Source organism: Salvia splendens, chromosome 12 (assembly GCF_004379255.2).
Source record: "Salvia splendens isolate huo1 chromosome 12, SspV2, whole genome shotgun sequence".
NCBI classification, from domain to species: domain Eukaryota; kingdom Viridiplantae; phylum Streptophyta; class Magnoliopsida; order Lamiales; family Lamiaceae; genus Salvia; species Salvia splendens.
In genome coordinates this window covers 483052-745063 of record NC_056043.1, presented here as the reverse complement: position 1 = coordinate 745063, position 262012 = coordinate 483052, and the positions used below count along the sequence as shown (strand labels likewise).

Genomic DNA, 262012 nt, shown 5'->3' with positions numbered 1-262012 from the left:
CAAACCGAATATAATATTTAATTGATGCATTAATGAAGACATAAGACTGTACTAATTAGATAATATTATATAAAATACTAACAAATATGTCTCATAAGAAATGACATACTAAACATATTGATGTACAAACCGAATATAAAATTGATGTATTAATGTAGACATAAGGCATGTACTAGTTAGATAATATTAAATACTAGTACTTCATACAATAAGTGTGGCTCAGAAGAAATGTCATTTATAATTTGTGTACTATTACTTCATCCATGAAAATTATCTCATTTAATAAATAACATTAAAAAAACACTATTTTGGATTTTTTTATTTACCTAGTACTAAACATATTTTATTAAAAAAAATTGTTAGTCATTTATTATCGGTCCAAATAAGAATCCTCACATTCAAGGAAATGCAACAAAATATGAAAATGAGAAAAATGTATACACACTAATTAAATCAATAGGAATAGTCTACTTTTATCCGCAATCTCGCAAAAATACAGCATCTTTGTTAGCTATATTTAGCAAGTCTTTTCCAAATTATTCACATTTTTTGTGGACTTTTCATTCATATAATATTAACTTATCGCAAAAAACAAATAAAAGAACAAATTTGATTCTCATATAAAATATGTAACATCTCTCAGAGAAAGATATATTACAGTTATATATGAGCATCGTTTGTGAGCATTAATTCATATTTACCATTGTTTGTTAGTATTTTATCATTTAATTCAATTATATATCTTAAAAATTGTTATTGATATTATTATTCTATGAATTACATAAAAATCAAAGCCTAATTTATTATTTTATCCATTTATTTAAATTTGTTTTGAAAATGAACTAACCGGCCAGGTTTTAATTTTTAACTAATTTGTTAAAATAATGACCTGAATAATAATTTTTGGGGTACCAAAATAAATTATACTAACATAAAATAAACGAGAGCTAAATTAGGAATTTGAAATGTTCAATAGTCTTTCCTAATTGTGAGCTTGTAAGAGACTTCACGCTGACCATACCATCTCTAATTTCTCTCTCATCTATCTCTCAATTATTATGAGAATGAAAAAGAATTAAAGAAAAGATGAGGCTTCACGTTCTATACATTGTATCTTAATTTGAGAACTTTGAGAAAAAAGCCTCATCCACACAACGTCATGTCCATAATTTTATAGTCGGCCACACAAAATTTAGGGTTTATCCAATTTCGAAATTGAGGGTTTCTACATATTATGACGACATTGTGGATTTTAATCCGAAATAGTACTATTCTATTTAATGTCTAGTGGTATGATCAATTTTCAATGAATACAAAATTTAAAATCTGAGGGTTGGAATTTTACAACAAATAATTACATAACACAACACGCAAAAAACACCAGTATAATTTACATTATGATCATATGCATCCAAAGCATAAGATAGGACAAGAAAATATTCACATTCATCATGTGTCATATATTCTCTCATTCAAAGTTTACAAGCCCATATTTGTGCTTTGAAAACATCCTAAAATAGATAGAAACCCAATTATTACACCAATTACATTCATCATGTATCATATACTCTCAATTAATCGAGCTCAAAAAATATAAGTATTTACTCTGAAAACACTACAAAAATAGATAGAAAATCAATAGTTACCATATAATAATATAAAAATAATAATTTAGGGTATAATTGTATCCCTTATTCTTTACTGCATTCGACCTTGATCTTAGTTGTTTTTTCTAAAAGAGAAAGGATATAAATATAATTGAAAATATATCATACTATTATAAAGATCATTCTTCAATTGAATGCATATTAGGAATATAAACACACACCAAATTTTATAAACTATGGTCTTTCCAATAAACACACCAAATTTAGTAAGTTATTGAATATTTTGCATAAGCTTAATTTAAAAAAATAGAAAAGGAAAACAACAAAAATATGCATAACTTGAACGAAAAGGAATAGAAGAGATGCAAGTTGGGGAAAAGAGTGATGTATAAAATTATAATTTGAGCCTTCTCCACATATCTTTCATATCCAAAAATGGATTGAACGTCACACCAACACCATTGGAAGCTATTTCCATATCAAAATTTTGATATAAATTTCATATTGTGTATTTTTCTCTATATATTTTGTACGATGCCTAATTGTAACTATTTTAAAATAAATAAGTCACCATAATTTAAGCCTATGATCGTGCACTCACCTGATTTGCATGAATCACAAACATATTAGTAGTTTTATACTATCCTAATTTTATTTCAAATTTCCACAATATTAAATTCTTGATGCGATATATTAGTGAAACTACTCACACTATTAGCATTTTCACTAAATTTAGGACCCAATGTTCCTCTCATTATTTTTTACAAACGCAATCTTTTTACCAACACTTACCGTAATCCATGTTTTATTTATCAATTACTACTCTTAGTAAACCTGTTCGTTTTCAATTAAAACATAATAATTCGTAATGAAATATTCAATCAAATATAGATGGCCGCACGGTGAGGCTAGTCTCCAGAGAATTGCCTTAGTAAAATTAGCATTATGGCATCCACACCTTTCGTTTTCAATTTATAATTTTTTTAATCTCCAATTTTATATATTTTATTTAAAGTAACTGTGATATTTCTAAAATAAAAATTTTAAAAAATTATAGATTACATAATTGAAATAAATTAAAATTACATAATAATCTCTAATTTACATATTGCAACAACAAAATCAAATGCTATGAATTTTATGATAAACTATATTAACATAGAAATTCATTACATAACATAGACATTTATATTGTAGTTAAAAATTGCTAGAAAAATAAATGAAAACAGCCCTCCATCTCTCATCACTCTCCCTCTTCCATCTCCGCCACTGGCCACACTCGCTACCCGATAGGGTGAAACGTGCGTTGCATTCGGCCCCAACACTCCGCCGCAGTCTCAAAAAGTGATCGTTGCATTGTGGATGCCCTCAGACATACAAAATAGAAAGAAAAAAAAGCAAAAAAAGGTGAAAAAAAAAACTAGTCTAAACCACTGAATTTAAACTGTTTCAGTATTTAGGTTTTATTTTCATAACCGCAAACATAATAAATTGCATTATACTGACTCAGTTACAGAATCTAAAATCTAGTTTATTTAGTTGGATTGCAAAAACAGTAAAACCAAATCAAGTAAAGCAAACAGTTTGATCTCATATCTGTAATAGAGAGGTTTAGGATTCATTTTCCACCATCTGAAACTGTAACACATTCATGCCTATTAACACATTCTTTGCCAAAAGGAGCCAAATTTACCAGACTAGTTTTAGCAGTTTGTTTGTTCATCTAAAGGAAACACTAACCGATGTCGTGACAAAATTCAAGAATTTTCCTGCAGACTGATGCAGCTTAGGGCACAAACAGGAATATCAGATCATCTGTTGTTAAATTTTCCAGAGCCTCCGACGATCCATCCAGAATGCTGCATCAAAGTGACACGAATTAAGATTATTGGCGGTTGAGTTGGAGAAGATTCAAGAACGAATCATCGATATCTATGGTTATTATCTGCTCCCCTGTTACAGATACTAAAGGTCATAAAGAGAACTTATAAATGAATATCAACTAACCCCTTGACTGTTAATTCCTTCTGCTCCTGCAACTTTAAAACCTTTTCCTCAATGGTGTTTTCAATGATAAACTTCACAATCCTTAGAAAGAGAAAATGGGAACAGAAGATCAAAACCAACGTAAAATCTACGTGCAGACCATAAACAAAAACACATTTAACATACCTGATTGGTTTGTATTGGCCTATTCGATGAATTCTGTCTTGCGCCTGCCGCTCTATGGCAGGATTCCAACATGGATCCATCATGAAAACCTAATGACATCAAAATGAGAGCCGTAAATTAACTTATCGCCATATATCAGTATCACACGCATTTAGTATACATCAAATACATCAAAACAAGTTCCTCTAAACTTGAAGACATATGAGGAAGCTGTGTGTTTAAGATATCAGAGGGCAATCAAGTTCCAATAGGCTGGAAGAAGATGAAATTCTTACATGTGAAGCTACTGTGAGATTGAGGGCAACACCCCCTGCTTTTAAGGCCATTAAAATCACTCTGCAGTTAGGATCCTCCGTAAATTTTTTTATAGCAGTATCTTTACCTTCCATGGACATGGACCCATCTAAATTAACACAGTTCACTTTAGACTACAAAAAAAAGGAATAACTGTTACGTGTTTTTCCTTTATTAGAATAAACAAGAAAATTAAGACAAAACTTTTTACAAATTCAAACCAACTTACCTCTTGAAGGGCATAGTGTATGAGATCCAGGAAAGACGAGAACTGACTGAATACAATTGCCTTGGCAGTACTGTCCCTTTCAATCATAAATCGAATTTCTTCCCTCTGTAGTTAAAACAGAACCTCTCAACACAGTAAACAACTCTTTCAATCATAAACCTTAAATAGCACCTATTGATCCTTAATAAATTGAGATCTAAAAGAGGAAAATATTTGACCTAAAACAAAAGCCAAACACAGGCACATAAATCTATCTATCGGTAAATTAGTCAGAGAAAAAGAAAAGGAAAATGGGATGCATGAGATATTACTTATATTGCAAAAATCAAATTATCTTATATCATCGAAGGGTTGAGGAGAAATTACAAACTGCACATACCAAGGCTTCAATTTTGGTACTTGTCTGAAAATCCTGGAAATCCTCAAGCTGAATTCTATTCAAAATGCTTGACTGTCTGAATCCTTTAATGGTTGTTTTTGACTTTTGTTCTTTCCCATCTTTGTTGGTGGTGAAATCAACTGCTTTGCCCTTGCTTTTCATTGAAGCAGGAGAATATTCCACAAGGTACGGATGATCAAGTGCCTGCGTTTTAGTGGGAGCAATAAAATTATCCATAATAATCACGAATGTTAGCATTCATCTAGAAACCCAAGCATGTCCCATTTTCTTTATTTGTTGTTTTCAACAGGTCTTCGTTAAATTTGGAGTTTAAATCATTATTTTTTGACTCAGAACTAATCCACAAAAGACAAAATACTTCTTTATACTAATTCTGATAATCTGATTACAAACATTTGAATATAGAAATCTTGATATGCTAAAGTTAGATGTCCAAGCCTGCTTGTAGTTTTTGTAGCCTTGAACAATATAAAAACATTATATGGATATGTTAAACATTAAATGAACCAAATCTTAGCACAAGGCTGATCCAACAAAAACCTGACGTAGGCGTGTCAGTAGAGCCAATATGTGCATATAGTTATTCACCAATGTTCCTGCATTGACGTATCTGCCAATAAGACAAGAATATGGTATGAAAAGTGGCTTTATTTACCTTCTTGGAGGGGGTAAACTTTTTACAATAAACAGATAAACTCCAAATGATAGATGGTGAATTCAGATGGCATACACATTAAACTGTGTTCGACTATTATTGTTGAGTGCTGTATAATAGTCCTCTTCAACAGCATCGAGTGAATATCTTCTTAAGGTAACCTGAATTAAAGAAGACTTACAATATATGCCAATGCTGAACAATTCAACAATAAATTCAGATTGTTTAACTTGAAAAACATACAATTCTAGAAGGTAGCGCAAGATCAGCTGCTCTGCCCTCTTTTGTGCGCCTTAACATTAAGCTTTTCAAGATTTTGTGCTTTAACAACATCATAGAACCTCTTCTGACCTCCGGAGAATCATATACTATCGGCTTATGAATATACTAAAATGATGAAAACATTGCTGGTCAATATGATATGTCTAAAAAATATATCAGGAAAAGCTATTTATCTATACTCACTATCTTCCACCAGCTGAAGTGCCAAGCACTTTTATGCCCACATCCAGGGCATCCTGCAGAGCTGTAACACATAAAAGGTTCAGATATATAACCTGCTAGACACAATAGAGATTACAATATAGTTCTAATAACATCAGAAAACTATAAGATACAAAGAAATGCATTGCACTGGATCTCAATATTACTCTAAAGCAAGGAACAGAAAGTGAAAACATAAATATTAGAGGATACAATTAAAAATTATGGTTAAAAATCGAAATCAAGTATTACAAGTCTGATCTGATATGCATCCCAAATTGAGACTAAAAAATATCTCAATGTCATGTTTGTTTGTTTGGATCAGACCAGTGAGGAAGAGAAGACAGAAGAAAAGTAGTTGAAAAAGAGACCTCAAACTCTAAAGGAATTGCCAAAATCCTCAAGATATACCTGAGATCAAGCATATTGCAATTGCAACCCCTGCAGCAATAAAACGAGAGAGGAACTATCCGGAGAAAGCGAATCTGAAAGGAATTTCAAACCTGTTAGTATTGTGCAGTAAGTTGGAAGGTACTACTCTTCAACCATAACTTACAAGGGAGTAGAGCTCATTCACATTATTCTGAAGGGGGGTACCACTTAAAGCCCATTTATATGTAGATTGTAGAGCAAGAACAGCTCTAGTTGTATTGTTTTTTTTCGTTTTAATACAATGAGCCTGTGGCAGAAAAAATAGTTAGTCCACAAGGAGGTAATGATGGAACATTTTTGATGAAATGTTTCTCTTATACAAACCTAGTCACACTGCTGGTTCACAAAATTATATAGATTTAACAATAAATCTCTTCCAACATAATGCATACGTAATCTGTTACATGCTAATAAAGGAACTTTATGACCCAACTTTGACTCTCACTAGCATAATCATTTGTCTTCCAAAGAAAACAAATGCTCTACTCCAAGCAAAAGTAAAGTAGCTAGATTCATACAATGGTTAAATATCAGGGTTACCTCATCCAATACAATACGTTGCCAAATAGCGTGATGCAAAATATGCTTTCCCTCGGATGAGGTTCGGTCTGAACTCCCATTTGAATTGTCATTTTCCAATTCCTTGTGACCACTGACATTTTTGTTATGAACCTCAAGATTCGGCTTAACAGTCCGATCCCCACAACAAGAACTCAAGTGACCTTTCAAGTTACGAAACAATTCCCCACAACTCTGGCATTCTTTAGGAGGCATCACATAATTTCTATATTCCTTCCCAACAACTCCATATGTCGTTATAACAAAATCATAATCCGAAAGCTGATAAAGATTTTTTCCACGGTCAGGACCATAATAGACTAAAACTTTGGTGCTTCCTTTTGAAGTGAACCGATCAATCTCTCTAGCCCACTGCATCACAGCGATCGAGGGACATATAACAAGTGTACCCTTTATTTGTCGTAACTTCGTTGGAAAACTTCCTTTTGAGATACTTCTTTTGAAAAGAACGAGCGCTATTGCCTGGAGAGTCTTGCCCATTCCCATCTCGTCGGCAAGGATGCCACCTTGGGCAGAAGATTCCTCTTGCCCCAAAGCCCAAGCTAACCACTCTTTCTGATATCTTAGCAGTGGAATTATCAAGTCATCTGAAGGCTCGACTGTTATCCGTATCTCATTCTGATTTACCTGGTCGAAATCTGTTTGCCAATTCTCTTCAATCCATCTATCATTTTCTTGTTCTAATTCTTTCCAATATAACGTTGGCCTAAGTTTTCTCTCAATTATGTCACCAGCTAAGTCAGCTAAAATTCTTGCCACAATCTGAGTATCATCCTCCCTCTCTTCCTCCTCAGCTTTTTCACTACTCTGACTTCCCGCTTTTACGTAGGACTCTGTTTTCCTCCTCTTCGGGAGACCATCAGGATCACTAGCACTGTGTGAATCAATATTACCACAATATTGTTCTTCAATTTCACCTAGACGATTAATAGCAGTTAGATGTATGGAAATAGGGAATTACCGTTCGTAAACTACATTTAGCCGAGTTTAAGTCTATCGATCCTACACAACTATTGTTTCATAAAACATGATTGATAATCTCTTTATGTCTAAGGTTTTCTCATATCTTTATCAATTTGTCTTTCCCTAAGCAGCTCACCACAAATTAAATATTTGCATTAACAAAAAACCCCCAAAACAGCCATCCTTAATCATTTCGAACACCCAATCTCAGCTCAAAATCATACACGGTCAATTACGTACCTACATCACTCGGCGCTTCTTCATCATCTTCCGAATCAGAACTCTCTCTGTAGTTGATCTTCTCTTTCCCTGCAGAAATTTCACTTCCCAAAGTCGATAAATAGAAAGAAACACTACATTTCCACAAGCAGAAATTGAACCTAAAAATCAGAAACCGACAAGAAAAGGAAAATTACCTTTGGAAGAAGAAGCGCCATCGCCGTGAGAGCGGAACTTCATTATGCAATTGGAAAATCAAAGTAGTGAACGAATCAGGAAAAAAAATAGGGTTTGAATGATTTAGCTTCTTGTTTGAGTGTTACGGTGAAATTTTGCGGCGGGAAAAGGCTGTTATAAACGGTTTGAAGGGAGCGAATCTTGATTGATCGAATAACGATTTTACCCTTTCAGGTTTTGTAAGTAGAATTATACAGTTTATTGATTCAATTGATGCCTAATTATAACTATTTTAAAATAATTATAGATTTATCTTTCTCAAATATATATTTTGTACGATGCCTAATTATAACTATTTTAAAATAATTAAGTCACCATAATTAAGCCTATGATCGTGCACTCACCGAATTTGCATGAATCACAAACATATTAGTAGTTTTATAGCTTAATTTTATTTCAAATTTCCACAATATTAAATTCCATGTTTTAAATTGAAAATCCGATCTCTACCTATCATCCACAATTTTCACCGCCTAATTCTTGTTTTTTTTATCAGTCATTAGCTATAGATACATTCAGCAATTTTCTAATCTTCTTCCTATCTCCCCTTCCACAATTTTCTCCGCCTAATTCTTAGTATTTTTTAAATCACTATCAGAAGCCATGGTTACATTTAGCAACTTTCTAATTTCTGTCAAAGGATGAAGCTGGCAAGCTGCTGACGATAATTATCACCTAGAAAGAGAAAGGTTGAAAAAAATCAAGAGTGAAATTGTGGTCAGCAAATTGAAAATTGCATAATGTTTTATCATTTTTGGTGGTCTTTATTGTGATAAAGAATTGAGAAGAAGAAAACTAAAGAAGAGAGAGAATTGCGCTGGAATATTACAGGGATATCTTTTAATTGAGGAGAGAAATTCATTGAAGAAAAATAAAAGGAAGGACTACTGTGAATTTTATGCATGAATACATTAACACAGAAATTCATTAAATAATATAGACATTTATATTTGTCGTTAAAATTGCTAGAAAAATAAATGAAAACAGCCCTCCATCTCTCATCACTCTCCCTCAACCATCTCTGCCACCGGCCGCACTCGCCGTCCCGATAGGGTGAAACGCACGCTGCGGCCGGGCCGGGCCCCAACACTCCGCCGCAGTCTCAAAAAGTGATTGTTGCATTGTGGATGCCCTCACACATACTCCCTCCGTCCCCTAATAGGAGTCGTTGTTTGACCGGGCACGAGTTTTAAGAAATGTAAAGAAAAGTTGGTTGAAAAAGTTAGTGGAATGTGAGACCCACTTTTTTTATATTGGTTTTATAATAAAATGTGAGTGGAGTGAGTTAGTGGAATGTGGGACCTACTACCATTTATGATAAAAATAAAGAGTGACTCTTAATGGGGGACGGCCCAAAAAGAAAATTAGCGACTCTTATTCGAGGACGAAGGGAGTACAAAATAGTAACCAAAAAACGTGAAAAAAAAACTAATTTAAACCACTGAATATAAACTGTTTCAGTTCTCAGTTATGCCAATATTCAGTACCTTGTCTGTTGATTTCAATATTTAGGTTTTATTTTCATAACAGCAAACAGAATAAAATGTATTATACTGATCCAGTTACAGAATTTAAAATCTAGTTTATTCAGCTGGATTGCAAAAAACAGTAAAACCAAATCAAATAAAGCAAATGGAGTGATCTCATGACTGTAACAGAGAGGTTTAGGATTCAAATTCCACCATCCGAAAACACATTCATGCCTATTAACACATTCATTGCCAAAAGGAGCCAAATTTACCAGACTAGTTCTAGCAGTTTGGTTGCCCAACGAAAGGAAACACTAACCGATTGCCGCGACAGAATTCTAGAATTTCCTAGCAGACTGATGCAGCTTAGGGAGCAAACAGGAATATCAGATCATTTGTTGTTAATCTTTCCAGAGCCTCAGACGATCCATCCAGAACACTGCATCAAAGTGACCCGAGTTAAGAACATAGGCGGTCGAGTTGGAGAAGATTCAGGACGAATCATCGATATCTATGGTTATTATCTGCTCCCTTGTTACAGATAATAAAGGTCATAAAGAAAACTTATAAGAGGATATCAACTAACCCATCGATTAATGATTCCTTCTGCTCCTGCAACTTTAAAACTCTTTCCTCTATGGTGTTTTCAATAATAAACTTCACAATCCTTGGAACGAAAAAATGGGAACAAAACATTAGAACCAACATAAAATCTACGTGCAGACCATAAACAAAAACTCATTTAACATACCGGATTGGTTTGTATTGGCCTATTCGATGAATTCTGTCTTGCGCCTGCCGCTCTATGGAAGGATTCCAACATGGATCCATCATGAAAACCTAATGACATCAAAATGAAAATCATTAATTAGCCATATATCAGTATCACACACATTTAGTATACATCTACATGAATACAATCCAGGAAAGGCAAGAACTGACTGAAGCTGTGTTTAAGATATCAGAGGGCAATAAAGTTCTAATAGGATCGAAGAAAATGAAATTCTTACATGTGAAGCTGCTGTGAGATTGAGGGCAACACCCCCTGCTTTTAAGCTCATTAAAATCACTCTGCAGCTAGGATCCTCGGTAAATTTTTGTATAGCAGTATCTCTAGCTTCCATGGCCATGGACCCATCTAAATGAGCACAGTTCACTCCAGACTATTCAATAAAGGAAAATAACTATTACGCATTTTTCCTTTATTAGTAAACAAGCAAATAAAAGACCAAACTTTTTACAAGTTCAAAACCAACTGACATTTTGAAGGGCATAGTGTATGAGATCCAGGAAAGGCAAGAACTGACTGAAGACAATTGCCTTGGCAGAACCATCCCTTTCAACCATAATTCGAATTTCTTCCTTCTGTGGTAAATTATACTCACAACGGAGCAGTTGCAACAGTTTAATCAAGAAAAAATCTGACCTAAACCAAAAGCTAAACATAGGCACACAAATCTATCTATCACTAAATTAGTCAGAAAAAAAAAAGAAAGTAAAGTGGGATGCATGAGTCAATATTTAAGTATATTGCAAAAATCGAATCATCATATTTCCTTTTTTCCATTGAAAGGTTGAGGAGAAATTACAAATTGCACATACCAAGGCTTCAATTTTAGTACTAGTCTCAAAATCCTGAACACCTTTAAGCTGAATTGTATTTAAAATACTCGACGGTACGAATCCTTTAATGGTCGTTTTTGACTTTTGCTTTTTCCCATCATTGTTGGTGGTGAATTCTACTGCTTTGCCCTTTCTTTCCATTGAAGCAGGAGAATATTCCACAAGGTACGGATGATCAAGTGCCTGCATTTGAGTAGGATCAGTTGAAGTTAAAGATCAGCAGTGTGAGGTATGGATGGAGTTGGGGAACAATAAAATGATCCATGTTGCCATGTACGTTATTATACGTAAAAATCACAAATTTTTTTATGCAGCTAGAAACCCAAGCATGTTATAATGCATCAGTTTGGCAGTATCCCATTTTCGTTATTAGTTGTTTTCGACAGGTCTTCTCTAAATTTGGAGTTTTAATAATTATTTGTTGCCTCAGAACTTAATTATAAAAGATAAAATACTTCACTATACTAATTCTAATAATCTTATTACAAACATTTAATCATAGAAATCCATGACATGCTAAAGTTAGATGTCCAAACCTGCTTGTATTGTTTCTGAAGCCTTGAATAATAAACATTATATGGATATGTTGAACATTAAGTGAACCAAAATCTTAGCATAAGCCTGATCCAATAATAACCTGACGTAGGCGTGTCAGTAGAGCCAATATGTGCATATAGTTATTCATCAATGTTCCTGCACGGACGTATCTGCCAATAAAACACAAATATGGTATAAGTAAAACTGCCTTTATTTAGGTTCTAGGTGGGGTTAAACTTTTAATAATTAACAGATAACTCAAAATGATAGATGGTGAATTCAGATGGCATACTTATTAAACTGTAATTGAGTTTCATTGTAGAGTGCTGTATAATAGTCTTCTTCATCAGCATCGAGTGAATATTTTTCCAAGGTAACCTGAATTAAAGCAGCCTTACAATATATGCCAATGCTGAAAAATTCAACAATAAATTCAGATTGTTTAACTTAAAAAACATACAATTCTAGAAGGTAGTACGAGATCAGCCGCTCTGCCCTCTTTTGTGCGCCTTAACATTAAGCTTTTCAAGATTTTGTGCTTTAACAAAATCATAGCACCTTTACTGGACACCGGATTACCATGACTATTTCGTATCGGCTTAGAAACATACTAAAATAATGAAAACATTGCTGGTTAATATGATATGTCTAAATACAAAAATGTCAGGAAAAAGATATTTATCTATGCTCACTCTCAACCACCAGCAGAAGTGCCGAGCATTTTTATGCCCACATCCAGGGCATTCTGCAGAACTGTAACATATAAAAGGTTCAGATATATAAACTGCTAGACACAATAGAGATTACAATATAGTTCTAATAACATCAGAACACTATAAGATACAAAGAAATGCATTGCACTGGATCTCAATATTACTCTAAAGCAAGGAACAGAAAGAGAAAAACATAAATATTCTAAGGATATAAATAAAAAATATGGTCAAATTGCAATCAAGAACTAAAAAAATATTCCAATCCCATGTTTGTTTGTTTGGGTCTCTTGTACTTTCTCTCTCACGCCAGACCAGACCAGTGAGGAAGAGAAGACATAAGAAGAAAAATAGTTGACAAAGAGATATGCCTTAAACTCTAAAGGCCAAAATCCTCAAGCTATACCTGTGATCAAGCGTATTGCAATTGCAATCCTTGCAGCAATAATACGAGAAAGGAACTATCTGGAGAAAGCGAATCTGAAAGGAATTTTAAACCTGTTAGTACTGTGCAGTAAGTTTGAAGGTACCACTCTTCAACCATAACTTACAATGGAGTAGAGCTCATCCACATGATTCTGAAGGGGAGTACCACTTAAAGCCCATTTATATCTAGATTTTAGAGCAAGAACAGCTCTTGTCGTAGTACCATATCTTGCTTTGATACAATGAGCCTGTGGCAGAAAAATTAGTTAGTCCACAAGTTGGTAATAATGGAACATTTTTTTATGAAATAAACAAAGTCCAATCTGTTGGCAAGGAAGAGAGAATTACAAATAGCAGAAGCATACAGATACAGTGATAAGAAATACCTGATTCAACAATTCATTGTTATTAATTGGATGTGATTAGTTTGAGCCCTTGTTTTACAAAATTAGCAGGTGGATATGCTAAATGTTTCTCTTATTCCGCTGGTTCATAAAATTATATTGATGAATTAATAAATCTCTTACATGCAAAAAAGAGGGGCTTAAATATCCACCATCCGCCAAACAAGCATAACAAAGGAACTTTACTGCCCAACTTTGACTATCATAATCATCAGTCTTCCAAAGAAAAAAACGCATTACTCCAAACAAAAGTAAAGTAGCTAGATTCATACAATGGTTAAATATCAGGGTTACCTCATCCAATACAATACGTTCCCAAACCGAATGCAAAATATGCTTTCCCTCGGATGAGGTTCGGCCAGTCGCAACTGAACTCTCAATTGAATTCTCATTTTCCACTTCCTTGCGACCACTGACATTTACCTCAACATTCGGCTTAACAGCCTGAGGCAAATAACAAGTTCTCAAGTGACCTTTCATCTTATGCACATGTAAGAGTTTTCCACATCGCCAGCATTCTTCTTTAGGAGTCATCACATAATTACTATATTCCTTCTCAACAACTCCATATGTCGTTATAACAAAATCATAATCCGAAAGCTGATAAAAAAGTTTTCCTCGGTCGGGACCATGATAGACAAAAACTTTGGTGCTTCCTTTTGAAGTGAACCGATCGATCTCTCTAGCCCATTGCTTGACAGCGCCAACGGGACATATAACAAGTGTACCCTTTATTTGCGATGATTCCCTTGACGAACTTCGTGTTGAGATACTTCTTTTGAGAAGAACGAGCGCTATTGCCTGGAGAGTCTTGCCCATTCCCATCTCGTCGGCAAGGATGCCACCTCGGGCAAAAGATTCCTCTTGCCCCAAAGCCCAAGCTAACCACTCCTTCTGATATCTTAGCAGTGGAATTATCAAGTCATCTGAAGGCTCGACTGTTATCAGTATCTCATTCTGATTTACCTGGTCGAAATCTGTTTGCAAATTCTCTTCAATCCATCTATTATTTTCCTGTTCTAATTTTTTCCACAATAACATTGGCCTATGTTTTTTCTCCCTACCCTTCTGTTTCCCACCAGATTCCTCAGCTATGTCACCAGCAATCTCAGTATCTGCATCCTGACTCTCTTCCTCCTCAGCTTTTTTACTACTCTGACTTCCCCTTTTTGCATAGGACTCAGTTTTACTCCTCTTCGGGACACCATCAGAATCACTAGTACCTAAACTCAAGATGAAAAGTGAGTGATGCCTCAACATATGTGGTTGGGGTGAAGGGCAACAGAGTGATTGTATACTAACGAAATTGAATTTCACCTAGACGATTAATAGCACAGTTAGATGTATGGAAATAGGGAATTACCATTCGTAAACCACATTTAGCCGAGTTTAAGTCTATCGATCCTACACACCTATTGTTTCGTAAAACATGATTGATAATATCGTTTAAGTCTAAGGTTTTCTCATGTCTTGCCCCAATATTTTCAGAAATACAGCTACCTTCATGGTGATAGACTTCCAAGCAGCTCAGCACAAATTAAATTTCCAATTCCACAATGCATTAACAAAAAAACCCCAAAACAGCCATCCTTGATCATTTTGAACACTCAATCTCAGCTCAAAATCACACACGGTCAATTACGTACCTACATCACTCGGCGCTTCTTCATCATCTTCCGAATCAGAACTCTCTCTGTAGTTGATCTTCTCTTTTCCTGCAGAAATTTCACTTCCCAAAGTCGATAAACAGCAACAAACACTACATTTCTACAAGCAGAAATTGAACCTAAAAATCAGAAACCGACAAGAAAAGGAAAATTACCTTTGGAAGAAGAAGCGCCATCGCCGTGAGAGCGGAGCTTCATTATGCAATTGGAAAATCAAAGTACTGAACGAATCAGAAAAAAAAAGGGTTTGAACGATTTAGCTTCTTGTTTGAGTGTTACCGGTGAAATTTCGCGGCGGGAAAAGGCTGTTATAAACGGTTTGAAGGAGAAAAGGCGTGGATCGTGAATCTTATGTGTTAAATTACGATTTTACCCTTTTCAGATTTTGTATTTATAGTGCGAAATCAGGTAGAAATGATGACATTGACATATCACATGATGATATTGACATATCACATACTCTTCGTGCCATCACATACTCTTCGTGCCAAAAAAAATGCGTGCATTTGAGACGACACGTGAATTAAGAAAAAACTGGTAAAGTAAGAGAGATGAAGAAAAAACTGGTATAATAAAGTTAAAAGAATGAGAATGGTATAGTAAAGTTAAAAGAAAGAGAATGATAGTTAAAGTAGTGTTAGTAGATGGTGAGACCTTGTATGAGAGGACGAAAAAGGAAATATGACTTATTTCTGTGGTACGGAGGGAGTATAATTTTCTAAAAATGGAACCCACATATTTTTGTGGGACGGACGAAAATGGAAAGTGCACATATTTTTATGGGACGGATGGAGTATATTAGTATAGTTGTGGCAGCATATGGTAAAATTATAGTTTATTGATTCAATTGATGTACGTCATTTTCAGTGTTATTAAAAAGCGGAGATGGCGGCGCCGTGGCGGATGGCGGTGGCAGTTTCTAGGCTCAACGCCACCGTCACCATGTGATATGGCAGTTTACTCCCTTTTTTGAATTGCGGCCGCCATTCGCGAAGCACCGTGGCAGGATATGGCTTTCATGGCGGTCGAGATGCCTTTTTGCCTTGTAAGACGACCCCACTTACCCCACTACCCGGCCCACGTGACATGTAACCTAGCCCATTGGCCATTATAAACAATCTATTTATAGGGTTCATGGGAGTTTCTGGCTTCAAAACCATAACAGTTGCTGTCAATCCAAGTTATCGTCCCTCCAGTCTCCACACGCACAAGGCTCCAGATTCTAGATTTTCATTCACGATTCAAGATAATTGAAAATTTTTATGTACTACTACTTGGACCATCTACAATAACATCAGACTAGCATAGTCTAGCCAAAAACTCTTCCTGCCACATCATCATGCCCTTCCTACAGCCTAGCCATAGTCCTAGCCAAAAACTCTTCCTGCCACATCATCATTTTGCATCATTGCATATTTTATTCCGTATTTCAAAATAAATCATGAATATATTATGTATAATATAAATTTGTTTAGTATATTAAATCATTGAATTAAAGTAGTAGTATATAATATATATAAATAAGTATGTGTACAATATGAATGTGTGTATATGGCTACGTATAGCCATGCACAACTAATTATAGTTATAAATTAGTATGTGTAATAATAATGTGTGTGTATGTTTAATAGTATGTGTAATATTATGGGAGTGGGTGTGCATGGGAGACGTAGGTGTTGTTGTGCATGGGACACAACACATATTTAGAGAAATAATTAGTCTTGTGCAAGGAAAATAGGTACTACACGTGTAAGTAGGAAAGGAATTGCATGACCTTTATGCTTATGTGTTTGCTTAAAAACAAAAAGGGGTGACTAATGGCTAAGCCGACTTCTTTTCGACACATAAGAGATTATTATTGAGAAAATAGGGGGAAAGAACATAAAAAAAAGTAGGAAGAGAACGCTCACCACCACAAGTACGGGAGAATTATTTAAGCTCTTTTGAGGTTTTTAATCATAGGATCGAGTGTTGTAGGCCGGGAAGCAGGAACATGTGCACGGTTAGTCACACTTTTAGTTTTACATGTGTTATGTGGTTGATTGTTATATATTGAATTGGAGTGAATTATTGGATTATATATTGTGAAATTGATATGATTATGAATTATTTGATATAGATGGTGGAATATGATATGGATATGTGATTGGTGTGATGTTGTAAATGAATTATATGATAAAAATATGAAATTGATGTTTTACATATGGTATTGAAAGTACATGAATCATGTGATTAAAGAGGATCTGTGACAGCCTTGTACTGGATCTGAAATTTTAGAGGGACATATGAGTCCAAATACAGAGGGACCTTCGGGTCAAATACAGAGGGACCTATGAGTCCAATTACAAAGAGACCTTCGGGTCAAATACAGAGGGACCTATGAGTCCAATTACAGAGAGACCTTCGGGTCATAGAGGAATCCCGGGCAGATACCAGACTTGACTGTTACAGAATAATAAACTGAATAGAGTAGCATATGCATATGAATATGAACTAGTTTGTTTTTAAATCATGGTATATATTGTTTCTGATTATATGTATTGATAAAAGAATATGCTTGATGTTTGTATCATGTGAGATTAAAGGTGGAAATTTATATATACTGAGTTGTGGCTCATATAAACCACTAAAATTTTCAGGAATAAGATAGCAGTAAAGTTTTGACTGACATGGGTCATAGGAACTCCACGTTTTATTAGGTTCGGCGGCTGACGCATATTGGCAACCTTCTCCGTCTCATCTTTTTGCATGTAGATAAATGTATAGTATATAGAGTGGTGAGAGGGTTCCACTACTTAACAGGATATTTTGAAATATGTAGCGGATAAGTGTTGGTTTGAACTTATATAATATGGATGTTCTATAAATTATACACGTGTATTGATTGCTTTTATGATTGCTTTTTTATCGATTTTTGAACTATCACCCGCAGTTCCATCTCTTCAACTATCACATCGGGTTCTTTTTCGTTGTTCTTGGCTTGTGAAATATCGCACTCGTATTCTACTTCTACATGCTTCACCTCCTCTTTTTTCCTGAGTATGACGTTCGACAATGGCTTCTCGGAAAATATAGATGCAGTGAACAAATCCATAATCTGAAAACAAGAACATTAACAACAACAAATTAATAGACTTGAAAACAATTAATAAAACTTAAAATAATTAAAATATATACACCAATTTTTTACAAGAAACTTGTACCCCATAAGAGGTCTAATTTGTGGATATATGACACATGAGGTAGCTTAGGTTCAGTTAGTCTTTTCATTGTACCAGAAGACTGAAAATACTTGACAACTATGAAATAGGAAACACTCTTGTACAAGTTTTCAATACATTTAATAGAAGACTTGCTTCCCAGAACTCAGAAGACACTCCACCATCCAAGTGAGATAGCAAAGTAGAGGTGGCAAATCGTGCGAGTTGGGTAATTATTGAGTCAATTTTATAAAGACTCAATCCAATAGGCCTAATCCGAATAAAAAACTCTCAACTCGAACACAAATCCGACTTGTTACCTTCAAACCCGAACACGACAAAGTCCGTTAATGACACGATATAATATGAATTGACACGATACCGACACAAACCTAATTTGCACCATTAAAACCTAATATTACACAATTTAAAATAAATAACTATTTCTGAAAAATAATAAAAATATATAAAATATTAATATTATTTCTTACTTAAATATACAAGGCTCACCTCACTGACCCCAAAAGCCACATTCAGAGACTCTGCACCTTCAGTTTCTTTGATGTTAAGAATGTTTCGCGTTTGAACAAGCTTTGGCACTATATGCAGATCGTCCGTGATGATGAAAGTTGTTGTATCTATGGTAAATACTCCACTGTTAGGATCAATATCACAAGGCTCGGAATCACTAATATTAAGCTTTAGTCTTCTACAATCGGCATCGAATGAAGATATTGGATTAATCAGAATCTGCTTGGTATTCTCCGTCCGAAAATAGGAACTATCGAGATTCACTACGCTATTATACAAAGTGTTTAAACATCCTAAAATAGGTGTCTCTGCTCCATAGTGTTTCTCGAAAAGCTTCACAACTCTTCCCAAAGGCAATGTTAAGAAGCTTAACAAAATATCTACAAAATAGCCATCTGATTCAGCATATAGCACCTTAGTTTTCTCCTTGTTAATCACTACCTTCAATGAGATCTTTACTACCTCTTCAGCATCAGACATTTTTGATGAGGTGATTCTACCCATGCAAGAATCTTTAGCTAAGACAAAATTGTAAAAAACAAAAGTAAAAGATGTAAATTTGATATGACAATCAAAGGATGATGATTGCAATTTGTAATGAGGAAACTACTTATTCATTTAACATTAATTTCTTTTATACGATTGATACAATAGATGGATTATTATCCTAATCTGAATCATCTAAAAGTATCTAAACAAGAACAATCATCTCTCCTAAGTTGAGAGATATCATCATATCATCGATCAATTAATGATGTAGAATAACGACATACCTAACGAAAATTAGTACTAATACTTACAAAAATAAATTAGTACTAATACTTATAAAAATAAATTCAAATGAGTTGGGCTTGGGCCATGATATATTAAGGCCTAACCTGTTTTGTTGTATTGGGTGTAATATAACAATTCATGTGCCACTATACACCCAAAATATTTTTTTAATAATACTAGGCCATAAATTGAGGCACATAGTAATGAGTATACCAAAAAAAAAAAAGAGTAGCATTTGCAAGAAATTATTGTTCAACCTATTGTCATTAGCAATGGAACAAAAGCATTATCCATCATTAAATGTTTAAATACCATACAAAAAAAATTGCACAGCAAAAGAGTAGAGAATGCAAGGGTCAAAGCAATTACAACTGCTTAAAATAAAGACACAAGCAAAAAGGGATTGGAGTCATGTTTCTTTCTTTGGTTGTTTGCTTGATATGCGATTCAGTAGACCGTTGGTCAAAGCAGAATTCGTTGTTAGAGAAGCTTTCAATATGCTTAAAGCCTGGATCAAGAATTTTGTCTCAACTTGTGATCATATACTTATATCATATGGATGAATAAAACAAGAATTCAAGTAAAGTTAGTCACCTCTTCCAAGCCAACTTCCATCTCCAGTTCCTCCACATCCGATACTGAAATCATCTGCTGACCGAGACTGCAAAAGATCGAGGAAATATAGAAAGGCACCACAGTTAAATCATCCATCACCTGATATGTTCTTGGTCCCTTGATATAATTTCCCTTGCCTTGAGGAAAATTAACCGAAGAAAACATTGAGATCATTCCATTATATGAATCAGGCAAGTTTTCCTCAACGAGAGGTAAAATGTTGTTTTCGGATATATAACCATGAGGTAGCTTAGGTTTGATTAGCCTGCTTTTAATATCTGAAGACATGAAATGCTCATCATGTATAAGATCGGAAACGCTCTTGTACAAGTTGTCGATACTTTTGATAGAAGACTTGCTTTCGAGCAGACACTCAACTCCTCCAAGTGGGATGGCGAGCAAACTAAATAGAAACTCTATAAAATCTTCCTTTACTTGAGCAAACAACAACTTTTTTGTCGATTTGTGAACTACAGCCTTCAATATCAGTTTCTTGGAGTTGAGATTTTCATCCTTTTCGATATGAGTCAGCGAAGTCCAAGATTCACATTCTACCTCTACAGAGTTCATATGTCTAGTTTTATTGAGTATGAGGTCTGACAACGGAGTATGAGAAACCATTGATGCCCTGAACAAATTCATAATCTAACAAGAAGAAAACATCAACAAGTGCTCACAAAAATGAAAAAAAGGTGTCAAATGCAACATCAAGAGTCAAGACTCACCTCACTAAGCCCAAATGTCACATTTAGCATCTCAGCCCCTTCTGTATCTGTGATGTTGAGAATGTTGGCCATTTGCACGATCCCGATTGAATTAGGCACGATCCGCAGATCATCAGTGATGGCGAAAGTTGTCGTGTCTGAGGCAAATACTCCGCCCTTACGATCAGCTTGATTTACTTTACTTGAACCTTTTACCATTCTACCATATTGACAACGACCACAACTGGTAATTTGATCATAGTAGATGCTTACGCTCGGGAATCTACCAACACAATAACTACAACTATAGAAATATTCGGTATGTGAATCACTAACATCAAGCTTTAGTCTTGTACAATCGGCATCAAATGAAGAAGTTGGATTAAGCAGAATCTTCTTAGCACCCTCTGTCCAAAAACAGGAACAATCGAGATTCGCAACGCTGTTGTAGAAAGTGTTTAAGCAACCTATGTTAGGTGTCTCTGTTCCATAATGTTTCTCCAAAACCTTCACGATTCTTCCTAAGGGCATTGTCAAGAAGCTTAGCAAAACATCTACGAAATTGCTGTCGGATTCTGCAAATAACACCTTAGTTTTCTCTTTGTTTACCAACACTTTCAGTGAGAACGTCACTTCTTCTGCTTCAGCAGACATTTTGGTGATTCTATAAATGCAATAAATCGATCTAGCTTAAATTAATCACAAGTGTGTTTGACAATCCAGGCAAAATCATAAACGCAACAATTTTAAAAAGTTTTTGTCGATTGATAACTTACCTTAATCACGAAGAGATGGGGGTTTCCGGCTATTGAAGAACTTGATAATGATTAATTAAGAGACGCTGCAAAAGAAAATTAATGGAATTTGAATTTCAAAGTGAAGTGGAAAATGAAAAGTGGTCAACAAAGTGAAGTGGAAAATGAAAAGTGGAATAAAGAATCTTGTTTAAGTTAAAGAAGAGTGTATAAGTGGGTTTGTCGTATAGTGTGTAATAATGCATCATAAAAAAGGTTTTCGATTAGAATCTACAATGCTATAGCCTTTAAATTTGTATTCATTCGCCTATAAAAAAAGAGTGAACTACATAAAAAGTCCCTCACGTTTCCATTTGTTTCACTCTAGACCCCTGACTAAAAAAAATATCGCCACAAGTCTCTGACCTTTAACATAATCACGTATGAGGTTTTTTCGGACCAAAAGACCCTTCAGCCCTAAAAGGGCATTATGGTCATAGCACAATTAATCTGCAGTGACGGCTCTGCATGATGACTGCAACACTGGCGTGATTTGACTGGCGCCCGTTAAATCAGTCATGACGCGTGCGTCAGCGGCGGTTGAGTCCACCATACCTGTGCATATACGCCACGTATACGGGACGCAAGACGTGATTTATGAAGTACCTTTCCAAAATTTCACAAGCCATATACACCAAATATTTCACAAGCCACACCCCGCCAAATTTTTTTACAAAACACAAGTTACTCTCCCAGCCAGCCTAAACATGCCCACGGTTCACGAACCGGCGGTTCCGGTTCGGTCGATGGCGGAACCGGAACCGAACCGTGAGGCTATTTCACGGTTCCGGTTCCGGTTCCGGTTCGAAAACCGGCGGTTCCGGTTTCGGTTCGGAACCGCCGGTTTTCCGGCTGTTTTGGCGGTTCCGGTTTTCGAACCGGCGGTTTCGCCGGTTCAATTATTATTATTTTTTTTTTAATTTGAAATTTGGCTTTATACAATAAATCGGAACAAGACAATGCATAATTCAAGCACAAATAAGACGAATAAGGAGAAAATGAAATAAATTTTATTGATTTTGAGTTGTAACGGACAACGATACATTACAATTTACAATACATAAGTATACAATACAACAACATACAACAATATAATATAATTTACAAGTGTCGTCGCCTCGTGGGACTCGGAAGGTAAATAAAAAAAACATGAAATGGGGGGGAAAAAGGAAAAATTGAAAAGGGCTTGGGATCAACTTAAACTTTCAAAGTTAAACTTTTCAAATTTAAGTTGAGTTGCCTACGTATCCACAATTTTATTGAGGAATCAAAGCCCACGTAGTTCTCTTACCTTAGGATCAACCATTTTTTCTTGCAAAATGTTGCCCATTTTCTAAGCAAACACATATCAGCACGCCATATACACATTGCTGCATTTCTAATAGGGGCAATTTGATCTTCCAAAGCAATCAATGCATCTCGAACACACATAGTCAGAATATTATTCAAGCATGGAAAAAATTAGCACTAATAGATAGTTTGTTCTGATTTTTTCCATAATAGATGCTTGAATAATGTTCTGACTATGTGTGTTCGAGATGCATTGATTACTTTGGAAGATCAAATTGCCCCTATTAGAAATGCAGCAATGTGTATATGGCGTGCTGATATGTGTTTGCTTAGAAAATGGGCAACATTTTGCATGAAAAAATGGTTGATTCAGAGAAGAATTGTACTTGAAGATCATTAAAATATATTCCCCATTTGATAAATATCTTATTGGTAAAAAAGTGGGTATCTTTGAGGCAGATGGTACTGGAACACAAATTTATATATGGAATCTGGATGATACTTCAAGATCATATATAAATTTGTGTTCCAGTACCATTTGCCCCAAAGATATCCACTTTTTCACCAATAAGATACTTATCAAATGGGGAATATATTTTAATGATCTTCAAGTACAACTTAGCCGCAACAACGATACATTACAATTACAAATAAAAAAACATGAAATGGGGGGGAAAAAATAATTGAAAAGGGCTTGAGCTCAACTTAAACTTTCGAAGTTAAACTTTTCAAATTTAAGTTGAGGTGCCTGCGTATCCACAATTTTATTGAGGAATCAAAGCCCACGTAGTTCTCTTACCTTGCTTACCTTTTTGGTCGGCTGTGCTCGCCGTTCACCGCCCCCCGTCGACTCATTGCTAATGTTGAGTGCCCTCGCTTCTGACCTCGTCATCGCCATCGGAAGAAAATTCTTCACCATCACTCTCTACACGGAAGTCGAAATCCGGCTCTTGTGCTCTCATGTCCGCCTTTGCCCAATCGTCAAGTAACATAGTGGCTTCCATGTTCTTGGCGGAGAGATTGCTCCTTTTGTCGTCTAGGACACAACCGCCGACACTAAAAGCTTGTTCAACGGCGACGGTGGAAGCGGGAACGGCGAATATCTCCTTAGCCATGATGGAGAGTATCGGAAATACTTTGTCATGTGTTCCCCACCAATTTAGGACGTCAATTTGTTGAGTAGGAGGACCTGCATCTTGAAAAATAGAGCGCGATTCCAAATATATATCTAATTCACTAGTCACTCTAGTCCTATTGGTTGTAGTACCGTATAGATCTTGCAATTGTGATACTACGTCGGGATCAATCATGATATTGGTAAAATCCCCTCCACCAAAATCAAATGTAGACGGACTAGGAGGAGCACGTACCTGGTGAGCGGTGTTATACCGCATTTCATATTCCGCGTAGAGAGAACGAAGTGCACTATCTAACCTTAGTTTGATTTCATCAACATCCAGAATACTTAGTTCGAAGCATTCTCCTCTTGTCAAGCCCATTTCGCGGAGTTGAGAAAAATCCAAAGCGTGCAAACAACCATAGTACATGTCTAAAATTTTATAAACACCATGCAACTTCCACTTTGGATCCAAGCATTTTGCAATCAAAAACACATTTGGAATACGTGAAAAATATTTTAACCATTTTTCAACCATGTAAAACAAAATAGCCTTCAACTCAATGAATTGAGTATTTTTCACACAAGTTTTAAAACCAATTGCCACATACATGCAATGCTCCAAAACGCGCACAGAAGTAGGATAATAAACACCGGATAACTCAACAGTGGCATTTTTGAAAGCGCGGAATAATCGAAATAAATCCATGCTGTGGTCCCAACAAGCGGGTATCAAAATCAAATCAGAAGGAACATGAGGACAACTTCTAAAAAAATCACATAAATACTCAATGTGGTTCAAAGTCGACTCCAACATATCATATGTTGAGTTCCAACGAGTTGAAACATCCAAACGAAAGTTGGTGTACCTGCATTGCTTACCATGACAATATCTCTTCCAAGCTCTACCAATAGGAGCTTTGTTATGAATCAACTTCACAGCAGTTCTAATAGGATCAACATACTTTTGCCACAAATCGATCGCATCTTGAACACACAAATTCAAAATATGGGCAGTACATCGCACATGAAAATATTTACCATCAATAACAGGAGAACATGCACTGATTAGTTCATCTATGCTAGCAGTGTTAGCGCTAGCATTGTCAAAACCAATTGAAAAAATTTTATTGATCAATTGAAATTCATTCAAAACTTGAATGATCAATTGAGCAATTGCTTGTGCAGTGTGTGGTGCGGGAAATTCCCGAAATGCAATCAAACGTTTGTTTAAAGTCCAACTGTGATCAACGAAATGCACAGTGATGCCCATATACGAATTTTTACAAAAACAATCAGTCCACACATCAGAACAAATAGAAACTTTATGCCCTAAGTTAATAATAAACGTACCTAATTGCGCCTTCTTTTCCATGCATTGTCGAACAACGGCCCGAGTCATTGAAGTTCGACTCAATTTTCTTGCAGCGGCATTATAAACTTGCCGCATACTCGACTCAAAAGCATCGTTATCAAAAGCATTGAATGGAAAATGTTTCATAACGGCAAATCTAGACATCACATTAATAGCATTTTTGTGATCATATTTCAAAAGAGTATTGCTACACGTACCTGATGTTTGGGATGAACCCGTCCCACTCCCGGTCCCGACTCCAGGTTGAAAGTTGAGTTGAGTTTGGGTTGGAGCGATACCAAACTCGACCGGATGCGCTTTCTCCATGTGACGGGTAAATGTACCGTATCCTCCACCACTTCGGAATGTGTATACGTTTTCGCAATAGTTGCAATACACATTATAAGTGTTAGGATCGTTACTATCTTGTACCTTCTTGAAATGTTTCACCATGATGTTGGAGGTTAAAGACCTTTCAGCTGGTCTAGGAGGTTGAGGAGGTTGTCCACGACCACGCCGACTCCTTGGTGGTGGTGGGGGTGGCATTTCTTGAACCTCTTCTACCTCCTCCCCCTCCTCCTCGTCGTCATCATCATCATCATCATCTTCATCAACATTCACAGGGGTTGGACTTTGTTGGGAATAGGCACCGCGACCGGGAGCACCACTACCGGTACCAACATAAGCATCGCCTTGGTATTGAGAGCGAGAAAGAGCAATAGCATGTGCCACATCTTGCTCTTCTCGAGCCTACAAAATAATATTTGTATTGTAAATACAAAATAAAATTATGAACAATAATGTAATGTAATTCAAAATTAATTAAATTAGTAGATAATAAATATTAACCTGCCACTCATCCATGTTCATTTGAGAAATTTCATTAATAACGGATCTCCGAGATGGCCTCTTGGCCTTTCCCTTTCCCTTATCAACACAACCTTCTCGGGATGAAGACATATTGCTATGTAGAAATGTAGAAATATGGAATAATATTTTTTTTTGTTTTAGCAATTGAGAAAGGAAGACAACTTATAGAACTACGGGAACAAGTATAAGTGTATAACAATGCGTAATAAGAGTAGCACTTGCGTAATTAAATGGAAGCACAATAGCACAAATGAGAAATTGGAGACAAAGAGAGAGAATTGGGAGATTGAAGAGAGAAACTCTTATTAACACAAGAGTGGGGTGAATGTAAATGAAGATAGAGGGGGGGTATTTATAGATAAAAATGGGGGGGGGGGGAAATGGAAGAATTCGAATTTGAAATTTGAAAAAAAAAAAAAAAAATTGAAAAATCGGCAAAACCGGCGGTTTTTGGCGGAAAACCGCCGGTTTCCGGGCAAAACCGCCGGTTTCCGGGACGAAACCGCCGGTTCGGTCAATGAAACCGTCTGCAAAAGCTGCGTCATGTCGCCTCGTTTCTTGCGCCGCAACCGGAACCCACTGAACCGGCGGTTAACCGCCGGTTTTCACGGTTAACCGCCGGTTAACCGGCGGTTCACGACCGAAAAACCGCCGGAACCGGCCGGTTTTTCAGCTAAAAAGCTGCCGCCGGTCTGCCCCATCACATGCCTTGAAAAACGCGCCTGAACCGGCGGTTCAGCCGGTTAACCACCGGTTCTGAACCGTCCGGAACCGCCGGTTCGGTGACGGTTCCGGTTTGAAATATCTTGAACCGGAACCGGACCGCGACCTGAATTCCGACGGTTCCGGTTCGGGAAAAAGGCCACGGTTCCGGTTCGGAACCGGAACCGGTGGGCATGTCTAAGCCCGCCTAAAAAAGTGCCAAAACTTGTTTTCACTCGTCATTATTCATTCTCTCTATAATCTGTGAAAAACCATCTTGCATGAATGGCGCCTAAACGGAAGCGCGGTGGAACCTCAGGCTCACACCCCCGCCATCGCCACCACACTGGCGACCACCACCGAGACATGCACCAACCGTCATAGATGTGGATGAAGAAACCTGGGATATCCGAGATCCTGATCTGGACTTTTTCGTCCCAGAAGATGAATATAGTAAATTAAATCCCTCGGTTTGTGATTTAGGACGCAAGAAATTGATTGTTCTGTGAATATATTTTGGTTCCCCCGGAAAAGGATTTTTTCATCTCTTTGTGATTTAGGGCTCCAGAAATTGAAATTTATGCGAATTTTATTTTACTGTTTTGGTTTAATTTTTTGTTGTCCAATTCTCGTGCTCCGTAACAGGGGATGCACCTGGAACGTTTTCTATTGCTTTCCATCATGGTGGTTCATTCTTCTCTACGAAAGATGAGAAAAAGTATGTAGGTTGGCAGTTGACGTACTTCGATTTCTGTAACATTAACCATTTCGCACTCATAGACCTCTCGAGCATGGTGTTGAAGTTGAAGTATGATAGGAAGATGATATGCGAGTTCTATTATTGTGATCCTAAGTACAGTCATGACCGCGCGGGGGTTTTAATCGTCGGTCCGTTGTTGCCCATTGTTGAGCATACACATCTGACGGATTTCCTCAAAGTAGCGTCTACAACGACAAAGTTAGTTCATATCTATGTTGTGGAGATAACCCGGGCTGACGTTTTACTGAAAAAAATGAAGGATGAAGCGCAAGAGCTTCTCAGATTCAGTGCGTCTAAACCCCCAGGAGTCATTATTGAAGAGATTGAGGAAATCGAATCGAACATGCCAATGCAAAAAGCCTAGACCGATGAGCAGGCAGCGGCGGGGTAAGTCTCAAGGGCAACAGAATAAGCCTTTAATGATTGGCTGGTATGATAGGGATGTAGAGTTCGAGGAATATCTTACGAAGAGTTTAGAAGATGATCGTGCTCAGAGGAAGACGGACGCTGAGGTAGCTAGGCAAAATTTGGCGGCTGCATTTGCAGCCGTATCACCTGAATCAGTGCCAACCGAAGGCCTGGTCTCTGAGATTGGAGAAGTATCAGCAGCAGCCCCCGATGTTGTATTTGTTGCAGAAGTTGTAGAAGGATATGTTGGAGAAGTAGGAGACTCTCATGCACACGTACCAGAGGTAATTACTTGTGATTTATATAATTGGTTTAGTACCACATTTGTGATTTTGTATACGTAATGTGTATGTCATTTGTGTACTGTTGGTGTACCTCATTTGTGATGTAGGCTCTCATTTGTTCATGTAGACCCTCATTTGTGATGTGGTCCCTCATTTGTGACTTAGTCCCTCATTTGTGATGTAGACCCTCATTTGTGATGTGGTCCCTCATTTGTGCTTTTGTGTATTGCATCAGGATGTAGGTAGACCGTCATCTGTGGACCATGTCGATGAACCTGCAACTGAGTCTGAATCTGTAGTTCACCAACCAGATTCAGGCAGGCCAGGAGCATTTGCGGATGAAGACGTGTATCGACCGGTCATGGACGGTGGTTATCAGCCAGAGATGGACATACGAGTAGACAATGATTCCGTTCCAATCATTGAGGACATTACCCATGAATTGTTCATGTCCGAAGCTGACACTCAAGTGCTAGAGTCAGCTCCAGCTGAAGCAGTGTGTGAAGGAACCGTACTAGAGGCAGGAGACGTACCCCATCAGGACACGGAAGGTGTTTATTATCCGTCGTTCGATTATGTTTCCGACGGATGTCATCTTCATAACGAGGGAAGTAATGACGAGGATGATGTTGATGATCTTGGCCATTTTATCTCGCTGGCTAACATGTGTCGAGATGAACAAATGTTTACCGCATATTACAAATCGATATGTCGGAAACAACACCCGGAGGAGGAGGCGGGACAACAATGGAGTGCGGAGGCAGCGACCGAAGCACAAGGATCTGGACAACAGTCTGGGGAAGGCAGTGGTGGGTCCAGTAAAAGGCGGAAGTTCTCTCCTGTTGTTGAGAAAGGGAACTCGTCAGAGAAAAACCCACTGTACGAGCAAGAGACGGTAGATGAGCTACAAGATCTCCAAGATCTAGAGGATTTGGAAGGCTTGCGTAAGAAGGGTATCAAGTACACCCCTTTCAAGCTGACAAAGGAGGTGCCAAATTGGAAGCCTGGTGATTTTTTTAAGAACCGAGATTTCTTTTTTCAAGTCATTCGCCAGTATGCGATAATGACCAGGCCCCGTGTACATGTATCCAAGAATGATGGCAAAAGACTTCGTGCAATGTGTAGAGGAACATCATGTGAATGGTATGTTTATGCAAGGCGGATCGAAGCTCACAACAATACCGATTTTGTGGTTGTTAATATGCAGAGAGACCATGCTCACACATGCTCTCAAGTGTTGGATCAAAGATGGCTGACCTCCAAGTGGTTAGCTGAGCGTTACACGAAGAAAATCAAAGCAAATCCCCACATCCCGTTGGCAGCTATACGACAGTGTGTCGATGAGGAGTTCGGGCTCAAAGTTGGCCGGATAAAAGCGTATCGCGCCAGAGACTGTGCATTAGAATGTATTTTTGGGAAGGCGGGACTCCAGTATCGGAGGCTGTTCGAGTACAAAGCTGAATTGGAGCGGACACACGCTGACTCTAGTGTGCATATACACTATGAGAACTTCAGGGATGCTGAAGCGGTGGGCCCGAGATTCTTGAGGTTTTATAGTTGCCTCGGGCCTTTGAAAAAAGGTTGGATGCGTTTTTTCCGTCCGATTATCTTCCTGGATGCGTGTTTTTTGCGAGGTATGTACAGAGGCCAACTTATGACGGCCATGGGGATTGATCTAAACAAAGGTTGGTGGCCTATTGCGTGGGCGGTGACTGAGGCTGAGAGCTATGAACAGTGGAAATGGTTCCTCAACTATCTGGCAGAGGATCTCCAAATACATGAGAATGCCCCAAGATTTGTCTTCATGTCTGATCAGCAAAAGGTATGCGCAATGTGATTTCGGTAAAAGGTTTATACTGTCATTGTGATTTGGCCTATAGAGTGGTAGTTCGAGTGTGATTACAGATTATCTGTCTGTGTTGTGTCTTATACATGTACTAATATTTGTGGCATGCATTTGGTAGGGTCTTGCAAAAGCCATCCTGGAGGATTTCCCACAGAGCGAGCATCGCTTCTGTGTGCAGCACATATACAACAACTTCAAGAAGAGATTCATCGGAGAGAATTTTAAGGAGATGTTGTGGGAGCTTGCGTCAAGTACAACCCACAATGAGTATGTGCAGCGGATGGATGCTCTGCGGATTATATATCCCCAAGCACATCAATACCTACTCGGGGTTGCTCATAAAGAAACATGGGTTAAGGCTTATTTCTCTCCGCATATTTATTGTGATGTTTTCTTAAACAATATATGCGAGACCTTTAATTCTAAGATAGCAATTGCTCGCGAGTTGGCCATTGTCACCATGTTGGAGGAGATCCGGACAAGTCAGACGGAGAGGATACAGATTAGAGGGCAGTGGATCAAGACATACGATCACACACTGCCGCCCGTTATCAAAGAGATTGTGGATAAGTATTATGCGAGGGCTTCTTCTTGGCGACCAACATGGAATGGAGATGATTCATACCAAGTGTTGGGACCGTCAGGACAGTATGTAGTGAACATGCGTGAATTTAGTTGCTCTTGCAGACTATGGCAGCTGACCGGGATCCCATGCACTCACGCCATCGCTACAATCAACAAGAACGGGAAAGATGTAGCAGACTATGTCTCCCGCTATTATTTGCGGTCCACAATGACGCTTCTGTATGAGAATGTCCTCTACCCAATCAATGGGATGGATAATTGGCCGAAGAATTCTGAAGTTGGTTTTGAGCTGGCACCCCCGAGGACAAAGAGACAACGTGGACGGCCAAAGAAACTGAGGCGTGAAGAACCACAGGTTCGTCAGCATGCGAATGGATCTGAGTCACTACGCCGAACCTTTGTACTCAGGTGTCGTCGGTGCGGACAAGATGGGCATAACCGAAGAACATGCACTAATGATCCCCGCGTAGATGCCCGAACCGATGTTGGACAGAGTTCACAGCCCACTGAGCCAAGTGAGCCCCCCCAAACAGAAGGCGGTGACGGGACTACAACGTCCGACGTGTTTCAAAATTAAGAGGTATTGTTATTAATCATTACGCTTATATTAATTCCCAACCCACTGTTCGTGTATTTTAATGGTTGGTTTGTTACAGACAACTCTTCCTCGGCCAGCACGACCTAGCACACGTCGGTCTACGCAGGCTAACCAAGAGGTAGTGGTCCAGATCACCTCTCATTTCATAAACATTGCAAGTAAATTTGACCGGTTTGTTGTTTGTTGTAGACTAATCCAACTAGTTCACGGCCCAGCACACGGCAGTCTACGCAGGCAAGCCAGGAGGTAGTATTCAAGATCAGTCATTCACTGTTCATTTCCTATAAATCCACTCAATCATAACTATTTGTTGGTTGTTGTAGTCCACTGAACCAAGGCCTAGCACACGTCGGACCAGGACTTAGCCTCAACGTTGTGGCCGTCGAGGGGATCGTGATTGAATACACGCGCTTGCTTAGTTTGGGAACCTTAACACATGAGGCAATTGTGTTGGTTTATTTTTGTGTCTCGTAAACAATGGTGAATGGGAACCCTTTTTGTCAAACATTATTCGGATATGACCTTCGGTGTTTGGTAGGGATCATCATTAGAAGACACTTGTATTAACTATGCATTTTGTATCTCGTAAACAATGGTGTATTTTAACTATGCAGTTGTCAAACTTAATGACTATGTTTTTTGATAAGTTTTGGTATGTCTTTGGTGTATGCTATATGAGAAGTGCCTATAACCTATTTTTGAACTTGGTACGTAGGGTGGTATTTCACAAAAAGTTTTGTACGTCAGGTGTTATTCAATTTGAAACGTTTTGTACGCGTGGTGGTATTTAAACAGAAGATGCGTACTTCAGAAGTGATTATAAACTTATAACTTCAAAGTGTTAGTTTTAGTGTACCTAAGCGGGAAATCCATTCGACAGTGTACCAAAAACAATATTACAATCTTCAGATTTAGACAGTGGAACTTCAAATGTTTAGTATCAAAATTCCCCTCTTAATGCTTGAAGAAAAAAAGTGGCACCATTATGACAAACTCGTATTTATAGTGTCGTGATTGGTATGTTGATGCGCCTAATTGTTGAGTTTTTGTGCTCAAAAGTGTGATTTCCAGCCAATTACGTGTTTGTTGAGTGTTTCAGGCAAAAATATGCGAAATTGGAACAAAAAAAGGGTCCACCCGGTCGGGTGAGTATATGTGGCTGAAAAGCCACCCGGCCGGGTGGAAGAGATAAGCCGGTTAAAGACCAGAAACTACCGGGCGAGAGTGACCCGGCCGGGTGAATTTCCTTTGTAATAATTCCACCCGGCCGGGTGGAAACTTTATAAGGCGGAGACTCCAGAGAGTTTCACCCGGCCGGGTGAATTTGCTGTACAATAATTCCACCCGGCCGGGTCCGATGAACTGACGATTTTTAAAGTCTCCAGACGCGATTTTTGAAGGAATAAAAAGAGGCAAGAGCTAGGGCACTCGTTTTCATTGAATAGCAGCGGCGAAAATACACTCTTTCTCTCTCGGAAGCACTCTTGGAAGAAGATTGAAGATTCAAGCTTCGATTCCCCCGCCAATTGTAATTCGTATCATGAATTCCGTTGTTTTCTTTAGTTTTTATTTGTTTTCTACCTTGAACATGAGTAACTAAACGCTTTATGTGGGATTCTTGGTGAAGATGCATTGACTTATAGTTTCAATCCAATTGATTTCGTTTTTATCTTGCTCTTGTAATTATTTGATTTATTCTTGTGCTTTTCCTAACAATTGCTTGATCACCAATTGAGAGTGTAGGATTTCTTAGAGTAATCGGGAGATGAAATAATTAATCTTGAAAGAAGAGTAATTCACACCTTAATTCAATAGAACTCGGGAGAGTTGAGGTTTTGAGTGGAATCCATTATCTTATCGATCCATTGGGAGTTAGGTCTAAGAATTAGAAGGGGACTTCAATTATTACACTTAATCTACAGGTTTCTCACCTCGGGAGGGGGTTTAATCTACAACTGTGATTGATTCAATAATTCGAGAGACTTTAAATGGTAAATCGATTTCAATTGGGTTAGGCTATGAGTTGTGCATCGGATCCTTGAATTCTGCATATTTCTCCACCATCTTACACAGCTTTCTTAATTGCCTTCGTGTTTAAGTGTTCTATTTTATTCTCCGAATTTACATGCTTTTAGTAGTTGTTAGTTTCAAAACCAAATTTCTGATTGTCTGGATAGTAGTTGAAGTTTGTTCGTGGTACTTAGGTTTACACTTAATTGTCTCTGTGGGATACGATATACTCTTGCTTGCTATATGCTACGATAACCCCGTACACTTGCGGGTATTAATTGGGTAAAATAAAGTTGAGTCAAGTTTTTGGCGCCGTTGCCGGGGACAATTTTTGTGTTATATAGCTTGATATCGTGATAATAATCAAGATTACTACTTCAGACGTTACTGCTTTATTTTTAATTTTATTCTTTTGAGTTCTCACATTTGTGTTTCTTATTCAGGTGTATGCCCACACGTTCTAAAGGTTTGCCTCTAGAACCTTTCGATCCGGAGATTGAAGCAACGAATCGGAAGAGGAACGCCTATAGGAGACTCACACAGCAAATTCAAGCTTCGTCACCTAACCACATAGGAGCATCCTCAGTTCAAAGGGACGTTTCACCCATCCGATCACCACTTCAGGACCATCTTCTGTTTGATCCCGTCCCTCCTAGTCTGATGGAGTACGAAGGGGGCAACAACGGTCCACCACCCCCTCCTCCCAATTATGCTGAGCTTCTACGACAGCTGGAGGAGTTGCGTCAACAGGTCAACCGTGGACCACCTGTGCCTGAGCTTCTACGACAGCAACATCGCGGCTAATACTTTTGAGCTGAAAAGAGGACTAATCCAAATGGCGGAGAACATTGCTTTCAGGGGCAAATCCACTGACGACCCTAACAAGCATATCACCAAGTTCATCCAGATTTGCAACACAACAAAGATGAATGGAGTGACAGATGAGCAGGTTCGACTAAGGCTGTTTCCTTTCTCTTTAGAGGATTCAGCAAAGGATTGGTTTGAGAGTTTGGAGCCCGGATCGATAAGAACATGGGATGCTATGGTGGAAAAATTTTTGGAGAAATTCTACCCCCCTAGTGAAGCTATAAAGAGACAACACGAGATCATTGCCTTTCAGATGACTCCTACAGAGAATATCAGAGACGTATGGGGGGGGTTTAAATCTTTGATGAAACGGTGTCCCAATCATGGGTTAACCCCGACAGTCCAAGTTATTACATTTTTCAAGGGATGTGTGCCTGAAGCACAAAGGGAGTTGAACTTGAGCTCAGGCGGTAATTTTCTCAAGAAAGGGGTAAATGAAGCCATGGAAGTAATAGAGGAACTTGCATCTAATGACGAAGGATGGAGCAATGAAAGGAGTAAGATGCATAGGGTAGCGTCTACTACAGATCATGATCCTATGAGCGCCCTATCTGACAAGCTGGATGCGCTGACTATGAAGTTTGACTGCATGGCAATGGGGCAACCGACTTAAGAGCCCCAAGGAAATATGGAGGACGTTAACTATGTGAATCAAGGGGGCAACAACCGTTACTACAATAACCAACGTCCCAACTTCCAGGGTGGAGGATATAATCAGTTCAGGAACAGGGGGCATCCCAATCTCTCTTATGGGAACCCCAATAATGCTCTGCAACCACCCCCGGGGTTCACGGTTACCAATGGAGTGGTCGATGATCCGAAGAAGATGACCACGGAAGGCATACTCAAGTCTTTCATGCTACAGTCCAACAAGCTCATGGAACAGAACAACCAAAGAATGGAGAAGGTTGAGACAGATGTGCAGAGTATGGCCACTCATTTGAAGAACATCGACACACAGATCAGCCAGATTTCCCAGACTGTGAGTACTATTACTCAACCGGGAAAGTTCCCTTCGAACACCATTATAAATCCCAAAGATTGCAAAGCGGTGCAGTTGAGGAGTGGAAAAAGTTATGATGGACCTGCAATGCCATCAGAGGATAGAGTAACAGAAAAGGGACCTGAGAAGGAGGAGTTAGTCGAGGAAGTTGAGACCGAGATAGTACATATTACTTCCCCACCTAAGGAGAACGTGGCCCCAACTCTACCTACACCACCTGCAGCAGCTCACACTCCCCCTGACGTGAGGATTCCCTATCCTCAGCGTGTGCAGAGGAAGAAGACAGACGCACATTTCTCGAGATTCTTGGATATATTTAGGAAGGTGCAGATAAACATCCCATTGGTGGAGGCACTACAACAAATGCCGAGCTATGCCAAGTTTCTGAAGGATGTGGTTTCCAACAAGAGAAGATGGATGGAGTATGAGACGGTGAATTTGACTGAAAGCTGCAGCGCCATTATTCAGAAGAAGTTGCCAGCTAAACTGAAGGATCCTGGAAGTTTTACCATCTCTTGCATAGTGGGAGACTGTCAAGAAGGGAGAGCGTTATGTGATCTGGGGGCGAGTATCAACCTGATGCCCTATTCGTTCTTCCAGAAAATGAAGATTGGAGTGCTCAGACCCACTACTATATCACTGCAGATGGCTGATAGAACGGTGTCATATCCGAAGGGGATCGTTGAAGACATACTTGTCAAGGTCGGGGAATTTATTTTTCCAGCCGACTTTGTAGTACTTGATATGGAGGAAGATAGACACGTCCCACTTCTCTTAGGCAGGCCCTTCTTAGCCACAGGGAGAGCACTGATTGATGTGCACAAAGGAGAACTTACTCTCCGACTGAATGATGAGAGTATCACATTCTCCATTTATGATGCGATGCAAATACATGATGATGAGGATGCTTGGAGGTTCAAACCGTGTAACATGATTGAGGTGATTGACGGTTGTGTGAGAGAGGTAGCCCATGTTATCTCTTATCAAGACAGACTCGAGTGATGCTTATCGCAGTCTTTACTGACTTCAGACAATCTGCAAGTGTCTGAATTTACGGAGGAGCTACTTTATTTTGTGGGAGCTCTTAATTCTGGTGGGGAGATTCCAAGAAGGAACAACAAGTTTTTATCCCTCAAAGATCCGGCAGATGAGGAAGAGAAAGAAGAGAAGAAAGAGGATCTTAAGCCGTTGCCCTCACACCTCAAGTATGCCTTCCTTGGAGAGAATGAGACGTATCCAGTAATTGTCTCCTCGTTACTTACTCCCACTGAACTCGATAAACTGCTGCGAGTGCTCAGGAAGCATAAGAGAGCTATAGGATGGTCTATCTCAGACCTCAAAGGAATCAGCCCTACTGTCTGCATGCACAGGATTCTATTAGAAGAAGGATCCAAACCTAAAGCACAAAATCAAAGGAGGCTCAACCCGATAATGCAAAATGTGGTGAAAAATGAGGTATTGAAGTGGTTGAAAGCCGGGATTATATATGCTATTTCTGACAGTGATTGGGTAAGTCCCACCCAAGTCGTGGCCAAGAAGGGTGGAATGACTGTGATTCAAGGTGGCAATGATGAGATGATAGCCACAAGACTGGTGACAGGATGGCGAGTTTGCATCGACTACCGAATTCTCAATGCAGCCACGAGGAAGGACCATTTCCCCCTCCCGTTTATTGATCAGATGCTTGACAGATTAGGGGGATATGAGTACTACTGCTTCCTCGATGGCTATTCTGGATATAATCAAATCCTGATCGCCCAGAGGATCAATATAAATCGGCCTTTATTTGCCCGTATGGTGTCTATGCCTTCCGGAGGATGTCTTTTGGACTGTGCAACGCCCCTGCCACGTTTCAGAGATGTATGATGTCCATCTTTCACGACATGGTGGAAGTCTTCATGGATGACTTCTCGGTTTTTGGGTCTTCATATGATCATTGCTTGGATAATCTGACTAGAGTATTGTAGAGGTGCGAGGAGACCAACTTGGTGCTGAATTGGGAGAAGTGTCACTTCATGGTGCGGGATGGCATTGTGCTTGGGCACAAAATATCTGCTGCAGGACTCGAAGTTGATAGAGCCAAGATCGTTGCGATTGAGCAGATGCCACCACCGTCTAGTGAGAAAGCCGTACGGAGTTTCTTGGGGCACGCGGGGTTTTATCGGCGATTCATAAAGGATTTTTCTCAGATAGCCCGCCCCTTTCCAATCTGCTAGCCAAGGATGTCAAGTTCAACTTCTCTGCAGAATGTCTGCAAGCCTTTGAAATTCTGAAGAAGGCGTTGGTGAGTGCGCCCGTACTTATAGCTCCAGATTGGTCACAGCCTTTCGAGATTATGTGCGATGCCAGTGACGTGGCCGTGGGTTCAGCATTGGGACAGAAGAGGGATAAAGTGTTTAGAGTGATCTACTATGCGAGCCGGACTCTCGATCCAGCTCAGGCAAATTACACTACCACGGAGAAGGAGATGTTGGCTGTGGTATATTCTTTCGACAAGTTTCGGCCGTACCTCATTGGAGCGAAGACGATTGTGTTTACAGATCATGCTGCCATCCGTTATTTGTTTGCTAAAGTGGATGCAAAGCCTCGATTAATTCGTTGGGTTCTTTTGCTGCAAGAATTCGACTGGAGATTCGGGACAGAAAGGGGTGTGAGAATGTGGTGGCCGATCACTTATCTAGATTGGAACATTGTTTTGAAGGAGAGAACTTGAGGAAGCATATCAACGAGGAGTTCCCGGATGAGCATCTCTTCTATGCTCAGAGCTCATTGCCATGGTTTGCAGATATTGTGAACTTCCTAGTAGCCAAGGTGGTCCCAGAGGGCCTCAACAAGCATCAAATGAGGAAGTTCTTTCATGATGTCAAGTTCTATTTTTGGGATGAGCCGTTCCTATTTAGAAGATGCGCAGATATGGTGATTAGGAGATGCACTCCAAATGAGCAATGGGAAGCGGTAATCAGAAACTGCCACTCAAGTCCTAGTGGAGGACATTTTGGAGCTAATCGGACGGCGATGAAAGTGCTTCAATGCGGATTTTACTGGCCTAGCATCTATGGAGACTGTCAACAGTTCGTTCTTCATTGTGATAAGTGCCAAAGAACTGGGGGTGTCTCCAAGAGGAAGGAAATGCCGATGATAACTATTGTGGAGATAGAGCTTTTCGATGTGTGGGGGATCGACTTCATGGGCCCATTCCCACCATCCTCTGGCCATCAATACATCCTTTTGGCAATCGATTACGTTTCCCGTTGGGTGGAAGCAATCCCCACTCCGGTCAACTCTTCTAAGGTGGTTATCAACTTTGTCAAGAAGAACATTTTTACGAGGTTTGGGGCGCCGAGAGCCTTACTTAGTGATGGGGGTTCTCATTTCAAGAACAAGTGGTTGGAAGTCGTGTTAAGTAAATATGGTGTCAAGCACCGAATCACTTCCCCATATCATCCTCAAGCCAATGGTAAAACTGAATTGGCCAATCGAGAAATCAAAGGCATTTTGGAGAAGACGGTGAACGCCAATAGAAAGGACTGGGCATTGAAGCTCGATGATGCGCTGTGGGCGTATAGAACGGCTTATAAAACGCCAATTGGCAAGTCACCCTACCAGTTGGTGTTTGGGAAGTCTTGTCATCTTCCTGTGGAGCTTGAGCACAAATCATATTGGGCAGTGAAACAGTTAAATGCCGACTACTACAAGGCGGGAAAAGAGAGACAGTCCTATCTGAATTTGCTCGATGAATTTCGGAATGAGGCGTTCCAAAATTCTGCCATCTATAAGGAACGACTCAAAACGTATCACGATAAGTTGATTGAGAAGCGGGAGTTCTTCCCGGGAGAGTTGGTATTGTTATTCAATGCTCGGATGAAACTCTTCCCAGGAAAGCTTAAGTCAAGGTGGTCCGGCCCTTTTAAAGTCAGAACTGTGATGAAGAATGGAGCTTTAGAGCTTGAAGCTGATGATGAGAGAGTGTTCACAGCCAATGGGCAGAATGTGAAGAAATTTCATACGATGGAGCAGAAGGAAGAAGTGTTCCAAATCTCCTTGGAACCAAAGCGCTTTAGGGGAGGCAACCCCTAGTAGGTAACTTTATTGCTTTTTGTGTATTATATCCTTTTGCGTCTCTTTGTTTTCATTTTCTTTGTTTAGGGTCTTAGTTGTTCTTTATGTGTTAAGTAGCCTATCAAAAGTGGAGTTGGTTGTGCTTGGAAGTTGTCATTGTGCAGGATTATATGTGAAAAATAGACCTAAGGGGTGCAGCATGCTGACGTAGTAGAAAAAAAAATCGCCCAAAATATCACCCGGCCGGGTGAATTTTCAGTTCATTAATTCCACCCGGCCGGGTCATCATTTTTGTGAAGGCCGACTCCAGTAAGTTTCACCCGGCCGGGTGAATTTTCAGTTCATTAATTCCACCCGACCGGGTCATTATTTTTGTAAAGGCCGACTCCAGCAAGTTACACCCGGCCGGGTGAATTTTCAGTTCATTAATTCCACCCGGCCGGGTCAGTATTTTTGTAAAGGCCGACTCCAGCAAGTTACACCCGGTCGGGTGAATTTTCAGTTCATTAATTCCACCCGGCCGGGTCCGACGCGGCGAGCCCTAATTATAAAACGAGGTACACCCGCCCCCTTTCCTATTTTTTTTCACCCGGCTCCCTTCTCCTCTCTCCCTCTTCACGTTTTCTTCACAAATCACACACAAATTCACACTAATCTCACACACCCATCCCAAATTATCTATTGTTTGAGTGTTTTGGTCCGGTTAATTCGTGGATTTGGTGGATTTCACTCAAGAACCCAAAAAGAGAGCCCTAATTTTCGAATTCTCTCACTCTAAGCAACAAAGGTATGCCTTTTTCACCTCTAATCTTCTCTATCCATGGATATGAAGTTGTAATTGGTGATTGGTAGGAATGTTAGAGCTTATGCAAGTTTAATGGATGTTAGTTGTGTGCTTCACTTGTAACAATGTATGGGCTAAATTGTGGCTTGTGTGGTGAGATGAAATTTTTTACTATGAAATGGTGAGTGAGTAAATTTCATTGCTTGCAATTGATGCTTAACGTTTGTGTTATGAGATTGATACTGCTTGCAAGATTGATGTGGATGAAATTGTTGTTGGAGATATATCCTATAATGGGGGTTGTTATTGAGGTTTTTTGTGAATTTTAGGGATGGAGTCTATCTCCCTCATTGTGTGATGTAGTTTAAGGATTGTGCCGATTCCCTCGGTATTGTGTATGATGAAAAGTAACTGTAGGAATCGAGTCTATCTTCCTAATTGCTTTTGCCTTACTTGCTTGGTTACTTGGTGTGCATCGGGATTGAGTCTATCTCCCTTTTTGATAATAGTTAGCCAATGTTTGTTCCCTATGTTTGGAGTACAATCTTTCTAACACGCCTCATTCTAGGTACTCATCACATGGCCCCAACCACTCTAAAGCCTCACACTGTGGGTGTCACACTCCGCCGAGGTGAGTCGAAGAAATGGGATGCATTGGCGGCACTAGACAGCATGCCATCAAGATATCCAAGTCGGAGCGCGCTCAACGGCCTCGGTATCAAACATTCGTGGGACATCCTCGTCGAGGCCGGCCACCTCACGCACCTATTCGCGAGGAAGTTCGGGTCGTACAAGGCCCTGACAATAGAGTTCTTCATGACTCTAAAGGTGGAATACTCCGGAAAACAGATTGACTCGATGTCCTTCCGACTCATGAATGAGGCACACGACCTTACAGTCAAAGAATTTAATGAGCTCTTCCAGTTGATGGAGGAAGATGAAGAAGGCCTTTTGGAGGACCCTCGGCCTGCAGACTATAGGAGGGACGAGTTCTGGCAAATGATTACCAATGAAGCGGCTTTCAACCCGTCGAGAGCCAAAATCAACGCCATTAGAAACCCGGTGCTAAGGTACATGGCAAAGGCCCTTGTCTACCTCCCCTTCGGCCACACGGAAGCGGGAAGCATCTCGACAGAGATGCTATTCCTACTGTGGGGAATGCTTAGCCGCAGAAGGATCAATCTGGGTCATTACATGATAAAACACTTGGAGAGACAGTCGAAGAGGACGACGGGGAAGTTGTGTTGTGGGGGGGTCGTGGCAGCGTTGGCATACAAATTCGGAGTCAGTTTTGACAACCGGATACAGGATCAAGGCCCCACTCTACTGGATTGGGACACGCTCAAGAAGGCGGCCATTATTATGGTTGATAGTCGGGGCATGGGGTATTTCAGGATAGAGCCGGGTAGGTGCATCAGATTCCCTGACCCGCAGCTCTTCGCAGTCGGGGGATGGAGCTACAAAGAAAACTGGAAAATGAACTCCCCGGCCCACGAGGAGAGGATCGAAAATGACCCCCCTCAAGGGGAGGGTGCCCCGGATGCTAGGCCGGTTTTCGTAGAACCGGACTATTTGCCGCAGCCTAATATCCCCGAGGAGCCTCTGCAAATACAAGAGGCGCCTGCGGCCATGGAAGAGGAGGACGATGAGATCGCCTCTGTGTTTGAAGCCGGTCAAAGCAGTCGGCCCAAGAGGAGCAGACCGAGGGGAAGACCATCCAGAGATGCCTATTTGGCGGAGATTGCCGCAGGAATACGCTCGCTGCAGGTGAGCCATGATCAACAAGAGGCCCGCTGGAATCAGGCGAATGCGGAGGCGATGGCTTGGAGAGCCCAGTGCGATACCCGGTTGGACAACTTTGGGAACCGGCTTGATCACTATGGGGAACAACTGCAAAACATGCACACTCGCTTCGACGCTAGTGATGCAGCACAACAGGCTTTCTACCAGGCTTACTACGCGAGATTCCCGCCGCCTTCGGAATAGAGGTACCTCAACCATCCACTGCTCTTCAAACTTATTCTATACCTTGTCTTGAATAAGTTTGGGGGGTTCTGACGTGGATCGGTTGCCCTTTTCCCCTGCTTGTTTAACGACTATATCCGTGAAACTATTGGTTTTTGCTTATCCTTTCTCCTCTTTTAGTAATTTTGGTTATTTGATGTCATTTGGTGTAAGTCCCGCCTGTGGGACTCGAATTCGAATATGGATGAATGTAAGATAATTTGTGCTAAGGAATGGGTTGATAGCTAATGATGATAATTGTTTTATCTGGAAAATTTTGGTTAGAAAGGTTAGGGACTTGCGTGATCAATTCATGATTTAATTGTGAGTGAAGTGCTTGGTTGCTTGGTCAATGCTAGTCCCGGTGAGATTTGAGCCATATTTTGTTCATGTGTGATGCAATTGGGTACATGCTTCTACTTCTAGAACTTGCTCCTCGTCATGTCAAATCTCTAAATAGCGGATGTGAACTTAAGAGATGAAGTTAGACATTCTTTGATTATCCCCATACACTCGTAAACCCCTAGTCAGCTCTCATAGCTAAAATGCATTTGTTTGTTGAAAAGTAGTATAGTAACTTACTCTCTAAAGTGAAAAGCCTTGAGAAAAAAAGTAAGTACATTGGTAGTAAGTGTTACGTTTTTGAAAAAAAAAAAAAGAAAGAAAAGGAGGTATAAGCTAGATGAAGTCTAGAGAAAAAAAATTGTGTTATGTGGAGAAAGTAATAAGTGGATCTTGGAGGCTAGAAGGAAGAATGATGAAATCGACTTTATCTGAATTTTATTTTGGTGAATGGTCATTGTTAGATTATGTGCTCTTCAGTCACTATAGCCTAAATATTCCCTACCGTCCAAAGAGCCTACACTACAACCCGAATAAAGACCTTTCTGATTTTAGGTTCACCTCCACAACCGAGCAGAGAAACCGTTTGACATTGAGCAAGCCTATGGTAAGCATTACATGTTACTTGATTTGAGTGTTTATATATTATCTCTTATACACTTGAGTGAGAGGGAAAAAAAAGCACACTCCCAAAACCTTGTGAGAGCATTGACACCAAGTGACATATGAGACAGTAGCTTCAATTAATGTTTGGTTGATTATTGTATGTTTCTTACCTTCGACCTTACTTTGAAAAAAAAAACTAGCTGAAGCAATACATCAATCCTACATCTATGCATGAGTTTGTTCTTCATGATTTCTTATTCTTATTTGAGGACAAACAAGAGTCTAAGTTCGGGGGAGTTGACAAACTCGTATTTATGGTGTCGTGATTGTTATGTTGATGCGCCTAATTGTTGAGTTTTTGTGCTCAAAAGTGTGATTTCCAGCCAATTACTCTATGTTTCGGAGTTCACGTGTTTGTTGAGTGTTTCAGGCAAAAATAGGTGAAATTGGAACAAAAAAAAAGTCCACCCGGTCGGGTGAGTATATGTGGCTGAAAAGCCACCCGGCCGGGTGGAAGAGATAAGCCGGTTAAAGACCAGAAACTACCGGGCGAGAGTGACCCGGCCGGGTGAATTTCCTTTGTAATAATTCCACCCGGCCGGGTGGAAACTTTATAAGGCGGAGACTCCAGAGAGTTTCACCCGGCCGGGTGAATTTGCTGTACAATAATTCCACCCGGCCGAGTCCGATGAACTGACGATTTTTAAAGTCTCCAGACGCGATTTTTGAAGGAATAAAAAGAGGCAAGAGCTAGGGCACTCGTTTTCATTAAATAGCAGGGGCGAAAATACACTCTTTTTCACTCGGAAGCACTCTTGGAAGAAGATTGAAGATTCAAGCTTCGATTCCTCCGCCAATTGTAATCCGTATCATGAATTCCGTTGTTTTCTTTAGTTTTTATTTGTTTTCTACCTTGAACATGAGTAACTAAACGCTTTATGTGGGATTCTTGGTGAAGATGCATTGACTTATAGTTTCAATCCAATTGATTTCGTTTTTATCTTGCTCTTGTAATTATTTGATTTATTCTTGTGCTTTTCCTAACAATTGCTTGATCACCAATTGGGAGTGTAGGATTTCATAGAGTAATCGGGAGATAAAATAATTAATCTTCAAAGAAGAGTAATTCACACCTTAATTCAATAGAACTCGGGAGAGTTGAGGTTTTGAGTGGAATCTGTTATCTTATCGATCCATTGGGAGTTAGGTCTAAGAATTAGAAGGGGACTTCAATTATTACACTTAATCTACAGGTTTCTCACCTCGGGAGGGAGTTTAATCTACAACTGTGATTGATTCAATAATTCGAGAGACTTTAAATGGTAAATCGATTTCAATTGGGTTAGGCTATGAGTTTTGCATCGGATCCTTGAATTCTGCATATTTCTCCACCATCTTACACAGCTTTCTTAATTGCCTTCGTGTTTAAGTGTTCTATTTTATTCTCCGAATTTACATGCTTTTAGTAGTTGTTAGTTTCAAAACCAAATTTCTGATTGTCTGGATAGTAGTTGAAGTTTGTTCGTGGTACTTAGGTTTACACTTAATTGTCTCTGTGGGATACGATATACTCTTGCTTGCTATTCCCCTCTTAATGCTTGAAGAAAAAAAGTGGCACCATTACTTTAGGAAAAAAATTACAAAGCATAAAAATAATATTACAATTTTCAGCATTCGGGACGTTTTTTTGGTTCTAAAAAGTTCTAAATTAAGACCTGCACACTCCTCAGTCTTCATGCTCAATTGTCCCTTCAGATCTTCACATTCGTCACTTTTCATGCGGAATTTGTCTTCAAGATCACCATGCACAATACTCTTGCATCGGAGTTGTTCTTCAAACATGTCTCGTTCGAGCTTGATTCGTTGAAAGTAAGTGTCTTGGCTTGGCGATAGACCCGCATCAAACCAACGGAAGAATCTGCAATCATCTTCCTTCCAGAATGGACACCGATAGTAACGTCGACCAGGATTAGCCGTCGTCCTAGACGTCACAAGCTCAGCCGCGACATCGTGACTACAGAGAACAATCGGTGGACGCGGCCAATCCCAATTGAAACTTAAACCGAACGATTGCGTACTTGAAGACGACATTGCAAGAGCGACCTGAATTGGAAATTCAAACCCAAACATATTGAAGTTTACTTTATATGTCATTATTTATGAAATTAATTTCACAAAAAAATTGCACCCCACAGCCGAACACACATAACCCCTAAATTGCAAAAAGCCAGCTTCAACTACAAAATCCACCCAAATTCAGCAACAAAATCTACCCAAATGGATCGGAGTGCAACAAACATCGCCATCTCAAACGCAGCTACAACAGAGTTTGAATTGAAAAATTAATTGAGGTGAGAGAATAGAACATAGTTTCATATCCTTAAAATGTAGACGGAACTACACCGGTTAATTCGAACATCAACTTTGATTTGAAATGAAATCCCAAAAACACACCTCGACCCAGCCAAACAAACATAAACCCTACTTTGAATACAACCAAATTCCGCTGCAAATACAACCCAATAAAAATCCCCAAGCGACGGACGAATTTCAGTGCGAGAGAATAAATTACATAAATTGGGATCTTACAACAGAGTATAATATAGAGTTCAGACGACGAATTAATTGAATGTTGAATTACAGTGAGAGAAGGAAGTGAAGTGAGAGAAGGAAGAAGAGAAATTAATTCAAACACTCTAACTATAGAGGTATGAACTCGGCAGTGTGTGGACATCAAATTTGAGTTGACAAAGGTGCAGCCTATTGTCGGCCGCAAATTGACTGAAATGCCCTTCAAGGCATAAGGGTCTTTTAGTCCGAAAAATGGCTACAAATATCTCATTTGTGATTAGGTAGAAGGTCAGGCACTTGTGGGGATATTTTTTTTAGTCAGGGGTCTAGAGTGAAACAAATGGAAACGTCAGGGACTTTTTACGTAGTTCACTCATAAAAAAAAAGGGTTTATGTATCTGAGTGGCCTGATAGTACAGTAGTAACTGAGGTCAAAAGCTTCATATTCGAGTTCATCTTAAAGCTACCTTTAAATTTAAATTAAATATTTTAAAAAGTAGTTAGTTATCTTTAAATTTTTAAATAATTTAATTTTTTATCTTAATCGAAATTAATTTTACTTTTTTACCTCTAAATAACATTTATTTCCATTTTGCAACTTTAGCTCACTACATTTCATTGCACCATTGTCTTCTTAATTTAAGAGCTATGAGAGCCAAAGAATTTAAATAATAATGTAATTTGAATTAAAAGGTTATATGCTTATATACACTCAACTTTCAAAGCGAAGGAATCTTTTGTAATTAGGATTAACATTTGAAATTTTTTCATAGTAGTAAAATTCAGTTTGAATATTTCTCCCATTGAGATTCTTCATCAAATCCATGTAATAATTAATTAGGATTAAATAATATTAACAAAATAGCTGGCATGCACCTTGATGCTGCATACTTAATTAAGATGATTGGTCCTTCACACTTAATCCAGCATAATTATTGTTTCGAGGAGACGTTAGATTAAATTATGCTATCAAAAACCCAATATAAGCTGACTAAACTTTTATATTACTAGTGGAATATAGTTTATTGTTCTTTGTCAGGTAGTAGTTGATTAAATAATTTTTTATTTGAAACTAGAGTATTTTCATGTGCTCTATTCCCACTAGTGTATCCTTACCATATTGAGTTTAAATCTCTTTCAACTCTAGAAAGATACCATACACTGACTCTACCATTCAATCGCTCTAAGATCCTTCAAAAAAGATACTGATTGAATCCAAAGATCAAATCGAGACAGGCCAAGATAAAAATAATATTAATTCTCTTATTGTACACTAATAAATACTCATTTTTAAACGACTCGGACTTTAACAAATTATTTAACTTTGTTTAAGAAAGTGGTGGGAAAAATCATTAAGGACCATAACTCTAGTGTTTTATGAAAAAAAACAATGATTTTAAATAATGATTATTAAAATATTTTATTCTAATTAATTAATTATTGAAATTTATTAATTTTTAAATTAAAGTTAATGACTAATTTATTGAAATTTATGCACTTCGATAATGGTGGCTGCATTTATTTTCTTCCTTTCACATGATTACTAGTATTATAATTGCCTGAGCCAGTAAACTATTTAATACTGGTATTTTTTATATTTTCCCCTATCAATTTGACCATATTAAGTCAATGAATTTGTAGTTGAAATCGGCATCCAAGCTGTGAAAGATATCACACACTTTTCCATTCAATTCACAGTCGCCGACGAAGATTAGAAGAAATAATCGCAAGGTATTTCCTTTTCTTTGAATCGTTTCATAATTCACCATGATTATGTTGTTTTGTATAGATTTTTGAAAACATTTCCTTCATAAATTTGTGCTGCTTGGGTGAGTTGAGGAGATTTACATATAAATCTCAAATACAAGCCTTTTAAGTTTGGGAACTTGCTTTTAAGGTTTTTTAATTAAAGGAGACTCTTAAATCTTAATTACGTAAAAAAAAACTATCAGTGCTTGGCTTGGAACTTTCGCATGCATCAACTGATGTTTCTTAGATTACTGTCTTGATACACCACCTTGAGTTTATTTTTCCAATATTAGTTTTTTATGATAAATAAACAATAATTTAAAGGTGCCCTCGAATTCAAGACGTTTGGGTTAGGAATTAACCACACTACCACTAAGGTCAACAACACAGCCAAACCAGTGGCGGATCTAGGGGGGCAGGAGGGGGCGGTCACCCCCTCCGTGCGACTATTTTCCCCTTATCGGGACGTAAAATTACCATGTCCGCCCCCTTATCTGTTTTTCATTTCAGGGTTGGAGTTTATATCATCAGTTTTATTTTATGACATATTTTGGATTATGTAAATACTTATGGAATATAGTGTTAATATTGATCTGCATGATAATTAATTAATTACGATGTTATGTAGATTTGAGTACGCTTAGGATGAAATTGAAATGGAAATAATCTGGATCTGGATCTGGATCTTATATATTTGTAACTTATAAGTATAACCAATTTACAAAGTACATTTCTTCATTTGGGAGAAACAAGATGGATCCATGTCCACATTCATGGACATATGGATATTATGGATCTCGATCCGAGTCAATAAGTGGATCCAGGATTCATAAACGGAGGGATCAAATCGAGATTTTGTTCTAAATTGCGTACTTGGAGAATCAAATCGGTGCAAACTTATTGCCACTCCTAAACTATTTCTACAATTCTTGTTTTTCAATCGGTGCCAATTAATGGGAAAATTGGAGAATGGTTCTTAAAAACTCATGCCAAGTCAATTAGTGCTAATTAATGAAGGACGGGGGAGTATTAGTTAAGTGTTTTAGTTGGGCATTAAATATACACTTATGAGAAGCATAATATGAATTGATTCATCCATTGTTTCACATCAACAAATTAATTTAAGATTTTCAAGAGCATTTCAAAACTCTCCTAAATTATAATTATGCTGGATTAGGTGTGACAATCAATCTTATTTTATGACCATAAATTTGACTTTTAGTATTAAATTGCACCGTCGAAATTCGTAAAAAGATTTATTAATGTGGACACTAATTAATTGCTTGTTGAAAACGATGATTTAAGTCTATGAATTAGTTGTTCAAAGTTCCTTCATATCTTCAAACTCACACTCATATGCGAAGATAAGGAAAACAATTTAATCGGAAAATTGAATCCAGACCGCAAAGATAAGAAGAATAATTACAAAAGGTATCTTCTTTTCTCTGAATAATTTCATAATAGTGTTGTTTTATTTGAACTCATTGAGCTTTCAAATTAAAGCCTGGGTGAATTGAGTTAAGAAGATTTACCAACTTCAATAACGTACAAATCTCAACTACAATAGACCAAAAAAAGGTTATAAGCTTTTTAGATTTGGGAACTTTTTCTACTTTCCTTTTTTTCCCCATTATTTTTTTAGAATTTGATCCAGTTTCATTAATTGTTTAGAATTTGATTCTTCAAAATTTTGGACTATGATCAGATCTAAGCACTTTCCTTAAATTTTTGATTTTGAGTATTTATGGATCTTGTATCTAGTACAAATATGTGGATCCAGATTCATTAGAGCCAAATTAGATTTGATTTGCATCAGGATTGGAATCTGGATCCAGATTCATTGTTAGAGTCAATTTTGGTCCTAAATATATGAACAAAATACGAATTTGGTCCAAAACATTCACTTTTTGAAAATCAGGTACATAACAAATGAAAGTGGTGTTTTTTACGGTTCCGTCAAAAAATTAACGGTCATGCCACTGTACAATTAGCGTTGACCGTTAGTTTTTTCGCGGAACCGTCAAAAAATGATTACTTTGGCGACATTTTCATATGTCATGTACCTGTTTTTTAAAAAGTGAATATGTTTAGCCAAATTCGTATTTTGGTGATATGTTTATGACCAAAATTGACGTTTACTCTTTATTTTATGACATATTTTGGATATGGATTATTGTATTGTTGCCTTTTGAGGATTCTATTGTTAAAATATTGTGTGAAGATTGGATTTTTGGGGTGATTCTTAAGGCCAAACAAATACATGTTTCAGTGCTATTTCGAATTGTTCTATGTTTCATTTCACACATTGATGTTCGGTACATACATGGTAATAATGATTTATCATTTACCACAGTTTGTGTCATTGAATTTTATGGAAGTGTTGATCATTTAGGTACTTCAAAAACCGTTTTCATAGTTAAATGCTGAAATCAGTGCATCTTAACGCGGAGTACCCAAATCAATGGGTTGTGATCGGTGTCTTCGTTGCCGGAGTATTAATAGCCACATACGGTGGACTTAGATTTATGCTTCTATGGGTGGTGATCTGCCTCTGCATCGTCGCAGATTTCAATCGACGTCAGTTCAGAGCTACGAGCACTGCCATAGAACAATTTCGAGCGTCCGGAGATGTCCATCTCCTCAAAGAAGATTGTGGAGCGATGCGTGTCAAGGACATCTCCGTATATGTCCATCTCCTCAAAGAAAATTGGAAAGCGATGATTGTCAAGTACAGTATATTACTCCCTATATCCACGCTTAAATGTCTCATATTGCACGAATTAAGAAATTATTTGACTTGATAAAGGAAAGTAGGTATAAAAAGTTAGTGAAATGTGGATCATGCTTTTATATTGGTTTTATTATGAATAATGAATAGGAATATTGGCTTCTTATAACATCATGGAACTTTCAAAAAGCTGGGTTTTTCCACGAACTTTCAAATTGACAAATAATATCACGAACTTTACCTGGGTTTGTTATTTTCTACCGGCGAAAAATTTCAGCAAATAATATCATGATGCGGATTTTTTTCCCGTAGTTTCTAGAAAACAATTTCAAGGTCTTCAAGTTTTTCAATCTTTGAGTATAGTTTTTCTTGAAGCACACCATCCAAAATTGTTCTTAAATCTATTAATATAGCCGGAATTTTTTAACTAGTGGGAAATAACAAACTTGGGTAAAGTTCGTGATATTATTGGAAGGTTTGTGTGAAAATCCTACTTTTTGAAAGTTCCATGATATAAGGAGCCAATATCTCTAATTAATATGGTAGACTAATACTCCTTCCGCCCCACTAGAAATGAAACGTTTTCCTTTTTGGGTTGTCCCATTAAAAATGAAACATTTCCTAAAATGGAAACAACATCATCTCTACTTTTTATTCTCTTTTACTTTACTCTCTCCTCATTAACTCACAAAAAAACCCTACATAAAATCTTGTGCCAAAAAGCAAACGTTTCATATTTATTGGGACGGATGGAGTACTATATAAGACTGACAAGTTGGATGATAAGATGGTCAAGCTCAAAATTAATTAATTCTAGAGTAAAGATCAATTTTAGTCCTTAACAAATGACCAAAATACGAATTTGGTCCAAAATATTCACTCTTTGAAAAACAGGTCCATAACAAATGAAAATGTTGACGAAGTCGTCCTTTTTTTTTACGGTTCCGTCAAAAAACTAATGGTCAATGCTAATTGCACAGTGGCATGACTGTTAGTTTTTTGACGAAACTGTCAAAAAAGGACCACTCCGACACGGATTTTATTTGTTATAAACTTGTTTTTCAAAAAAATGAATATTTTGGACTAAATTCGTATTTTGGTCACCTGTTTAGGATCAAAATTGACATTTACTCTTAATTCTATTAAAGTAAACTAGTGGATTAGAATAGATCATTCTTATCAATCCATTTGTATACATATGATAATTCTGAATTCATTGCTATGCAACAATTTTCATACGTACAGGTTGTCCCGAAGCAAGTCGGAGTCCATCATCTTTGAGGCGATACAAAAAATGGAACGTGTTATGGTTCGTGAAAGGTTTCTTTATGATACTTACCGTTTGATCTTCAAAGAGTTGATAAATGAGCTGAGAATGATGCTGGCTTTCTTGAGAGAGAATAATTTGGGAGACGGGAGCTTGCTAAAACATTCGGTAGATGACTATGTCGATAAAGCTCGACATTCAGCTGAACTCGTGAGGAAAAGAGAAATGAAAGAATTGGAAAATGCGCTAGGTTCGCTGAGGATGTTAAGAAAGCGCGTGATGGAGCTCGGATTCGGTGAGAAGGAGATCGGAGCGCAAAGTGTTGGAGAGGGTGCTGTCGTGGTGGGCTTGGAGAAAGACGTGAAACAGCTTTGTAAAGTGATTCTTATGGAGGAGCCCGGCCTCGTGACAGTCGTGTATCAAAGGCATGCTTGGTGTGGGAAAGACAGCTCTCGCCAGGCAAGTATACAACCATCCGGCTATCGTTGAAAGATTCAAGGACCGCCGTGCTTGGATAACCCTTTCTATTGGCACGGGTAAAGATGAGTTGTTTTTGGAACTGATGCAACAGTTGATTCAACATGATGGAAATTCCTTGCTGGTGGAGGAAACGGAAAACTGGAGACGTATGGAGATTATTTACGATCACCTGCAACGAATTCCGTTTTTCATAGTTCTCGACAACCTACTGCCGTGTATGGGCTTCGAATCCTTCTTTGTACGTCTACGACGACAATGTTCGTCTTTATTTCTTACTAATATCTCAGAATTCATTCTGCATGCTTAACCTTATTCACCTTTAAATAGAAATAGAAATTAAAATGCTTATACAAGATGCACATATAGTTAATATACATGGAGGAATAGGGATGCCAATTTAGCCCGCAACCCGTGGGCTGGCCCGAATAGTCAGCCAAATTTATAGGGTTGGGGCTGAAAATTTTCAGACCGATAAAATTATAGCTCGATTAGTCCTCACCCGATTAACCCGCAACCCGTTATGGCCAGACCCGAAAACTCGATGGGCTGGCCCGGAAACCCAATAAAATTTATATTGTTCTATTTGTTTGACTCTAATTTGACACTTTATTGATTATTTTATAATATATATTACTAAAGAAATAACTTTCCATTTTATATATTAAATATATAAATTATATATTAAGTTTATTAATATAATAATAGATAAATGAATTAGAAACTTCAAATTCACTAAAAAATATGTTTAAATTTCAAAACATGCTTTAAAATTTCTTGATCTTTACGTTTTATTTTGCATAAATCTCAAATATTAGTATTTGATCATGTTTATGTTTGAGTTTAAGCATATATCTCAAATTTATCATAATTAAATATTTTACATTTTATAAGTATAACTAATTTTCACCAATATTTATTGGATTGATCGCATATTAATTTTATCGGTAGCAACCCGATGGGCTAGCCCGAAACCCGAGCTTTTAGGGTTAGGGTTGAACTTTTATAACCCGAAAAAATCACAATCCGATTAGCCCGCACCCGATTGACCCGCAACCCGAATAAGGTTGGCCCGAAACCCGGTGGGCTGGCCCGATTGACATCCCTATGGAGGAATGGACCGATTCTGGTAAGTATCTCAAGTTCAGTTATACGTTACAACCGATAACTGATCGATCAGTTATAATCAAAAGAACCCCACTTAATTAGATTTCTTGAAACGACACGATAATCCGACACGAATCCACGGGCATGGGTCAAACCTTATTGGTATACGGGTTGGGTTGGGTTCGGGTTCGGGTTGGGTTCGGGTTAAATGTTGGATATGGATAACCCACTTATAATACTACTATTATTATCATTATTTTTATTGTGATTTTAAAAAAATCTTTACGTAAATTCTTTAATTTCTTGTAAATTAGGTTTAAATCGTGCAAAATGAATTTTAATCGTGTAAATCATGTTTAATCGTGTAATACCACACCACAAAAAACTCGCTATTTAGTGACGGATAATCAACAAAATTTCTTCATTAAGCACGGTTAGTGGTAGATTAAGTATAGACAGATCCGTTATTAACAAGCTTGTCACAAAAAAAATTTAGATTTGTCCGTCATTAAAGTTACTAACCCACTCAATGATGGAAAACACAAAACGCAGGTGGCTGCCATGTTCGTATTAGTGACAGACTTATCTCTCACTATGTAGTGACCGACGCTTTTAGTCATTTATCCGTCACTAGTTCTTGAGCTGTCGGCCACCGTCACTGATGAGCGTTTTTTGTAGTGTCAGGTTCCGGTCGTTATTGTGTCGATTCGACCCATATTGTATCATGTGTTTAACGAGTTCGTGTCGGGTGTGGGTTTTAAAGGTAACAGGCCGAGTTCGGGTTTGGGTTAGGCCTTATTAGGTTGGGTTGTTATCAAATTGACCCGATAATGGCCCAACACACACGATTTGACACCACTACTGTGACGGTGATCTTTGTGTGTTCTCCATTGAGCCCGTATAAGTAATAAAGTCACATAATGAAATGCCAGCAACTAAATTTATGAACAATCAACAAAAGAACTAATTTTTTAAAAAATTCTTCCCGCGTCGGTTATGAGGATGAAGGGAGAGAATTCAGTAATACTACCTCCCATCCCAGCTAATATTACACATTTTCCTTTCTAGTTTATCGCAATTAGGAATCTAAAATAATCTTGGAAGGCCGAAAAAACAATCGACTATATCAATCCGTCCAATAATCCGAAGCATAAAGTTAAATAGCATCAGAGTCTCCTTTAGTCGTAATTTGTTCTTAACGTGTTTGAAAACAGGCAATGGAAGTAGGTTGCTGATAACCAGTCGCCGTAAGATTACAACTGTACAAGTCTATTATACTCATGAGATGAAAGCCTTGGATTCTGATCAGAGCTGGAAATTGTTTTTGAAAACAATTGATAAATTTACAGGTCATGAGAACAAATTCTCCAAGGATTTGGAGAGGAAGGGCAAAGAGATGTTGAAAAAATGTGGGGGGTGCCAATAGCTATAATAGATGTTGGAAGACAGAAAGCAAAAGAAAGACTTTCAGGCATTGAATGGGAAGAGGTTTTTGATTCAATTGATTTGAGTGAATCATTAAAGAAATTGGAACCGATGTATCATGAATTGGATGAAGAACTCATGGCATGTTTCTTGCATATGTCCTTTTTAAAGGAAAATGCAATAATGAGGAATGAAAAGTTGGAACAAATTTGGGTTGTAAGTGGATTAAACACATTGATAGGAGGATTAAACACATGGACATACGATTTATCTAGTCACTCCATCATTGAAGTCGTAGACCCATACCAAATAACCAATAAAGTGAAAAGGTGTCGCATGAATCCTCTATTGCACAAGTTATCCGTCAAAAAAGCAGAGGAGGAAATAGGCTTTGAGGTCTTAAGCAGCAATGGAAATAGTAGACCCTCTCCGAATCCTCGTCATCGTGTTATCCATTGTGGCAGAGAGAAGCTTAATCAGACCATGAATCAAGAAAAAAATCTTGTTTCTCTCATCTTCCATGGCGGTGGTCGCTACTTGGACGATGCTGGTCATTCTTATTGGAAGAATTTTGAACTCCTCAAGATGCTCGACATGGAAGATTTTGGGGTGAAGACTTTATCAGAAACTATGGGCACATTGATTGAGTTAGGGTATTTGGGATTGAGAAACAATTATATTCAAGAGATCCCTCACTCATTTGGAGCCTTGAAAAAGCTCGAGGTTCTTCGATGTAGCTCTAAACTTTATGGTGGAAATGCCAGGTAATATATGGGAAATGTGTAGCCTTCATCATATCTACATGTCTAATGTGATTTATCAGGAACCTTTGAAAGTAGATGCGTTAGAGAATCTTAAGACCCTAACCTACATCTCGATTTATGATTGGATGTACGAGGTCTCAAGCTTGAAAAAGATGATTTGTCTTCAAAGATTGGGTGTTGAAGAAGTTGATGAAAACTCAGATGTAGGCAAGCTCTTTGCATCACTAGCTTTGTTGCAGCACCTTCGTCACCTTACCTTGAGAGGGTTTCGTTTCAAAAGCATACCGTGTTTGGACAATATTGGTGTTCTAGACAGACTGACACTCAAACTGGATGGGCATTTGTCTAGGCTACCAAGTGCCAATAATTTCCCTCAGCTGATTAAACATTTGGCTTTGGTAAATACTCGTCTTGACGAAGATCCGATGCCAGTACTAAAGAAGCTGCCCTGGCTAGAGTGCCTCAAAATGAAGAATGCATACATGGGTCGGGAAATGTCTATACAGTTCAGCGGGTTTCCCGATCTCCTAGTCCTACACATCAATGAGTTGTGGAACCTGAGAAATGTACAAGTAGAAGAAGGTGCAGACGCTATGCTTGAGCAACTAGAAATCATGAATTGTCCGCATCTGGAGACCCTCCAGCAAGAGATTGGGTCGATGAAGCGTTTGCAGAAATTTAAAATGGTAACAACTAAACACATAGCCACAAAGATCAGAAATTCAGATTTAATGTCAAAAATAGTGGAAGTGGATATCAGTCCATAATTTATAGTAGTTGATACATTTTTCATTTGTTGTAATTTGAATGATGTATACTCATCTTATTTATTTCTAGTTAAATTTTAGTTTATTTATTAATGTTTATACTGAAGACTGCAGATTGATGGAGCCAATATCACCTACTTACCTCTGCCAAAGAGTTCCTTCCAAAGAGAACTAATGAGATCAGATCTCTGCCAGAAATCAAATTGGCTGCAAAACCGTGATGTTTGATATTTTCGAGTTACCCCACACTCATAGAACGAGAATAATAAGTGGTGCTGCCATTTCAAAGCTTCAATACAAATATGTCAAAAATGGCTAACACAAAAGTTCTAATATGACTTCACTGAATCCTATCAAGTTACTGAGTTAGCATGTTGCTAGTTCTGAACGGCCACAATCTTGTCCTAATATTAGAGAGTCAAAAAGAGATGAATCCATATTCAGCATTCAAGCTTTGGCCACAATCTTGTCCTAATATTAGAGAGTCAAAGAGAGATGAATCAATATTCAGCATTCAAGCTTTGGTCGTTTCACGGGCTTTGAAGCAGCGAGAGACGCCTTCAAGATGGGTTGGATGAGGCCATCTTCCAAGGCTGTCGTCGACGTAAGAGCCTCTTGCACTATGCTTAAACCCTGTAGCAGCAATATCAAGTATGAGATTCTAAATTACATTTTCGCACCACATTATCAATAACAACACGTCCCACGACCAATGGTAGACACAAGTGGGCACAATGGGTTGATACTAACATAACTAACGAATGTAGATAGTGAAAACTTTGAACGTCTATAAGCCCCTGGGGCGAAAAAGATAGGTGTCGAGTCTTGAAGGAGGAGTTAAGAAAGAAATTATGCAATCTACTCCCAACCCCAACTCTATCTCTCCCTCTCTCGGTCTCTTTCCCTAGAAGAGTTGTTGACGGCTCTTCCCTTTCCCCAAGTCGCAACTTTTTGGAGTTTAGAGGCACTCGAAGCTTCCCTTATCCTACGTGTGTTTATTTCATGTGTAAAATAAGCCCCCCTAATAAAAACTTTACTACATTACCCCGGCCCACAACTCAACACTTGTACAATAGAAACAAATAGTAAAATCTGACCTCTTCGAGCCCAACTTGCACGTCCACTTCTTCAACATCAGACACAGATATCTTCAGCTCGTTGAGCACAGAGATGCATGATGTCATAGTCAACGGTGAAACTGTCATATTATTGGTCACCATGTGCATCCTCTCTCCCTTGACATGATGGTTTCTCACATCAGGGTCAAAATTAAGACGGGAAAACTCTTTGGATTGGCTGAGGTTTGATGTGGTTAGATATATTCTTGTCTTTGCGCTCTTCAATTGGACCTTCTTAGACTCATCTGCTACACTCCGGTGCAAATTGTCAATAGCCTGTAGGCCACTGTCACTCCCCAAATACCACACCACGCTTCCCAAAGGAACCGTGAGCATGCCAAAAAGGAAATTGATGAAATCATTATCTGCCTGAGCAAATAGGAACTTGTTAGTCGATTTCTGTATAGTGACCTTCATAATCATCTTCTTGATGTTGGTAGATGCGACTTTTTCATTGCATTGCAGCCAAGCATTCCCCTGTTCGTTGGATTTCTTCGACGCCAACCTTATCTGCCCACCACTCAGCACGAATAGTGTCAGTGGATTCCGGGAAACCAATGATAGCCTCAGCAAATCCACAATCTGGTAAAAAAACAAACCACAAACAACACTCTTTTTTAGGTAACATTCTCAAGAAATATTAGAGAAAAGACAAGAGTATATCACCTCTTTTTTCAATCCAAAAGCCACATCCATCGTCTCAGCACCATCAATATCGGTCCCATCAATGTCGAGACCCCTGAGAGTTTCCATGAACGAGCCCATCACATTAGGCATCACCTTCAAATCATCACCGATTATGAAAGAAGCTGCACTTTCAGTGAAGACACCGTCGTATCTATTGACAGAATTGGGGCTTGCAGGAACGGCATTATACACGTTGAGCCTCAGTTTACGCAACTCAGCATCGTAGTAACTTGCTGGAGCGAGGAGCTTCTGCTTGGCAACCTCTGTCTGGAAATGGCCAATGTCAAGATTCACTACTCCTCTGTACAGCGTGCTCAAGCTTCCAATAGCAGGCGCCTCGTCTACATTTTGCTTCTCGAGGACCTTCAAGATCGTTCCCAATGGCAGAAGTAGAAAGCTTAGCAAAACGTCCGTGAAATCGCTGCCAGCCTCTGCAAACAGGACCTTAGTTCTCTGCTTGTTCACCACAACCTTGATATGCAACTTCAGTTCCTCGCCCTTCGACATGTTGGCTACAAGAAGTGAAGATCGTGTGCTACCGAACTTCAATTCCTCGTCCAATACCTTTTATTAGGCCAAAAATAGTTTAGCTATAATAAGCTCAAAAACATAGTTATAAAAACTACATAATATCATAACTTGCAATATCAAGTCAAGCAAACCAAAAGAGCCCAAGTTTAAGTTTCTGAAATACTTGAAAATGTTTTTTTATTTTTAACTAGTCAGAATGGAAAAAGAACCCTTCAATCTTCGTTTCTTTCAAGGCGCAGTTTTAAAATACAGTCGACAATTTCTAACAACACTTCAGAATACATAAATTGAAGAAAATAGCAAATCAAAACAGTACATTAATCAGAATAAATAAATTGAAACTGTTTTCAGTCTAAATAAAATGTGAGTACGAATGAGTTACTGGGATATGAGGTCCACAACCAAAAATGTAAAAAGTGAAATTAGACAAATTTTGTGGGACGGACGAAAATGGAAAAATTGGACAATCTTTGTGGGACGGAGGGAGTATAACTTTCCAAAAGTGGAATGCATATATTTTTGTGGGACGGACGAAAATGAAAAGTGCACATATTTTTATGCGACGGAGAGAGTATTAAATTACACACGGCAAGCACTGCACACATTCTTACACACACTGCACACATTGACACACACTGCACACACTTACACACACATTCACACACTGCACACGTTCAATTTTTAAAATTCAATTCAATGTCAATTATTTCATTCCAATTCAATTTTAATTCCAATTCCAATTCCAATTCCAATTCCAATTCAGTGTCAATTATTTCATTCCAATTCAATTCCAATTCTAATTCCAATTCTGTGTCAATTATTTCATTCCAATTCAATTCCAATTCTAATTCCGATTCCGTGTCACAAACGGACCTTTTCCCATCAAAGGCAAGACTGCACTACAATGCTAAAGCTGAAAAAAGTAATCCAAAATGTCAAGAAAATCTCTCACAAATCGTTAGTAAAATCTGCCTAGGATAAGACCAACTTGACACAAAATAAGTCTAAACATCAAAATGAATAAATTAGCGTTATAGAATACAGATCGATTGACTCATTTTTGTTGATTTCCTTTTTTCTTCAATATTGGCTTCAAAAGGCCATCACTCAAGGCTTTGGTCGACGTAAGAGCCGCTCTCAATATGCTTAAACCCTACACCAACAAAATCAAAATTCGACTAATTGATCTCGTCACATTTTTGTATTAAATCTTATAAAACCAATCTTACCTCTTCCAACCCAACTTGGAGCTCCACTTCTTCCACATCAGACAACGGGACCTTCATCTCGTTGATAACAAAGACACTCGACATTATACTCAACGGTGTAATGGTTAAATCATCACTTACCATATACACTCTTGACCCTCGAACATGAAACTGGTTCTCACTTGGGTCGAAATTGAGGGGAATATACTCGTTAGAAAAGCCATAGCCGGTCTGACGATGGTGACTAGGAGTCCCCTTAGAAGTACTATCATCATCGCTGTCGTCGTCGTTAGACAAGGACGGTTTGAATAGCATATTTCTGTCCTCAAGATCCATAAGACTAGTTCTGAACAAACTATCTGGAATGCTCCTGTGCAAATTATCAATGGCCCTAAACCCCGTGTCGCTGTGCAAATACCACTCCACCTTTCCTAAAGGAATGCTGAGCAAACCGAAAAGAAAACTCACAAAGTCGTGTTGCGCCTGAGCAAAAAGCAACATGTTAGTAGATTTTTGCATCATGGCTTTCAAAATCATCTTCTTCGAGTTTATAGAATGGGTTCTCTTGCCAATCTGATTCACGATGTTGCCCTGCTCTGCTCGGCTAGCAGCAACCCCATAGGCATGGCCACCGAGCAGGAAGGCAGTCAATGGATTCCGATACACCAATGAAAATATCAACAACTTCAGGATCTGATCGATGCAAAGAGTAAATATAATTCAAAAGGTGGTTATTTTCGAAAAGATTGAATTTTTTTTAAATCAGGAACAAAAAAGTTCAGATTTAACCTTTCTGAATCCGAAAGTCACGTCCCTTGTCTCAGCCCCGTCCATGTCTACCAAACCGATCCCGAGACTGGTGAGAGTAGACATGACGGAGCTTTCCACGCTACCCATCACCCTCAGATCATCACTGATAACGAAGGAAGCTGTACTTTCAGTGAAACCTGGATCATAATCAGGCCAATCGTGTTTAGAAAGTAGACCTTTTGGATTAAGCAATAGTGTCTTAGCATCTTTGTTCGGGAAATGGATGTCATCAAGATTTTCTAAGGCATTGTACAAAGTGCTCAAGCTTCCAATGACCGGAGCCTTATCTTTGTAGTACTTGTTTACGAATTTTACAATCGTTCCCAATGGTATAAGTAAGAAGGTTAACAAAGCATCTGCAAAATCGCTGCCAGCTTCTGCGAATAGTACTTTTGTTTTCTCCTTGTTCGTTACAAACTTGACGCGTATGTAGAAGTCCACCCATTCTTCCTCCTTGTCCTCTCTCTTCACATTCTCAGTCATTCCTATCTGGGTTGATTATATCAGAATGATAAAAAAAAATGGTAGGCAACGTTTATAACTTGTTAATCATAACTTACACAAACAAACAAAACAAATATCACGAATTCTGCAAATTTGTTCTTTTAATTCTCATAAATGGCAAGCAATAAGCACAAACACACACATATTAAGAAACCTATAGATACAAATAGAGTATGCAAATCCATTAATTCTAAAATGGACTACTCCATTTGGACAATTTCCACAATTTGAGATAACTTGCTCCATCCATATTCCATTGAAAGAGAATGGATTGGAAAAAATCAGAATGTCGAGGAATAAAATACTCATTCACATATGTTATCCATGATGAAAAGGAAATACTCTTTGGTGTTAAAAGAAGAGTTTATGTTAATAAAACTTTTAACAAACAAGTGGTGTGCAGTTCAATTTCATTTCTGTTTCTTACTACTGATAAATAATGAATATACACACAACAAATTAATAAATACCTGCTTTAGAAGTGGAGAAATTTTAGGTTGTTTTAAAGTGTTTAAAGATAACTGAGGAAAGCTGGATTTATGAACAGCTAGCGGCACTTCGGTGAAAGCGGCGGAGGGTAGGCGGCGGCGCAAGTTTGTAAATGTAATTTCTTGGCCAGAGTAGCAAAAGGCCTTTTTTCACTCGATGGGTCTTTTTTTACTAGTGCATCTTTGAATAAATATTGTACAAATTTAAATTTCAAAATAACAATAATATTATTGTATTAAAAATTCAAAACTTTATATCTGGACTAAAGTCCAAAAATTAACATTAAATGTGTTATTTCGGTCTCATATAATATGTTTTGGTCGGGAGTGAACATTTTTATTAACTTTAAGGTCAAATGTGTTTTGACGAAATTAATTATTTAACTACGAAGAATCAAGACAAAGAGCTTCTTTATCTTATATGCCATGAGGCAGTGGCGGATCCTGACCCCGGAAATAGAGGGGCGGAATTTAATATTTTAAATATTACATTTAATATTATTTTTAATAATTAATTAAATAATATTATATTAATATTTAAGTAGCACTAGCTTCGTTAATAAAATATAAACATGTATTAGCTTGCAAATATGTATTATTCATTTTAAAATATAAAATTATTATAATTATTATATACATTCAAAACCATTGTAAATATTATATACAAAAGTGATATAAGTAGAGTAGTAAATATTTAGATTTTAAAAATATTTAAAATATATATTTTATTACCTAGAGAATAAGATTCATGGATCACAAATTATAAGTACTTTAGAACAAAATAACTTTAACATAAGATTAAAAATTATTTTAACTAAAGAATAAATATAACAACTTAATATATGCAAATTAGTAAAAGTTTAGATTTCATAAAGTTTTGCCTCTCCGAACGGCCGGGAGGGGGCGACCGCCCCCTAGATCCGCTAGTGCATGGAGGTGATCGCTACTTGGACGTTGCTTGTCAGTCTTATTGGAAGACTTTTGAACTCCTCAGGATACTCGATATAGAAGATTTTGGGATGAAGACTTTATCATACACTATCGACACATTGATTGAGTTAAGATATTTGGGATTGAGAAACAATTACATACAAAAGATCCCACCATCGTCCGGGGGCTTGGTAAAGCTTGAGGTTCTCGATATAGTTCTAAACGTTGCCATTGAGGTGTCAGATATATTATGTGAATTGGGTAATCTTCGTCATCTCTACATGTCTGATGTGATTTATCGGACGCCTTTGAAAGTAGATGCCCTAAAGAATTTTAATACCCTAACCTACATCTCTATTTATGAGGTCCCAGGCTACGAGACAATGACACTACACTCGTTTCAAAAGCATGTCGTGTTTGGACGAGATTAGTTCTCTACAACGACTCTCCACACTCGGAATAGATGGGCTCTTATCTAGGTTACCCAGTGCCTATAATTTCCCTCGACAGATTAATGCCTATGCTTTGGTAAATACTTGCCTTGATGAAGACCCAATGCCAGTACTACTAGAGAACCTGCACCACCTAGATCGCCTCAATATGTGGAATGCGTGAAAATATGTACCTCCGACACAGCGGATTTCCAGAGCTTGTGGAATTTGAGAGATGTTCAAATCTCAAAACATGCAACTAGAACTGTTCACAACTCTCCAAGAAGAGAATATGGGTCAATGTGGAATCCGAGGAATGTTCGAAATGGTAACAACCAAACCCATTGCGACAAAAATCATAAATTCGGGCTTAACCTCCGCAATATTGGAAGTGGATATCCATAACTTGTATGGAACATTAAACGAGTTTTTTCGATATTTTTTACTATTTGACTTGGTTATGGAGACGATTGTACAATTATTCCATAAAATACCATGAATTAGTGATTTTAAATAATTTAACAAATGCTGGAGTTTGTTTGTTCCAATTGTTATATATATTGAAGTAATTAGGATTCGATAAGATTTAGGGTTCCAATGTGTTAGGCGTTGTGCTTACAATGTTTCACAATCGAAGCAAGCACTCTGACAAACACAGATTTTGCATGTTTTTAAGGACTAGATTTGACTTGTTTTAAATATCAATCATGCAAATTATGTTCTTAAATTGCATATGTTATACATTTGGTATTTTTGACGTGTTTGTTGATAAATGATAGAAAAAGATAGAAAAAGATGGAAAAAAAGCCAAAGTGCAGCAGCCTCTGTTCGAGCCCATTCTGGAAGCGATTTTGAAGTCCAATCAGTGCTTACTACATGCCATTCTCTTCTTCTTCGAAAGAGCTTCACGTGGATACCTTAAACGTCTCAATCGGAGTTCTGTAGAGAAAGTTATTACAATTCTACGAACATTGCGCAATGCAGTCAAAGCTGACGGAAATTTGGGCGAAAATTCAAGAAAGAGAATAAATTATTAAATTGTGAAACCAAATCTCTCTCATTTCTTGTAGGGCAAGGGCACGAAAATAACCAAGACTAACCCTTTTTCTAGCCTATAAATACTCCTAAACCTAATTCATAATCCCCATCTCAGAGCATCTAATCATACTCCCTCTTTACACTTTCTTCCGTTCCATATTCCATACATTATTCATTCATCTTCCATTGGAGCGGAGCTCTGCAGATCCAGGCAAGAGAAGACTGAAGATTGAAGATTGAAGATTCAACCTGGGTTTTATCAATTTCTTTCATGTCTAGTACTTTTATTATTGTTTTTACTACTTGTCTATGAGTAGTTAAACATCATTTGTAGTTTTTTTGGTGAAAACTATTATGAATATGTTTTGATTTATTGAATTGAACCTTTTTCTAGCTCTTGAGATTGTTTTGCTTGTTCTTGTGCTTTTATTGTTCTTTTGTCTAGCCAACTTTAGAACTATGTCCGTCTAACTAGATTAATCGAGAGATAGCTAGTTTTACGTGGTAAAAGGAACGAGTACAACACATAGGTTTATCTGCACTCGAGAGAGGGGACCCTTTGTGAGGGCTTGAGTCTTAGAACTTAAGGAGTTAGAATCTAATCTATTGGAAGGAGACTTTGATAGTTAGAGTCTAATCTACTGGATAAGTGCACTCGAGAGAGGGCTTATCTGAAAATCGCGACTTTCCTAATAATCCTAGAGACACATAAAGGTAAAGGTTCCGTGAGATGTCGTAGTAGTTGGATCCTAAAACTCTACTTTCTTTAGTCTGCTTTGTATTATTTTATTTTTATATTTGTTTATATTTCTGTCTTGTTTATAAACCAATACCAAAAATACTCTGTGTCTCTAGATAGTATATGACGCTTAGTATATGATAGTCAGTTGCAATCTTATTCCTTGTGTTCGATATCCAGGTACTGACCTTTAGCTATACTAGATCTACCCTGTAAACTTGCAGGTATTTTTAGTGCTAATAAATAGTGCATCAGCTTCCACTATATCAGAGAATGTGTTGCAAATCAGGAGGTTCAAGTCGAGTACGTGAAATCGCAAGATCAAGTTGCCGATATTTTCAAATATGAAGATTTTATCAAGATCAGGAGTATGCTCGGAATGACAAATCAAGTTTAAGGAGTGTTGGAATAAAAGAAATAAACTTGATTTTTTCAGTAGAAAGATATTATATATTAAATATCTACATATTATGTTATAGAATTCTCTACAATTAAGTATTAGAATATCCAGATAATTTAGTAGAATTATCTATAGAATTATCTACAAGTTAGATAGTATTATCTAGTAAAAGATTTTTATAGAGAAAAATTTAGATATATTGAATATTAAATAATAGATTAAAGATTCTAGAATAAGAAATTAATACCAATAAATAGAGGTGAGTTGTATTATTTTGCACCAGTTGAGAAATTTGAAAAAAAAAAAAAGTGTTTCTTAGTTTGCCACATTATCATCTTGTTTCGCTTCAACCAAAAAAATTAAAACGATGATATTTCATTAAATTTTGTTCACGAGAACAACAAGTGGGGTTGCCATTTGAAAGCTTCAGTTACGAATATGCTCAATAGTGGCAAACACGAGAGAGAAGATCACAACTAAATCATACCAAGTTATTGAGTTGGCATGTTTCTAGTTCTAAATGGCCAAACCGTGCCCTAATATTAGAGAGCTAGAGATAGAGAAAATTCATACTCGACACTCGAGCTTTCACCTTTTCACAGTTTTTGAAGTGAGAGAACAAATTCAAGATGAGTTTGATGAGACCATCTTCCAAGGTCGTGTTAACGTAAGAGCCGCTTTCACTAAGCTTAAACCATGTACTCTTTCCCTAGAAACGCCATTGAGCACAAAGATGCATGATGTCATTGTCATTGGTGAAACAGTCCTTAGATTAGCTAAGGTTTGACATGGTTAGACTCATCAGATATGCTCTGGTGCAAATTGTCAATAGCCTCTAGGCTACTGTTACTCCTCGAATACCACGCGACGCTTCCAAAAGGAAGCATTGTTAGAGTTTTGACTAGAAATCACTGATTGGATACTGTAAAAACTCTTATTTATTTTTCAATAATTAAAACAGATTATTTTTGTCATAATGGTGTTATATTTACATTTAATTGTTCTTTTTACATGTTTAAATGTATAAGAAAACATAACAAGTCTAAGTCTCTGTTTTAGTAGACCATGGGCGTTGTCCACTTTAAGGTAACACGGTAAGTTCTAAACAAAGAAAAAGTAAAATTTCATAACCCAGATAGGCTTTGACTGCCTATCGTGAAAGGTTACAATGTCAGTGCGTATGGTGGAGGTATCAGATATTATATGCGAAATGGGTAGTCTTCGTTATCTTTACATGTCTGATGTGATGTATCGGGCACCTTTGAAAGTAGATGCGCTACAAAATCTTATTACCCTAACCTACGTCTCGATTTATGATTGGACATGTGAGGTCTCAGGCTTGGAGACGATGACACTGGTGAAATTGGGCATTGAGGAAGTTGATGAAAACTCTTGAGGTAGGCAAGCTCTTTGCATCACTAGCTATCATAAAGTGCCTTGGGCACCCTATCTTGAGAGGGTTTCGTTTCAGAAGCATGTCGTGTTTGGACGAGATTAGTGCTCTATATACAGTCTCCACACTCAGAATAGATGGGCTCATATCTAGGCTACCTAGTGCCAATAAATTCCCTACATGGATTAAGAACTTGGCTTTGGTGAATACTTGCCTTGATGAAGACCCATACCAGTACTAGGGAAGCTGCGCTTCCTCGGGCGCCTCAAACTGTGTAATGCATACACCGGTGAGAAAATGTCAGTCAATCACCCCTCCTTTCCCAAGCTTCAATTCTTGTGCAACAAAGAGCTGTGGAATTTGAGAGATTAAAGTCTCAATATGTACAATGTCAAATCTCACGCATCTAGTAATAAAAAACTGTCCACGTCTAGAGACTCTCCCAGAAGAGATTGGAATGGTGGTGTTGCGGCATTAAAGAAGTTTGAAATGATAACCAAACACATTGCGACAATGATCAGAAATTCGGGCTCAACCTCCGCAATAGTGAAGTGGATATCATTCCATAACTTGTATGGCTTACATTCCATGAGTTTGCTGTTCCTATTTCAATATTTTTTTTACTGCGTATTTGATTTGGTTATATAGACGAATGTTTAGACCAAAATATATTTCAGTAGTTAGGATTTGATATGCTTTTTATTCGTTTCCAAGTTTAATTTGCGTAGGCCCCTTGTGTAATCTGTTGACGACGTTGTTTGTTTTCTCTTATCACAATTTCTCGCTCATTCTCATTGCTTAGTACAAACCTAACCCACATCGGAAATCTGAGGGAAGTTGGAGGGTGTATATAATTCATGTCCAACCCAAATTAGTTTGAGGCCTTTTGAGAGTGACCCAAAAACAAATCCGTGCGGGCTTGACCTAAAGCGGACAATATCAAATTAATACTGCCGACGCGACACTCATTTTGACAATTTATCAAACACAGAGTGAGTAGTAACTGTTTTCTTTCATCACAGTTTCGTATTATTCTCATTCTGGCCGACAATCCTGACACTCATTCTGACAATTTATCTAACACAGAGTGGGTAGTAACAGTTTTCTTTCATCACAGTTTCGTATTATTCCCATTCTGTGAATTAATCAAACAAATAGAGTGGATAGTATTTCTTTCATCACAGTTTCGTATTATTCTCATTCTGTCAATTAATCAAACAAATAGAGTGGATAGTATTTCTTTCAGGCAATTTGTCGAACATTCTGTCACCGCACATTCTATCTTCATCTAAACTAACACAACATTTATATAAATTTACTAATTAAACGAAAAATAAAAATTAGACTACAATAGTTTCAACTTATTTAAGTCAATAAATGTATTATTTCGACAATCAACGCAAGAAAAAAAAAAAAGAATTTGGGAAGGCCAGTATTCCTTCAATAATATAGGAAGAAAAGGAATAATTCTTGACAAGAACTGTATATTTCATGTATATCCTTACACACAGTTTAAATTATTCGATTTACAGAATTACATGAGCTGAATAAACTGAAGCAAGTATACATATATTTGTCACTTCAAATATTCATGAAAGTTTCAATTAGATTTCAGAAACTGGAATGCATTTTAAGTAGATTCAGCGAAACCAACCTTCATATTCCCGTAGTCGAAGACGGTGTGATACTGCGCCATGAAAACATCCCCGAGAATCCTGCATCAACCACAGCACCAATATAAGTCGAGATTCGAGAAACGAGCGCAGTCATAATGGAAGATTTACGTACCATAGAGGGCCGCGGGGCGGGGCCACGTCTAAGGCTGTGAATCCACTGATGCACTGAGCTACGTCGCCCTCACCGACTTTCAGGATGTACTGACGAGCAAGAATACAAGCACGATGACAATAGGTTCGGATAGTTTTATCAAGAAAATGAGAGAAAAATGAACTCATGAAATGTAGTGCCGATGGCGTGTCAATCATGCAAGAAAAAGGACCACGGCATTTACGACAAAGGAAAAAAAAAAGAAAAATACTTGAATGAAAAAGGGCTGGATGTATCGAACCTGTTCCGGGGTGAGAGCAAATTTTTTACCACCAATGGTAAAGGAAACATTGGGCATCGAAGAAAGAGCATTGCAGTCGACAGATGATTCACCCATCGGGCTGGGAAGCCGGTCACAGAGCTATAAATTTTAAAAGCAATGATCAGAACATAAAAGGAGAAAAACATTTCCAGAAAAGATTGAATTTTGATTCTACCTGATTAATATAGTCAAGAATCATTTCTTGTGTTTGGTTTCGTTTGAGTTGATTCTGCATCCACACGACTGCCATTTCGCAAACCGAGCACATTTCGTCACCGAGGCCGTGTGATTCGCTGTCGCTTTCCTTGTCCACCACACTCTCGATAAGCATACTGAACATAGTTTCACAAATAACTCGTGTCAACCAACAAAAATTTGAACGAAGATAATAGTATCAAACCACCAAAGTTAAACACAATGAACAATGAGTGTTTTATATGGTGCGATTGTTATTCGATCCTTTTTATCTATATTATAATTATAATTGAGATTATTGTCATTTAAATCATCTGATCTAATAACTTCTGAAAGTGTAATAATCACAACTTTTCAATTCTTCACAATTGTCTGACAATGATCAAAATCAAAACTTATGTAGCGAAATCTATGATGTGGAAACAAAATCACACCAAAATAGAATGACGACGACGTTGTTTTGTTGTCACGTCATATATGAATTTGACCATCGTGGGACAATTGCGAAAAATGAAAAGTCATGCTTTTATATTCCAGTTTCAAAAGTACGACATTGAGCGGAAGTCAACGCAAAGTTGTGATTTAAAAATGGCAATTATCCCATCATAAGTCGAGCGTGAAAGGGTACTGACCTAACATCTCGAGTGCCATCGAAGGAGCACAAACCAACCTGGGAGCAGATCTTCTTAGGTTCGTCCTGTAAATAGCAACACGAAGAGACATATCTCGTTAGCTATAGTTATAGAAATACAATATTCTGCAAATTTATCAACTGGATTTAAAATTGCCTCACTCGCCTCAGACAACAACATTTCCAATATGTTTTTTCCATAAACAGAAACGACAGACTTGCATTCCTGGCTCACAACACCAGAAGCTCCGATCTCATGATTAATGAGAGTGATCACAGTCTGAACATAGAATTTTAGCAAGTTAGCCAAATTTGAGGATCGAAAATATGCAACAAAATTCAATGTCCCAAATTTCTAGCATAAGACGTTTCGTGGAGCACAGTATCATCGGCCAATTCAATCTCAAGTGAAATGCATACTTTAGGTCTACTAAGTAATTAGGAGTACGTACAGTCGGTCCAGTCAGCAATGAAGTTCCAGAATCTGCGATGGCCGAGCATCCACCAGCGCAAAATCCTACAAGACTTTAAAGATTAGCTCATAGACCATCGGAAAATCGAATACACAATCAGAAAGTCATATAACGATTTCATAAGCCACCTGTTGATTCCCCACCAATGAGAACGTCGCCCATGTCGAACTGAACAAAACAGAGAGAATTTAGCTTGAAGTGGGGAAACGATTGCAAGTATGCGAAGAGGTTTAGAAGGACACCTGCCAATAACCCTTCTGAGTGACGGGAACATAGGTGTGCTCGCCCTTGAAATGGTTAGGATCGACGCCACCAAAAACGAGCTCACCGCCATCTTCTTCGTTACCACCGCGATTAAACCAAAATGAGAAAACCGGGTCCTTCACAAGGCCTTGATTCACCATGTTGTACCTGATATTGCACGACTATTAACAGAGAAATTTAAAATGGTTGGCAAATGATTTATGGGAATCAGCTACATTGTTCTTAGACATTACTCAATGAGTTCATAGTGATATAGTGTTCACATTGACCAGAAAACATGATAAAGAGTATCCTAATTTAAGCTTTTTGTCTTATCCCATGGCAGATAAACTAAGACTATAAAGAGTTCAGCATTATAGCTTCTGCTGAAACATCGTTCTCAATTCCCACTACTTACAGAAAATACATTTATACATGCACACCCTACTTCCCGAGTATTAAAGACTAATAGTGAATTAAGAAGCGGCTTTGAGTGTGTATGCTTGTGTTTGTGTATACCAGACAGGAACGGCATTGCCAACAGAAATTTCCTGGAATCCAAGTCCAAGAATGCCATCGAACTTAGCAGCCAAAAATGTGATGCCGGGTTCTTTGGTAGCTTCAATAAATTCCTAACAAGACAAAGATTTTATATGTTAAATCAGGAAAAACTCGAAAATAACCCCTACTTCTTTCGTTGTTTCCTAGAAATACCTGATCTTTTACAGTAAGGTCACCAATCTGAACATTATCCTGGCTGAAAAACCCAGAGATAGATCCAGTTCCATACTGAATCGCAGCAGATTTACCTTCACCAAACAACGACCATATATGAAATCTCAAATGACAAAACATACTACAGTTCTTATATAGAACGGAAATCCATTAGATGAGACAAGAATTACATTGAAACTATTCAGCATAAGCTTATGAATTTGCATTTTTCGTAGTGAATGAGAATATCCCATATTATTCATGTGATACAAACTAAAATCTACATATATTTCATTCTCAATCTCAAACAATCACCATCACAAAGATCATACCGCCCACATCAAAACGAAGTTACCCAAAACAATCATCATATACGCATTAGCTACAGTCCATACACGGCATATATAATTAAACACGTATCAGCATACGAAAAATCATTAAGCTTACCATTCTTTTTGTAGGTGCTAGAATGGCTCGACTTATACTTCGAATGGAAAAGGCAAGCAACCTGGATCGAATATACGCACAAAATATTTAAACAACACACAAACAAGGTTGAATACAACTAAATTACACCCAAAAAAACTCACAGAAAAGTAGCATTTTGATGATGGCACCCAAAGATTAGAGCTCCCCGTGTCGAAAATCACAGTGAACTTTTGTGAAGGGGTCCCAATGCCAATCTCACCAAAATATTGAGCATCCAAATAGTTCTTCAAACCAATGATATCCGCACCCGAATCTCCCCTAACGCCACGGATTTTGTAACGATCATTCACTAAACCCCCCTGCTTTGATTTAATCCCATCCGAAACCCGATCAATCTGATTCAATTTCCTCTTTGTTAACCCAATTCTCAGCAACCCATCATCACGAGCAGCAAAAGCTGAATTAAACAGCACAAATAAGAGAAAAATTGTGGCAAAGCTGTGCCTTTTACCCATCCCAAAAACTGCAACAAAATCAGTTAAAATTAGCTTCTACCCCTATGAGTTGACTGTATAAACAGTGAAAACCTAAGTGATCAATAGATATTGAGAGGGGTTATACAAAGATTGAATCTTTACAGTTGTAATTGAAAAGGGTCCCTCTTCAATTAGGTTTTGTGATAGTGAAATTCGAATTATGGGAATAATCGAAAGACAGTTTTTTTGGTCCAAATTGATGCTAGGAAAGATGGATCCAATAGAAATAGGATTATCCATAAAAAGATTGAACCTTGCACAGGAAGATCTGAAGTTTGAAAGAATCACCTGAAGGAGAAGAAGACACCAGAGAAATGATCGAATCAAGAAAGTACTGCGAGCTGAAAAGTCAGCAGTTGGGAGTTCTAAAGCGGAAATGGGATAAAATGAAATAAAAATTTATTACTAAAAAATTACCATTATTGGAATATTTGTTAATAGTGGGATAATGTTGTTGTTTGGTAATTCAGTATATCACTAAAGTGTTTTAATAATTCAAATACTTATTTTATTATATTTAAAATATTTTATATCTACTAATTCTCTTAATCAAGATTCAAAGGTTGCTCTTAGTTAAGTTTAGTTATTATTTTTTCAAAACTTTTAGACCTTTTTTAAGCATTTGTTATAAATTTCTACAAATTAGATTTATGTGTAAGGCCATCCACAACGCTGTCTCTATACCGTCTCTTAAACCGTCTCTTAACTACTATTTGAGCACTATTTGAGGGCCCCACTGTCCTTTTTTCCTCCATCTCTTAACTAAGAGACGGAACATGCAACGCTCCGTCTCTTAACCGTCTCTATACCGTCTCTTAATTACTATTCATTCAATTTAATTTATAATTTTTTTTAAAACCCAATTCAATTTAAACAAACACACTTTATTAAAATTAAAACAATATTACAACTTAACATTAAAAAAACGAAGACATAATTAAAATTCTAAAAAAATAAAAATGACATAATTTAATCTTCTCCGCCAAAGTTTTCCCAAATGTGCTCAATTAGATCCTCTTGGAGTTGGGTGTGGGGGTGGTGCGGCTTCCTCCGCCTCTCGTCGTCGATCTTCTTCGAGTGATTGTTCCATTAATTGGCGCATTTGCTCAAAAGGATCCATTTGTTTGAGTTGATTGAAGATGGAAATTGGAGTGATAGAGAGGATTTGAGAGGAATAGATGTGTGTTTGTGTTTGAAATGAGTATGGAATAGAATTATTTATAGAGTAAAAAAATTAAAAATTTAAAAAATGAAAATAAATATTTAACGGTAATATTACCGTTTGAAAAAAAAATTTTTTATTAAAAATCGATTTTTTTAAAAAAAAATGAATTATTGCGTCATCAGTGACGACGCCCACTCGCGGGCCAGCGAGTGGGCGTCACGCACGCATGGGGACGTGCCACGTGTCCCTGGCGCGTGGCGAGACATCTCGTCTCGTGTCTCGCCGAGACGAGCTACGCGACGAGACGGGCGCGAGCTGGAGACGAAATGGGCGCTGCAATGCGTCTCGCGGGGGTCTCGTCTCTCCGAGACGAGACGCGAGCCCGGCGCGAGACGCGTTGTGGATGGTCTAATGATGTCCCGTTCATAACATCGTGTGGGGATAATATCACCTATACTTTACTGAGACACAATTATATAAGTAACAATGCTAATTCTTCTAGTATACATATACGATTACAAAAAAAACTCACACCTTATATTAAGTCAAAATAATGTATAAATAATATAGAATTTAAATGTTATTTGAAATAAATATTCACCAAAAACTTAACATCTGGTTTAACCAACATAAAAGCATTTGTATTTCCGTGAGTTCAATATTCTGCACTCAATGTCAGTAATCGTCCAAGATAATGAGTCTTTGGAATGATACTACAATCGCTCATGATATATTGTCCTATCGATCGATATATTGCGAGTTCAATATATTTAACCAACATAAAAGCATTTGTCTTTTCGCGAGTTCAATATACTACACTCAATGTCAGTAATCATCCATAATAAGAAGTGACTTTGGAATTGATAAATCGCTCATGATATATTGTTCTATCTAAAGGGGCGGACGCAGAAAAAATTATGATTAGGGGCTGTGATTTCTAAATTTTGTTCTAAAGTTATATTTTTAGTGTTTTAGATCATTTATAAGGGCTTTTTATATAATAATTTACATTAAATTTGAATAGATTTTAAAAATTTATAAAAGAAAATAGTTTAAAAAATATTTTTATTAAGGACTTTAGCCCTACCCTATTTCTACATGGGTCCGCCCATGCCTATCTATCGATGTTGTGATTATTGTTTACTTCTACAAGGAAACGAAATATCTTTTGTAATCATGAGTCTACCGATCGATCCAAAATGTAGAAGAGAGACTTGTTTAGTCAATTCATTTTTATTTTTATAAATTTAATCAACAAGAATCAAATAAACAAGTTATGAGACCGATAATTTCTTCTCGAAAACTAAGGAAGTAGGGACTGCATCAACAAATAATATATTTTCAGTATATCCATTAAGTCAAGACTTCGGGTCATCTAATAAAAATACAAATGTATACATGATAAAAAATACAATTGTATACATGATAAGTACGAAGAAAATATAACAAGTCATAATTGAGTTGGACAATGATCAAGTTGTTATAACAAGTCATATGAAAATTACATAATTGAGTTGGACAATGATCATTGATCAAGTTTTATATATAAATCGCGTAAATGCTTTCACCAAAGATTCTAGAAAATCCAGACATTTTAATTGACTCCAATACTTGACTTCAATTTATGGAAACGACTTGAATGATAACAAAAATATAAGAGGACAACACAAAAATTTACCAACTCCACGAAACATGCCAAAGTGAGAGAATATGATTGAATATTTTATTTGTTTCATTTAAATTTTCTTCATACTCATTTGGCTCCACATGAGAATAATACAAAAAGCATTGACAATAATCTCCAAGAATTGAAAATAGTAACACACGCTATCCTCAAATTTCTCAATGTGTACAAAAATAATCGCGTCTTTCCTCTATTATTTTATTGCTATTTTACATCTAACAATATATACATACATTATTCAAAATTTAAAGAAAATACAATAAAATGAAGAGCACAATTTAATGTTTTTGAGTTTTGTATCTATTGTAAGGAAGCAAACATAATTAATAGAAATGAATCAAATGAGGGGTTTACTTTGGCCATTGTTGCTATTGCTCGTTGTTGTTGTTGTTGTTGCTGTCGTTGCCGTTACTGGGACTCGGGCCGCCACCTATAAGCGAGGAGATCGCGGCCGCTAGAGCGGCCGCGAAATTCGGGTCCGTTGCTAGAGCATTCACGGCTTCACTCAAATGATTCTGCTGATGCAGCGGCGATGGATGATCGTGGGGCCCTTGATTGAGCTCCGGCGAGGACATTTGTAGGCCGGAGAATTTGGATTGGTTGTACAAGGCCTGGCCGAAGATCTGCGGGAGAAAGGCGGCCGCGGCCGTGGACGGATTGAGGAAGGAGAGGGGGAATTGGTTGGAGGGTTTGGTTAATTGGAGAGGGTTGGGTGATTGTGTAAGGTCTAGTGTGATGGTTGGGAATGGGGCCGAGGCGGAGATCGTGGCCGGGGCCGAGATCGGGCCGGCCATGCTCGAGGAGCATGGGAGGAGGGTTCTAGCTAGGAAATTCGAGTTCATTAGGCCGTCGGCGCTCGGCATCGAGCCGGAGAGGAGCATTCTCGCGGCGGAGGATGTGGTCGACGCCATGGCCATGGCGGTCGGGGGCAACGGGTGGTTGTGGTTTCCCTCGTAGGTCGTTATGAGGATGGTCGTGTCGTCTACGCATCGTTGGACCTAAGAGATATGGAATCGTAGTGTTTAGGTTACTATTTGACAATATCGGTGATATTATCGAAATAGGAGATGAAATACGATTGTCGGGACATACCTGTTTTCGGACAGGGCAACCCACGCCCATCGTGCAGCGATAGTATGCACGAGGGCATGGGTTGCCCTTAGCCAACTTCTGCCCGTACTTTCGCCATTGGCATCCATCCGTGATCTTTAAGAGAGAAAATTTTAATTATGTGTTTGATATATTGGATTTGGAGGGTAAGATTTGAAAATTCATCACATAAACTTTTTCACAATTATGATGTTTTCAGATTAGATTAAAGTTCAAAATTGATATTGTGCATTTGCCAAAAAATGTTTTGGTCCTACACATAAAATGTACTATTATCCTTTGGTTAGAGACAATATGTTTTAGTCCATATTTAACGGTTCTGACGAAATTTTGTAGTATATTGAATTTCTCACTATTTGGAAATTCCGACGAAATTTGAGAGAAAATTTAAACTCAAGTAACACACACAATGTCGTCATTTACTGCAATTAAAAGTGACGCCGAATCTTATATTATCCAATTTGCCACCTATAGTGTGTGGTTCACATATTAAAAGGTGTAAATGTGAAATGATATATTTATTGGGATTGTCCAAATGTATTGAGTAAGTAAAATATACATACCATAGTGGCCTCGGACCTAGCACGGACCGAGACACGGGCCTTCCTCATAGTAGCCTCAGTGGCCTGATCAACGCTTCTCGGAGAGTGTGCGAGCTTCTGAGCCTTGCTCTCCAAACACCGTTCGTGGTCACCCACGACATCTTTGTCGTGGACATCCCGACTAGTTTGCCCTTCGAGCGGGGACAACGAACCCTCCTCATCACCCCCGGACATCATTTGATGCAACATATATTCCTTCAAACGAGCATTCTCCGACTTCAAACAATCATTCTCCGAATTCAACCTCTCCATTTCCGCTTGAAGAAACTCCACCTTGTACCAACACAAATTAAATTCATCTAAGATTTCACCATCAAAAATCACTTCCTTTTTAATAGTACTATATGTTAACCTAAAATTAAGATTTTTAGCCAACTTCTTCTTTAGCCTAGAAGGAACGTCGAATCACCTCGATTTTCGCTCTTTTGCTCTCCGGAATCAAGCACGCCCCGTCTTCGACTCCCGACTCATCACTCCCTGTCGTAAGATGCAAACCGGTCTGCCGGCCCGAAGAAAAAAATCAAAACCACTTAAAAATAAATTAATAAAAAATTAATAAAAAGAAACATACATTAACTCCTCCTCTTAAGTGGTCTATCCCTTTCTCCCCATCCTCATCATCGTCTTCGCGGCCACAGCCCTCTTTCTTCTCCGGGAATAACTCCATCACGTCGAGAACCTTCCTCTTCCCGCGATCGTCAGAGGCGCAGACCGGAAACTCAATGGTGGCCGGAGCCTCCATTTGAGGCGAAATGTGGTGGATTTTGAGCTGATGAGAGTGGAAGAGGGTTTTTCTGAGATGAAACAGTCTGATGAGACTGTGATCTGGATCAAAGGAGAGTCCACCTTGTGTGGCCATTTTATTCTTGAAGCAATATGGGCCAAGTCTTTAGAGATAGCCAAAGACTCGGCTACAAATTTGGAAGGTTGAGACTAGTGAATGAAGACCAAATATAAGGGTACAAGAATGACTATTTATTTCTTGATATTTCTTATTTTATTCCAACATCAGCACCGGTCCACGTATCACGTATCGGTACGTGTGCGTGGAATTGGGGTAGGTGTATTTTTTCGATGTATTACTTTTTTAAAAAAATCGACATCTGCGCATGTAGTGATACGTGTGCTGGTGTTGATTTTGTGTGGATGGAAATATTTGTTTAAAATTGAGGATTTCTTGGAGATTAATTGGAATAGGGTTCTAGATTTGTTGGAGGAGAGAGAATTGATTATTGGGGGATTAGGTCTAAATTCGTCTAAACTCTAAAGTCATTGCCATAGAATGCTAAATTTTGGTTTATTGTTGTAAATAAAAAAAGTGGAAGTTAATTTAGATCTGGGACTTTAGTCAAAGGTTTAACAAAGTTGTGGTGAATCTGTTTACACTTGTCAATAGTCATGTTTTAGTTTTTCTTTCTTATTATTTCTAACTACAATTGAAATCTAATATATTAGTACTATGATTTACGTAGTACTTCCTCCGTCCCAAGCTACTTGCACATTTCATTTTTGGACTGTCCCAAACTATTTGCACTATTTCTATTTTAGATAAAAATTATGGTATTTAATTAAGATATTAGAGTTAGTTCGTGTTTCATTTATCAAGTGTTGTCTTATTGCACTTAAAATTTTAATTTAATTACACTAATTATTCATGTTCAGATTTACGTTGTCAAAGTGAAAAGTGCGAGTAGCATGAGATAGAAAGAGTATAGAATACTATTAATACCATTTTTACTAAAAGAAATTGTGCGTGGATATTGTAATTTCATGTGTATATGTTCATGGCCGATTCAAATTGGGTTGGAGTTGAACAATTTCGTCATTGGTTCACGTTGGGAAACTCCATTAAATTTGATTTTTGAAAATATCTCTGACACCACGATTTAAGAGTTCCACCTTAAATTGATGCACTTTTTATTAACTTATAATATTGATGTAAGTGTAGATTTGATAAGCAACAGAGCCATACTATAAGACTAATTATTTAATTTTAATTACTGCAATATTAAACATGTAGTACTATCTAAACTATCAAATAGAAATAAAATGACTATTAACAAATAAAATTGATACAAATATTAAAATAGGAATATAGTTAAATATTAAAAGATTAGATGAGCAAAAGAATTTAGGCTAATAATTTCACTAGCTCCATAACAATTTTAATTAATAGCTCAATGTTCATCTTAACTATCACTAAACTAATATAGACTCCTTGTGTAACTAGATCTTAAATAAATCACTATATATAATCAATGTATCTATATATAATTATTAGCTAGAATTTCAAGTCTCTCAACCTAGATGATCCTAGAATTTTTCTCATATGATCCTAGAATTTTTCTCATATGAGATCTCAAGTCTCTCAACCTTATTGACTAATAGTTTGATCCTAAATGATCCTAGAATTTTTTTGCTAAATGATCCTAGAATTTTTAACTTGTATTAATACCCTTTTTCCAAATCTATAGTTAGGTATTATAAAAATATATTTGATTCAAGAGTTAGATTTCATTTTCATACTTTCTCAATTCAATAATTTAATAGTTTGAATTTTATACCAAAAAACTAAGTACTATTTGAAAATTTATCTCCTAAAAAATTTTCAAAATAAAAATAAATGCTAACAACTAATAGAGAAAATAACAATAACAAAAGAAATAATAAATGACATAAGATAGTGAAAATAAAATGGTCAAAACTTGTGGGATATTTAAAATTGATAGGAGATGGTCCCACACTGAAAATGGACTGAAATTTTAGGGTCAAGTTGCAATTTGATGCATTCATGCATTTTTGTCAAAGCCTCTTGTCAAATGTTCCAAAAATACCTCCCCGATTAGCACGGCGTTCATTTATTAAAATATTATTTAATTGAATAATATTTTTATAAGCTACTATTCTTCAATAATACCACTATGGAATATTTCTTTTTGTATAATATAGTTTCTAAAGTTGGTTTCTTTTTCTAAATTTTATCCAACTTTGGAAATGAATCAATTTAAATTCGATAAACTAAAAAAAAATCTAATTACTTTAGTTTATTTTGGAGGTCAATAGAATTTGAAATAAACGTTCAACTAGACTTGATCTACATGCTCATTAATAAAACAAAATAAAATTTTAAATTATTAGCTAGGTGGAGTGCCAAGTTTTTTTTATTTAAATAATAGTGTATAGAATGTTCTTTGAATTATTCTACACATTTCAAAGAATAATTGACGAGTTGATTTGAATAGCAAGACGGGCAAGACCATGCATCTCTTTGAAACAGACACACATAATATGTAAATAATCGAATGGAAATTCATGAATTTAAGACTTTTAGATAGGTCTTGTCACGTAAAATTTGATACATATATTTTCTCATATGAATGTTGCAATTTTGAAGATAATATCAATTTTCTCATATGAATGTTGCAATTTTGAAGATAATATCAATAAGAATATCAACCTTTTGAACTATAATAATTAAAATAGTAAATTTATAAGAATAAAATAATAGTGCAGGCCTTCTCAATTGTGTGTTAAAGCCAAGAATAGGAGACTTGGAGTCAAAGGATTTGTTATTATATGGGACCAAATTTATGGTACAATTGCTTATTTTGTCATTGATATTGCACTAATAAATTGGTTGACTACTAGTTGACTTGATAAAGTATTTATCATATGTTCATATAAATTTTGAAATGAGCCATATTAAATACAATGTTGAAAACTTGACCTGAAAATGAAAGTGTAGTGGTTGATTGATTGATTCGAATAAATGAATATGAGCCATGTTAACTGTTAAACTTAGGTCCAAAAATTAGAGATTAAATTATTGCTCATATCAGTTTTAAAAATTCAATCAAATTCTTAACTCAATTTGTTCTCAATAATCCAACGGCATTGCCTACCTATAACATATTGATGGTGTTTTTTTATACTTATGCTCACGTCCGCATATGATTTCTGGACTACTATATCATACTATATAATTTCATCTAAATTTAATTTATTATTCCACGTATGATATTTCGACTATTATATCAAAAACAAAATTTCACCTAAATTTTTTGTGATATTAAGAACAAACTCAAATTTTTAGTCATATTCTATGAAACGTGACTATTTTTGTGGAAACTCCAAAGTGAAAAAATGAAGTTATTTTTTTTATAGACTGAGAGAGTAATAATTAATGAATGAAAAAATATACCACTATTTTCCTAAAATTCATCGTATCTCTCTCAATTCTCTATGATTCTATCCCCTCTCTTTTCTACAATTCTTGAATTCCACATTCCCAACTATATTTCAATAATAATAGTATCACTCAAACAAGTTGGGCTGAACCAAACTATCACAGGCCCGATAAATTTTCAGTCCAACCCAATAAACCAGGCCGCATACTCATACAACTCCTTCCGTCCGTGAAATGTTGTCCATTTTTGCCATTTTAGTCTGTCCATGAAAAGTTGTCCACTTTGTTTTTTTACTATTTTTGGTAAATAGACCTCACTTTCCACCAACTCTTTGCACTCACGTTCTATTTTAAAACTAATATATAAATGTGGGACCCTCATTCCACTAATTTTTTCTAACTCGCTTTTCTTCACATTTCTTAAAACTCGTGCCGAGTCAAACTTGGACAATATTTCATGGACGGGGAGAGTATTATTTAAATTCATTTCTCTATATATATCATGTAAATATTAGTTGTTCTTTACAAAAGTGGATAAAGGAAAAAAGCAAAGCACAAGAAAATTAATACTATGATCTCAACAAGGACAAGAGGAGTGCTGCTTTGTTTCCTTAGCTGCATTCTTCTCTTCTAAAATGGAGAAGTTCTTGCAAAGCCTCTCCCTCCTTTGTGTGTGTGTGCGCGCGCGCATCTTTAGCATCTTTATGCTAACTCTCAGATCTTAGCCTTCCACACAGCATCTTCACTTTCACCACATCTTCTATGAACCTCCTTTATCCTATCCACTGATCTGCATATCCCGCTGCAGCTCCAATCGAACGAAGCAACACAAATGTTCCCGGCCTGTGCCTTCCATTCGCAATCTGCAATTCGAATGCATCACCAAATTAAACCAACATAACACTCCACACACACAAATACATAGTTGATTTCCCATCTAATCACCTGGAGGCGTGCCACAGCACAATCTCCGGTCGTCTATGTGCTGCACGTCTAGCCCTATGAACCAAGATCCGAGAGAGACGTCCTCATTAGCAAACTTGTGCAGAACATTCCTAGCAACAAGAGAAAAAAAATTGATCATTAGTCCATTTTCATGAAAAAAATGTGTGTTTGATAACTTGATCTTACTTGTTTACTGAGATGTAAGTGGCTAGATCTTTCGATATAGCGTATAACTGCCCTGTCGCGTGGCGGAAGTACTTGTTCCCGTTGTCTCCAAACTTCCAAAACTCGGGCTCGTGGTACCTCACTCCCCTGCACCAAAAAACAATCTTAGAAACTCATTTCCTCATAGAGAAAGGTTGCAACATTGATGTACCTCTGGGAGAGGACGGGGCCGGATTTCATGCATCCGATGTAAACTCTAGGCTTCTTCCGATGCCTAGCTAGCGTTTCAGCGAGCGTTGCTGCAAGAATTCGAACAGATGACTAATGAAAATCACTCAAAAACTTGATGAATAAAATTTGAGACAGATGGTGTTGTGTTGGACCTATGTTGACATGGACATCATCGTCGACTTTCACGTAGTACTCTGCGTCCCACAACGCGACAGCAGAGGCGAAGTAGGCCTTAGTCTTCGCAGACAGCTCGAGATAGCCTTCAACGTGATTCTAAAATACATAAACACACCATGTCTCAATAATATAGTATAGTGAGGCCTAAAATGGATGTGGAGAGGGAGAAGTGTTCGAGTCGAGCTCACCAGTCTCATGATGTCCCCGTGCTTCTGGACTTCGGCCTCAACGGCTCTATCTAGTATTCCTCCTAAAGTAGCACTGCAAATGAAATATGAAGACATATATATACTTATTTTGGTACAATGTGACTAAAGTTTTGCAAATTAGATTGAGATTTTGTTACCTGTGACCAATGACAAACCGGACTGCTATCCCTTTCTCTGCCTCCAAAGCTCGTCGTTTCTCTCCTATTTTTCAATTCAACTTAGATGCAATCATAAGGAAACAACTGACACAGACGAGAAGTCAAGAACGGACCTTGTGGCATCCACGTTGCACGAACTGAATCTCTCCTTTTCCTGCTGCTGAAAGCAGTGTTTACTCCAACAACCATGAAGTACTTCCTTCTTTTAGTCGAACCCTTTTCATTTTCGGACGAGGGGGCGCCACTGAGGACGGATTCCTGTGCTGCTTTGGCTGCAGCTAGCTCCATCTCCAACGAGGAAATGGTCTTATCAAGCGTCCTATCACACAACGAGAAATCGTCACATATTTAATAACAAAGGCCTAAAACCAAAATGTGGGGGGAAAAGTCAAGAAAACTACTCACTTTATAGCATGTTGAGTATTGGAAACTTCCTTGAAAATCTCCTTTGGCACTCTTTTCACACTGTTCTGTTTATGGATGAAACGCGTAAAAAGTTAGATTCGTATTTGAGAACTTGCTGATGATTCTAGACAAGGGAGAGGAGGAGATGATGATACTCACAAATGTTGGATCACAGCCTTCTGCAACAAGCTTTAGCTTCTCGGCTTCATATGCTGTCGTTCTTGCCACGCCTTTCGCTTCTGGCAAAATCCATGTTCTGTCGAAATGCATTCATTCATTAGTAACATATCATTCCTCTCAAAAGCTCAAAATAGACAGATATCTTCAAACAATACTGATCAGTTAGAGATGATATTAATGTACATAAAAAGTTAGGCTCCAACTAAAAAAGTAAATGAGGAGAAAAGCTTGAATTTTAGAAGCTACAAATGCAACTTCCACAATTACTGATGGGGCCAATCTAGAATTAAAGAGCAATCTACTACTTCATGATTTAACAAATTTGCAGTAAAGGAGGCATATAGTGATTAAGAAATCAAACTAAAGTAGATTTATTGAGAAGAAAATAATTAAACATTGGCCCCTATCTTTGAGCTTCAAGCAATGTAACATATTCTAAACTTAGATGCCATCAAAATATTGTGATCAAGAGGTCCCCTTACCATAAATTAGCCAAAACTGGCATCACAAAAGTAGATGAAGATAAAAAGAAGAATCAAGAACAAGAATATATACATCCAAGAAAAGTACTCAAGGATTGGGATCTTAAAAATGACATTTAAAACATAAACACAATCAAATGAATAATTGCAAAAATAAAAATTTTGAATGGGAAAATATATGCATGGATGATTATACCTGTTGGTGAAGAGCAACCCAGAACAGAAGCTACCAAGGCAGAGAAAAAGAGTCCATTTTTGAGATACAACACTTCTTGAAAACTGCTCTCCTCCTCCTCCTTTGTTCTTCATTGTTTTTTTCTTACAATCTTTTTTCAAGAAAAGCCCATGAAAAAAGATGAAATTTTTATTGATCCCAAATTCTCAGAAATTGATGGGATTAATTTTTTGTATTAAGAGAAGGAAAGATCAGAGAGCAAGAGGTGAAGATCAAGAAAGGCTGGCATTGTCTCAAGCTTCTTTGGTTCTCTTTACTTTATTCTTTACCTCTCTCTCTAATCCTCTGTGTGTGTGTGTGTATGATGAGAGATGAGCACACTTTGCAGGGAAGGGACTTGAAATACAAGTGAGGGAAGACTGACTAACTGTCCTTGTCAGAACAAATGCCACCGCGGTGGGCAGTTTATTACGGTTTGAAATAAATATTAGTACTAAAATGATTTTTATTTTTTGTTTTGGAATGAAATTATTTCTTAGGTAGATCATGTGGTGAATTTCACTAGAGCCTTTTTATTTGAGACTAACTTTTTTGAAAGGTGACATATGAATAACAAATTAATGCAAATAATTAAAAGAATTTTAAAAAACTAAGGTGGTGTTCGGTTTTCAAGATAAAATAATACCAAGATACAATCTAGAATTGAGTTGTGGGATTATTTTAGTCATAGGGGTTAGCTATGACTAATTATCTCATGATTATTCATCTAGGATTGAGTTATGAGGTTGAATCTCATTAACCAAACACACTGCAAATTTAATTCCGGATACAGTCTTGCAAACCGAACACCCCTAAGTAAAATAATGGATCGCTTCCAACGACATAACAGTAATTTCACTTTAACCTGAAATAAGAACTCACAAAAAATCAATTTCACACATTATATAAACAAAATTATTTTCGAAAGTATATACTACTAGTAATATATTTTTTAAATATTTTTCTTGGAAAAAAGGCAAAATGGGATCTAGATGTTATTGGCTCGTGACTGCCCCACGAAAGTGGGCCCCAAGGTTGGGTGGCGGCACGTGCCAGAATCTAATGGCAATATGACTTGGTTTAAATTTGGAGAATATATTTTTTTATATATATAATTTTTGTTATTTTCATTACATTTTGCCATGTTTAATGATTTAATAAACAGGTTCCATTCCCTAGCACGTGGGAAACTGCAGTTGTTATCTAGGTCCATTTCTCACACCAGCCTCCTAACACGTGTCATAATTCTTCATAGGGTCATTTTTGTCATTTGACGCTCTTTCTAATTTGTTAGAGCATCATTGAGGTTAAATATGCATGTATCTATAAGCAAGTTACATGGGTTGACCCACTTTAAGTTAAGGCATAGTTTTATTGATAATACAATGTCTCTCTAATTAGTAAAGATTTAGGGCATAAAATTCGTCAGATCGAAATTCGCTAGTTGAGGGTCGCTGTGCCTGTATATTTGTTACTGTTGTATGACACCATTTAAGTTATGGAAGTGTTTTCTATTTTTCCTTTTCGTTGTTATCTCTCCTCCAATCCTCCTTCTCCGTCTCATACAAAGGCCCTACTTAAATGGATAGAGAAAAAAACAAAAAATAAGGTGACTGCAAAAGCTATGTAAATCTTGTAGTAGATGGTTTAATAACCATCTGAATCATTAAAATTTAGATGATATATGTCCTCTATCGATAGAGGACATATAGAAGGAGAGCGGTTTGGACGGAGACAGAGTTCATGTGCAGTCAAACATTGATTAATAAAGTTTGCCGATAATACTCATAGGCCGATGGTGGAATGAATTGCTCGCCTGACCCTATCTAGATACAATTTTACCTCTATTAATGGATCTAAGGTTCAAATTATCATAGTCATGAAATAAATAATGAATCATTAATTATTTATATTATTTTAAAAATAAAGTTGGGTGTTGACTAAATTTAAGCTTTGTGTGTAATATTGTAATTAAACTCCATAATTATTTTGTAGGATTAAAAATTAATATGCTATGTTTGGAAGTCAAAGAATTGATGAATAAAATTCCTCCAAGAATTGTGTTATTTTTAATGAGGCGAGACTTTCGAATCCAATGAATTTCTCTATATACCTTCTACAAACCTAAACTTTCATATAAAGTCAAAAATTATAGGTTGATAATTTCACATCAATTGTCCCACAATCCTATCAGTAATTAGACTGCTAATCAATTAACATAATTGTAATTAATTCGAAATTCCACTCGAACTACCAATTTCGTTTTAATGATTTAATTGAAAACGATTATGGTAAGGTAGTCTTAACCAAATCATTAAATTTGGGAATTCAATGAAGATGAGCTTGCAATGATAAAGACTTATACACCATAAAAATTTAGATAATAATGAGCTTTATGTACCACTATAAAAAAGAGTTCAAGAAAATTGAATTGCTACTATTTTTAAGTGAAAAATATAACTACATTACATCTCTAACTAAAATAATAGTGTCAAAATAGAACGTCCATTTTAACTGACAAACACGGATTTTGCATGTTTTTAAGGACTAGATTTGACTTGTTTTAAATGTCAATCATGCAAATTATGTTCTTAAATTGCATATGTTATACATTTGGTATTTTTGACGTGTTTGTTGATAAATGATAGAAAAAGATAGAAAAAGGTGAAAAAATGCCAAAGTGCAGCAGCCTCTGTTCAAGCCCATTCTGCCAACGATTTTGAAGTCCAATCAGTGCTTACTACATGTCATTCTCTTCGTCTTCGAAAGAGCTTCGCGTGGATATCTTGCATGTCTCAATCGGAGTTCTGTGGAGAAAGTTATGACAATTCTACGAACATTGCGCATTGCAGTCAAAGCTTGCGGAAATTAGGCGGAAATTTACGGAATAAAAGAAATTATTATATTATTAAGCCAAATCTCTCCTATTTCTTGTAGGGCACGAAAATTATCAAAAATAAACCTTTTCCAGCCTATAAATACCTCTGAACCTAATTCATAATCTTCATCTCAGAGCCTCCAATCCTACTCCCTCTCTACACTTTCTTCCATTCCATCTTCCACACATAATTCATCCATCTTCCATTGGAGCGGAGCTCTGCAGATCCAGGCAAGAGAAGACGGAAGATTGAAGATTCAACCTTGGGTTTTATCAATTTCTTTCATGTCTAGTACTTTTATTATTGATTTTACTACTTGTCTATGAGTAGTTAAACATCATTTTAGATTTTTTGGTGAAGACTATTATGAACATGTTTAGATTTATTGAATAGAACATTTTCCTAGCTCTTGTGATTGTTTTGCTTGTTCTTGTGCTTTTATTATTCTTTTGTCTGGCCAACTTTAGAACTATGTCCGTCTAACTAGATTAATCGAGAGATAGCTAGTTTTACGTGGTAAAAGGAACGAGTACAACACATAGGTTTATCTGCACTCGAGAGAGGGGACCCTTTGTGAGGGCTTGAGTCTTAGGAACTTAAGGAGTTAGAATCTAATCTATTGGAAGGAGACTTTGATAGTTAGAGTCTAATCTACTGGATAAGTGCACTCGAGATAGGGCTTATCTGAAAATCGCGACTTTCCTAATAATCCTGGAGACACATAAAGGTAATAGTTCTGTGAGATTAATCATCACTAGGTCGTAGTAGTTGGATCCTAAAACTCTACTTTCTTTTAGCCTGCTTTGTATTATTTTGTTTTTATATTTGTTTTTATAGTTGGATCCCAAAACTCCGTGTCTCTAGATAGTATATGACGCTTAGTATATGATAGCCAGTTGCAATCTTATTCCCTGTATTCGATATCCTGGTACTGACCTTTAGCTATACTAGTTCTATCCTGTAAACTTGCAGGTATTTTTAGTGCTAATAAAAAAGTGTATCAAGTTTTTGGCGCCGTTGCCGGGGAATATTATTGCTTTAAGCTGATATTGTAGAACGGTTGATAATACTAATTTGGAGTGTAATATTTTGTATAGTTTTATTTTTATTTTTTTTATTTGTTTTGCAAGGAGCACGAAGCACAACAATGGATTACTCTGCGCTCCTATGGAAGATGCAATTATCTGCTACAACATTTGATATACTCCTTAGAGCGTGGGTGAGATATAAAATATGCTTGCTCTCTTGTTTTTTTTTTTTACCTTTAGTTTTCTCCTCCGTAGAGCTGAAGTTTTTCTCCATAGAGCTTAAGTTAAATAAAAAATAAAAAAAAAATCTTTTCTTTAAATTTTCTTTCTTTTCCGTTTGAATATTTCCTTTTCTTTTTTTTTCTTTTTCCTTTTTTTTAAAAACTTCTTATTCTTCGTTTTTTTTCAAGAAAATCTTTTTTAAAAAAAAGTAGAAAAACTAGAACCTCCTTCCCCCTATTTTTATTTTATTTTATTTTCTCCACATAAATCAATCACACACTTCAAATTCACATCACTTAAGCAAATTCTTTGTACTCTACCAATTATTCATGTGCTTAGCTGTCAATCAACACAAGGTACGTTCTCTTTTAATTTCTGAGCTTTGATCTTGAATTCTTTCATTGAATGACTTTGTTGTTGATATATATATTGGGAGTTTGGATAGGAGTTTGATGAGTGACGATTTAATTGGGATTTATTCTTAGTGAATTTGTAAGTTTTGGATATTTGCAAGAAATAGTTGTTGGGTGTGCTTGAGTATGTTTGATCTTTGGTGGATGAAAATTGAATATCACTTTGGTTTGATTGTTGATACACATAGTTCATGTTCATAGCATTGCGAGGCTATTTTATCTTGCATGAATTGTGTTTTTAGGAGCTTAAATTGTTTTGCGTGATCTTGGTCTATTGTTGAAATTTTTTGCAATTAATTGGGGGATAGAGAAGATTACGGATGATGAAAAATGATCATGTTAAGGTAGATAATTTGATTTGCATATTTTATGCCTTGATATGATTAAAGTTTAGGGGATTGCCACATGTTATGCATTGTACTCTACTATAATTTTCTTCATTCTATGCTCACATTGCGAAATTGTAGGTACATAATGCATCCCAAAGAAAATCCCGAGAATGGGGGATATTTTATGAGCCTCAAAGAACGTCAAGCTAAAGACGTTAACCAAGCGCTTGTTGGGAGGCAACCCAACATTGGTATCTTTTTTTTATTTAGTTTGTTTTGTTTTCTTAGTTTACTCACGTCCCTACCGACTTTACAAACTTATTCTTAACTTAGTTTTGAATAAGTTTGGGGGGATGAAGTGGTGAACCGTGAGTTTAGTTGTTTTTGCTTATTTTTGTTAGTTTTTTTTAATAAACCCGAGGTGAATCTTGTCATGAACATAACATAGAAAACTTAGAAATACTCATGTTTAGGGACATCAGACCGAGTTGCCGATAATAAAAATTTTGTTTATGTGTTGGTTGAGTTGACTTGATACCTTGATTTGAGAGTTTTGTAAAAAGGTGTATAATTAATGAATTGCTTGTTTACCTGGAATCATGCTTATACCTTGTGAGACTTGAGCTATATGTTCTTTCTTGTGTGATTTATCTGCATTCATGTATTTGTTTCTAGAACTTGCTCCTAGTCTGCCTAAGTCTATATAGTGTTTAAATGATAAAAGAGGACGTTAGGCCATCCTTCTTAGCTACTTTATATATCTAAATTTATGACCTTACTCAAAATATTTTTCTCTAGCTAGCCATTTTGAGCCTTTAAAGCCTTTTTCTTTGGAAGCTAAATAAATGGGGAATATTCATACACTCTTGGAGAAAGTTAGTTCATATTTTGTGAAAAGAGTTGGAGAGATAAGGTAGAAAGAAAAGTAGTGTGCTTACTTGTGAAAAGTGCATAGACATTTGTGGTTTGAATGAGATAATTGGTTGTGCATAGAAAGAAAAAAAAAATGTACAGAAGAAAAAAATGTACAAAAGAAAAAAAAATCAAAGGAATTTGGGAAGTGAGAAGAAATTTAGACAAAGTCTAGAATTTACTGAGATTCGAATTGTTGGTGCCGTGCTATGTTTGATGTAGTAGAAATTGATCACTTTTGCTATGTTTGGGATTAGTCACTTTTTAGCCATATTTCCTCACCTTACCAAAGAGCCTACATTATAACCGAAAATAAAGACCTTTCGGATTTTTGATTTTAATCACATAAAGTAGAGGAGGGATTAGACATCGAGCAAGCCTATGGTAAACTTTGCATGTTGCATGATCTCAGAGCATATATTCTTTACCTTATACACTTTGAGAGTGAGTGATAAACACATTCTAAACACTTGTGAGCGCATGTACTTCAAGGTGATCAACGAGCTAGTAATGAAAATGCACTAATAAGCTTTGCTTGATTTGATTTGTATTCTTGTCAAACTCTTCATTTCTTGTTACAATTTTTGAGGCAACTATGAAGTCTAGTTCTTAGCATCCGTGTTTCTTTAGTAGTTTTTCTCTTGTTTTGTTTGAGGACAAACAAATAATTAAGTTTGGGGGAGTTGACAAACACGGATTTTGCATGTTTTTAAGGACTAGATTTGACTTGTTTTAAATGTCAATCATGCAAATTATGTTCTTAAATTGCATATGTTATACATTTGGTATTTTTGACGTGTTTGTTGATAAATGATAGAAAAAGATAGAAAAAGGTGAAAAAATGCCAAAGTGCAGCAGCCTCTGTTCAAGCCCATTCTGCCAACGATTTTGAAGTCCAATCAGTGCTTACTACATGTCATTCTCTTCGTCTTCGAAAGAGCTTCGCGTGGATATCTTGCATGTCTCAATCGGAGTTCTGTGGAGAAAGTTATGACAATTCTACGAACATTGCGCATTGCAGTCAAAGCTTGCGGAAATTAGGCGGAAATTTACGGAATAAAAGAAATTATTATATTATTAAGCCAAATCTCTCCTATTTCTTGTAGGGCACGAAAATTATCAAAAATAAACCTTTTCCAGCCTATAAATACCTCTGAACCTAATTCATAATCTTCATCTCAGAGCCTCCAATCCTACTCCCTCTCTACACTTTCTTCCATTCCATCTTCCACACATAATTCATCCATCTTCCATTGGAGCGGAGCTCTGCAGATCCAGGCAAGAGAAGACGGAAGATTGAAGATTCAACCTTGGGTTTTATCAATTTCTTTCATGTCTAGTACTTTTATTATTGATTTTACTACTTGTCTATGAGTAGTTAAACATCATTTTAGATTTTTTGGTGAAGACTATTATGAACATGTTTAGATTTATTGAATAGAACATTTTCCTAGCTCTTGTGATTGTTTTGCTTGTTCTTGTGCTTTTATTATTCTTTTGTCTGGCCAACTTTAGAACTATGTCCGTCTAACTAGATTAATCGAGAGATAGCTAGTTTTACGTGGTAAAAGGAACGAGTACAACACATAGGTTTATCTGCACTCGAGAGAGGGGACCCTTTGTGAGGGCTTGAGTCTTAGGAACTTAAGGAGTTAGAATCTAATCTATTGGAAGGAGACTTTGATAGTTAGAGTCTAATCTACTGGATAAGTGCACTCGAGAGAGGGCTTATCTGAAAATCGCGACTTTCCTAATAATCCTGGAGACACATAAAGGTAAAGGTTCTGTGAGATTAATCATCACTAGGTCGTAGTAGTTGGATCCTAAAACTCTACTTTCTTTTAGCCTGCTTTGTATTATTTTGTTTTTATATTTGTTTTTATAGTTGGATCCCAAAACTCCGTGTCTCTAGATAGTATATGACGCTTAGTATATGATAGCCAGTTGCAATCTTATTCCCTGTATTCGATATCCTGGTACTGACCTTTAGCTATACTAGTTCTATCCTGTAAACTTGCATGTATTTTTAGTGCTAATAAAAAAGTGCATCATTAACCCATGACGACCACGCTGCTAAATAAATGCACCCACCTATCTACGAAATTACATTAATAATTGAATATGAAATAAATTACTTAAGTATGTGACACTGTCGCACGAATTAATTTTATTATTTTAATAGTTATCGAGTGTTTATTTTATAGTATTATATTTTAGCTATACCCATCTCAAATACGCCATAACATAATTATCTATAATTCATTCTTAACTGAAATCATATCTTATTAAATATAAGTATTGTTCCTACTGTAAATCATAAATACACAAAAGGCAATTAATTGTTAGAGCACTGTTTATGTCAGATTTTTAAATGTTTTAAACATAATATAAAGCGACAAACATGCACAAATTTAACAGCTAGTCGTTTCTGATTGAAATTCAAATCCAGACCATAATTAAAAAACATGTTTATCTATAATTTTGAAACTACATAGGATTTGCAGCTTAATTAACCTTTTTCTCTGCGTTAAATTTGGTCGGTTTGGATTATGTCCGAATTAGACAAGATTAAACAATGTTGTACTAACAGTAGCCGTTGGATTCGTTGCAATTTCAAAGCAATAGTTTTATTTCCTCAAATAATTAGAAAATTAATTTTGTGTAAGTACTTGTGGTTAAGGTTGGCAAATCGTGCAGATTGGGTCGCTATCGGGTCAATCCAATATCGACCCAACCTGAAATCATCGTGTTCTTATCGGGTACAACCCAACATAATTGTGTCGGATTCGTGCGGATTTCGTGTCATCCAAAAAAATATCGGTCATCTTTTAATGATAGTAAGTTACTACACAATATAGCTTAACGCTATACGATAACGACCGACATATGATATTATATAATTAAAATTTGATATTACACGATAAAATAAGACATTACAAAATTAAAATAATTAATTAAAATAATTTTTAAATCCAAATAATAAAATTAAAGTATATTAAAAGTAAATCTAAATAATAAAGTTGAAATAATGATTTTTTAATAAAATTTAAGTATGCAGTAATATTTTTTTATCATAAAAAATAATTAATAATATTATTAATCATATTTTTACTAATAAAATTAAAATATAATTTTTTTAATTAATAAAAATAATTAAAATTAAAATTTAATATATTATTTTAATTAAAAAATAATCAAAATAAAATTTTTTTTCTTAACGGATAACCCAACCCGACCCAAATCCGACCCAACCCAACCCAACCCAACCCAACCCAACTTAGCCCAACCCAAAATTTTCGGGTTCTTATTGGGTCGACGACCCTATAAGGACCCAAATTCTAAACATGCGTGTTCGTGTCAGGTTAACTTCGTGCGGATTCGTGTTTGATTATCGTGTCAGATCAAAAATTGTCAGCCCTACTTGTTGTACATATTAATATTTTGAATGTACGTGATGATAGTAAGACAATAATTATACCTGAATTTAGATAAGTTGGAAAAATACTCCACAGATGCATGTATGTGATCGATTTCGCTGTCAATATATATATAAAAAATGTTAGGAATACATTATTTAATTTTTTTTTGTTAAAATAAAAACAAGAGGGTTAAAAATTGTTGTTATGATGGGATCAAAAGTATATAATTATAATTTATACCACTAATTGTGGGTTGTGTCACATTACAAAGTTTGTTACAACTCAAATTTTAATCATTTAGAAAAAAAAAACTTCCTTTATTCACAATGAAAACGAAATCTTATGCAACACTCATATTGACCTTTTTTTCTCTCTTTCAACTAGGTATTTGATAAAAAAAAATGAAAAGAAAAAGGGAATTGAATAAGTGCTATCTATCACTTTATTGAGCCAGAATTTCACATGATTCTTTCTTGCTTTAGCCAACCTTCAATTTTAGTGTTTGCATAAAGAGAAAATAATTGATAAAAAGATATTTCTCCCATAATAGGTGCAACAAAGAGATTTACTAAAGATAAAGTTCTTGATGCAAGCAATGTTTATTTTTCATATCCAACATAAAATACAAAAACTATGGTATCTTCGAAGTAGAGCATAAGCCTAGAGTCATTCAAAAAACATGAAAATAATATGCACTACTATAGACACAATCAAAATGATGGAGTCCCTCAAGAATTGAGCATATGGGATCATTTACTTCTAATGTAATGGATCACACAATCTTAGATCTATACCATTAATTCATGTCGATATTACAAAAAATATATGGATCAAATCATCAAGAATAATGTGATTAAAGTGTGGTGTTTGATATCACCAATTTTTGTGGACCATTGACCTAAGAATCATGTGATGCAGCAACAAAGATGGTCACATACATGTAAACAAATTGATTTACATTTTAATTTGTTATTTCACACTCACACACACAGTTCTTGACTTCGAATATAAACACTCATATTTATTCGGTTGCTTCCCCAATGAGATATAACTTAAAAACCCCTCAAGAAAAAGAAAAATAGCATAAAGAAATCGATTTATTTAAATGAATAACTAATTACAGATTTACTATAATAAATAATGTACGATGGGACTACAAAACCTTGGGGCATATATTTTGGGATCAATAAAATCAATTTCGATTTATGGCAAATCTTGTGATGCATTAACACTAGATAAAAATTAAAATATAAGAAATGCTAGTGTGATTAAATTTTATGTGCGTTAAATGAAAACATAATTAGTCGGACGAGATCCTTAAATTAATTGGTCGAAGATCAAGTCACCACATCCACGAAGTTATGAGAAATCAGTCTTTAAAATTTTCAATAGTTTACAAGAAATTAACAAATTATATATTCAAACTTCATTATAATTTGTGATTTTGTCCATCACAAAATAAAAAAGTGTATGGGCCGAACTCACAACGTTTGATCCATAGTGATTGGGCCAAGCCCGATTCGACGAGGCAATTTCTTCGGCCCAGAAATTTAAAAAGAAAATCTCAACTTCATCAATGGCGGCTCTCTGTGTTCAACGAGGAAGCACCACTACTTCAGGAGTTGCTTCAGCTAGCAAAATCTTCGCGTTTGACCACCAATTCATAGGCTAATTCGATACAATTATTGATATTTGGTGTCGGAGAAGAGTTGCATTGGCGCCTTTCGATTACTGATGTGTGTAACATTTGGAGCTGCGGCAATGGCGGCGGAAAATGAATTGCTCAGAGCTACACCGCTCGCTATCGCTGCCACCTGTTTCTTCGCACTTGCAATCTCTGTTTATCTCATAAAGCAATTCTTTGCGAAGTCAAAACGCAGTAAACCTTGTTATTTGATTGCGGAATTCAAACCCCAATACAAATTCAAGCGAGTATTGGCGGATAATTCGTACTCTCAATTCAAACACCTTAAGCTCCACGCAGCTGATTCTGTCTCCGAAGGTATAATCTCACTCGCTCACTCTCTTGTTGGTTGATTAAGTTTTTGTTTTATCATAGAATTTGTTGGTTAATTATGTTGAGTTATTTGATTACTGCTGTGGATAGAGGAGGAATTGAATTTGCATCCATACAAAGGGGAAGTTTCGAGGCTAATGAAAAATGCAAATGTGGGGATTTTGGAGTTATTTGATGGGTGTGAGAAGTGGAGTATGGAGATGGGAGGTGAGTATGTGTGGGTTGAGGCGGAGGAGCAGCTGCGAGAGCTCGTGGTGGATTTGAGCAATGAGGAGGTGTTTGCGGTGGATACCGAGCAGCACGGTTTGAGATCCTTTTTAGGCTTCACAGCTTTAATTCAGGTTCATATTTTGCATTTCTAGAATCGAAGTTTCCTTCTCTGTGTCTGCTTGTCTCACTTTATTCAATTCATTTGTCGGTCATATGTATGCCCGTGGGCTTGAATTAGCAAGAACATGTTGTTTGCAATATGCATATGGTGTTTCCATTTTAAATATTCGACTAGTAAATGTGTGTTTCATATGATCAATGTTAATAACTTCATGGTGCTTGTGATTAAGATAACTGAAGTTAATAACTTTATATACTTCAGGCAGACTAGTTGATGAATTAGTTGTTGGAACTATAATTGTTTCCATAGGGATGATTATTGAATGTTTAGTCATTATTTGTTAAAGATTTTTTAAGTTTTTCTTCGTGTGTTAGATATGTGTGAGCTTTTTCTTCTCGTGTTCTATTTACATTTCTTAATTACATGAAAAATGCTGATTTGAGTTGTTTTCTGAATTGGAACATCAAAGAGCACATTTTAGCCAACCTTGTTCCCAAAGAAAGAGATAAATAATGTACAGCCATAGATACTTAAACATTATTCTAATTCGATCGGTTTTCATTGATGTGCGTTTGTAATTGACCATGATATGCATATGCGTTAATGCAGATATCCACTATGAGCAAGGATTATTTGATAGACACAATTGCCCTACATGATGTGATGGGGCTTCTTAGACCTGTATTTGCCAATCCTGCAATATGCAAGGTGATATTATTACTATTCATGCTTTAAAGTCTGATTATTACTTATATTTTTTTTTCTTTTGTAAAGAAGTTCTTTTTATGAAACAGATGTTTCATGGTGCCCATAATGATGTACTCTGGCTTCAAAGAGATTTCCACATCTATGTTGTCAATTTATTTGACACGGCCAAGGTTATTTACAAGACGTAATATGTTTTTTTTATATTTCATCTGATATTAGTCATTAAGGAAGTTATCTGACTTTTGGTGATTTCTAAACCATAGAGAAGTTAGGGCATCTTAAAGATTATTCTTTTACATACTTGTCGTCCAGATTGTATGCTCATTTATACAGCAGCATCCTATCAAATTAATGAGTGCTGTTTTATCATGTATTGCAGGCATGTGATATCTTATCAAAGCCTCACAAATCGTTGGCGTATTTGCTTGAAACATATTGCGGTGTTGCCACAAACAAGCTGTTACAGGTTTCCATTCCTAAGTATCTTCATATGTCCTGAATTGGCATGAGCTCTTTGGAAAGCGGAATAAATTCACATTCTTCTTTACTATCATCTCAGTTAGCAGGAAACACCAGTTAAGTTGTTTTAATGATCATGCACTGACTTCGTAGCCATCTGACTTGTAGAGAGAGGACTGGAGACAGCGTCCTTTATCAGAAGAAATGATCCAGTATGCTCGAGTGGATGCACACTATCTGCTGTACATAGCATATTGTCTATACCTGGAGCTTAAACAACTGGAAAATGGTATGTTTTCTAATTGGTTATGTTCATGTATTCCATTAGCTATCCTTCTTTGCAAAAGATAATAAAAGAAAGACTTATTGGAGAAGATGTTCTGTATATTAATATGAGTATAAAGACTCTCTCCTTTTCAAGTACACTGGTATCACCAGAAACACAAAAACCATCGAACTCCTATTTTCAATTTTTATCAGTTTTTGCCAAACTCACATTCTAAAGAAAATAAGTGATTCAGAAAATTCATCTCCTGGTGACAAGTTCCATTTTATTCTCGAGGCTAGTCGACGGTCAAATGCAACTTGTTTGCAGCTTTTTGCAAAAGATATCGAATCTTGTACTGGCGAATTGGCTGCATCATCAATCGTTTCTCGGTGTTTAAATGATCCCGGAAATATTTCGCCAAGTCTTTGTGATGAGAAGGTATTTTGTTGGCTGTGAATATTTTTTATTGTTATTGGTTGAGCTGGGATGGATAATACTGATGAAGAATATTCTTTTCAGTTTCAGGAACTTGTGAGACGACTGTGTGTATGGAGGGATTTAATGGTTAGTTCTATCAATTGCTTTATATTCTTAAATTGTAATATCTTCTTAGTGTAACTACCGATACATCTTGAATAATGAAACAGCTAACTTGAATAGATTTCAAATTCTTTCAGGCTCGCCTCCATGATGAGAGCCTTAGATTTGTTTTATCAGATAACGCGATCATTGCACTAGCAGCTAAAATCCCGACAACCGAAGCTGATATTTACAGCAGTATGCTCGAAGCTGATTCAGATGTTGAATCTGTGACAATGGTTCCTCTCCAAACTCCATCTCCTGTAGTTTGCTCTCATTTGGACGACCTGTTCTGCCTGCTCCGAGGAAAGATTACCAAGCTTGATGATATACTTCAAATGTGCATCCGGGAACACCTCGGTCAAGGCGGTAGCTGTCCTCTTTCTGCATATAACTATGCCCTTCTGTCCAAAACTACCCTGGGAACAGGCAGTAGAATCACCCCTAATCACAACGGGTTTAGAGCTTCAAAACAGGTTGCAAAGATGGCTTCTCGACAGCTTTTTGTTCAGAAGTTTTCATGCAAGTCCCCTGTTTATCACAACTGCAAGATCTATGCCAGTGATGGAAGATTATTATGTTACTGTGATCAGAGAAAGCTTCAATGGTTAGATGAACGTGCGCTGTATCCTCAATACTTACTTCCCTATTTTCTGCAAGCTAAATATTAACATTTTGTTCAGGTATCTGAACCGGGATCTAGCAAAACTTGTAGAAGAAGATCCTCTGTCCATCATACTTCTCTTTGAGCCCAAAGGACGCCCAGAAGATGAGGACAACGACTTTTATATTCAGAAGAAGAAAAATATATGTGTTGGCTGTGGCGAAGGAAACCACTACCTACGATACAGAATTATACCTTCTTGCTACAGAATACATTTTCCAGAGCATTTGAAAAGTCATCGCTCGCATGATATTGTCCTCCTGTGTGTGGATTGTCATGAAATTGCTCATACTGCTGCTGAAAAGTACAAAAAGCAAGTAGCTGCTGAATTTGGAATACCATTATTTATCTGTAGAGTTGCTGACTTGGATAAGACACAAAATACACCTACATCTTTGCCTGCATCGTGTGAGGAGATAAACGTGTCTCCTTTACAGTTACGCATTGCTTCTATGGCTCTGCTGCGCCACGGACCACAAATGCCATCTCAGCGCCGTGAAGAATTAATGCAGGTAAGAAGCTAATAATGCCATAACTTCAACATTTCTTCTAGAGTCAAAAGTTGAATAGGCATATAATTCAGTTTCGATACAGTAATGTGGATTGAACCCATTTCTTTATTCCAAATTATATTGAAATTTGACACTGAGTGTCATGTTGTATGTTTACTCTGCCTGAGTCCCTTTTCTCTGTATTATGCTTACCAGTCTTTTACTTTGAGCAGACAGTCATGACATACTATGGAGGTAGAGAAATAACAGACGAAGATCTTGAAAAGGCTTTGTTAGTCGGAATGAGTCCTCACGAGAGAAGAAGATTCAAAAAAAAGAGAGGCTACACATTCAAACACATCAGAAAAAGTAGCAATCCGATTGATGCTGAAGAGGATATTGGTGGCAGGCCACCAGTCACCATCAAGAATGCAGCGCACGATGAAGATGAGGATTCGTTGCACACCAATACAACAGATGGTTATCAACAAGATGATGACAACATTTTTGAGGATGCAAAAATAACTGCTCCATGCAGCATTGACGCTGATGATTCTCTATCAGATACAAAGATAGTTTCAGGAATCGGAAGCATTTGTATCTCCAGCAATGATGATACTTCTGGTGGCGGAAACCTATCAAATGGGAAGACTCATCCATCGGAGGAAAATGAAACATTGCTAAAGAATGATTCCAAAATGTCATTATCAGGACACGGACCTCACGGAAAGCAAGTAGTCGAATATCTGCTTAAGGAGCATGGCGAAGATGGGGTTCGCGAGTTTTGTCAGAGATGGAGACATGTTTTCGTCGAAGCTCTCCATCCACGTTTCTTGCCTGGTGGATGGGATGTTAAGCACAGGTACGCTCTCTAGTTTGACGTAAGTTGATGCCCACAAATTGCTCTGTTTCATTTAATAACATGTTGGAAATCTTCAATACTTCTTCTTGGTTCTTCTAGAAGATGAGCATACATAAAATCTTAAAACTCGAATTTTGGATTGAATGTGAAAAAAACCTGATATATTTTTTTGGTATGTCCAAAGGATTTGATGTTGGGCATTTTTTTTGCCAGTGGTAAAAGAGATTTCGGTGAGTTCAGTGTCTACAAGCCCACCACCAATGCCTCTGCTGCTGCTATTGCTGGATAAATTTCTCTCTCTTGTCTACTCTGCATACTGGAATTTTGATGATGATGGTTTTTTTTTTGTTTTTTTTTTCTCCCAATTTTGTTTTTGTAATTGGAATAGTTCATACATTTGCTAGTTCTCTTTCTCATCTTTTTGTTGATATAGAGACTATACCATGTTGGAATTTTTGTTTCAATTTTGTTGTTGTAAGCAGAATAGTTTCTCCAGTTGTAATTTTCAAGAATGGCAAAATTAATGGAACTTAAATTTTGAGTGTTTTGCAGTTAGTAAATTTTACTATTTGCTTCTCGAGTTTTTTTCCCAATTTAAAATGATTAACAATAATGATATAGGTTGGTAGCAATTATATTTTCTGATATGAAACGAAACCAAAAATAAAGTTAAGATTACAGCTCAGAAAATTCAAGCTCCAAAATCTAATTTTCAACCTCTATAAACAGCACAATGACAAGAGTGTAGCAGATGACAATCAGCAAAGTTTGTTGATTCAAGAACTTGTGGCCAACGCAGGCGCTGAGCCATCTACACAAAAGTCGAGCCTCAGACAAAAAGGTCTTTGCATCGTTGGAAAACCCTTCGTTGTTGAGGTTGGCACATACGTCGTACCTCTTGCTTTTTCAAGCTCAAAGTAACAGCAGCTGTGATTTGTGATCCACGCCGTTGAAGATGAAAGTCCCACTCATTGGAACGAATTGTCTGGTGATGAGCTGCAGATGAGAGAGAGCACGCGCCTCAGTTGCAGTACAAATAGACAATGCTGAAACCTTCGTAAAACTAAGATGAGACAACAAAAATATAAAGAGAACGGACCTTGATCACCTCCTGTGAGGCGATTCCTCCAACGAAGGCGGCCACTGAGTGAAGCTCTGCAGCCCCGTAACGACACATTTCATTGATGAGGTCTTCAGTCAAGGTTGATCCGTTGCAGCCCAGGTCGTTGAGGAGGGAAACAGCTGTTGTTTTCAATCTGGAAATCTCTTCGTCCATCTCACTGCAGGACACGAATCAGATTCAGGCTGCCACAAGGTAATGATATTTCGGGTTGAAAAGACGAATGGAGAAGGTTTTTACCCATCAAACTGCCCCGGAAAGCTATTATAGTTTGCAGCAAAACGATCTACAGCTCGTAGAAGAATGTAGAATCCAACAGCAGCACTGCAGCGTGAGTTTGGAGTGCTGGCAAGAGTTAGTTGAATGTACGAAACAAATCCACAGATTGTACAGAAATACAAAATTTAATCAAAAGGAAACAACGCATCATATGTAGGAGTACCAGTAGTCTTCGTCTGTAAGATACTTCTGTAGCTCCAATTGAACCGGCGAACTGAACTCCTCCTCAATCTTGCGATATCTGCATACCTAAACAACACGGACAAACGGAAGGAAATTCAGTAACTGGAAACACCATGTTATTGAGACTTTTCAAGCATGCCATTTAGAATATCCATTTTTGAAAGGCGTCAGGTATGCCGAAGGAGAGTTTGAATGCGAGATGTCACAAATGTGCAGGCATGGAGGTACATATATTAAAGGATTAGAAGTAGCAATGAAGTTTCAAGCACAAACCTTAAGTTTCCTAGCGTTTTTGCAGAAGCTTTTTATGGTTGCTTTTGAGATGCTTTCTGGATCTCTACCTAGCTTCTTCAGTATTTTCTTGACGAGCTTTTCCATGACAAGAAAATCGGCCTCAGCCTTAGCCTGATAGATCTTCTGTAGGGAGACGTATAACCTACAACAGAAGCAGGTAACAACCACGATGTCAGCATAAATACTTGTTGGGTCGTCTGTACTGTTAGGCTCGACAAAGCAGTAGTCACTAACTCAGTTGAAGATGTCATATCTGGGATAGATCCCTCCAGAGGTGCCTCTCCGCCTCCTTCGTTAGCTATGAATTCCTAAATTGTGAAGCAAAACGGAGCAAAAATATTACTACTATATCTCTGGACAACCATTCAATTTCAAGACTATATATGTTTCGCTTACATATCAGTCAAAAATTGGACAAACTAATTAAATTCATTTGAGTATGTACGAAGAAGTACACGTAAAGAAATTTTACACCTAAATGGATAAAGGTGCTATGAGTTACCTTTAGAGCTGCCACCATAACCCAAAAATCTGAAGAGTTGGAATTAACTTCAGCACATGTATCATTAATTATTTGCTGTAGGCTTGGACCTGTGATGCCAACATCGAGCTGTCAGGAAAGTGATTAAAGAGCACCATCTGCACTAATCAGCAACAATTTTTTTCTGACTAAAATCACCATTCGCAAAAAGACATCTATAGTTGGATTATGATCCTTCTAAAGTTGTCGTTGACTGCAGCAAGAGCAGGTATATTATTAGAAAATATGCAATGCTTGGTCGGTTCAACATAGATTTACAAGTGGATACTGCAACTATTATTGATCTACCACAAATCAAACAATCTACCATTTCCACGGTGGAAGTCGAGCTCATAAGTTGAACTCCTACGAACAAATGTCGTAGAAATGTTTTTCTACAACTAACTTTACTTATGCGGGAAATTAACTTACTGATTCCTTGAGGAGTGAAGACTTTGAATGAAGCTTCCATTGCTTCTTTGTAATTGTCTTCATCTAGTGCAGTCTTCTTGGCCTTGATTAAATCCTATAGCATCCATCGAGACACCAACCAGAATACCTCAAAAGACAGACACGACAACGAACAAATCACCGAGACAGAAAAACTTATAATGCACCTTAAATACTCTTTTCTCATCCCTTGTAGACGGAAGTTTTCCATTGTGAGTTTTTGCCCATTCCTCTGTCATCTTAATGAGAATAATAACATATGGAATGTGCTTGTGAGCAACAGGATCGGCTGTATCCAAATCAATTGATTCTGCATATCTGCGATTTTTTTGAAGTACGTAAACATGAGTTATAGTCATACATAATGAAAATAGATAATATGGAGAAGATCAAACCTCCTAAGCTCAGGCCATGGATTATTTAGCCTGAGGTCGTCCAGAAAATGATCGGGCTTTGATTCAATCACTGCATGTTCCTGAAAAGAAGCAAGACTTACTATCCATGTAGTTAAAAATCATACGCTATGTCTAAGATGCAGCCAGAGTACCTTAACACTGATACGAACAAAACCCGTGAGGCCATAAGAGCGTGCAAATATCAACAAGACATTGGCTTCACGGCAGATTCTATCCAATTTTAGCATTGAAAATTCAACGAGCTGAAAGAAAAATTCAAGACACAATTTATAACGTATGAGTATGCGAGTTTCTCAATAAATGAAAATTATTCCACTAGAATTGGAGATACAATTCTCCCAAACAATTGAATGAACTTGAAAATTGACGAATGGGACAACCAAAAACGAGACATCATATAGAAAGAGACAAAATAAGATTCATGTTAAATGGAAGTAATCTTGTGTGTTCACACCAGATGGAAGTTGATTTAGCTTTCTTTTCTATGAAAAATCTCTTTTCAGACGATGTGAAATCCAGAACGGAACTGTATACCACCAAATATAAATGATCGACGATCTTCATATATATGACATCAAACAATTTCAATTTTCAATCTTAAAGAGGACCAATCAATCACACTGATCCAAGAGCACTTATACCAAACAACATGCAGCTTCGTCTATCCAATCATATACCGTATAACTTCTAATCCTGATAAACTAAACTCAAAAGCCAACACATTAAAGACCAAAACAAGCAAGTGAACCATCTTTCTGACACAATTAACCTCCTGAATATGAACTGTGAATCCCATGCTAACTTCAATCTACACAGCCACAAGGAGCATAGGATGTTCGCTACTGAAACACGAACCAAACACATCTCTACACATCCTTTTAAACAAATTTTTTATTCTAAAACCACAACCATAGGGCAGGATGAGCAACAATTTATAACCAGTAATGCCAACAAACAAGCAACGTACGTAAATTTAGCTCATCGACACACAAAGAATGCACAAATTCCACACCTGCGTGGCAACAACCAATGTAAATTGCGAAAAGAAGGATGGATTGGATTCAATCAACTTCTCGGGATACTCTTCAATAAACTTAGCCTTCACTGCATCATTCAGCTCCTGCAGAAAGGCACAAACCGTTTTCGCCTTCGATTGCCCAACGCTCGACTCGTCCACTAGATAGTCATCAACCAAAACAACACAATAAAACACATTCCCACTACAGAATTAATGCTAAGAAAAAAAATCACACGAAACCAATACAATACGGCTAATAAAGAAAAAAAAATCAAACTTTTTGTACCCATATAGTTATTTCCGAGGTCCCCGAGCTCAATTTTCGAGCCATCAACAACAGTAATGCTTCCAACTCCACCAAGAACTAGATTTTTCAAGGTCTCTGAGCCGGTGGGCCCACAGTTCAACAAACATATGCTTGATTTCTCGAGGGCTTCTTGCCCTTGCTCGCCCCAAATTCTTTAAACAAAAAAAGGGGATAAAAAAAATCGAGTTTCACAGACCGAAATCGTGCAGTGGGAAAATATTGGGAATTGAAGAGAGGAAAATGCAGTACCTGAGCTGACGATCGTATTTGGTTTTGGGTTCCGCCATTGATGATTTAGCTTGGTTGATACGCAGAGAGGATTTAGCTGAGGTTTTTCTAAAGAGAGTGAAAGAGAGAAAGTCACAATTAGTCTATTGTGGGTCAATTTACAGTTTTATAAAGTTGTTGGCTACAATTACAAAATGAAGGAATTTTAGGGACTGAATTATAATTTACATAGCTGGCTTCGATTTATGATGAAATTCAACACACTGAATCAGATTCGCGTTCTAGATTCTATTGGGATCAGATCAAGCAGTGGAGTGGATTGATTTCGACGTCCATGTTCAGCTGATGTACATCTAGTGAGATTGATAGATACATATAGACAGAGAGAGGAAGAAAAGGGGCGAAAATGGCGGTGAGGACTGGGGTTTTGAAGGCAGTTATTGGTTTAATGGCGATTTGCTTGGCTGCATATATAGTGGGGCCGCCACTGTATTGGCACTTGAAGGAGGGATTGGTCTCTGCTTCAGCTACTTGCCCTTCTTGTAACTGTGATTGTGATGCTTTGCCCCTTCTCTCAATTCCTAAAGGTGCGTGTGCTAGATCTATCACGATTTTTGTGTTTAAAGTGTTAATTTGTTGAAATTATGACCATCTAAGGTTTGATTTTTAGCATTAAAGCTCGAAATTTGGATGAATTTATGTGTGATTGTTTGATTGCTGTGCGTGCTGCTTTTTTTAGGTTTTTTGTACTTAGTCGGATTTTAAGGTTCAGATGATTGTGTGTTGGTGTGAGTTTGGTAAAGATGTGGACTTGGCTCTGTAAGATAGCTTGTTCAAGCAATGGAGTGATGGATTTTACCCTTTTTGTGGCTTAAATCTTGGTGAGGCAGTGTTTTCTCGAGCTTTCGACTGGAGTGTGATCTGGGATTGAGCCATTTTGTGTGAAATGTAATTTAAATTTGTTTTGTGATTTGATGTTATGATGGTAGTGTGTGTGGAGTCGGCTTCTTATTGCTACTATACCAGCTGGAAGTTTATGTTGGATGATAGGATTCTTGAAAGACTATGGCTTCTATCACCCAAATCTGTAATTAATAAGATGTACTCCCTCCGTCCCTAATTAATTGTCACTCTTTGACCGGGCACGGGTTTTAAGAATGTAAAGAAAAGTTGGTTGAAAAAGTTAGTGGAATGTGAGACCCACTTTTTTATATTGGTTTATAAGAAAATGTGAGTGAAGTGAGTTAGTGGAATGTGAGATCTACTTACCATTTATGGTAAAAATGAAGTGTGACAATTATTGAGGGACGGATCGAAATGGAAAAGAGGGACAATTAATCGGGGACGGAGGGAGTATAAATCTAGGTGGCCTAATCGTTTAGATGCAATCGAGCTGATTCAGAGCTATAATGGGTGGTTAGTGACTGTAGTCTGGGAGGATTCTACATGTAGGAGATGACTGAGTTATGTACCATCTGCATCTTATTTGAATACCAGTATCTTGTTCTCTGCGGTTGGTCGACACACCAACAGACTGAAATATACGATAGGTGTCAGAAATTTTGATGTTAGAGCAATGTGGCTCTCAGTAAGATAATAATCACTTATTTGTATTTTATATTGTGAGGTTTCATTTGTGTGTTATGATGTATGGAATACGTAGAGAGTTGTCTAGATGTCACTTTCTTCACATGAATATCTTGTAGTAAGATGCATGGTATGTTTTTACATAGTCTTCTGCTCGGAAATAACATATTCTGATTACATATTTGCCTCTTGCAGGACTTCATAATGCTTCCTTTTCAGGTAACCACTGTATTCTTTGTTTTAATTGCCTTACAGTAAAACTTTTCATTGATTGTTTGCATCAAGGAGTATTATTAAGTACACAATTGAGATATGAATGTGGCAGAATAATTTCTTTCTTTTTTTACATGTATTCTCATTTGAATTCCCTCTTGCTGGAACTCTCCAACAATTTCCTCGACCTTTTATCCTCAGCTCAGTGTAGTCACATAGTGCTATTTTTAAACCCTAATTTTAGTGTAGAAACAGCTGAATGCATTAAATAATACGTATTTTCAGCAGCTGCCTACTGTCTCCATTGGAGTATGTCTATATGTCCTCTTTACATCACATTAGTTAAGCTGAGAATTATTTATGCCGGTACTCATTAGTTTAAGTTATACACAATGAGGCGGTCCCTATTAATAATTCATTCTGGATCATTATATTTGATTCACATTGACCACTCTTTTGCATCTGGATGATACTTGCATTCATTTATGTCACATTATTAATGCAAAACCGATAGAAACCGAATTTGGATTTGAAACTGCTGCCTATCTTGAGTGTGCAGCATTTATTGTCCCTGCTTTATAGTTTTATTAGTTTTTGTCGCACTTGCAATGAATTCTCAACCTATCCGCTTTCTTCTATTTTCTCTTCATGTCACAGAATGCGCGAAGCACGATCCCGATGTGAGTGAGGACACGCAGAAGAACTTCGCAGAGCTACTATCGGAGGAGTTAAAGCTGCGAGAAGCCGAAGCGTTGGAGAATCAGCAGCGTGCTGACATGGCACTGCTTGAAGCGAAGAAGATGACATCCCAGTACCAGAAAGAGGCCGACAAGTGCAATTCTGGAATGGAGACGTGTGAGGAGGCAAGGGAAAAGTCTGAAGCAGCTTTATTAGCGCAGAAACAGGTGACGGCAATGTGGGAGCAAAGGGCGCGCCAAAAAGGATGGAAAGAAGGAAGCGGCAGGGCTCAATCCTAGCTGAATCATCACACGTAGTCTATTAGAAATACCAAAAAATGTCATATATAGTTTCTTGCAATCGGTTAACGGGGCATGGTGCTCTGGTTGAAGGGCATCACAAGCTCCAAATACCAGGTGTTTTTGCTCTAAGCGAGCATCAGCTTCACAAGTATGATTCAAGACCGATGAATGTTTTCGGATCTTCATGTAGAGGTATCATTGTCACTATTATTGTTACTACTATTATTTACCATTTGGAAGAATACATACAGAGTTGTGTCAACTTCGAGCTTTAGATTGTAGCAGATATGGTGCTTATAATGTTTATCGATCGATCTTAGGAATTGAAGTAATGTTATAGAGCTTAGTTATTTTGTAGGAAAGAGTCATCATTGTGCTATTTTAAGGTTTATAACTTGAACAGGTAAACATATTGTTCTTCCATGTTTATTTTATACATTGACAAACGTCGATGTATACAGACGTTGTACTGTATTATGATACAGCATCATTTATGGCCGTTACTTTGCCCTTTTGAGAGCAGTGATGGACCCAGAGGAAATGGAGATCTCATCATATCTCTGAAACAGGTAAGCCAGAAACACAGCAGCAGTTTGAGGCACGGCGTCCTTGGCTGCACACTGCTTGTTGGAGGCCGATGGGCCCGGAGTCCCCATCTGCGGCCCATTCGACCAGAACAGGTATTCCAGCAACTTGTTACCACCGTTTTTCTTCGAGAATCTGTTGTACACGAAGTCCTCTGGATTCTCGAATATCTTGGGATCCCTCATCACTAGTGGCTGGAAGCCACACAGCAGCTCTCCTTTCTTGATCTCGTACACCGCGTTGTGTGAGGTGAGGTCGAAGTCCTTTCGGGCTCGGCCGAACTGCTGTGGAACCGGCGGGTCCAATCTTAGTGTCTCGTACACGAACGAATTCACCAGGTCCATCTCCTTCACCGTCTCGAAGCTAAGGACATTGTTTGAGAGCTTCCCTCGCACCTCCCTCCTCAGCTCCTCGTGCACGCTCGGATTCTCGCCGAGCCTGCCGAGGAGCGAGAGGAAGAAGAGGGTGAACCCTCCGAACGCGTTGAACCCGAGCGTGAAGAGGAGGTTGTGGATGGCTTCCTCCTTTGTGAGGTTGAACTCGGTCTGCGCTCGGGCGACGGTCTCCGCGGCTCCGTTCTCTACGAACCTCGTGAGCTTCTCGTAGCTGGATTTGACGAGCCAGAAGGGGTAGGAGAAGGAGTGGAGGAAGATCTCCTCGAGGGGCTGCACGACGTTGATGGGTATCGTTGGGAGGAGCTGCACTCCGAGCCAGAGGTCGAGATATATGTGGCCGCATTTCTTGATCTCCGGGAAGGCGGAGGCGTCGGCCCCTAGGAGGGTGAGGCTGAGGAATGCGAAGAGGAATTCTTGGAGAGGGAGGATGTAGCTGGCTGAGCCGCCGTCTCCGGCGGCGGCGAGCTGGGACTCGAGGGAATCCCACGTGGCGTCGAGCGTGGTGACCATGGACGAAACCCATTTGCTCGAGCTCCGTTTTAAGATGTCTATGGCGAAGGATTTGATCTGCAATTTTATTTAATCATTGATTAATTATAAAAAAGTTAATGAAGTAAATAATGTGGTAATGGAAAAGAGTATAGTATAGTATACTAAATAGTCCCGATTTAAAAAAAAACTATGAATTATAGAAAATATAACTGTTGTCACACTTGAATTACCTAGCGATTTCATTTTATATTGAAATAATTCAAGTAAATCAATAATATGTAATGCAACACACTATTGCAATAATTCAAGCTTCAATGTGTACTATAACAACCTATCATGCTTCTTAATCCACAAGATATAGTAGTCCATCCCAAAGATATTATGTGGTTACGAGAGCAAACAAGATAAGATAATTCGTATAATAATAATGATAATAATAAATATTTTTTCTTTTTTAGCATATGTACAAAATACAAATATAGACGTGTGGTCACATGCATATTCACATGCGCAAATCAGTCAAGATTTTTTGCAAATTACCAAAAAATTAACACAAATTATGTTAAATTTGCGTCATAAAAATATTAATTAAGTTATCTTTCCTAATCACAAATATGTGAAATTAAAACCCCCATAAAAAACTACTAAGCTATATAAATATTATATTTATTTTTATTTTTTCAAGTTTCCAACCACACCAATTTCATTTACTAAAAAGAGAGATACTTACTTGGCCATGTTTAGCTTCTGTGGTATCAAGATAAGCACAAACCCTAATTCCTCCGGTGTACTTAACACTAGGCATGAAATCTCCGACAAGGATGTTCGTCTTGTCGACGAGCTCCGTGTCGAAGAGGTGGCTGAACGACTTCACGTCGAGCACCGCCACCACGTTCGGGTTGACGCCGACGAAGAACGGGAACGTCGGCGGGACGTTCGTACGGAACACCGTGCTCTCGTACTTCTCCATCCGATTTGCGAAAAACTTCTGCGGCCCCTGCAGCCAGAAGTACTGCAGGCGGTCCGACAGCGGCCCGATCACCGGCCAGCCGTAGCTACCGGGGATCGCTGCACGCTGAGGGACGGCTGATGGCGATATCGCCGCCCCTGAGAGTGTTGCATTCATAATTTGGGGGGATTTTAAGCTGATTGTGTTGAAGAGAGTGTGGAATGTGAGTATGGAATGAAATTGAATTTTTGTTTGGATGAAGAGATTTTTGTAGGAGGAAGAAAAAGGTTGTGATGAATAAAGTTAAAATTTGAGCTAAATTATTGAGAACGTTGTACACGTGTTTTTAATTTTCTAATTTGGACGAATGACAATTGTTGCAGCACCTTTGTTACAACATATATTATCATTAGCTAATCAATTTTAATAAAATTGAATAGTGTATTGTAAGTGGAGAAAGATCAAGGATATGTATTAACAATGATTAAGAAATGAATTGCGGATAAAGAAAGTAGTGAGTCATTTGGCATAAATGATCGATGAATAAACTAGGGGGAAGTTGTACGAGAAAACATGAAATTTGGTCAAATTCCGTCATATTTTAAAAAATCAGTAGGAAATATGAAGTTTTGATTTATTCGTAATTATCATTAAATTTTTTTGATATGTTAGTTAATTGCATCACCCACGAGTTAAACGAATTCATGAAGAAAATATTTGTTGAATACTTAATATTTTGCACATAGGTGATTGTATTTTTTCCTGATTTTTTTAAGTTGCCGACACAGAATTTTGATTATGTGTAATATATGTTGAGGAAATAAAATAGTACTGTATATTTTGTATTTAGATAAATAGTTATATAATTAATAAAATATCTTGCACATGAGGATCGAAAATTAAAATATATCTTGCACATGTGGAAAAAACAAAATCATGTAGGCTCACACTTTTCGGCCATACATTTGGTTCACGTAAAATATCTTCTTTTTTTTTACTTATTTGCAATTATTGTTGTACTTGGATGAATTTATATGACAAGTAGTTAAATCGTTTCGTAAGGTAAAAATATGCATTAAATTCAAAAAATATAAATCGAAAATAATATCATATATCAATTTCTATTTTCAATTTCATAAAATAAATTTAGTAAATAAGTTAGATTTTTGGGTGATTTTTGTGTTGTCTAATTTTTAAATTTGAAGTATTTTCCAAATTAATAGTAGTTACACTTTTGGATTGTTGTTTATCACTTCATGATATTTTTCATAATAATTCAGATCTTATCTCTTTTTTACATTTGGGGTTCGGCCGTTTGGAAATCAGTGTTTGTGTCACGTATTTCATATCATCAAATCACCACCTCCCATTCATCATCTAGGTGGAGCCATATGAAGCTAAAGTTTTAAAATTTCGATTATGATTTTATTTTAATTTTTTTTGAAATATTCACATTTTTTTAATGTGTCAAGTCAAAGTTCAATACAACAGAATTACTGAACGATATGGCAAATTATCAACAACACTAATGGTAATTTCACCTATATTAAGAAGAATCATGCTAGGTTATTATCGAGTACATCTATTAACAACTCAGTCCATTAAGGTCAAATTCGAACACGATATGTTAAGGAAATTTTAAATCCAAGCACAAAGTTGACCTACTATATTCAAATCCGAACATTATCTACACATGCCACGAATCAGTTCAGACACGGTGATAACATGACAAGGATACAATTCAAAACACACGATAATGGCATGAAACGATTCCGATTTCTGACGTATTGCGGCAAAGATATGATATCTGACGGCATGGTCATGGACTCATGGTGGTCGTGACATCAAAGACAAGAAATGGAGACAGTCATATCAAATGCAAGAAAATATAAACATAATTAAGTAATTACGAAAATTACTGCTATTAAAATGTGTTTATGTCGTATCAAAATTTTTTTGACCTAATAGTGAGATATAACTAAATAACTAACTATTAAAATGTAAACTTTATATGGGGGTGTAAAATTTTTGGACCTAATATTGAGATATAACTAAGTAACTGATAATTAAGTACTACCATTTAAAAGAGGACTTGGGTTAATACAAGTTACGATCGTTATAATAGCAATGGGCTAAATGGGCCTATTTTATTCTCAACTAAAAGCCCATTAGTTGTTGGTTAAGCCCAATATGAGCCTCCAATGATAAAATGTCAAATGTATAATAATACGAGAAAATATTCACTAGTCAAGCCACACCAAGATGACACTATGACACTACGACATGCTATGTCTAACCACTATTTATTTGATATGTGGAAATAAATTTACACATTAGCTAATATCACTTAATGGGGTATTAACATTTTTAGAAAAAGGCTAAAATATGGTAGTAACATTTTTGAACTTCCTATATATACCATATACAATATAGAATGTATGCATTTATATGTACACATTCATTGAATATTGCTTATAGATCTACTTTGATGAATAAATATATAGTAATTAAATCACTATTACTTTTATATTTAAATTTTGCTCACTAATTTTGATGGAGTTATTTATTCTGTTTCATTTGATTATATTAAATAAATATATTTCAAGTTCCAATAACCTAATTGATAAATAGTGACTTACTTAATTAAATTTATTAATATTTATACGATATTAATCATTTAACGTAACAATAAATTTGTATACTATTAAATACACTGTAATTGTTTTTGTAATCATTTTTTAGTGATCATCACACTAAACTGTGTAGTATTATTATAACTATTTAAATTTTCTAATCGGATTAAACTTTTATGATCAATTGATAATAGTATAAGTTTTAGTTTAGAATGTAATTTTAATTAGATTAGAATTTTTGTGTTCAATTGATATGATTAGTTTTAATTATTTTTAATTTAGTATGTAGTTGCTACGTTTGTAAAAGTAATTTCTAAGTACAATATTTTATTTTAGAGTATTTAAATAGAAATTACATATAATAAAATTATTTTTAGTCATCTCCTTATAATTAGCTCCTACACGTTATATATGGATGCAAATTATATTTTATGTATAGGAAGTCCAAAAATATTACTCCCTCTGTCCCAAGATAAGCGACTCACATTTCCTTTTTTGTCATTCTCTCTACTTTATTAACTCTCTTACTTTATTCACTTTCCACTTTACTAACAAAACTCCATTTTTCTTAAATTCTGTGCCGAAAAGTTTTGGCTCACTTATCTTGGGACGGAGGGAGTACCATATTTGAGCTTTTTCCAAAACAGTTAATGCCCCATTAAATGAAATTAGTTTAGGTGTAAATTTATTTCACACATGTCAAATAAATAATGGTTAGACATACCATGTCATAATGCCATCAAGACCTTGATTTGGTTGGACTAGTGAATATTTTCTCATAATAATAGATGCTATATATACCAAGTTGACATGGATGGAAGAGGGAAGAAATTCAAATGAGAATAATTTTTATAGTGAAAAAATTCAATCTTTAGGCTATGAATATCTGTGATGGATTAGGTTATGAATGTCTGTGATGGATGAGAACCAGAATCTAAATCCTAGATGCGACATAAATTTTGTTTTTTGAACAATACAATTATGTTCTTACATTCTCATAGTAAAAGTGTTTTAGTACGTTATAGGCAATCTCCAAAGAAGCTCCGATGAATAAATAAATAAACACTTTGGAAATGTAAGTAAATAGAGATACTATTCGCCTTCAAGATTTTTCTTTATCTATGAAAAATATCCAAATCGGCTAAAATAAAAAAAAAAAACAATAATTCTTGAAGTAAAAATCACGTTGGGAAACATGCGCACGTTATGATGCAAGGTTAAGTATCAATCGCATTCCAAAATCACGTTTTTTCTTCTATTATTCAAATTTCAAACCTTAATTTGGCAAGAACTTGGTGGTGAAATGTGAATATCAAATTTCTATATTCGTAACCCACAATAATAGAACTTCTATATTTGTATTCTACCTTCTAACTCCTTCCTCTTTTTTTTGTTTGAGTAGATAGTTATGATATATATGGTTGCAATTAGTAGTTGAAGAGTAGAATACAATCAATGTTAGTTTCCATAATTGGGATTAGACAATAGACACGACTTCTTGTTGGCACCTCATAGTTTAATTGATCACGTATCTAATCATTTGAATCGTCAAATTTAGCCCCTTAATTTCGTGCTCAAGATTACCTTATCAAAATTGTTATTGAATTGGTTTGAGATTAGTTAGTCACATGAGTGATACAAGTTAGGTGGCTAATTAATCAATCTAGTCAGATGGCGTTCATTACGTTAGACAAGATAATATTGAGATACACTATGCGATAACCTCAATAGTCTTCATCTAGGATTAAATTAGTCATATGGATGCTGATGAGATGTATAATTATAAGACATAGTGTAATTATGTGTCTTTCGATTGACATGTTTGTTTGTAAATTGAGATCATGTCTATTCTTATCTCTTGTTCTTTTTTAAGAATTTGGTCCATGCCAATGTATCTTGGCCCTTCTTCATAGTGTTAAGATTGCATTGTATATCACATTTATTCATCTCAACTCCACCCCATGACTAATTTAATCATTAACAAAGGTCAATTTGGTTCATTCTATAACATATCTTACTATTATTTTATCTAATGAACTGAACATCACCTCAATACTATGAAGACGAGCTGAGATCAAGTTTTTGGGAAAATATGCAGCCAAACAAGAGATAAGAAAAACCATGTCATCTAATTATGAGTAATAGAGAATTGAATAACTCTTTATAATGTGATATTGTTCTAAGATTAAGTAACAAATTACTTTAATAAAAACATTATGCATAAGCCTTAATCTTATAGATATATTAAACCAAACACCATGTAATATACTACTGCAATAGTAGTTAGTGGAGTTGTCAATATCATCTCTTGAAAAGGGACAAGAAGCCTATATTATTGTACGTGTGAAAAATGAGTAAAATGTGACAATTACCAAAGAATAGGTCCCTCAAAAATCTTTATGCTCGTAACCATTGTGGTTGAGTAACTTTAGATTTTATCGAATACTCTTTAGATAATTTCTAGTCCCAATTTTTTCTAAATTAAAATCGCCATTCCAGCCATAATTTATATAGCCAATATTTGTCGTAATTACATCTAATTTCTAGTCCCAATTTTTTCTAAATTAAAATCGCCATTCCAGCCATAATTTATATAGCCAATATTTGTCGTAATTACATCACTCACATGTTATTGCATACAACGGCGGATCTAGATTCGGCCGGTGAGCAACAACTGTATCCTCAAAATAGTAATATTATAAAATATTTAAGACTTAATTTTTAATCCTCCTAAGTCCTCAATAAAAATATCTAGAGGGTCAGAAACAGAGAAACTCTGATTGTCAAAAATAAAATAAAAATCTTCTCTTTGTCAGTGCTCGTCAGTCTATCCAATCTTCCCACGTTCTCAGCCCTGAGCTCTTTTACGTGTACAGTCGATTATGTAATTATTTTTCACATGAATAAAAAATCCTGACTCCGTCACTGATTATATACAAAGTGATATAGTTGAAGACCTACTACCATGACTATAGAATTTTCTTTCCAATCAAACAAAAATAATTAAATAAATAAAGTGGAAAATCGATATGGAGATAAATGCATTGTATCTATTAAAATGTCTTGATTAGTTGTGTAGGATTTCAACCACAAAAGAATACCTCCAAAATCCAAATGTACAAGTTTCATTTATTTGCTCAGACTACTTAGCATTTTTTCCCAATCATTCAATTCCAATCCTACTTTATTGTATTCCTTTTGTGCTCAGCAATACCAACTCTCTCTCTCTCCTCTCTTTCCACTCTCTCATCTCTCTCTCTCTCTCTGTGCAATGGTAAGTAACACTGTGCATATATATATATATATATATATATATATATGCTTTGTGTAAAAATGGTGAAACTGATGTTTGGAAATATGCAGGTTTTTGTTGATAATCATGGTAGCAAAGATGAAGGAGCTATGGTGGATTTTCGTGGAAAACAGGTCGATAAATCGAAAACCGGTGGTTGGCTGGCAGCCGGGCTCATTTTAGGTAATCCATATATCATGCAGTGACGAATTCAGAAATTTTGATAAAATTCCTAATTAACAATATGAGACTATATAGGCTAACTACCCCTATAGAATCTAGCTATAATCATAAAGGATTCACCTTTTATTAAATAGTCTTGACTTATGAGTCTCGTCTCGTCTCGTCCCGTATTTCGAGTTCAGGAACGGAACTCTCCGAGAGGGTTTGCGTGATGGGGATATCGATGAATCTCGTGACGTACCTCGTTGGAGAATTGCATCTTTCGTCGGCAAAATCGGCGAACATCGTGACAAATTTCATGGGAACTCTCAATTTACTCGGCCTCCTCGGAGGCTTCGTCGCCGACGCCAAACTCGGCCGTTACATGACGGTTGCTATCGCGGCATCCGTCACAGCTTTGGTAAGTAAAAAAAAATCCAACCCCTCAAACTAGCTAGTCATGTCCTAATTTGTTAGTACTTTTTCTATATTATTTTATAAATCTAACATTATATTATTTCATTTGAAGGGTGTGACAATGTTGACATTGGCCACCACCATCCCCAGCATGAGGCCTCCTCCCTGCACGGATCCACGGAGGGAGCCGTGCGTGGAGGCCAACGGGCGCCAGCTGGCCATGCTCTACACGGCCCTCTACACGATCGCGTTGGGGGGAGGAGGCATCAAGTCTAACGTCTCCGGCTTCGGATCTGACCAGTTTGACTCGTCTGATCCGAAGGAGGAGAAGGCCATGATATACTTTTTCAACAGATTCTATTTCTGCATTAGCCTCGGGTCCCTGTTCGCGGTCACGGTTTTGGTCTACATTCAAGACAATGTGGGGAGAGGGTGGGGCTACGGGATCTCGGCCGGGACGATGATCATCGCAGTTGGGGTGTTGCTAGCGGGGACCACTTTGTACCGCTACAAACAGGCCCAGGGAAGCCCGCTGACCGTGATATGGCGCGTCGTCTCCTCCGCGTGGAGGAGACGACGACTCCCGTATCCTCCTCAACCCGACATGTTGAATGAGTACTTCAGTGCCACAGTTCCTCATTCGAATAAACTTCGGTAAAGAGTTTTCTGTTTTTGTTTAACTTCCCCTGTTTTACTAATCTGGACATCACTGAACTGAAGTCTGATGCCTGACAGTTCATTCATGTCACTTCTTAGTAAAACATGGGAGTTATTAGAATAACAATTAAGAAAAAGTGTGATTTTTTCTTGGAATTGTAACAATGTTAGGTGTTTGGACAAGGCGTCGGTGACCGAGGCCGAGGGAGACAAAGGCGCGACGACAGGGAAACTCGCAACCGTTACTCAAGTTGAGGAAGTGAAGATGGTAGTAATGCTCCTACCAATTTGGTCCACTTGCATTCTTTTCTGGACAGTCTACTCCCAAATGAACACATTCACCATTGAGCAAGCCACCTTCATGAACCGGAACATCGGCAGTTTCGAGATCCCGGCCGGAAGCTTCTCCTTCTTCCTCTTCATCTCGATCCTCCTCTTCACGTCCCTCAACGAGAGGCTCCTCGTCCCCCTAGCCCGTCGCGTCACCCACACGAAACAAGGCCTGTCCTCCCTCCAGAGGGTCGGGATGGGCCTTGTTTTCTCCGTATTCGGCATGGCAGCCTCGGCCCTCGTGGAGATGAAGAGGAGGGATGCCTTCGTAAACGACGGCCTTAGAATCCGCGCCTTCTGGCTCGTGCCCCAGTTCTTCCTAGTGGGGGCCGGGGAGGCCTTCGCCTACGTGGGCCAGCTCGAATTCTTCATTCGAGAGGCCCCAGAGAGGATGAAGTCCATGAGCACGGGGCTGTTTCTCAGCACCCTGTCCATGGGCTTCTTCGTCAGCAGCCTGCTCGTCACGCTGGTCGACAGCGTGACGAACAAAAAGTGGCTGATGAGTGACCTCAATAGAGGGAAGTTGGATAAATTCTATTGGATGCTTGCACTTTTGGGGATATTGAATTTTTTGGTGTTTCTTTTGTTTGCAATGAGGCATAGATACAAGGTGCAGAACTATGTTGTACCTAAGCTTGATGGGGAAGATGATCTCAAGGAAAGTACAAGCATTAATGCAGGCAAGATTGCAGCTGAGGTTGCAACAGAAGTGCCTTAAATTGGACTTTGATCTTTGTTTATATTATTTCATTTTTTTTGTTATTAGTTTTTTTGAAGCATAAGTTGGTAAATGTATATAGGGAGTACACACTATGATTTTTTTTAATTGTGTAAAATTATTTTGATTTTGGTATAGTACAATGTGTTTGTGTGTTGTAGTGGAAGATGTGGTATTTGGATTGTCATTGTATAAATATTTGATTTTGTAATGTGTATATTCATTCAAGTGTTTGTTTTTTCCGCCCTTCTTTGACTGGATATATGAACTATATATTTAATCTCTAAATTATGATATATTCTTAAAATTATTGTGGAATTTAGTATAGTATGATACACTCCCTCCGAAAAATAGGGTACTTTGTGAATGACACATGTTTTAATGTAAAATTGATAAATTAAGATATAAGGGAAAAAATTAAGAAAGAAGTGAAAAAAGTAAGAGAAAAGTAGTGACAGTGGAATGTGAGTTTTATATTATTAGTAAAAGATAAGGGGAAAAAATAAGAGAGAAATTGTTGAAATTTTTTCCTTATTTGAATGTGCACTATTTTTCATGGACAACCAAAAATGGCAAATATGCCCTATTTTTCGTGGACGGAGGGAGTAATTTGGTAAATTAATATGGATAAGATAAATAGATACAAGTAAATGATGTTCTTGAAATATAAAAAGCAATATTGAGAATGACTTTGGATTTATTTCTAATAAGGTAAAACAATGAAATTATTAAATTTTGTTCTATTTTTAAAAAATTAACATGGAATAGCAACGTTATTTCGAGCAATTAATTAATTATTTTAAAAATTGTTACTACTAATTATTCACAATTAAATTCATGTGTAATTATTTATTTATATGCCTTTTGAAAAGGAGGGAAAAAACAGAATTTCGTAAACCTCTCTCTCTCTACGAATTCCGGCCGCCGTCTGCAACCGGAAATGGGGGAAGCCTTAAGCCCAATTTCGAAGCAAAGAGCTGCATTTTCCCCAATTAAGAGCCCGCAGTTTGCAATCGGCTCCAACGACGACAAGCTCGAAAGGGCTCAGGCCCACCGTCGTTTTCACCTCCGTGACGCCTGAGGCCGATTCTTGTCTCGGGAAAGAACAGATCCTCGATTTGTTCCACAACTGCATCAAACTGGCCAGTGAAAATGTCCGCTCTTTTCTATTTTGAATTATGATTTTTTAAATCTTTCAAATTAATTTCTAATTGTCGATTGTATTTATCTCTGGCGTGCAGAAAATTAATCAGAAAAATACTTGGGAGCTGAATTTGATTGATCATCTCTGCGAGATTGTTAAGGTCGAAGAAGAAGATGACACTGAAACCAATTTCCAGAAGGTATTTTGTTTTAAATCCCTAGTTTGTATTTGATCTTATATTGCAATTGCAATGACTTTATTAGCTGCATATTTGGAGCTATGCTTTGATAGTGCATTGGATTTTGGGCAATTCATTGCACAAGCATTCAGTGATTGGGAGAAGTTGAGCATCACTTTTTAAAACATTTTGAGAGTTGAAGACTTGAACTTTTGTTTAATCAAGTGTTCTGGATTAAAACATCAGTTGATTAAGGTTGAAAATACGAATAAGAGAAGCATAAGTAAGAAAAATCAGTCCATCACATAGGTTAAGAGGATTGTAACATGATTATGATTATTAAGTTGAACATGTCAAAAGGTCAAGTGGAATTTGTGCAATGATCAAGCTAGTTTCTGTAACTTGACGACGATCATGATTGTGGGGACTTTGAGTAAAAACATGATTCTTGGTTGATGTTGAATTTTCTTCATCCATACTCCTTAGGAAGCAAAAACCACATATTTTCTTGAATGTGTGAATGCTTTGTCTTTGGATTCTTCTTGTTGATATTAGTTGCATTCAGTAGTATCTGTAACTTTAACTGTATAACTCTACTGTAGGCTAGTTGTACACTTGAATCTGGGGTTAGGATTTATTCAATGAGAGTGGAGTCTGTGCATTCTGAGGCATATAAAGTTCTTGAGGACTTAATCGGGTTGGGCATGCAGATGAAAAAGGTGAGGTTTCACATACCTTCATGGTTCCTTTGTTAATTGTCTATGAGTTTTCCTCCTGTTTCCAGGTTTTACTACTTCAGTTTGACTGTCGGTATGTGGATGAAATGTAGTACTCCTAGAAAAGAACATTTAATACCAAATTCACATCATTTTGTATCATCTGGTTTTGTTATGCTATTGCTTCCTAAATCCTAACACTTTATTCATACAGATGCTGTCGAGGATGGCAATGTCACTGCTGGACAAGGGGAAAGTGATGAGAAGAAAGAGCAAGGGAGAAAGGTTAAGTGTCTGTCTTGTATTCTGTACTCCTGCAAAGATAGTTCACTTTTCCTTTTCACACCTAAGTAGATATGTTTTAAAGTATTTTTAAATATTAACTAGAAATGGACTTTAATTTTCGGAGAGATGAAAAAGGAATATGAAGTATTAAGCAGTTGATCAAGTACGTTGTTATTTGAGTAACCTGTGCATTTGGCATGTATCAATGCAGTTGTCACCTTTGTCAATGCTGGAGTCATCTTTTGCCGCCATAAATGTAAAGAAATTTGATGGTAAGTTCCATCTAGTGGTTTCTAATAAATTACTTTATCAATTAGTTCTCGTAATATCTGGTGTTATTATTGTCTCTCTTCTGAATGCCATTTGGTGTGTGTTAGTCTACATGTACTCATGACTTTCATTTTCTTGTTTTAGTTGCATTTGCGGTGGATCCTCTCTACCATCAGACATCAGCACAATTCGACGAAGGTGGAGCAAAGGGTCTGTTGCTGAACAATCTTGGAGTTTATGGTAACTGCCAGGTCCTTTTTGATTCATTGGAAGTACCTGGGAAGTGTTCATCTCCCGTGGCTCGAGATGAGGGTGCTCAGGTTATTGATCTGTCATTTGCTAGTGGTAGGTAATTCTGGAGGCTGGATTTTCCTGCAGGATTTTACCTTTTCTGTTTCTTTTACTAAAAATGTTTGGTTTGGACTTGATGCCTGTTAATTTTGTTGTTTAATTTTTTTAGAATGCATTGAGCGGATGGTGTCGGATATGCTTAGCAGCTCTGAAATATCTCCTAGCCTTATGGCTATAGTTAATCAATTGGACACAGATAACCGAAGACAGTCTGAGTCAGTTTCATTTGGGCAAGTTAATGAACCTCTCGACAGGGATGATGATGATGATGATGGTGTATCTGCTGAGACGTTTGGGGGCTATGGAGCTTGGGACGATGATCATGATGACGAAGCAAATGTGATAGACGAGGCTACTGATAATCAGGACACAATGTTCCCAAGCCAAAATGAAGCTCCCTATGTGGTTGATATATTGTTGCTTCAACCTCCTCACCTTCTTTTGCGTATTTCAAGTTATCAGAACGAAAAAGGTGACAGCATGCATCACTTTGCAGGGTGACGAACAGTCACATGTGTATGACCCCGATGAGGATGACAGATCCGAGGAGGTTGATAGCTATTTGTTTTTAAGTTTGGGGTTTTCAACCAAGCAAAATTCTTGGGCAGGTCCCAATCACTGGAAATTCCGGAAAACAAAAGGTCTAGGCTTCACCATGCACCCGAACTGGCTTTTTTTTCCGGCATCTCTTGCTTTGAAATTAAACGCTGACTTCTTCTGCAGAACCTGAGGTTCCAGCTGAGGAAAGTGGATCACCGAAGTTGAAGAAGGCAAAAAACAAGAAAGCAGATTTGGATATTGATTTTTCAAACACTATCAATACTGACATTTCGCAAATCTTTGATCCTCCAAAGAATCCCAAGTCCTTATTACTTCCAGCAAATAGAGCACCTTACAACACCAGGCTTCCCGAAGATTGTCACTACCAACCAGAGGATCTTGTGAAGCTTTTCTTGCTACCTCATGTTTTGGTATACTTACGTCTCATATAGCACACTTAGCTTTTTCCATTAACGTGGGACGATACAATAATATCCATTTTGTTGTACTTTTTGATGCAGTGCCTCGGAAGGACTAGAACAAAGAAACATGGTATGTTTTACTATTACGCTTTGTATCCTCGCCAACCATAAGAAAAACATCACTGCTTGTTCATCTCTTTCATCACATGCTGAGGTCGTGAGACACTAATTATTGTGGTTAGATAATGAAAATCAACAAAGAGATGGGTTTGAAGCAACGGCATCTTGGGATGATGGAGATGATTTTGGTGGTGGCTTTGATGATGGACATGCTCATAGCGATGTTGAAGAGACAAGCACCCTCGTTTCTCAACCCCGACAGGTTTGTTTGTCTATCACCATTTCTTAATCAAACTGTGCTAGCTAGTAGTAGTAACCAATGCATCATCTCTCTGTCTCATATACGACTTGATTCGTACTCAGGTGAGCAAGATTGAGGTTCAGTACGATAAAACATCGAAACAAGTTGATGTTCACGCGCTAAAGGAAACACTATGGGGTCATATACAACAACTGGATCAAAGCCCAGTTGAGGTAAAGTAGTTTACATTTAAGTTACTATTTTGGAGACTTGTTGTTTCCATCACATTTGTAGTAACACGTACTCCACTTTTTCAGGAAGAGTCTATCTCCTTCAAACAAGTGTTGGCTAATGTCCCAGATAGCTGCAGAGCAGCACCATTGATTAATGACATCTCGACTCATTTGTGCTTCATTTGCCTATTACATCTAGCGAACGAGCATGAGCTGAGAATCCTCGATTGCCCCACCATGGACGACCTCACCGTATGCCTCAAACCTCAAACCTGACTTCTTAGCATCGTCTCGTTTTGTGATAAGTTATGGATATGATTACACAAGCAAGCCTAATTCTCAAATTTTAAATGATGATATTGTCACTCTACATCAATGGAAGTTTATTACTCTATGCGTTCGTTGTTAATTGAGTCATTTTTCTATTTTGTGAACTTTCAAGATAATTAGTCATTTCAATTTTTTTTTGCAAAAAGTAATATTCTCTCTTTATTTCTATTACTTTATTCTCCCTACACTTAGCGCACTAAACATATATAAAAGGTTTTTTGTTATTTTATTCATTTATCTAAAATTCAGATAATATTACCATATAAACACTTTGCAAGTAGAATTACCATTTGATGCATATATTACAAATAGTGATCATCACACCTCTTCTTAAATTACAAAATGAACATATTTTTTTCTGCGTACGTGGAAAAAATGAAATAAAAAATGGACGTTTAGTTTCAGGAAAACTAAACCCTCAATGCTAAACCTCGAAGCAAATTAAACGAAAACGAATAAAAGAAACATACCGGCTTCTCCAAATATTCACCTCCAAATACGAAAAAATATGATCTGATAAGGATCTTGGTTGAATCTTTATTTCTTGCCTAGAGCGCTTGCTGTTTTGAGGAGCCGGGCGCCTCAGCTCCCTATAGCGACAGAGGAAGGGAAAATGGACACGGGCAGAGGCTCGTTTCTGAGGGGTTTGGCAGCGGCTATGTCTTCCAACCATTTCCAGTTTGATACTCGTCTTTCCAGCATTTCCTTCTCCTTGGCTTCGTATTCGTTGAACTTGGCCAAGCACTGATCAAAGAACGATTGATCAGCATCCATGAATACCTTGCGCACGTTCCATGTTAGGCTCTGAACCACGTGGTTCCAGTGACCACGGATGCTCTTCTCAATACATGGGAGTATTATAGGGAGTATGACATCTTGGTTTTGAATGATCAAACTTCTTATGTTGTCGTTGTTCCACAGGAAGAGGGCACGCTCAGCTACCTGCCAACAAGAGTAGAAGGAATTTACATTACTGGAGCAACTGATCAAGTTTATCGTATATTACTGTCCACTGCAAATGTTCCATAAATAACAAATCAACGATCAACCAAATGAGACAAATATGATGATTTCTCATTAGTTCTCAAACTGACCTTACTCTAAAAATCATGATTGTGTGTGTGTTCAAAAATATAAGTGGAAAAAGATTAATTTCTCATTGTATAAAAAGCCATCTAAAAATGGGAAGATACTAACTTGATCTAGAAAATCACGGAGTACCATTAATCCCAATCTTGATCTTTCCTGTATTCTAGAAGAAGAAAATGATAAAAACAGAATCATGAAATGAGTTTTTGTGTGTGTGAAGGAAAAGCATAGAAGATTTCGGGGAAATGTAGTTAAAGAAGCAGCTTAGGCCATCCACAACCCACGTCCCTTAATCATATTTTCCCTTCACTATTCATGGGCCCCACATATGTATATGATATTCCCTCTTGCTCGAACTCTTCTTCTAAATATTAATTTAGCAAGCAATAAATATATGCAACATGTCATGTATTCAGAAAACGAAACAGACATCATTAAAACGAAACTAAAGGAGTCAAACTCTTCTAACTGGGAAATGGTAACAAGCAAACTGAAATAAATTAAGGAGAACACGAGCTTCTAATCCGTATGCCAATAACATATTTTTATGCTTCCCCTTCATTACACAAATCAAGAGGGAATAAACAGAATCCAAGATTTTGGATTCAATTTTGTCCAATCATGAATTTACAAGCAGCTCTAAGCAAGATAATCAGATTCATAAAAATGAAATATTCCCTTAATTCAAGGAAACCATTAGACCATGATTGTGTGTGATCAAAACTAGAGATAAGAAGTTCATTTCCCTAACATAATTCAATCTGTATATCCCCTTGCTTGAACTTTTATTACTCCCTCCGTCCCCAAAGAGTATGAACTTTGGGTTCGACACGGGTTTTAATGCATTATTGGTAAAGTAAGAGAGAGATAGATAGAGAAAGTTTTTTAAGTATTGTCCGGGGAGAATGAGTCTCACCTCATTAGAGAGAATAGAGTTTCCAAAATTGGAATGTTCATACTATTTGGGGACGGACGAAAAAGGAAATAGTGCATACTCTTCAGGGACGGAGGGAGTATATAATTTAATGTAGTAAGCGATAAATATATCATGCATTCAGAAAACAAATGGAAAGAAGCAAACTGAAATAAACTAAACAGGAGAATACGAGCTACTAATCACATGCCGATAGTATATTTTTATGCTTCCACGAATTATTAACCAAATCAAGAGAGAAAAAAATGAGATCAGCACCACCTGAAAATGGAAGCTGTTGATGCAGCGACCTATCTGATGGAACAAAGGGACCATCACACGTTGAAACTCCGGAGCCAGCATAGTTTCCAACACTTCCTCTATTTCACTGATAAACATAACCTCCTTGGAGCTATTAGTCACAGGCCAGTACTTCAGAAGACCTCTGATCACTGTATCAGCTAACTTCACATCTTTCTCGACAAATTGAGTTACACAATAAGACAGCTGCTGATGATACGCGCACATTTGCTTTGGTTTATGAAGTGGAATCAACACACGCACAAGAAAAAGCTTATGCTCCTCCTTCAGAGGCAGAGCAAAGCCATTAATAATACTCCCTAATATCTCTAGCAACTCCGCAATCCCATTATGCTTCTCCGACTCAAACATGAAATGATAGAAAATGTTATTGATCGACTTCCTGATAAACGGCCTATGCACCATAAACTTCCCGTATATACGATGCAGAATCGTCTTCAAGTACTCCCTCTCCCTCTGATCCTCCGAGTCAAAAAGATCCAACAATCTCAGCACGAAAGAATGGTCAATGTATCTCTTGGCAAGCTTAGCATCCGTCTCGGAGGAGGACACGAACCTCAGGAAGAACTCGTACACGAGCTGAAGATGATGCCAAGAAGGCTCCAAGACCGGCTCGTCATCCTCCGGATCATACACTTCACCCACCAGCTTACTATCCGGATTCGTAGAAGGCAATGCCCTAAACAGATTCGCCACCAGCATCTTCGTGATCTCGTTCATCACAATCTCACTGAACTTCGAATTCACCAACGAGAAATACTCCAACAGCTGGAGGAGCAAACCCCTCTTAGCATCCTTCTCCATATGAAAGGAGGAGTCAGTAAAATCAAACACCACACAGCACAAATTCAGCTTTTTGATGAACACACTCTGCCGTTCCGAGCTTGAGGCGTCGCTCAAGCTCGGCAACGCCTTGCAAGCAGCCACGTAATTCAACAATGTAGGGCTCCCACGCACCGTAGGCGCCACCGGGAGAGACATACCATTTCTGGACGACAGTGGTGGGCCCGGATTCAAATCGAGAATTGAAGCGTCGGATTCAAACTGAGACTGCTTCGGAGATTGTTTCTTCGGAAGCTTGCCGAATATTTGCTTAATCATATCTATACAGAGACAGAGTCCCCCAAAAACTATGCTAAACAGAGAGCTGATCCATGGAAATGCAATCTAAACAGCCAATCCATTCTATTTGTACGAGCATTTGGAGAATTAATCGAAACTGGTCGAATCAATAAAGCTCGAACCTTTTTTGCATTCGATCACAGTCGGAAAATCTCACCGAATAATATCCGAATCAGTTTAGATACAGAATTTTGAATAGCAATCGCGTAAGCATCAGACAATGGCGAAATCTGAAGCGATGAAAGAGGAAAGTGATAATTTTTTCCTGGATTCAAAACCCTGAGAAGAAGGGAAGTTAATTTTGATAATTGGCAATATTAAAAATGATTTTTTACAATTATTATATTGGAAATAAAATTTCAAGATCTATGATTCTATCCTATCCTATCGATTTATCCCTCAAAATCTTATAGTACGATTATTGAAAATACTTAATTATTATGTGAAATAAATCTATTATAGATATGATCCCAATCTAATCATAACACTATTCCAAGTAGATAAGTTCCACAAAATTCTCTTTTACGTACTATGTATGCGAATGCGACGCACATTATTATATCAAATTATTATTAATATTATTAAAATTTTACATTCCATAAAAATTATTTAATTTATTTATTTAATAAGTTATAAACAAAATTAAAACATGGGCACGGTCATCTTAGTCATAGTTTTAATATTTGCTTGATTATTTTATGGCAAATAATTCCATCATGCCAAGGCAAGTACTATAATTAAAGACATGATCAACTAGAAGTGTTCAGTTTAAATTTAAATGATTCTATCCGGGATTAAATTTGTTGTGCATTTGGTTCCTGAGATTCAATCTCACAATTTAATCCTAGATGGATAATTATTGGATAATTAGTCATAGCTAATCTCCTATGACTAAAATAATCTCACGACTCAATCTTAAATTATATCTTAGTACTCCCTCCGTCCCGCACTACTCGCACTTATTTCCTTTTTGGACGTCCCAAGTTACTTGCACTCTTTCCATTTTTAGTAAAAATTTTCACCTACAGCCGTCATTTTTTACTTTCCTATACACTCATTCTTTAATCTCCGCGCCGAAAAGGAAAGGGGCGAGTAGCCCGGGACGGAGGGAGTATTATTTTATCTTGTAAACCGAACACCAGTATATCAAATGATACTCCATCCGTCCGCCATTAGGAGTCCCAGTTGACCATTTTAGTCCGTCCGCCATTAGGAGTTCCAGTTCATTTTTACAATCTCACAATTCAATCCTAAATGAATAATTATGGGATAATTCATCATAGCTAATCCCCTATGACTAAAATAATCTCACAACTCAATCTTAAATTATATCTTGATATTATTTTATCTTGTAAACCGAACACCAGTATATCAAATGATACTCCCTCCATCCGCCATTAGGAGTCCCAGTTGACCATTTTAGTCCGTCCACCATTAGGAGTTCCGGTTCACTTTTACTATAAGTGGTAGGTACACTTCACTTTCCACTAACTCATTCCACTGGCATTCTATTATAAAACTAATATATAAAAATGGACCACACATTCCACTATCTTTTCTCACCCATTTTCTTTTATATTTCTTAAAACCCGTGCCGAACTCAAATGAGAAAACTGTTAAAATCATGATATAATTAACTAATTTTGAAAGTTGCAAAATCTATCAAAACTAAGCAATGAATGAAAGAACTCAATCACATGACCAGGCCTAAAGCTTTAAATAAAGAATCTCTCTCTCCCTCTTTCATAGTTTAGTAGAAGGCATTACAACACAAACATGACAAGCTAGCAAATTAGAAGCATAAATGGCTAAAACTATCAAACACAACAAACATGAAACACCATAGATTTTGCATTCATTATCAACAGAATCCAGCATAACTCAAGCAATTCAGCAAATCTAGGATTCAAAATCTAACATTTGTAACAAAAAAACAAGCACGTCGACACATTTTTTGAATAAACACCCTCTGCATCCTAACAAAGACAATGCTTAGTGTGGTTTTTAGCCCTCATTCGCGTTCGTGCACACGATAAGGAGGCGGATAGTTAAATATCTCATGCCAGTGCAGACGCGGTAAATAGATAACAAAGGTAGCCATAGATATCCGTGGGAAAAAGCCGCTGTCACTGTACAATTCCTAGATACAACTATACTAGAGCTATTATGTGCTGCTATGCAAGAAATGTGCACAACCTTGTGATGCCTCGGACGAACGTGTCACCTCTTTCTGCGCTTCGGCTCCACCTAGTAATGAAAATCGAAATGCAGTGTCGCCAAGTTAAACTTCAGAACAAGAAGTGGAAAGGCTAATTTGTAATGTGCACAAATTGCAAACACGATGTTTTGGTCCTTGACGACAAATAGCACAATGACCTTATCTAGCTATCATTGTCTACATCTAAATTGAATCGAGAATAAATTCGAAAGCGGAAAGCCACAATACATAATATCTTAATCACTCCAATTCAAAATAGAGAAGAAGCTCGTACCTTTCCCTCATCAGCAGGTGAGACCGGAAAAGAGTTTAAAGACCTTTTGGCATCATCATCTGATGAACAATCAGAGCATAAGAAATGGTCCAATTTCTTCGCTTCTTCAATGGCCATGCCCATACACGAAGGATGAAACCTTCAAAAGAAGATTTGTTAAAAAGACTCAAAATTGTCTTCAGTCAACAATTATACATCTATCATCTCCAAATTTCAGTGCAATGAGTTAATCGAACTGCAAATTTCGATAGCTGCCAAAAAAAGCCATCCAGCTCTTCTACCAGACACCTCTACATATCTTCACAAATAATCTTGTTTTGAGAAAGCATCAACAAATGATTAAATAAATGCAATACTACAACTCATGAATCACAGTCTACTAGAAAAACCCAAAATTCGTAATTCACACCATTCGAGCACTAGAATGCTGAAAAATCAAGTGAAACAGTTAAATCAGGATTCAGCGACACAACAAAAGCGACTAGAATTTGGAAGCCATACCAGTCCTTGCACCCCTCACACTGCACCATGAGATCGTCAGGGTTGTAAGGCATCTCGCATTTGCAATACCTATCACAGCAGATAGGTTGATTGAACATTAAACAATTTTCTTATTTTCATCCACTGAATCTTCAAATTTTTGTACTCACACAGCCACACGGTCAGGAGTAAAGCCTCCAGTCGCAGCCTTGTACTCAAACCTACAAAAGTAATCCTCTGTGCCGACATTCTCAAGCTTGGTGTAATTCTTGAAGTTATGCACAATGCATTTGCCTTCGATAGTGTGAGCACTCTGCACGTCGAAGTGGTCGGACAAGAAGAGCTCCTTCACGCCATGGAACTGCCTGCGGCCCCCTATGGATTCCTCGGGGCGGTAGTACCATCTCACACGTACTTTCACATTGTTCCTATGGTCAGCTTCGATATTCTCCACTTTGGCCACGTACGGGGCCTTGTCTGAGTCGGATGGTCTCATTAACACACAATCTCCCGCTACAAAAACACCCACATTCTTTAGTCCAACCAAGTTCAAAACATTATCTCAATGTGCAAGTGTAGGCATATATAAACCATTAAACTTATAGAATTCGAGATCACTAGTAATACAAACATCAAGAAAATCCCAAATCACATTTGCAAACAGACTACTTTTTTTTTGCAAGAAATATGAGTGCAACATATATAAACAATGGGCACAACACAAATGCAGAAACCAGGCATTCCAAAACACCATAATTCAAACAAAAATCAAGCAAAAATCAAGCAAAAATCAAGAAAAATCAACTATCAACCAACTCCAACATCCAATTACAACATTCACATTCTCAAAAAAACCAAGTCGGAGCAACAAATTAACCCAAACCATGGAAGAATCAGAACCCAAGATCAAATTTTTATGATCAACAGCAGCATAAAACGAACTGGGAAGTTCGCATTGAGCCCCAAAATTCTCTAAAACTAAACAATAAAAAGGAATGACAAAAAGGAGTAGCAACATGAATGAAACATTAATACGTCTGACGATTTTGTTGGTGCCCTTAATGCTGTAAGAATCAAGGTCCTTTTTCCCGGGCTTCGTCTTTGCCATTCCTTTCTCTCAGCTGGGGAGCTAGATTGAGATAGAGAAGCAGAAACCCTAGAAACCGGGATGAGAGCGAGGGGTAGGGGAAGGAATTTGGTGGAAGAGCACTGGTTGGAGTTCAGTTTGCCTCTGCCTCTAGCCGTCTACTTCTGATTTTTTTTTAATTTTTTTTTTATTTCTTTTTTTTTTCATTTGTCCACTGATAAATATCTTATTTATTTTTAATATATTTAACAAGTTGACTTTACGTTTTATTAAGACCATCCAATAGGAATAGCCCAGCAATAGCTCAGCCATAGTCCAGCCACTGCCACATCATCAGCACTAAAAATCCTCCTGCCACATCATCAAAACAAGCAAATAGCCCAGCAATAGCCCAACCATAGCCCAGCCACATACTATCCACATCATTATTAACAAATATATACAAAATGAAATAATTAAAAATCAGACAATATACGGAATTAAATTTACGACACAAAAACGAGAAAATTCACTAATATTAATAAAATATAAAAAGTACATTAATTAAAAAAAATTACATAATTAAAAAATACTAATGGCGGTCAATCCTCCGTGCCCATAACTCTTCAATTAAATCCTTTTAGAGTCGAATATGAGCCGCCGTTTGGCGCATGTCGGCGTGTGCTTGTAAGAGGCCGGCTTCATCGTGAGGTACCCCACTCCGTACGTTGGGGGCGGCCACGCCGTGGCTTGGACCGGCTTCATTATCGTCGTTGACCCAATTGGTCAGTTCGTCACCTTCATCTTCGACAATCATGTTGTGCATGATAATACATGCGTACATGATATCAGCAATGCATTGGACATCCCACAAACGCGTTGGACCCTTAATTGCCGCCCATCGAGACTGGAGCACACCAAATGCGCGCTCCACGTCCTTGCGCGCCGACTCCTGCCGTGCCGCAAAGTAGGCCTTCTTCGCATCTCCTGGGCATCGGATCGTCTTCACAAAGACGGGCCGCCTAGGGTATATCCCATCCGCCAAGTAGTAGCACATATCATGTTGGTTGCCGTTGGCGACAAAACTGATGGCCGGACCGACGCCCTGACACTGCTCGTTGAAAAGTGGCGACGAGTTGAGGACGTTGAGGTCGTTGTTCGAACCAGCTATCCCAAAATACGCGTGCCAAATCCAAAGCCGGTAATCAGCTACGGCCTCCAGGATCATCGTGGGATTCTTTCCCTTGTAGCCGGACGTGTAGAACCCCTTCCAGGCTGCGGGACAGTTCTTCCAGTCCCAATGCATACAATCTATGCTGCCTAACATACCCGGGAACCCATGCTGACTCCCGTGCATCCGCAACAGATCTTGGCAGTCTTCGGGGGTAGGCTTTCGCAGATACTGATCACCGAATACTTCTATCACTCCCAGACAGAAATTCTTCAGACATTGCAAGGCAGTCGTCTCACCGATGTGGAGATACTCGTCCCACATGTCTGCCGCGCCTCCGTAGGCCAACTGCCGGATTGCCGCAGTGCACTTTTGAATAGGTGTGTGGCCGGGTCTGCCAGACGCATCGTGTCTGAAGCGGAAATACAGATATCGAGACTCCAAAGCGTTGACAATACGCATAAACAGGTTCCTGGTCATCCTAAAACGACGCCTGAAAAGGTTGGCGTTGAACCGAGGCTCCTGTGCGAAGTAGTCTTCGTATAGGCGCTGATGTGCAGCTACGTGATCCCGATCAATCACACTGCGGCGGTGGACCACTGGGGGAGGTCGAGGTATCGCCGGCTGCAAGGCCCTTTCCATCCATTGGTTTATCGCGTTGGTCGTATAGGCGTCCAACGCCTCGGCCATTCGACGTTCGTACTCCTCAGCATCCCCTCCGCTACCACCACTACTACCACCAGCATTACTCATTTTGCGTTGTTGATCTTGAACAGAAATTAAGATAGAGAGAGTACTCGTTAAAACAAGTCGTGCGAATGAAAATGACGAACAAAGCGCGTATATATAGTGTTTCGAAAAAAAAAATTATTTTTTCGCGCTAGGCGGTGCGCTGGGCGATCCGGGCGCTGCAATAGCGCCGAACGGACCGCCCAGCCGACCGCCCAGCGCCACATAACCGCCCAGCGCTGCGCGGTTTCTCTCTCCACTCAGCCGCTGGGCGGCTGCAATAGACCGCCCAGCGAACCGCCCAGCGCCGGCGCTCGGCTGGGCGGTCGCTGGACGCCTATTGTGGATGGTCTAACGCATTTCACTAACATTTTATTACTCCCTTCGTCTTCTATAATTTGTCATCATTTGACCTAGCACGGATTTTAAGAAATGAATGGAAAGTGGCTTGAAAAAGTTAGTGGCATGTGAATCCTACTTTTATATATTAATTTTATAATAAAACATGAGTGAGAATGAGTTAGTGAAATATGAGGTCAACTACCAAAAATGATAAAAGTGAAAGGTGACAAATTTTTCGGGACGGACGGAAATGGAAATAAGTGACAAATCTTCAGGGACGGAAGGAGTATAAAAGTAATACTCCCTACGTCCCATAGTAGATGTCTCACTTTCCTTTTTAGTTTGTCCCACAAAAGATGTCACATTTTTTTTTTAGGAAAAAGTTCTCCCTCACATTAATATAAATATACTATTTTCTCTCTCCACCTAACACACAAAACAATATCTCCTAAAATCTCATGTCATTTCCCAAGTATGTCATCTATTATGGGACGGAGCGAGTATATAAAAGGAGATCTCACTTTTCACTAACTTTTTTTACTCGCTTTATTTTATAAATTTAAACAATTTTTTAAAAATTTGTGTTGATGATATATGTGATATGTAATCATGAACCAAGGAAGTATAACTTTATTTGTTGAAATTTTAAAATAATGTAAATTTTATAAGCTTTTATTATTGAGATTGAGATTTGGCAAAATGTTGGTCTTGGCTACTAAAGTGACCAAGGAAAGCCCAAATATTCACATAGTGTAAATGAATCTAAAACTATTCATGATTGATGATTCAGTACTCCATTAGTGTTAAAGGGATCTTGTATAGGCCAGTGTGTTTGGTTCGCAACCACACGGTCTGCGCGAAACGTTTTCGTCCGAAACAGAACATAAACACGCAGTCGCGTGCTTCATTAGACAAACCACGCAACTTGCATCGAGCATCGTCTCCGCTCCAGAATATTTCAATTAATTGAGTGGAATGTATCATGGGTGCGCCACGGGTTTCGGTGGCAGGAGGAATTTTTATTGAGCGCGCAATTAGACCGGATCCTGTCTCGCTCGATCTATATATCCAATCCGGTTTAATTTATCGAATTTAAATTTTTTGTAATATTTTTTAATTCTCAAATAATCCTTTATTAACATAACCTCAAAGTCTATAAAATTAATTATAAAAATGACCCATGAATAAGATGTCAGCTCGCATGATTGGAATTTTTTCATTTCACATTTCAACTTAACTGAATCTTAGACTTCAAGTATTAGAACGAATTAAATGAGTTTCATTGTTTTGTGAGAAAAAAGAAGTTGGAAAATTCTTACGTTGTTGAATTCGTCGTCCCAATTTATACGATATGGATTATCTTGAAAGATTTTTTATTACTACAGTAAGTACTATTTATGATTTATTTGTAAATAAGTCATTCAAGTTGACTTGCATGTCGTCTACGCAATTTGAGGAATTTTATGAGTCGATATTTACCTATTTAAAACGTTACATTCGAGAAAGGATTATCCCACAAATACACTTCACTTCCTTAGAATTAAAAAGAGAGTAAGATTTCTCATAAAAGAATATCGATCAAATTTATTCTCATTGTTCTTTTCTATGTATTTGTTTCAGGAGATGCAGAAGTGAGATGCATGGCGAGCAAGAGAGAAGCTCTTCTAAGCTACAAGAATGGTCTCATCGACGAGGGTGGTATTCTCTCGTCGTGGCAAAGCAACGAATGCTGCAAATGCCATGGTGTTGAGTGCAGCAACACCACGGGCGGGCCATGTCACCACTCTCCATCTTAATAATGCTGATTATGATGTTGCGTTGCAAGGCGAGGTTCGTTCTTCGTTGAATGAGTTGCATCATTTAAATTATCTTGACCTGAGTGGGAATGATTTTGGAGGTATTCCAATCCCGAAACTCATTGGCTCCATGAAACAATGTATCTTCGGAATTCTAACTTTTCTGGGACTATTCCTACTGAGTTAGGCAACCTTACCAACCTACGCTCACTTCATCTCTCATTTAACTTTTCAAGTCTCTCTTTGTTGTCTTCCCTTGATTTGAGTCAAATTGTTTTAAGCAATATCAACTGGTTACACCAAATCCTAAGCCATCAATTCCTACATGAATTGCATTTGGCATTCTGTAACATCGGTGTTGACTCTTTTCCTACATCTAATTCCACCAAGTGAGAGCTAACTATAAATCTAACTATCTAAGAGAGAATGTGAATAAATATGTGTGTTGAAGAGTAACTGCTACACAAAGAGCTGAAATGGAAGGTAAATATGGACAAGACATATTATTTAGGACAAGAAGTTAACATACTTAATGTTTATGACCAAAAAGTATTTTACACAAATGTGTATAACTAAATATGGACTTTAAAATGCAGTTGATCATTAATTTGGACCAAAAGGTAACACACTAATACGCAGACCAAATAGGTATTTTATGCAAAAGTACATAACCAAATTTGAATTTTAAAATGTGGTTGACCGTTAATTTTTATGAATCGTTGAACATAAAACTAAAATATTGTACTCCAGCATTATTTAAAAGCAAAATACTACTCCCTCCGTCCCTTATAATTTATCACCATTTGACATGACACGAGTTTTAAGAAATGTAATGAAAAGTGGGTTGAAAAAGTTATTGGCATGTAAGTCCTACTTTTATATATTAGTTTATAATAAAATATGAGTAAGAATGAATTAGTGGAATGTGGGGTCCACTACCAAAAATAGAAAAATGAAAGGTGACAAATTTTTAGGAACATACGAAAATGGAAATAAATGACAAATTTTCAGAGACTGGGGAAGTAACACGCTTATTATATAGTATGATTAAATTATTTTGTGTAAATCAAAAATATTAATTTGACTTTAATTTTTTTTATTAATAATGCAAACCTTGTAGTTGGGTTTCAATAAAACAGTCATTTAATGTAAAAACTACAAGTGAATTGGGCTTGCATATTGAGGTTTGTATAAATGCTAATTTGGGCTTCTCAAGTGACTATGGAAAGCCCAAATATTCACGAGTGCGCACGTTCAGACTTGAATGATTAATTATCGATATATAGACTTGAATTATTAATTAGAATGCATTAAATCAACTATGAGAAAATGAGTTGGAAAACTCATTCGTCTTCAAATAATTTCTATGTTAGTTGCGATTAGGATTTAGGACTTAGTCAAAAGTCACTTTCTTGTGTTGTCTTTTAAATTGATTTACAAGTCATCTAAGAAATTGAGAAAATGGACAAATGCACTTCACTTTCATATAGTACATAATTAGAGAGTATGATTTCTCACAAAAGATAATTAGCATTCAAACTTCTTCTTGTTGTTCTTTTATGCTAATCACGAATTCCTATATGTTCAAATAATGCACTTTACTAATGAAACGACGTAGTTTTGTTCATGAGAGAATCGGGGATGTTGTGAATGCATATAATCTCATAATTTTATATTAACATTTTAGCACTGATGTTTTTAGTGGCGTCATTTATATACAATTATACAAAACATGTAATTGGATGCCATTTAAATGTCTTCATGCTAGCTTGGATCAATAACATTCCAAACTCTAATATTTTACTGAAAATCAAAATTATTATTGTCATTAAACTAGAATTTTCATTATTGTGGAGTAGTGGGTTTAGGGCTTAATGCCATTTAAAACTATCTTTGATGACTTTCTATTTACTAAAATAAGAAAATTTCGAAAATTCCAACCACGTAGCCGACTTCGTATAAATGTGTGATTTTGACTATAATGTACTTCCTTGTCATGTATTAATTCAAAATAAATTCTCTTTTGGAATCACATCTTTTCCAATAATTAATCACTAAGTCTTCTATGATCATTTTTTTGTCTTCCCTTTGTCTTCGTTTGCGTACAGTTTTTCAAGTCCAACAAACAATTATTTCCCTTGTTTTCCAAGTTCAATAGCAATAATAGAGATGTGTTGGGCTATTTAAACCCCACCAACTTGAGATTCTTCAACACCAAATAAATATAGACAAAACATGATTTCTTACAAAAGAATAGCACTTCTTGTTCTTTTCTGTGTGTTTGTTTCTGGAGATGCAAAAGTGAGTTGCATGGAGAGGGAGAGAGAAGCTCTTCTAAGCTTCAAGAATGGCCTCATTGATGACCATGGCCATCTCTCGTCATGGCAAAGCGATGAATGCTGCGAATGGTATGGTGTTGAGTGCAACAACACTACTCGCCATGTCATCACCCTCCGTGTTAATGGCGTGAAATTAAGAGGTAAGATTGGTTCTTCATTGCTTGAGTTGCATCATCTGGATTATCTTGACCTCAGTCGGAATGATTTTGGAGGCATTCCAATCCCGGAACTCATTGTTTCCATGAAACAGTTGCAACACTTGTATCTAGGGAGTTCTAACTTTTCTGGGATTGTTCCTATTCAGATAGGGAACCTTACCAACCTGCGCTCACTTGATCTCTCGTATAACTCTTTGAAAACTGAGAATCTTGATTGGCTTTTAAGTCTGTCTTTGTTGTCTTCTCTTGATCTCAGTCAAATCAATTTGAGTCATACCAACTGGTTACACAAAATCCTAAATCTTCAATTCCTGCATGAATTGCATTTGGTGTCATGTAACGTAAATGTTGGCAACCCTCTTCTTAACTCTTCTTCTTCTTCTTCTTCTTCTTCTTCGAGGAGGCGGAGGAGGAGGAGGAGGCGGAGGAGGAGGAGAGGAGGAGGAGGAGGAGGAGGAGGAGGAGGAGGAGGAGGAGGAGGAGGAGGAGGAGGAGGAGGAGGAGGAGGAGGAGGAGGAGGAGGAGGAGGAGGAGGAGGAGGAGGAGGAGGAGGAGGAGGGGGGAGGAGGAGGAGGAGGAGGAGGAGGAGGAGGAGGAGGAGGAGGAGGAGGAGGAGGAGGAGGAGGAGGAGGAGGAGGGGAGGAGGCTTCTTCTTCTTCTTCGGAGGAGGAGGAGGAGGAGGAGGAGGAGAGGAGGAGGAGTTCTTCTTCTTCTTCTTGAGGAGGAGTTCGGAGGCTTCTTCTTCTTCTTCTTCTTCTTCTTCTTCTTCTTCTTCTTCTTCTTCTTCTTCTTCTTCTTCTTCTTCTTCTTCTTCTTCTTCTTCTTCTTCTTCTTCTTCTTCTTCTTCTTCTTCTACATCTCTTTCTATACTTGGTTCCGTATTGGAATCACTCGAAATACTGAACTTGTCTTCTAATCAACTCAACGGATCGATGCCAGACCTGAGAGCATTTTCTTCATTGACACAACTGAACCTTTCGGCTAACAACTTTACAGGTTCCATTCCAATTAGGGTTGGCCAACTCTCCAAGCTTCAACTTCTAGATCTTTCTCATAATTCTTTGGAAGGTTTAGTCTCTGAATCCCACTTCGTCAAGCATGATAAGTTAAACACACTCGACTTATCCTTCAATTCATTGATCTTCGATATTCCCCTCGATTGGAGCCCTCCTTTCCAGTTGAAAACACTATGCTTAGCCAGGTGCAATGTGGGTCCATATTTTCCGAAATGGATCCGGTTTCAAAGGAATTAGTCATTTCTTGATCTTAGTGGTGCCAATATAGCAGATGAAGCCCCAGAGTGGTTTTGGAATTCGTCTTCTTTAATACAGAACTTATATCTCTACGACAATCAAATAAGGGGTACAGTTCCGAATCTATCGTCCACCTCCATCGAGTTCATGGATCTTAGTGTCAATCAGTTTTCAGGTTCCATACCATTATTTCCTGCCAATGCATATCGTATTTACGAGTGGAAATATGTTCAGTGGTTCAATTTCATCTATTTGCAAAACTCACCTCCATCAGCTAAGATACCTCCTCATCTCAGATAATCAGTTGTCAGGAATTATTCCCAACTTGCACACTCTCCATTTGGTTAACAACAGTTTTTCGAGTGAAATTTCCCGCCTCTTTTGGCAATTTACGAAATTTCGTTTCACTGCATATGCATGGCAATAATTTATCTGGTGAGTTGCCTTACAATTTGAGACATTGCCAGGAATTGAGATTCATTGATCTTGGAGGAAACAATTTGAATGGAGAGATCCCGACTTGGATTGGCCGGTTGTATAACATGCAATATCTAATCCTTCGTGGAAATATATTGCATGGTAGTATTCCTATTGAGATATGTCATCTTACTAATATTGGTAAAATGGAGATTCTAGATTCTCTTGATCTATCACAGAACCAACTCTCTGGCAAAATACCTACAAGTTTGGCAGAAATATACACTCTCTTGGTGTTCTTGATTTGTCAAACAACAATTTGCTTGGAAAAATCCCAACAAGCACTCAACTTCACAGCTTTGATGCATCATCTTATGCTGGGAATGATGGACTCTGTGGTGACCCTCTGCCAAAGTGCCTCGACGATAGGTTGAGGCCATCCACCATAAATCCGGGGGTAAACATGAATGAGAGAGACAGCAACAACTTCTCATTTATGGAAGAAGTTGGTATATCAATGGGCTTTGGTTTTATCTTTGGATTTTGGGGAGTTGTTGGTTCAATCATATTGAAGAAATCATGGAGAATTGCATTCTTCAATTTGTTTGATGATTGTTGTGTTTGTATCCAAATGGAGACGAAGCTAAAGTAAAGGTAATTGTAAGTACATTCCATGCTTAAATACATATTTAGGTTAATTGTTGCGATTGAGATTTTGTTTTTTGAATTATAACCTTCCCATTTTCTACGCGCTTCGACGTTGAATCAAGATGAAGAAACTCATGGATATGGATCTTTATAAGTTATTGTCATTTGGATTGGTTTCTTTTTTCTTTGCTCTGTTTTGTGAATACCGTAGGGCAGAAAATTCGGTCGGTTCGGCTCTAACCGAACCGACCGATCGGTTAACCGAGTCCTCAATTGACCGAAAATGAAGAACCGGAACCGGAACCGAATTAAAAATAAAAATAAAATGTTGCTGTTGGGATTCAATCCCTTGCCAATGGGTGAGAAATACGGCCAGACAACCACTTGCACCAATTGCTCTTAATGTTTCATATGTTTGTAAAAAAATATTTATGCTGAAAATGGTGGTGAACTGGTGATTATACTAAAAACGCCAAAATCTTGAGTGAAGAGAAGGAGGAGGCGCGGGTCCGTGGCGGAGCGTCGCAGTAGCGGCCGGTGGGTAGGGAAACAGCGCCGGAAAATAGGGTTGCCGGCTGCGTGGTGTGGAGGAGGCTGTGCTGCCCCGTAAGAGTAGAATAGGAAAGGAAAGGAAGGGCGGCGTGATTAGTTTTGGGCGGTTCTAATCGGTTCTCGGTTAACCGAGGAACCGATCGTCGCCTAGCATTTGGAACCGAAACCGAACCAATAACCGACATTCTCGGAATGTCAGTTATCGGTTAACCGAGAACCGTTGTGATTCGGTTCGGTCATCGGTTAACCAACTAACCGATGACCGAATTCCCAGCCCTAGGAATATAGGGCATATGTATTCCACTTTTTTTACTTACTTTCATTTGTACTAATGTTTTAACGAACTGATCAAAACCAATTGTACAACTAGTTCAATCAATATTAATTATATACTATCATATATACTATAAGTAGGGTAAATATATAATATACAAAAAATATCCAAATATAATCGATTGTTAATTATACGAATATATAATTAAACATGAACTATTAGTTAGCGAAGAAAAAAATATTTATATGTATGTATAGAGGTATATCTGACTGTACCCACTATTCACACGGCCATTTTATCACATGATTTGTGTTTTTTGTGAAACAATTGCATGTGGGAACCCAATTTTTAGACATGTGCAATATTTTCTCCCTACATATCACAAACCACATGATTGATTCCCTACATCTCTTGCTTTTATTGTTGAATGTCAATTATTATTCTACACTTGGTGAAACTTTATTTGATACTCTCCAATTTTGTTAATCAAACATCAAAATCACACCCCTAAAATAAATACATGTAGAAATAATAGACTTATATATGTGGTCCTTAAGGTTTATCTTGTCTGTTAATTTATCTTGAAAAATCTTCGAAGAATCTTCCTTCATTTTCTTGTTCCGTCCTTCAAAGCTGACTAGTAGGTAAATCACCTAAGCAAGTTAGATTTTATTTTAAGGATTGTATCAATTTTTCTTTACCTATTTAAACCGTTTCATTTGGAGCATCCCACAAATATAATTCACTTCCATATATCAATATGATTTCTGATAAAAGAATTGCAATCAAATTTGTTCTTGGTGTTCTGTTCTGTGCGTTTGTTTCGGGAGATTCAGAAGTGAGATGCGTGGAGAGGGAGAGAGAAGCTCTTCTAAGCTTCAAGAATGGCCTCATCTACGAGCATGGCCATCTGTCGTCGTGGCAAAGCAACGAATGCTGCAAATGGTATGGCGTCGAGTGCAGCAACGCCACCGGCCACGTCATCAGCCTCCAGCTTAATGGTGTGAATTTAAGAGGTAAGGTTGGCTCCTCATTGCTTGAGTTGCATCAATTAAATTCTCTTGGCCTCAGTTGGAATGATTTTGGAGGCATTCCGATCCCGGAATTCATTGGCTCCATGAAACAGTTGCAACACTTGTATCTAAGGAGTTCTAACTTTTCCGGGTTTGTCCCTCCTCAGATAGGGAACCTTACCAACCTACGCGCACTTGATCTCTCGTATAACTCTTTGAGGATTGAGAATCTCGATTGGCTTGCAAGTCTCTCTTTGTTGTCTTATCTTGATCTGAGTCACATTGACCTAAGTCATGCCAATTTGTTAGAACATGTCACAAGTCTTCATTTTCTACGTGAATTGCACTTGGCCTTCTGTAACATTAGTGTTGTCAAGCATTCTGCTTCTCCTCATATAAGGAGCCTTACCAGCCTACGCTCACTTGATCTCTCGTTTAACTCTTTAAGTTCTACATCTATATTTATATTTGTTTCGGAGTTGGAATCACTTGAAATATTGAACCTGGAATATAATCAACTCAATGGATCAATACTAGACCTGAGAGCATTTTCTTCACTGAAAGAATTGTACCTTTCCGGGAATAACTTGACAGGCTCCATTCCTCTAAGTATCGGCCAACTCTCGGAGATTCAAGTTCTAGACCTTTCTTATAACTCTTTGGAAGGTTTAGTCTCCGAATCCCACTTTATGAAGCTCCATAAGTTAAACACACTAGATTTATCCTTCAATCCACTGATGTTGGATATTGCCCCGGATTGGAGTCCTCCTTTTCAGTTGAAAACTATATCGTTAGCTGGGTGCAGCGTGGGGCCGTATTTTCCAAAATGGATCCGAACACAGAGGAATTTGTCATCCCTTGATGTCCATGGTGCCAATATAACAGATGAAGCGCCAAGGTGGTTGTGGACTACGCTTTCTTTATTACAACACTTACATCTCTCCGACAATCAAATAAGTGGTATAGTTCCGGATCTCTCAACCACCTCCATCCTGCACATTGATCTAAGCAACAATCAATTCTCAAGTCATATACCATTATTTCCTACCAATATTAGTGGTATTTACTTGGGTGGAAATATGTTCAATGGTTCACTTTCATCTATTTGCGAAACTCGCCATGATAATCTTAGATCCCTTACCCTCTCAAACAATCAGTTGGCAGGAGAGGTTCCGAACTGCTGGGAGAAAATGCCCAACTTACTCTCCCTCAATTTGGCAAACAATAGTTTTTCGGGTGAAATTCCAGCCTCTCTGGGGGCTTTAGGGTACAATGTTGCACTGCAGATGCATGGTAACAATTTATGGGGCGAGTTGCCTTACAGTTTGAGACATTGCCAAGAATTGAGATTGATTGATGTTGGAGGGAATTTGTTAACAGGAGAGATCCCCACTTGGATTGGGCAGATGTATAACATGCATTTTCTAAACCTTCGTGGAAATAAATTGCATGGCGGTATTCCTTCCCAGATATGCAACCTTACTAGAATTCAAGTTTTGGACTTGTCGATAAACAAGTTGGATTCGATCATACCTGATTGCTTCAACAATTTTACAGCCTTGGCCAGTACGAATATCTTATATTATGATCTGTATTTTTTCGGTACAAATTTTGATATTATGGACGAAAATAAGCAGGGTGGAGGATATTCATCGTTTCAATGGAAAGGTCAGCAATTGGAATACAAGAAAAATCTGGGGCTTCTCAAACTCATTGATTTCTCAAGCAATAGATTGAACGGCAGCATTCCAAAATCATTTTCTGAGATGAGGGGATTAAATTCCTTGAATCTATCAGGAAATAGTTTGACCGGGACTATAATTCCTGACATTGGTCAAATGGATATGTTGAATTCTCTTGATCTATCACACAACCAACTCTCTGGCAACATACCAACCAGTCTCGCACAAATATACTCTCTTGGCGTTCTTGATGTGTCGAACAACAACTTGTCCGGGAAAATTCCAGCAAGTACTCAACTTCAAAGCTTCCATGCTTCGGCTTATGCCGGGAATGATGGACTCTGTGGCGACCCTCTGCCAAAGTGCCAAGAAGATAGCTCCAGGCCACACGCCACTGCACCTGGGGAAAACATGAATGAGAACAACGACATCAACTTCTCGTTTATGCAGCGATTTGGCATATCAATGGCCTTTGGTTTTGTTTTTGGATTTTGGGGGAGTTGCTGGCTTATTCTTCAACCTGCTGGATATTGGTTCTAAGTCGAGACTTCTGTGCTTGTATCTGGATTTTTTTTTTCTTTTGTTGTGAATTAGGTATATGTACTTATCACTTTGTTTTTTTAGTATTATGTTTACTTTCATTTGTAAAATTTTGTGTTGGTTTGTAGTTTTTTCTTCTAAAAATGGAAGCTTGTGTTTTTGTATACTAAGGCGAATACATTGCAATACGCTACTGTGTGCCCCGATTATTTTCAACTAGATCATATTGGATTCGACCATGTTTGTCTTTATTGCGTGTCGATTCACTGCAAGCTATATCATTTGAGGTTGGCATTTAAGTCGTAATTAGTAAAAGATGAGAGAGAGGGGAAAAAAAGTTGAACTAGTGTAGGGAAGATGATGGGTTCATAAATGATAAAGTAATAGAGAAAAAGAAAAGATTTCTATAAATGAATATCAGACTATTTGTATGAGACGATAAAAAAAAGTAAATTAAGCCTATTTCTGTAGAGGAAAGGATTACTTTTCAGGAGGAAAGGAATATTTTAAAAAAATAGTTTCAAAAAAAAAAGCCCATACTTTAGGTTGATCTTCGCTATGTCGAATAATAGAAAAAGCCCATTTATGATGGGCCTTCGCTTCAAATCGGCCCATGTCGCTTTAGTGTATGCCTTGAGTCCTTGACTATTGGTACCGAGCATGATTTTAATGGTTACTTCAATAAAGACAAAAGGGTCGAATGTTCATGCTCCTCCATCTCTGTTAATTGTCCTACTTTTTTAATCAATCCCAGTTTTAAAAAATTATTTAATTTTATTAAAAAAATAGAAAAAAATTAATGAAATATTAGTCATACTCCTCAACCACAAGTCCTGTGACGGTGATGAGATGCCAATGGTTATCTCTTCGGGAGTTGGAAAGGTTGAGAAGACGGAGAAGTCCAGTCAGAATTCCGTATGCAAAGAGAAACAGGTTCCAGTTGCGAAGAGATTGAGTGCTCGATGCAATTGAATGCTTCTCGAATCAAGATTCTCCAAGCCCAGATTGATTTGGGTGATTCCATTATGGACAACGCATCGCCGAAATTATTGAGTGATTCATTGCATGTCACGGATGTTGCAAGTATGAATCATCGATCAACATCGCTCGACGCCGATGTACGGTTGATCCCTCCGCAAAACAACATGCCGTGGTTGGGCATTCATAGACTCCTTGACAAGCTCCCAATTAATCGATTACTTAATCGAGTTCAAATTAAGGAGAAAGAGGCATTGTTGGATGACGACAGAGGTGATGGATCCAACCTCCTATTCGTCATGGACTTTTGATAATTCTCCACTTGATTATATTTCAACTAAATGGAAAAGCAGTGAATGAATGGAGAGGATGCATCATTAGGTCATTAGGGGACTTGCTTAAGTCAAATGGATATTTATATGTTGAGTCCAAATCAACATAGCACATCAATTGGGATTGTTGTGGCTATGGTTACCTACATCAATGCAATTCTAGCACATTTTGTGAAGTCTCTGGAGCGCGATGGTCTTGCTAAGCTGCTTGACGAGAAGATCATAGACGTTCGTCACGCTTCGTGGTTTCCACCTTGAGGACAAAGTGGATTTTAACCATGGGGAAGTTGATACGAGTATATCACTAGGAATATCCCCACACATCTTTAATTTAATTTAGTATTGATTTAGCATATGTTTCCCATATATTATTAGAATCTTTATTTTCTTGTTCAGTAAGTTAGGGCTAGTCTTATAAATATGAGTCATTGTATTATTCTCAATCATTGAAGAAATACAATTATCTTATTTTATTTTCATGTTTTGTTTCAATTGTGCACTGTTCTTGGTTTGATCTGTAGAAATCATGGAATAAATATGTCCGGTCAATGGATTTTGACCAAATAATAAATGTGACGAGACATCTAATTTTTTGAAATTAAATGATATAACGTCGATCTACATTTTAAGTAGATAAATGTAGTATATTCATTTTCTCAAATCCGATTTCCGGTGAGTGAGAAATAGTGGATTAAAGTTGGGCATAATTAGTTTTTAATTAAAGCTTGGAGTTTGAGCTTAGGGAATAATTAACTAGGGTTAATTATCCCACATATGAGAAGTGACACATCTTTTAATGTGCTTAAATTAAGGGACTTTATGTTACTTAATAATTATAGTGGACCAAGATGGGTGAAAGAGCCCACACGCGCCGCCCGCCCGAGCCCGTGCTCGGTCTCGATCTTGGCAATTGGTCTTGATCTATCACACAACCAACTTTTTGGCAAGTTACCAACAAGTTTGGCAGAAATACACACTCTTGGTGTTGTTGATTTGTCGAACAACAATTTGTCTGGAAAAATTCCAATAGGCACTCAACTTCAAAGCTTCAATGCTTCAGCTTATGCCGGGAACGATGGACTATGTGGCGACCCTTTGGCAAAGTGCGCCGAAGATAGCTTGAGGCCATCCCCCACTAATCCTGGGCAATACCAGTAGATTCTCATTTATTCAAGAAGTTGGCATATCAATGGCCTTTGGTTTCATCTTTGGATTTTGGGGTGTTGTTGGTTCATTCGTACTGAAGAAATCATGGAGAATTGCATTCCTCAACTTGTTGGATTCTGTTGGAGATTGGTTTTACGTTAGGATTGCTTTGTTTGTATCCAAATGGATACCAAGGTGATACACAATGATACATGTAATTTTAACTACATATAGTTAGTCTACTTACTTTCACTCTTGTCTTCTTAGTCTTTTTACTTTTGTTTGTAAACCTTATATTGGTATGTATTTCATTCTCCTAGAAATGTATGTGTGTGTTTCTATTGAAAGTTACTGAATCTAATCACCACTGTCTGCCCAAAGCCTGCCTATTTTCAAAGAAACATAACAAGTTAATATAATGCACTTTACTATTGAAACGACATAGTTTTGTTCCTAAAAGATGGATTACCTCAAGGCCGAAACATATGACAGGATGCAACACTTGTCCGTACAATCGAAACTCAAGGAAATAACACAACTTTCTGTCTTCTCATATTCACATAAACAACAATCTTCTTTCTTCTCTCTCTCTCTCTCTCTTGAATCCACAATGCCAAGCAAGCTCAAGAAGGCCATTGCTGCCGTGAAAGACCGAACAAGCATCAGCCTCGCCAAGGTCTCGAGCAAGGACTCCTCCAGTCTCGAGGTAGCCGTGCTGAAGGCCACGAGCCATGATGATGTCCCCGTCGACGAAAAATACGTCTATGAGGTCCTCCGGCTCGTGTCCTCCAGCAAGATCCACGCGGAGGCCTGCGCACAGGCCATCGGAAAGCGCATTGGCCGCACGCGCAACTGGATCGTCGCCCTGAAGTCCCTGATGCTCGTCCTCAGGATCTTCCAGGACGGCGACCCCTACTTCCCGCGTGAGGTCCTCCACGCGATGAAGCGTGGGGCCAAGATCCTCAACCTCTCGAGCTTCCGCGACGAGTCCAACTCGAGCCCGTGGGACTTCACCTCCTTCGTCCGCGCCTTCGCCCTCTACCTCGACGAGCGCCTCGAGTGCTACCTCACGGGGAACCTCCAGCGCCGCAAGGCGCTGGAGGGGTCCGAAGGCGCCTCCTCTGTCTTCCAGCGGAGCCGGAGCAAGATCATCACCGCCACCGAGCCCATCCAGGACATGAAGCCAACGATGCTCCTCGACAAGTTGTCGTACTGGCAACGCCTTCTCGATCGGGCCATCGTCATGCGGCCGACTGGGTCCGCGAAAGCGAACCGGCTCGTCCACGTCGCGATCTACGCTGTGCTCAAGGAAAGCTTCGATCTTTACAGAGATATATCTGAAGGGCTTACCCACATTCTTGATAGCTTCTTCCATATGCAATACCAAAATTGTGTCATTGCATTTCAAACTTGCATCAAAGCTGTGAAGCAATCTGATGAAGTCTCTGCTTTCTTCAACCTCTGCAAAAGCTCAGGCATCGGAAGAATCTCCGAATATCCAACCGTGCAAACGATATCCGAAGAATTGATAGAATCTCTTCAAGAATTCTTGAAAGATCAATCATCCTTAGTCAGCAAGCCGGCGGCGACGAGCCAGATCGCTGCCCCGACGCCGGTGGCAGTGAAACAGGCAGCTGCCCTGGCGCCGGTGCGGACGAGGTCCGTCGCTCAAAAGAGCCACCGCGCGCAGTCGGAGTTCTCGGTTGCGACGGACGACGTCTCTGACGAGGGGTCCGAGGCCGAGTCCCTGGGCGCCCCCTCGTTGGAGGAGCTGATCGAGGCGTCCGGGACGTGGAAGAGCCGCGGCATTTCCATTGATCTCGAGGCTTATTCGACGTTCAAGCCCGAGGACGCGTTCGGGGTGAGCGACACCGGCTCCAGCCGATCGCTGCCGGTATCGGTTAGCGCCGATCTGATGTCGCTCGACGATTGGTCGGTGGAGGACAACGACGAAGACGACGATCTGGAACCCCGGCGGAGGGAGAAATTGGGGACGTTGCTATCGAAAAATTGGGAAACTGTGCTAGCTGAAACAATGCCGACTAGGTCTACGCCAATGCCTCACATAGACATTGACGCAAACACCTTTTCTGCGTTCCCGGAAACCCTGAATGTCGATGGCGGAGGCGAGGAGGATCTGTTCCTGTTTGAGGTGGCAGAGGCGGCGCCGGTTGATCAGAATTTCAATCCTTTTGTAGAGAATTCGACGGAATTGGCGGCGGCGCCGACGTTTACTGCGGAAAATCCGAATGTGGGTTCGGTTGAAAATGATCCTTTTGCTTCTTGGGCTGATTTCTCCGATCAAGGTGCCGGCGGCGGCGGAGATCAGCAGAATTTGAAGGAGCAGCAAGAGCTGTGGCTGCAAAATCAGAACAAGATTTTAGAGAAGAATTGCTCTTAGTGTGAATTCAATGAGATGTAATTATTGTTATACATAGATAGCTAATGAACATAAATTAGATAATTATTGTAAACTATATTTATGAACAAATTGTAAAAGATGGGATTCATTTTAGTATAAAGTCTAAAATTTCATCAATTTTCAGTCTCAATTTTGTTTGTTCGTTTTCAAAAAAAAAAAGAACTTTAGAAAAATTCTAATGGGCAAGTCCAAAATTAGTCTGGTACATGGACACCGGTCACAACAACATGTTATTTTTGACATTTTATAAAATGGTTTGTTCGATTAACGTATGGAATTGGGCTAAAAACGTGGGTTAAATCTGAAAATTCAAAATAGTCATTTGTTACTATTTTTCTATGAAAATATATCCATTGCTCAACCGATGTCATAAATTTTCATCTTGACATGACAAACAAATATCATACATTAATCGAACGAATCTTGTTACTAAACGAGCTAAAATTGGTTGTAGGCAACTATAATATATAAAAGAATTTCAGTGTTCATGTTAGGAAAAAAAAGTAATTTGAGGGTATAAACTGAAATTCATTAAAAATTAGGTAATGTTTTAAATTTTAATTGACAATCTCGCGGGAAAATTCTTCTATCACTCTCTAAATTAACGACCGGTTCAGTTTATCAACGCCTTCTCTCTCTCAAAAATAACTACCGCTTTAATTCAACGACGCCTTCTCTCTCTCTCGTGATACGTGTCGCTGATTTTCCGACGATCCACAAACAAATTTACTTCTCTCTCTACAAAATCCACGCAATCTTCAGCTCCTATATTTTCTCTCTCCACACACATTAATGGCAGACCTTCATTACCTCTGCTGAAGCTAAGAATCTGCGATTCTCGGCATCTGATTCAGCTCACTCCGTAAAAACAGATAATTGCTCGATCGCGTAGCTGAACATCCGATCAATTCCCCCCATTCTCCCTGGATTCTCGATTTAAGGTTGATGAAGCTTGTAATCGGTGTTTGCTGTTCCGATCGTTCGTGCCAAGCAATAGTCGTATGGAAATCCCCTGAAATCGAACTGCATTTCGTTTATTCAGGTAATTTTTTTGTTCCTTTTTAGGTTTTTTCCCCCAATTGATTTTTCAATCCTGTCAATGTGAATATTGTTGAACTTGTGGTGGTAGGAGGAACTTTGAAGGAGGAGCGAGGATTGAGGAATCGTTGTTCGAGTAATGGCGCAAGGGGAAGAGGAGCGCTGCATCTTTCCATTGACGAGTTTGCAGATTGGGTAATTAATTTCTTTTATTGGATTCATTGTGGCTGAATTTAGATTTTGGAAGCTGTTTTTATTGATTTTTCCATGAATGGTATTCTATTTGTGTTGAATGTCAATTTGTGAGTAAATATGGTTTCTGGTCTTATTAAAGAAATACTATGAAGAGAGGAAAAGGTTATGGAAATAGATTAGAGAACTCTGAATATCTAGAAATCATTTTCCTTGTAAAGAATATATGATGGATTCCCGAGGTCTCTCTATTGGAATGTAAAGCTTTTGTAGTTGCCTAAAGCATTATTTAACTTAGTGTGTAGGACGCTAAAGAGGAGAATTTTGTTTATACTAATCTCTAGTGTATAATCTGATATATTCAGCAATGATCATGGCAGCCTATTTCTCAAAATTCCTGATTATTGAATATGCAAATGAGGAAAATCTAACGGTGACTTCCTTTTCTTGGATACATCGTGTGTGTCTGGGCGGGTGGGTGTGCGTTCATCCTAACTCAATGTTCTGAAAGATTTTCTCTAGACATTGCTGTAATCTGTTTAATATAGAGGTTCATATGCTTTGTGCAGGGATTTGCAGTCCTACCTTTCACATCTCCACTTATTTCTAGCTTCTGAGAGTGGGAATTTCTATATCTTGGTGGACAACAGGCCATGGTTGAAAGATCTTGCGCCTCTGCCTACTCATTGGTGGCAATTGATGGTCACTAAGGTTGCTAAAAAGTTTATGTTCCATTATAGTTAACACTATCAAGTTAACTTAAGCTCCGTCAAAAACTGTTTCTCAGAAGTACTTTTCATATTTCTACAGTCCAGGTTGTCCCCATTCGCAAACACAAGGGGCAAGAAGGAAAGAACGACAACTGAAGAACTTCCAGAATCGCAGACTTCTTCCCCACCACCTACCAGAAAATTAAGAGTTCTCCGAGAGTGGTTCCGTGTCATCGATGTTGTGGTTGGATCTAGGAAGGATGCTTTGCTTCCAGTAAAGAAGCTTACAACCTCATTGATTGCAAATGGCTTGATACACAGCACTCTGTATGGGTTCATTGTGTTTGAGGTTATGTGGAGCAATGTTCGTGGAATCAATTATTATAATGATCTTCAGGTTGGTAGTGACCGCAGAGAAAACTTTAGTTACTGCATTTAGAAACCAGGTGCCTGAAATCTGGTTTCTCGTTTCTTGTTCGTCGTTTTCAGACAGATACATCACTTGCAATAGAGGCTAAGATTATGCGAAGATGGGAATTCGACAGTATAGCACAAGCTGTGTGGAGCATAGCCTCATGGTTTCCTGGGACGATGGAAGAACATATTCTGCTGAAGGAGCATTTGGAAGTCACATTAGGTATTTGTCATAGCCAGAACTGCATTCTAGATTCTTGCATCATTTCAATATTATTTTTTAGGTGGCTAAAATGTTCATAGGTATATGGCAAATCCTGTCCAGTTCTCATTGCCTCATTTGTTTTCAATCCTCCATTTCTAACAGAACTACAAAGTTCAAATTTGTATAATACTACTATAAACATGTTTTTTTATTGTCCAAGGCCTTGATCCATTTTCTACTACTTTCTAGCATGTCTAGAATCAGAAGAACAAAACACATGAATGTGATAATGCTTCATAAGTTAATGTTGCAGCACTAAGTTTGAGGTTATTTCAGGAGAGGATTACTATGATGCTGAAGAAAGTTTCCTGACGAATATCGATGAGGATGGGGACGAAACTACTAGTGATGTTACACCTGCAGGAAGTGAAACTCCCTGCTCTCTGGAGCATACTCCTAGTGTGTGTCCAGATACAACTGACATTATTAAGAGAACACACCGTGTGTCTCCTACCCTCAATGAGCCTCCCAGAAGATGGACACTTTTTCGCTCTAGTCACTATGAAGCTGAGCACGCTTCTAGCTCTGGAGAAGCAAACAATGAACCGAATGGAATCTGTTCGAAGACCTCTGATGTAAGTGACAGTGAAGAAAAAATCGAGGTCACAGTCTATTGTGATGTTTTGATTCTATTCAAGTTCAGTGATCCCTATCTCCCTTTCAAGCTAAAGGAAATAATAATGCCAAAACTAAGGCTACTCACTCTACTTGAAGCTGGACTTCCATCGTGGGTCATTTTCCTGCAGTCTTACCCAGGATTTTGCCGGCTCTACCGACCATGGATGTGCCCTCTAGCACGAGGCCTATATGTCCTTATCTCAGTCGTTACTGTCCTCATTGGCTTCTATGACTTATACAAGAATGTACCTCTGCTAAAGGCAACAGTTTCTAGAATGTTCGGACCCCTCTGCGACTGGATAGATGCATGGGAAATGACTTCAAGGATTCAGTATTTAGGAACTATGCTGTTTCTTCATAACTTCCAAAAGGCCATGAAATGGTTCCTCACTGCAACAAGGACCATTCTCTCCTTCCTCTCATTCTGTGTTATGCCATTGGCTCGGCCCTTTGCTGAGGTCTTGGAACTCTTCTTGCCCCTTTGGAATCTGTTCATACCAGTAGCAGAGGATTTCTTCTCAGTGATTTCGGCAGTGGTGGAATCTTCCTTCACGATGATAGGTGACATTTTGGAGATCTTCCTGCTGCCGGTGTGGTACTTGTTCAATGTAGCTTGGAATGTTTGTAAGGACGCATACTTTCATCAATCACTTTAACCTTTTCTACATAACGGCTACACATTCTTGAATCTTTTTTATCTGTTTCTTCTAGCAACAAAATTCGTATACTCTGTAGCATGGATACTTTTTTACGCTCCGTTTAGGCTGCTCTTCGGGTTCTGCCGTATTCTCGCGTCCTCAAGTTTGGTCTTATACACCTTGTTTAGAGATGTGTGGATGTCTACAATGAGCATCTTTAGGGTGACAACGAGTGTTCAGTCAACAGTGAGCACAGCTGAGATTTCAATGTGGCGTTCCCTTTGGAATGACCTTTTCTCTCAGGTAGTTTGCTGCACAACCGAAATCTGCTTAGTTACTAGTGTTTTGCATATTTGATCTGCTTGCAATTTTTGATTTATACATATATGTTATGTTTCTTTTGATCAGATTTTTCGTGCTCTCCGAAGTATTCTCCACGGTTTAGTGGCTTTCCTTGCTGCCTGCAATAGGCATCGGCTCAGGTATGACATAGATGTAATTATATTAGTCGATATAGGGCTGGAAAGGAACCAAGCCTACCCAAACACTAGCAAGCCCGAGCTTAACACATTTGCATTTTACTTAGGCTCCTCCTTGATACATATTTGAGTTTGGTTCAAATCAAAATAGTTAGGCTCGTGCACAGCTCGAGCTGGGTTTGTCATTAATCAAGGTACATAAAATTAGGGTGGAGGGGGATCGAATTTGAGCTTGTGAACAGGGTTGAAAGCATAATATTGGGCCGAACTTCACTTGGTATAAGTTCACAGGCATGCAAACAAACAAGTTCGTGAGCTAACAAAAGGGACTAAGTGATTGAATCTCAATGCATTTTAATTAGTTGAGATCCAAGTAGCTAGCTCCTTTACAGGTTCAATTAGCACATGTAGCACGGAAAGAGTTCAATGCAGAGGGGTGCTTCAGCACCCTCAACCATTTTTTTAAAACTTGAACCTCGTATTTATTATTTTGGGGGAGCAGTTGATTTTAGTATAACATGAAATATTCAAGCAGAAATCCTAACCCAGACTTACAGAATGCAGCACCATTTTTTATCTTTGGACGAAGGCTAGCTCATCGGTCTGACTAAATTTTTTTCAATGCAGTATCTATAATCATGTGCGTGAGTTCATTCAAAGATCTTTAAGAGCCATGAGGAGTGCATGGCCCCAAGAAAAAGTTGGGATTAGTGTAAGTCAAAAGAACTGTTCTCCCCCTTAATGTGCAGAAGAGATATTCAATTTGATTTATGCATCCGCTGGCAGTTTTTGACCCAAGATTCATATGACAGTGCTCCTCCCTGGAAAGAGTCCTTTTATCGAGTGAAGAAGTCCAAGAAGGACATGTAACATCTCAATCAGAGGTAACCACAGAAAGCTATCTTCGGTTGCTAACTGTGGCTGAACTAGCAGTAAATTGTTTTCAGTGGTGCAATTTGTGTAGCATAACTCGTGTCTTCAGAGAGAAAGAGGAGAGGGAGGGAGAAATTTCAGCTTGGCTTGCAGAGACTTAACTAGTACACAAACTTTTATGATTCCATAAACAACTAGGAGTTGTTACATTGAATTTGAAATAGCTGCTCTAACTAGACTCCTATGCACGATAAAATAAGCACAATTTCTACTTTACTTTCGACACTTAAGGCAAGTATATTGTGAAAAGATACAAAAAAGAATGCTCATGGAAAGATGAGTGAGCTCATACTGAAAGTTAACCTGCCATTTTCATCTCCTTTGCCTGTCATCCACTAACCAGTTGTGTTCTGCAGTAGACATAAAGCTTCATCAAAGACGAATACCCGTCCAGAAGAATAATCAGAATAAGGAATGTATGTGCATTGCAGATTATTCATTACTGAGCAAGGTATCATTCTGAACTAGAGAAGCAGTACATATTAGATCATTCAAATATTCTCGCTCTCAACAATACTCTTGTATGAAGGCCGTAAGCATGAGTCATCATTATGCTTCAGAATATATTGATTCAAGCTTTTAGTTTCAATGGAGTGAATATGATAGCTGCATAAGAATTAGGCTCATTTACACTCATATAAGAAAAAGAGAAGCCGTCTTGATCTGATAGATTGTGTTTTACTGATCCTAAACAATCATTCTACTTTATAGTTCAGAGGCAGGTCAGCTTGGAGAAGGAAGGAGAAGACATGGCTTTGGAAATGTCGTTGCTCCATAAATTTTGATACTGATGTTTATTCACTAGTTGAACTGATGAAATAAAAAATGTTCTATCAGGCACACTCCTTATACCTCTTGGAGACTGGGAATGACTTAGGGAAGTTCTTAAAGGATGAAGCGTCGAACATCTCCATAAACCTCTGATCCGAAACTCTTGCTTTGGCTGCTGCAAACCGCTGGTACTCATCGAAAACAGAAGTCAGGCACCATCTCTGTGATTTTCTCAAGCACCCAACGAGGCAACCAGTTCGGTGCTGAATGAAGTGACCACATCCAATAACAAGTTAGTACTTACATCTGCAACTTTGTAGCTACCTAGTTTAGTCTATAGAGAATGTATATATATTACCTTTCCTCGTTTGCAATGAATCAGTAGAGGATGATTCTTGACATCTAACATTAAGAAACAAAAAGCAAATAAAACAGAAGTTATCTTACTGAACTCAAGCATGCTTTTTCTGAAATGGGAATTTGAAAGTTGAAACCAACATACCTATAGCTACCTTCAGTGCTTCGCGAATTTTGTCTTCGGGTATATTCACAAAGGGTTCCTGTTAAGCACAAGTTCGTGTTATAGGTATCAGGAACATGTTCCCCCTAGAATCTCCAGTCGCTAATTAGAGTATAGTTCTATTAATTCTTAGGAAGTCAGTACTCTCTTTTCAAAATATTTGAATCATAGCAACTTACACAATCACAAATCTTTGATGAGCTTCATAACTAAACAGCCATTTTAATTTTTGAGCATTATACAAGAACATTATGATACCAACATTATACTTACTTTACATCCCTCAATCCCAAACTGAAATAACTGAATCCCATTTGCTTTAAGAAACTCCAGGTTGGCGTCGGGGTACGGCTCCGGGCACAAATATCTACACAAAGAAAACACAAATTAGCCTATCTCTCCACACACACACACATTACTTTGATGTGTGATATAAGGAAAGAGTTATAGCCATGTTCAATCATATGCTTATTGCATAAAAATCTTATGAAACTGTACAGTCTTAACTGAAATAACTGAAATAACTGTATTGTAATCAAAATAGCTAAAGAAACACCCAAAATGATTCCTTTATATTTAATCCTTCTTCCCACACAATGACAAAGCATTAAATGCCATTTCCCAAATCTTCAATAATCTAACAACTAATATAAAAAAAATGTCTAAAAAACCTTAATATCCACGTCTATGTTCTCACACACCACACACACTCAAATCAGCACCATATCCTCAGACCTCAGTTTTCAAATTATGGCACACCTCTCTATTTATAGATACACATGTATATATAGAGAAGAGAGGGACTTACATGATAGATCGGAGGTTGAGGGTTTCGAGGAAGGAGAAGTTGCCGGAGTCAGGAAATCCAGACCGGTAAATCCCGCACTCCACCATTGCGAAATTGAGCGGCGGCGTGAATACCGCGCCGCCAGCCTCCACGTAGCTCTCGCCCCGGAACGACACCCTCAGCTGCCGCGGCACCGCCGCTTCTGCAGCTCTGCACTGATTTCTATTGCTGCCGTTTTCGGCGTTGAACTTCATCATCATTTTTATTTTCTGATTTAATTTAACACAAAAAAATCAAGTGCTGCAACAACGATCTCTCGCTTTCCTGCTTTTTTTAGTTGATTCAGATGAAAAGGAGTGTTGAAGAAATGCCTTTTTGTTGATGATTTTTAGTTGGCGGGTTTATTTATTTATAGGCGATGTTTGGGGCATGTAATTTTGACTACCACAAGCAAATGGTAGTATATGCGTGCACTCACATCCATTTATTCCAATTTATCTATTTCTCTATTTAATAATACTCCCTCCGTCCGCGAGCCATTTCCGGTCATTAGGAGCAGACGTAGAATTTTGTTTCGGTATAGGATATTATATAAAATATCGAGAATTCGACGATATTATATGGATAAATAAAATAGCAATTTGGTAGGGCTTCGGCCTATTATATTGTTGGGTTCATGTGTGTCCGCCCGTTCTCCGTCCCTTCTAACGTGGATTGTGATGAATTTCTCTGAGTCTGACTACACTGTTAGTGAAATGAGAGTCTCAATTACTAATTTTAAAATGATTAACTAAATACGAAAATTGGACGAGCCAAATTGATAAAAATGAATTCTTAGTTTATGGACTGAGTAAATATTTTATATTTCATTAGAAAGAAAATGTGGTTTTGACTTTATATTGCATTTAGGTTTTGAAATAAGTAAGTACGCAGGATGTATAGTCAACTAAATTGTGTTATTTTTTCTATTCAAAAGAAAAAAATTCTTTTATAATAAAGATTATTAGGTCGACTTTTCGTGTTCATCGGGATGCTAACCATCTAGTTGATTATGTGAGTATTGTTTAATTAATTGTGCATATAGTAAATAATTTCTCGAGCTAAATGAAATTTTATTGCGGGAATATAGAAATCAAATATTGTTATAATGTTATTTAAAATAGATAAACAAAGTGCTAGTATAAATTTGAAGTTTTCAACTTGAAAACTTTAGTTTTTTTTTTAAGATTTCAGGATTTGAACTATAGTGTACGGTAGCATAATCTAAAGTAGTAGAATCTTGTCAATTCAACTATTTGACTTTACTATCTCTAATTAACTTGTTCCATACGAAAATACATGAAAACAATTATTTTCATACATGAATTTAAAATCGTGAATACTGAAAATATTGGAACCAATAATTGACCATTAATTATAGAGTGTATTATAATTATATACGTACATATACACACACATGCAATTGGTAGAAGACAAAGCATGAAAATGAGGGAAAGGCAATCCTTTTCTACTTAACTTTTTGTTGTAAGAAGTATATTCGCTTACATCTTTTTTGACAAATAAAAATCGGTGGATATTCCTTGAATCAATAAATAAAAGAATAAAATAAAAAGTGAAAGAGGAAATATACTTTAAATTAAAATCATAAAAACAGTTTTACAAGTATACTAGATTTTTTTATAATTGATTTTGTCCAAAGCTAATGTTTCTATTTGTAGCAATAATTGTATGTATTAAAAACCTTACGTTTGCAACTCTAGCACTGCTCTGTATATTATATTAACAAGTTACAATAAATGATGTGTGGTTTGGAAAATGTTAAAAAGTTGAACTATAAATATAAAATTTTATTCAACACCTTCCTAAAATGGCTGGAACAAATTATGTTGACAGAGTCAATATTTTAATAGATGCACCTTTAATTATTTTTGTTTTATTTTCGGTAGAAAGAGCATAATAGTAATATTCCGACGAATATGCTACTTTATATTATGAGTGTGCTGATTTGGAGAGCTGCGTGCCACGTTTTTATAATTTGTCCTTTGTTGGGACCTTTGGCGTATATCTTGAATGTTCAAATTAGTTCTAATTGTGCAACTTCGGGTCCAGAAAACAGAACTCGTAGGATCTTACATAATAAAAGAGATTGTCTACAGCATCGAAGGCATAAGAGCTCTCTCACAGTGGGATCGACAACAGCTCTAAAGACTGAATTTAATAGAGTTTTTTCTATCTTCGGATCATCCACAAATATACATAGATATGTAATCGTTGTGATACGTCTCTCTTCAATATATTTATCATTAATAATATATAGTAGTATAGATTTTTTGCAAATATAAATAAGTGGACATGTTATAAGAAGATGGAAAGTTCTCAAATTAAACCTTTTTTAATTCTATTTCTATTTGATATATTTTTGTAAAACAATTATTTGAAAATCAAATCATACACCAGTTCTAATTACCATAATTAATGTAAATAATTAAAAAAACACTTCAAACAAATAAATACTTACTAGTTTTGAATGCATCCAAACACTAAATTTTATGCATTGAACCAACCATGCAAAAACTATTGTAATTAAATATATTTGCACTTTAAAATTAGTTTAAATTACTGTATAAATGGAAGACTGCATGAAACAATCCACATTAAATTTAACTAATCAAAATTATAATCAATATAAATAATCAAAAAGGATTTTAAATGACATAAAATGGAAACATGCATGATCCATGAAACACCCCCACACTAAATTTAAGTAATTTTCTTAATGAAGTTGGAGCATGCAAAACCACAATAAAAATTTAGTAGTTTAGCAAACTACCGGAGTTGCTATTATCAACTATCAAGTGTTAGCTGAATTAATTAGTCGCGCAATGTCACTTAATTATTTGAATAAATAAATATGAGAACAAAGTTACACCATAAAAATAAACTACATATGTAAAAATCATTTTCCATAATTAGTACTTTCCATCGCTTTTAGTTTTAGGTGTTCTAGAAATGTTTTGTCTTTCGAATTCGATCACTATTTATATTTAACTTTTAAGTGATAATTCTTTTGACTATTTATGTGTTGAACAAAACTTGTACTATAAATTCACTTCTTTATGATGTGGCGATTTCAACATTGTACATTAAACCTTATAACTTTTAAGAGAAGTTAATCCTTACAACAAACTGCAAAAACTAGACATTCAGAGTAAACAAAATATTCGTAATCAAAATAATCGAAGAAAACCAAATCAAAAATAATTTGATTCGAATTTATTTAAGTTTCTAGATTAGATCATAGTACTTCTTTTTCTTCAAATTCGGATTTTTGAATTGGATTTTTTAATCAGAATTGTATTTAATATACGTACAATTTTAATTAAATGTTAGAGTAAAGGTCAAAATTGGTCCTGAACATATAGCCATTTTACGATTTTGGTCCTAAACATTATCTTTTGGATTTTTTGGTCCTGCACATATGGACATTTGATCATTTTGGTCCTCCGTCAATATTTCCGTTAAAAACTAACGGTCAACATTATCTTTTGGATTTTTTGGTCCTGCACATATGGACATTTGATCATTTTGGTCCTGCACATATGGAATTTTGATCATTTTGGTCCTCCGTCAACATTTTCGTTAAAAACTAACCGTCAACGGCCGATTTTTGACTAAAACAATGGGTTGGGTCGGGTCGTGTTTAGGTCGGGTTTGGGTTACACGTTAAGAAAAAAATAATATTTTCTTAAAATCTAAGCATAATATTTTCGTTAAAATCTAAGGATAATATTCTTAAAAAATTAATTAATATTTTTTAATTAATAAAATTAAAGTATAGTATTTTTTAATTAATTTTTTCATGAATTTGAAGAAAATATTATGCTTAGATTTTATTAAAAATAATTTTTTAATTATTTAATTTTATTATATAGATTTAATATTAATATACTTTAATTTTATTATTTTGATTAAAAAATGATTATTTTAATTTGGTAATTTTTTATTTTATTGTGTAATATCATGTTTAAATCGTATAATAACATCATGTTTTAGTCGTTATAATATTTTTAATCAACAAAAATAACTAAAAATTAAAGTTTTATAATTTTTTAATTAATAAAAAATAATTATTTTTTTCTTAACGTGTAACCCAAACCCGACCCAAACACGACCCGACCCGACCCAACCCATTGTTTTAGCCAAAAATCGGTCGTTGACCGTTAGTTTTTAACGAAAATGTTGACGGAGGACCAAAATGATCAAAATTCCATATGTGCAGGACCAAAATGATCAAATATCCATATGTGCAGGACCAAAAAATCCAAAAGATAATGTTGACCGTTAGTTTTTAACGAAAATGTTGACGGGGGACCAAAATGATCAAATTTCCATATGTGCAGGACCAAAATGATCAAATGTCCATATGTGCAGGACCAAAAAATCCAAAAGATAATGTTTAGGACCAAAATCGTAAAATGGCTATATGTTCAGGACCAATTTTGGCATTTACTCTAAATGTTATTTTAAATATACATGCACACACATAATCAGTCTCCATAGTAATTATGATTCTTAATTATACTTTATAATCATAAACCTGCCACAAAGAACGGTTTCAATTTGCTCACGCAATTTGTCTTTCTTTACTAATTAAGGGTTTAATTTTTTACTATTTTTTATTTCATCGATGTCAATTAAAAAAAATAAAAAATACAAAAGTTTATTCATATAATGGATCCTTTTTTTAATTGATTTCCAAGGGGTCAGTTTATTTTCAGTGATGTGATTTGAACATACAAAACAATTTAGGTCAATTCTCTATACTATGCTAATAGGATTATATAGAATTGTAGTGAATGTGACAAGGCCATCTTACAAGATAATTACATTTATATGTTATATTATCATACACGTTTTGCCTTAGTGAGAATAATACTTGTGTGGACGATGGCATTGATCAGTGTCACTCTATTTTAAAAACATGAGATTTGTAAATTTGTTTAATTATGATGCACATAGGCTATTATGGTAAATTAAACAATGATACTGTAAATTTAACTATGACAAAAAAAAAATTGATACTCTAATAATCTTAACTATCACAAAAATAAGTTATTAAAATTTCAATAATAAAATATTTATCCTTTCCCTCCATTTTCTCGTGAAAGCAATGTTCTCAAAAATGTTTTCTATCACTGCATATACTAAAAAATGTTATCTTTAAATAACCTAAAGCTATGGGCTAAAAGTAATAATCTCAAAATGAGTAATTTGAGAAATGAACGCCATAAGCAGAGGTTAATGGTATTAGTAAACTAACTCTTGAACAAGCCTCTGCTCTCACATTTTCTGTCGTTTTCGTAGTGCTCGTTTCACCTCCGACTCCCACAGGTTCTGAGGTCATTCCATCGCGTGGTTCCATTAATCACGCCGCTTTTAATCTTTCATCCGATGTTTGTGTTTTCTATTCTAAATAAGCTCTTTTCTCAGAGGTGAGTCTGTGAATATGGCTCGGATAAAATCCCGGACCTGCAACGCAGGAGGCAGTGACTAATAGTAGATTTTTCGAACAATCATCTGAAAAGCTTTGGATTTTTTTGTTCAAGGTGTATGAAATTGTCGTACCTCTGATGCTTCGAAGTTGCAATCAGGGAGTTCACCGCTCTCCCAAGCATCGGTAATAGACTTCAAAGGCATGTCCAAGAGTTCTAAGGGAAAATGCAGGAAATAGAGTAAGATAAAGTTGCTGAGAAATGCAGTTATAATGGAAATATGGTACAATAATCGAAAAAAATCTATCACCGGCCAACTTTCTCAGCTTCCGAATGGATGATATAAGATTATCGATGTCCTTTTGAGCCTCTTGTGACTTCTCTCTCTCGTCCACGACCAAAATGGGCTCGAGTAAAGAGGAGAGATGCTCGAACAGTAGCTGGATCAGTCTTTGTAGCTGTATTTAGAAAGCTGGTGAGAAAGATACTTCAGCTTAATAGTTATACATTTTTTAACTCAAGTATATTGAATTATTGATTAGTTCTTGCACTGCACCTGTAATGTTTCTTCAGCAGCCATGTCATCTATAAGAAGTATCTCTTTCACAAGTCTCGTAAAGACCGACTCGAGAATCATGGTCATGCTCTTCTCATATACGGAAGGAAGTAACAAAGGTTCCCAGATTATGTGCACTTTCTCGATCACAAACGCGATCTAGCAGAAAACTGAATCAACATCTCAAACTGGGGAAGGCATTGAAGCTTCTTCATTTCAATAAGGTGCTGAATACCTGATCGATGCAAAATTTGGCAGTTTCAAACTGTTTCACTTTGTGGATGTTTTGAAATCCATTGGCTCCATCGATAGCCTAGTCAACAACATATCACAGCACAATCAGATCGGGAAAAAAATGCACGCAAAGAAGATACCACGAAAAGGCCTCTTTCCACGAGAGTACCTGTTTTAAGTTGGACTTAACAAGCTGAATTTGACGCTGCAAAACTTCTTCAGCCAGGAGTAGAAATTTGGGAGCCAAATCAATAAATACAGCAAGCTCCTTAACAGAACTAGGAAAGTACGGGCGATACTGCAAAATTATTGCGATGGGATGCATTATTAAAAAGTACTAGTTCAGAGCTGAAAGACAGTCAATAACTCTAAATAAACTGCATTCAATTAGCTTCAGAAATCAGAGATCAATTCCTTCAGTTCGATGGCATGAGCATATTGTCGGAAAGGAATACAATATTTTTTTCTGATGATGCCAAAGATAAGGAAAGGAAAATTAATCAATATGCAGACCTACCTGAAATGCAAGCCCAAGAATCTCCTGAGAGAGGTAAAGACAGTCATTGTGCATGAGAACAGCTGCCTGGGTAATGGAATCGAGCTGGCTTTGAAGCTTTAGAAATCAAGTAGACGTTTCATAACATTAATATATTCGTTGAACTTTTATGAATATGAACGTACGTAAAATCTTCACCACAATTCAAAAGAACTTGACTAGATATAGCTAAAAGCAAAGTAATTTAATCTACACACCTTCACAGGGATGATCGCTTCGTAAAGAACTAGAGCATTTCTAGCAGCATGGTAGAATTCCAATGCCACTTTTGGAGGTGATAAGCACACATCCAGAAATAACCAGTGGAATAAAAACACATTCTCAATATGTGTGGGGTACAAAGACATAGAAAGTATATAAGTCGACAAATTGGCGAGAGTGTATAGTGAAATGAAAAACAAAAACATAACCTTTAGGGTTTGATGCACAAGCTCCATTAGTTCTTTAGCTGATACAGACACCACGCATTCCTCAGATGAAAACAGCAAAATAACGCGGTTGGAGTCAGCACTCTTCTTTGTTGGCGCCCAATGTTATCGTACTATAGTCCTGTAGGCAAATACACCACAGCTGAATCAGACAGACAAGCAGAAAACACTTACAAGATCACAAATATGTACTCACTTGAGGAAGACTGAAATCAGATTGCAGAAGAATATTTCTGGCCCTAGCCAAAATTTGAACTTTCTTTCTCGATGCAAAGTGCACTTCAACATTCTCAGCAAAATTACTCAGCTTATGATCTTTATCATTCGATGAAGATATGAACTTAAGTTCCTTCAAAGCAAATCAATTGTGAGTTTCCTGATCTGCTAAAACTCAGCGAGCTTCGAAGCATCATCGGGAACAACCTGAAACTCGATGGAGGGATTTCATGACTAACATCTCACCATGGGAAACAGAATTTTATGAAATCACATATCTTCTCAACAAAATTCTTTATATATGAACAGATATTTAATACTATGAGAATTAAACACAAACCTTGACAAGGAAATTTGAAATAATCATATCTGACATCCTTGGCCAAGTTAATTGTCCAAAACAGCGCATCCAAGATCCATCGTTGAAGCATAAATACTTGCTGAAAAAATTTATGATTTTAACGATGTTGGAGTACATAAGTTTACCATCCACCTTATTGCCCTGTGAATATGAGGACGATTTGATGGGCTACAAGCATGGGTTTAATTCACACAAAGGAATGAGTACATGATAATTATATAAACGCATTGCACACGAAAGCTAATTCTGCATCCAGATTCCTAATCTGTACCTCAGACGCAACAGACGGAGACATCTTAAGAACTGCTTCTTTGACATGGTCCGGATCCTGGTTGTTTTCTCCTTCAACTATAGGATTTGCTTTACAGCTCACCTCTGGCGTGAAAACGTATTTAGTGATCAAATCTGCAATTTTAGCAAGCCCACAATCAAGAACCCCAGCAAGCTACATAAACACCATGGGTGATTACGCATTGCAGAGAAAGCTGCCACTGAAAAATGAATATGGGAATATTTTCTAAATCCGGGAAGCATTATTCAGAAGTAAGTAAATTTTTACTCACATCCATAGCATTCATTATAGTGGACAGCTCTAGACCATTAACTCCATCGATCTGATACTTTACGTATACCGCATTGGCATCCTGATCAAACCGCACGGCAGTCTCCATAAACCTCAAAAGTAGCTCTTGAATCTACATCCAAATTGAACGGCTCTAAAAACAAATCATTAAATTGGATAAAATCACCATTTGTTACTCATCACCAATAAAAAAATGGAAGTTTCAATCGTCAATTGTGCCACAAGCAATGAAAAAAGTAAAAAATTCAACCTTTTCTAAGTATGAGAAAAGCCTAACTCCTCTAAGTTCAGAAAATGAAATGAAGTTCTCTATTCACGAAGAGTTCTTATTGCATAAGCTTAATAACTTTAAAAATTGCACAAAATACAGCCTTCAATCCAACTAAGGCAGAGCAAAATTACGAGAAAATATATTGAAAAAAATACATTTGATGTTCAATCCAAATCAACATTTGCAAAATCCAATTCCTCTGATCACAAAAAATCAAAGGAAAATTCCAATTCACCTCCTCGAAACAATCCACCCACTGTTTTCTGAGAATCGCATAAACCGCCGGCTCACCTTCCGCCGCCGTGTGAGAATCGCCACCGCCCTTCATTCCAAGAGCTGCTTTCAGCTCCCTAAGCCCCTCCGCCGCCTCCACCACTCTCCCACTCTTCACATCCTCCCTAACCGCCCCAATTTCCCATCCAATTCCAAAATTACCCCCAAAAACTCCACAATCTCCCCTTTTCCCCGCGCTTCCGCCTTTTTTCCACAATCTCCTTCACGATCCTCTCCACATCCGCCTCCACCGGCTGATCGCACACGAGGCTCAGCAGCGCGGTGACGTCTCCGGAGAGATTCTCCGATTTCGAAACGACGTCGGAGCAGCGCGAGAAGAGGGCGGAGAAGTCGGAATGGTGGGAAATGAGGTACGATTGGACGGTGGATTTGATCCGGAGGTAGTGGGAATCGGGGCGGGAGATGAGGAGGCGGAGGTCCGGCGCCGACAGCGGCGAGGAGAGAAGATCTCGGACGTTGATTGTGTTGATCATGACTTCGATCGTGAGAGTCCACTGCATCGACTGTGGGGATGTCTGCAGCAGATAGTATGGCGTTGCAGAAAATTAATGTTTTCGGTGAATTTCACTTTAACCCCCAAATAATTGATAATTATCAGTTTTCACCCTTTATTCAAGAAAATAACAAATTTCACTTTAAAATCTTTGATTTGGACTTTGGAATTCGTTAAAAAGTGTTACTACTACACTTCTTCTAATATCATCATTTTTACACGTTAATTAGACATAAAATGCTTAATTTAGAGTTATAACAACATAAAATGAAATATTTTTTGTTGCAACACAAGTTAATGAGTATAGATAAATTATTTGATTACATGCTCTGAGAAGGTTGATATCACGTCTGAAGAAGTCGAATGACAGAAACTCATACATCCTATTCTGTATAGAGATTGAATTTTGAAACAATCATAATCTATATGTGAAAAAACCTTGATTCGGTAAACAAAAATGAACGAGAATGGATGAAATATGTTATCGATGTAATAACAATTGTTTCAGTAAATATACTTTTCAACCACTTAGACCCACTTGATTACTTGAATCGCATCGTACCAAAACAAGGTCGATCAAACTCTCTATGACAACAAAAGAATAATACATTAATACTCCATAAAACTATCACAATTGGTTTTCTTTATTTTTGAATAAGTATTTGTAGTAGTATAATTTAACTCCAAATAAGTGTATTATTTTTAAATTTTAGAAAATTAGATCGAATTTCTAATTTCAATCTTGTGTCCAATGCAATCCTTCAATTGCATGTCTATTTTTTCATGCAACAATCAAGGTACAATAATAATTTTGTAAAAATAAATATTTAATGTCAAGAGAGATAAGTTAGAAAGGGAGAGGGCATATAAAATACTCTTCCAAAAAAATATTGAATCGACATAATTAATACGATCAAATGCAGCCAAAGATTTCGATAGTACCAATTTAGCAACCACCCACCGAATGCTATTAATTGCAACTAATATCGCATTCGCAGGCATTGTACTTATATACCATGCATGTTTTGCTAGATTTCTTTAGTACTTACAATAATATCACACCAAATATGTATGAGAATAAAGTTGACAAATTCATACATGCCAATGCATTTAAATCCCCAACTATAAACTAGAGGTGCATCTTCTCACTAGCGATTGATGTCAGATTTCTAAACCTTTCCGATTCGACACGTGTCGTTTTTTTATGCACAACGATTATTGACTAATAAGTCAATATTATTAAAGCAATGAATTGTGAGTTCATTCACGTTAGGGGGTGTTCATTTTGTAAAATTGTATCAAGGTATTATATATGTAGTATGTTTGGTTCATGAGATTCAATCTCACAACTCAATCTTAGATGGATAATCATGGGATAATTAGTCATAGCTAACCCTTTATGATTAAAATAATCTCACAACTCAATCCTAGATTATATTTTGGTATTATTTTATCTAGGAAACCGAACACCACATAAGTGTTAAGATGCTTTTATCTTAGGCGTCGCTCAACTATATCGGCTAAATCCTTTAAAATTTAAATTATCGGGTTGTTAATGATTGTTTTTACGTTTATTAGACAGTGCCCGATTGTTTTAGTTTGTGATATTATGTTCGGGTTGTAAATTCTCTCTTTTTTATCGTTTGTGCTCACTAGATCACTTTTTTGATGAGTTTGTATTTTTGCTTTGTGTGGTTCACATGTATTTGCGGGATTGATACTTCTACGGTCTTGATATTGTTGTATGTTGTTTGCAGTTTGGTAGTTGATTTTTTTTTCTCATTTGCTATTGCACTAATTTTTGCTACTTTTTAGAACTTTGCTTGTCAGCTTCTTCTGGCTTTGAGTAATTTTCGTTCATAAAAAAATAGTGATACGCGGAAACAAATACTGAAAACTAGATATAATAGTTGACATAACATATATATTGACATATAACACGAACATCGTCAAACATAAATCACGCTATCTCACAATCTAAGTCGAGATATTAATTATGCGCGCACACGAGCACTAGTTGGGGGCATCGGTCACAAAAACCACAACGTACTCAAAACCTAGCTAGATGTGCGCTAGTAACACGAAATCGGGGTCGAACAAGTTTTATATTTTTCATAAGAATTCACGCAGACTATGCTTGAGCAAATAGGTAGCCACAATTTGGCTGGCTTTCTGAGTTGGATGGAAAGAATCCCAGAACACATATTTATTTGCATCTGTACATGTGAAGGGATTGAGCTGGTCGCACATATACCCCATTTCGAACATTCCTGTCGCACAACATGCGACTGATGCTACTTCAAATCCTGTCAATATATTTCACAACATAATAAGTTAAATAAAAAATATATAAATTAATTCATATTTCAATTCACACAAAATCCATAAATAATCTATTATAGCCGAAATAAACCTAGAGAAGAATAATTAAAGAATGTTAATTGGTTAGCTAGTAACAAATTATTTACCAACCTTCAATTTAATTAACAACCTCTAAAATCTGGTGCTCACATGCATAATTCATAACAACATGGTACTATTTTGTACTATCACATAATAATATTACCCTCTTTTCTTAATTTTCCAGCTATATTTGTATACATAAACACATACAATTATTGAAATTTATTGTTGCATGTTGACATTAAAACAATGCCCAACCACCTTCATACTTAATTGTATCCTAATTTATAGCCCCAAATTGCCGTGTAATTAAACTATTCACAAAATATCTGATCATTTGGAAGTAGTATCAAACTAAAACCCCATTTGAGACGTAAGACTATCTAAAACGAGACTGGTCCCTCAAAACTCGAAAACATAAACTTACCAAATTGAGAAGGCTTCTTGATCATTTGCATGAAAATCCCATAAGGATTAGAGAAAACAACCTTAATCCCACTCAACTTCCCATTCACCTTCCCAACCAAACCATTCAACTTCTCATTAAAATGCAAGGCCACAAGATTGTACCCTTCCATGCACTCATTCCCATTCCCATTCACATAATTTGTTGACCTCTCCAACGGCAAGCATCCCATCGGTGGGAGCCCGGTCAACGAGATCTTCCGGGCTCCCAGGCCATAAATACTCGTGATGAACTCCTCCACTAGCCCGACAAGGAAGTCCTGATACTGGTCGACCGTGTATCTGGACCTCGTGTTCGGGATAGTGTAGTAGTTCTCTAGGAAGTCATTTGTGCCTAAGCTTACCAAGTAGAGAGCCTCGTTGATTATGGAATTGGCCTTTGTTTCGCCGGCGTAGGCTTTCAGTTTGTTTTGATATTCCTTGTAGTATTCCACCTCTTTCCATAGAGGAATCACATTCTACATAGATATCACAAAATTCAAAGTAAATATACACAAATTGATCAAAATTGAGTATATGTTGTCTATTTTAATACTGAAATAAAATACTTTCAACATATGATAATATTAACTTCATTTCATTCATTATTATATGCATAATAAATGCTGCTTATTTTCAGTCTGATATTTTTCGATCCAAGTCAAGTGAAGCACAGAATTATCTCCACTTCAGCAACAAAACACAAACACACACACACAAAACCAACAAAAAAGTGTGATTATGCAAATGAGAATCTAGCTAATTTCTGAATTTGTATCAGAAACAAGCTTGAAATTATTCTCATGCAAATTTCAATTTGTATGTATCAATTTCCGCAAAAAAAAAAGTAAACAATTAAAATCGCAACAACGAAACATGATATAAGCGTGTCGCTAAAACCGATCTCGAACTTACGAGAACATTCGAAGTCGCGTTATCAAATCCGGTGCCGGCGGAGGCGAAGCAGACGCCGGTGGCGAAATCGGAGATGTTATACTGCGGATCGAGGTACGCCGGCACGAACGGCCGGAGACCGAACGCCTCCGAGATGAAATCCGGCGGAATGCGGCCGTTCGAGAATCTCCCCGTCGGTTTTCCGCCGTAGAAATCGCGGCCGTAGGGGCGGAAATTGCTCCGCAGCACCGTCGATATCTGGTTGTTGTTGCCGGCGTCGACCGATGAGTCTCCGAACACGATCACCGCCGGGACCGCGGCGGCGCCGCCGCCGCCGAGGAGGCAGAGGAGGAGGCAAGCTAAGAGAGGAAAACTGAGCATTTTGGAAAATATTAATGTGTTTTTTGGTTGAGGCGATAAATGGAAGGGTTTTATATAGAAAATTGGGGAAAAGTTTGTTGGTTGATTTATTTAATGGATTTGGGAGTTGAGGAAAAGGAAGAAGCTTTTAATGGTGCATTGAATTAGAGTGCATTGGTGTGAGGTGGTTAAATGGGTTGGCAGGGTGTTGAAATGCACCCATGCATTCATGCACCCATCATCGAACATCTGTTGATATTTAGCTCGATGAGTATGTGTACATGGTAGCGTTCGAATAGACCGGTAAATTTATGTGTTTGGAAGTGATTTGGAGTAATAATTTTGTTATTGAACACTTATTGATGTGTTTAATTTTAGAAGGATGGACCATTACAAAAGAGAAGAAATTAATGAAATGCTTTTCTTACTCTAGATGTGTAGGCATATACATTTATTAATTTTGTGCCCTAATTTTTCTTTCTTCTATTACTGAAAGATATTCTAATTGCTGTAGCAAAAAAGAGTTATTCATGGTACAAAATATTATGATGTAAAATATTGTAAGATAAATAAAGGTGCCTTTTATTGCACCTATAACAAATAGAGGGAACATCTTTTTTGATCCACGAACTTTATCAAAGTATTATTTTAGGTCCGTGAACTTTGAAAATATCATTTAAAGTCCACCAACTATGAGTTAATATCATTTGAAGTACTTTTTACTATTTTCAATTTTTTTGGACAAAAATACCTTCAATACCTTAAAGGGTGTATATTTTTAATAAATTTATCATATACTCATATTTTTTATAAATATCTTTACAATATATTTTTGACAAATTTTCTAAATATAATTTGACCTTCAATATTATCATTTAATTTTGTGACATGCAAGAAAAAATCTTTATTCAATTTTTTATTATTAAAGAAAAGTTCTTTATTCAATTTTAAAAAAATTAATATAAAAAATTGAAGAAGCAATTTTACTTGCATGTCACAAAATTAAGTGATAATATTTAAGGTCAAATTATATTTAGAAAATTTATCGAAAATATATTGTAAAGATATTTATAAAAAAATATGAGTATATGATAAATTTATTAAAAATATATACACTTTATAGTATTGAGGGTATTTTCGTCCAAAAAAACTTGAAAATAGTAAAAAGTACTTCAAATTATATTAATCTATAGTTGGTGGACCTCAAATGATATTTTCAAAGTTCACGGACCTAAAATGATACTTTGGCAAAGTTTGTAGACTAAAAATGATGTTCCCTCTAACAACCAATCTAGCTACATGGCATATGCAATAAATAGTAGTAGTAATTAATTCAATTGTATATTTCCGTAAGTAATTTATTGGGCGATAGCTGTGAGGCAGAATAATAATTAATTTATTAATAATTTTTTAAAATAATGTACATAAATAATGATGCAAAATATTATGATGTGGTGAAAGCACTATGTTCGAAAAAATGTGCATTTAAATCCCCACCTGAAATGGAGGCCATTCAGTAACCGTATTTTTTTATTTTCTTTTCATGATACATAGTTATCATCGACTGTCCCTCTCAAACTAATATTTTGTTGAATTCTTTTTAATTTTTACTCCAATTTCGTTTTTATTTTTGCGAAATAGAGAATATTAAAAAAATACCGAAACAATTTTATAAATAAAAATGCGACGAGTGTTGATAAAGTGAAAGTGAAATGAAATATTATGAATAATGACATAAGGGAATCCCCATTTTAAAATTCGACATGGGACTTTATAAGTAAGAATACAATTAGATAATTAAGTAATTGAAAACGGTTGTTAAATTACATTCTTGTTGTGTCGTAGTTTATATATTACTCCAAAAAAGATGTATTTTGTTAGATTTTATTCTTATTGATCGAGTATTATATATAGTATATTTGAAGTCCAGAAATATCGATGATTTATTGAGCTGAATCTGATGCATCATTAATAGCTGCACATTTTGGTTACAATCAGATCGTTCTTTTAAAATACTAGTAAAATTTATTTTGGCTTATTGTATTGATTTTTAAGTGGCATTCCCTAACTAATATGTAGGGTTACATTTTGGGGCTCATAATTAATTGACCTTTTTAAGTTGTAGTATCTCTTAGGTCTATTCCCTAAGGAAAAATGTGCCATAAATGATGGAATATGTAGCCATAAATCTAATTCGGATTTTATTTTATTTTGGTGTAATAATGAGTTTTAATAAAAATTAGATAGTGTGTTATGTGAATGTAGATATAATCCGACTTATAATGATTGGCCATATTCTTGGTAAATAAGTATGGAAACTTAGATATTAAAAAATGTTCTAAAAAGGGAAGTTAGAAAATATGTAAAATTTTCGAGACATATTCAAAATGACAAAATATACTGCTCCGTATTATTCATGTATTGAGGATATTATTATTATTTAATTCGACAAGCGCACCAGAGTGTGTCTCATTATTAAAAACTAGTTTTACCACCAGTGCTATAAAACTTGTAAAAAATTCTTAGATAAATGAATTTAAAATACAACGTTGACAAATATTGTATAATTATGCTTGCAGACGGAGAATAAATATCTAATAAAAAAATACATTGTAAATATCAAGACAAATGAATAAGTGTCTATTTCCAATGAACAAATATTTTTTTTGAATTTGAAACGCATATATGAGTGGACTAAATAAAATATAATACAGAATAAAGATGAGATAATGATACTTATATACATACATTATACATAAATAAATACTAAAATAAGTTCATTAAAAAAACAAAAATTCATAAATACGAAATTACGCAAATATCAACAATCCAATAGTTCATAAGTTTTGAAAAACTTCTTTATAAACAATGTTAACAGTAGAATCACCATTGCCTTCATCTTCTTCATCTTTACACACCAAAATCTTCAAACCTTCACGACTTGTGACTCTTGATATAGCAACATACAGCTGTCCATGATTGAAAACAGGTTTTCTCAAAAATAATCCAACATGAGAGAGTGATTGACCCTGACTCTTGTTAATTGTCATTGCATACGAAACAGCCAAAGGAAATTGTCTTCTTTGGAACTTGAAAGGCAATCTCGGATCAGATGGTATTAAGGACATTCGAGGAATCAACACTTTATGACCAATATTATGGCCACCCAATACCTGTCCCTCTAACACATAATCACCTAATTGTGTAATTATCAATCTTGTGCCATTACACAACCCGTTTGACAGGTCTATGTTCCTAAACAACATCACATGAGTACCAACTTTCAGCAACAATTCATGGTTAGGTGTACCAGAACACTTCAAATTATTCAAAAACTCAACATAATGTATCTCAGCAAGACCATTTGATGTGGAGTCAGAGTTTAAAATACTATCAGAACTAAAGTAAACTCGACCTTGAGACTGATCCAAAGAAATCATAAATTGGTTAACCTCGTCAACTACCTATAAAGTAGGAGCAAGTATAGCACGACCATGCAAACAACTAATCAATTCTTCAGGATTCATGTAAGAAGGATAGACGTTTGAAACAATGGTTCTAAGAGGATCACCAGAATTTGACAAAACAATGTCTCTAGGAAGTCGAATACCCACTTCACCATCATTTGGACCACCAATAACACCATCTCCAATATAAGCAACCCAAGAGGAAAATTCCTTCAATTTAGAGGCTTCATCAACATTTTCAACATTCAAAAGCCTAATATTTTTGGTCAGCCTTAAAACTGTGCAACTCTTCCAAAGATAAGATGAGTTAATGGTAGCATTCACAACATCTTGACGACTGCCTTTAGGAACAACTGGCAAGATTTGTCTAAAGTCACCACCAAAAACAACAGTTTTACCACCAAACGGTTTGTTACTATTTAACTCATTGCATACACGCATAATATCTCTTAAAGTTCTATCCACGACTTCTATGCAGTATTTATGAATCATCGGAGCTTCATCCCATATAATAAGCTTAGCTCTCACAATCAACTCAGCAAGTGCACCGCCTGGTTTAATATTGCACATAGAATCTTTATTCACATTAATGGAAATTTTAAACCGAGAATGAGTTGTTCTACCACCAGGCAATAATAAAGAAGCTATGCCACTGGACGCCACATTTAAAACAATATCGCCCTTCGAACGAATCCCTGCAGACAATGATCTCCAAATGAAAGTTTTCCCAGTACCTCCATAGCCATAAACAAAAAATTTTCCTCCATCATTAGAATGCACAGACGACATTATAGTGTCATGCACATAAAGTTGTTCATCAGTGAATTTGGAGATAAATTCCAAATATTCCCTTGCTAAACATTCACGATCATAACACAACTCATCAGTAATCAGCCTATTTTCGCTTGATTCAAAATACTGATTATCAGGATACGGCAAACCATGGAAATCATGCAAAGTTTTGCCAAGATTCTGCAACAATTTCTCAATCTCTGCCAATGCAAAATTCTGAATTTCATCCCCACTCAAGATCATACATGTAGTAATTAAGAATACGTTGTTAGAATTAAACTTATATTATAAATTGAAATTAATAACAAATAACATAATAAACATGCAATGAAAATAATTAAAAAAATAACTTACCAGGATAATTTGTTAATTTCCGGCGGTTATAAAGAACATCTTCAGGCAAATATTTCCAACAACTTTGCCAAACAAAGTCCGGGAATGAAATAGATTCTGATGTTAACAAATTCACAAAGAGCAATCTCAAAGAGTGAGCTGAAGCCCAAAAAGAAGCCTCTACAATTCCATCAACATATTCCTTATCATCATCCAACTATCCTAAAGCAAAGCAAGCATCTCTAAATGTATCATACTGAACACCATTAACACATCTGATGTCTTCATATGAAGAAGCTCCTTTAACAATATTCAACAAACATATGAGATAATACATATCACCAGAACCAGGAGTAACATAAAACAACCTTCCAATTGAATATCTTTGTTTCATAGGTTCCTAGTGATTCTTCTTCCATACAAACTTCATCGGAAATTCACCATAAGTGAGATCCCTACCTTGGGAATATATCTTATTTACTTCCATCCAAGCCAAGAACTTACTTTCATGAATTGTCTTACGATTCAAAACAGTATCCAAGTCATCAGCTTCATCAAAAATGACATGTTGTTGATCTGGAAGATGAAAACTCAATCTTTCAACAGGAGGATCCTTATATTGAATTTCAAATCCAAATATTCTCCAAGCAGCTTCACAAGACGATATATACCTACAATCGTAGTACAAACTTACTTCATCAATACATCGTTCAGCACCATCCGCACCAGATTGGAAAAAAGAAGTTGTCACACGGTCATAACCCTTATTTATATACTTAAACAAATACTTAATAGATTGTGACTGATTGCACCACTCAACGTTGACATACTTCATAAGAAGAAAACGATTGTGTGGAACAACATATCTATTATCTAAGGGCACACCATCCTTCATAACAACACGACCATTATCTCTACGTCTGTAAGCAGGATAGCCATCATCATCAATGTTTGTGGCCGCGAGATATTTCTTGGGAAAATATTTGGAACAACGTCCGTTGAGCATGCAAGGAGATGATTTTCGAACAACACTACACGGCCCATGCATCATGAATTCTTTAACATACTCATGATAGTGAGGATCAGTTACTTGGTCGGGAAGTTCAGCTGAAATTATCTCATCAATGCGTTGAGGCTTAGGATGTTTGTCCTCATTGCTTAAAAACAGCAAAATATGGGCATGAGGCAATCCACGTTTCTAAAACTCAATCGTGTACACAACTGCACAAAATAATTTAAATAAATTATTTTTCATAAACAACTAACAAAAAATTTATAAACCAATGTCATTTAGATAAAGAATGCTCAAACACACCTGCTTTCACAACTCCAAATACTTTTTTACTCTTAAGATCTCTTATCAAATTATCCAACTTGACTTCAAAGATCCTACAAATAATATATGGACGATCATCTGATTTCAAACCCTTAGATGCAAGATATCGATATATCTCTGGCCACTTAGGATTGCACGTAAAGGTAATAAACAAATTTGGATAACCAATCCACCTACAGATCGCCATAGCATCTTGATAATTCTGAATCATATATGGAGCTCCACCAACAAAACTGGAAGGCAAGATAATTCATTTCCCATGCCTTGAACCATCTGTCTCACCACGAAGAACAGCTTCCGCTAAACCACTATACAATTCAGCCCGCAACCTTTTCTGATGGGTTCGTACAAAAGTAAAATGACCGGTCTCAATCATCGTATAGGCATCAACGACAAACTGTTGAAACAATCTCCTTCCAAATAAAAGAATAGAATACTCAGAAATTCTTTCATGTAAGCAAAACGCAAAAAATTCTTTAGGACTAATACTTTTCCTATGGGTCGACGAAGAAGTAGAATTTCTAGACAATCCAATATCTTCTTTATAACCATCCTCCCCATAAGGAAACAAAAGTGGATACTGAAGTGGAAGATAAGAAGGATGCAGTTCACTAATGCGCTGCAACTGCGCTGACTTCTTTACAACAACAATATCTCTGTCACCCAAAGCTTCATCAAAATCCCCAACGACAAGCATAGCAACCTCAGAAACAGAAGGTAGGTTATGAGTTCTTCCATCCCTACCTCTCTTACCAAGCAACCTCAAACTTACATTGGGTTGATTTTCATGCCCAATCTTTTCTTTGGCCATACGAAAAGACTTTACTAACACATTTTCTTCATCCAACATATGTTGCAAATCACTAACAATATCTGAATGAAGATTATTCACAGCATCCCTTTGCCTGTAAACTAAAAATTACTAATTTATTTTTTAACAAAAAAATATAAAAGTAATGTGTTAAAAAATGAAAACTATTTACCTCACGGACGTTATTCTGTAATTGATCTCATTGTCCGTATCATACACATATAACTGGGCAAACTTCGGTTCACAACCATCTAATGGTAGTAAACTACCAATTAAGTGGTAATTTTGCCCGTGTAAACGAAATACAGGAGGACCACCACCGGTGTTCACACTATTATCAACTTTACCTCCGATGGAGGTAAACCCAAACATCGAATTATATGAACGAATATTTTTTCAAATAGTGACTACTTTTGGCGTCATTAGAGAACATTAATTGGTGCAAAACGTCAGGTGGAGAAGTCAATTTAGGAATCTCAATATTTCCATTCATACAGCAACTCGAATATCTTGGATTAGTGGGCTTATTTGGTTTGCCAAGACGTTCCTCATACCAAAATATTGCACCACAATGTGAACACATATACAAAGGATCACCAATATCCCAAAATTCTATATTAAAAAATGTTAGTAAAACATAAATAAAAAACTGATATAATTTAAAATATTTAATCAAGAAAATAAGAAATTAAAAAAAGTAACCAAGCTACGATAAAAAAATTACCTCCATCTTCATTTAAATTGGATGAATCGAAAGAGCTCTCAATGACAATAGACCGATTGCGTTCATCAAGAACATCATCACTTATAACAATAGGACTTTCAAATGATCCACACACATCACCTACAAAATATAAAGCAAAATTAGTAGAAATATAGTACACAATATATAATTAGAGTATTATTTTCCAAATTAAAAGAAATACAATAGATTGCTAATAAAATTTAAAAATAATTACCAAAAGTTTACTCAAATAATTTAAACAATTCTACTTGTTTAGAACCTAAGGTTAACATATTTGCCCCAACAAATAAATAAGAGCCAAAATAAATTGCATCAGGGCCCAAACATTTCATATAGGATAATAGCCCAACAGCTTAAGCCTAAGATTCTAGGATTTCAGATTCAAGAGCCCAAATCAATAGCTCAAATCTAATAGCCCAAACAAATCACACCTGCCTTCTAGGGTTTGAGACTCAACAGTGATTTGAAGTCCAGAAATATCGATGATTTATTGAGCTGAATCTGATGCATCATTAATAGCTGCACATTTTGGTTACAATCAGATCGTTCTTTTAAAATACGAGTAATATTTATTTTGGCTTATTGTATTGATTTTTAAGTGGCATTCCCTAACTAATATGTAGGGTTACATTTTGGGGCTCATAATTAATTGACCTTTTAAAGTTGTAGTATCTCTTAAGTCTATTCCCTAAGGAAAAATGTGCCATAAATGATGGAATATGTAGCCATAAATCTAATTCGGATTTTATTTTATTTTGGTGTAATAATGAGTTTTAATAAAAATTAGATAGTGTGTTATGTGAATGTAGATATAATCCGACTTATAATGATTGGCCATATTCTTGGTAAATAAGTATGGAAACTTAGATATTAAAAAATGTTCTAAAAAGGGAAGTTAGAAAATATGTAAAATTTTCGAGACATATTCAAAATGACAAAATATACTGCTCCATATTATTCATGTATTGAGGATATTATTATTATTTAATTCGACAAGTGCACCAGAGTGTGTCTCATTATAAAAAATTAAACTTGAAATAGTTATTTTAATACATAAAAAAATCATAATAGCGAAAAAACCTACAATAATCTTTTATTCAAGGGCATTGTTGTGACAAATAGGGCAATTATATAATCGACAAATGAAAAAGAACGTAAAGATGACACAGATTTACATGGTTCGTCAATTGGTTACATCTACGGGCAAGAACGGAGAACAAATTGTATTATGACTGCAGTTACAGATTTCAGATCTAAGATAACGATCACAGAATTATGTGCTCTACTCACATATAAATAGACACACATGAGATCCTATCCTAATTCAAAAACATAATCTTATCCCAATCAGGAAACATAATCATATCCCAATTAGGAAACAAATCCAAGGCATACTAACAAATCTCCACAATTGGGATAGGATTATGCCTTAAATCTGTTCAGATCACGTGGTTCGCCAATTGGTTACATCCACGGGCAAGAACGGAGAACAAATTGTATTATGACCGCAGTTACATATTTCAGATTTAAGATCACGATCACAGAATTATGTGCTCTACTCACATATAAATAGGCACACGTGAGATCATATTCTAATTCGGAAACATAATCCTATCCCAATTAGGAAACATAATCATATCCCAATTAGGAAACAAATTCAAGGCATACTAACAAATCTCCACCTTGACTTGAATCCTCCTTCCAAATGCATCATCATAATACCAAACAAATAAACTTCTTCATCCTTGCCCCAAATTTGCCCTGCATGGACAACTAACAGCTCATGACATCAACATTACGCAAATCCAGCAAAATTTTGTTCAAATTTTCCAGATGATCCCAAAGGGGCATACCTTCCTGCATGCGTAATCGAAACAAACGTTGCTTCAGGAGCAACTTGTTGGTTAGAGACTTCGTCATGTATAGACTCTCCAACTTCTTCCAAAGGGCAGCAACAGTCTCCTGATCAGCAACTTCGATGATAACATCGTCAGACATGCACAACATGATGGTCGAGTGGGCCTTTTCGTCTAAGGTTGTCCACTCCTCATCATCCTCCATTGCCTTCTTTGTTTTGAGCGTCGCCCACAAACCCTACTGCTTCAGCAGGGATCGCACCTTGATCTGCCATAAGCCAAAACTATTTCTCCCGGTGAATTTGTCGACCTTCACCTTCAGAGCAGACATCTTGATCGTTTAACACAGAAACCCTAACAGATGCGGAATTCAAAACCCTAGTCCGAAAACTAGGCTCTGATATCAGTTTGTTGTGACAGAATATGGTTTTTGTGTAATCAAGATAAATAGAAACGTAAAGAAGACAGAATTTACGTGGTTCGCCAATTGGCTACATCCACGGGCAAGAACGAAGAACAAATTGTATTATGACTATAGTTACATATTTCAGATCTAAGATCACGATCACAGAATTATGTGCTCTACTCACATATAAATATGCACACATGAGATCCTATCCTAATTCGGAAACATAATCCTATCCCAATTAGGAAATATGATCTGAACAGATTCAAGGCATACTAACAAATCTTAATGTCCCAACAAACTGGTATCAGAGCCAGGTTGGCGTCGGGTCTGGTCCGGTTTGAGAGACCCATGTTCCAGTGGGGCCGACGATCCTGACAAGTCTGAGTCGGGCCCATTATGGTTTCGATGTGGTCTCGGTTTGAGGGGGAGGTTTGTTGAGGACAAACCTATCCCACATCGAAAATCTGAGGGAAGTTGGAAGGTGTATATAATTTCTATCCAACCCCAATTAGTTTGAGGCCTTTTGGGAGTGACCCTAAAACAAATCCGTGCGGGCTAGACCCAAAGCGGACAATATCAAACTAATGTTGCCGACGCCGTCAATCCCAACAAACTGGTATCAGAGCCTGGTTTTTGGACTAGGATTTTGAATTCCGCATCTGTTAGGGTCTCTGTGTTAATCGATCAAGATGTCTACTCTGAACGTGAAGGTCGACAAATTCACTGGGAGTGCCTGGTTTTCGAACTAGGGAAAATTTGAGGCAAGAAATGAGAAGTCTGGTTTTCAGACTAGGGCAAATTTGAGGTAAGAATGGAGAAGTTTGTTCGTCTGGCATTGTAATGATGCATCTGCAAGGGAGAATTCAAGTCAAGGTGGAGATTTGTTAGTATGCCTTGAATTTGTTCAGATCATGTTTCCTAATTAGGATAGGATTATGTTTCCGAATTAGGATATGATCTCATGTGTGCCTATTTATATGTGAGTAGAGCACATAATTCTATGATCGTGATCTTAGATCTGAAATCTGTAACTGCAGTCATAATACAATTTGTTCTCCGTTCTTGCCCGTGGATGTAGCCAATTGGCGAACCACGTATATTCTGTGTCTCTTTATGTTCTTTCGTTTGTCGATTACACAATTACTCTATTCTGTCACAACATACATTTAATGTCTGGCATATAAAAATTGAAATATGAAATATTTAATGACTGATAAAGGGAGTAGAAAATAAACGAACATAGAGCTCCCATGAGATGAAAGATTTATAAACATATGTGTGCACGTGCACATCGTAATGTCCCAAAACGGTAACTTCCGGTATATCGTCATCCAGTGGCGGATCCACGTGAGAACAAAGGGGTACAAGTGCACCCCCAAAACATATCCTAGCAAGTGGTACAATGGTAGAAGGGTCTACTATATTCAGGGGAGACGCGGGTTCAAATCTCATTATTATTTTAAAATTTTAATTAGAAAGAAGATAAAAGATTCGTCGAATTTTGAAATTTTAAATCATTAGAATTATTTATCGTACCCCTTATTATAAATTCTGAGTCCTTCACTGTCGTCAACGTAATCTTCATTGCGAACTTTCTTCAGGCTGCCTATAACAGGCTCATCGCGAGTACCATCGGCATCTTCGTTAGCAAGCTCGCGGAATGCGTGTATGCTGTGTCCGGGTTGGTCCATGGCACGGACTTGGTTTACTAGGACCAAACAAGCCAACATTCCCACAAAAAAAATAATTGAAACTTTTGGCCTAAATGCAGCTATTGCTAGACTTTGTGATTTCCTAAAAATTTTGTTTGATTTAGTTGTTGTGATCAAGAAATGAAGATAGAGTTAGATTTTGAGAAGAGGTGGAATTTATATATACGAAATATTTTAGGTGAAGTTGGTTTCGTTAGTTGGAAATACAAGTGGTTGAGTTTTTCCCGATTCTATTTTTGTGTAGGGTAGTTAATTTTAGTATGTGGAGGATTTCCCGAAAAATTATAGTACTACAACTAACTAATTGATAAGGTATATTTCATGCATCGGTTTAGGGGTAAAAAGTACGCTACTTGATCGGTTTATCACCCAAAAGCAAGTGTTAATTGTGCAGGAATGCCGCTTGACCAAGGCAACAAGACCAAACTGATCAAGCAAGTACAACAGGCGAAAAAGGCAAAAAATTGGGGAGTTGATCAAGGGGAATAATCAAGCAGTTAAGGAGGGGACCACTGAATTCTAGAAGGAGGACACGTGAGGCTAATGAGTCGGATGGTGGGCATCATTCTGATAGCAAGGACGACGTTCTAGAAGAGGGACACGTGCTAATACATGAGACGCAAGGACGGAGCAGAGTCATGAATCTGTTATTGAAAAGTGACATTATTCTAGAAGGAAGGCACGTAGCAATCGCTGAATCGCTCGCTCACAGCGTGAGCGAATATCCTCTGCCAAGATCGTTATCCAGCTATAGATTGTGTGAAGTGCCTATTAATAAAGGATGTGCCACCATAATAGGAGATCCCTCCTTTACTTTTTAGTTGACGCTTTAGTTTAGTTTACGTTTTAGTTTAGTTTCCCAGTTCCAGAGATAATTTAGATAGAGAAATGTTTAGTTAGAAAGGGCGACCGAAGGAAGCGCTACAAAATTCTCGATATCTGTCGGTGTTATCTCAAGTTTTCCGCAGAGGAACTCTCGGTTTTACTTGCTTTATTCTCCGAAGAGTTAGCTTAGTTTAAATCTCGCATTGTAGCTAAAGTTTTGATCTTTTTACATTCCACATGTTCTCTGTACTGTTCTGAGTTTTTAGTATAAAATCGAGTTGTTTTGTTTTCGTTCTCGTGTTTACTGTTTTCAAGTTCAGTTCATCTTTTAATCTTTAACCAAGTGTTTAATCATGTTGAGTGGCAAGGTGTTTCATGTTTTCCGTAGCATGCTTAGTTAGTTGAGTTCTTATTTTCAGCCTGACGTTTACTTGATCCAGTAGTAATCAGTGACTTGATCCAGTAGATAGTTTACTTTGTGCCTAGTGTAAACTCAGTAGTTAAAACTCCCAAAATTAAAGCGTGGCAGCAGCCGGACCCTATTCACTATGCACACACTCGATACACTCGTTTCTCTATGGGATCGACCCCGAACTTGCCGCTTTACTGTTAAAGTAGTGCAAATCGGGAGTTATATAAATTACATTGGTTGGCTGGCGAGAGCGAGATCGCCTTGATCAAGTGGCAACGACATTTGCTAACTGATCCATCCGGTTCAGCTATCTTCTATATAGCTTGATCCACTCACGCGAGAACGACAAAGTAGACTTAGTAAATGACAAATCAAAATTAAATATATCCGGAGGTTGAGTATGTATAGAATTAAGCGGTGGAGTTTCCTGCTGCTGCAAGTTTAGCTCTCTTGTCTTTCATCAATATTTTACCAGATGGAGACTTGGGAAGTAGACTTTTTGTGTAGTCTCTTATAAAAAACACCACCAGCTAAATTTATAACAAAAAAAAATCACAATTTGTTGATATATACTACATTTTTTTTATATCTAGAAATGGCATAAAAAATTTATTAAGTTTAATTTAAATTATCTATTTGGAGATGAATTCCTTAACAACTTCTTCAGTAAGTTTAGAACCATTTGATGGAACTACAAAGGCAACAGGAACTTCACCAACAGCTTCATGTTTTTTCCTATTACATAAATATAACAAAATAGTTAGATTTGTGGATGGTAAATAAAAAATTATTTATTGATGACTTACGACACAACAACAGCATCAGAAATTTGAGGATGTGATGAGAAGAGCCTTCAGCTCAACTGTTGGTACCTGCTCATCATAAACAATATATACGTTATATCTACACTTTAATCACATATATACATAATAAATACTAGTACAAGCATAAGTAAGTTACATGAAAGCCTTTGAATTTGATGAGTTCCTTGACCCTGTCTACAATGAAAACATCGTCATCGTCGTCCACATACCCGATGTATCCGGTGTGGAGCCACCCGTCCACGTCTATTTTCAAGTACCCTATTTTCACATATTTATGAATCAACTAATCGTTGCATGAAATAAATTACATATATTAGTATAGTTGCAAATTACTACTTCCTCCGTCCCAGCTAAGATGACACACTTTCCTTTTTACTTTATCCTAAATAAGATGACATATTTCTATTTTTGGTAATCTTTTCCCTCCAATTAATATACCCAACCACTTTTTCTCACACCAATTAAAATATTCAACTATCTTTCCCTCTCTATTTAATACTTACACCCACATTTTATCTCTCTAATTAAACACATTAACCAATAACTCCTAAAATCTCGTGCCGAAGAATAAACGTATCATCTTAGCCCGGACGGAAAGAGTGATTAAGAAGTAAGTGTCTTTCATGATCTGGGGTCCACGGATGCAAATTTCACCCGGTTGGTTGAGGGGGAGGGAGCAGCCGGTGTCCGGGTCAACGACCTTGAGCTTGGCGTTGCGGACCACATTGCCGCATGAGCCGGACTTGGTTGGTAGTGGCAACATGGCGAAGGACGACAACATAGATAAGACCGGCCCGACCTCAGTCATGCCGTAACCCTAATTTATCATGAACCTAACTACTTATTTTCATTAATTAAAGAAATAGATAAAGTAACATAAAAGAGATATATATACATGAAGTAGTACTCCCTCCGTCCCACCACAAGTGATCTGTGTAAGTGCATCTTACACAGGTCTACTATGTATTTGGCAATAAAGTAGACTCGTGTAAGTGCATCTTACACGGGTCTAGTTTATTGCCAAATACATAGTACTCCCGCCGTCCCACCACAAGTAATCAACTTTCCATTTTGAGTTGTCCCACCACATGTGATCAATTTCCTTTTTTAGCTAAAAACAAAAATCAATCATCTCTTACTTTATTCCCCCTCTTATTTTATTTTATCTCTTACTTTATTATCTATTTATCTCTCTCACTTTTTTTCTCTCTCATATTTTACTCTCTACATTTTAACTCAATACGTATCATTTTCTTAATTCTTGTGTCCAAAAGAAATTCATCACTTGTAATGAGACAGAGGGAGTAATAACTAATCAAAATAAGGAATTAGTTAACCAAGTCAAAATGCAATATTTTGGATGTATACAAAATAAATGCACGGTTCCTATAGAGAGATATTGCACCGAATATTCAACAAATTCAACATTTATTGAACAATAGAATAGCTTACTTAATTTGATTTCATTTGATTTAACCCTTTTTTTTATAGTGATGCTCCCGTCTTAGTCAGATAATTTCAATAAATTGTTAAGCCTTGGGACTGGAAGAAATATCGTAAAATCAGTATTGAACAAAAAATTAACAAAAATATCAAATATGTTCGTATGGTAGATACCATGGTGTTGTTGAATGCAAAAGGTTTGCATGTACAACAAGATTGGTACATCGTAAAAGTATTTCAAATTTCTGATATGAGGGCATATGGTAGTTGATGCATTTTTTTTAGACATTAGTCATTAGATTTTAATAAAATTGATATTTGAAGGGTAAGTGGAGTGAGAATAAAATATGAAAAAGAATATAGTTGAAAAGAAAAAGAAAGAATAAAATATGAAGAGGATAAGTGTTTTCCAAAAAAAAAATGATGCAAGTAGTTTGTGATAACTTGAAATGGAATACAAAACAAGTAGCTTGATACGAAGGGAATATGATATAAAATTGATTATCGACAACATTGGTACAAAAAAAAGTTGAAAGACTAGCATAAATTGAGTTTGTAGGAAATCTTTACATAAATAAAGATGTAAAGTTATTTAGGGATTCACTAACAACTCATTCAAACTTGTTTATAATACAAGACCAATCTCTCTTGCTAGATATTTGGTGGCATATGATTCCAAAAACTCACATGTGAAAAGGACAATGAAGACAGAGCTAATGATTGTAGTAAAGTCATGACGAAGTACTCATAGGTAGCTCGCCACGTTGTTATAAAATATAAAACGTAATCTCTTATAAAATCAAATCTGAAAAAGACAATTTGTACAAATCTCAACACAATTTAACGATTCAAAACATATCATCAATTTCTTAAAATACGATAAAAGCAGTCATATACAGTCCAACCCTTTCGATCATATTTGAGAGCAGACATAATAAGTTGACCGTTTTCACGGAAAAACTAATAGAAAGTGCTATTAATAGTACGTGGCTAAAAAGAATTTTCGGAATTGCTTTTAGCGAGAGACTAGCTAATTATTTCAGTAGGAGTGTGTAACGAGAAAGTAATAAATATTTGAGAGCAATGATATTTGTTGCAACAAATGTATCGCCAGGTTCCGCCCTTGAAGAAAAAAATGTCCTACAATCATCAAGATCTTTCTTTAGGGTTTGTCAAATCAAGCAAAATTTCACTTTGTGGGTATCAATATCAACCACCATGAATTGGGCATTGATGGTTGAAGATTACAACGGTTGATAACATCGGCTTCTCAAGCGTAAGTTTTCTATTTATTGATATATGTGTCTTAAAATTCATTTAATTTGTAAAATTTTTGTGTTACTAATTAGATTGCTACTTCAAATATTGATTTGTTTCTAAACACTTCTTTGGAATGCAGCCATATCTATCGTGATGTTTAATTTTTCTTAGCAAACTTAATTTACCTTATTGTGTTGTGAGTGTGTTATGCATATCATATCACAAATTTTGAATCAAAATAGGAGTATATGATTTGCCACAAAAATAAATTGTTTCACTTGACAATTTTTGTGTTTTTTTAATAATCTCAAACAACTAATATTATATCACTAATTTGTTTTTCCGATTCGTACACTTCATGCATAATTGTAAAAAAAATTTAACTATGTTAACAATCCTATATACATTAGTATTTCTTTATGTAACTTTTTTCAAATGTCTTCATAAGTATATGCTGATTTATTTTAATAATTTCATTTCGTTTGATCTAAAATATTCAGTGCGCAATCTTTGTACAATATTTTTAAAACTTATCGTATATTTCACCTCAAGTTGCAAAAATTCACATTCACTTTCGTTTATTCTTCTTTAATTCTCACACTTTGGTAATCAATCTACATACTCCTATTGTTAGGAATGCACCCGATGTACCCGCCCCGCCGACAACGGAGATCGTAGCAGAGGAGTCGGCTTGCGAGCAGTCGACGGTAGAGACAGCCGAGGATGAGGAACATACGGAGGGAGATACGCAGGCTCCGGCGAGCGCAGCCCCGGAGGGAAGGAAGTTGAGGCCGAGAGATCGGTTGAAGCCTCCCAACCGATTCCTTAGCTAGTTAGATTTAGTTAGAGTCTTTTTTTTTATTATTTTATTATTTTTGGTAGTTATTTAGTTATTATGGAAATTACTTTATTTTCTTTTATTTTCCGTCGGGTTTTCTTTGTTGGTTCTTTCCCGACGTAATTAGGATAGGTCGAATCAACCCTAGGGTCCATAGATTATAAATAGGGCTCTTCATTGTTCCGAAAAGATATGAATGAAGAATATTATTTTGCCCAAGAAATTGCGTAATACTTTGAACTTTTGCCTTCTGCCGACGAAGAGTGAATCTTCGCGCCAGATTTTGTTTCAGCCGCCGATCTTCTGGTTGAAGACGCCGGAACGAGTGTTACTTGGTGGAATTGGTCAGGATATTCACGTTAGGAGCAGGAGCCTCTTAACAAGTGGTGCTTTCATTCCGTACTCATGGATGTGCCGGACTTCGACAGCCCGTCTCGCCCGCCGCTGACTGGGGGCAACGCGACGGAATTGGGGATCGGATCTTCGCGCCGCCAATCTGGGGTTGTGTTTCGGGAAACCGCGAGTCAACCGCGGCAGCAGGCGCGCGAGATTCTGCGTGATGGGGACGACGACCCTATCAAACAGGGTTTTGATCGAATAATGTCTCGATTTGATCAATTGGAGATGCGTATGGATAATTCCGATCGACGGATGGATAAGTCAGATCGGAGGATGGATGATTTGGGGGGTACTCCCGTGCAAGATGATGAATTCTCGAACGAGGAGTATGATTCGGACGATCGCGAGTATCGCTCTCATCGCGCCGCATCTGGGCAACCGAGGGGATATAACCCTCGACACCAAGTCGGGTATCGCGGAGGGCGACCACCACGGGGGGGACGTGGTGACATGCAGCGAGGGCGTGATTATCGTAGAGAGGAGGGTGTGCCGTGCGGAACAAGGCAGCGGCGCGCGACGAGTTGGGATCTGCCGCAGACGCGTGTGAGGGAAGGTCCCCTGCCCCGCCGGCCCACGGCCTGGGATAGCCCTCGACATCGGGAGCACGCGAATTTTCGACACGGGGGAGAGGATAACACGGGGGTGACTATGCGGGCGCCTCACTTCGACGGCTCCAATGCAACGAATTGGATATCCCGCGTCGAATATTACTTTAATCACAAGCAGATGCCCGAGGAGGACAGGTTGCATTACACGGTTATGTTATTCGAACCCCCGGCGGCGGAATGGATTTTTAACTACCAGAAGAACAATCCCTACGTCACTTGGCCCGAATTTTTGGAGGACGTGCGACATCGATTTGATCCTCAGAGTTTCAAGAATTATACGGGTCCCCTTGCTAAATTGGTACAAACGGGCTCTGTTGCAGAATACCACAACACCTTTGAGAAGTATTTGGACAGGGTCCAGGGTCTTTCAGATGAAGCATTGATCCCAATCTTTATTGAGGGTCTTAAGCAGCCACTCCAGGAGACGGTGGAGCTGCAGCAACCACAATCATTGTCCGAAGCAATGGCGCTGGCGCTGCGGTTGGGAGCATGTCAGGAGCACCGAGCGCAGCAGAGCGCGGCCCTCCAGAAGCGGCAGTGGCCGAGCCGGGAGACCAGGCTTCCTACGGGGACGCCGCCGGGTAGCTCTGTCCCGCCACAGACTGGGGTCCCGCCGACATCCTCACGGGTCGCCCCAATCAGAGTGTCGCTGGCGGAGAAATCAGAGAGATCACGGAAGGGGTTGTGTTGGCATTGTCCCGAGAAGTATGCCCCTGGGCATGTGTGTGCGGTGAAATTGTTATGCTACGTGGGGGAAGAGGACGACGAGGATACGCAACGGGATACAGAGTGCCAAGTACACGATGATCAAGTTATCACGGAAGATTTATCTCACTTGCACTCTTTGCACGGGACCAGCCGGTCTAGGCCGTTCCGTGTGACGGGGAATATTGGATCCACGGAGGTGAGCGTACTTATTGATACAGGGAGTACCCATGACTTCCTGCACGCACGGATTGCGGAGCGCCTGCAGCTCGCCTTGACGCCTATTCGCCCCTTTCGGGTTTATGTTGGAAACGGGGCCTCGTTATTATGTGCACACGTGTCTCGTCGCACGAAGTTGACTATGCAGGGTGTTCAGTTTTTTGTGGATTTACACATTCTGGAAGTGCATGGGGCGGACGTGATTCTGGGGATGGATTGGCTCGAATCACTAGGCAAGATCTCGGCGGATTTTGTGGGGAAGACCTTGGAGTTCCGTCAAGGAGAGAAATCGATCGTGTTGAAGGGGGATATGCCGGGACCGCAGCAGCTGTCCTTGAACTCGTTGTTGCTGCTAGCTGCCCACTCTCCGGCACACGAATTCTATGAAATTGTGACTCTAGAGCCAGAACCGGAGACGGGGGAGTTGTTAGCCGTCGAACCAGTTTTTCCACCGGACCTACCGCCGCAAATCAGGGAAGTATTGGAGGCTCATCAACTGGTGTTTACTTTGCCGGTGGGAATGCCACCTAAGAGAGTTTTTGATCATAAAATTCATTTGCTACCCAACACCAAGCCAGTTAATGTCCGGCCATACCGGTACCCTTACTTTCAAAAGAACGAGATCGAGCGCCAGGTGCAAGAGATGTTAGAACAAGGGATTATACAGCGAAGCCAGAGTCCTTTCTCGTCCCCAGTTTTGTTGATTCGTAAGAAGGACGGCTCTTTCAGGTTTTGCATAGATTATCGCGCACTGAACTCGGCTACTGTTCCGGACCACTTCCCAATCCCAACCGCAGACGAACTATTCGACGAGTTGGGGGCCGCGAGGTTCTTTACAAAGTTGGACTTACGATCCGGATACCACCAAATTCGGATGCACGGGGAGGATATTTTTAAGACCGCTTTCCGCACCCACGATGGCCATTTTGAATTTCTGGTCATGCCCTTCGGTCTGACAAACGCGCCATCCACGTTTCAAGCTGCAATGAATAGTATATTTCAGCCGCTCCTTCGAAAGTTTGTCATCGTGTTCTTTGACGATATTTTGGTGTACAGTCCGTCCTTGGAGGCCCATTGCGAGCACTTGCGAGAGGTGTTATCACTATTACATTCCCACCAGTTTTTTGTTAAGTTATCGAAGTGCTCGTTCTGCAGCACCACGGTCGAATACTTAGGCCACCTCATTACGGATGGTCTTTTGAAAGCGGACCCGGCAAAGATAGAGGCGATGACAGCATGGCCTACTCCACGGTCAGTGAAGCAGCTACGGGGATTCTTGGGGTTGACCGGGTATTACCGACGCTTCGTCGCTAACTATTCCATAATTGCGGCTCCGCTCACTGATTTACTTAAGAAGGACTCATTCGAGTGGGGTGCCTCGGCAGCAATGGCCTTTGAGGCCCTCAAACGGGCAATGACCTCGGCTCCGGTTTTGAGCCTCCCGGACTTCTCTAAACCGTTTTGCATAGAGACGGACGCTTCGGATGTGGGCATTGGGGCAGTGCTCATTCAGGACGCTCATCCCATCGCGTTCTTTAGAAAGAAATTGGGTCCCCGAAGGCAGGCCGCTTCCACCTATCACAAGGAGTTGTTTGCTATTGTGGAAGCTGTTCAAAAGTGGCGACAATACTTGTTGGGGAGGGAGTTTGTGATTCGTTCTGACCAGAAGAGCTTAAAAGAGTTGTTCCAACAGATTGTTCATACTCCGGATCAGCAAATGTACGTCCGAAAGTTACTCGGATACAAGTTCAGGATTGAGTACAAGAAGGGAATATCAAATAAAGCGGCAGACGCCCTCTCGCGTCGCGAGGAATCTGACTTGCCGCCAGCGGCCGAGACAGCGGAGCCGGGGGACGACCCGGCCTCCGGGGCAGCTTTGTTGACAGCGGTGGCTCACCCACTGCCGCGCCTGCTGGATGTCCTTCGCACGGAAACCGCGACATTTCCCGAGTTGGTGGAGCTGACCGCGAAGATCAGGTCAGGGGCGACGCCGGCACATTTCTCTTGGGCAGATGGCCTGATATATTTTGGCCGGAGAGTGCTTGTCAGCCCATCGTCGGCCATGAAGAAGCTACTTCTGGAGGAACATCATTGTACGCCGCTAGCCGGTCATCCCGGCCACGAGCGCACTTTCCGTTTGTTAGCAGCAGGATTTTATTGGCCCAAGATGCGGAAAGAAGTGCGGGACTTTGTGGATGCGTGTGTCGTATGTCAATCTACTAAGTACTCGACACAGAAACCGGCCGGTCTCTTTCAACCGTTACCCGTTCCGACTCAAGTTTGGGAAGACGTCTCGATGGACTTTATCACCGGATTGCCGCAGTCCCGCGGGTATACCACTATCATGGTAGTAGTGGATAGATTGTCCAAGTACGCCCATTTCGCAGCCTTACCCACCCGTTTCGATGCAGTGCGTGTGGCGCATCTCTTCGTCAATACTGTGGTCCGCCATCACGGGTTTCCAAAGACATTGGTTTCGGATCGTGATCCGGTTTTCTTGAATGCCGTTTGGGAAGAGATCCTCCGCCTTAGTGGCACAAAGCTGAATTTCTCCACAGCCTACCACCCACAGTCTGACGGACAGACGGAGATTCGGAATAAAGGATTGGAGCAGTACCTCCGGGCCTTCACGGCAGACCGGCCGTCTACGTGGTCCAACTTCCTGCCTTGGGCGGAATTAGCATTAAATTGTTTTCATCATGCGGGACTAGGTACGTCACCATTTCGTGCCTTGTATGGCCGGGAACCTCCAACTTTGGTCGCGGCGCCGCCGTCCAACAGGACACCTCCCAACGTGGCTGATTTGATTAGGGAGCGAGGCGCCCTTTTGGTGGATCTCCGCCGCAATCTCCTTAAGGCACAACAGCGAATGACCGCGACGGCGAATAAACACCGCCGTCACATTGAGTTCGAGGTGGGGGACTTTGTGTGGTTGAAGTTGCAACCTTATCGACAGCATTCGGTCGCAAAACCGATTTCTTCTAAATTGGAGAAGCGATTTTACGGGCCTTTTGAGATTATGGAGAAGATAGGTCCGGTGGCATACAAGCTACGCCTTCCCGAGGGCAGCCGCGTGCATAATGTTTTTCATGTCAGCTTATTGCGGGCGTTCGTGGCAGGCGACGAGGTGGTACCCCTGCCGGCCGCGTTTAGTGGGAGCCGACCCATTGCTCACCCGGTGAGCATTCTGGAGTCACAGACGATGTGGCATGACGGTGAGGCGACAGAGCATGTTTTGGTGCGTTGGTCGGACGGAACGCAGTCACCCTCGTGGGAACCATTGGCGGAAATTCGAAAGCGATTTCCAGATATTGCGCTTGAGGACAAGGGCGTCGCTAAGGGGGGGGGGGAGAGTTGTTACGAATGCACCCGATGTACCCGCCCCGCCGACAACGGAGATCGTAGCAGAGGAGTCGGCTTGCGAGCAGTCGACGGTAGAGACAGCCGAGGATGAGGAACATACGGAGGGAGATACGCAGGCTCCGGCGAGCGCAGCCCCAGAGGGAAGGAAGTTGAGGCCGAGAGATCGGTTGAAGCCTCCCAACCGATTCCTTAGCTAGTTAGATTTAGTTAGAGTCTTTTTTTTTATTATTTTATTATTTTTGGTAGTTATTTAGTTATTATGGAAATTACTTTATTTTCTTTTATTTTCCGTCGGGTTTTCTTTGTTGGTTCTTTCCCGACGTAATTAGGATAGGTCGAATCAACCCTAGGGTCCATAGATTATAAATAGGGCTCTTCATTGTTCCGAAAAGATATGAATGAAGAATATTATTTTGCCCAAGAAATTGCGTAATACTTTGAACTTTTGCCTTCTGCCGACGAAGAGTGAATCTTCGCGCCAGATTTTGTTTCAGCCGCCGATCTTCTGGTTGAAGACGCCGGAACGAGTGTTACTTGGTGGAATTGGTCAGGATATTCACGTTAGGAGCAGGAGCCTCTTAACACCTATCATCCTTAATTTTTTTTATTTTCACATACTATTACCTAAGTATTACATCTGTACCATGCTTTATAAAATTAATACTAGTTTGTTTTAGGGAATTATGAAATTAATAGTATTACCCATTTAAATTTTTCTGAATATTTCCTTAATTTAAGTTATAGCAAAAAGTATTAATTTTTCTTAACTGAATTAGTGTTTCGTTGACTGATGATTTTTTTCACAGAGTTGTTTGAGCAAATGATCTTATCCTGATAGATCCGAATTTAAAATAACGCAATTGAGGATTATGATGATAAATACTAAGAATTGATTATGCTTATATGAAAAATGAAATGTGGAAATGAAATATTAGTAGTAGTAGCTAACTCAGTTTCAATAAATTATGGAGTACCAGTTAATTTTAAATCTTTGATACAAAATGACATAAGTATATTTTATGCTATTAATAACAACATATATATTTTTTAATACAGTTCGTAGTAATTTGTAACAAGACATTTGGTACAAGGTATACTATGTAAATTCCAGTCCATTCATTCTAAAAACAATTTTATCCCAATTATAAAAATTAATACTAATATAAATTGATAATTACCTTTAATTTCTAATATCTATAATTACCATTTGAAATGTTGTATTGAATAGCCTATACAATAAAGACTACAATCCCATTGATTTGAGATTCCCTTTAATTTTCTTGGATCAGTTACGACTGTTTTTTTTTATCTTTATTGACTATACAATAAAGACTACAATCCCATTTATTTAGATTAAATTATAAATTCTCAAATTATATAACACGGTTTAGAAAAATACTCATAAATAACTTTACTCAAAATATGGACGAATTCTTGAAATTTTGAAAATGGGATATTTCAGTTTCTTATAAAATATAATACTATTATTAAAGAATGCATATATAATTAAAGAATCATAAGTAAAATTGTATGGGTAATGTAGTAGTGTAATACACACATTTTACTCACTCAAAATTATTAATTTTTTTCGTCTCTAAATTGTAGTCTTACTGGATGATACATTAAATGTTTGAATAAAGATTTACAAACTGCATTGAATATTTCTGCTTTATTTGAGTAAAAATATAACAGACACTATTTAATAATTTAAATCAACTATTTTATTGGGCAATAGATAAAGTCACAAAGCAATAATAATTTCCATAGAAATTCATGAAAAAGAAAAAAAGAGAAAAGAAAAAGTTAAATACCGCCCATTCTACAGTCAGAAAAAAAAGAAAATTAAACAAAAATACACAAATTCTAAATCAGCCACATTTTTTCCCCAAACCACCGTTCTCCGCCGTAATCTTGGCGCGACCGCCGGTTAAGCTCAGCACCGACGTAGCTGGCTAGTTTGGCATTTTTTTACAACTTTTATGCGTATTTATCTCTTCGTTTAAGCTCCCGTAAGTGACGCTTTCAATTTTGGTGCGTTTTTTGGTTGCCTTGTTAGTGTGTTCATCTTCTTGTTCTGTTGTCTTATTTGATTGCTCGCTGAAATCAGTCTTACCTCCAATTGAAAATATAGCGTTGGTCTGATCAGAGATGATGCCCTAATTTGATTTCCCCCAATTTGATGTAACCCTAGTAATTTTGAAAATGACCAATTTTGAACTGATTTTGACTTCATCATTTGTATGCAGCTGACACGGGCCTGTGTCTATGCGGCAATTGCAGTCTGTATGTGTTTTATGCATGCGTTCATTTCTGAGAAATTTAATGCTGCAGAATTGCTTTAGCTTTTGTTTGGTGTGGGAACTCGAGTTCTGGAAAAAAGAACTGGACTTTTTTTGCTGTGCTGCTTAGATTAACTCTGAATTAAACCCAATGCTGTTGGTTTCACCATGTTCAGTATATGTATGTTTTTGCACTCTGTACTTGTAATCATTCTTATGGGAAATGTGTAATACTATGAAATAGGTTTTGGTGTGTTAGATGTGGGTTCTTAAAGACCTTAGTTTTCTCAATAGCTTAAGTTTTGTCATCTTTGGGGTGGCATTTCTCTCTCTGGAGCCCCTTTTGGGGATCAGCTAGAAATTGATCTAATTAGAGATAAATGGCTACTGAATTTCACAATTATGTGATCTTTCAGTTCTGTTCACTGTTTGACTGTGTGGTTCTTCTAGACAAGTGCTGAAGAGTTAGGAGGCAGGTCATGAAATTTACGTACTATATTTTATATTACATTCCATAGGAAAATGGATGGGACTTCTTAGTAAACATTTTTCATCCATCAATTATTCTGTGCTTTTGAATGTTTATAAGATGATCTATGTTTGATTGTTAATATATTTTTAAGCTTACATACAGATATTTTCAGTATTTTCAGAATCTTCATCAACTCTCTTCTCGTACCCGTTTTATTTTCTCACATATTGAATTTAATTGACAGGTATCCGTGTCTGGATTGGACGTTTGCGGTTTAATTTCTCTAAACTTGAGTAGATTTCATCAAACTTTGTTCGACTCCTTTGTTATGGTCTTTGGCTCTAGTTGGGGGCCAAACTGCATGTTGCAAAGCACGTATTATATTGGTCTAAGATAAAGATGAATTTACAGACACATCATACAGGGCAGATCTCGGGCCAGGTACCCAACCAAACTGGTACTATGTTACCTGGGCTACCACAGCAAAATGGAAACCCTATGGCCAGCCAAATGCAGAATCCTAATATTCATCGGAATGTACCCAATATGGATCCAGAAACTATTAAAAGACGCAAATACATGCAAGAGAAAATGTAAGGAGCTTTCTCGGATTATTTCTACTTGTGCTATTTCTAGTGCTTCCTGGTTTGTGTAGAAATAGGTGAAGGTTACTTCTGAAAACATGCTGTAAAAACTGCTTGCTTGATTTGTGCTGAGGTTTAGTTTCTCTGTTCTGCAGTTGGAACTTTCTTATGCAGCGGCGCCAACAATCGCCTGAGGTTCCCAACAGGAAAATGGTTGATATAGTGAAACGTCTAGAAGACGGTCTATTCAGAACTGCTGCAACAATGGTTTGTTGTTTTCTAATCTGCTTCATCATGCAATTATCCTCCTTGTATAGCTAATGTTTTGTTGTGCATAACATTACATAAACAATTTTTGGGTTGACATTAAAGTTAAATATAAGTTTCAAGAATCTTCAAGTATATATGAGTGTAATTGTGTATGCATGTTGGAAAATTGTTAGCATAACTACTTATACTATTGAGTTACTATTCATAAGTTCCTTATTGCATTTCTATTTCTCATTACGTCATTTAATGGCAGGAGGAGTACCTAAACCTGGAAACTTTAGAGAGGCGTTTGCACATTCTGATTAAGCGCTTCCCTACAAGTAATAACAATCAGCAGATGCAACATGCCAATTCTTCCACTCCCGTCGGTACAATGATACCCACACCTGGGTTTCAACAAAACTCAAGCTTTGTTGGAACTTCATCAGTGGATAATTCTTTCGTGAACCATAGTAGTTCCAACACAATCACATCGTCAACCATGAATTCGGGAAGCTTTTTTCCAACTCGAAATGGGTCTCCTGGAAGTGCACATGGTAGTTTTTTTAGTTCATCTGATGGTCTTTTCGGTCTTTTCATCTATGGAGTATTATCTGGTTGACTTTTCACTCATCTAACGGATTAATTTTCTGCAGGAGCTTTGGCTGGTGGGTATCAGCAGTCACCTAATACTTTCTTGGTCAATCCCGGTGGAAATAACATGATGACGTCCATGGGTTCGCAAAGAATGGCAAGTCAAATGATCCCAACTCCTGGAATTAGTAACTCCAACACTAGTGATATGATTACTAACACTAGCAACAATAATTCCATGAAAATTGAGCCATCAGATGTTGGAGCGTGTCCTGATGTTGACTCTACAACTGCATCACAGCCTATGTTGCAAAAACAACATGTTGGGGGTCAAAATTCTCGTGTCTTACACAATATTGGTGGGCAAATTGATAGTGGAGGCAGTTCTACGTTACAGCAGAAATCCTTTGGAATAAATCATGGGTCCCTAAGTGGAGGGTTTGGAATAATGGGAAAGAATATGTCTGTCATGAACAGTTCAGGAACCACCGAGGGATATTTATCTGGAACTATATATGGCAACTCCACCAAACCCTTGTCTCAGCATCTTGACCAGCATAACCAAAGACCAGTAACACAAGGTACTTTATCTTCACCATTACAACCAGGCTTCTGTTTCCTAACGTGTTTTCCCAAATCCTTAATGTAATGAGAGTTAGTCAAGGATACCTCTGGTGCTTCTAGTTTGTATAATTTTTGACAGTATTCCATTTGACAGGTGATGCCTATGGAATTGGCACTACCGATGCTTCTGGGTCTGGAAACATGCATATTCCTGTAACAACTGTTGGGTCAACGATTAACAACCCAAGTTTGAATGCCATATCCATGCAATCAATGCACAGGACAGATTCTCCTTTGATGACCAATAACCAACCAAATGTATGTTCTTCTCAACAGGCAACTGATTCTCACTCAGTAGATCAATCACAAAAGGTGAACTTTCAATCGCAGTATACAGTGAAAGAAAATCTTGTGCAACCTCCTCAACATCAGCTGTTTCAACAGCCGTCCCAGCAGTTTCAGCAACGGCAACCTTCTCAGCATCAATTGCAACAAAAAAGCAAAATGCAAAACCAGTATTTGTTGAGAAATGATTCTTTCACTCATTCCCATTTATCGCCTAGTATGGCATCTGAGGTGAAGCAGGAGATTGGAACAGAGCATCATAATGAAGGTCTTCAGTCAAAAGTTACCCACTCCTTCCATTCCGATACCCAGAATCAGTTCCAGTCAGACTCTCTGGAGGGCCATTCTAGATCTTCTCAGCCCTTTTCTCATTCATCTGTGCCGCATGATACCTCATCATTGCATCCACAGCAATTTGTTTGCAACATGCAAAGTGATTTTACTGGTCTTTCTGGTGGTGTTCAACCAGATGCAGCATTGGGCGGTCAGCAGTATTCCAAGCCTCAAGATATGGATGTATCAGGAAGACTCCCACTTGATCAGACTATTCATGAGGAAATTCATCAAAGATTAACCAGGCAAGATGGAGCTCAACTAAATAATTTATCCTCAGAGGAATCTGTTATTGGCCACTCTGGAACTTCTAGATCAACAGAACCAGTGAACACAGGTGACCCAGCACCTCGAACTTATAGCATTATTCGCGAAAAACAGTTCAAGAACCAACAGAGGTGGTTGCTATTTTTGAGGCATGCTCGTAGATGTCATTTCCCAGAAGGGAAATGCCCTGAGCCTCACTGCTTAACTGCTCAGAAGCTGTTGAAGCATAGTGGAAGTTGCAACTCTCTTGAGTGTACATACCCTCGTTGCCGTGCGACAAGGGTATTAGTCAATCATCATAGGCGCTGTCAGGATACAAATTGCCCTGTTTGTATACCTGTTAAAAGCTTTATGCAGGCTCAATTCAAGACACTTGCTCGTTCTAATTTGAGGCCTGGGTTGCCTACAGTAGTCAATGAATCTTCTGGTGTCCATGATATAGCTGGAACAGTGGGAAGGTCTACTCCAAAGATAGACCCAGTGATAGCTGAAACTCCCAAAGATCTAGAACCTTCTACTAAACGTACAAAAGTTGAGCAAGGTTTGCAGTCTCTTGTCCCTAGCAGTGGATGCTCTGTGGCAGTGACCTCTACTGTAAGTGATTGTCATATCCACGATCTACGTCAAAGTGAAAAGGATTGCAATTACCATATTCCAATAAAGTCTGAAATTAGTGATGTGAAAGTAGAGGTGAAAGTCCCTGTAAACGTTGCACAGGAAAGTCCCAAAATTGAGATAAAAAAGGACAACTTGGATGGTGCATACATCCAAACTCCAAAAGGTGATGATGTCACACCTAGTGATTCTGTTGGATATGGTGTTCATCAGGTCACAAAGACAGAAAATGATTCGGCACAGACTAAGCAAGAAAACACTCCATTACCTCCCGAGAGTGCATCCAAGTCTGGGAAGCCAAAAATAAAGGGAGTATCAATGATTGAATTGTTCACGCCGGAAATGGTCCGCCAACATATTATGGGTCTCCGTCAGTGGGTAGGACAGGTCAGTGTCATCCATTTTCTCAACCTTATTAGGCATATGATTAAATTACTCTCCTTGGTTAATTACTGTCAAGGTGCTCTATGTATGCCTATTGAAGGCTCCTGAATGCTACTTTTAGCAATTTAAAGCATTTTATGAAATTTCATCACAGTCGGAGTCTTTGAATTTGCATGCATTTATCTAATCAGACAGTTAGAAGCTCATTTGTGTTCTCTTTTGCTTTATTTTGTTGTACTATTTGATATGGACTAGGATTACACTCATAATATGCCTTTCTTGCTCTGAGATGCTTTGAAAATTTCTTCCCCTTGGCAAGCTTGTAAAGATAACTTAAACATCTGGAGGCAACTCTGCTTGTTTTTTTTGTTTAATAATAATGCTTGGTGTTTTGATAACACAAGACACAACTATTCTAGACGAGGATCCTTGAATTCATTCTTCATTACTAACATTGATTTGGTATGGGTCCATCCTTTTTTCTTTTTGATGCATTTTTCTTCCTAGATCCCATGTTTGGATTTGGAAGAGGGATGGAACAAAAACTTGTCATTTTGTTGGGTCACTTTGTTGGATTAGATCTCACCCAGTCATGCCTTCACCTTCCTCAAAAGCATCATACGTCATATATGCTCTTCAGATTTGTCATTCATCATTTCCTCTGAAATTTATAATTACTCTTTTCGTCCACAGAGCAAAGCAAAGGCGGAGAGAAACCAGGCAATGGAGCATTCAATGAGTGAAAATTCTTGCCAACTATGTGCAGTTGAGAAGCTTACTTTTGAACCTCCTCCTATATATTGTACTCCCTGTGGTACTCGCATTAAAAGAAATGCAATGTATTACACCTTTGGATCTGGTGAAACCCGCCATTGCTTCTGCATTCCGTGCTATAACAATTCTCATGGAGACACCATTGCAGTAGATGGCACGCCTATTCCAAAGGGAAGGGTGGAGAAAAAGAAAAATGATGAAGAAACTGAAGAATGGGTAATGCCTTATTTGCTTGCAGAGTTGTTCTATTCTGATATTTAATCTTATACTACGCTAAGTAATTGTTTCTTGCAGTGGGTTCAATGTGACAAATGTGAAGCTTGGCAGCATCAAATCTGTGCATTGTTTAATGGTAGAAGAAATAATGGCGGAGAAGCTGAGTATACTTGTCCAAATTGTTATATGGCAGAAGTTGAAATGGGAGAACGCGCACCATTACCGCAGAGTGCTGTTCTCGGTGCAAAAGATTTGCCTAGATCACATCTAAGTGATCACTTGGAGCAGCGTTTAATTGTAAAATTGAAGCAAGAGAGGCTTGAAAGAGCAAGGATGCAAGGCAAAAGCTATGATGAGGTTATTGACTTACACTGTGTAGCATATTTTTATATTCTTTGCTTGCACATACACTATATGTGTGTGTGTGTGTAAATTATCAGTATTGTGGTTTGTGCATTTGTAGCAAGTTTTTTTTATTGAATGGTTACTGTCTAGGTCATAATTTTTTTGCCCATTTTTCCAGATCCCAGGAGCAGAAGAACTTGTAGTAAGAGTGGTATCGTCAGTTGACAAAAAGTTGGATGTTAAGCCTCGCTTCCTGGAGATTTTCCAAGAGGAAAACTATCCAACAGAGTACCCTTATAGATCTAAGGTATGTCTTTACATTTTGATACAATGCTTCTTAATTCTTCCATATGAACTATATATCTAATATTTCAGAAAAAAACACTATCAATATTAGTCACGAAAAATCTGAAAAATATAACTGGAGATTTGTTTCTTGATATGCCTCCTTACTTAAGGTTGGTGCCTTCTTTGTTTGCATATGCTGGGAGCCTAGTTAAGCAAGAATGAATTAATTGCTATTGCAAATTAGCTGGTCCATTAATGTGTTGTAACTGTATTTACTATGTTACAGGTGGTCCTGTTATTTCAGAGAATCGAAGGCGTTGAAGTGTGCTTGTTTGGCATGTATGTTCAAGAATTTGGATCTGAATGCCAGCAGCCAAATCATCGAAGAGTCTACCTCTCTTACCTGGATTCTGTTAAGTACTTTAGGCCAGATGTCAAAGCTGTCTCTGGCGAGGCTCTTCGGACATATGTGTACCATGAAATTTTGGCAAGTTAGCATACTCTTTCTATTTTCCTTATAGTTGATGGATTTACAAAAGAAAAGATGTTACCATTTCTTTATAAGTATGCTGATATGTATTTTTGATTCAGATTGGATATTTGGAGTACTGCAAAATGCGTGGTTTTACAAGCTGCTACATCTGGGCATGCCCTCCGCTGAAGGGTGAAGACTACATTTTGTATTGTCACCCAGAGATTCAAAAGACACCCAAATCTGATAAACTTCGAGAGTGGTCGGTGTCATTACTGTCTAAATCTGAGCGATTATTTATAGCAGCATTTCACTTTAATTGTTCTCTTTCAGGTACTTGGTCATGCTACGAAAAGCCACAAAGGAAAACATTGTCGTGGAGCTTACTAATCTGTATGAACATTTCTTTGTTTCAACTGGTGAATGTAAAGCAAAGGTAACTGCATCTCGTCTGCCATACTTTGATGGAGATTATTGGCCTGGTGCTGCGGAGGACATCATCTATCAACTGCAACAAGAAGAAGATGGGAGAAAACAGTCTAAGAAGGGAACTTTGAAAAAGATCACAAAAAGAGCTTTAAAGGCATCTGGCCAAACCGATCTTTCTAGTAACGCATCAAAGGATCTGATGTTAATGCACAGGGTAAGATCTTTGTCATAATTGTATTTTAATTTTTTCTTCAGAAATTGTGCTCAACTGTGGGTATGCGTCACTGTGTATTTTGTTGTTCTTTTTCATATTTGCAAGACTAAGCAATTACTGCTGCTATTTTCTTAGTGATACTAAAATAAATTCTTTGTTTCCCTAGCTTGGTGACTCCATAACTTCAATGAAGGAAGATTTTATCATGGTTCATTTACAACATTCATGTACTCATTGCTGCATCCTAATTGTTTCTGGAAAACGGTGGGTCTGCAAGCAGTGCAAAAAGTTTCAGCTTTGTGACAAGTAAGGATTATTTTCAGTTTCTGTCTCAGTTATCGATATACATTTTCTTGTTGATTTCATTTCCAAGGGATTTTCTATTTCCACCATGCATATCAAAATGTTACTCCATATCTCATGTATTTACTCTTATTTTCTCGAGATATCCAATTTTTTGGTTGATTGCATCTGGAATAGCATCATGCTGCATGTTATATATGTAGAGCAGTATACTAATCGACTCCTTTCAGATGCTATGATGCTGAGAGGAAACGTGATGATAGGGATAGACATCCTACAAACTACAAGGATGTCCATGCACTTTATCCTGTAAGTCTCGACGATCATAATGATGGCTGACATTTATCTTTTGCATATGAATTTTTGCTAGATTTAATTCGTTTGAGCATTAGCATTTGGACTGAGAAATTTATGAATCTGCAGGTTGACATTGCTGAAGTTCCTGATGAAACTAAAGATAATGAGAATCTTGAAAGTGAATTTTTTGACACAAGACAGGCATTTCTCAGTCTTTGCCAAGGAAACCACTATCAGTACGATACTCTTCGCCGAGCTAAGCATTCTTCCATGATGGTCCTATATCATCTGCACAATCCGACTGCCCCAGCTTTTGTCACCACATGTGTCAAATGCCACCTTGATATAGAGAGCGGGCAAGGTTACCGATGTGAGACATGCACCGATTATGATCTATGCAACGCTTGCTATCAGAAGGATGGAGGAAAGGATCATCCTCATAAGTTAACTAATAATCAGTCCATTGATCCTAATGCACAGAACAAAGAAGCCAGGCAATTACGAGTCACACAGGTAAATTTTACTCTAAGATCACACACCCACCGTTCAAGTGCCCGATTCCTGACACAAATTTCTTGGACTTGTTTTTGCAGTTGAGGAAAATGCTCGAGCTCCTGGTGCATGCTTCCCAGTGCCGGTCGCCCCTTTGCCAGTATCCAAACTGTCGCAAGGTCAAAGGCCTTTTCCGCCATGGCATCCAGTGCAAAAAGCGTGCTTCAGGAGGCTGTCATTTGTGTAAGAAAATGTGGCACCTTCTCCAGCTTCACGCCCGAGCATGCAAAGAATCCAACTGCGGTGTACCACGTTGCTGGTTTGTTCACAAAACTACTCCATCAACATAGTACTCCCTTTTATCGTCTTAAACATGCTCGTCTAAATCCTCTCATGCTCGATGCAGGGACTTGAAGGAACACCTGAGAAGGTTGCAGCAGCAGTCAGATTCACGACGAAGGGCTGCTGTAATGGAAATGATGAGGCAACGCGCAGCAGAGGTCGCCGGCAGTTCTTGATCACCTCAAGTTGTACATAGCGATAGCAAGCCAGAAAATCCTGTAGTTATTGGAAAAACTACATTTCCCCTTTTGTCTCATTCGATGGAAATCGGAGAAGTAGAATTGAAATCTTTCACGACAGCCTTCTGATCTAATAGGAAAAGCAAAGGAGATCGGCTTCACCATCAACGATGTTTCTCGTTCATATGAGCTAGCATCATAGGATGTTTATAGATCAGCAACTGCTTTTCTTCTGCTTCAAACTAGCTACTGTAATTTAAATGGGAAAAGAGGGTACAGAAATCAGTATTGAATTTTTTGTATTTGTTTACTGAGTATTCCTCCCTTGCTATCATTTGATGGCTGAGTGTATCATAGTATCTTTTACTTGCATAGTTTAAATGGAGAAGAACATTTTCCCATATGTTTTGAACTTTTCTACAAATTATTGCTCTACATTTAAACATAAAGCAAAAACAGAGAGGATCTAAGGCCAGTGAAGGAATTTGCAACTTTGGAACTCAAAGAAAATTATAAATTTGTTGACCAGTGAATTAATCAGATTTTGATTTTGGATCTAATAATTTATTACCCAATATATTTGTGCCCAAATATTACAAGTATCGGATATGGGCTTCTCAATCTTACATTTTCTTATCGGCTCCAAATATACAATTATTCAACTCTCTAATTATATTACAAGGTCAAGGAGTAGTATACAATTGAATAAATTGCTACAACATGAAATATATTTAACTTTTTAGACCATATGAAAATAAGAACTATATCTATCACTTGGGCTGGTTGTCAGGGGCCCACTACACCTCAACTATATATATATTTTCTCATCAATGAATTCATATCTAAGCTTCTAGTAAGGCCAAATTTCAAACATGATAAGAGAATTTGGCATTTGATGATGAGAGTTCTCTATCTACCAACTGAATAGGCTCAATTATTATTATTATTATTATTATTATTATTATTATTATTATTATTATTATTATTATTATTATTATTATTATTATTATTATTCACCTAGTTGTTGACTATTAAAATGTGATTTTCCTATTTTTGTTGTAAAGTTAATACTCAACCACTTGCCGTTGGAGTTATTTCTAAAGTGTAAATAATGATTTAATTCATTTTATGCAAGTCTAATTGCACTTCTATAATAATTAATAATCAGATTAATTATGAGAGACATCAACGTTGTTTTATGTAAATAAACAAATAGTATCAACTTGCCATTCAATATTAATGTGTCACATTCTACAAACTGCTGGTGGGGGTGGCATTGAATTAAATTAATTGACCGTTGAAATTATTCTAAATAGTAGTTATAGAAATATAGAAAAATGTAACTTGTTGTTAAACAATCTTTTGTTCTCTAACTTAGCCATCAGAGATGACCTCTCACGTTCCTCACAAAAATAAAACCCACTTGCAGTTTACTAACTCTAACAACCTTCATTATTCAAACAGAAAAAATAAATTCTAACAACCATCCATTTTAGCATGTGAAATATTCACAAAATCGATGCACATTATCATTTATTTATTAAATCGAATGTCAATTTTTTTGTGTACGAACGTTTGGCGGTGTGAAATACAGTATCAGCTCCGAAACCTATTAATAGTCTTAATACTAAATGATAAGAACTTAAATTTAAAATTACTACACAGAAAAAAGGTGATTCAAGGGTTAATATTAGTTTTAATTCAGTATAAAAATTCGATAAACAATTGTGTGCATTCATATATACAGGGCATCATTTCTAATTAAATTTAATTAATATCGAGTTAGGATTTGTTAATTCCTAATTGGAACAATATAAAGCATGAGGTGAGGTGGCAAACTATATTATAAGGCAACTGATATAAATTTATTGCTACATCATATCATTAATTGGAGTATATTAATGAGAGTGGAAAACTGATTATTTTTATAAGAGCATCCACGATAAGAATAGCCCAGCCATAGCCTAGCCACAAACTCCTCCTACCATATCATTAGCACTAAAACTCCTCCTGTCACATCATCAAGACAAGCAATAGCCCAGTCATAGCCTAACCACAATAAACAAAATTATAAAAAACAAATAATTAACAATCACACAAAATACGGAATTAAATTTACGACACAGATACATAAAAATTTAATAATAATATTAAAATTAAAAAAAATTTCATGAACTTCACACTTATAGTAAATTTCTTACTATAAAATATTTTTCAAATAAGTTGGAGATGGCAAACATGAAAATTAATGAAATGAAGCACTGATCCTAATATGCCTCAGGTTTATGGATTGAACTCCTTCAAATGAATCTATGTAATCAAGAATTATGCCTCATTTCTGCTCTAAGAATCTCACAACCACCAGGGATCGAGGAAGTTTGAGGAAACATACATACAAGCATGTATAACTACTTGTGACCAAATAAAATGGTCTAAGTTGGAAACCCTAAACAACGTGCACAATTAAGCTAGTAGGCTTGACAAACCTAAAACTCTACCATCAATGATAATTAATAAAAGAATAAAAGAAAACAAAAATGAAGTTGGCATTCAATATTAAGGTGTCACATTCTACAAAGTGGTAGCTGGTGGGGGTGGCATTGAATTAAAATAATTGACCGGTTGTTTTGCCATCGAAATTATCGGTCATTGAAAATTAGATAAATGTAACTTGTCATTGATCTTTAAATTAGCCACCTCTCACGTTCCTAACAAAAAAATAAAACCCACTTGCACTTTACTAACTCTAACAACCAGCTTCATGATTCAAATGATCTCAAACAGATAAAATAAATTCTAACAACCACTCATTTTAGGCCATCCACAACGCTTCTTAAATTACTATTCGCGGGCCCCACTGCACTTTTTACTCCATCCCTTAACTAAGGGACGGAACCTGCAACCCTCCGTCCCTTAAATTACTATGATATGATTTCATTAATTAATGAAAACCCCTTTTTATAATGCTAGGACCTTAGTGTTGGTTCGACTTAACCTAGTCAACCGGGAAACGATATACAAAGAAAATCCGGACGGAGCTTATAAATCACTCAACACAAACAAGTTTAAAATACTTAAAATAAATGTTTAAAAAAAAAGAAAACAAAGTAATAAAATACTATTTCACGAATTGCAGGCTATTTAGCGACGTAATTCGCAAATCTCTCTGGCGGCTTTAACTGTCACTGTTCTTCATCCTCACTGCCGACCTTCTCTAGCGTATGAATCATCAGAAAAGTCCGATTATCATTACTCACCCCAACTTCCCATATAGTATCTTTGGTAAGTGAGAAAATTAGATAACGTGGAATAAATATCTGCATTAGTCAATCAAAATGCGCCACATGGGTACGTGCGTCCCGTGTTGTCTCGCGCCCCACCCCAGCACGACCCGGGGTCACTGCCTCTCTTTTTATTTTGCAATTTGACCTTAAATCAATTCATTGTTTCTTGTTAGAAGCATCGCCTGTATTAAATACAGTAATTGTTAATTAGAGTAGACTTTATGATAGAGTGTTAGTATTAAAATCTCAAAACATCAAATTGCCTCCCTTCACATGGCTTACATTATTATAACTGTACAAGTTGGCTAAGTTTTTCTTTTTTTATACAATTATTTCATTGTTTTTTGGTCAGGTACAGGGTGGCCTCATAAATTTTGTCCAATTTAATTAAGTAGCTGAATTTGACCATTTTGAGTTTAGCAATTTAAAGCTCAAAATCCATGCATAACTCTTGGTGCGATTGAATCGGAAAAGCAATTTGAAACCGGCAAAGACAAAGATTTACCAAAAGGTATTTTCTTTTTTCCCCTTTGAATATATTCAAAATTCATCACATAATTGTGGAGTATGCTGTTTTTCTTTCTTAGGCTTGTTAAGATTATTTTTCAATTTGGATTTATAGGTTATATGCCAATATTAATTTATCCTAGTTAAAACATAAATATGATAGTACATCTTACATCTGGAGAGTCTCAATTTTGTCATAAAAATATTGTTATATCATTATAATACACCAAACTTTTACTACTAAAGTTGAAGAAGCTTAAAAGAATGATATATATAGCCGCAGTGAAATATTTAGTTTTAAATCACATTGTAGTTGATTTGTTTCCATTTTAATAGCAGTTCCAGTCATTTTCATTTATCTTTCTAATATGATTAATATATGGTACTCTCTAGTCATATTCTTTTTATTTTATTTTTTTCTTATTTTATTCTCTTATCAATTATACTAACTCCGTTCATTAAAAATAGACTAAGTTGTAAATTACACGAGTTTTAATGCATAATTATCAAAATAAGAGAGAGGTAGAAAAGATGGTGAAAGTAGTGTTTGTGAAAGTAATATTTTAACCGCTCAATTTGTGGACTCTAAAAGTATTAGGATATCAATATATGTATAATATTTTCAATTTGGACTCTCAAATTGAAAATCGTACGTACACCACCATGGACCACTAGTACTATTAGAGAAGGCTAGTCGCCAGGAATATCGCGCATCCTACCGTGATTGTTCCTCATTTCAATTTCTAATTCCGTCTCCGAGTACAACCGATTACCAAATTCTAAGCGAAATGTTTCTTTATAGTGCGTAAAGTGGAGAGAGAAAAAACAGAGAGTGGTTCTATTTTTTTAGAAATGTGTCTTTCCAATATACATGCAACGATCATATTAAGTGCAGTTATTGCAGAAGCATAAACATGGCGGAGGCTGCGGTCTTAGAGATGATACAAGATCTCAAGAGTTTACACGTTACATGTGCCGATACCAGAAAGCAATCGATTTTAAAGAGAACAATCAATGAGCTTACAGAGACATTGGATTTCTGGAGAGACTTGGAAATGGAAGAGAGGAGCAAGCTAGAATGTTTCATTGCTGAATTGGTAAAGTTGGCTCGCGATGTCATTGACGTGGAATTTGAGTTTTACAGTAACAGTATCAATAGCACGTATGAGAACCTCGTAATTCAGATGAAGACGACAAAGGTGCGGATGAAAAGTATCGGATATGAGGAAGAAGGGGAAATTGTGGTGGGGTTGGAGAAAGACGTGAAGAAGTTGCTGGAAAAAAATATCTTAAATAAATTAAAGGACTTTCAGATTTTGTGTATAAAGGGCATGATCGGTATCGGGAAGACAAGTCTGGCCAGACAACTGTACAAGGCCGGGGCTGGCCAGTTCGAGCGTCAGGCTTGGGTATGCGTTTCTAGTGACATGCGTAAGGATGAGGTACTTATGAGACTGATACAGCAAATGGTGCCAGGATATAAAAGAAGAACATTTCAAAAGTTGAGCGACAAAGATTTCCTTCGCCAGAACCTGGAAGGATTGTCATGTTTCGTAGTCTTGGACAATCTGTCGAAAAAAACACACTTAGATTACATTTTGGATGGTCTTCCATCTCGAGGTATGTATCTCCCTCCGTTTTGATAATCTTTGATGAAATTTTGGATTAACCGACCGTAGGTCAATTTTGGTCTTAAATATATGACCAAAATATGATTTTTTTTCCAAAACATTCATTTTTTTGAAAAACGAGTCCATGACAACTAAAAATGTCGCCCAAGTAGTTCTTTTATTTACGGTCCCGTAAAAAAACTAATGGTCATGCCACTGTGCAATTAGCGTTGATAGTTAGTTTTTTGACAAAACCGTCAAAAAAGGATTATGTCGGCGACATTTTCATTTGTTATGGACCTGTTTTTCAAAAAGTGAATGTTTTGAGCCAAATTCGTATTTTGGTCATATGTTTATGACCAAAATTGACATTTAGACTTATATATAACCCAAATTAATGACTATATCAAATGATCTACTACTATAATAATTAATCCAAATCTCACAGTTGATTAGCCTCACAAGTTTCCTTTATGTAATGATTGTTCTAATCATGCCAATATATAAATATATGCAGGTTGTACTGGAAGCAGGTTGCTGTTAACAAGTCGCATTGATCTTAGATCAGCCAACATGTTGCAGTTAACAAGTCGCTTTGAGTTTAGAACAGTAGACGTTGGTTATACTCATGAGATGAACGCTTTGGATTCTGACAAGAGCTGGAAATTGTTTTTGAAAACAATTGATAAAGTTACAAGTGTTGAGAACAAATTCTCAAAGGAGATGGAGAGAAAGGGGAAAGAGATGTTGAAAAAATGTTGGGGTTTGCCGCTTGCTATAATAAATGTTGCAAGGCAGAAAGCAACACAAAGACTTTCGGGGATTGAATGGGAAGCACTTTTTGAGTCAATTGAATTGAGTGATACATTGAAGTTACTGGAACCGATGTATCATCAATTGGATGATAGAATCAAGCCAGAGTTCGTGCATTTGTCCCTTTTTAAGGAAGATGCAATATTGAGGGACGAAAAGTTGGATCAGATTTGGGCTGTAAATGGATTAGGTTTTCCAAAACTTTCATCGGTTTTTGCTCGTAGATCGATTCTTAGAGTCGTGAAGCGGCTCTTTAGTAAAACAAGGTTTCGCCTGCATCCTTTGTTACACATGATATCAATCAGAAAAGCAGAAGAGGAAATGGGCTTGGAGATCTTAAGCAGCAATGGAAACAGTAGGCCCTCTCAGAATGCCCGTCATCGTGTTATCCATTGTGGCAGAGACAAATTTGATCCTTTCACGAATGAACTTAGCAAACAACTTATTTCTCTTATCTTCCATGGAGGTGGTAGCTACTTGGACGACACTAGCTCGTCTTATTGGGAGAGTTTTGAATCACTCAAAATACTTGACATGGAAGATTTTGGGGTGAAGACTTTACCCGAAACAATCGGCACACTGGTTGAGTTACAGTACTTGGGATTGAGAAATAATTACATACAAGAGATCCCACAGTTGTTGGCGGAGTTAAAAAAGCTTGAGGTTCTTGATATATCTCAGAACTTTATGGTGGAGGTCCCGGATATTATATTGGAAATGAACAGCCTTCGTGATGTCCACATGTCTAATGTGATTTTCCGGGAGTCTTTGAAAGTAGCTACGCTGTGCAAACTGCGGACCCTAGAATACATCTCGATTTATGATTGGACATATGAGCGCCCGAGCTTCAGGAGAATAATGTATGACTTTGAAACGCTGGGCTTTGAAGAAGTTGATGAAAACTCGGATGTAGATACGCTGTTTGCATCACTAGCTCAGTTTCCGTATTTTATTAATCTTTTCTTAAGAGGGTTTCGTTATAGAAGCATGCCGTGTTTGGACAAAATTGGTGCTATACGAAAGCTCACGGTACTAAAACTAGACGGGCGTATAGGTAGGCTACCGAGTGCTGATAGTTTACCTGAAAGGATTTTTTACATATCATTGGTAAATACTTGTCTTGATGAAGACCCCATGCCGACATTAGAGAAGCTCATTTTCCTAAGCCGGCTCAAACTGCGAAATGCATACACTGGTCGAGAAATGGTGATCCAACACGGCGGATTTCCCAGGCTCAAAGTGCTTTGCATCAATGAATTGTGGAATCTTAGAAAGATACGAGTTGATGAAGATGCAATGTTGATTGTCGTGGAACTAGAAATCAATAGCTGTCCACATCTGGAGACACTTCCGGAACGGATTCAGAGGATGTCTGAACTGAAAAAGTTTAAGATGGTAACAACCAAACACATTGCAACAAAGATCAGAAATGCAGGTTTGACCTCCGAAATTTCGGAGGAGGATATCGATCCATAGTCTGAAGTTGATATACATCGGGTTAGTTGAGTGTATTTTTTCTTCTTCTTTCATTTTCCTTTTGTGTATTTGCTAATAACTTGGTTTACTGTTTTTGTAAAAAAATTACATTAGAAAGATACAAGTTGTGGAAGGTGCAATGTTGACCGATGCGTGTACCTCGACTAGCAGAGAGACAGAGGCTGTATTCGCTGGCTCAACCAATTCTTCACCAATGCCGTCGCTCCCGAGGGCCATCACCAGACGTCTCCGCAAAGTTCATCAACCACGGTGTCTTGAAGATTTTGTCTATGATTGTTTCCTTTATTTATCTTTTATTTTTGGAATCTTATTGATTTCCATGTATCGAGTCGAGCATAATTATATGCTCCATTCTGGGTTTTCTTTGTCGGTTCTTTCCCGGAATGCAAAAGAGAGTCGAACCGCACAGTTGTAAATAAGTATAAATAGATTTATTGTATTCCATCTCAATTAAGAAGTACTAGTACAATATAATTTGTCAATTTCTTATGCCCTCTTCTCTCTATCTCTCTCTAGTGTGTGTGTTTAGTGGTCTTTATTTCAGTGTATGTGGTCTTTAAACAGATTTGTATGGCAAGTGGATTTGACCAATCTTAGCAATTTAGTTGGTCAATCAGTTATTGATGCATGGAAGAAAAAAGAAGTTTCATCTCAATCCTCTATTGCACATGCTATCCATCCAAAAAGCTGAGAAGGAAATGGGCTTTGAGATCTTCAGGAGCTATGGGGATAGTAGACCCTCTCATCATCATGTTATCCATTGTGGCAGAGACAAGTTTAATCATTCCACTAATAAGACACCAACGTTAGTCCGTCATACTGGGAGAGTTTTGAAAATTGGGCATTGTTGAAGTTGATGAAAAGTCGGATGTAGGCAAGCTCTTTGCATCACTAGTTAAGTTGGAGAGGCTTCGTCGCCTTATCTTGAGAGGGTTTTGTTTCAGAAGTATGCTATGTTTGGATGAGATTGGTGTTCGAGATGGAGTCTGGCATCTCAGACTAGATGGGCGCCTAGTGATAGGATGCAAGATCCTATCTAGAACTTCGAGCACACGTGACGATGAATTTGTGAAACAAAAGCAAGAAACCAACCCTAACGTGAGGCTAGGGTTTTGATTCTCAATGACTCGATCTACGGGAATTCTACAATATATAGAATTCCCCCTACTTGATTCGGACTTATGATTCGGGAAAAGAATCAAGAAGAAGTAAATAGTTCTGCAAATAAATAAAAAACAAATCAATCTCTAATGTTGGAATATTGACTACCCAACATACTCTTCATCAATGTATTTACTTGATTCACCCATTTTTATTGGTCGTTGAGGTAAATTTAATGCTTAGGACTTGAGTGAGAGTTAATAAACCAGACTAATGTACATGACTAATTTGATTACTTTTTGTCCAACAGTCAAAGTAAAATATTTTATAACTTTCAAATATTAAAGTAATCTAGTTAATTAGAATGACAATTAACTCACTAATTTGTTGCGGCAATTGCATTGATAAACAAAGTGTTAAATGGGATGAATAGAGTGTAACTTTACAAACATTATAAATATTTAAAAATTAATAATATATATATAACTCAAGATGATTAAAAAAACTACTCTAAAAAATTTAGCCAATATCTACAATTCAGAGCAAAAGTATAACTCAAAGATAATTAGAAATTGAGCAGTGAATTAATCAGATTTTGATTTTTGATCGAATTATTTAATTACCCCATATATTTGTGCCAGGATATGGGCTTGTCCAATCCTACATTTTCGTATGGGCTCCAAATATAAAAGTTATTCGATTCTCTAACTATATAACAAGGAGTTAGCAAGGCCCAATTTTAAACATGATTTGTCCTTTGCGGCCCATATGATATGGAGTGTATATACTTTTGAAAGTTTAGAAGACCTTTTTGTTTAACTAAAATAATTGTGATATCTAATTACAATTTAATTTATTGTGCATCGCACTGGATTAGTTAAAAATAAATGAGAAAAATATTTTCGGATTCCTGTTTTAACCTTCTAATTTAATCTATTTACCTACTATAGAACCTTTATTATTCTATTTACTTTCTATAAAGAGATAAAGATGAGAGTAAAGTTGAATTAAGATGATTGCTCTGCCACACCTAATCCAGCAGAATAATCATAATTAAAAATTGCCCGCAGGGGCGTAGCGCAGTTGGCAACGGAGGAGCAGATCTTGCTGTAATAATTAAAAAACAAATTGAGAAAAGTGGAATTAATTGTATTAAACAATTGACGAAGCCAGCTAATGTTTTCCCCATTATTAGGTATTGTATTTTGTCTGGTATTGGTGTCTTCATTAAATTTATCAACAATTAATATTTTTATATTCTCCACTTATTACTAATTAAATCACTAGTTGAATTTGAGCACTCGTAGTTCAAAAATCAAAATCACTTCAAACTCTGAAATCGGAAAATCAATTCGAAATCAGCAAAGATAAGAAGAAAGGTTCACAAAAGGTATTTTCATTCCTTCTTTTTATAATTTCAAAATCCAAAAAGTTAATTATGTATGTTGTTTTTTCTATTTAATCGAGAAGTTTGAATTTGAAATCGTTCGCTTCAGAAATTTGATTCAACACAAAATCATTTTTGTTAAATAGAGAGTTGTTAGTTCAGTAATTCTGAAGAGTTTAATCATGTTAAAATTAGTTTCATGTATCGTTTTATTCTTTACATATTACAAACGTTTTTTAATTAGGAATAATATTTTAATGTGTAGTTCATTATCTCCTTCAACTCTGAAAGATGTGTGGAAAAAGAGGCTGAATCTGAAAATCAATTCAACACCGGCAAACTAAAGAAGAGAATTGCACAAAAAGGTATTTTCTCTCTTTCCTTTTGTAAAAATTTCAACTTTGAATTTTGGACACCTATATTCCATATTCTGCAAATTATATGCTAAGAAAATAAAAAAAATTCCTTTATAACCTTATTAACTACTATTATAATATACATACAAGTACAACCAATTAATGCATTGTTGTCTAAAGTGGAGAGAGAAATAAAATAGAGAGAGGCCCTTTCTATTTCAAAAAGGGTAAATTGTTAAATTAATCACAAAAGAAAAGATGGTTAAATTCTGGCCCGTTTAATACTTTTTTAAAAACTGAATTATAAATCACAAAAGTTACCGACTTCCTTAGGTTGATACATGTTTATGTGCTGAGTGGAATATTTGATATAGGCTACCACATCATCGCTTATTTTGTCGGAAAAATAGGCGGATGAGATGATTTTGAAAATTGCAAACTTCGTTATTTTAACCATCTTCCGTGATTTATTAGGCAATTTGCATTTTTAAGAAATGTGTCACTTTTTGTGGGACTTCTTGGATCATAATAATACTCTCAATTTTTGAAAATAGGGGAATAGAAGCATAACCATGGCGGAGGCCGAAATCATAGGGGTGATACAAGGTCTCGAGAGTTCGCATGTTACATGTACAGATATCCGCGGGCGCTTGCTTATCGAGTTCAAAATTCGAGTGCTGAAAGAGATGTTGGATTTCTTGAGAGAATTTACAATGGAAAAGAGGAGCAGGCTGAAATATTTAATGGCTGACTTGGCCGATTTGGCGAAAGATGTCAAGGACGTGGAAATTTTTGATTACCGCTATTGTCCCGAGTATGCGAACATCAAAGATGAGATCAAGATGGCAAAGATGCGGATGACAAACTTTGGAGCTGATGAGAAAAATGTTGGAGACGAAGAAGAAGCAGAAGAAGAGGAAGTTGTGGTGGGGTTGGAGAAAGACGTGAAGCAGTTGCTTGACAGAGCGATTTTTAAAAAATCTGATGTCTTACAGATTTTTTGTATAAAAGGCATGATTGGTATCGGGAAGACAACTCTGGCCAGACAAGTGTACAAGGCCGGGGCTGGCCAGTTCCAGCGTCGTGCCTGGGTATCCATTTCTAGTGGCACGAGTAACAAAGAGATACTTATGAAACTGATTCAGCAAATGGTGGACGGATATGAAGGAGATCCGTCATTGGAAGAAATGGACAACCGGAGTCTCCAACGGATGCTTCGCCAACACCTGCAGGACATGTCATATTTCATAGTTCTCGACAATATGCCGAAAGAAATGAGTTTGAGGTCCATCTTGAAAGGTTTTCCATCTCAAGGTATACATCTTTGTCTGTTTTGTTTATCTTATAATATTGTATTTTATCCAAATCATTAGCCTTCCTAATGGTTTCCTTTTATAGTTTTATGTAATAATTGTTCTTATAAATGTATGCAGGCCTTACTGGAAGCAGGTTGCTGTTTACAAGTTGCTATGAGTTTGGAACAACCGATGTCAACTATACTCATGAGATGAAAGCTTTGGATTCTGATAAGAGCTGGAAATTGTTTTTGAAAACAATTGATAAATTTACAAGTGCTGAGAATAAATTCTCCAAGGAGTTGGAGAGGAAGGGCAGAGAGATGCTGAAAAAATGTGGTGGTTTGCCGATGGCTATAATAGATGTTGCAAAGCAGAAAGCAAAACAAAGACTTTCGGGGATTGAATGGGAAGAGCTTTTTGATTCAATTGATTTGAGTGAATCAGTGAAGTTATTGGAACCAATGTATCATGAATTGGAAGAAGATATCAAGACGCAGTTCTTGCATTTGTCCCTTTTTAAGGAAAATGCAATAATTAGACAAGAAAAGTTGGAACAGATTTGGGCTGCAAATGGATTAAATTTTGTAGAAGTTACATCGGATTTTGCTCGTAGATCGATTCTTGAAGTCGTGAAGATGCACTTTCAGAGAAGAAACTGTCGTCTTAATTCTCTATTACACATGTTATCAGTCAGAAAAGCAGAAGAGGAAATGGGCTTAGAGATCTTAAGGGGCAATGGAAACAGTAGGCCCTCGCAGAATGCCCGTCATCGTGTTATCCATTGTGGCAGAGACAAGTTTAATCATTTCACGAATGAGGATAGCAACCAACTTATTTCTCTCATCTTCCATGGAGGTGGTGGCTACTTGGACGACACTAGCTCGTCTTATTGGGAGAATTTCAAATTAATCAAAATACTTGACATGGAAGATTTTGGGTTGAAGACTTTATCCGACACAATCGGTGCATTGGTTGAGTTAAGATACTTGGGATTGAGAAACAATTACTTACAAGAGATCCCACACTCGTTGGCGGATCTGGAAAAGCTTGAGGTTCTTGATATAGCTCTGAACTTTATGGTGGTGGTGCCGGATATTATATGGCAAATGAACAACCTTCGTGATCTCCACATGTCTAATGCGATTTTCCAGAAGCCTTTGAAAGTAGATGTGATGCAGAATCTGGAGACCCTAGAATACATCTCGATTTATGATTGGACATGTGAGGGCCAGGGCTTGAAAACAATGTATTCCTTCCAAACGTTGGGCATTGAAGAAGTTGATGAAAACTCGGACGTAGGCACACTCTTAGCAACACTAGCTAAGATTCCGAACCTAAATTATCTTTTCTTAAGAGGATTTCGATTTAGAAGCATGCGGTGTTTGGATGAAATAGGTGTTTTACATGGACTGAGGGTACTAAAACTAGAAGGGCGTATAGGTAGGCTACCAAGTGCAGATAATATACCTTATGTGATTACCTACATAGCATTGGTAAATACTTGTCTTGATGAAGATCCGATGCCGATATTAGAGAAGCTCAGTTGCCTAAGCCACCTCAAACTGCGAAATGCATACACTGGTCGAGATATGGTGATCCAACGGGGCGGATTTCCCTGGCTGGAAGTGCTTTGCATGAATGAATTGTGGAATCTTAGAAAGATACAAGTCGATGATGATGATGCAATGTCGCGTGTAAAGGAACTAGAAATCAATAGTTGTCCACATCTGGAGACACTCCCGGAACAAATTGGGAGGATGTCTGGACTGAAAAAGTTTAAGATGGTGACAACCAAACACATTGCAACAAAGATCAGAAATTCAGGTTTGACCTCCGAAATTTTTGAGGTGGATATCTATCCATAGTTTGAAGTTGTAGAAGGTGCAATGTAGACCGATACGTGTACCTCGACGAGCGGCTGAACTCACCAGCTCGGTCATTTCTTCACCACCGGCCGTCGCCAGACCTTGTTGCAAACTTCATCAACCACTGTATCTTTATGATTTTGTCCTTTATTTTTGGTATCTAATTTGTTTGAATGTATCGTGTCGAACATAATAATAAGGCTCCGTATTTTCTTTGTTGGTTTTTTCCCGGAACGCAAAAGAGAGTCAAACTGCGTAGGTTTAAATAAGTAAACAGATATATTGTTTCTACTGTTTCAATGCAACTAAGTTCAATTACTTAATTAGCCTTAAACATACAACTTAAGTGATGCAAACATGAAAATTAATGAAATCACAAAATAAAAGCATTGCTCCTATTATGAATAGAGTATAACTTTACAAACATTATAAATATGTATAAAGTAATACCCAATGGAGATTAAAAAATTGTGTTGAAAGTAGGAGAGGGGAATAAAGTAAGAAAAATAAAGAAATACTCCCTCCGTCTATGAAAAATAGGGCACATTTGCCATTTTTTGTTGTCCATACCATTGAAAAAAGGAAAGTTTTCAACAACTGTTCTCTTACTAATAATATGGACCCCCACATTCCACTAACACTACTTCTTTCTTACTTTTTTCCATTCTCTCTTACTAATATGGATCTCACATTCCACTAACACTACTTCTCTCTTACTTTTTTCCCTTCTCTCTTACTAAACCCTAAACCCTCTTAATTTACCAATTCTACATTAAAACTCGTGTCATTCACAAAGTGCCCTATTTTTCGTGGACGGAGGGAGTAGTAAAGTAGGTTGTGGAATAAAGCAAGAGTTATTGAAGTTATGTTTTTTGTCAAAAAAAGCGAAATAATACATCGGGTTAAAAAATACAAATATATAACTTAAGATAATTAAATTTTTTTAGCCAATATGTATAATTCATAGGAAAGGTATAACTCAAAGATAATTAGAAATTGAGCAGTGAATTAATCAGATTTTGATTTTTGATGGAATTATTTAATTACCCCATATAAAAAATTGAAGGCAACGGATATGGGCTTGTCCAATCCTAGATTTTCGTATGGGCTCCAAATATACAAGTTGTTCGACTCTCTTAACTTTATTACAATTGAATAAATTGCTAAAACTAAATCCATTAGACTGGTTGTCTCGGGCCTACCACACCTCAACTGTATATTCCGGCCCGGTCTAAACTTCTAGCAAGGCCCAACTTTAAACAATATACTTTTGAAAGTTTTTGTTTAACTAAAATAATTGTGATATCTAAAGTATTTTTTCCTTCGTTGAATGGATTCAAAGTTCATCATATATTTGTATTCAAGATAATGTATTTATTATCATAAAATTAAGATGATTGCTCCTCTTCACCTAGTTGTTGACTATTAAAATGTGATTTTCTTATTTTTGTTGTAAAGTTAATACTCAACCACTTGCCGTTGGAGTTATTTCTAAAGCGCAAATAATGATTTAATTCATTTTATGCAAGTGTAATTGCACTTCTATAATAATTAATAATCAGATTAATTATGAGAGACATCAACGTTGTTTTATGTAAATAAACAAATAGTATCAACTTGCCATTCAATATTAATGTGTCACATTCTACAAACTGCTGGTGGGGGTGGCATTGAATTAAATTAATTATTATTATAAATAGTAGTTATATAAATTTAGAAAAATGTAACTTGTTGTTAAACAATGTTTTGGTTCTCTAACTTAGCCATCAGAGATGACCTCTCACGTTCCTAAAAAAAAATAAAACCCACTTGCAGTTTACTAACTCTAACAACCTTCATTATTCAAACAGAAAAAATAAATTCTAACAACCATCCATTTTAGCATGTGAAATATTACAAAATCGATGCACATGATCATTTATTGATTAAATCAAATGTCAATTTTTTTTGTGTACGAACGTTTGGCGGAGTTTATCTTGTTTACGGTGTGAAATACAGTATCAGCTCCGAAACCTATTAATAGTCTTAATAGTAAATGATAAGAACTTAAATTTAAAATTACTACACAGAAAAAAGGTGATTGAGGGTTAATATTAGTTTTAATTCAGTATCCATACATGATCAACGTATAAAAATTGGATAACCAATTGTGTGCATTCATATATACAGTGCATCATTTCTAATTAAATTTAATTAATATCGAGTTAGGATTTGTTCATTTCTAATTGGAACAATATAAAGCTTGAGGTGAGGTGGCAAACTATTTTATCAGGCAACTGATATAAATTTATTGCTACATCATATCATTAATTGGAGTATATTAATGAGAGTGGAAAACTGAGTTTTTTTATAAAGCATACTGAAAAATTCAATATTAAGGCTGTTATCCAGCTAGTTTTAGAAACTCTAAACTTTTTTTTCTCATTCTAGATTTAATCTTCTAAAGTGATCATAAAATGAAACTGATTTCTTTTCCACAGAGGAATAATTCCAATTAAAGGAGTCTTAAACAAAATTTATTGACAAATGCAGCAAATAAATTAATTTATCTGACCGACTGACTTCCTTACAATATTTTATTTCTCTAACCAGCTAATTTTCCTATTATTTTATTGTTAATTGTCAGTTGACATTATGAATTTGTAATTCAAAATCCTTTCCAGCTCCGAAAGAAATTGAAAAAAGAGAGTGATTGAATCCAAAAATCAAGTTGAAACCAGCAAGGTAAGGAGACAGATTCACATAAAGGTATTTTCTTTTCTCCCTTTAAATAGTTTCAAAATTCATCAAGATGATTATATATGTTGTAGTTTGAATTTGAAATAGTTCACCTCAGAAATTTGATTTAACACTGAATCGTTTCTGTTAAATAGAGAGTTGTTCGAAGATTTAGTTCAGTGACATTAGCAAGATTTATCTTAATTGAATGAATTAGTTAAATTAAATCCGCGATCTCATTGAATATACTCCCTCCACCTTATTGAACATTTGCAGGCATTTATTCGAACAGTTTAAGCGCCTCAGTTTTTGATCTTATGAAGTGCAGGCATTTATTCGAATAGACATCCTATATCATAAAATTACTCTCAGTTTTTTAAACAAGACACAAATATATAGTAAAAAAGATAAAGTTTATTAAAAAATGGAGGGAGCAATTACTTTGATCTTATGAAGTGCAGTTATTGTAGAAGCTTAAACATGGTGGAGGCTGCGGTCTCATGGATGATACGAGATCTCGAGAGTTTGCATGTTACATGTACAAAATGCTTGGAGAGATTAGTCATCAAGAGCAAAATTGAAGAGCTGGAAAAGATGTTGGATTTCTTGAGAGACTTGAAATCAAAAGAGAAGAGCAGGCTAGAAAATTTAATAGCTGACTTGGTCGAATTGGCTTACAATGTCATGGACGTGGACCTTTCCTGTTACGTGCTCAAGGACCTCCAAGAAAAGATCAAGGTGACAAAGATGCGGATGATACACCTTCGAGCTGATGAGGAAAATATTGGAGACAAAGAAGAAGCCGAGGAAGAGGAAGTTGTGGTCACAAAAAGGTATTTTCTCTCCTTTCTGTTTTAAAATTCTTCACATGATCTTCTAAATCTTCCATGAAGAGAGAGTTTCAGAAGATCTTGTTTGGTAAAATATGCATCATGCATGATTCAATCAACGCTATGTTAAGCATTATCGTAATTGCAAAAAATGTTAATTAAATATAGGGAGTAGTATTATTTTGTATACATGCACCGATCTTATTAAGTGCAGTTATTGTAGAAGCTTAAACATGGCGGAGGCTGCGCTCTTAGGGATGATAGAAGATCTCAAAAGTTTGCTTGTTACATGTAAGAATAGCTCCAACAAATCGATGTTAGAGTGCAAAATTGCTGAGCTTACACATTTGCTAGATTTCTTGAAAGACTTGAAAATGGAAGAGACGAGAAGGCTAGAATATTTCACTGCTGACTTGGTCCAGTTGGCTCAAGATGTCATGGACTTGGAAAGTTGTAGATTCCGAGTCCAAAATTACGTATGAGTTCCTCGTTGATGATAAAGAAGAAGACGAAGATGAAGAAGTGGTGGGGTTGGAGGAAAACGTTAAGCAGTTGCTTGACAGAGCGATATTAAAAAATTTTGATCACCTACAGATTTTTTTAATTAAAGGCATGATTGGTATCGGGAAGACAACTCTCGCCAGACAATTGTACAAGGCCGGAGCTGGCCCGTTCCAGTGTCATGCTTGGGTACGCATTTCTAGTGACACGACTAACAGAGAGATACTTATGAAACTTATAAAGCAAATGGTGGGACGATATGCAAAACCCGATCCGCCATTGGATGAAATGGACAACCGAAGTCTCCTACGGATGCTTCACGGGCACCTGCGACTAAATAATTCATATTTCATAGTTTCGGACAATATGCTGGAAGAAACGGATTTGAAGTACATCTTGAAAGGTCTTCCATCTCGAGGTATATATCTTTGTCCGTTTTGTTTATCTTAGAAACAAATTTTTTGAACTGAAATTCAGGCTACATATTGGTAAATAAAAACTGATGCTATAAAGTTAAACTAAACGGAAAATTCAGACTATAAATGTATATTTAACCAAATACCTATATCAAATAATCTAAATTATACAGTCATTAGACTTCCAAGTTTCCTTTTATATCATAATTGTTCTTATCATGCATATATATAAATACATGCAGACTCTGATGGAAGCAGATCGACGTTGCTGTTAACAAGCCGCTATGAGATTACAAAAACCAGTGTCAATTATACTCATGAGATGAAGGCTTTGGATTCTAATAAGAGCTGGCAATTGTTTTTGAAAACAGTTAATAAAATTACAAGGGATGTGAATAAATTCTCAAAGGAGTTGGAGAGGAAGGGCAAAGAGATGTTGAAAAAATGTGGGGGTTTGCCGTTGGCTATAAGAGATGTTGCAAGGCAGAAAGCAAAACAAAGACTTTCAGGTATGGAATGGGAACAAGTTTTTGATTCAGTTGATTTGAGTGAATCGTTGAAGTTATTGGAACCGATGTATCATGAATTGGAAGACCGTGTCAAGCCACATTTCTTGTATTTGTCCTTTTTTAAGGAAAATGCAATAATGAGAGAAGAAAAGTTGGAACAGATTTGGGCTGCAAATGGATTACATTTCGTACAAGTTACATGGATTTTTGCTCATCAATCGATTCTTGAAGTTGTGAAGCAACACTATTTCAAAAAAAGGTGTCGCCTCAATCCTCTATTACACATGATATCAATCAAAAAGGCAGAAGAGGAAATGGGCTTAGAGATCTTAAGGAGCAATGGAAACAGTAGGCCCTCTCCCTCTCAGAATGCCCGTCATCGTATTATCCGTTGTGGCAGAGAGAAATTTAATCATTTCACAAATGAAGATAGCAAACAACTTATTTCTCTCATCTTCCATGGAGGTGGTAGCTACTTGGACAACGCGAGCTCGTCTTATTGGGAGAGTTTTGAATCACTCAAAATACTTGACATGGAAGATTTTGGGGTGAAGACTTTATCAGAAGCAATCGGTGCGTTGGTTAAGCTAAGATACTTAGGATTGAGAAACAATTACATACAAGAGATCCCACACTCGCTGGAGCATCTGGAAAAACTTGAAGTTCTTGATATAGCACAGAACTTTCTGGTGAAGGTGCCAAATATTATATGGCCAATGGGCAACCTTCGTAATCTCCACATGTCTAATGTGATTTTCCGGAAGCCTTTGAAAGTAGATGTGCTGCGGAATTTGGAGACCCTAGCATACATCTCGATTTATGATTGGACATATGAGGACCCAAGCTTCAGGATGAAACTCCGAATGTTGGGCATTGAAGATGTTGATGAAAACTCGGATGTAGGCAAGCTCTTTGCATCACTAGCTAAGTTTCCGAACATTGATGCTCTTTCCGTGAGAGGGTTTCGTTTTAGAAGCATGCCGTGTTTGGATGAAATTGGTGGTATACAAAGACTCAAGGTACTAAAAGTAGATGGGCGCATAGGTAGGCTACCAAATGCAGATAATCTACCTCAAGAGATTGAGTACATAGCATTGATAAATACTTGTCTTGATGAAGACCCCATGCCGATATTAGAGAAGCTCAGTTCCCTAAGCAAGCTCAAACTGCGAAATGCATACACTGGTCAGGAAATGGTGATCCAACAAGGCGGATTTCCTAAGCTTGATGCGCTTGACATCAATGAATTGTGGAATCTTAGAATGATACAAGTTGGTGTTTATGGAATGTGGAGTCTCAAGAAACTAGAAATCAATAACTGTCCACATCTGGAGACACTCCCGAAACGGATTCGGTGGTTGTCTGAACTGCAAAAGTTTAAGATGGTAACAACAAAACACAATGCAACAAAGATCAGAAATTCAGGTTTGACCTCCGAAATTATAGAGGAGGATATCCAACCATAGTTTGACGTTGATATATATCTGTTTAGTTGAGTGCATATTTTTCTTCTTTCAATTCTTTTTTTGTTTATATGCAAATTGTTGAATGGTATAGACAACATATTTAGAGAAGAAAGCAATGGGAGAAGATTATTGTATTTTGATTGAATGATGAAATGGTACTCAACTCCCATATATTTATAGGGATGTTGGTGACTTTTGAGATCCTACAATAAATATATATTCATGGAACTACACTACTATTGGAACAATGCATGCACATCTTCAATGCTTCTTGGAACTCTATTCTTCTTTAATGCTTATTGATACTTCCCCTTTTCTCAACACTCCCCCTCAAATTGAGTGGTGGGATCTCCAAAACTCAATTTGGAAAGCACATCTTCAAAGCTCCTTGAGTTGACTGCTTTAGTTAGGATGTCGGCAAGTTGATCCCCAGAGCGAACAAAAGGGAGTTCGACAATCCCATTCTCAATGTTTTCTTTGATGAAGTGTCTGTCAACCTCCACATGCTTCGTTCGATCATGTTGTACTGGATTTTGTGAGATGCTTATAGCGGCTTTGTTATCACAATACAACTGGCACTTGCTTGGAGGGAGATTAATCTCTTTCATCAATCTCCTTAACCATAAAATCTCGGTCAACCCACTTTTAATCCCACGAAATTCTGCTTCGGCACTCGAAAGAGCCACCACCTTCTGCTTCTTACTTCTCCATGTTACCAAATTACCTCCAACAAAGGTAAAGTAGCCTGCTGTAGACTTCCTATCGTTTGGGTTCCCTGCCCAGTCAGCATCTGTATAACCATGAATCTCAAGATGCCCATTTTTAGCGAACAACACTCCATGCCCTGGAGTTCCCTTCAAATACCGACAAATCCTAAGTGCTGCCTCCATGTGATCTGTCTGCGGCTTATGCATGAACTGACTTACGACCCCAACTGCATAGGCAATATCTGGCCTAGTGTGCGAGAGATATATGAGTTTTCCGACTAGTCGCTGATATCGACTACGGTCAGCCAACTTGGCTCCTTCTCTGATTTGTAATCCGTGATTAACCGCCAGAGGAGTGTCTGCTGGTTTACATTCCAGTAGGCCAGTCTCTGCTAGGATGTCCAAGATATACTTCCTTTGTCGCAGAAAAATTCCTTTGGTTGACCTTAGCACTTCAATCCCAAGAAAGTACTTGAGATTCCCCAAGTCCTTCATCTCAAATTCCTGAAAAAGATTTTTCTTTAATTCCTCAATCTCTTCTAGGTCGTCACCTGTAATAATCATGTCATCAACATATATGATTAAACATGTGATCTTGTCACCCTGCTTCTTAAAAAATAGCGTATGGTCTGAATTGCTCTGTGTATATCCATAGCTAATCATTGCCCCAGCAAACTTCCCAAACCATACTCTTGGAGATTGCTTCAATCCATACAAGGTCTTCCTCAATCGGCACCCTTCACCTGCTTTAAAATCTGTTGCAAAACCTGGGGGTGCCTCCATGTAAACTTCTTCTTCCTTCTTCAACTCTCCATGTAGGAAGGCATTCGTCACATCAAACTGGTGTAATGGCCAGTCCCTATTAGCAGCAATGGATAACAACACCCGAATTGTGTTCATCTTAGCTACTGGAGAGAAGGTCTCAGAATAGTCAACTCCATATGTCTGAGTATAGCCTTTTGCGACAAGTCGTGCCTTGTACCTTTCTATCGAGCCATCAGGTCTTCTTTTGATAGTGAAGACCCATCGACAACCCACTGGTCGTTTCCCTTCTGGTAGAGCACATTTCTCCCATGTGTGGTTTCGAATCAGTGCATCAATCTCTTTCTTCATTGCTTCCCTCCAATGCTTGAATTTCATAGCTTCTTCCCATGTCTGTGGTATTTCTTCTTCCTCATATAGTGCATTCTCGAAAGCCCGAGCCATCTCTGATAAATGGCCTTTGGCTAGGTTCACAACAGAGTACCGCTTTTTCTTGTCAATCCTCTCTGGCGTATACCTTTTGGGTGGAACTCCTCTGTTTGACCTTGGTGGAAGTATGTACCTCCCAGTGTCAGGGTCAACTCCTTCGACCTCGACTTCCTCAATTTCCCTTTCTTCGGCCTCAATTGAATTTTCTTCTGCACTTACAGTGTTAGCCAAACAATTATCTGTATCCACAGGATTACTTACATTGGATAACCTTAACGGAGAAATATTTGAGGCGATGCCACTTTCTACGATGGACTCTACCACATCAGAGACTTGCTCAGCGGAATTGCTTACTGTTTTCTCTGATAGATCCGCATCAGGATTGCTTGGCGTTGGCAGTGGCATTGAGATCCAACTTAGCGGGTCCGTATCATTGTTATCCCTAACATTACTCTCCCCCTGACCGCTAAGATGGGTAAAGAAGTACTCAGTTTCAAGAAAGTTGCAGTTCATTGTAACAAACATCCGGTTGGACTTTGGATCGAAACACCTATACCCCTTTTGATTTACCCCATATCCTACAAAAACGCATTTGATAGCGCAAGGGGATAGTTTAGTTCTTTCATGTTTATGAATGTGGACAAAAACGGAGCATCCGAAGACGCGAGGTTCAAGAGTCAAGGGCGGAGGAATTTTTGTGAAGGTGGACAAGACTTGTAGAGGAGTTTTGTGTTTGAGAATACTTGTGGGCAATCGGTTTAAGAGATAGGTTGAGGTGGCAATGGCTTCTGGCCAGAAGTGTTTCGGGGCTTTTGACTCTATAAGCATAGAACGAGTCATTTCGAGGAGAGATCGATTTTTCCTTTCAGCCACACCGTTTTGTTCGGGAGTATGAGCACATGTGGTTTGGTGTATAAGACCTTTGTTTTGGAAGAGTTGTTTCATGGTAGAATTAACGAACTCCCCCCCCATTATCTGACCGAAGGACCTGAATGGTTTTGTGAAACTGAGTTTGGATAAGGTTATAGAAATGGGTAAAGTGTGACAAAACTTCAGATTTTTGTTTCATGAAATATATCCAGGTCATGCGAGTGCAATCATCCACAAAAACTAAGAAATATCGAAAACCTTGCCCCCCAATAACTGGTGCGGGCCCCCAAACATCAGAGTGTACTAAGGCAAATGGGGTTTCAACACGAGTATTACTTAATGGGTAAGAGTTCCGATGACTTTGGATAAAAGACAAGTTTCACAGTACATGTCATGCTTAGGAATAATACTAGGAAATAACAATTTTAAGTAACCGATAGATGGATGACCCAAGCGCCGATGCCAAAGCCAAGCTTTCCGGTCAGCTGATCCGTGAGTTAACATGGCAGTCCCTTTTTGAGCTATCTCATCCACATAGTAAAGCCCATCACGTTCAGTGCCACGTCCAATTATCTCTCCGGTTCGGATATCCTGCAACAGACAAAATTGTGGCTGCATTAGTAACGTACAATTCAATTCCTTTGTGACATGACTAATGGATAATAACTTATGAGACATCGAAGGAATATATAGACAATTTGATAACTGCAAAGTTGGGGAAATGTTAACGGTTCCAGCCCCCTCAACCACCGTAAATTCCCCATTGGCAGTTTGGATATGAGATTTTAGAGGTTTCTGAAGGTTGGTAAGGTCTGAGGCATCATATGTTATGGTATCGGTTGCCCCACAGTCAAAAATCCATTTATCATTTTTCTCATGGCCATTAGATACTGCACACACAACTCCAAGCTTCTCGAGAGGCTGAAATCGATTTTGGCAAGTGGTTTGGGAAATTATGAAATTTTCAGGAGATTTGGGGGCTAATTGTGACTGAGAATTTTGGTGGGGTAAAACCTGCAATTTCCCAAAGATTTGGGGGCTTCCAATAAAAGAGCCCCCTAACCCTAATCTACCTGAATCAGGCGCCGCCTCTCCCCTCATCAATTCTTCACTCCAATCGTGAATTACACTCCCACTTCCGCTGGCAACGAAGTTTGCTGCCCCGGTTGTGTTCGCCGGCTGAGCAGCTTCATTTCTGGTCCTTCCTCCTGGCTGGACAGCACCGGCGGTTTGCACGACCCCCTGCACGGCGTTGCCTCCGTCGCCTCCAACTGCTGCGGCGGCGTGCCCGCCACGGTTCCAGGGTGTTTGCGGTTGCGGCGGCTTGCCGTGCTTCTCTTCCCACCAATCTGGATATCCAACTAGTTCAAAGCATGAATCTTTTGTGTGTCTTTTCCGTTTGCAGTAGGAACACACCAATTTTGACTTGTCTTCTTCATCACTTCGCCGATTTCTATCATTGCCACTGCCGCGACCACCACTGTTGCTGCCGCGACCACCACCGTTGCTGCCGCGACCGCCACCCCGAGAGCCGCCGGTAGGGTTCTGCCACCCTCGGATGGCGAGGCCAGTTCCAATTCCATCCATGGCAGCTGCTCCGCCGGTGTTTGCCTGTTGTAGCACTCGGAGTCGTGTCTCCTCCTGCTGAATCAGGTTGTACGCATAGTCGACGGAGGGAAGCGGGTCCATTTTCAGTATCTCCCTCTTAGTTGTTTCATATTTGCTATCAATTGCATAGAGAAACTGACATACTCTCTGATCTTGTATGAATTTGTTATGAATCTCCATATCCTCTGGACATTTCATTGGGTTCGTCTGTTTTTGGTCGATTGAAATCCAGATCTCTCCCAACCGGCTCCATATTTCTTCTAATGAACTGCTTCCTTGTCTCAGTGTGGTTGCTTTGAACTGAAGATCATACACCTGGATTTTATCTCTTCCGCTCCCATATGTGACGGCCAATGCATCCCATATATGCTTTGCCGTCGGATGTTGTGAAACTCGACTGACCAGTCGAGGCTCAATGTTTTGTACTAACCAAGTGATCACACAGTGATCGGCTTGTTCCCATTGTATGAAGGCTGGATCGGTTCGCGGTGGGGAATGAGGCACTCCGGTGACGTGAGATACCATTCCCCGACCGCTTATTGCCGTCTTCATCAATACGGACCAAAGGGCGTAATTTTCTCCATTCAACTTATTCCCACCAATGTGGAGGGGCTGCGTGTCAATTCTGAATGGCATGGCAGCTGTTTCTGGTGGATTTGGTTGATTCATCGCAAAACTATTGCGCATAAAGTTGGCAAATTGCCGGGCAAATTCATCTGCCATAGATGAATCTGAGGTTTCGGTTACTATATAGTTGTCATTTGACATTTTGGCTTATGGTTATAGGTACAGCGGAAAAAGGAAAAACAAAAAAACGGGAAGGGGCCGAGAAAGGTATCAAGGACGATGATGATACCTTATCTGAGTCCAAACCCGCTTTGATACCATGTTGAATGGTATAGACAACATATTTAGAGAAGAAAGCAATGGGAGAAGATTATTGTATTTTGATTGAATGATGAAATGGTACTCAACTCCCATATATTTATAGGGATGTTGGTGACTTTTGAGATCCTACAATAAATATATATTCATGGAACTACACTACTATTGGAACAATGCATGCACATCTTCAATGCTTCTTGGAACTCTATTCTTCTTTAATGCTTATTGATACTTCCCCTTTTCTCAACACAAATAACTTGGTTTATTGCTTTTGTAAACAAAATACATTAGAAAGATACAAGTTGAAGATGGTATGATGTTGACCGATACGTGTACCTTGACGAGCAGAGAGATGAAGGCGGAACTCACCGGCTCGGCCACTTCTTCACCACTCTCGTCGCGAAGTTCATGAACCACGGTATCTTGAAGATTTTGTCTACGATTATTTCCTTAATATATCCTTTATTTTTGGTATCTCATTAGTTTCCATGTATCGAGTCGAGCATAATTATGAGTTCCATTTCGGGTTTTCTTTGTCAGTTATTTCCTGGAATGCGAAAGTGAGTCGAACCGCATAAATGTAAATAAGTATAAATAGATTTATTGTACTACGGAGTATAATATAATTTGTCAATTTCTTCTGCCCTCATCTCTATATCTCTCTCTAGTGTGTGTTTTAGTACACTCTATTTCAGTGCATGTGTCCAAGTTGGAAGTTGACGACGCGCACAAAAAAAAGGTCTAGATGTTACTTACTTATTTAGTTTGTTAACAAGTATAAATGGGAAGTAGCATATGTGTAAACCATCCAAAACATTGTTGCTTGTGTCATCAATCACGATGTCCACCGTTGCTAATATGTACAATAATCATGATTCTTCGATTTTAGTCCTAAATAATTGACATTTATTTTTAAATAATAGATAAGATTAATTAAAATTATTATACTATAATCAGATTCATTGATATAGATATACATACATGTTTTGCAATTATTCAAAATCATTATTGTTCTCAAGATTACAAGGAGCTTCCACATTCATAATCTAATGCCATTTTAGTAGTAGTTTATATCTAAGACCGAAGGTTTCAGGTTCACATATACAATTGTATCCACTACAAAAAAATTCACAAGTTACTGAAGGAATTATCCGTAATTCCGTCACTAATTAGCAAAATTTAGGCACTTAACATAATTAGTGACAGAATGAATATTGACCCGTCATTAAAAAGTTTGTAACTAAAAAATATTAGTGACGGATTTATCTGTCGCTAAAACTATAGTAACGGAAATCAAAGGCGGCTGCCTTAGAAAGTTTGGATTAGTGACGGACTACTCTGTCACCAATTAGTGACTGACGCTTTTCATCATATATCCGTCACTAATTCTTGAAATTTTCGCCACGTCACTAATTAGTTTTTTTAGTGATCGTTATCTTTAAATTTAATATTGCAATTCAAAAAATAGCAAAGTCTACATTAATAAATCAATTTGGTAGCACAATTTAATGTAAAATTGTTGTTGACTTCTAAAATACTACTTTCTTCGTCTTTTCATAGTTGAGGCATTACTTTTTAGCACGAAATTTAAGAAATTAGTGTTTAGTATGTTGAGTAGATATGTAAAAAGAAAATACTAAGAGAAATAAAAAAGTAAAGAGAACAAATAGAAAAGTGAATAAAGGGTGCTGGATACCGCGTCCATCCTGGAGGTCTCGAGTTCGAACCCTGGGTGGCGTAATTTGTCTTTCCTCCTTATTATAGGAGTTGATTTGTAATTTCCTCCTTCATATATATGATATAAATATATGAAGTTAATTTAAAAAAAAAAAAAAAGTGAATAAAGTAAAATAGAGAATGAAGTAGAAAAGAAAGACTGAGTTAATTATTACCATAATATTTAAGTGATTGTTAATTGCTCTTCTACACCTCATTGTTGACTCTTAAACTAAATGTGTTTATCTGTTTTTATTCAAGTAAATGTATTTAGTGATAACAAAATTAAGATGATTGCTCTTCTACACCTAGTTGTTGACTATTAAAATGTTATTGTTTTTCCTCTTTTTTGTTGTATTAAACTTAATACTCAACCACTTCTTGGAATTATTGTTAAAGTGCAAATAATGATTTAATTTATTCTATGCAAGTCTAATTACGCTTCTATAATACTAATTAATCAGTTTATGAGAGACATCAACATTGTTTTACGAAAGAAAATAAATATCAACTTGCCATTCAATATTAATGTGTCACATTCTACAAAGTGCTAGCTGGTGGGGGTGGCATTGAATTAAAATAATTGACCGTCCCACTGGTTGTTTTGCCATCGAAATTATCGGTCATTGAAAATTAGAAAAATGTAACTTGTCATTAAACAATAGTTTGATCTTTAAATTAGCCACCTCTCACGTTCCTAAAAAAAACCCCACTTGCAGTTAGGGGTGGCGAATCGTGCGTGTCGGGTCGTTATCGTTTCAACACGATAACGACACGAACATGATAACAACAAACACGAACACGACCCGTTAAGAAAACCTCAAACACGAACACGAACACGACACGAAACCCTCAGACACGAACACGACACGAACCCATTAACGACACGAACCAATTCGGGTCAACACGACACGATAACAACACGTACACGAGATGACACGATAACGACTCGATAACAACACGACCTGATAACGGTTAAACCTATTAAAAATGAAAATAATAAGAATTAATAATATTAAAATATTATTTATTAACGGATAACACGAACACAACACGAACACGACACGGACACGTATTGTTAACAAATAACACGAACCCGACACGAACACGACACGAAATTTTCGTGTCCTTAACGGGTCGACCCGATAAGGACACGAACCCAATAAGCTCTGACCCAAACCCATTATTTTCGTGCTGGTTCATATCGTGTTATCGTGTCGTATCAAAAATTGTCAGCCCTACTTGCAGTTTACTAACTCTAACAACCAGCCTCATGATTCAAATGATCTCAAACAGATAAAATAAATTCTAACAACCATCCATTTTAGCATGTGAAATATTCATAGAATCGATGCACATGCACATGATCATTTATTGGTTAATCCAAAACCAATTAATAGTCTTAATAGTAAATGATACGAACTTAAATACTTACTGCGCAGAAAATAGGTGATTGAAGGGTTAATATTAGTTTTATTTCAGCATCCTCAAATAGTTATGCATATGTCTAATGTATCCATCCCTACATGATCAACGTATAAAAATTCGATAAACAGTTGTGTGCTTTCATATATACAGTGCATCATTTCTAATTAAATTTAATTAATATATATCGAGTTAGGATTTGTTCGTTTCTAATTGGAACAATATAAAACTTGAGGTGGCAAACTATTTTATAAGACAACTGATATTAATTTCTTGCTACATCATTAATTGGAGTATATTAATGAGAGTGGAATACTGAGCTTTTTAAAAAAATTCAACTTATTATTACAGCTTATATCCCATGTTTCTAAAGTCAATGATCCAGATATTGCGCAACTATTTACTTTATGAAATTAATATTTATTTCAATAATTAATATGGAAATCCCCATCAATGTCGACTTTAATTAAACACTGGGGCCAGATATTGATTCCTTCATTACATTATATCGCTTAGTTAAATACACAATTAGGTGTAATACGCGTACACTAGCCAATATTTATTTAATAATGACTCTATTTTGAATTTTATTCTCAATTTTCTTTTTCTCAATATTTTGCGACATCTCACTCTCATGTGAGTGAAATGGCTAGAAGAGCATTATCAAGCAACTATCTATTACTATTAGGCCTAATAGTAGGAAAATACACTACCAACTTTGAATATAGTGAAAAAATCCATGAACTTTTGAACTTGTAGTGAATTTATAACAATAAAATAATTTGGCAAGATTAAATCCTATAATTTTAAATAAGTCGGAGATGACATGGTGTCAAAATGGAAAGTCAAACACAACGACGTCGTTTTGGTGCAGTTAGAGTAGCATAATACAAAAACTTATCAAAAACCCAACAATTCAACTTCTTCTTCTTCCTCTCTAATATTTCTGCAAAATATGGCTTATGCTGTTTGCCATTCACTCATCCAAACCGTAGACCGAATCCTGAATCTCGACCCTCAAAAGTACCCTATTTCCGATGAAGGAAAGCGACAGATAAAAGATCTCCTCGCATGGATAGAATCCATCAAACTGTTCCTCCAAAAGTATCCCAAGGAAGCAGCGCCTTTCGAAACAGACGTCAGCAACGCCGCCAACCAAGCCGAAGACGTGATGGAGCACTTCATCTACGAGCACTACCGCTGGAACCTCAAGGCCGAGAAAATGGCCGCTGTCGGCCGCCCACGCAATCGCACAGAGATCCTGTACGATTTCCGTGAGCTGGACGTAGTGATGGAGGAAATCTCCCCCATCGCTAAACAGATGGCGGAGATCCAACAACAGCACGGCGTGCGTCCAGCAACAACAGCCTCGTCCGGCCCGGTGTCCCAGCCTGAGATTGATAATGACACGGTTGGCCTGGAGGAGTATTTGAAAAATATTAAAGGTTTGATGTGCGGACAGCCGTCGTCCCAGCGGCAGATCATCCCCATCACGGGGATGGGTGGCATTGGGAAGACGACTCTGGCTAGAACTGTTTACAATGAAGAGGATGTCATCAACGAGTTTCCTGTCCGCGCCTGGATCGTTGTGTCCCATAATTATAAAGTGGAAAACATATTTGGGGAGCTTCTGTATGCACTGGAGCAACAGATTCCTGACACTCTTGTAGACAAAAGTGAGACGGTGGAAAATAAACTGCACAGGATTTTGACACTGAAGAAGTACCTGATTGTGGTGGATGATCTGTGGAGCGCCAAGGCGTGGGACGACATAAGGAAGGCGTTTGGCAACCCCAATAAGTGTGACGGGAGTCGGATTGTGATCACCACCCGGGATGAGAGTGTGGCTTCTCATGTCACCGCTTCCATTCCTCACAAGATGAAGCTCATGACTCCTGAGAATAGTTGGATTCTGCTCAAGAAAAAGGCGTTTCGAGACAGGGAGCTTGAATCGGATATGGAAAAGATCGCGTGGGAAGTTGTTGCCGGTTGTGAAGGATTGCCACTTGCGATCGTGCTTATTGGAGGTATTATTTATACAGATCTAGCTAGATTCATAATCAGTATTGTATTGTATTGTATTGTATTGTGTATGTAAATAGAGATATCTTAAACTAGTTCATATATCTTTTCAGGTATCTTATTAGAGGAGAAAATGGAAGCATGGGGTGACATTGCAAGAGATGTGAAATCCGCGGTTGAGAGTACTACTGAGTTCGGAAAGAGAATCGCGTTGAGTTACACATATCTACCCGTTGATTTGAGGCCATGTTTCTTGTACATGGGTGGTTTTCCGGAAGATCACGAGATCCGGATCTCGAAGCTTATCAAGTTATGGATAGCTGAAGGATTCGTTGGAAATGAAAATGAGGCTAAAGATTACTTGTACAAGCTCGTGAGGCGAAATCTGCCTTTGATCACTTCTCTCAAGCCAAACGCCGATTTCAAAAGCTGCAACATACACGATATGGTCCGTGATATGGCCAAGTCGCAGGCTCTAGATGAGAACTATGAGCGCCGGCTGAGTATTGGCCATACGGATCTCACGCGCCTTGCTAGAGCTTATGCCTCAACGCTGCGGTCGTGTTTGACCTTCCAGCCTAATGAGAGCTCATTAGGCGGACTGCGAAAGTTCAAGTTGCTGAGGGTGCTGGATGTGGTGGACACTGATGCGTACTCGCTCCCAGCTCCCGTGTTCGAGCTCTTTCATTTGAGGTACTATTACATATTCTATTGTTCCATATTGTTGGGCCAGTCCCATTTTTAGTCCAAATATACTGTTAGGTTAGATTTGGCCAAGTCAACGACCAACTCTGATACCATTATAGAAATTCTATGGCACCCGGTGATAAGAGAATTTTCCCATGAGACATATATAGCGGTTTCAGTTCTCTATTGCCTATGCGTATTTACAGACTAAATGAACTTTCTCATCTAAAACATGCTAGTCGTTTGGGAGAAGCTTTCATGTTTGGAATGAAACAGGTACCTTGCCTTCGGGTGTCCAATGGAGGTTCCATACGCCATATCAAGGCTTCAAAATTTGCGGGCCTTGATAGTTCGCCCGAGCAAGAGGCTGAGGCACCACTCAAACGACAACGTGGATCTCCCCTTGGAGATTTGGATGTTGCCGCTTCTGACTCATCTCGTCTCCTTTTTCGATCTCCTGCCAGATCCAAAAGGAGCGGCCTCCGCTCTGAAGGAGCTGCTCACACTGAATGTGGTGAAGAAGCTTATATGTACAGAACAGATAATGGGATTACTTTACAATTTGAAGAAATTGGCAATCACTTATTTTGGAGATAAATACCCAAATGAAGACTATCAGCTCCACAATCTTCATCTCCTGACTCAACTTGAGAAGCTGACATTAGTTGTGAAGAAAGGCTCTCTTCTTGAGAAAAAAGCAAAGCCTGTTTTCCCGAAATCGCTGAAGAAGTTAACCTTGAGCGGTTGGCGATTCCCTTGGGAATATATGAAGGCTATTTCTACTCTCCCCGAGCTTCAAGTGCTCAAACTGAGAGATCATGCCTTTGAAGGCCGTGCGTGGAGCACTATTCAAGAAGACAGTGATGATGACGATGATGAAGAAGAAGAAGAAGAAGAACAAGAACAAGAAGAAGAAGTAGGGGATTTGTTTGATAAACTAGAATATTTGCTAATTCAGGAATCTGATTTGGAGGAATGGAAGACTAAAAAGGACCATTTCCTAGGTCTGAAACGGCTAGTGCTCAATCGTTGTGGTAAGCTAAAGAAGATTCCGGAAGACATTGGTAACATTTTAGAACTTAAACTGATTGAGGTTGATCGTACGAACGATCCTCTTCTCAAGTGTGTCCAAGGGATCCGTGACTATCAGAAGGAGTTCAATGATCGAGTCCTTCTAGTTCGACAGTTATAAGGTTACTTGATTTGATTCTCCTTGTTAGATCTTGTTTTTATAGATTCATACATTGACAAGGAATTTGATAAGTAACTGTGGTTTTTTGTTTAGCTTTTTAGGTGTATTGACAAGAAGCTGAGATATGGCGGATTTGATGATCAAGCTTTCAAATCTAAGAAGCATCACCATGCGTGTTTTATTATGTGTATGGTTTTATTTATTTATTTATGTTTATGTATTTCTTGATTTGGACATGAAATGTTGGTCTGTAAAACATTCGAAAGGTCGGTCTTGTAATTTTCAGATAGTGATGCAGGGAAATAACGATATATTATTCCAACATTTACAGGAATCCCAAACCCTGTTCGATTATCTTGATAAGACTCGAGAAACAAACTCAAGAAGATTAAAATGAATCCTAATAAGTAGTATTGTATGATTAGCTATAGATTGTAAAACAATGGGCTTAACCACATTAATAAAGAAAGCAGTGGAGAATAGAATTTAAAAGCCCAATTAATATTGGAAGTTTATTTCAAAAAGTCAAAATTAGACCACTTTTTCTATACCCAACTCGGCCACCGCCACCGCCGCCGTATCACTTCGTCACTTCCACCGTGTTCACCGCATTTCACACAGCTCATTCCATATTCTTCTATCTCTCCAAACCTTTATTAATTAAGTTTTCTGGCTTGTGAGGTTCCAGCTTCAACTCAAATCCTGTGAAATTAAGGTATGAATTCATTGTACCTTGCTTTTCTCTAAGCTTCAAAATATAGATTGAATTGAAGGAACTTCACCCCCTCTCTTAGGATTTGGTGATTGATTGCTTGAATTGGTAATGGAGTTAGTCTGATTTGGGCAGAAATTCTGAATAAAATTGAAAGGTGCAAAATTTTGCTCTGTTTTCTTAATTAAGTTCATCTTATTGCTTATACAAATAGTACTCTATGTTAATGATGCATTCATGTGAGTATAAGTATGAAATTGATGGATTGAGCAAGATTCTGTTAAATATGATTATGCCATCTGTTAAAAGCATGATCTTCCATGTTTATGCCTAGTGCTTCAGAGTGTCATTAAGAAAACAGAAACAATCATATTCCATATGAAGATATGATGAACAAAACAATCACATGAGGGAAAAATGATCACCAATGTTCAAAACATGTGCATAATGAACACATACATATTAAGATGGCAAAAATAAATGATCTGATCCGCCATAAAGAGCGAAATCAGATCTAATACAAGTAACAACACAGCAAGGCAATGTTTTGCAAGTTCAGCGTACAAGCCGAATCAAGTGCGGCATTTATTCAAATCCGAGCAAACACGCTCGACTATTCGAAGAAGGGAAACAGTTCAACATAAGAACAAGCCAAGTGCAGCAGTTATTCTAGCGACCCTCTGTGAAACAATGCAAGCTATGTATCAACCACTGAAACAACAAGAGTAATAAAAGATGTAGAAAAAGTTTAGGTTACAAAAACTCTACCTGATTAGAAGCTTGAAATGTGTGACCTATGCTGCATAAAACAAGCGATAATAGATATGAGAGTATATAACATGAAATTATAAAGATTAAGTTGGGGTAAGCATTTGAAAGATAACTCACCTGCCAATGATAAACGAATCTCGATCATTTAGCAGGAGCAGGAGGAGGAGGAGGAAAGATAGAGAGCTTGAATTCAGAGTCTTTGCCAAATATATTTTCATTTTCAGCAGCAATATCCCTGGCCGCGTCAACTGCATCTGTGCATGTGGTCAAATCCAACATCTTGAAGCTCTTTACTTTAGCCAGATCAAGTGGAATGTCACGAAGCTTGTCACAGTTCTTGAGCACAAGGCTTCTAAGCTTGGGGTAGTGATGGGGTTTAGCCTGCCAGAAAGCTAAATCTGTCTGTTCAATCTGCAGGAATTGAAGAGACGGAAAACCTCCACCCGCATCTTCTAACTCCCAGGTGCTCCCGATAAATGCTTGATATTTTAGCTTGAGCACCTCAAGCTTCTGGAGCGATCTGAGAATAGAGATTTCTTGCCATTTGAGGGAAGTCCAGCACAGTGTGAGGCTTGTAAGTCCAGATGGGAATTGATCAACTTTTGGCAGGCAATTCAGTCGCTCCGTGTCTTGTGCCTTGTCGTTTACTAGTTTCAGCTTTCCCAGATATCTCATCTTCCTCACACTATCAAAAGGTCCCTTTTCGTCGGAAAGCAATGCTAGTTTCCCACGGATGCCCAATTTCTTCAGATTGGGAGCCCGCAGATGAAGTTCCTTGCAACTCTCCACGGAGATTAAGCCCAGTGTTTGAAGCTCATTTGCACAATCAGATGATGACTTGGCCGCGGGCAAAGTTGCAGAGGCATTTGTCTTAAAATACCTCAAGTACCTCATCTTCCATATGTTGGCTTTAACAGCGAGGGTAGGGGATGTGGTGTTGATGATAAGAGTTTGCATGTTGGAAATCTTGTTGAAATCTGGAGAAAGCATCGACAAAGTGATGAACAAGGCAATGTACCTCATATGGATCAAAGTGTAGAGGTCAGTATCGATATCCTTCAATATCAAGGGTTGAATATCGAAAACTCTAAGAAACTTAAAGGCTTTAATGAGGTTTGTGCTTTCTTTCCCAGACAGGTCATCACAGGGCTCCTTGGAAAAACAAACAAATGAGCGGGCACGAGGAGTAAGACATTTTGATGAGATATAGCTCTTGCAATCGGAATGAATAGAAAGACGGCGGCACCACTCAGAGATTGGAGGTACACAATGTCCTTGTTCATTGAGCCTGATCTCTTGGAGAAAGTTTTCAGTTGCAGCTTCACTGCGGCAGAAATCACGCAAGGTATCATGAATCTGGCATGTTTTGATATTACCATCAGCTCTAAACTTGAGAGCTTTGACCAAGTTTCTACTGACGAGATCCTTCAAATAATTCTGTCCAACCTCCTCCAATGAAGTACGGGCATCCTTCTGCTGTATGAACCCTTCTCCAATCCACATGCGGATCAATTTCGAAGCTGAAATCTCATAGTCTTCTGGGAACAGTCCCAGATAGAGAAAGCAAGGTCGCAAATAGTGAGGTAGGCTCTCATAACTCAAAGATATGAATTTTGTCATGCGTTCTTGCGGGTCGTCTTTGAGATATGAGTTCACATCTTCCGACACTTTAATCCATTCCCTTTTAGTTGCAAACACATTTTTTGGGTCTGATAACTCGTAGAGGATGCCTCCTATGACTACTATCGCAAGTGGCAGTCCATCACAATCATATGCAATTTTATTCCCGACTTTTACCAGTTGAGAAGGGCATTCGAGCTTGCCCAGTGCCTCCAACCGGAACAGCTCCCAGCTTTCTTCTGGCTCAAAGGGCCGCAATGGCTCGAAGGGTCTTGGCTTACTAGCAGCGCTTCCCACACTCTCTTCACGACTGGTGAGCAAGACTTTACTTTTGTTGTCTTGTAACGGGAGAGCCTTTTTAAGTTGTTCCCAAGCAAGTATGCTCCATACATCATCCATCACTATTAGGAAAGTGCCCTCCCGGAGATAATTGTAAACAATATCAGCTAATTCCTCGTCATCTTTGGCGCGCATGTCGGGGTTTAGAGTGGTAAGTTGGCCGAGTATCCGTAAAAAAATATCTTTCTTTGTGAACTTTGCTGAAACAGTAATCCATACGCGGGTAGGGAACTTTAAGATGATTTCAGGATCATTATAAATCTTCCATGCCAACGTCGTCTTGCCCAGCCCAAACATACCAGTCAGAGAAATGACATCAAGACCGTCGGCATCTTGAGTCAAACGGCGTATGAGGCGTTCGGTCACGTCTGCAAAGCCCACCACATTCTTGTCCTTTCTTGGTGGTCGAGGCTGTTGGAGAAGTTTATTTGAGTTCAAATAGGTGTAGGAAGAAATTTGCTTTCTAAGTCCTAATAAATGAACCTAGGTTCATTATACTTGTATAATTATTGTGGAAAAATGTTCATATTGGACATGAACTATGCCAAGACTCCCTCAAACATTCATAATCAGCTCAATTGGAACATTCCACTAAATTATCTTGATCAAAGATAATGAAGAAGAGCAAGATGAGGACAAAGAAGAATGTTAAGAAGAAGATGATGAATGTCACGGACGCTAATGTCCCACATCGGTTAAGAAGAGCAATTGCTTTGGATTTATAGATCAAATAGGGTCTCTTTTCCTAACTGGCTAGTCTTTTGGATAAGTTCTCATGTTTGGCTTGTAATAAGAAAGAAGAAGAAGAATAAGATGCAAAAGAAGAGGCCATGATTGTCATGTCAGTATGCGGGAGTAACAAGAGGAAGAGGATATGAAGAAGGTAAGAAGGAACATAATAGAAGAAGGTAGCAAGGAAAGGAAGATGGAGAGGAAGAAGAGGCCATCATCTTGGATTGGAGCAAGGAACGTAAAGAATAGGAAGAGGAAAAGGCCATCATCGTCAATGTTGGCGATGAATAAAAGATTTGCAATCCAAGTTGGAGCAAATATGATGAATCTTTGAGGTTTCTTGCACTAGCAATGACCACCATTAGAAATGGAATGTTAATGTTAGTATTGAGCCGATTTTGAGAGTTAGAGGATTTGTTGGCAATTTAGATAGTGTATTGCATCAAGGGGCGGATCTAGAAATTTTAAACTATTACATTCAAACTCAGGCCACTAAAATAGAAGATTTCTAAGACCAATTCCAAACCGACTTGCACTCATACTAGATTACACAATTTTATGGGTAATGTATATACATAAACGTTAAAATTGTTGGGTAGCCCTCTATGACACCATGGATGTCCCCCACTAATTGCATATGAAATTGTTTTCGTAATCATAGATGAAATTAAAAGATTTAAAAAAAAGCATATGAATATGAGAGGGTACCTCAGAAGGTGTATCCTTTTTGTCGTCGTCGGTGATGAGGTTGATGTCATTCCTCAACTGTGTGACTCGGCCGCTGATGCCCTCCACCGTCTGCCCAATGCTGTGGAGATTGAGCAGCTTTTTGTGGCCAGTCAGGATTTTTTTGATAAACCGACTACTCGTCCCTGCTTCTCTGTTCTTTACCATGAATGCATCAATGATGTCTTCGACGTCATAAACAGCATCGTGAATCTCCTTCCGCATCAGCTTTATTCGCTCGTTGCTTTTCCTCATCTTCACCGTGTCCTTGAGGAAGGCTTGGAAGTGGAGTAGATCGCTTTCCAACTTCTTGATGTTTCCCTCCGTGTCGTTGATCAAATGGGCTTCGTGCTGCACCAGCTCCTTCAGGTTGTTCAGCAGGAACTCTGTTGCTGCGTCCGCCATCTCTCTTTCTCTCCCCTTTTTGCCTCTTATCTTTTTTATTTGCTGGAGTGGGAAGAAGTAGCCTTCATTTATGTTATATAAATATAAGTGCAATTTACTTTGAGCTTTCACACGTATTCAAATCTAGTGGAGTATACTAACAAATTAATTTCTTAAAAAAGCATCTTAGGTTGTGATGCAGTTCTAGCCGACGATGCTGAAAGTCACACTTGAAATTCGCACGGGACTTGCGAAACAGGGGCCGAGGACTCAATGTCATCGCTACTCCTTTATGTATGATGGAATTTTGCCACCAGAGATCATTTAAGGGGGCACAAATGTCATTTTATTATTTTTTGGATTTTATTTTGTTTTATGCATTTTCGGTTTTCCTTTTATTTGAAACTAAATCAAAATTTTACTTGATTTTAATTTTTTGTTGAGAAAAAATATTGAATTTTTTATTTTTTGGAATCTAAAATTTTGCATACATATAATTAAGTCCTATGTGAAATCCGAAGGTATAACATCAAAATGAAGTGGTTGTATCGATCCGGGCTATATTATGGGGATTCCCGGAGTAATTAGTCTATAAAATCCTTAATTATGATGGGTTAAATCTAATCTTATTATTTGCTCAAATTAATCTCTACAAAGCATCTTAGCATGTGATGTAATTTTGTATATCGATGCACATGGTTACATAATTGAATAAGCGTATGCAAAATATAATAAAAGATTTGTAGAGAAGGAAGGGTTAAGCTAAAGCCTAAAACCTCTTTAATGGAGTATAGAAATTACGAATACATTATATGTGGAATATGTTTTGCTCTGAAAATGTATAAATTCAAAAATTAAATATTTTTCGTGAAATCAAACATAAACTACGAATTCATTCAACAAATTATGAATCCATCGTTGATCTTTACGATCTTAGAGTTGAGAATAACTCTTAATTTTTATTTTAGCAGACCTCTATATTAATCATAAACATTTTATGCCGATCTTTAATTAGTTTTGAACTAGGAGTATAGTGTATTCACCAAGGTTATAAGGTTACAACTTTTGTATTGTGGGTCCTTCAATTGTTATTTTATGTAGTGGTTTTGTATTTTTTTTATTTAAATATTATAAATAATAATAATAGTAGTATTATAATAAGGTTGTTATATGTGAAGGCGTGTAAAGTCATATGATTCTTATCGACAACGTATTAATCAGATTACTTATTTGAATTAATCCATAATTTAGGGTCAGTTGACTTCACAATATATTGGGTTTGTGAATAAATATAACTAAACTTTTATATATCAAAAAATAGTTATGCTGTCATTAAACAGTCGAAATTTAGTATGCATTCATGTATGTGATACAATATTCAATGGCAAGTTGATATTTGTTTATTTAAATAAAACAAATATTAATGTCACTCATACCCTACCACATCACTATATTTTCACTAATAATTACTCTGAATATTTTTACAATATCTATGCTTTCATTCATCGGTAGCTGCTGTCAAAACATAAAATGTCAAATTCTGGCTGAGTTTAATATGCTAAACATATGAATATGAACGTTTATTATACTTTTGGGATAAATTGTTAATGTATAAATATAAAAATATGAGTATAAGAAGCTAATTTATGCAATAGACCAAATTAAAATTATTAATAAATAATTTAAGTTTGAGTTGGTATACACTTTAATTTGTTTCGATCAAACCACAATTTTATATTATTGAACCGTCATTATATTTTTCCTAAAAATTCATTAGTTTCATCTGAAAACTAATCCCACAAAATAAATCAGTATAAGACAAAACTAATCAGTCTATAGATGTACCATATTAAATTCCAAGTGGTTAAATGTGAACTAATTAGAGTATTACATTAATTAGTCAATGGTCTTTTTTAACTCATTTTTATCATTTGTGAACGTGAAAGGCCAGCTGTGATGGCTAACTTTAGGGATCAATTCGATTTCTTTAATATCAAGTTGGATTTGTTGTTATATTAGACCCTACTAATAGATAGAAGAATGAAATATGAAATCATATGACAATTCCAAACAAATTGAAATATTAAAGTAGTACATAGTACATGTCTTAAAACACAAGTTCTAAAAGTCAAATGCATAAAGTTGAGTTTAAAGGAAAATATATTTGTATACTATGTTTTAATTTGTGAAGTTATGGTTTTGATGAATTCTCAAGAAAAACTAATTCAAATTATGGAAATTGAGCATTATATATAGGGCAATCTTGAAACATTATATTGTACTGGTGGTAATGCTTCCCATGATTTTATTTTCTCTTCTATTTAATTTTTAATAACTATGCTTCCCATGGATTTATGCTAAAAGTGAATGTCCGTTTCATTTTATTTTATTTTATTTTTTCTCTTTATTAATTCAATGTCTTATCAATTCAAAACTGAAATAGTTTTGAGTACAATTTAAAATGGAGGTTCAATTGATCCGTTTCACGGATCATTGAAACTAAAGTCTTAATTTTACAAGTAAAATAAGAAAAATGCAAAGTGAATTTATCATTTATTATGCTTAATATATAAATTAATTATTTCTAATTTTCTAAAGTTGGATAATCATATTTCCCCTGAGAAGATCATAGTATGGCCCATTACCAAAAGTTGGGCTAAAATATAGAAATTTTCCTTTGGGCTAATTAGGATATAAAATCTAACTAAGTTGTTTAATCTGGGCCTTTATTTTGAATGCGAAAAGAATATTTTTTTGGCCAACATCCTAAGTCTGATTATATTATTTCTGTATTAACCATTTTTCTTTCTCTATATCATATTATTTGCAATTGCAAGTAAATATAAAACTCGGGTAAAGTTCGTAATATTTTTATCAAGTTTAAAGTTCATGGGAAAAAATGTAACTTTTTTAATATTCCTTGATATTAGGGGCAAACATCCCTAAAAAAATTATTTGAATAATATGGAGTAGTAATTAAAATAAACTTTTGAAAGTGAAAAGTAATCAGATGATGCTAGCCCGTCTTACTAGGAGAGTTTTGAGCTACTCAAAATACTCGACCTAGAAGATTTTGGGGTGAAGAGTTTATCAGAAACTATCGGCACATTGATCGAGTTAAGATATTTGGGATTGAGAAACAATTACATACAAGAGATTCCGCACTCGTTTGGTGGCTTGAAAAGGCTTGAGACACTTGATATAGCTCTAAACTTTATGGTGGAAGTGTCGGATATTATACGGGAAATGGCAAACCTTCGTAATCTCCACATGTCTGATGTGATATGTCGAAAGCCTTTGAAAATAGGAAAGTTAGAGAAGTTAAAGACCCTAACCTACATCTCTATTTATGATTGGACGGATGAGATGTCAGGCGTGGAGATGATGACTCGTCTCAAAAAATTGGGCTTCGAAGAAGTTGATGAAAACTTGGATGTAGGCAAGATCTTTGCTAATTTGAAGAAATGTTGGGCTCTTGATCACCTTATCTTGAAAAGGTGTCGTTTCAGAAGCATGTCGTGTTTAGATGAGATTATTGCTCTGCGTAGACTCAAAGCTATCAAACTGGATGCCTCAAATTGCAGAATGCATACACTGGTCGACAAATGGTGATCCAACACAATGGATTTCGCTGGCTTAAGGTCCTTTGCATTGGTGAGTTGTGGAATCTTAGAAATTTACATGTTAGAGAAGGTGAAATTGTCCACATTTGGACACCCTCCCAGAAGAAATTGGGTTGATGATGTATCTTAGGAAGTTTAAGATGGTTACTACAAAACACATTGCAATAAAGATCAAAAATTCAAGTCTAACCTCCAACATATTGGAGGTGGATATCAGTCCATAACTTGTACTAGTACTACCTTCGTCTCATTATAAGTAACTCATTTCATATTTTAGCAAAAATCAACCTCTTTATTTTTTCTTACTTTATTATCTTTTCTCTTTTGCTTTATTCTATTTGCACTAACTTATTAATCAAAACTTTTTTAATCCATGTGCTGAAAAGAAATGGCTTCACTTTTTTCTTTTAATAATTCTAGGATTTTCTTAAAAATGATATAGATATCTAAAATTTTAAAACAAAATTCACAAAGACCTATTCATGTGTCGATGTCTTCCAAGCGATAAAATGCCAAATTATGTCATAATGTATAGTGATGGATCCGCGAATTTCTGATGTTAGTAAAAGCTGGTAGAGAATGAAAACTACAACACACAGAATTTACGTGGTTCGATTTACTGAAGTAAATCTACGTCCACGGGAAGAAGGGAGGGCTAGATTGTATTGCTTGATCTGTTTTCTACAGCTTACAAATACAAACTTGCTATTTGCTATATGGTGTTTTTATCTCTAGAGAGCTTAACCTTCTCGTATCAGATCTAAGTTCTATTTATATCTTGAACTAAGATCGTGGCTTGCATCACCACCCTAAGTCGTGGATGTCGTGTAGGTCATGGCCTAAGATCGTGGATGTAGCGTAGGTCATGGCCTACGATCGTGGCCTGAGTTGACACCACGTGGTAGTGGGTGTGTTGGACATCCTGTATGGGTCCACTAACTCCTTGTTCGGTCGAATACTGAGACCGAACTGCTTTGGTTGCCGATCTGAGAGTAGAGCTTGATGCCGACCTGAGAGCAGAGCTTGATAGGATGGCTTTTACCGAGCTGTAGGCTGAGGCCGAACTCTTTGGTAATGCCGAACTCATACTCCTGCTTTGGTTGCCGATCTGAGAGTAGAGCTTGATAGGTTGGCTTTTACCGAGCTGTAGGCTGAGGCCGAACTCTTTGGTAATGCCGAACTCATACTCTTCCTTGGGCTTTGGGCTGATGGGCCGTCATTGCTGTTGGGCTTGTTTAGTACGCACCCCATCACTACCCCCCCCGAAAAGCGAAGTGAATCACTTCGGCGAAGCGAGTCACTTCGGCATTCTGGAAAAGGGTACGGGGGAGGCTGAAGTCAGGGGACGTGCCCTGCGCGTGACTGCATTAAATGCGGCATTAAATGCGACAGTAAAATCCGGCCGTCGAATCCTGAAAAGGTGGAATATGAAACGGTGCGATGATTTGAAATCTTTTCCAAATCTGATAAATACCGCCTTTCTTCATCATTTGAACACCTTTGCTATTGGCTTCTTCTGCACTCTCTATCTTTTGCGTGAAAAATTTCCTTCCGCTTTCAAAAATTTCCTCAGGATTTCTTCAAACTTTCAAAGAGTAAGAACCATGTCTGCTTCTTCTTCGTCTGAGTCTGGTAGCGGTAGAAAAGGGGGTAAGGGGTCTTCTAGCCGGAAAGAATCCGGGGAGAAGACCGTAGAGTATTTTCACAGTATCTTGAGTAAGGATACTGTGATATCCCTTTACGAAAAATACTCTTTTCCTGGGGGGAAGGCGGTGGTTCCCGACGATGATCATAGGGCTAACGACCCGCCGGAGGGTTATGCCACCGTTTACGAAGCCTGCTTAGAATGCGGGCTTCGTTTCCCTCTTCCCCCACCTTTTGTAGAGCTTCTTGATTTTTTTCAACTCCCTTTAGGTCAGGTGACTCCGAACTCTTGGAGGCACTTGTCGGCTTTTGCTGCCGAACTCCGTAGGTTAGATAAGGATCTGTCTCTGCGGGCAATCCTTAATTTTTTCCAATTTAAAAGGAAGGGATCTTGGTTTTACTTGATCCCCTTACAGCCTTTTAGGGCATTCTGCAAAACCAAGTGGCCGAAATGGCAAAACCGCTTCTTTTTTTATAATAGGACAGCGGCTCCGGGCTTCCCCTGGAGAGGGCCGAAGTCCGTGATTCCTCATCCTCGGTTAGAACCATTGGCCGAGCTCGATGGCGAGCTCAACAAGATTCCCGTAGTTAGGAAACAATACACGGAGTCTGAGCTCGTCAAGGGCGACGTCGTGTTCGACATCTCGTCTTCGGACGAAGAGGCCGAGGGTGAGGATTTTTCTTTACCTTTATGTTCTACTGCTTTAACGAAGAAAACTAACCTTGCTTTCTTGCTTTTTGGCAGTGTACATGCTGAACAAGGCTACCCGAAAATCTTTGGAGTCCAAGGAGCCGGAGAGGCCGAAAACCACCAGCTCGGCGTCTGATGCCGAGAGGACTCCGAAAAGGCAAAAAACCTCTTCGGATCCGAAGAAGCCGGAGTCAACTTCGGCAAAGGGGAGGGGGAAGGCCCAGAAGCCCCCGAGAGCGCCCGAGAAAGACGTGGTCTTGGCGCCTCCTTCGGAACATATCTGTGAGCCGTTTTTATGGCCCACGGACTTCGCCGAGGTGAATTCTCTTCTTGATTTTCTGGCCTTGCTTTTTTCCTGTATTTTTTGTGGTCCCTTTGTTGACTTTTTTCTTTATTCATTTTCAGAGGAACGATATGCTCTCCAAGCTCGTCGCCGTCGAACTCTCCAAAGCGTCCAATGACTATGCTGAGATGCAGAGGAAGTTGGCGGCTGCTTGTCATCGGGCCGAACAGGCTGAAGCTAACTTTGAGAAGGCCAGAGCTGCTAGGATTTCGGCCCAGGATGAAGCTCAGTTTGCCAAAAACCAGCTCGTCATCCAGCGGGAGCAGACGAAACGGAGGGATGCTGCTGCCGTGGTTGCCCAAGGGGAGGCTCTCCGTGTTTACACGGAGAAACTCTTTTTGAGCAGCCAGTTCTCGGCCTTTGTCGGTAGTCTGGTAAGGCTAATTGCCGATAAGGGCGAGCAGGGGGCCGATGTCGTGCTGCCTCTGTACAGCCGAGAGATAGCGGCTCGGCTTCAGAATCTGCCGCTCCTTGAGGAGCTCGCTTCATCTTCGGACCTGCTTTCTGCAGACCGAGTCCGGAGTTGTCGAGCTGATCGGGACGAGAACCTGGAGGCTATCTTTGCCTCCGTGGGACCCGTTTCACCCGCTTCGACTTACAACGGAGAGGGTGAGGCCGAGCCACTGGAGCGGGAGGCCGAAGTCGATCAGGCCGGGCATCCGGAGAAGGAAGCCGATCAGGAGGCGGAGGCGAGGCCGGCAGGAGGCGAGGCTGAGGCTGAGGTAGCCCAGGAGAAAGAAGCTGTACCAGACCGAGGAGCCGGAGACGAAGCTGGCGGAGTATGATTTCGTCTCCCTTCTCTTAGTCTAGTTTCTTCCTTGTAAAATGGCCTTGAAGCCCTAGTGTAAAAAATTTTCCTTGTGAATGAAAAATTCTCTACACTTGTCTTCGTATAGCTTTTCGTACTCGCCTTTATTCCTGTTGTATTTTACTATCTGCTCGGTACAGCTGCCGAACTAATATAGCTGCTTTGTACCCAAGGAGATGGAGATACTTCACTGGAAACGGCTGTACTCTTCGGCTTTGGACGAAGCTGAGAGAAGAGCTATAGCCGATCAGACGAAGAATGACGAGCTTCTGGCTCGTTTAGTGAAGCTGGAGGCCGATATCAAGGACTTAGAGTCCGATAAGAAAGATCTGGAGGCCGAGCTGAATACGGCCATTGCTGAGAGGACTGCGTATGAGGATTACATCCGTGTGCGCGGGGGAATGACCATATCAGATGTTCAGAGTCGAGTTGACGAACTGTGGGAGGAATATCATGTACTCCGTATGAACAATGTGCTGGAGAGCCCGGCTTGCCAACAAGTTGTGACATCACTGCGGCGTTGGGCTTCTCGGTACAACATTGTTCTTTCTCGGCGCCCCTCCATAGAAAGATTCCTTCGGCATATCGCGCCAACAGATGCTCGCACTCCAGATCAAACCTCTGGTTCCCTTGTTCAAAATCCTACTCCCAGCCAACAACGAACTCCGGAACAGCCGGAAACGTCAAGACGAGAACGGGCTCAGGAGCAACCGGAATCGTCAAGACAGGGACGGACTGAAATTCGCCGAGGAGTTGTGACTATGAGCGAGCAAGATCAGCAGATGCTTATTGCAGAGACTCTTCATCGCCGAGGTGTTAGGACTTCTCGGGCTCGGGGAAGAGGCGTTGGGTCGAGGATAGCATCTCGTCGACCTGCTTATTCTTCATCTGCTCGGAACAACCGAACTCGGCTTCCAGAGGATTTTGCAGATAGGTGGCTTAACTTCAGCAACCCTGGACAGTAGAATAGTCCTTTGTAATAGCGTAACGCCATTTTGTAGGGTAGCTAAGTTGTATGCCGAACAAGATTTGAAAAATGAAATTTTGTTTTCGCTTCTAACACTGTATTTACAGCTTAGCGAAAAAATTTCATCGTACTCGTCCTCGGTCTTATGAAGTAAACTTCTTTGACCGGACTTGGGCCTTGGTCTTATGAAGTAAACTTCTTTGACCGGACTTGGTCCTTGGTCTGATGAAATAAACATCTTTGACCGGACTCGTCTTTGGTCTGATGAAATAAACATCTTTGACCGGACTCGTCTTTGGTCTGATGAAATAAACATCTTTGACCGGACTCGTCTTTGGTCTGATGAAATAAAAATCTTTGACCGGACTCGTCTTTGATCTGATGAAATAAACATCTTTGACCGGACTCGTCTTTGGTCTGATGAAATAAACATCTTTGACCGGACTTGGTTTGTGTTCTAATTTGGCGATTTTTGTCGCCGGGATCGAACTTTCCCTTGTCCTAATTCGGCGAGTTTTATCGCGTGGATCGGACTTTCCCAGTTAACCGAAGTGGTCTTATGCAGTAAACCTCTTTGACTAGACGTGGTCGTCCCCGGCCTTATGAGGTAAACTTCTTTGACCGAACTTGGTCGTCCTAATTCGGCGAGGTTTATCGCGTGGATCGGACTTTCCCTTATTGCAGTTCGTTTCAGACGAAGTGCTTGTTAAGCTGAATCGCGGTCTTGTATCCTCCTTGGAAGCTTGGACTCACAATCGTCGGCTTATTGCAGTTCGTTTCAGACGGACTGCTTGTTAAGCTGAATTGTGGTCCTATATCCTCCGTAGAAGCTTGGACTCACAATAGTCTTTAATAATCGATCTAAAAAGGGGATCAGTCTTTAAAGAACGATATACCTTGGTACCATTTGTAAGAGACGACAAGCACATCGAGACAAAACACATAGAGAAAAAATGAAAAAGATGAAAGAAAAAAACTTTAAACTTTTTTTTAAAAAACGACAAGTAAAAGGTACAAGTAAAAAACAAACAAATAAAAACACATACCCCTATGACCGAACTAGACACAAGACGGACTGACCGGACTTTTGTCTCTTACAAGTGGAACTTCTTGAGGTTGGAGACGTGCCATGTTCGGGGTACTTGTTCTCCTGACATGTGAGTCAATTTATAAGACCCTTTGCCGAGGACTTCTGACACCCGATATGGACCCTCCCATGTGGGTTCGAGTTTGCCCAGCTTTTCTGCTCGGCTTACTTCGTTGTTTCTCAAGACGAGATCTCCCACTTGAAATTGAAGCTTTTTCACCCTTTGGTTATAATACCGGGCTACTTGCTCCTTATACTTGGCTGCTTTTATGCACGCCAATTCTCTTCTTTCTTCGGCGAGATCTAGTTCTGCTCTCAGTCCGTCGTCATTCATTTCTGAGGAGAAATTTAGAGTTCGGGGACTGGGTACGCCGATCTCCACCGGAATTACGGCTTCAGTGCCGTACACCAGACTATACGGAGTTTCACCGTTGGAGGTTTTGGGTGTAGTTCGGTAGGACCATAGGACTTGAGGGAGATTTTCTACCCATTGTCCTTTGGCTTGTTCTAACCGAGCTTTTAACCCTTTCACCAGAATCCGGTTCGTTACTTCCGTTTGTCCGTTTGCTTGGGGATGGGAGACCGAAGTGAACCGCTGTTGAATGTTCAGCTCTTGGCACCAATTCTTGAACGTCTTGTCGGTGAACTGAGTCCCATTATCCGAGATGAGGATGTGGGGTATGCCAAATCGGCACACTATGTTCTTCCAGACGAAGTCCAATGCCTTTGAGCTCGTTATCGTAGCTAATGGTTCAGCCTCCACCCACTTCGTGAAGTAGTCCACGGCAACGATAAGGAATTTCATTTGCCGAGGAGCTTGAGGAAGTGGTCCCACTATGTCTATGCCCCATTGCATGAAAGGCCAAGGGCTTTGCATAGTGTATAGATCGGTCTGCGGCATCCTTGGGACATTTGCATGAATTTGGCACTTCGTACACTTCTTGACGAGCTGCACTGCCTCTTGTACCATGGTTGGCCAATAATATCCCCATCTCAGAACTTTTTTAGCTAAAGCTCTGGCTCCGATGTGGCTACCGCACGATCCTTCATGAACTTCTCTGAGGATGTAGTCCGTCTCTTCTGGTCCTACGCACCGCAATAACGGCTGGAGGTAAGACTTTCTAAAGAGGACTCCTTCATGAAGTTCGTACCGAAGTGCTCGGCACGTGATCTTCCGAGCTTCTCTCTTATCCTCGGGCAATTGTCCTTGATTCAGGTACTGCAAGATCGGCGTCATCCAGTTCGGCGAGCTGGATACTGAATGTACTTCGGCTTCATCAATGCTTCGATGCATTAATTCTTCCGCTTTTGAGCTCGGATCTGAGGCCAACTTACTTAAGGCATCTGCTCGGCTATTTTCCGCTCTGGGAATGCGGATTATCCGAAAATAGGAGAAACTTCGGCTGATGCTTTGCGCTTTGTCCAAATACTTCTTCATTCTCTCGTCACGAGCTTCACTTGTACCCAACATGTGATTTACTATGACTTGTGAATCACAATGGACTTTGAGAGATTTGACGAGCAGACTTTGCGCTAACTGGAGTCCGGCCAGGAGGGCTTCGTACTCGGCTTCATTATTAGTAGTGGGGAATAGGAAACGAAGTGAGTAGGTTACCTCGTGTCCGTCGGGAGCGACAAGTAAAATACCAGCTCCACTTCCCATCTTGTTTGAAGCTCCATCTACGAATCCGCTCCAGCAGTCCGGCGGCTCTACTTCGGATTCCGAGGGCAGTGCTAGTTCGGCATTGGCAGAATTCTTCTGTTCGGCAATAACAGGAATTGCTTGATCGAACTTTGCTTCTGCAAGAAAATCTGCCAAGGCTTGTCCCTTGATGGCTTTCCGAGGTAGATATTCAATTGTGTGCTCTCCCAACTCTATAGCCCACTTGGCGATTCTGCCTGATGCTTCTGGTTTGGTCAACACTTGCCGAAGTGGCAGATCAGTTAAGACGCATACCTTGTGAGCATAGAAGTATGGCCGCAGTCTCCTTGCTGCATTTACTAATGCCAGAGCAATCTTTTCCAGTGGTTGATACCTGGTTTCTGGACCTCTTAATGCTCGGCTTGTAAAGTAGATGGGAAGCTGCTTTAGGCCTTCTTCTCGAACAAGTACCGCGCTGATGGTTTGATCCGATGCCGCTAAGTATAAGAATATTACTTCGGCTTCGGTTGGAGCAGAGAGAATAGGAAGCTCGGCTAGATAACTTTTGAGCTCGTCAAAGGCCTTTTTCTGCTCGGCTCCCCACTCGAACTTTGGTGCCTTTTTCAACACCTTGAAGAACGACAGTTGCTTTTCGGCTGCTTGGGAAAGGAATCGACTCAGTGCGGCTAGACATCCGGTTAGCCTTTGCACGTCATGTATGGACTTCGGCATTTCCATGTTCTGAACGACTTGAACTTTTGAGGGGTTTGCCTTGAGTCCGTCTTTTGAAACCCAACAACCTAGAAACTTTCCCGAATCTACCAAAAAGGTACACTTTTGGGGATTAAGTTTGAGGTTGGCTTTCTTGAGCACGTTGAGAGTGGACTTGAGGTTGTGCTCGTACTCCGAGGTGCTTTTGCTCTTGACGACTATATCGTCAACATACACTTCGACCTCCTTTCCAATCAGGTGCCGAAAAAGCTTGTCTACCATCCTTTGATAAGTGGCTCCGGCATTCTTTAAACCGAATGGCATCTTTTTATAAGCGAAAATGCCGAAATCAGTAATGAAGGCCGTTTTTGAAGCGTCAATCTCATCCATTAAAACCTGATGGTATCCTTTGTATAGATCAAGAAAACAAAAAATTTCAAAGCCTATCAGAGCTTCTACTTTTTTATCTATGTTCGGAAGGGGATAGCAATCTTTGGGACAGTGCTTATTTAGATCGGTGAAATCTATGCACATCCGCCATCCTCCTTCCTTTTTCTTGATCATGACAGGATTGGCCACCCACGAAGGATACTTCACTTCGAATAACACATCCGCCTTCAATAATTGACGGACTTCGTCATGGATGACTTGACTTCGTTCTGCCGCAAAGAGTCTTTGCTTCTGTTTTATCGGCCGGACCGAAGGATCAATATTTAAACGATGAGTGATTACCTCGGGGGGCACTCCGGTCATGTCCAACGGAGACCATGCAAAGACGTCTTTGTACTCCTTGAGGAGCTGGATGGTTTTTTCCCGAAGTAGAGGCGTTCCCGCGAAGCCGATCTTAACCGTTCTGGATGGATCGTCTTCGTACAGCTGAACTGTCATTGAGTTCGGCTCCGGTATGACTTCGGTCATCGCCTCTGACTCCGGCTGCTGTGATTGCTATGCTTGGTGGTGCCGATCTGACTGTTCGGCACTTCTAAGCGCAATTTGCAGACATTCCTTTGCTCTCTTTTGGTCACCTCGGATGACCGCTATCCCTCCTTTAGTAGGGATCTTGATGGTGAGGTGATAGGTGGAGCAAACGGCCCGAACTGTGTTGAGCCAGTCTCTTCCCAGGATGACGTTGTACGGGGACCGAGCTTTCACCACGAAAAACTCAATCATCGTACTGGAGCTAGTAGGCGCTTTCCCCACCGTGATCGGAAGGCTGATAATACCTTCAGGGCGGGTGTCCTCCTGGGTGAAGCTCTTCAGGGGAAGCGGAGCCGGGCTGAGCCGAGCTGGGTCCACTTCTAGTTTGTCGAAGCACTCTTTAAAAAGAATGCTGACTGACGCTCCTGTATCCACAAACACCCTGTGGATCAGTTTGTTTGCCACTCCGGCTTGGATGACAATGGCGTCTTGGTGAGGAGAGATGGCCGGGACGGGATCAGCATCCGAGAACGTAATCACTTCGTCCTGCTTCAGCCTTTTATGCGTTGGCTCTTCTCGATTGGAGCCTCTGCGCTCTGACTTCAGGGACGACTTGGTCTTCCCGGCAGGGAGAGCGTCAATAGTCAGGATTACTCCATCATATTGCGGCTCGTCATCGTCTTCAGGATCCGGCTGCCTTTTCGGATCCTGAGGAGCGCAGTTCGCACCTCTCTGCTTCTTATTCTTCTTTGACTGCTTGCTTTGGTATTTTTTCAATGTCCCTGCCCTCACAAGAACATCGATACCTGCAGCCAAGTTTCTGCACTCCTCGGTATCGTGACCGTGGTCTTGATGGTAGGAGCAGTAGTTATCCTGGGGTCGGCGCGCGGCAGATTTCGTCATCCGCTTTGGCTTTTCGAACAGGTCAGAGTGTAGTTCGAAAATTTCCGCTCTCGGCTTGTTCAGCGGTACGAACTGAGCGGGCGGCTTCTCGGGATTGAGACGGGGTCCCAATCTGTCTTGCACCGGAGTCCTTTGAATCCTTTCAAAAGGAGTTCGGCGAGGATGTCCCTGATCGCCAAAAGGAGTTCGGCGAGGATGTCCCTGATCGCTATGATCGGGCTTCCTCCTGTCTCCTCGGGACGATGAGCTGTCTAACGACCGTTTGCGACGGTCTGCCTCATCGGCCCGGGAGTACTGGTCCGCAATGTCCCACATTTCCTGAGCTGTCTGCGGACCGCACTCAACGAGCTTCCTGTAGAGAGCTCCGGGCAGGATTCCATTTTGGAATGCCGAGATGACAAGCAGATCGTTGAGATCGTCTACTTGCAGGCATTCCTTGTGGAATCTTGTCATAAAGTCGCTGATTTTTTCGTCGCGACCTTGACGAATGGAAAGCAGCTGAGCCGAAGTGATTCGGGCTTCCGCTTTCTGAAAGAACCTCCTGTGGAAGGCATCCATTAGATCTCGGTAAGATCTGATGCTGCCCTGGGGGAGGCTATCGAACCACCTTCTCGCGTTCCCGATGAGCAGCTCGGGAAACAGCTTGCACATGTGGACCTCGTTGAGACCCTGGTTCGCCATGTTATACTGATAGCGCCCCAAGAAATCGTGAGGGTCCACGAGCCCGTCGTAAGTCATCGACGGAGTTCGGTAGTTCTGTGGTAGGGGAGTTCGGGTGATGTCGTCCGAGAACGGAGTCTTCAGTGCTCCGTACACGGCGAATCCGATATCTCGTCGGTATGGAAGAGATTGAGTTCTCCTGTGATTCCGGTACCGAGGAAGAGCAGGAATATGTCGGGGTTGAGGATTCTTCTTCCTGGAAGACACGGCACTACTGCAGTAGTGACTTTCATGTCTGGATGAGGAAGGAGAATCCTCCGCTTTCGTCTTCGGCTCCTGGCTCTTTTGCAGGAAGGCTAAGAACTCATCCTGCTTCTCCGCCAAGAACAGCTTGACAGCCTCATTCAAATCAGGCTGCTGGGAAGACTCAGTGGGACGATTTTTGGAGCGGCCTGTTCCTTCGCCATGAGAACTGGTGGTGGATTTATCCCTAGGCTGTTTTCCAGACCTATGGGATGGATTGGCTTCCTCCTGGTTCTCACGGGCAGGAATACGGGTACTCTGCGATCTGGTATGCATTTTTTGGGTGGAAAAAAATGGATCAAAAATTCGCTTTATCACAAATTTTGTTCTTCGGTTCCCACAGACGGCGCCAGTGATGGATCCGCGAATTTCTGATGTTAGTAAAAGCTGGTAGAGAATGAAAACTACAACACACAGAATTTACGTGGTTCGATTTACTGAAGTAAATCTACGTCCACGGGAAGAAGGGAGGGCTAGATTGTATTGCTTGATCTGTTTTCTACAGCTTACAAATACAAACTTGCTATTTGCTATATGGTGTTTTTATCTCTAGAGAGCTTAACCTTCTCGTATCAGATCTAAGTTCTATTTATATCTTGAACTAAGATCGTGGCTTGCATCACCACCCTAAGTCGTGGATGTCGTGTAGGTCATGGCCTAAGATCGTGGATGTAGCGTAGGTCATGGCCTACGATCGTGGCCTGAGTTGACACCACGTGGTAGTGGGTGTGTTGGACATCCTGTATGGGTCCACTAACTCCTTGTTCGGTCGAATACTGAGACCGAACTGCTTTGGTTGCCGATCTGAGAGTAGAGCTTGATGCCGACCTGAGAGCAGAGCTTGATAGGATGGCTTTTACCGAGCTGTAGGCTGAGGCCGAACTCTTTGGTAATGCCGAACTCATACTCCTGCTTTGGTTGCCGATCTGAGAGTAGAGCTTGATAGGTTGGCTTTTACCGAGCTGTAGGCTGAGGCCGAACTCTTTGGTAATGCCGAACTCATACTCTTCCTTGGGCTTTGGGCTGATGGGCCGTCATTGCTGTTGGGCTTGTTTAGTACGCACCCCATCATATAGGAATTATTATGTGGCATATTAATTATATGAATACTGGTTATTTTTATTATTATCTATTAAATTTAATATTTTTTATGAAAATATTAAATGAATTAAAATATGTGTCGTTATGGGCGGCATGTCCCATTAAATGAACGTGGACACACGAAAATAAATGAGTATGGAACAATGTTATAGTTGGCTTTATTTTACAAGAGAATGTCCTTTTTATTTTATATCTTTTCTCTATAATTTATTTTCTGATAATTCTGTATGGACGCACAGAAAAGTAGCTTGATCTATAATACTCCCTCTTCTCACGAAATAATGTCTTGATTTGTTATTTTGGAACCTTCACAATTTAAAATCCCAACCTATTCTATTAAATTTTTACACTCACATTCTACTATAAAATTATACTAATATGTATTGCATTCCACTAACTAACTCTGCTGCTATGCTACACATTTCTTAAAACTTATGCCGAATTAAACTGAACTATAAATCATGGACGAAGGGATTATCTTGTCATTTCAAAATGAAATAGTTTTTTAGAATAATTTGAATGAAGGTTCAGTTTATCAGTTTTAAATCCATGGATCATTAAAACTGAAGTTTTAATTTTTCAAGTAAAATGGAGTAAGATAATTGCAAAATGGATATTTATGATAAGCTTATTATTTCAATCACATATTATGGCCCATTACATAAAGTTGGATCAAAATATTGGAAAAAAATTCTTTTGGGCCTTCATTTTGCATGAGAAAGAGAAAGAGAAAGCATATTTATTTGGGCCAACTACCTAAAGTGAATAAATCATTTTTCTAGTAATTCTTTTATTCTTCAAAGTACACATTTGTTTTGATGAATATTTAAAATTTCATAAAACTATAGTAGATAGATTCAATGAACCAGAGCAGTTGCTAATGCTTCAAATTTCAAGAAGTTAATTTTAAATCATTGATCATCAAGCTCATTAAATCATCACTTGTAAATCATTTAACATAAATCATCAATGTATATTAGTATTCTAATCAAAATATTTCACATACCCAAATAAAAGTAATATAAATAAATACTGTATATGATACCCAAATAAAATCAATATAAATGAATAGATAAATGAAATTTCAACATAGAATAAATGTGAATTCCATACAAAACTCGGTGACAAAATTGCATTAAATGTGTATACTTTTAGATCATCTGCTTCTTCAAGCTCTCTCTCTTTTGGAATTAAATATTAAATATACAAAAAAAGGAGAAAAGCTCATTAAAGATCTGCTTGTTCATTTTAGCTCCACACAGAGCTTGAGAGAGAAGTGAAGAGAGAGATCAGTTGCTTTTCCCTCACTCACTACTAACTTTAACTCATTTATACCTCGGACCAGTCTTCTTCTTTTCCTTCTTTAGGGTTTTGTCCCAACCAACTCCAAAAATTAACCTCAAGATCTCCTTTGCCTTTTGTTTTCAGTTTGCAATTTGCCTGTATTCAACTTAAAAGGGGGGAAATTGAAAAAAGGGGTTGCAAATTTGGAGCTATGTGTGAATTGGGATGAACAAATTTGACATTTTTGGGGGATTTTGGGAGGGTGGGGGGGGGGGGGGGGGGGGGGATGAGCTTGAGTGGTTAAGCTTCTTTCTTTTCTTGCCCTTAGTTTTGGTAGTTCTATTTTAGGAAATAAAAATTGAGTCTTTTTTTCCTTCTTTTGGAATATGAGGTTGTCTTCTTCTTCTTCTTCAACTAATACTGGATTTAATGATCAGTCTGAGGAAGGTAAGCTCTATTGTTTGCTTTAATTCACATTAGGTTTGTTGTATTTTTCATGGGAATGCTTTATTTCAGCTTCTTTTTTTGTGCTTGTGTTGGCAGGGGAGAAGAAATGCTTGAATTCGGAGCTGTGGCACGCTTGTGCCGGCCCTCTGGTGTCGCTTCCCCAGCTCGGGAGCCGGGTGGTTTACTTCCCTCAAGGCCATAGTGAGCAGGTTTTGTGAAGAATTTTCAGTTTAAGCAGTTTTTATTTTAGCTGTGGAGTATATTTTAGGGTATTGATACACTGCTTTTTTCGATTTATATGATATTTCTGAGCTTGCAGCTTATTGATGTAGTTGGAAAATTTAATTGAATTCTATGTATAGAAAAGCCGATAGCTTAGTGTGATGCATAATCGATCATAGAGTAGTGGAACGGTGAATTTTACAGGATTTTAGACCGAATTGGAACCCCGTCACTTTGAGTTGCTTATGTAGTGAATTAGCATGTATTTTCATGTTCCCCCTTTTTCCAAGTAATTGGTGAGTTGAACAATGTGATTATTCTCGTAAATTTTACGGTGACCTGTTCGTGGAGCCTTTGTAGTCACTTTAGGCAAGTAGTTTTTGCTCGAAGATACTATATTTGCGTTGGTGGACGTGCGACATAGGCAAACATTGATTTGGATTGCCTGAAATCGAACTTTTAAATTTGTTTTCTTGAAGTGTTATAGTCCTATGTCTTGATATATATCGGACTTATGATGATGGTGGTCTTAAGAACTAAGCTATCTTAGGGTTACATCAAATGTCTCGTATCTCTTTGGTGGTATTTATCCAGGTTTCCGCCTCTTCCAACAAGGAAGTAGATGGCGCTGTCCCTAACTATCCCGGCTTGCAACCGCAACTAATATGCCAACTTCACAATGTTACCATGCACGTAAGTTGTGTATTATACCGTCATTGTATGATTTTACTATATTTTAAAATCTTATGGAGAGCTTTGTTCTTAAAATCTTGATTTTCTAAACTGCAGGCTGATGTTGAAACCGATGAAGTCTACGCTCAAATGACTTTGCAGCCGCTTACCCCTGTAATTTACTTTTAGACTTATTTATATTTGTGTTCTTGATTTCGTTATTTTATTGTTCATTAGTTTGTCGTTTGCTATTTTGTTAGCAAGAGCAGAAGGACATATGCCTACTACCGTCAGAACTCGGCACTCCAAGCAAACAGCCAACGAATTATTTCTGTAAAACGTTGACTGCTAGCGACACCAGCACTCATGGAGGATTTTCTGTCCCTCGTCGAGCAGCTGAAAAAGTTTTTCCTCCGCTCGTAAGTTTACTAGTGCCTCGCTATCCAGTTTTTTGGTCGTCATGAATTTCTATATTTGAACTGTGTATTTACTGCGTGTATAGGACTATTCTCAAACCCCTCCGGTTCAAGAATTAATCGCAAAGGATCTTCACGGCAACGAGTGGAAGTTCAGGCATATATTTCGAGGTGAGTTGTTTGTACGAAATAACTTGTTCGAAAAGGGGCTATAGTATTTTTTTTTCCTAGTTATAATCGAAATCAGGACAATGTAGACTTCTCTATGTTGTAGCTATTGTGATGGCCAATTTATGAAGCTGCAATCTTGTCTTTTCCAGGTCAGCCGAAGAGGCATCTCCTAACAACAGGCTGGAGCGTGTTTGTGAGTGCAAAGAGACTAGTTGCCGGAGATTCTGTTATTTTCATCTGGTATGCAGCTTTATGCTCTTTAGGCTTTGTCATTCGAGCTTTTGATCGACTTTTGGAAGGATAATATTCTAAATTTAGAAAATTCATACAAAATGGATTAGATTTAGGTTGTTTCCATTTGTAATTACGGCCACGACTTTTTTTGTAGGAACGAAAACAACCAAATGTTTTTGGGGATTCGGCGTGCCAGTCGACCGCAAACTGTCATGCCTTCATCAGTGCTGTCAAGCGATAGTATGCACATTGGGCTTCTTGCTGCTGCTGCCCATGCTGCAGCTACGAATAGTCCGTTCACCATTTTCTACAATCCCAGGTAAATTTCCGCAACAGCTTACCGTATTAGGCAATATCCAGCTTCAAATTCTTGGGTTTACAAATTTCAGGGCGAGTCCATCGGATTTTGTGATACCTCTCGCAAAATATGCCAAAGCAGTTTATCATACGAGAGTTTCTGTGGGTATGCGCTTTAGGATGCTTTTTGAAACTGAAGAATCGAGTGTCCGGAGGTACGTCTTTTCATTTTTCGTTTCCTCCTCTTCCATTATGCAAATTTCTTTTTATATATTTTTCTTGAATTTGGGATTTTTAGGTATATGGGCACAATAACGGGTATCAGTGATTTGGATCCAGTTCGTTGGCCAAGCTCACATTGGCGCTCGGTGAAGGTATGGACATATCTAAGCTGCTCTGATCTAATAATCAATTTAAAATTGGATAATATTTTTGAAGTTGTGGTGTCGTATATTTTCATGTTTAGGTCGGATGGGACGAGTCGGCTGCAGGGGAGAGACAGCCTAGAGTTTCATTGTGGGAGATCGAACCTCTGACAACTTTTCCCATGTACCCGTCTCCGTTCTCCCTCAGATTGAAGCGACCGTGGCCAACTGGACTGCCGTCATTTCCTGGTCTGGTTTATCGACTGACTTTGAAAATTTATGGTTTCCTTCCTCAATCGACCATTAATTTGATCCTACTTTATTCATGTTTCGTCGTTTAGGTCTTAAAGATGGCGATATGGGTATGAATTTTCCGATGCCATGGCTCCGCGGGGGTGTCGGAGATCAAGGCCTTCAGTCGCTAAATTTCCAGGGCGTTTCCCCTTGGATGTTGCCGAGGCTAGACAATTCGAATCTCTGTTTACAACCCGATATTTACCAAGTAATGGCGGCCGCTGCAATGCAGGACACAGGGTCGTTAGATCCCTCGAAAATCCTCAATCAGTCCTTCCAATTTCAGCAAAACGCCCCCAACGTTTCCGCTTCACTGCTACAGAATCAGATGCTGCAACAGCCCCATTCCCAACAGAGCTTCCTGCAGAACCTTCCGGAAAGCAGCATCGTTTCTCAGGCTCAGATGTTGCATCAACAACTACAGGGCCGTCATTCGTTTATCAATCATCTTCAGCAGCAGCTGACGCCTCAACAGCTGAATCCTCAATTTCAAGATCAGGTGACGAAAAAATCTATTCCGGCTAGCTTGCAGATGGGGTTGACTTCGGAATCTCAGTTCACGCCCGTGCAGGCCTTGTCTTCAACGAGCCAGCTACAGAACTTCTCCAACCTCATCGGGAATCACATGGCTTCGTCTAACAACTCTTCGATGCAAAGTGTTCTGAGCTCATTTTCCTGCGAAGGAACATCTCCACACATGAACTTGAACGGACCTCATCCTCTCGTCTCTCATTCCCCGGCAAAACGAGTAGCGTTAGACCCGCAGCTTCCTTCCAAGGTTTCTCATTTCGGAGTGCCCCATCTGGAAGAGCTGGTGACGCCTAATTCCAAGGTCTCGGACCTTTCGGCTTTGCTGCCTCCGTTCCATGGTAAAGAATTTTCGGATTTCCAAGGTGTGGCACATTCTCCCGACAATCTGATGTTCGGAGTCGGTATGTCTAACCTTAGAAACAGTGGAAATGCGAACGAGCCGTTGTCAATGGCATATGCGAACCCCACATTTCCAAGTGGCTCAGGCACTGAATTTCCTCTCAACTCGGACATGACTTCCTCCAGTTGTGTAGACGGGTCGGGTTACATGCAGTCCTCGGAAAACGTGGACCAAACAAACCCGACATCGAGAGCCTTTGTAAAGGTGAGTAGCATTAGGTGCACATTGTCTTCTTCTCGATCACTGCGATCCAATTGCTGCTGATTTGCATAGTTTTCAATGTTGTAGGTTCACAAGTTGGGGTCTTTCGGGCGGTCACTCGATATCTCCAAATTCAGCTGCTATTCTGAGCTGCGGAGCGAGCTTGCTCGCATGTTTGGACTCGAGGGCTTGTTGGAAGATCCTCAGAGATCAGGCTGGCAGCTTGTATTCGTTGACCGAGAGAATGACATTCTTCTCCTCGGCGATGATCCTTGGCAGTAAGTAACCATCTCTCTTTGACACTGCTTCGATTATCTTTTGGTGCGTGTCACACGTCTGTTATAGATTTGATAACCTACGCTCGTGTGTTATAGTCTGCGAATCACATAAAAGAGTGATCAACCGGAATAGGTGGGACTCAAAATTGCGTCTTTCGACCAAAAATTCACCCACTCCACCACTAGGCCGCCTCGGGATTACATTCTACGAAGCCTTTACATCCTACATTTTCGTGTTTCTTGACAATCTAAGCATCTAGTCGTTTGCATCGCAGGGAATTCGTGAACAGCGTGTGGTACATCAAGATACTGTCGCCTGTTGAAGTGCAGCAAATGGGGAAAGAGGGCCTCGATCTTCCAGATTCGGCCCAAAATCATCGGGTCTCCACCAGCAGCAACAGCTGCGATGACTACATGAGCAGGAAGGACTCCAGAAGTGGCTTAAACGGCATACCATCCGTAGGGTCTCTCGAATACTGATGGAAATCTTGCTCGTCGTCCTCTTGAGTTCCTTCTCCCCCGGCCTTACCCGAAAAGGCCGAGGGTATGTAAGCTTGCTGTATGTATATTATATGGTGAATCCTTGTCTTGTTAGGGCTACTCTGTAAGAATTTTAAGAACATTTATTGCAATTTGAAATGAGGAAAAAATGTAGACTTTTATTGCTATATAGATATAGATACAGATGTTTTTGAACATTTGTAATCAAATGGTCATATATCTCAAAAATGGTCTATATCTTGGATTGATTGATGTATGTATATGGAAAAAATGAATCTGGTGAAGTTGAAAACCATTATTATGGAATAAAATGACAGCTTAAAGGGTACTAAATCTCTATTTATAGGTTTTTTATTCCTTTCTTATTTCTTATATTATCTATATATCTAAAATAAATGACAATTTTTTAGAGTGTTGGTTGATGGGCTTTGACACATTACATGTCACATTTTAAGGTAGCCATTTGAGTTACTTAATCCATTGGATTTATATTCATGCAATAGTGTTGGGTTGTTCAAGAATAAACACTATTTCGAGATTGTCCATGATTGAAATATCTTGGTATTACATGACATTAAGTATCAAAATGTATTTACTCAATCATAAAATATAGTAATAATCCATTAAATTGAATACTACTCGTACTATCTTAATTCATTAGTTTTTATAAACAAGTAAATTACACAAATTCATAAGAGTATTCATACTAATTATTCCAATTGAATACTAT

The 262012-nt window shown here is 38.0% G+C and overlaps 32 protein-coding genes, 1 long non-coding RNA gene and 3 pseudogenes across 45 annotated transcripts; 17 read left to right on the top strand and 19 right to left on the bottom strand.

The window, feature by feature from the left end:
- Nucleotides 1-2743: 2743 nt before the first annotated feature.
- Nucleotides 2744-8419, bottom strand: LOC121758124 (ATP-dependent helicase rhp16-like). Of its 2 annotated transcripts, XM_042153554.1 has the most exons (15): nt 8231-8419; nt 8055-8123; nt 6813-7768; nt 6397-6519; nt 6252-6325; nt 5823-5883; nt 5601-5744; nt 5433-5518; nt 5243-5312; nt 4682-4885; nt 4303-4407; nt 4055-4207; nt 3780-3868; nt 3615-3695; nt 2744-3466 (listed from the first exon to the last, which is right to left on the bottom strand). In XM_042153554.1, exons 1-15 carry the CDS (start codon nt 8271-8273, stop codon nt 3394-3396), a joined length of 2331 nt encoding a protein of 776 aa, XP_042009488.1. In that variant the 5' UTR covers nt 8274-8419; the 3' UTR covers nt 2744-3393. The 2 variants fall into 2 exon arrangements, 1 of the variants encoding a protein (XP_042009488.1); XR_006041340.1 differs by lacking the exons at nt 2744-3466; nt 3615-3695 and having other exon boundaries at nt 4055-4182.
- Nucleotides 8420-9891: 1472 nt separating this feature from the next.
- LOC121757262 (ATP-dependent helicase rhp16-like) lies at nt 9892-15373 on the bottom strand. The gene is made up of 15 exons (XM_042152790.1): nt 15262-15373; nt 15086-15154; nt 13734-14662; nt 13161-13283; nt 13016-13089; nt 12592-12652; nt 12360-12509; nt 12192-12277; nt 12000-12069; nt 11342-11545; nt 11000-11104; nt 10750-10902; nt 10491-10579; nt 10326-10406; nt 9892-10178 (listed from the first exon to the last, which is right to left on the bottom strand). The coding sequence occupies exons 1-15, from the start codon at nt 15302-15304 to the stop codon at nt 10106-10108; spliced, it is 2310 nt and encodes a 769-aa protein (XP_042008724.1). The 5' UTR covers nt 15305-15373; the 3' UTR covers nt 9892-10105.
- A 2623-nt stretch (nt 15374-17996) lies between these two features.
- Nucleotides 17997-19710, bottom strand: LOC121759074. Its single transcript, XM_042154576.1, has 2 exons — nt 18817-19710; nt 17997-18203 (listed from the first exon to the last, which is right to left on the bottom strand). The coding sequence occupies exons 1-2, from the start codon at nt 19339-19341 to the stop codon at nt 17997-17999; spliced, it is 732 nt and encodes a 243-aa protein (XP_042010510.1). The 5' UTR covers nt 19342-19710.
- Nucleotides 19711-19859: 149 nt separating this feature from the next.
- LOC121757991 lies at nt 19860-21861 on the bottom strand. 3 transcript variants are annotated; one of them, XM_042153436.1, is made up of 4 exons: nt 21707-21861; nt 20952-21594; nt 20206-20871; nt 19860-20119 (listed from the first exon to the last, which is right to left on the bottom strand). In XM_042153436.1, the coding sequence occupies exons 2-4, from the start codon at nt 21582-21584 to the stop codon at nt 20021-20023; spliced, it is 1398 nt and encodes a 465-aa protein (XP_042009370.1). In that variant the 5' UTR covers nt 21585-21594; nt 21707-21861; the 3' UTR covers nt 19860-20020. The 3 variants fall into 3 exon arrangements, with proteins under 3 accessions (XP_042009370.1, XP_042009369.1, XP_042009368.1); XM_042153435.1 differs by having other exon boundaries at nt 20952-21505; nt 21707-21849; XM_042153434.1 differs by having other exon boundaries at nt 20952-21615; nt 21707-21836.
- A 25512-nt stretch (nt 21862-47373) lies between these two features.
- LOC121757339 lies at nt 47374-52315 on the top strand. Of its 2 annotated transcripts, none has more exons than XM_042152885.1 (3): nt 47374-47515; nt 49926-50261; nt 51507-52315. In XM_042152885.1, exons 2-3 carry the CDS (start codon nt 49954-49956, stop codon nt 52015-52017), a joined length of 819 nt encoding a protein of 272 aa, XP_042008819.1. In that variant the 5' UTR covers nt 47374-47515; nt 49926-49953; the 3' UTR covers nt 52018-52315. The 2 variants fall into 2 exon arrangements, with proteins under 2 accessions (XP_042008819.1, XP_042008820.1); XM_042152886.1 differs by having other exon boundaries at nt 47404-47515; nt 49912-50261.
- Nucleotides 52316-54519: 2204 nt separating this feature from the next.
- On the top strand, nt 54520-56296 carry LOC121759071 (disease resistance RPP8-like protein 3). Its single transcript, XM_042154570.1, has 3 exons — nt 54520-55260; nt 55361-55987; nt 56183-56296. The coding sequence occupies exons 1-3, from the start codon at nt 54520-54522 to the stop codon at nt 56294-56296; spliced, it is 1482 nt and encodes a 493-aa protein (XP_042010504.1).
- A 162-nt stretch (nt 56297-56458) lies between these two features.
- Nucleotides 56459-58868, bottom strand: LOC121758354. The gene is made up of 3 exons (XM_042153763.1): nt 57853-58868; nt 57166-57768; nt 56459-56701 (listed from the first exon to the last, which is right to left on the bottom strand). Exons 1-3 carry the CDS (start codon nt 58378-58380, stop codon nt 56576-56578), a joined length of 1257 nt encoding a protein of 418 aa, XP_042009697.1. The 5' UTR covers nt 58381-58868; the 3' UTR covers nt 56459-56575.
- A 395-nt stretch (nt 58869-59263) lies between these two features.
- On the bottom strand, nt 59264-61579 carry LOC121757273. Of its 2 annotated transcripts, none has more exons than XM_042152807.1 (4): nt 61397-61579; nt 60402-60911; nt 59634-60305; nt 59264-59557 (listed from the first exon to the last, which is right to left on the bottom strand). In XM_042152807.1, exons 2-4 carry the CDS (start codon nt 60903-60905, stop codon nt 59459-59461), a joined length of 1275 nt encoding a protein of 424 aa, XP_042008741.1. In that variant the 5' UTR covers nt 60906-60911; nt 61397-61579; the 3' UTR covers nt 59264-59458. The 2 variants fall into 2 exon arrangements, with proteins under 2 accessions (XP_042008741.1, XP_042008742.1); XM_042152808.1 differs by having other exon boundaries at nt 60402-60907.
- A 6185-nt stretch (nt 61580-67764) lies between these two features.
- On the bottom strand, nt 67765-72081 carry LOC121759605 (cyprosin-like). Its single transcript, XM_042155257.1, has 14 exons — nt 71944-72081; nt 71281-71642; nt 71138-71198; nt 70691-70785; nt 70496-70608; nt 69976-70144; nt 69862-69901; nt 69713-69777; nt 69427-69540; nt 69262-69326; nt 68610-68766; nt 68414-68533; nt 68134-68222; nt 67765-68060 (listed from the first exon to the last, which is right to left on the bottom strand). Exons 2-14 carry the CDS (start codon nt 71632-71634, stop codon nt 67976-67978), a joined length of 1527 nt encoding a protein of 508 aa, XP_042011191.1. The 5' UTR covers nt 71635-71642; nt 71944-72081; the 3' UTR covers nt 67765-67975.
- A 2589-nt stretch (nt 72082-74670) lies between these two features.
- On the bottom strand, nt 74671-77147 carry LOC121757126 (probable WRKY transcription factor 31). Its single transcript, XM_042152620.1, has 5 exons — nt 76788-77147; nt 76626-76715; nt 76178-76489; nt 75597-75710; nt 74671-75502 (listed from the first exon to the last, which is right to left on the bottom strand). Exons 1-5 carry the CDS (start codon nt 77073-77075, stop codon nt 74873-74875), a joined length of 1434 nt encoding a protein of 477 aa, XP_042008554.1. The 5' UTR covers nt 77076-77147; the 3' UTR covers nt 74671-74872.
- Nucleotides 77148-80875: 3728 nt separating this feature from the next.
- On the bottom strand, nt 80876-83936 carry LOC121759509 (probable beta-1,3-galactosyltransferase 2). The gene is made up of 11 exons (XM_042155113.1): nt 83551-83936; nt 82852-82948; nt 82693-82757; nt 82401-82606; nt 82267-82330; nt 82109-82181; nt 81896-82016; nt 81724-81811; nt 81534-81659; nt 81348-81457; nt 80876-81265 (listed from the first exon to the last, which is right to left on the bottom strand). Exons 1-11 carry the CDS (start codon nt 83661-83663, stop codon nt 81117-81119), a joined length of 1212 nt encoding a protein of 403 aa, XP_042011047.1. The 5' UTR covers nt 83664-83936; the 3' UTR covers nt 80876-81116.
- Nucleotides 83937-94370: 10434 nt separating this feature from the next.
- LOC121756982 (protein RRP6-like 3) lies at nt 94371-99693 on the top strand. Of its 2 annotated transcripts, none has more exons than XM_042152424.1 (12): nt 94371-94772; nt 94878-95128; nt 95728-95826; nt 95913-95996; nt 96206-96292; nt 96454-96574; nt 96807-96991; nt 97073-97117; nt 97231-97739; nt 97816-98308; nt 98521-99149; nt 99363-99693. In XM_042152424.1, exons 1-12 carry the CDS (start codon nt 94505-94507, stop codon nt 99436-99438), a joined length of 2847 nt encoding a protein of 948 aa, XP_042008358.1. In that variant the 5' UTR covers nt 94371-94504; the 3' UTR covers nt 99439-99693. The 2 variants fall into 2 exon arrangements, with proteins under 2 accessions (XP_042008358.1, XP_042008359.1); XM_042152425.1 differs by having other exon boundaries at nt 99334-99451.
- A 74-nt stretch (nt 99694-99767) lies between these two features.
- On the bottom strand, nt 99768-104126 carry LOC121756958 (NEDD8-activating enzyme E1 regulatory subunit AXR1-like). Of its 2 annotated transcripts, none has more exons than XM_042152395.1 (14): nt 103986-104126; nt 103716-103888; nt 103424-103587; nt 102543-102653; nt 102391-102470; nt 102163-102313; nt 101978-102071; nt 101528-101616; nt 101260-101333; nt 101005-101167; nt 100712-100797; nt 100510-100614; nt 100249-100429; nt 99768-100145 (listed from the first exon to the last, which is right to left on the bottom strand). In XM_042152395.1, the coding sequence occupies exons 1-14, from the start codon at nt 104021-104023 to the stop codon at nt 100062-100064; spliced, it is 1593 nt and encodes a 530-aa protein (XP_042008329.1). In that variant the 5' UTR covers nt 104024-104126; the 3' UTR covers nt 99768-100061. The 2 variants fall into 2 exon arrangements, with proteins under 2 accessions (XP_042008329.1, XP_042008330.1); XM_042152396.1 differs by having other exon boundaries at nt 100510-100593; nt 103986-104125.
- A 102-nt stretch (nt 104127-104228) lies between these two features.
- Nucleotides 104229-107006, top strand: LOC121756960. Its single transcript, XM_042152398.1, has 3 exons — nt 104229-104551; nt 105747-105770; nt 106422-107006. Exons 1-3 carry the CDS (start codon nt 104371-104373, stop codon nt 106739-106741), a joined length of 525 nt encoding a protein of 174 aa, XP_042008332.1. The 5' UTR covers nt 104229-104370; the 3' UTR covers nt 106742-107006.
- Nucleotides 107007-107115: 109 nt separating this feature from the next.
- On the bottom strand, nt 107116-109437 carry LOC121756959 (fatty acid hydroperoxide lyase, chloroplastic-like). Its single transcript, XM_042152397.1, has 2 exons — nt 108947-109437; nt 107116-108291 (listed from the first exon to the last, which is right to left on the bottom strand). Exons 1-2 carry the CDS (start codon nt 109340-109342, stop codon nt 107245-107247), a joined length of 1443 nt encoding a protein of 480 aa, XP_042008331.1. The 5' UTR covers nt 109343-109437; the 3' UTR covers nt 107116-107244.
- A 5453-nt stretch (nt 109438-114890) lies between these two features.
- On the top strand, nt 114891-117612 carry LOC121759257 (protein NRT1/ PTR FAMILY 6.4-like). The gene is made up of 5 exons (XM_042154797.1): nt 114891-115072; nt 115162-115273; nt 115456-115673; nt 115782-116323; nt 116498-117612. Exons 1-5 carry the CDS (start codon nt 115070-115072, stop codon nt 117372-117374), a joined length of 1752 nt encoding a protein of 583 aa, XP_042010731.1. The 5' UTR covers nt 114891-115069; the 3' UTR covers nt 117375-117612.
- Nucleotides 117613-118280: 668 nt separating this feature from the next.
- LOC121757393 lies at nt 118281-122307 on the top strand (annotated as a pseudogene).
- Nucleotides 122308-122482: 175 nt separating this feature from the next.
- Nucleotides 122483-126021, bottom strand: LOC121756857 (serine/threonine protein phosphatase 2A 59 kDa regulatory subunit B' gamma isoform-like). The gene is made up of 2 exons (XM_042152268.1): nt 124489-126021; nt 122483-123146 (listed from the first exon to the last, which is right to left on the bottom strand). Exons 1-2 carry the CDS (start codon nt 125626-125628, stop codon nt 122787-122789), a joined length of 1500 nt encoding a protein of 499 aa, XP_042008202.1. The 5' UTR covers nt 125629-126021; the 3' UTR covers nt 122483-122786.
- Nucleotides 126022-127478: 1457 nt separating this feature from the next.
- LOC121759490 (chromatin remodeling protein EBS-like) lies at nt 127479-129869 on the bottom strand. Of its 2 annotated transcripts, none has more exons than XM_042155086.1 (5): nt 129657-129869; nt 128792-129134; nt 128643-128711; nt 128142-128280; nt 127479-127896 (listed from the first exon to the last, which is right to left on the bottom strand). In XM_042155086.1, the coding sequence occupies exons 1-5, from the start codon at nt 129727-129729 to the stop codon at nt 127870-127872; spliced, it is 651 nt and encodes a 216-aa protein (XP_042011020.1). In that variant the 5' UTR covers nt 129730-129869; the 3' UTR covers nt 127479-127869. The 2 variants fall into 2 exon arrangements, with proteins under 2 accessions (XP_042011020.1, XP_042011021.1); XM_042155087.1 differs by having other exon boundaries at nt 129638-129818.
- Nucleotides 129870-133606: 3737 nt separating this feature from the next.
- On the top strand, nt 133607-138544 carry LOC121759070 (receptor-like protein EIX2). Its single transcript, XM_042154569.1, has 5 exons — nt 133607-133826; nt 136019-136447; nt 137219-137423; nt 137493-137650; nt 138132-138544. The coding sequence occupies exons 1-5, from the start codon at nt 133607-133609 to the stop codon at nt 138542-138544; spliced, it is 1425 nt and encodes a 474-aa protein (XP_042010503.1).
- Nucleotides 138545-140126: 1582 nt separating this feature from the next.
- On the top strand, nt 140127-142601 carry LOC121759067 (receptor-like protein EIX2). Its single transcript, XM_042154566.1, has one exon. The coding sequence runs from the start codon at nt 140127-140129 to the stop codon at nt 142599-142601; it is 2475 nt and encodes an 824-aa protein (XP_042010500.1).
- Nucleotides 142602-145434: 2833 nt separating this feature from the next.
- On the top strand, nt 145435-147478 carry LOC121758001 (clathrin coat assembly protein AP180-like). The gene has a single exon (XM_042153445.1). It carries the CDS (start codon nt 145518-145520, stop codon nt 147456-147458), a length of 1941 nt encoding a protein of 646 aa, XP_042009379.1. The 5' UTR covers nt 145435-145517; the 3' UTR covers nt 147459-147478.
- Nucleotides 147479-148214: 736 nt separating this feature from the next.
- LOC121758410 lies at nt 148215-152867 on the top strand. Its single transcript, XM_042153818.1, has 10 exons — nt 148215-148521; nt 148609-148712; nt 149279-149420; nt 149520-149816; nt 149909-150056; nt 150375-151340; nt 151428-151657; nt 151763-151836; nt 152461-152545; nt 152646-152867. The coding sequence occupies exons 2-10, from the start codon at nt 148657-148659 to the stop codon at nt 152865-152867; spliced, it is 2220 nt and encodes a 739-aa protein (XP_042009752.1). The 5' UTR covers nt 148215-148521; nt 148609-148656.
- Nucleotide 152868: 1 nt separating this feature from the next.
- LOC121758411 (probable tyrosine-protein phosphatase DSP4) lies at nt 152869-155290 on the bottom strand. The gene is made up of 6 exons (XM_042153819.1): nt 154866-155290; nt 154331-154424; nt 154040-154097; nt 153896-153939; nt 153619-153800; nt 152869-153116 (listed from the first exon to the last, which is right to left on the bottom strand). Exons 1-6 carry the CDS (start codon nt 155102-155104, stop codon nt 153095-153097), a joined length of 639 nt encoding a protein of 212 aa, XP_042009753.1. The 5' UTR covers nt 155105-155290; the 3' UTR covers nt 152869-153094.
- A 4646-nt stretch (nt 155291-159936) lies between these two features.
- LOC121759432 lies at nt 159937-164364 on the bottom strand (annotated as a pseudogene).
- Nucleotides 164365-166226: 1862 nt separating this feature from the next.
- Nucleotides 166227-168483, bottom strand: LOC121756810 (GDSL esterase/lipase At2g04570-like). The gene is made up of 3 exons (XM_042152205.1): nt 168091-168483; nt 167159-167654; nt 166227-166634 (listed from the first exon to the last, which is right to left on the bottom strand). Exons 1-3 carry the CDS (start codon nt 168448-168450, stop codon nt 166441-166443), a joined length of 1050 nt encoding a protein of 349 aa, XP_042008139.1. The 5' UTR covers nt 168451-168483; the 3' UTR covers nt 166227-166440.
- Nucleotides 168484-171266: 2783 nt separating this feature from the next.
- LOC121759066 (ATP-dependent DNA helicase pif1-like) lies at nt 171267-172931 on the bottom strand. The gene is made up of 2 exons (XM_042154565.1): nt 171981-172931; nt 171267-171893 (listed from the first exon to the last, which is right to left on the bottom strand). The coding sequence occupies exons 1-2, from the start codon at nt 172929-172931 to the stop codon at nt 171267-171269; spliced, it is 1578 nt and encodes a 525-aa protein (XP_042010499.1).
- An 8768-nt stretch (nt 172932-181699) lies between these two features.
- On the bottom strand, nt 181700-182759 carry LOC121759065 (annotated as a pseudogene).
- Nucleotides 182760-192639: 9880 nt separating this feature from the next.
- Nucleotides 192640-202226, top strand: LOC121758069 (histone acetyltransferase HAC1-like). Its single transcript, XM_042153508.1, has 17 exons — nt 192640-192795; nt 193782-194130; nt 194277-194388; nt 194645-194927; nt 195027-195545; nt 195683-197475; nt 198166-198462; nt 198541-198819; nt 198986-199114; nt 199382-199582; nt 199687-199829; nt 199901-200210; nt 200377-200516; nt 200744-200822; nt 200937-201323; nt 201404-201621; nt 201709-202226. The coding sequence occupies exons 2-17, from the start codon at nt 193937-193939 to the stop codon at nt 201818-201820; spliced, it is 5196 nt and encodes a 1731-aa protein (XP_042009442.1). The 5' UTR covers nt 192640-192795; nt 193782-193936; the 3' UTR covers nt 201821-202226.
- Nucleotides 202227-205003: 2777 nt separating this feature from the next.
- Nucleotides 205004-210023, top strand: LOC121758608 (probable disease resistance protein At1g58602). 2 transcript variants are annotated; one of them, XM_042153982.1, is made up of 5 exons: nt 205004-205105; nt 205460-205618; nt 206519-207234; nt 207742-209534; nt 209628-210023. In XM_042153982.1, exons 3-4 carry the CDS (start codon nt 206529-206531, stop codon nt 209511-209513), a joined length of 2478 nt encoding a protein of 825 aa, XP_042009916.1. In that variant the 5' UTR covers nt 205004-205105; nt 205460-205618; nt 206519-206528; the 3' UTR covers nt 209514-209534; nt 209628-210023. The 2 variants fall into 2 exon arrangements, with proteins under 2 accessions (XP_042009916.1, XP_042009917.1); XM_042153983.1 differs by having other exon boundaries at nt 206510-207234.
- A 1844-nt stretch (nt 210024-211867) lies between these two features.
- On the top strand, nt 211868-215766 carry LOC121756824 (probable disease resistance protein At1g58602). The gene is made up of 4 exons (XM_042152224.1): nt 211868-212025; nt 212288-212387; nt 212933-213692; nt 213812-215766. Exons 3-4 carry the CDS (start codon nt 212951-212953, stop codon nt 215539-215541), a joined length of 2472 nt encoding a protein of 823 aa, XP_042008158.1. The 5' UTR covers nt 211868-212025; nt 212288-212387; nt 212933-212950; the 3' UTR covers nt 215542-215766.
- A 2430-nt stretch (nt 215767-218196) lies between these two features.
- Nucleotides 218197-222095, top strand: LOC121757390 (probable disease resistance protein At1g58602). 3 transcript variants are annotated; one of them, XM_042152942.1, is made up of 4 exons: nt 218197-218289; nt 218721-219092; nt 219313-220008; nt 220249-222095. In XM_042152942.1, the coding sequence occupies exons 3-4, from the start codon at nt 219522-219524 to the stop codon at nt 221979-221981; spliced, it is 2220 nt and encodes a 739-aa protein (XP_042008876.1). In that variant the 5' UTR covers nt 218197-218289; nt 218721-219092; nt 219313-219521; the 3' UTR covers nt 221982-222095. The 3 variants fall into 3 exon arrangements, with proteins under 3 accessions (XP_042008876.1, XP_042008878.1, XP_042008877.1); XM_042152944.1 differs by having other exon boundaries at nt 218211-218265; XM_042152943.1 differs by having other exon boundaries at nt 218219-218289; nt 218730-219092.
- A 9187-nt stretch (nt 222096-231282) lies between these two features.
- LOC121759558 (putative late blight resistance protein homolog R1B-14) lies at nt 231283-234638 on the top strand. Of its 2 annotated transcripts, none has more exons than XM_042155193.1 (4): nt 231283-232410; nt 232519-233098; nt 233369-234285; nt 234386-234638. In XM_042155193.1, exons 1-3 carry the CDS (start codon nt 231339-231341, stop codon nt 234282-234284), a joined length of 2568 nt encoding a protein of 855 aa, XP_042011127.1. In that variant the 5' UTR covers nt 231283-231338; the 3' UTR covers nt 234285; nt 234386-234638. The 2 variants fall into 2 exon arrangements, with proteins under 2 accessions (XP_042011127.1, XP_042011126.1); XM_042155192.1 differs by having other exon boundaries at nt 234378-234638.
- Nucleotides 234639-234736: 98 nt separating this feature from the next.
- On the top strand, nt 234737-239994 carry LOC121756915. Its single transcript, XR_006041127.1, has 2 exons — nt 234737-234999; nt 239751-239994. It is a non-coding gene; the product is annotated as an uncharacterized LOC121756915 (long non-coding RNA).
- Nucleotides 235346-239638, bottom strand: LOC121756914 (late blight resistance protein R1-A-like). Its single transcript, XM_042152344.1, has 4 exons — nt 239167-239638; nt 235885-238137; nt 235765-235795; nt 235346-235676 (listed from the first exon to the last, which is right to left on the bottom strand). Exons 1-2 carry the CDS (start codon nt 239587-239589, stop codon nt 235909-235911), a joined length of 2652 nt encoding a protein of 883 aa, XP_042008278.1. The 5' UTR covers nt 239590-239638; the 3' UTR covers nt 235346-235676; nt 235765-235795; nt 235885-235908.
- Nucleotides 239995-256549: 16555 nt separating the features above from the next.
- Nucleotides 256550-261479, top strand: LOC121758592 (auxin response factor 6-like). Its single transcript, XM_042153960.1, has 14 exons — nt 256550-256700; nt 256797-256909; nt 257517-257615; nt 257712-257768; nt 257855-258013; nt 258097-258181; nt 258331-258421; nt 258570-258734; nt 258805-258927; nt 259011-259086; nt 259179-259326; nt 259419-260506; nt 260591-260781; nt 261057-261479. Exons 1-14 carry the CDS (start codon nt 256640-256642, stop codon nt 261259-261261), a joined length of 2661 nt encoding a protein of 886 aa, XP_042009894.1. The 5' UTR covers nt 256550-256639; the 3' UTR covers nt 261262-261479.
- The last annotated feature ends 533 nt before the right edge of the window (nt 261480-262012 follow it).

What these genes read in the sequence shown, in the direction of transcription:
- LOC121758411 (XM_042153819.1), bottom strand. Translation starts at nt 155,104, where the DNA reads ATGATGATGAAGTTCAACGCCGAAAACGGCAGCAATAGAAATCAGTGC. An exon ending in TTGGGATTGAGGGATGTAAA is followed by an intron (nt 154,098 to 154,330) that starts GTAAGTATAATG and finishes TGTGCTTAACAG; the next exon opens with GAACCCTTTGTGAATATACC. An exon ending in AGCACTGAAGGTAGCTATAG is followed by an intron (nt 153,940 to 154,039) that starts GTATGTTGGTTT and finishes TCTTAATGTTAG; the next exon opens with ATGTCAAGAATCATCCTCTA.
- LOC121757126 (XM_042152620.1), bottom strand. Translation starts at nt 77,075, where the DNA reads ATGGCCACACAAGGTGGACTCTCCTTTGATCCAGATCACAGTCTCATC. An exon ending in CTAGGTCCGAGGCCACTATG is followed by an intron (nt 75,711 to 76,177) that starts GTATGTATATTT and finishes TCTCTCTTAAAG; the next exon opens with ATCACGGATGGATGCCAATG. An exon ending in GTTGCCCTGTCCGAAAACAG is followed by an intron (nt 75,503 to 75,596) that starts GTATGTCCCGAC and finishes CATATCTCTTAG; the next exon opens with GTCCAACGATGCGTAGACGA.
- LOC121757390 (XM_042152942.1), top strand. Translation starts at nt 219,522, where the DNA reads ATGTCATGGACTTGGAAAGTTGTAGATTCCGAGTCCAAAATTACGTAT. An exon ending in GAAAGGTCTTCCATCTCGAG is followed by an intron (nt 220,009 to 220,248) that starts GTATATATCTTT and finishes AAATACATGCAG; the next exon opens with ACTCTGATGGAAGCAGATCG.
- LOC121758124 (XM_042153554.1), bottom strand. Translation starts at nt 8,273, where the DNA reads ATGAAGTTCCGCTCTCACGGCGATGGCGCTTCTTCTTCCAAAG. An exon ending in TTGCGCTACCTTCTAGAATT is followed by an intron (nt 5,519 to 5,600) that starts GTATGTTTTTCA and finishes TCTTTAATTCAG; the next exon opens with GTTACCTTAAGAAGATATTC. An exon ending in TACACTATGCCCTTCAAGAG is followed by an intron (nt 4,208 to 4,302) that starts GTAAGTTGGTTT and finishes TTTTTTTTGTAG; the next exon opens with TCTAAAGTGAACTGTGTTAA.
- LOC121756960 (XM_042152398.1), top strand. Translation starts at nt 104,371, where the DNA reads ATGGCGGTGAGGACTGGGGTTTTGAAGGCAGTTATTGGTTTAATGGCG. An exon ending in CCTTCTCTCAATTCCTAAAG is followed by an intron (nt 104,552 to 105,746) that starts GTGCGTGTGCTA and finishes TGCCTCTTGCAG; the next exon opens with GACTTCATAATGCTTCCTTT. An exon ending in TCATAATGCTTCCTTTTCAG is followed by an intron (nt 105,771 to 106,421) that starts GTAACCACTGTA and finishes TTCATGTCACAG; the next exon opens with AATGCGCGAAGCACGATCCC.
- LOC121756857 (XM_042152268.1), bottom strand. Translation starts at nt 125,628, where the DNA reads ATGATTAAGCAAATATTCGGCAAGCTTCCGAAGAAACAATCTCCGAAG. An exon ending in TCAACAGCTTCCATTTTCAG is followed by an intron (nt 123,147 to 124,488) that starts GTGGTGCTGATC and finishes TCTTGTTGGCAG; the next exon opens with GTAGCTGAGCGTGCCCTCTT.
- LOC121757991 (XM_042153436.1), bottom strand. Translation starts at nt 21,584, where the DNA reads ATGTCTGCTGAAGCAGAAGAAGTGACGTTCTCACTGAAAGTGTTGGTA. An exon ending in TGACATTTGGGCTTAGTGAG is followed by an intron (nt 20,872 to 20,951) that starts GTGAGTCTTGAC and finishes TCTTCTTGTTAG; the next exon opens with ATTATGAATTTGTTCAGGGC. An exon ending in TGGAAGTTGGCTTGGAAGAG is followed by an intron (nt 20,120 to 20,205) that starts GTGACTAACTTT and finishes TTCTTGATCCAG; the next exon opens with GCTTTAAGCATATTGAAAGC.
- LOC121756982 (XM_042152424.1), top strand. Translation starts at nt 94,505, where the DNA reads ATGTGTGTAACATTTGGAGCTGCGGCAATGGCGGCGGAAAATGAATTG. An exon ending in GCTTCACAGCTTTAATTCAG is followed by an intron (nt 95,129 to 95,727) that starts GTTCATATTTTG and finishes GCGTTAATGCAG; the next exon opens with ATATCCACTATGAGCAAGGA. An exon ending in GATCAGAGAAAGCTTCAATG is followed by an intron (nt 97,740 to 97,815) that starts GTTAGATGAACG and finishes CATTTTGTTCAG; the next exon opens with GTATCTGAACCGGGATCTAG.
- LOC121758608 (XM_042153982.1), top strand. Translation starts at nt 206,529, where the DNA reads ATGGCGGAGGCTGCGGTCTTAGAGATGATACAAGATCTCAAGAGTTTA. An exon ending in GGATGGTCTTCCATCTCGAG is followed by an intron (nt 207,235 to 207,741) that starts GTATGTATCTCC and finishes AAATATATGCAG; the next exon opens with GTTGTACTGGAAGCAGGTTG.
- LOC121759074 (XM_042154576.1), bottom strand. Translation starts at nt 19,341, where the DNA reads ATGGGTAGAATCACCTCATCAAAAATGTCTGATGCTGAAGAGGTAGTA. An exon ending in TGGCTTTTGGGGTCAGTGAG is followed by an intron (nt 18,204 to 18,816) that starts GTGAGCCTTGTA and finishes TCTTGTTTTCAG; the next exon opens with ATTATGGATTTGTTCACTGC.
- LOC121757273 (XM_042152807.1), bottom strand. Translation starts at nt 60,905, where the DNA reads ATGACTGAGAATGTGAAGAGAGAGGACAAGGAGGAAGAATGGGTGGAC. An exon ending in TGACTTTCGGATTCAGAAAG is followed by an intron (nt 60,306 to 60,401) that starts GTTAAATCTGAA and finishes TGCATCGATCAG; the next exon opens with ATCCTGAAGTTGTTGATATT. An exon ending in TCCAAGTTGGGTTGGAAGAG is followed by an intron (nt 59,558 to 59,633) that starts GTAAGATTGGTT and finishes TTGTTGGTGTAG; the next exon opens with GGTTTAAGCATATTGAGAGC.
- LOC121759066 (XM_042154565.1), bottom strand. Translation starts at nt 172,931, where the DNA reads ATGATCTTGAGTGGGGATGAAATTCAGAATTTTGCATTGGCAGAGATT. An exon ending in GTGATCCTCTTAGAACCATT is followed by an intron (nt 171,894 to 171,980) that starts GTTTCAAACGTC and finishes CCTACTTTATAG; the next exon opens with GTAGTTGACGAGGTTAACCA.
- LOC121758592 (XM_042153960.1), top strand. Translation starts at nt 256,640, where the DNA reads ATGAGGTTGTCTTCTTCTTCTTCTTCAACTAATACTGGATTTAATGAT. An exon ending in TAATGATCAGTCTGAGGAAG is followed by an intron (nt 256,701 to 256,796) that starts GTAAGCTCTATT and finishes TTGTGTTGGCAG; the next exon opens with GGGAGAAGAAATGCTTGAAT. An exon ending in TTCACAATGTTACCATGCAC is followed by an intron (nt 257,616 to 257,711) that starts GTAAGTTGTGTA and finishes TCTAAACTGCAG; the next exon opens with GCTGATGTTGAAACCGATGA.
- LOC121758354 (XM_042153763.1), bottom strand. Translation starts at nt 58,380, where the DNA reads ATGTCGAAGGGCGAGGAACTGAAGTTGCATATCAAGGTTGTGGTGAAC. An exon ending in CTTTTGGATTGAAAAAAGAG is followed by an intron (nt 57,769 to 57,852) that starts GTGATATACTCT and finishes TTTTTTTACCAG; the next exon opens with ATTGTGGATTTGCTGAGGCT. An exon ending in TGCAAGTTGGGCTCGAAGAG is followed by an intron (nt 56,702 to 57,165) that starts GTCAGATTTTAC and finishes TTGCTGCTACAG; the next exon opens with GGTTTAAGCATAGTGCAAGA.
- LOC121758001 (XM_042153445.1), top strand. Translation starts at nt 145,518, where the DNA reads ATGGATTACCTCAAGGCCGAAACATATGACAGGATGCAACACTTGTCC.
- LOC121759605 (XM_042155257.1), bottom strand. Translation starts at nt 71,634, where the DNA reads ATGGGTAAAAGGCACAGCTTTGCCACAATTTTTCTCTTATTTGTGCTG. An exon ending in CATTGGTGGGGAATCAACAG is followed by an intron (nt 69,778 to 69,861) that starts GTGGCTTATGAA and finishes AAAGTCTTGTAG; the next exon opens with GATTTTGCGCTGGTGGATGC. An exon ending in GATGGCACTCGAGATGTTAG is followed by an intron (nt 68,767 to 69,261) that starts GTCAGTACCCTT and finishes AACTATGTTCAG; the next exon opens with TATGCTTATCGAGAGTGTGG.
- LOC121756914 (XM_042152344.1), bottom strand. Translation starts at nt 239,589, where the DNA reads ATGGCGGACGCAGCAACAGAGTTCCTGCTGAACAACCTGAAGGAGCTG. An exon ending in AAAAGGATACACCTTCTGAG is followed by an intron (nt 238,138 to 239,166) that starts GTACCCTCTCAT and finishes CTTCTCCAACAG; the next exon opens with CCTCGACCACCAAGAAAGGA.
- LOC121759071 (XM_042154570.1), top strand. Translation starts at nt 54,520, where the DNA reads ATGTGGGGGGTGCCAATAGCTATAATAGATGTTGGAAGACAGAAAGCA. An exon ending in GAGCCTTGAAAAAGCTCGAG is followed by an intron (nt 55,261 to 55,360) that starts GTTCTTCGATGT and finishes GTGATTTATCAG; the next exon opens with GAACCTTTGAAAGTAGATGC. An exon ending in GTTTGCAGAAATTTAAAATG is followed by an intron (nt 55,988 to 56,182) that starts GTAACAACTAAA and finishes TGAAGACTGCAG; the next exon opens with ATTGATGGAGCCAATATCAC.
- LOC121759067 (XM_042154566.1), top strand. Translation starts at nt 140,127, where the DNA reads ATGATTTCTGATAAAAGAATTGCAATCAAATTTGTTCTTGGTGTTCTG.
- LOC121759257 (XM_042154797.1), top strand. An exon ending in GGCAGCCGGGCTCATTTTAG is followed by an intron (nt 115,274 to 115,455) that starts GTAATCCATATA and finishes TTTCGAGTTCAG; the next exon opens with GAACGGAACTCTCCGAGAGG. An exon ending in CCTCATTCGAATAAACTTCG is followed by an intron (nt 116,324 to 116,497) that starts GTAAAGAGTTTT and finishes TAACAATGTTAG; the next exon opens with GTGTTTGGACAAGGCGTCGG.
- LOC121757339 (XM_042152885.1), top strand. Translation starts at nt 49,954, where the DNA reads ATGCTGAAATCAGTGCATCTTAACGCGGAGTACCCAAATCAATGGGTT. An exon ending in TGGAAAGCGATGATTGTCAA is followed by an intron (nt 50,262 to 51,506) that starts GTACAGTATATT and finishes TCATACGTACAG; the next exon opens with GTTGTCCCGAAGCAAGTCGG.
- LOC121759490 (XM_042155086.1), bottom strand. Translation starts at nt 129,729, where the DNA reads ATGGCAAAGACGAAGCCCGGGAAAAAGGACCTTGATTCTTACAGCATT. An exon ending in CACCAACAAAATCGTCAGAC is followed by an intron (nt 129,135 to 129,656) that starts GTATTAATGTTT and finishes GTGTTTTTGTAG; the next exon opens with CGGGAGATTGTGTGTTAATG. An exon ending in CACCTGCTGATGAGGGAAAG is followed by an intron (nt 127,897 to 128,141) that starts GTACGAGCTTCT and finishes TTTCATTACTAG; the next exon opens with GTGGAGCCGAAGCGCAGAAA.
- LOC121759509 (XM_042155113.1), bottom strand. Translation starts at nt 83,663, where the DNA reads ATGAAGAACAAAGGAGGAGGAGGAGAGCAGTTTTCAAGAAGTGTTGTA. An exon ending in TGCAACGTGGATGCCACAAG is followed by an intron (nt 82,331 to 82,400) that starts GTCCGTTCTTGA and finishes ATTGAAAAATAG; the next exon opens with GAGAGAAACGACGAGCTTTG. An exon ending in GGCCCCGTCCTCTCCCAGAG is followed by an intron (nt 81,660 to 81,723) that starts GTACATCAATGT and finishes TTTTTGGTGCAG; the next exon opens with GGGAGTGAGGTACCACGAGC.
- LOC121758069 (XM_042153508.1), top strand. Translation starts at nt 193,937, where the DNA reads ATGAATTTACAGACACATCATACAGGGCAGATCTCGGGCCAGGTACCC. An exon ending in ATGTCCATGCACTTTATCCT is followed by an intron (nt 200,823 to 200,936) that starts GTAAGTCTCGAC and finishes ATGAATCTGCAG; the next exon opens with GTTGACATTGCTGAAGTTCC. An exon ending in GGCAATTACGAGTCACACAG is followed by an intron (nt 201,324 to 201,403) that starts GTAAATTTTACT and finishes TTGTTTTTGCAG; the next exon opens with TTGAGGAAAATGCTCGAGCT.
- LOC121758410 (XM_042153818.1), top strand. Translation starts at nt 148,657, where the DNA reads ATGGCGCAAGGGGAAGAGGAGCGCTGCATCTTTCCATTGACGAGTTTG. An exon ending in CAATGTAGCTTGGAATGTTT is followed by an intron (nt 151,341 to 151,427) that starts GTAAGGACGCAT and finishes TGTTTCTTCTAG; the next exon opens with CAACAAAATTCGTATACTCT. An exon ending in AAGAAAAAGTTGGGATTAGT is followed by an intron (nt 152,546 to 152,645) that starts GTAAGTCAAAAG and finishes TTCATATGACAG; the next exon opens with TGCTCCTCCCTGGAAAGAGT.
- LOC121756810 (XM_042152205.1), bottom strand. Translation starts at nt 168,450, where the DNA reads ATGCTCAGTTTTCCTCTCTTAGCTTGCCTCCTCCTCTGCCTCCTCGGC. An exon ending in ACGCGACTTCGAATGTTCTC is followed by an intron (nt 167,655 to 168,090) that starts GTAAGTTCGAGA and finishes ATATCTATGTAG; the next exon opens with AATGTGATTCCTCTATGGAA. An exon ending in CAAGAAGCCTTCTCAATTTG is followed by an intron (nt 166,635 to 167,158) that starts GTAAGTTTATGT and finishes ATATATTGACAG; the next exon opens with GATTTGAAGTAGCATCAGTC.
- LOC121757262 (XM_042152790.1), bottom strand. Translation starts at nt 15,304, where the DNA reads ATGAAGCTCCGCTCTCACGGCGATGGCGCTTCTTCTTCCAAAG. An exon ending in TGGATGAGCTCTACTCCATT is followed by an intron (nt 13,090 to 13,160) that starts GTAAGTTATGGT and finishes AATTCCTTTCAG; the next exon opens with ATTCGCTTTCTCCAGATAGT. An exon ending in AAGGAATCATTAATCGATGG is followed by an intron (nt 10,179 to 10,325) that starts GTTAGTTGATAT and finishes ACTTTGATGCAG; the next exon opens with TGTTCTGGATGGATCGTCTG.
- LOC121756958 (XM_042152395.1), bottom strand. Translation starts at nt 104,023, where the DNA reads ATGGCGGAACCCAAAACCAAATACGATCGTCAGCTCAG. An exon ending in AAATACGATCGTCAGCTCAG is followed by an intron (nt 103,889 to 103,985) that starts GTACTGCATTTT and finishes TTTTGTTTAAAG; the next exon opens with AATTTGGGGCGAGCAAGGGC. An exon ending in ATGAGAAAAGAGTATTTAAG is followed by an intron (nt 102,072 to 102,162) that starts GTGCATTATAAG and finishes TGGATGCTATAG; the next exon opens with GATTTAATCAAGGCCAAGAA.
- LOC121759070 (XM_042154569.1), top strand. Translation starts at nt 133,607, where the DNA reads ATGGTCTCATCGACGAGGGTGGTATTCTCTCGTCGTGGCAAAGCAACG. An exon ending in GAGTGGGAATGATTTTGGAG is followed by an intron (nt 133,827 to 136,018) that starts GTATTCCAATCC and finishes TTGTTTCTGGAG; the next exon opens with ATGCAAAAGTGAGTTGCATG. An exon ending in GAATCTTGATTGGCTTTTAA is followed by an intron (nt 136,448 to 137,218) that starts GTCTGTCTTTGT and finishes ACAACTTTACAG; the next exon opens with GTTCCATTCCAATTAGGGTT.
- LOC121756959 (XM_042152397.1), bottom strand. Translation starts at nt 109,342, where the DNA reads ATGAATGCAACACTCTCAGGGGCGGCGATATCGCCATCAGCCGTCCCT. An exon ending in CAGAAGCTAAACATGGCCAA is followed by an intron (nt 108,292 to 108,946) that starts GTAAGTATCTCT and finishes ATAAAATTGCAG; the next exon opens with ATCAAATCCTTCGCCATAGA.
- LOC121759558 (XM_042155193.1), top strand. Translation starts at nt 231,339, where the DNA reads ATGGCTTATGCTGTTTGCCATTCACTCATCCAAACCGTAGACCGAATC. An exon ending in TGCGATCGTGCTTATTGGAG is followed by an intron (nt 232,411 to 232,518) that starts GTATTATTTATA and finishes ATATCTTTTCAG; the next exon opens with GTATCTTATTAGAGGAGAAA. An exon ending in TTCGAGCTCTTTCATTTGAG is followed by an intron (nt 233,099 to 233,368) that starts GTACTATTACAT and finishes GGAATGAAACAG; the next exon opens with GTACCTTGCCTTCGGGTGTC.
- LOC121756824 (XM_042152224.1), top strand. Translation starts at nt 212,951, where the DNA reads ATGGCGGAGGCCGAAATCATAGGGGTGATACAAGGTCTCGAGAGTTCG. An exon ending in GAAAGGTTTTCCATCTCAAG is followed by an intron (nt 213,693 to 213,811) that starts GTATACATCTTT and finishes AAATGTATGCAG; the next exon opens with GCCTTACTGGAAGCAGGTTG.